This window comes from Haliotis asinina, chromosome 16, assembly GCF_037392515.1.
Source record: "Haliotis asinina isolate JCU_RB_2024 chromosome 16, JCU_Hal_asi_v2, whole genome shotgun sequence".
NCBI classification, from domain to species: Eukaryota; Metazoa; Mollusca; class Gastropoda; order Lepetellida; family Haliotidae; genus Haliotis; species Haliotis asinina.
The window spans coordinates 19,583,964-19,872,321 of NC_090295.1; the positions used below are offsets into that span (position 1 = coordinate 19,583,964).

Below are 288,358 nucleotides of genomic sequence, written 5' to 3' on the forward strand. Positions count from 1 at the left end.
TTTTTGTAATCACATTTGAACAAGGTTCTACTAATAATTCATTTTTGTTTCTTTCTTAATGATGCAAGGTTTCATGTAAAATAAATTAAATAAATTCAAAATAAATTCAACAATTTCGTTGTACAACTTAAGCAGCTGTGAACCACAGTTGTACAACTAATGGCTTGCACAGAGAGGGATGGGTCAGGCCTGCTGTGTGATTCATACAAGACAAGTAACACGAGTTGTTCCTAATGCCCAAGTCACCTTGGTAACTGATTCAGTGTTCCTTGAAATGTGCTTCCAGATACAGTGTTTTGGTTTTCAAAGGTCAAGTGTGTAAATAAGAAAATGATGATGTTATTTTAAGTGTTATTTGTAGCTATTTGTTTGTATCATATTAGATATATTTAAATAATTTATAGAAACAAAGTTTACCAACATATGATGGAGTATTTCGACAACATGTCGATTGAACTATGTCTTTATACAAAATATGTTAACAGCTGATTGGGGTATGATACAATTCAAACATATTTCAGATATAGGAATATAATTAATGTAATTAGTAACAGTGCATTGATGAAACTGAATCTAGGAAGCACTTGTTTTCCATCTTATATCAGACTGACTGGCTAGAACATGATTTCACCTACATTATCTTATGTTCGACGATGTATGCATAAGTTTACACTTGTTTTTTTTAATTTATCCATCTATCCATTTCTTTATTTAGTTACTTGATTATTCATGCATTCGTTCAGTCAGTGTTTCATTTATTTATTTATTTATTTATTTATTTATTTATTTATTTATTCGTTGTTTGTTGTTGTTGTTGCTTCTGCTGCTAGTCAAAGCCGCCGACGAAACATTTTTTATGTCAAACTGTCCATCTGTTTATGTATTTATTTGATTATTTTTGCATACATTTATTCAGCCTCTCATTTATTTATTTATTTATTTATTTATTTATTTATTTATTTATTTATTTATTTATTTATTTATTTATTTATTTATTTATTTATTTATTTATTTATTTATTTATCGTTGTTGATTTTGCTAATTAAAGCGCCCGACGATAAATTCTTGATGTCAAACCACTTTCATATCACTTTGACAATTAACAGACACAAACCCATATATTTACAGCAATTGACAGCAATGTATCTGTAGATTTCAACATAAATTACACAATTAAACTCGTGGACCTGTTCATGTCTAAGTAAACTGTACCACCTTACAAAATGTTCATGGTTCTTTACACAAATCAACTTGTCGAAAGTGTAAATAGTACTGTGACTTCTATATAATTCCTAGAACGTAGCTGAGAATGAATATGTAAATCGAAAAGGAGAAAGACTGGTGATTCAGAACTTGAGGAAAATTTAGACTTGCTTCATTTAAGTCTTTTGTATTAGGGACTGTGGTGTAGCCCAGTAGTTAATTATGCGTTCGCTCGTCACGCCGAAGACCGGGGTTCGATTCCCCACATGAGTACAATATGTGAAGCCCATTTCTGATGTCCCCCGCCATGATATTGCTGGAATATTGCTAAAAGCGGCGTAAAACCAAATTCACTCACTCACTGTTTTGTAGTAGAAAGAGCTGGGTGGAATAAGAATATGGTTCTGGGTCTGTTCTTGTACACCAGATATTACAAAGATGAGAATACAGTAAACAAAGATGCATTATTCCACAGATACATGACAAAATACACAATGTAACTCAGTATTTGATTGATGTTTTAAAAAGGCTTGTAGAAATCTTCACGCAAACCTATTCACGTGACTGAATATCTATACATAATAAAGATTATCATCACCCCTTTTCGATGGTTTCGGTGAAACAGGATATGATAGTATGCATATTTTGCTTTGTCATTAACGTGGCCAATCCTCTATTTGTGTCATGGTGAACATATGACGCTATTTATCCACTATTTATTCATGGTGATACTGCAGTTTTTATACCTTACTGATCACCTTTGATGAATGAATGCACAGTCATAATCCCGATGAGGTGAGGGGATCCCCGGTTCAACGTTGACCGATCCCCAGGCCCACGCAGGCCTTTCATGACCATTATTCTGTTTCACACTGATATTCAAATAAAACTTTTCTGTAGTTCCAAAGTAAGACTTACTTCTCAGTAAGTCAAACAGAGACAATTTAGATTGTTTGACTAAGTATACCATGTTTAAACGTTAAGAATTTGATTTATCTAGGCTTGCTCAATAATCTGTAGTTAACTAGATATGGGATATATCATTTGGTGTTTACAACTTATGATTTATTAATATTAAGAAGATATTGCCAAAGTAAAGATACGATTTTTCTTAACTCTTTCCTTTAAAGTTTCTGAACTGAGACATATGCTGTGAGCTGTATCTTTTTGATACCTTGGCAAAACCGGAAAAATAAGGTTATTGTTGTGCGTAACGTGTGAATTTATGTCTTTCTTTCAACAACTGAAATACGTTTTTTAAAGATTTCTCAAGCTGTAGGAAGAGTATATTTCATATGTGGTGGTGTCAGAAATAAGCGTTAACCTAATAAAAAGACAATTTGTTGATGATTAGATGACTAAACATTCACTGTATTTGGAGTTTATATGACTAAATGGGCAATATTTCATTGCATGAAAGTTTTCGAATGAAATAACAAGACCACACGCATTAACGGTCAACAAACACCTATTATACAGAGATGTTTGCTTTTCCAAATTTACCCTCTGTGCCCTTGTACTAGCTGAAGGAAATGCTGTTGAATAGTTTATTCTCATCAACATATTTTACCAACACATTTCTGGCGATACAGCGCACAGAACTACACATTGCTACAGTTAGACGTTTCAATTTGTAACATAAAGAAACAAGACGGACTTAAAACACAGCCCCGTCAAACACCACGAGTAAGGTGACTTCTCTGTAAATTAAATTGTTTTGACTGAACTTATTACGCACAATATCGCATTCTAGAACGAAAACCACATTCTAACCACCACAAATACATTGTATTTAATCGACCTTTATGCTGTCTTCTGGCATGAGGTGCGATGCGTTCTTGATTCTGAATAAACCATGAATTATATACCAACCCTGGTAACTCATTGCAATAGCATTTTAGGTCCGAAGTATTACCTCACAGCTTGCTAATCATACCAAGAAAATCGATTACACAAAGTGTCTGTTGTGCTTGAAGTTCCTGTACATGCCATAAAGGAATTTTGTCGTTTGAATGGAAAATGTTTGGACGTCTGAATTGGATTTTTCTTCACTGAGATTTGAAGATCTGAAGTGGACTGTGCGTGGGTGGATTGTTTGTTTGCTAAGGATTTTTCCAATAGGAACAGGCATGCAAAAATATTCACTTCATGTGTCCATTTAATCATCACAAAATTCATACTCGTTTGTGTCCGTTTATATTAAACTGTTGCGTGTTGTACTTATCCCTTTGAATTGTTACATTTATATCAACCAAGGGTATTCACGAAATGTTTCCTAATGCCCAATGCATGTGTGACGTGAGTTTTCCTTCATCGTGTTTTGATTTTGACCATGCAAATGACAAAAGCCTATCCATTTATCTTCTAAATTCAGGGTTCATTGTAAGATTCCAACTTCGTATCATATTCACAACGGTTAGTTATTCGAGAATGAATAATTCTTTCTTGTATAATTTAAACTTTACTCGGTACATTCCGTCATTACGAAGACAGTCCTTTGACGTAGATCAGGAGATTAATGCAATCAGTTCATTTAAGTGCATGTCATATCCATGTACGTAATGTGTCCTAAAATTAATCAGCACAGAAATGGACAGGACGTGTGTAAAAAACGGACAAGCAATAAATATTTGAAGTTTTGTTGATCACTTCTATTTTCACCATTATTGAAACAAATTTGTATAAAAGGTACGCACGCCAGGAACGTCTTCAACGAAAGATAAATTGCTACTTGGTATGTCATCTGTTTACTTTGGTGACTACAGCGATTAGTCCGCATATTTCCAGGCCTTTTAATTCAAATCTCCATTACTTGTATATTTCAACAGACGCCGACCTTTAACCTTCAGTCTGAGTCAGCATTTCTGCTTTCCCAGAATTCCAAACATTCGGGTTGCTTTCCTCTCAGCTCATTTGCTTGCCCAGTAGGTGGCGCTGATCCCCGTTACGATATCCATACCGGCAACCACCAGATAACCTACACACTCACCAACATCTTTAAAGCTAAATAGGAAGAGAGGATGGGTAGGGCAGGATGAATCAGAATGTAATATCATACTTTCTCTCAGGTGGCCAATAAGGGGAGAGCAAAATGTGTGTTTTCACCTGTCTGGATGGTGGAATCATAACACATTCTCGGGATTGAGAGGTGATGCGCACCTAAAGACGAGATTTTATAAATGTCAGCTTCTTTATTTTGATGAAATAAAGTAGTCCACATCCATAACTTCTCGTCCCTGTTCATGATGTGTTGAGAAATTTTTAACAGATGTCTACCTTTAAATGGTTAGTTCCTCCTAAACGGGTTCAGGATAGTTTCATTGTGAAGTTTCAGTGTAATGAAATGAACGAATGATAGGGATCACAATGTTAAAATGAGGGTTACAGTGTAATGTAATGTAATGTAATCCAGTGATAACAAGTTACTATTCAGAAGGAAGGTTCTGTTGCTGCATCTTCTGACACATAAGGTCAAGACGTAAGTGGTATGGAGGAATTATTTTGACTTGACTGGGTGTCTGATGTCAGGATATAATGTGAACCACTAATTGGATGCACTGCAAGCCATAAAGAAAGTTATGATAACTGGTATGAAAATCGTTTACAAGGTTTAAGACATACTTGACAACATGTATTTTTCCTACTTGAGCGGTAATAACATATCATTCCATAATGGTAAAGACTCTTCAGAACTGATGACAAATTATGACAATAATTGTTTTCCAAACCAGCATGACAAACCTCCCCTATAAATAGAGACAGGGGTTTTGATATAGGAGTCTCATGAGTATACTGAGCGTCTATAAAATGTGTAGGCAGTACGTGAACAAGGGTGTGATCATTGACGAATATCTGCCCAAACAACATCCGCGGTGTATATGGACAACGCAAAGATGGCGCAGAACCCATAGTTAGGCAAGTTGGGACAGACACGCGCGCACACATACACGTTCATGCACACACACACACACACACACACACACACACACACACACACACACACACACACACACACACACACACACTCAGACACACATGCATACATACACACACAAATGCACACACACACACACACATGTGGACGTATAACCACACAATTGTTTTGCACACTACGACAGGTTGGGGTCAGTTGAATGTGACATAAAGTTTAGTCCAACCCGTTACGGGACCATGAGTCATAGATACAAATGGGAAATTGGATCCGACATGATGCGTCAAGTGTGGACATGTCCTCCACGTGTCTGCATTTAGGCTTCTTGAAGGCCCAACTTAGGCCCTGATCAAACAAACTTTGAGCTAGAGAGGTAGCACGTTCTCCGTGCTACGTACGGGTGAGGCGAGGTGAAATCTGGTTTAACGTCACGTTTAAGAATATATCACTCATATACGACGTACATATGCGCGTGTATATGTGGCTGGTTGCACTAGCCCAGTCCTAAGCTGCCATACCGCAGTGAGACCTGACTATTTCACTTAGAAACACTATACTGGCTTCGAGCTGACCAGTCCTTGTACCCATTGATGCCGAGCGCCAGGCAAGGAGTAATAAGTACCATATTTTAAGGTCTTTATGTATATCGCGACTGGGAATCGAACCCGCTTTCCGCTCTCCGGACGGGCGTTCTAACCACTGCACCAAAAAAGGCGGTCACACGCACGACTGAACGTCAAAATCGAAACACGAACACCAATGGTTGGTGTATGTTGCTGAACTGAAAGGGATAGTTAAATCACACGAACTCAAAAAAATGGTTCATGAAGTTGTTGTATTTTTAGTATTCTTTGTTCTTTATGGGCGTTGATATTTTCTCCCTGTTGATACAAATGACTAAAGGAGAAACGTCTAAAATCAAAGGAGATAACCTGTTATTCCAAGGCTACATAAGGTACTAACATCACGAAATATACGTTATTTAATTTCACTCTATTTGGAAGACTCTAGGTTTGTTTGTGATTTAACGCCGCACTTACAAACATTCCGGCTACATATAAATAATCTAATACTAATCCAGTGATCAAGAGCATGAACATCGATCTACGCAGGTGGCATGTGTTAACCAAGGCAGCGAGCCTGACCACGTGATCCCGGTAACCACGTCTTGCGACATACATGGGTTGGAATTTGGAAGAACTAACTATATCAACGATCAAGTTTTCAGAGTGGCACGTTCATGTCTGTACCAAGGGTTGATCAATGACCGACCTTATTTCCGGGGTGCGACTCGCATTTGGAAAACGAAGTCAGATAGATCGATCCAAACCATTTTTTTTCATAAATTACTCTTGTTTCAGACCTCGTAAGTGGACTCGTCCATATCTAATTATCTGGAAATGACCTCATCACTATTTAATAGTGATTCGTAAACAGATGGTACTAAACTTTGGTACATTATCGAAACGATTATCCCTATACAGTGGAAGCTGTCTAAACCGGCACTCATCAGGATGGACGGAATAGTCTGGTGTAGACAGCGTCCTTGATTGTAGAGCTGGTGATAAATGTACAAGCCAAGGGTGGAACTGAGATTTTATGTTGGTGTTGACTACTTGCCGGTTTTGACAGATTCCACAGTATCTCTAGAGGTAATCTTATTGGCGTTATTAATTGTTCAATCCATGTCTTGGTTTACTTGTCATTCCTAGCTTTGCAAATTAATAATACAAAATCGATCAAACCAGTGGTCGATATGGTGAATGTCCATGTCCAGGATACTATGATACTCAGGGGTGTCAGGTAACCTACCCTGACCATCTGATCCACTTCAGTGTACGTTTATGACGATTACGATAAGATCGGTCAATGAAGCTCAAAGATGTTGAGAAATTATATGTGCAAATGAAAACCTGTCACTCAGAATAGAAACTCTTGACGTGATTGTTACAGTATTCTAACAGTCTCCTTTCTATGTTTCAGCAATTCTAATCATTTTACAATATAATGCTTACATCTACATATATCCTCGAAAACATTGGCATCTGAAAACTGAACGAATACACCCAAGTGAAGGCATTTTCGCTATCGCTAAGAATGTGGAAAATAAACATTATGTTTTTCATGATACAAAGATGTATATATAATACATACAATATAATACTTGGGAAAACAAGAATTCCTGAATATTTAATCAGTAAGCATCTTTGTTGACGCCAAATTGAAAGTACAAGTTTAAGATATTTATAAAGTTTCAAAAGTGTAAATTAAAAACACATTTTTGTCGGATAATACAATAACACCAATTTTATCCCGTCAGCTGCACAAGTGTCTGACAAGTAACATGAACAATATATACAAAACCAATGGGATAGTGACTTACTCAAAACGTAACACTGTTCATGGATATAAGTTTAACTGGACATCTAGTGAATAGTATACCATTAAAAGAAGTAGGAGATATTCCATTTTGCGAGCATACCACTCGCCACTGCCAGTACATATGAGAAAGAGTAATATATATCCAGACAAAAAACATAAATTTTCACATTTTTCGTTAATTTCTATTCATCATCTGTTTCCTCCTTGTCTTCAACACTTGCATTTATCAATCTTGTGAAAGCAATATTCCCTACTTTTATTGAATGGTATGCAAGTTCAGACTAACCAGCCAGTAGATGTCGAAGGCATTCATAATTAGCCATTTCATTACTGAGAACATTGTTAGAAAACATATTCAATTCAATATGATAAAAATACCATTTCATTTTCACTTGACGAAATATTACAGACACTTGACCTTCAGACTGGGCTTTAGTATAAGGACTGTTTCTCCTAATTTAAAGTTCTTTTTCAGTGCAAAAGGTAGTAATGTTAAGACAGGGTGTTTTCTTGACACTAAAAATTGAGACAAAAAGGCATTCATGTAAATGTCGATTTTCAAACAATGAAACTGCACATTTTACACTATTTCAATGAGCACAACTTCTTTTTATGAAGTTAAGAATATATGAGAAACAACTAAAAGGATTCATATCTGAATCAATATTAGGTATTGATCAATGGAAATGTGAACACCGTTTAATCTGTCCAAGATTATAGATATTCTTTCTGATACAATATAGATTTGGCATACAATTCGTCTCTTTTCTACGATTCAGCTCAACGTCTGGAATATGTACATATGATGCCTGCATTAATATATATTTTCTCTCATTAACCATAATTTTACTTTGACACTGTTTGACTTATTTCCACGATAAATATAACAGGTATAAAATGGAAAAGGAACTAGACCCTGTCCATATTTTGTTCCTGTCACTGCAGTTTTAAAATAATTTCAGCCATTTGTAGTTTTATTCCGATATTTGTGCACTTGTTTTTGTCACTGAGGAGCGGAATTACATGCAACAATGAAAATTGTTCAGTTTGACGAACTATCTGACATGTAGCCATCTGGAATATCAAACGAATTGTATTATATACATAAATATTTAACTAATAAGTTATATTTGTATGTGGAAAGTTGATACTTAAGATACACTCCTTGATAAGGGTTTCATGAGGGCACATTCTGTGTAACTAAGTCTGTTGACCGAAGATAGCTCAGTAAGAAATTATTAAAGCCTATTATGTTTGGCACCTGAAACTGATTCTTGCTGTTTGACCGGCCGTTGCACACTGACAACTTTGTGAGCTGAATGTCTTCTCCCACCTTGACTTCATGTTTTACACCGTTGCTGTTCTGCTCAAGTGCACACATGATACTGACATATATTAACGTAGAAAACGATGTTATCAGCAGTAGTTACAGGTGAATATCACTGAAAACGCTACTTTATATTTACTTTATTTACACCATATTTGGTTTTGTTTCAAATACCAATTGAGGGGGTGTTTGCAAGATTTCTATTAAAGTGTTGTCCCCTGAAAGGTATTATTTGTCGACTCAATTTATATGGCATATGTAGTTACCATCAAAGCACAAGAAAGAACTGACAAATGTGAAAGAGTCAAATTAGAATTTTCATGTTAACGTAAGTATACGTTTGGTCAAATGGTTGACGAAGCTGTAACGGGTCGGGTAAAAACATAAAAACTGACACAATATTTAGATTCGTTTCAAGTGCACCTGGAGAAAATATCAGCAAGATTTGTCCTTTGAGTTCTTTCACCAGAACGGTACCTCTTGTATATTCATCAGGAGGTCATATGTGATTACAATCAAAGCACAAGAAAGAATTGTCAAAAGTGAAAGAGTCAAACTAGAAATTTCAAGTTACAGTAAGTATACGTTCAGTGACTTTATCTGGTAGGGTAAAAAGACAAACATTCTAACTCTTGTGGAAGACAGGCTGCCAACACACCTGACTAAAAGAAAAGGTATGTTCAAGTGTGTTATCTTCCAAACTGTCTGTTTTGGGGCTCAACGTTTTAGCAGAGAGTTCATTTAAATGGAAATAGGGGTTTGGCGCATGTGATTCATGCATGTATATTGCATTTTCCCCAATAAGCCATGTTGTGTTTGAAGAATATAATATAACCTTTAAATGGCAACGATACATGCAGTAATGTAAAACACTCTGACTAACTCGATAGTGCTTAAACAACATGAGCTTGAATTTGTTATCAATTATTTTACCAAATACTTTAAAAGTCACTGAGGTAAATAGTTACACCAGGGAATTCCGTCCGTCCGAGGACTTTTTTGGTTCAAGCGGTAACTTGGAAACTAATTGTTTGATTATTTTCAAGTTTGGTGACCACCTTCTTTGTGGGTCAAAGGAGATGGGAAGAGCAAATTGCGGTTATAACATTTAAACAAGCACAGCAGTTTAAAAGATTGACCGCAGAAACGTTTGTTCAATCAATAATCGAAAAAACATTGGTTGAATAGTTTTCACATTTTGCAAACACATCACTTTTGTCAATAGGAGGGGTGCAGTGCAACGGGTATTCCCGATTTTGTGATTTTAAAAAGCGTTGAGTCAATTTACATATTTTAGATTTTATTTTAAAAGCCTCAAAGGAGGTGTGTTCAGCCAATAAGTTGGACACATTTGAATGGACTGTTTTTAAATTTGCGGATCACCCTCAATGTCCATCGGTGAGGTGTTGTGCAAAGTTTTATAATTATCGTTAAATTAGAATTAGAATTAAAAGAATTATTATAAACCCCATTCCTTGAGGTCGGTGAAAAGGTTCACGTCAAATTGGTTAAACCATTACCTTTACAACCATGTAATAGATTGTTTTAAGATTTGCTGATTGCCTCTGTTCTTCTGCAGTACAAAGTTGGGTACAGGTATTGTATTTTCGTAAAAAATAATTATTGTATTAGCGAGACATGCTCACAACTGGCATAATTATTGATATTTCTAAATATCAGTGGCCTATGTCCTCGTGTTAATGTCAATACGTATCAGAGATTAGGCTTACAAATGAACTTACGCTTGAAAGATATAAGCATTGATATTATATTTTCAATAATTGATCACACACAATGTGTTGAAATAGTATTTCGTATCAACAATATTTGTTTTAAAACATATGTGTGTGACAAATGTTTCGCTCTATATTTAACAAAAGACATAAGAGTTGTTCAATACTTGGTTTAGTTATAAATTTTGCAAGATTCTGTGGTGCGTTTTCCAGAATTAATCGTGCTTGTGTTACAAATGAGAAGTAGTTTTTAATGATACCGGCGTTTTTAATATGTTTCCGTGAGTGTACCATTGTTGGATGTCACACATGGTTGCTGAATATGCATTATGTATTCATTGATATTTCCTGTCCACAATCTTGATTCTGCTTCATCAATATGGCTTTAAATGCCCAGGACACATACCCACGTGCTGTCGTTTCAAATATTATTGAAACTGGACATATTCTTTTTCGTGTTTCCATTTATTCATGTTTTCAGACAGTATTTCTCATGAGAAAATGTGATTGTGCTGAAGAACCTATTTGCACGCATCAGTGGCATTTGTTTCCATTTAATATTAGCAGTAAATATATATATTTCTGTTTGAACTATTTTCTTTATTTTTCAGTAACACAATGAGGTTATATTATCCCCAAAGTGCGATTGTTTCCCTCAGCCATTTCCTTCTTTGTAAATCTGTGGTGCATTTATTGTACCGTTCAGTTACATAAAACCTTGTGCCTCAGCGATGCGGTTTGGTTTTCAATGATACTTGCGTTATGATTATTTTCAACAATAACCGTTTTTAATAACAACAGGAATACCCACACTCGTGCTTCGTCAGTGAGTTTTGGTTATTACTCATTCATCCATTATATTGTTACATTTCAGAACTTTAATTGACAGTGAAAGCTTTCATGCTATATTTTCAGTGATTGCTTCTGTTTGTGCATAAACGGTTTGATTATCGAAAACTTTCAAAAGTGAAAGAGTCAAACTAGAAATTTCAAGTTACAGTAAGTATACGTTCAGTGACTTTATCTGGTAGGGTAAAAAGACAAACATTCTAACTCTTGTGGAAGACAGGCTGCCAACACACCTGATTAAAAGAAAAGGTATGTTCAAGTGTGTTATCTTCCAAACTGTTTTGGGGCTCAACGTTTTAGCAGAGAGTTCATTTAAATGGAAATAGGGGTTTGGCGCATGTGATTCATGCATGTATATTGCATTTTCCCCCAATAAGCCATGTTGTGTTTGAAGAATATAATATAACCTTTAAATGGCAACGATACATGCAGTCCTGTAAAACACTCTGACTAACTCGATAGTGCTTAAACAACATGAGCTTGAATTTGTTATCAATTATTTTACCAAATACTTTAAAAGGGACTGAGGTAAATAGTTACACCAGGGAATTCCGTCCGTCCGAGGACTTTTTTGGTGCAAGCGGTAACTTGGAAACTAATTGTTTGATTATTTTCAAGTTTGGTGACCACCTTCTTTGTGGGTCAAAGGAGATGTGGAGTGCAAATTGCGGTTATAACATTTAAACAAGCACAGCAGTTTAAAAGATTGACCGCAAAAACGTTTGTTCAACCAATAATCGAAAATACATTGGTTGAATGCATTCACATTTTGCAAACACATCACTTTTGTCAATAGGAGGGATGCAGTGCAACGGGTATTCCCGATTTTGTGATTTTAAAAAGCGTTGAGTCAATTTACATATTTTAGATTTTATTTTAAAAGCCTCAAAGGAGGTGTGTTCAGCCAATAAGTTGGACACATTTAAATGGACTGTTTTCAAATTTGAGGATCACCCTCCATGTCCATCGGAGAGGTGTTGTGCAAAGTTTTATACGCGTTCGGTTTTAAATCAAATTTAGAGCTATTATAATTTCGTTATATACCTCTGATTTTCCAACACAGTATGTTTATCTCCTAATTCTACCATAACCGTGTTGTTCAGATTTTAAACAAGTACCTAAAGTGTTGGAAATCACGTTATATACCTCTGAATGACTTTGATTAACCAATCACAATCCAGTATTTAATGAAGTCATGGTAGAATGATCGTTAAATTATAGTTAGAATTACAAGAATTATTACAAACCACATTCCTTGAGGTCGGTGAAAAGGTTCACGTCAAATTGGTTAAACCATTACCTTTACAACCATGTAATAGATTGTTTTAAGATTTGCTGATTGCCTCTGTTCTGCAGTGCAAAGTTGGGTACAGGTATTGTATTTTCGTCAAAATAATCATTGTATTAGCGAGACATGCTCACAACTGGCATAATTATTGGTATGTCTAAATATCAGTGGCCGATGTCCTCATGTTAATGTCAATACTTATCAGAGATTAGGCTTACAAATGAACTTACGCTTGAAAGATATAAGCATTGATATTATATTTTCAATAATTGATCACACACAATGTGTTGAAATAGTATTTCGTATCAACAATATTTGTTTTAAAACATATGTGTGTGACAAATGTTTTGCTCCATATTTAACAAAAGACATAAGGGTTGTTCAATACTTGGTTTAGTTATAAATTTTGCAAGATTCTGTGGTGCGTTTTCCAGAATTAATCGTGCTTGTGTTACAAATGAGAAGTAGTTTTTAATGATACCGGCGTTTTTAATATGTTTCTGTCAGTGTACCATTGTTGGGTCTCAAGAACGTAATAACACATGGCTGCTGAATATGTATTATGTATTCATTGATATTTCCTGTCCACAATCTTGATTCTGCTTCATCAATATGGCTTTAAATGCCCAGGACACATACCCACGTGCTGTCGTTTCAAATATTATTGAAACTGGACATATTCTTTTTCGTGTTTCCATTTATTCATGTTTTCAGACAGTATTTCTCATGAGAAAATGTGATTGTGCTGAAGAAACTATTTGCACGCATCAGTGGCATTTGTTTCCATTTAATATTAGCAGTAAATATATATATTTCTGTTTGAACTATTTTCTTTATTTTTCAGTAACACAATGAGGTTATATTATCCCCAAAGTGCGATTGTTTCCCTCAGCCATTTCCTTCTTTGTAAATCTGTGGTGCATTTATTGTACCGTTCAGTTACATAAAACCTTGTGCCTCAGCGATGCGGTTTGGTTTTCAATGATACTTGCGTTATGATTATTTTCAACAATAACCGTTTTAATAACAACAGGAATACCCACACTCGTGCTTCGTCAGTGAGTTTTGGTTATTACTCATTCATCCATGATATTGTTACATTTCAGAACTTTAATTGACAGTGAAAGATTTCATGTTATATTTTCAGTGATTGCTTCTGTTTGTGCATAAACGGTTTGATTTGGTTATCAATGAAACACACAATAAAACTGTCAAATATATCAAAATTTTGCTCATTAACTATGAATTTGTATCTGTCGATGAAACTTCGTGAGATATTTCAAATAATTGCATACGATTGATTTAGAGAAACGTATCAATGATATATATCAGTACTTTCCCTGAATTTATCATGGTATTTTCAGAATAAATTCATTGGGTTATCGATGGTTAGTGCTTCCCTTCTTTGTTTTAGTAATTAATCATGATAGTGCTTCTATCAAAGCATTACATACACTGATGCGTGCATTTATGTTACAATGTTATCTAGATGTAAACGATACCAAAGCAACTTGAACTATATAGTCTCAAACAGGCAAATTCCAAACAAAACCCTCCAGTGAATATTATAAATTGACATATGTTTTGCACACATGACAAGAAAATTAGCAAATGATTACATATGGAATTAATTCTATATTTTGAATTATAGGACGCACTATAAATGGTGAATGTCCATGGAAATGCTAAAATATAACTTTTTGTCTGCAAATACTGACAATATGATCCACAAGCAGAATGCACAATTTGTTTAAAAATCACTTTTTTCACTTTGATAATGTAAGCATTTACTCTTTTCAAATGAAATTATACATGAGGTATATTGATCAAAGAATACCAGGTTTTCGTTGTTTAAACTCAGTTATTGAAATGTTTTTTGTTTTGTTTTTTTGTGTCTAATTTACGTAATTGGGGAGCTTACCATAATATGTTTTTAGACACAAGACGAAGTTTTTGTTCCATCTTGTATTTTCAATTTGGTTGCACTCTGTTGACAATATACAAATAGGTTTATGACGTTTTCTACCAATTATCATTTTATCCATGCATTGTTGATGAGAAAGCGACATAGTATAAATGTATCTTTCAAATATATTATTAGAACTGCAATATTCCCATTATTGTCTGTTACGAGTGTAAGTGAACACATGAGATCGATGAACGGGCAGAACAAAAAAATACATTACGGTACAAAAAGGTAACAGCCAGAGACTATGTTATGGGCACAGTAAATGTTTGTGTATGGTAAAACTGATGTTACTCCGATTCCATCAACTGATAGTGCGGACAGTTGTGAATCCGGACGCTTTCGGTATGAACGGTAATCTGGAGAAACATGGTTGAATTTTCGTGTTCAAACGGATATTATCCTTGTTATCTCACTTAATGAACAGAATACTTCTAATTTATTCTGATTTGTTCCATATGTTTTGTACAGCTTTAACACGCAATATCCTGCAAAGTTGATGAAAATATAGAAAAGCTCTTCTCTGATTTTCATTTCACAGAAAGATACAGGATAAGTACACTTTGGCCAACCTGGATGTCATAATTTAGACGTTACAGGTAAGTGTGAAATAATGAAATAGATCTTGTCAGAGATGTTACAGTCTTCGACAGTGACAGTTAACCTCTTTAATTTCTCATATTTGGATACTAGTATTTTAGATACCCGCAGCGACAACGTTCATATGCTTGAGGTAATACTAAAATGAGTAAAAAACTAAATGATCCAATGTGAATTTTGTACGAGTTGGTTGCACTGATTTTATCCATAGTCTGTACTTGTCGAAGACTTGCCGAAGTTCATATATTTGAAATAAGCCTCTCCCAAACCTCAAAACGAGTGTTATCCGTCCAGAACACGCAGAGTTTGACGCATGATCAATTCGCTTGCAGAAAACAAATATAATACCGTTATATCGATTTGAAATGATATTAGTTAGCCTCTGAACCAGGTCCTTTGTGTAGTGCTGTAACTACTATGAATCGAGAAACAAGATTGTTACTGGCATTAGCACGATACAAATTAAATTAATCATTGTACACTTTTCACTTAAATCATAGCATTCGACATTAATACGTTTTCACAATGTTTGGAATATATTTCACTGATTTAGTAATCTGAACCAGTTCTACATATGCACAATCTATGAGGAAATATTTTCCTCTCCCATTCACTAATAATCACCCCTGTAAACTGCAGTACTCTTGTATTGCGGTTTATTTTAATTAAATGTGCCCATTGTTGTTGCGGTTCTCCGTCTACAGCTTTATAATTAATCCATAACAGTAATGTCAATAAGTTATAAATATCATATCCCTTTATAACCATGATATATTTCTGTACATTTGTTACTTGAATTGTTAACAACTTAATTTCCCTTACAAGCATGGAATGCTGTGTTATAATTCCTTCATGACGTTATTAATGCTCTATATATCAAAGCCTTACTGTACAATTAACCTCACATGTATTCTTTAACAGAAATATAACGATAAGTATGTCCAGTGCTTACTTCACAAACAGTAGGGATCGGCTTTTTAAGATTGACAGTTTTACTTTTTGATACAGGATTGGTGACCGACTTTTTTCTGTCAATATAATTAATAGCAGCGGAAGTAAGCGATCTCCTTGGCTATGCCCTACCTGTGTTAACATTTCCTGACGGGATGGGGAATATATACAAAGAAAATATGGAGTTTCAGTGAGTCACGCCTTTCAGTACCAGCAATATCTTATGTCAATTGTGCTACTTCATCTGAGCGTAGTTTGCAAATCGAAGAAGTATAGTTTCTCAAGTAGGTGTGATTGGTAGCATTTTCCTTCACTTTCTGTTTGCGTTTCGTTTGTCGTACGTCTTGATCTTTTGCAATAGTTTTATACGGGAATCAGGTGTAGGCCTCTTGCCTGATAGCTGTCGGTCAAATATTTTGAGTGAGTGAGTGGGTGAGTTGAGTGTTACACCGATTTTAGCAATATAGCAGCAATATCAGGATGATAGACACATGAAATGGGCTTCACACATTTTACCCACGTGAGGAATCGAAATCGCGTCTTCGGCGTGGTGAGCGAACGCTTCAACCACAAGATTGCTCCTACTGCCCCTACTACATATTGTGTCTAAAGTAAACAATTGCGAGGTGTATGTCATTTTTTTCTGTTTTCTCTTTTGTCACAAATGGTAACGGGTTTATATGTATGATGTGAAGGTCAGTTAATAATCAGTGTCGATTGTTTCTGGAGAAGATTTCAGTGGACATTAGATGCGAATTTGTTGTGGGAATTATTACACGACTACATAACTCTAAACAGGAAATATCTGTTACAAGGCGTAAAGAAACTGCTTTATAATATTGAGCATGAAAACGACGGATACTTGAGGTTCATTATTAGGCGGTGTATATTTAGATCTACTCTACTTCACTCAGTCAGACTATTCGTTGAATTTGAATAGGCTACATTACGACATCACGATTCAGTTTAACTTATTGTTTTGCGAAATCACAAATGATGCCTTTTAGGCCGCACTTGTCTTCAGCACTACACAAGGACGGTAGTTAGTAACCTACAATATCATATATGAATATGAGTGTTATACAAATGGGCGGACCGTTCGTACTGGTCATGTAATTGTATGCTCTTGCTGTCTAAGGACATTATATTCTAAATGTGTTGAAAGTGGGTGTGCAGAGTTTGTACTGACAAATAAGGCTAAGTCCAGTACACACTGAAGCGTGCGATGTTGTTTTGTGGGTTTCATATCCGCACTTTCAGTAGGATACGGAAAAGTTAAAGAATGAATATGAATACGATGGTCCCTTCCTTCAAGGGAAGTCACTTTCTTTGACTGTATATAATTTGACAACATAGACATGTCGGAGAGCAGCGGAGTGAGCAAGCTGACAATTTTCCTATGTCCGATTTCCCATATGATCATAAGTTGAATTGCATCTTTGAAACTCCCCACCACATCCATTCAGGATCCGGCTTTGAGTATAAGGCGCCGTAAATCAATACTCACTATACGTGATTTCAGTCATTGCCAATGTTTTTGTTATCTCCATGTAAATGAACCCACAATAAAAGAGCGTCCACGATAAACGATATGTTTTCCTAGTCTCACTCGAATTTCTGTTAGTACACGTGCAGTTATGACTGAGAGACAGTTTGTTTATTACTCAAACAATAGCATATTCTCAATGAATTTTTAAAAGATGCGTCGGGAGCGCCATCTGGCGGTCTGTGTCATGTAAGGCAGTAATGTGTCAGCGGGGGATAAGTACAACGTAAGTTATGAACAGGGTGTGTTGAGATTAACATAAACCCAGTTGAACCCAGGAGACCTCAGATGACCTCTCTTTGTTTCGAGACTGTTATACTTTTCAAAAGAGATGGTCCGGAGTGTGCCATTTTCGTCAGTTCAGCTTCGGTGTCTTGTGATAAAATTACAAATATTAACACTGACATATTTAACTGAACCGGAAAAAATACTTCCTCTGGAACATTTCAAAGTTTATTTTCACGCCTACATCTACTGTTACGCTGTGGAAAGCGGGTCTCTCAACTGCCATTGTGTTAGAATTACGTCAGGACTACCATGCGTCCTTCAAACTGTAAATGTGCATCGTGATCTCATGTAAAAAAGTAACTAACACGTAAAAATATTTTTCTCATTTCAAATCATTTTCTCCCAAATGTGCATTGTATTCAAAGTGTAAACAGAAACTACAAAGCGAATCTTGATTTGTTTTTGTTTGTTTTGTTGTTGTTGGTTTAGTTGTTGTTGTTGTTGGTTTAGTTGTTGGTTTAGTTGTTGTTGTTGTTGGTTTAGTTGTTGTTGTTGTTGGTTTAGTTGTTGTTGTTGTTGGTTTAGTTGTTGTTGTTGTTGTCATGTTATGTACATATGGTTCTTTGTTCTAATTTCTGTCCGTGTTTTGTAGTCTGGACTGGTGTGGTAATATTTGTTCACTACAACGACGGTTTTCCTCACTTTTACAAACGATGAAGTTATTTTTCGTTTCTCATTTACTCTGAGTTATCAGGATATTTCATTTTGAATTCTTATTTTGAAATCAGGATAGTCAGGATAGCTTTTTTCAACATGCTTTTTTCTAAATAGTTGTCGATCAGATAAAATATGATGAATGATAACACCCGTTAACATGGCCTTTGCATAAGTGAGTCTCACGTACATATTCTCTTTTTAAACAAATATTTGTCATTTGCATGTATTAATTTGTGGTCTGCGAACAGGCACACAAAGCCATTTAGAAAGCTTGAAATAATTATCAATACATCTGAGAGATAATATTGATGCAGTGTGTCAGTTATGTTAAAATACAAGAAAAAAGTTGCCGCGATGTTCGCTCAGCAAAAAGGAACAAGACCTCTTCCGTCATCTTTTGGAATTTTACAATTTAGTTTGCGCTAAGGAATACAAAATGATTCAGATGTGTTTTGATGTAATACTCAAGTCTTCATAATTTAAAAATCATTTACACTCTTCTGTCTATCTGAGTCGATGTAATTTTTTTAAATTTTTAAATCGCGTTTTAATCGTTTTTTAACATATGTTTTTGTGTGTTTTGTAGCTCTGATTTTTTTTGTGCCTTTATCATTATATTTTTTCAGTTACTTACTTGAATGAATTGGAATTTCAAATTCGTCTTATATCCGGGCTTTATTCACATTATGTCAGATCTCGATTTTACGATTTTCGCTGGACACAGTCAGAGTGTTCTATACTCAGTGTATTTGGAGACAAGGATGTGTAATATCAATCCGGGCTTTATTCACATTATGTCAGGTCTCGATTTTACGATTTTCGCTGGACACAGTCAGAGTGTTCTATACTCAGTGTATTTGGAGACAAGGATGTGTAATATCAATCCGGGCTTTATTCACATTATGTCAGGTCTCGATTTTACGATTTTCGCTGGACACAGTCAGAGTGTTCTATACTCAGTGTATTTGGAGACAAGGATGTGTAATATCACATACACCAAGCTAATGATAATGATATCTCGATGCACACGGATGTCGCAGTCCATCAACCTGGGAACATAACTGGATTCGATTTGTGACAGAGACATACAAAAATACCTACCTACAGAACATACGTATATAGTGACATTTCGATGTATCATTATTATCATATTTGAACTGTTGCCATGCAATCGATCCAAGGACATCACGAATGCTCTGTGTCAAGGTCACACAGTTGACATGCGCACGCAGTCACCCTATCTGACCCAGTTGTGTTCGGACAGACACAAACATGTCTGGCCCGGCTAGGTCTGTGTGTGTCCTGGGGAGTGGCTCACGTTCACAGCTGGTGGGGGGTGCAGGCGTTAGTGGGTTGGGGCGGGGCGTAGTCACGACTTCCTTCGCAGTCGGAACGAGGCATGGCTACCGTAGTTGCTCAGGAAAGCGTTTCGTTTGTAATAGGTGACCTCTTTACAAACATGAGAGATGTGAACAGTGGCGAGGTCGTAATTTCTTAAACACCATATGCACTTACTAGGCAATGGCTTAGTGTAGTTTTCTGCCACACTCAGCAATATTCCAGCGATAGGTTTCCTTTCCTTAAACAATTTCGTTTCCTCTTAACTATCATGACTGATTCTCCAGGAACGTTTTCAGTCCTTGTGATTCTGTAAATACATGTAATACTGTCCTTGTTTCTTGTTATAGGTAGCTATGCTTCCAGGCAGTACTGATTCAAGTCCATATATATATGATCTCTCCTTTAAAAAGGCAAGTCAAGATAAGGGCGCTGGTCTGTTTTAGGGACAGTATGTTTTATTCATTAATATTGTTTAGAAACTATTATTTAAATGATTAATTATGACCTTAAAGAGTGAATGTGGTTTTACGCCGCTTTTAGCACTAGTATATGGGGACACCAGATGTGTGTTTCACACATTGTATCCATGCGGCTTGCCTTAAGGACGTGCGAGTCCAAGTTTAACGCAGCACCCGGCAATACATCACAGCTATATAACGGTGGTCTGTGACTTATCAAGCCTATGGGAAATTCGGTCAAGCCAGACAATTAATGTTATCTTACCTCACACATAAATGTCGCTTTCTGGTTGGCTAAGCGATCTTCCATTATTTTCAGTGTACCCCACTGCCAATGACAACTCATTCGGCTCTTCGTGGTATTACATTTGTACTTCTTTATCACGAAAAATATTGCATCGCGCATGATGCACGGAAATTACCGATGTTTTGCAAATGCAAATCGATGGAAAGGAGATAACTCTAACTTTCTTTTTCTTGTTTCGTCTGCAAAATCTACAGTTGGCTTCAAAAGATTTGCCTCGCATTCCAATACATAAATTTTGATAAAACATTCAAATAAAGTCCCTGTGAAGTGGGTTCATATATTGTATCCATGTTGGCAATCAAACCCGGCTTTACAGCGTGACGAAAAAACACTTTCACAACTAGGTTACAACCCAAGTTGATGGCGAATGTGTCTACAACATTTGATGTATCAACGATGTACATTGCTACACTTATGACGATCATTTGAGGTATATACATGTCTTATTTCTGATCTTTTCTTTGTGTAATATATATTAGAAAAACACATTAGTTTGATTTCGATACTGACATTTATGATACAATGACGTCAGATTTCAAGTCGGCATTATGGTATTTTACGGGCGCTTAAACACTGTTTTTTTCCATGTTGAAATGGTCTTTGCATTTATCAAACCGACTCTGTGAAACAAAGATTAGTATCAGGACAAGGATATAAAATGAAGGAAGTTTTGTTGACATGGCCTAACCTCGACAATGCAGCCCTGATATGCATACAACAAGTAAATATCCTTGATGACTAAGGAGAGAAAAGTGGCTCCAATATATATGACAATTTAGATTTTGAAATCGGAAAGTAGCTATAATGGTAACTGAAAGTTTGATTTCGAAGTTGAGCTAATTTTGTATACACCATGTGGGCAAAGATGTTCTTCTCGTTGACTGCCTCAACAAAGGATGTTAGGACATGGAGGTCGTGTAACCACTTGTCTGTCTTGACGAGAAGTGTTAGTTGATGCACTTGATCACATCTGATAAACTACAACTGTCGACGTTACGGACACGATCTTGTTGCACGAATGGAAATAGCGAGTGATTTCTGCTGACACGAATCCTTTGTCTGCACACGAGCATGTAACCAACTAACAAATCGTAATGTTCAATGAAATAGTAGTATTTCACATATTGTGTTCATAATCTCACATGTTTCGATCCGAGGGAAAATAATAACACTTTCAGCAAGGTCTAACAAGGCTGCACCCATATCAAACGTAATTATGGACCCCCAGCAGACTTCCTAGGCTACAAAAAGCTCTTCACACTTCCCTGATCACGCCAGGTCAGTAATTCATCTGCGTGAAAGACATGTTATTGGAACATAGCGGTCTTTGATGTTGAGGAGTTTGCCCAGCCGTTGTCGTGTCGTCTGCTCGCGATTCACGCAAGATGGCGGCGAACGGTTTATGCAAATGCGTCGTGTTGGGAGCTGCCATGTAGTGAAGATTTATCTGCGAGGATAATGTGTAATTTCCAACCTCCCAGAGAGCTGATCGACAGTCATGTCTGTACGTCCGTTTTACAAAGAAGAGTACGTGCCAGAAGAGACCATGGCCGCGTCCCACGCAACTCGATATCTTTGTAACCAAGTGACCGGAAAAGTTTGTTGGCCGAGTTATTAGGACTTCACGGGGGAAGGTACGGGGGTGATCTTCTTTGTCACGACTTACTTCATCCCAGTTTCACTCGATATGTCAGAGAGCAGAAAGGTATAATTAACCCATCCCGTTCAGGTATTACCAGAAGTTGGACCTTGTTTGTGCATAGATACATGACATTTACCAACCGAGATGTACGTTAGGATGGGGGGCTTATTTTGTTTTTGTTTGCTGGGTTTTTTTCTTTCTTTGTGTTTTGTTTTTGTTTTTTGTTTTTTGGGTTTTGTGTTTGTTTGTTTTTTTTGTTTTGTTTATGTTGGATTTTGCTTGGTTATTTATTTATGATTATTAAGGATAAAACACAGCACGATGATACAACAATGTTACAGATTTTTCATGCCATGTTTTGACACTCAGTTATATAGCATATTCAAACAGCGTACCTTCCGTTTCGTCCAGACAAAAAATTAGCAACGCCTCTGCTTCTGAACTAAATACGGTATCTTTGTTTACGATGATAGGTGGAGCTTCTCCCTTTGCTCCAGTCAGAGACGGTTGTGTTGAACGCCACCTTCAATCTGATTGAAACAAACAAAGCTGAAGCTCCACCCCTTTTGTTATCTTGCAATGTCTTCAGTGCAACCAAATTTGGGAGAACTTGTTTCTCCGTCTTCGTCTCTTTTGAAGCTGGGAATGTAACAAGATCTGAAACTATTCAAAATGACTATATGTCCAAATTAATTCATTCACTAAAATAAAAATAATGCACTACTTTGAGAATGACATACGAATAATCTGCATTCTGAAGGCAATGCGTGTTGCATGCATACACAATGCCTAACACTTTTCATCGCGAACACTTGTAACAAGAAGGGGTGTCAGGTTTTTCGGTGTTCTATCACCTCGTATATCCTTCCCTGTCTGGTGTCAAAGGGTTGTGTTCAATAGGGGTATCGATGCGAGGATGTATAATGGCGGCCCATCCCTTGCTCTCTTACCTACACGACAATCCAGTCTCACAATACTTTATCAGCGGATTATATGTGGAGCTGATTAGCATTGAAACTGACGTCGGAGTTATTCATGCCCAGCACATATACGTATTTAGCTGCACTAGAGCACCCGGAGTTACTATGATAGGAAATGGCTCCGAGACTGACAGGCGAGAGTTGTTGCTTGTTATCTTGACTGAACAAAGAATTACCTGGTCTCAGTTATTGCTGAGTGCGGTGTTAAACAACAAACAAAACCTGGTGTTTAGCGGAAAATTTGGCAGCTTAGGACTGTGTAGCATCGTGTTGTCTGGGTTTTTCTGGGTCAAAATCGGCGATATTTCGCCACGAATTTCTCTGATTTCAAGCATACTGCCATGTTTATTGTCTGACTAGCAATATTCTATAGGGATGCGAGTATATTTCCAAACCAAGCCATCTCAGGCCAAAAACTCTCCTTTGTCTAAAAGTAAGAGGTAAGAATTCTTGGAACGGTAACTAACCTTTGTTTTGTTTTTGAGATCCGTTTTGGGGGAACAATGGGATATTCTAGAGCTTTGCAGTGAATGGGCAAGTGAACGACTGAATGATACTGTACCAACGGAGAATGTCAAATGCTCAGACCGTGCACAGATATCCTAGAAAAGAGCAGTCTGTAATTGGGCGGGGGTTCCAAAATGATTTACTTGAATTAGTGTAATCCTGATCGAACAAACTCCATTGAAATTAGAAAGAGAAAGGAAGCCAAATGAATATGAACCTGAGGAATGTCTCATCTCATAGAGAAAATAAGGACTTATCGTGCAATCAACACAGAAAATATCCTTCGTATGATTCAAAACAATTTTAATCTGATGTCATGACAGTACACAGGTGACTAATCGCCTTCCTTCAATAGAAATTTAAGTCGGTGATGCTGCTGACAAGCCTGTTCGGTCGTCATGCCTGAAACCCGTAACGTTTTGAAAACGTTTTTGTTCTTAAAATATCTGGTCAAACTCACGGGTCACAGTGTTGAAGGCTGCCCGATGAGGAGGACAGGGACGAATTTATCTCAACAGTCGGATGAACGATCATTATCGGTATCCGACAGTCACCTTAGTAGAGAGTGAGTGGGTTTAATTTTTCGCCGCACTCGGCAATATTCCAAGTATATGAAATTAGGCTTTAATTAATAATAGAGCCTGAACCAGACAATCCGGCATGAGCGTCGATCTGCGCAGTGGGGATACGATGACGTGTGTCGACCAGGTCATTGACTTTATACCTGCCAATCCCCTTAGTCGCCTTTTACGACAAGTATTGAAGGTTATCGTAGCAGAAAACACCTCAGGGATAATCCCCTAAATAAACACACTTAAAACAAGAAGACCTTCCAAGTGCACCGAGCCTTCATGAAGGCGATATGCAGGCACAGACCCCCAATGTAGGCGTTATACACAGGTGATATGCATGCGGAGGCACCTGATACATCCGCTGTTCATGGAAGACACGCAATACTGGCGATATGCATGCAAGACACCCTACACAGGCGATGTGTATGCGAGGGTACCGAATACCGGCGACATGCACACGAAGACAACCTACATACGCGATATGCAAGACAGCCTATACAAGCGAAATACATGCGAACACACCCAACATAGACAATATGCACGGGAGACGCCCTATATATGAAATATACCATGCGAACACACCCAAAATAGACAATATGCACGGGAGACGCCCTATATATGAAATATACCATACGAACACACCCAACATAGACAATATGCACGGGAGACGCCCTATATATGAAATATACCATACGAACACACCCAAAATAGACAATATGCACGGGAGACGCCCTATATATGAAATATACCATACGAACACACCCAACATAGGCAATATGCACGGGAGACGCCCTATATATGAAATATACCATACGAACACACCCAACATAGACAATATGCACGGGAGACGCCCTATATATGAAATATACCATACGAACACACCCAACATAGACAATATGCACGGGAGACGCCCTATATATGAAATATACCATACGAACACACCCAACATAGGCAATATGCACGGGAGACGCCCTATATATGAAATATACCATACGAACACACCCAAAATAGGTGATATCCCAATAGGTGATATGCTTGAAAAACACCTATTGTAAGAAATATGCATGACACCCTACATAGGCGATATACAAACGAACATACCAAAATAGACGATGTACCGTAGACAATACATGCAATATGCATCCGAAGACACTATATGGGAGTCGTGTGTGGAAGACACCCTGTGTAGGCAGTATGCATGGAAGACGCCCTGTGTAGGCAGTATGCATGGAAGATACACTATGCAGGCGATATGCATGCAAAGACACCATATGAGCGATAGGCTTGCGAAGACACTCGATATCCATGGAAGACACCATCTACAGGCGGTAGCGTACAAAGTCATCCTATGTAAGCGTCATGCATGGAAGAAAACCCGATATAGGCGACATGCATGAGGAGACACCCGCATAAGCGATGTGCATGGTTCACGCTCAGTTCATGTCCGAAGTGAGTGAGTGAGTGAGTGAGTGACTTGGTTCACATCCAGTTTAATATAGACTGTTAAAATTTGTCGATGCCCACGAACACCGTATGTTGCTGCCAAACCTTCGATCCCAAGATCATAGGATTTTGCCACGTCTAAGGGAGTTAACTCGCACTGCATGTGCATCCATTCACTCACTTAATTGCAGGGGTTTATCGACTCTAAATAGGGAATTTAACTACAGAGGCACTCAGAAAATCGCAACACTCAAAACGGTTCCATGATTCAGTTTTATTTGAAAATAAATACCAAGAAAAATAAGTAAAAAAGTAAGACAATATGTTTTACATGCATCGGTCGAGACATAATCTTTCACCAAGAATGTCGAGAACGGGGTTATTGTTTCGGTTGAATGTAGAAAGGAGTAATCCTTAGTCGAAATGTTTTGTATTAATGTTTAGAGTTTGTAGTATGTTATTTTGCTGTTTGTTATGCATCATGTGCACTGCTTTACGCAATCTGGATACGTTAACTTGCATCAACCACGACAACAAGCCGGATTCCCCGTTCCTGTCAGACATCTTTCACGACAAGCTCAACTCTAACCCGGATCTTTAAAAGTCGTCTGGAGAAAATATTGTTGTCAAATTATCTTAAAAGTTTCACGTCCTGGTTAAAACTGCAACTTAAATTCTTCTTAAAACGGAAATCCGTCCTCAGCAAAAGGACGAATTCAAAACTGATACAATAAAAAATCGAACTCAGACGTGTTTTTATCACGGTAAAGATCAGTATTATAATTGTGTCACAAGTTCCCCACCCTGTTCTTGACTTTAGAGGCGACGAACGATGTCTGAGGGTCTGGGTCATTGACTGAACTCATGCAAGCCGTCGTATCCTGTGTGCGATGCGATATCACCAGATGTCACCCGATTGTCGATATGACCACAGGATAAAGAAGAGATATATTTGCGACTGCGTTGAAGAGCAAACAAATAAGAATATCATCAAGTTGTCGGCCTAAAGAGGATAACTTTTGTGTTGAAGTATGGTGAAAATACTTGCTATCAAATACCCGTTGAGATACTATGGATACATCTCAGAACAAATTGTGATGATGTCAATGCTTGCGTTGCCTCCAGACAAAACAAGGAAATTGTCTACAACATCCGATGCATGTAACTGCGCATGTCCGTTGTCCTAATACCAGAGGAGGTCATCGAGATGTTTACGCGCATCTGACTGCGACGTTGGGAACTGTGACAGTACAGGCAGTGCGTTGTGTAACTTGGCGTCCCTGAGACGCCTGATTTGACCGGTTTTCTGCCGAGGTCGTGATGACAGCATTCAGCAAAGTCTCCATAGCCAGACATTCTTCTGTCGTCCATGAGCGACTGGAACCAAGGGCGGTAATAGGGATTTCTACTCGTCCGCTTCTCACAGCACGGCAGTCTGTAAAAAAATATGCTGTGAATCCCACAAAACAATAACAGCCCTTCAGATTCTCTCGTCATCGGTCTAGCAATAATCCATTATCAAACAAGAGTGAGTATGGGTGAGTTTTGTTTTACGCCGCTCTTAGCAATATTACGACGGGGGACACCAGTAATAAACTTCTCACACTGTACCCATGGGGGAATCGAACTTGGATCTGGGGAGTGACAAGCAATCGCTTTCACTACTTGGCTACTACACTACTCATATCAAACAAGAATACAGGCGGTAGAATGGTCTCTTGACTTGCCATTCGTCTCTCGCCTTGTGGAAACCCATAATTTACTCCTCACGGTGTTTGAAGTGCGGAAGTGATATTAAGATTACTAAAGCGGCGCAAAACCACATACATGCAGTTTCTTAAGGATTATGGCGTGATATTTTACGAAACTTCATCCAACTGCAACTTACTCTGTCCTTGACCTTGACCTGTACTTCCGGTTGGTTGAAGGATGGAAGTGAGGCCGTTTAGCCCAGGGAGACCACTCAGACTATTCAGAGTATTGAAACCACTCAGACCGCCAAGACCAGCGCCGACCCTGAGCCCTGCACTTCTGCTTATAGATGTAGCTCCCTTCAGGAAACATGATTGAATATAATAGTGTGTAAAGCAAGTGGGATCAATCACTGGTCAAAATTACTTTTTCAGTTTACTGTTTACCAGCTGAACTGTCATAAACAACACTTTGAAACAGTCAGCTGGTATCCCCAACATAAAGACATCATGAAGTGCTATATTATCAGCTGACCTCAGATCATGATCTTGAAATCATAGTAATATAAGGAGGAGAGCGAGAGAGAAGGTGTCATACGGCAAGCCGGTTACTCCTTCTTTTGCCCTCTCAACAAACAGACGTTTCAGCCAGAGAGTCGTACGTCATCTACCCATCATCTACTCGGGACGAACGCGAACGCCACAAGGCTACCCCACAGCCGTTACCATGCGAGAGATAAGATCTTAGCCTTATTCAAGCAGTCCAAAGGGGTTGCAGATAAAAGGATGAATGTTCTAACCACACGGCTACCCGACTACCTTTACCAGAGAGACTTTATGCAGCTTAATGCCATCATTGCCAGGGGACCTTACTTTCGGTTCCTTTCTTTGTTTGTTGTTAATGCTGCACTCATGAATATTCGAACTTGATAATGACGGTGTCTAGATAAACAAGTCTGGGACGAACATTTCAGCGTTTGACGTCTTAAGTTTTGTTTGTTTTCAACGCCAAACTCACAAACAAACCTTATGACAAGCATTTATCAACCCAGATGGGCTTCAAAGATCTGACCCTCCCATCCCATTTGTCGCCTAATACAAGAAGCATTTGTGCTGAAGACCAAATGTGACACAGGGCCTACATTTTCGAATCTCTCTTAGCGCTAATATAGTCGTAAGTTAATGTTAATGTATGGCACTTACGACTGTCTTAGCGCAAAGAGAGCACGAACGTGTTAGCTAGGTCTTAACGAAAATACGTTTGTTTCACGGGATGTAGAAATGTTACGTTAATCTTGCAAATGACGTGAACACGTGTTAGAAAAAGAGAGGGTACCGTCTTGATTACATACACCAGATACTGTTTTCGTGTTTCCGTTCCAGATGTGTCTAAACTGACCTGGAAAGACGTTCTGGTGTTGCCGCTTCTGAAGAGCAGATTGCTTAGGGTGGGGTTGACGCAGTTGCTGCTTCTTGTCTCATTACACAGCGGCATCCCTGGGCAGGAGGACGTGAGGGCACAGGGAGGCAGGAGGGGGTCCACGGGCACCATGGGTGGCACCATGGAGATGAAGAATATATTGTTGCCCTTCTTCTTTGACGTCGTGGTGGTAGTGGCATTGGTGGTGCTTGAGGTTGGGGATGCTGTCGTTGTTTTCTTGCCACCGAACCACTCGGGAGGCATTGGGTAGGGGATGAGGATTGGGCTCATTTGGGAGTTTGATTTCTTTTGGCTATTCCCTTTACCCATCATACCATTCATCATGCCCCCATTCAACATACCGTTCATCATGCCCCCATTCAACATACCGTTCATCATGCCCCCATTCATCATACCATTCCACATGCCACCATTCATTAGGCCATTATTCATCACGCCGTTCACCATCCCCATGTTGAAAGACTTCTTTTTGGAGGGGATGTTCAAGAAAGGTGGGAATAGTGTCACCCCGGAGCCCATCATCCCGGAACCCTTGGTGTTCATGCTCCTCATCTCCATGCCGACTCCACCGTTCATCAAACCACCATTCATGGGCATTCCCATTCCTCCCATCAGACCCGTGTTCACCATCCCCAAGCCTTGATTCATGGGCGAGTGGTGCGTCTTCCAACTCCCCTGTTGTATTTGCTGCATTTTTTGCGTCCGCTGGTGCATGTTTTGCATTGGCTGTTGCGCGTGCTGTTGCATTGGTTGTTGCATAGGCTGTTGTTGCATTGGCTGTTGCATAGGCTGTTGTTGCATTGGCTGTTGCATAGGCTGTTCCTGTTGCATTGGCTGTTGCATGCTTTGCTGTTGCATTGGCCGTTGTATGGGTCTTTGCATTGACTGCTGCCTTGGCTGTGAAAAGGTGCTTCTTGGTGCATTATTGTCGCATGGGACTTTGGATGGCCAGTCACACTGGCTTGTTGCAGGGTTGAACCTTAAGTTAGCAGGGCACATAAGACGTACATATGTGCCTCCAACACACTGTAAGAAGGCTTCGCAATTGTTGGGATCCGCAGCCAGGCCCTCGGTGCAGGTGACTCCCTGCTGTCCAGTCGCGGAACACGCTACTGCCAGGACAACACCTGCGGGAACCACGAAACAAAGATTCGAAGTGTTTCCTTTTAAGCCATTATTTTAAGATTTGTATCCCTATTAACCGTATTAACCCTGGGTATATATAACGGCTCAAAGAATAGAGCCGGGAGAGAGAGAGAGAGAGAGAGAGAGTTCAAAACCAGGCGCATATGTGAGCGGAAATATATAAAATGACACATGCCGATACATTATGAGTGACTGAATTTGGTTTTACACGTTTTAGCAATATTCCGGCATTATCACGACTGACAAAAACATAAATGGGCATCACATATTTTACCCGTTTGTGGAATCGAACCCGGGTCTTCTTAAGCACAAGACTGTAACATCGCCCCACTGTGACACCATTTCTTTTCTTTACACGCTAATGCACAAAGCCTGTCCACCAGATTCCCATAAGGCAAACTTTGTAACAAGCAATGGATACGGTATCTATATAAACAGGGAACCGACGACGATCAGGGTTAGCATTGGCCTTAATAAACCCATACTTGTCTCCCCAACGAAGATCCAGGATAGAATTGGTCTCCACATGTCATCGTATCGCTGTGGAAATCGATGTCCACGAGGTCAATCACTGGCTTGCCTGGTCAGACTCGATTATTTACCAACAGCGGTTATATATATGGAATATTGCTGCGTTAAACAACCAAACAAACATACACAGTGTTAAGCCCCCTCCACAACCATGCATATTCAAAAACAAGAGGCGAATGAGTTACGAGTTGCAACATTGGAAAGTCGTATGTTCATAACAAAGCATTATCCTTTATACAATGACATACAACACAGTTCTCAAAACAATATACAAATGCGCATAAATACGAAATCAAACCTTAAAATAATACTGTTTGAAAAAGAAGATGAAAATAATGAATTTAGGAGAAAATTGGAAAGGCGCTGTTAGTTTTCTGTTCAAATGTATAATTCACCCGAAATTATGAAGAATTAACTTCAGGATTCTTTCACTTTATGGAGGTTTAGAAACGCCAAAATATGAGTAAACACAATTAGGAGTAAACACAATTAGGAGTAAACACAATTAGGAGTAAACACAATTAGGAGTAAACACAATTAGGAGTAAACACAATTAGGAGTAAACACAATTAGGAGTAAACCTACTGGGTTAGAGTATAGCGGAAATAGAAAAGCTTCATGTCTGATTTAAAACTGAACGTGTTATAGCACACTTTTCATAGTACAAGTGTTACCATTTATGCACGTGGGTTTTATTCCAAGTGGTTTGTCAGAGACATACTACGTATTCCATGCTAATGTATATATTTATATACAGATAATCGTTATAAATTTATGTTATTTTCCGGAAAGATCAAGAATGAGTGAGTGAGTGAGTGAGTTTAGTTTTACACCGCACGCAGCTATAGTCCAGCTACACGGTGGCGGTCTGTAAATAATCGAGTCTGGACCAGACAATCCAGTGACCAACAAGATGAGCACCGATCTGCGCAACTGGGAACCGATGACGTGTCAGTCAAGTCAGTGAGCCTGACCACCCGATCCCGCTAGTCGCCTCTTACGACAAGCATAGTCGCCTTTTATGGCAAGCATGAGTTATTGAAGGCCCGTTCTACCCCGGGACCTTCACGGGTGGAAAGATCAAGAAGAATGGGTAGACAACTCACCTATTACAGAAAACCATCGCCTCCTCCACATGTCCATCATCATGAACAGTCAGTAGGTTACTTCACTTGTCTCCTCAATTTTTTCTCTTATAAAACCCAACCGCGCCTGTCACGTGATCATTGACCATCAAGCCGATCAGCACATGCCGATCGCTGACCATTGGCTTCCTGGTCGCTCATGGTCTCGATGTCGCGGAATTGGAAAGGAACTTACGCGCTTGACGTTACTCCAACAATTGCGAATATTGGACTCCAGTAAGTCATCTGTTTACTTATTATTTAACCATTTCTTTTTTGCGCAGATCTCATGTTTGCGAGAAAAAGAATCACTATGACAATAGATTTGTGTTAGCAATGCTTGGAATACGGAAGCTGATTTTCATTGTCACTATTTCCTGTTTCAGAGGGTCAAATACATGTTTGTTTTCTTTTCTTGTGTAGGCAACGAAGTTGATAACCTTTTTAACAATTTGTCGTCATCGATATGGAGATTAATCCGCCAACAACATCAGTAGCGTGCGACAATATGTCACACCTCCGCTTCAACAGGAACTGTCAAGTCCTCGAGCCACGCCGGTCCCTGTTCGTCTGGTGTTAACGCGTAAGTGTCCAGGACACTGGTTTACACGACGTAGACGGATTTGCTGCTCTGTGCCAGTGGAAGGGAATTACGTGCAAACTCTCACCTTTGTGTCAACACGACCACGTGACACGGCTTCAAAGTCGCACTCCAGTGAAGAAACTCGAAGTAAAGCTGGTTGTAATTCATGATGTTGTTGATTGAACGTTGAATGAAGTCAAGGATGCTGCGTGACACACGACATAGGGATGAAGATATGATGTCGTAATACACAAGTTGTTATATTTGACTTTCATTTAGAAAGAGAATGATTTTGTGGTGTTGCAACGAGGGTAGTGAAACCTTTATTACCGCGAGACGGAGTTCGCAGTGACGGCAAAACGACATCAGCTAAAACATTGATTGCCCCCGACACGAACACATGTCGGATATCCACTGGTAAGCGGTTACCTCTATCTGTATACAGTGCCCAGGGTTATGTGTATAAATCTTCAACATGTTCTTTGTTTGTTTGTTTTGTTAGTTTGATCTTTTGGGGTTTTTTGTTTTGTTTTGTTTTGGTTTTTTTGGGGGGGGCTGTTTGTTTGTTTGGTTTTTTCTCTCTCTCTCTTTCCTTTTTTTAGTTTTTTTTCATTTTTGGTTTTTTGTATGTTTCTTTGGGTTGTTTTTTTTCGCTGTTGTTTTTGTTTTGTTGTTGTTTGGCGGTTTTCTTTTCGTTTTGCGCCGCACTCAGACACTCCGACAGCATAACGGTCCTCTATCGGTTATCGAGTTTGGACCAGACAATCCAGAGATCAACAGCATGAGCATCGATTTACTCAAATGAGGTACGATAACATCTGTCAAACGAGCCTGACCACGCGATCCAGTGAGTTCCCTGTTTATTTGTTCTTAGTCTTAACGTTCCAAGTCAGTAACCAAACATTTTAAGGTCCATGCTTGCTAATCATAAAAATGGGTTTCACACAGGAATGTGAACGTCAGTCAAACCATGCAGACGGGTTTCAATAAACAGGTGTTTCAAGGGCATACTATCCAAGAAGGTACGTGAGTGCCATATTCTACCCCTGCATCTTTCATCTCCATTAGTGTTTAAGACAACGCATAATATGGACTACGGTCAGCGTGCGGTCACGCGTTTGGATTTCAAACACAAGGTGTGCCAAAGCCATGTGCAATGAACCATGGACAATGAACCATATGCATGCAGGTGGGAATTTTTCGTCAAGGACCTATTAACTATGCACACGGCCGATGGGTTTTACCAACTGGGTTTTGGATTTCTAAGTAATTGGTCTGTATGGTTTGGATACAGCTCCATCTGTGGTATTTAAAATACATCCTACAATAAAATAGATACGTCAGACATGTTGACAACTACAGTTGAACTAAGGGTCTTCATTGCAACAACAACAGACATGCCAGATTCTTTAACAACCCATGGACATATGGAGAGGGCAATACTATGTTTCGTGTCACATCCGTGCTAGACAGCCATATTTACCATACCAAGCTTGCTGAAAATGGTCTGCAGAATTTTATTATAATTTATATTGGTCATAAAAATATAAAATCTAAAAATGTGTGTCTGAAGCACAGGATAAGGAGCGTTAGCGGAGTCAGGTAGGTTAAAATAATGTCAGTGTGAACTACAATTAAAAGGTCATTGTGAAATTAGTTTTCCCCATCACTGATGTTTGTTTTATCCCAGTCGGTTCATTATTTGGATCATACATCTGGACATCCTGACATCTACCCTTGAAGATCTGGGTTAGAATTGGTCTTCATCAACCCATGCTTATCTTAAGAGGTGACAAACAGGATGACATAATCAAGCTGGTTGACACATGTCATCGTATCCCCTGTGCGTATATCGATGCTCATGATGTTGATCACTGGAGTTTCTTGTCAGGACATGATCATTAACAGACCGCGGTCATATAGCTATACTATATAGTACCGAGTGCGGCGTTAAACACCAAACCAAACAACATCCTGACGATCTACAGGAAATACAGTAGGCTGAATATATTATGGAAAATGCAGTAGGCTCAATGTAGGATAGAACATACAATAGGCTGAATATATTATAGGAAATGCAGTAGATTCAATGTACTATAGGAAATACAATAAGCTAAATATACTACAGAAACTTACTGTAGGGGGCATGTAATAGAGTAAATACAGTAGGCTGAATGTACTAGAGTAAATGTAGTAGACTGAATGTACTAGACTAAATACAGTAGGCTGGATGTACTAGAGTAAATACAGTAGACTGGATGTACTAAAGTAAATACAATAGGCTGAATATATTATAGGAAATGCAGTAGGTTCAATGTACTATAGGAAATACAGTAAGCTGAATGACTGTAGGGGGCACGTACTAGAGTAGGTTGAATGCACGGTAGACAATACAGTAGGCTGACTGTACTATAGAAAATACAGCCGGATGAATGTAGAATAGAAATTACAGTAAGCTGCACGTACTAGACTTGATACAGTAGGGTGAATATATTATAGGAAATACAGTAGTCGCAATGTACTTTAGGGAATACAGTAGGCAGAATACACCGTACCGTATTGTACACAATGTAGTATGGAATATACAGTATGCTGACAGTACTACATGTAAAGGAAATGCAGTAGGCCGAAGGTACTACAGAATATACAGAAAGCTGAATATACTGGGGAATATTACTGTAGGTGACGCGTACTAGGGTAAACACAGTAGGCTGAATATATTTTGGGAAATACAGTAGGTTGAATGTACTGAAGACAATACAGTAGGTTGAATATATTTAGGGAAATACAGTAGGTTGAATGTACTGAAGACAATACAGTAGGTTGAATATATTTTGGGAAATACAGCAGGCAGAATGCACCGTAGGAAATACAGTTGGCTGAATGTACAATAGAATATATAATAGTCTGAATGTGCTAGAAATTACAGGAAGCTGCACGAACTAGAGTAAATACAGTATGCTTAATATGTAGGAAATACGGTACGCTGAATGTACTATTGGAAATACGGTACGCTGAAAGTACTACAGGAAATACAATAGACTGAAAGTACTATAGGAAATACAATAGACTGAAATTACTATAGGAAATACGGTAGGCTGAAAGTACTATAGGAAATACAAAAGACTGAAAGTACTATAGGAAATACGGTAGGCTGAATGTACTGTAGGAAATACGGTAGGCTGATGTATTGTACGAAATACGGCAGGCTGAAAGCACTTTAGGAAATACAAAAGACTGAAAGTACTATAGGAAATACGGTAGGCTGAATGTACTGTAGGAAATACGGTAGGCTGAAAGTACTATAGGAAATACAACAGACTGAAAGTACTATAGGAAACACGGTAGGCTGAAAGTACTAAAGGAAATACGGTAGGCTGAAAGTACTATAGGAAATACAGTAGGCTGAAAGTACTATAGGAAATACAGTAGGCTGAAAGTACTATAGGAAATACGGTATGCTGAAAGTACTATAGGAAATACGGTAGGCTGAATGTACTGTAGGAAATACGGTGGGCTGAAAGTACTAAAGGAAATACGGTAGGCTGAAAGTACTATAGGAAATGCGGTAGGCTGAAAGTACTATAGGAAATACAATAGACTGAAAGTACTATAGGAAATACAATAGACTGAAAGTACTATAGGAAATACGGTAGGCTGAATGTACTGTAGGAAATACGGTAGGCTGAAAGTACTATAGGAAACACGGTAGGCTGATGTACTGTACGAAATACGGTGGGCTGAAAGTACTATAGGAAATACGGTAGGCTGAAAGTACTATAGGAAATGCGGTATCCTGAATGTACTGTAGAAAATACGGTAGGCTGATGTACTGTACGAAATACGGTAGGCTGAAAGTACTTTAGGAAATACGGTAGGCTGAAAGTACTATAGGAAATACAATAGACTGAAAGTACTATAGGAAATACGGTAGGCTGAATGTACTGTAGGAAATACGGTAGGCTGAAAGTACTATAGGAAATACGGTAGGCTGATGTACTGTAGGAAATACGGTAGCCTGAAAGTACTATAGGAAATACGGTAGGCTGAATGTACTATAGGAAATACAATAGACTGAAAGTACTATAGGAAATACGGTATGCTGAATGTACTGTAGGAAATACGGTAGGCTCATGTACTGTACGAAATACGGTAGGCTGAAAGTACTTTAGGAAATACAAAACACTGAAAGTACTATAGGAAATACGGTAGGCTGAATGTACTGTAGGAAATACGGTAGGCTGAAAGTACTTTAGGAAATACAACAGACTGAAAGTACTATAGGAAATACGTTAACCTGAAAGTACTATAGGAAATACGGTAGGCTGAAAGTACTATAGGAAATACGGTAGGCTGAATGTACTGTAGGAAATACGGTGGGCTGAAAGTACTAAAGGAAATACGGTAGGCTGAAAGTACTATAGGAAATGCAGTAGGCTGAAAGTACTATAGGAAATACAATAGACTGAAAGTACTATAGGAAATACAATAGACTGAAAGTACTATAAGAAATACGGTAGGCTGAATGTACTATAGGAAATACGGTAGGCTGAAAGTACTATAGGAAATACAATAGACTGAAAGTACTATAGGAAATACAATAGACTGAAAGTACTATAGGAAATACAGTAGGCTGATGCACTGTACGAAATACGGTAGGCTGGAAGTACTATAGGAAATACGGTAGGCTGAATGTACTAAAGGAAATACAATAGACTGAAAGTACTATAGGAAATACGGTAGGCTGAATGTACTGTAGGAAATACGGTAGGCTGATGTACTGTACGAAATACGGTAGGCTGAAAGTACTTTAGGAAATACAAAAGACTGAAAGTACTATAGAAAATACGGTAGGCTGAAAGTACTATAGGAAATACGGTAGGCTGAATGTACTATAGGAAATACAATAGACTGAAAGTCCTATAGGAAATATGGTATGCTGAATGTACTATAGGAAATACGGTAGGCTGAATGTACTGTAGGAAATACGGTGGGCTGAAAGTACTAAAGGAAATACGGTAGGCTGAAAGTACTATAGGAAATACAGTAGGCTGAAAGTACTATAGGAAATACGGTATGCTGAAAGTACTATAGGAAATACGGTAGGCTGAATGTACTGTAGGAAATACGGTGGGCTGAAAGTACTAAAGGAAATACGGTAGGCTGAAAGTACTATAGGAAATGCGGTAGGCTGAAAGTACTATAGGAAATACAATAGACTGAAAGTACTATAGGAAATACAATAGACTGAAAGTACTATAGGAAATACGGTAGGCTGAATGTACTGTAGGAAATACGGTAGGCTGAAAGTACTATAGGAAACACGGTAGGCTGATGTACTGTACGAAATACGGTGGGCTGAAAGTACTATAGGAAATACGGTAGGCTGAAAGTACTATAGGAAATGCGGTAGGCTGAAAGTACTATAGGAAATACAATAGACTGAAAGTACTATAGGAAATACAATAGACTGAAAGTACTATAGGAAATACGGTAGGCTGAATGTACTGTAGGAAATACGGTAGGCTGAAAGTGCTATAGGAAATACGGTAGGCTGATGTACTGTACGAAATACGGTAGGCTGAAAGTACTTTGTGAAATACGGTAGGCTGAATGTACTATAGGAAATACAATAGACTGAAAGTACTATAGGAAATACGGTATCCTGAATGTACTGTAGAAAATACGGTAGGCTGATGTACTGTACGAAATACGGTAGGCTGAAAGTACTTTAGGAAATACGGTAGGCTGAAAGTACTATAGGAAATACAATAGACTGAAAGTACTATAGGAAATACGGTAGGCTGAATGTACTGTAGGAAATACGGTAGGCTGAAAGTACTATAGGAAATACGGTAGGCTGATGTACTGTAGGAAATACGGTAGCCTGAAAGTACTATAGGAAATACGGTAGGCTGAATGTACTATAGGAAATACAATAGACTGAATGTACTATAGGAAATACGGTATGCTGAATGTACTGTAGGAAATACGGTAGGCTCATGTACTGTACGAAATACGGTAGGCTGAAAGTACTTTAGGAAATACAAAACACTGAAAGTACTATAGGAAATACGGTAGGCTGAATGTACTGTAGGAAATACGGTAGGCTGAAAGTACTTTAGGAAATACAACAGACTGAAAGTACTATAGGAAATACAATAGACTGAAAGTACTATAAGAAATACGGTGGCTGAAAGTACTTTAGGAAATACAAAAGACTGAAAGTACTATAGGAAATACGGTGGCTGAAACTACTGTAGGAAATACGGTAGGCTGAAAGTACTACAGGAAATACGGTAGGCTGATGTACTGTAGGAAATACAGTAGGCTGAATGTACTGTAGGAAATACGGTAGGCTGAAAGTACTGTAGGAAATACAATAGGCTGAATATTCTACGGAAAATGCGACAGGCAGAGTGTTCTACTGGAAATACATTACCCTGATTGATTGAGTGAGTATAGTTTTACGCCGACTTTAGCAATATTCCAGCAATATCACGGTACGGGACACCAGAAATCGGTGTGACACATTGTACCTATTTGGAGAATAGAACCAGGGTCTTCAGCGTGAAGAGTGGACCCACTTACCACTTTGCTACCCCACCGCCCTAGGTTAAATGAAAGAAGAGGCCAATGTCGTGGCGGACTGACTGTGGTGCATTTGATGAACGGTTTTGGCAACGTCATTATCGAACGCTTTTGGCAACGTCATTATCTACTGTGGGTAAGTAAACGTTTCAGAGGCACGAGACGAGGAAGCATGCCGTTGTTGGCGACAAAAAAATGCGTGAACATCACCAATATACTGACATCTTCAAAACTACCCAAAACACATCACGTTTATCCTTATGGCCTGTTAAAGTCTTTCCACAAAACATCAGACATAATAAAGACGTGAACATATCGCAAAATTGCAAATAGACCTCGATTTTTGCAACACTGTTATTCCATCCTTGAAATAATCTTGAACGTTCATCAATTCGACGTGTCTATGACACAAAGTACCCTTGTTACAGACCAAACCTTCTTTGTTACCACGTTTACTCTGAGCTGTCTTTGTGCCTTTGAAACATACAACTAAATCGATAAGAAAGTACAAAGAACCATCGCATGTCAATAAATGCACCAAAGCGAAGCTCAGAAGGTATCACTGATTTTTATGCCTCTGAAACTGGTTTATTACACAAGATACGGTTTATATCGCCGACAAACTGAAAATATTGTACGAATCATTTTAAGTTATCAACAAATGACAGAGTGATTACCTTCACACCTTCATTAACAAAACATACACTCAAGTCAATGCTATAAATAAATATAAATAAGCCACAACACTAAATGCAAACACTGCGATAGAAATTCGGCGTAATCATCCCGCGTAATGACAAACTGGTTTGTTTAACATCACGGCTCTTTGCAGAAATTAAACACAATAAACGAAAGATACCATAGGTCTGAAGCAAAGTTACTATCATTGGGTCCACTTAGCATAAAACATGCCTGCATTGTCAATCGGCAAAGTCGCCTGTCCCTGGCTATGCCTCGGTTTTTCAAATCGTTTGACTGATTTCAAACGAGCAGGTTGACACTGTCAGAAACAATATTCCCGTGTACGACCCAGTTTCCTTAGTCACAAGCCAGCCATTCGCGACGCAAAAATCTGCTTTATATTTATGTTTTAAGTTGGAGCACGATTGCATTTAATTTAAGGGAAGAGAGTCGGACTCGTACATTGTCAGATAAGCTACAACTTTTCTTCATGAGGGTTTGAGGGGCGGCAGGTGTAGCCTCGTGGTACAAGCGTTCGCTCGTCATACCGAAGACCCGGGTTCGATTCCTCACGTACGTACAATATGTGAATCCCATTTGTGGGCTCCCCCGCCGTGATATTGCGGGAATATTGCTAAAAGCGGCGTAAAACCCAAGTCACTCACTCGTTTGGGTTTGATGAAAGTAAATGATGCGCACGTACAATACTCACCATGTTGGCAATCAATAGCTGTCCACTGTTGTCTATGTACACCGCTCTGTGCAGACATAACCTTATGTCTTTTGTGTTACACATGTGTAGAAGTCAAACGTCGAAGAATGTTGTTTACATCGCAAAGTCTAAGAACCTATCCAAATATGATTGTATTCACTTCAACTTGAGTGAGTGACTATTTATGGACGCTGCATCAGTAAGTTTGATACTTACATCGAAGTTTCATAACACAAGTTTCTTATCGTACTGACAATGTTACTGTCAGGTCAGACCGATCCCTTGATGTGGTGGTTACAGAATACTGCATGAGATTCGATCCCGTTGCACGTCATATCATGCAACCTTAAATTATGCTAGTTGTTGTTACCCCCTGGAGTTCGACTGACAGAGTGAGTATGGTTTTACGCCGCTTTTAGCAATATTCCAACAATATCACAGCAGGAGACACCAGATATGGGCTTCACACGCTGTGTCCATGTGGGGAATCGAACCTGGGTCTTCGGTGTGACGGGCCAACTCTTTTACCACTTGGCTACCACCCCGCCCCTTGTAAATACATGAATTTATACACAGAAATACGACATCCATACTTTATTATTTACACAAATATACACACAACCACGAAACATTGTGGACGAGAACAGAAGCGTAAGTAACACGCCCCAAATGTCTGATGAGGCCAGAGAACGAGATTCCCTACATTTCTCGCAAGACGCGAGAAAAAGACTCTCGCGGGACTCTCGCGATGTGTGATGACAATGAGACGAGACATCGACCTGAAAGCATAAATACATGCATTTCGTGAGTGGGTCCTTGGGATTCTCGTATCAAAACCTAATGATAGAGAAAGGGAGACAATTGATTATTTGACGTGAAGAGAGGTTGTGTCCTGTCTGCATTATTCCAAACACTGAGTCAGAATATCACTTATGTATGGAATGTCCCTTTCACGAAGATATCAACTCTCTTATTTTGTTACCCTGTTAATTCCATCATTACCCAACGTTATATAATACTCCAGACGCCATTACCTAATGATTTCCCTATTCCTTAATATACTCGCCAATAAGTGAATGAGTTTAGTATTACGCCGCTTTAAGCAATATTTCAGCAATATCACCCGGGAGACATCAGATACCGACTTCACACATTGTATCCATGTCGGTAATCGATCCCCGGTCTTCGGCGTGTGGTCCAAACGCTTTACCACCCAGCTACCGAACGCCCCTTGTCAAATGAACGCATTCAGGATTTAATCTGTGCATGCACTTGCGATTAAAACACACATTCTTTATAATCTATAGCTACGATCGCTGTTTGTAATGTAATACACAATACTCACCATAGCTCTAGTTACAGTTGACCCTGATATCTGGAACAGAGATGGTGCAGGCTGCGCTGCTGGTGTTGTTTCTCTGCACCATATTTTCCAGGTATGTTGACGTGAAGCTGTTAATGAGGGCCTCAAACGCCAAACACTGGGGGTTGGACAAACGGTTTGATGATCCCAGGAAGTTGATATCCATTGTCCTCAGTCCCGAAGTGATGGTCTGGCAACCTAGGGTGGAGTACAATTCATATCATCACCATGGTAACAGCTGAATCTGTGTTTCTGTCTGTATTGCTCATTGCCCCTATCCCCCAAAGAGATCGTAACTCCATAGTTTATCATGAGCTTACGACTGTGGAAACGCTACGAACGCTTTGTGGATCAGGGACCTTATTCTCGAAACGTTCTTAGCCTTAAGAATTCTTAACTTTGATCGTAGCCAATGTGTTAAGAGTGGGCTTAAGAAGTTCGTAAGGCTACGAATGTTTCGAGAATAGCTAGTCTGGGCCCTTATTCTCGAAACGATCTTAGCCCTAAGAATTCTTAATTTCGATCATAGGCAATGTGCTAAGAATGGGCTTAAAAAGTTCGTAGGGCGACAAACGTTTCGAGAATAGCTAGCCTGGACCCACAGCCGTACTGAACAGTGCCCCGTTTCACAAAGCTCTCGTAAGTCACTCAGCATTCCCACTTCCTGTACTGTCACACTGGCCTACGATCGTCGTTGCGCTATGCTTTTCTCTACATGACTTATTATTAAATTACTATGTTGTCGTAATGCTAGAGGTGCTGTTGATATTTAGCCGGATGCTTGATTTTCATTTAGAATGACATTTAGCCATTTTAACAACAATTTGACAAGTCGATCTGACTCAGCTATAGTTGCTTGTGAAAAACTGCTGATAACCTGTGCCAGAAAAAACAGTGATTGATATTATGAGCAATGAACAACACCGTTGTGGTACGATAACACACAGTCAGAAAATAAGTGAGTGAGTCTAGTTATACGCCGAAGTTAGCAATATTCCAGCAATATCACGGCGGGGGATCCCAACAAAGGGCTTCAGTCATTGTGCCCATGTGGGGAATAGAACCCGGGTCTTCGGCTTGAGGAGCGAACGCTTTAACCATCTAGCTACCCCATGTCACCGTCAGAAAATAAGACACTGAGCATGACCACTCGCTACACAGGCATTGGCTTTGGGGAATCTAACCTAGAGGAAGGTCTATCATGTTTGTTCGTTTGTTGTTCAACGCCGCACTCAGCGATATTACAGCTTTGTGGCCATGGCCTGTACATACTCGTATCTGGATCAGATAATCCAGTGATTAAAAGCATGAGCATTCATCTCCGAAATTGGGACGCGAAGACTGTGTGGACCAAGTGAGCGCTGGTCGCGTCATACAAGCAGCAGTTGCTGAAGAACAATTCTAACTCAGATCTTCACAGATGGGAAGGTCTATCACAAATTGCCAATAAAGGTGGAGTGCCTGGGACGTACCTGAGCCCTGACTTCTTACGCCAGCGGACGAAATTGGAGGAAGACCGGGAACACCGCCGAAGGGGTTGGTGGCTCCGAGGGAGGCGCGGATGAGGCCGCAGGTTGGCTCGGAGTTGTTGAAAGGGAAAGGAGAATCAGGGAACCCACCGCAAGGTCCGTCCACGGGGGGACCTGGGAACGGTGGTGGGAACATAGGAGGGACCATGGAGATGAAGAAGATGTTGTTGCCCTTCTTGCCCCCAGCTGGCGTTGTTGTCGTTGCTTCCGTCGTGGACATGGTGGTGGACTCGGTGTTCATATTGAACCACTTTTGCGGCATTGGGTAGGGGATAAGTATGGGGCTTATTCCTCCGCCGGGGTTCTTTTGTTGTTGCTGCATCTGCATCAGCATACCGAGGAGGCTGTTGTCTTTGGGTTTCTTCTGGGGAAGGTAGGGAGGGAAGAGGGTGGTCTCGCCCATCATATGACCTCCCATCATACCACCGCCCATCATATGACCTCCCATCATACCACCGCCCATCATGTGGCCTCCCATCATACCACCGCCCATCATGTGACCTCCCATCATATTGCCGCCCATCATCCCACCGTTCAATTGAGATGGGAATAGACTCTGTCCATAACCGCTGATTTTCTTACCCGTGGCCCATCCACCGGTCATCATACCACCGTGCATACCACCCATCATACCGCCGTTCATGTTGGACGGGAACAGGCTCTGACCGTAACCACCGGTCTTCTTTCCTGTAGACCAACCTCCACTGATCACACCGCCGTTCATGTTTGACGGGAACAGGCTCTGTCCGTAACCACCGGTCTTCTTTCCTGTAGACCAACCTCCACTGATCACACCGCCGTTCATGCCTCCGTTCATATTAGACGGGAAAAGGTTCTTGCTGCCCCAGTTGGATCCTCCGGACTTCTGTTGCTTCTTCTGTTGGTAAACCCATCCGCTGTTCATGCCCCCGTTCATACCGCCGTTCATACCACCGTTCATACCGCTGTTCATACCGCCGTTCATACCACCGTTCATACCGCCGTTCATGCCCCCGTTCATACCGCTGTTCATGCCGCCGTTCATACCACCGTTCATGCCGCCGTTCATACCGCCGTTCATGCCGTACTGGGATTGCTGAGCATACATGTTCTGATTGTTCTGGTTGTATGTGGGCTTCTTGTACGTTGGTTGTTGGTACTTCGGGGCCTGGGTCATGGGTTGACGGTACACTGGCTTCTTGGGTTGGTATACGGGCTGCTGTGGCATGTACATGGGAGCATGGGTCATCGGTTGCTGATACATGGGGGCCTGGGTCATTGGTTGCTGGTACATGGGGGCCTGGGTCATTGGTTGCTGGTAGACTGGAGCCTGGGTCATCGGTTGCTGGTAGACCGGGGCCTGGGTCATTGGTTGCTGGTAGACTGGTTGCTGAGGCTGGGGCATTGGCTGGGGCATTGGCTGCGAATGTGTTTTGTAGGATGGCTTCCTGGGTCTCTTCTTGTAGACCGGTTTCGATGTGTAGGTGGGCTGAGGGGCGTATGTAGGGGCAGGCTCTTGGTACTTCGGCTTGTACGTGGGGGGTGGAGCATAGGGGTACTTCGGCTCATAACCATTGTTAACTGGGTAAGATGAGCTACAATCGACACTTGCAGGCCAATTGCAGACGCTGATGGTCATGTCAAACTTGAGATTAGCTGGGCATTGGAACCAGTAGTTCTTCCCATTGGCGCACCTGTAGAAAGCTCCACAGTCGTCGGGGTCCCGGGCGAAGCCGTGTTCGTTACACTCGACATAGTTAGATTGGGAGGAGGAACTCCACGAACCAGCAGAGACGGCGCTGACTGAAAAAGAAAAAATGGTGACAACCAATTCATTTGACAGGAGCGTTCGTCACTTCCGCATAAAAAAATCAAAACACAATGACATTCGTGTACGCTCTATTTTGATTGGTAAATGAGGAATGAGGAATTGAGTTCCACGCCGCTTTTAGCAATATTCCAGCAATATCTAGCTTATATCACCAGAATGGGCTTCACACATAGTGCCCATGTGCCACGTCGAACCTGGGCCTTCGACGTGACGAGCGAACGCTTTAACCGCCAGGCTACGCCACTGCTCTCGTTTTAGTAATAATAATAACCATCATCACAAACATCTATATAAAACAATATGTTGAAATTTGAAAAAATGGATCTTCTTAACTACCCCAATATGAAAAGTATGACAAGTATTCCAGTGTTTGCAAAATTGTGTTTATATCTGAGCTCTAAAATGTCAGATGCTCCAGCTCATAAACCACCCTAGATGTTAAAAAAGAGGAAATGAAGATATTACGTGATGGCGAGAAAATACGGACACTTCGGTCAAAGGCAGTGTGCTAAATCGTCTCCAGAGTATGCCTGAAAGTTACTACCCAACAGAATAATTTACTGGCCCTAAATATGAATGTTGACACGGGTTTCATTTTTAAGCTGCTAATATAATGAACATTTGTATAAGGCCTTAATCTTGCACAATTTAAAAGCTAACTATAATTTAACAATTCGGAGCGATCAGCATTTTTGTCAGGCCATATATTTGCATGATTTGAACGCGGATTATAACGTAACAAGTCGGAGTGATACATGCACATTTACAAAATGATCCCATGAAAATTCACTTGCCAGAGGGGTCTGTGACTGCCGAGATGTACTGGCCCGACTGGATATTTACTGGCTAAAGGGACATTAACTTGAAATACTACTTGAAGATCGTTCCTGATGGAATTCAAGATAATATTTTACATATCACCCCAATGCTGGGTGTCCTGACAAATCTTTTGAAATAAAACTTTAATCGCGTTTTTCATTCAGTGAATAAACCGGGTGTGAACGCAAAACGTTCCCGACTCGAAACAGTTGTTAGGCGACTTCTAGAGAACAATGTGTTCAGCACTATATCGTGCGTTCAGTATACGTCTGCGTCAACCTACCTAGCACCAGCAGGAATCCACAAGTGTTCCAGGGAATCGCCATGGTGAGGACTGATGGAGGACTCTGTCGGTCCGGGTTTTTATGCAAACTTGTTCTCGCCGCCGTACTAAGCTCTGTCGGACCGGGCCGGACATCAAGCCAGGGTGTCACATCACGTGACCTGGTGACAACCTTGGCGCCTGTCCCCTGTGACGGACTCGGTATGTCAACGTGTTACTAAATGTCACACTCTAGATACAGGCTTTGCTGGGGTTTCAACAAGGGGGATAAGCACTGTGACGATATACTTGAAATCAAAATCATCCTTTTGAGAATGAACTGTAGAAACAAATATACGATGCAATTCTACACGATCGTGACTACATATTTATATTTAAATTTACTTATTCTTTTACAAAACCTTAGATGTTATTTGAACCTTAAACGCGAGCGAGCAGTAACTGATAGGGTGTGATTCTTCAAACATTTGGCCTACCTTCAGAATACAGCACCAAACTCTTTAAAAAAAAAAGTCAAAATATTTTTACGCAATTGTTGGTGGTTAGGGTTAGGGTTAGTTTAGGTTAGGGTAACCTAACCCTTACGTTCTCCCGAGTTGTTGTTGTGCTGTATTTTACAGGTGGTCCAGACATTTTTAATGGGAATGCATCTCGATATTTTGAATATTTTACGATATATTCTATTTATGGACAGATCGAAGCTACACGTTTGTATGCAAAATTTTTAAACATTATTGTATGGGTATGTAATTAAACATTTTATTTTTTGACCTGGGAAAAGTGGATCCTCTTTGCATCAGTTAATAGGAAATGTTCGAATAAGAATGAATAAAACTCTTAACGTTAATGCTTAAATAATCTCGTTAGTAGTTGTCGCTTGTTGTTTTCACAGTTAAACAGCAACATGATTATTGCGTATGTGTTATATGTGTTATGTAATGATTATATCGTAACCCTCTTGCATTAGCGTCTCAGATCTCTTCAAAACCCCAAATTAACACTATATAAACAAAACAATTGTTACTGTATTTTAACAGCGAGAAGAACTGTAACAATTCATACAGAAGCCCAAATACCGAGCTAGCGCGATACATTTTTTCAGTAGGTTCGAACCCGTGCTAATACGAAAGTCAAACGAAACTGTTGAAAAAATAGTGCGAGCGTGTTGACGCGCCGTGTTTTAGTAAGTAGTAGTGTCCATCGACATCACTCCACTGACCACAACTTTAGACGTGACGTGGGAGGGGGGATCTAACCAGTTGTGCAAATACAGCAACATGGACGTGCGTGACGACACCGTCAAGTCTGGCACATCGTCGCGGCGACATACGAGCGCGAACATTTCAACGCGGCATGCCTCGTTTGACTGACGACAGTTGGAGAGTATACCTACAACACGGTGATTGAGGCAGTGGTAGTCAAGGGTAAGAGGTTGAGTATGGGAAATAGCTGTTCATGTTGCTTTTGCTTTATTATAACTAAAACGTTGGGTAGCCTAGTGGTTAAAGCGTTCGCTTGTCACGCATATCCGTGAGCTGCGATGCAGTCCAATAGTCAAGACATGGTCATAACTGTATAAGACCACATCGCGCCGTAGACCAGGGTTTGAATCCCAACATGATGGGTACAATGTGTGAAGCCCATTTCTTGTCTTCCCCGTATTTCTTTGTGTTGCTTTTAACGAGTTTAGAGTTTCAGTCAGCAGTATCCTGATCTATATGACGGAGATCTAGTATGGACCAGAACGTGTTTGATATTAAGACTAGTCAATGTCTTGGGGTGCGTAATCACCCAGCAACAACGCCACGGATCGTTACCGCTGGGTCGCCTCGTAAAACAGGCATATGTTGACTGTGATGCGTAACACGCAATTTGGTTCTCCATATCGGTACGATGTGCGTAGCCCATTTCTGGTGTCCCCTGGCGTGACATTGCTGGAATATTGCATAAGGCAGTCTAAAGCCATACTGACCCGAGAAGGTCCCGGGGTAGAATAGGCCTTCAGCAACCCATGCTTGCCATAAAAGGTGACTATGCTTGTCATAAGAGGCGACTAACGGGATCGGGTGGTCAGACTCGCTGACTTGGTTGACGCATGTCATCGGTTCCCAATTGCGCACATCGATGCTCATGTTGTTGATCACTGGATTGTCTGGTCCAGACTCTATTATTTACAGACCGCCACCATATAGCTGGAATATTGCTGAGTGCGGCGTAAAACTAAACTTACTCACTAAAACCATACTGTTCCCTTGTAATAAGCCATATTCAAACGAGTAAACCGTCTTAAGAATAAGCCAAACAGAGTATAAAAGTGACCTCTACTCAATTTATGAACATTATGTTTGCAACAGTTAATTAACATGTACATCTATAGAAATTGATTCACTTATGGTCAACTACTGTACATATCCTGTCAGATTTGTATGGTTTGGTTTGGTTGTTGTTTAGCGTCGCACTCAGCAATTTTCCAGCTGTACGGCGGCAGTTTCTAAATAATCGAGTCTGGAGGAGACAATCCAGTGATCAACAGCATCAGTAATCTACTCATTACTGGGATACGATGATATGTGTCGACCAAGTTAGCGTGTTTGACCACTCCATGCTGTTAGTCGCCTCTTACTACAAGCATGGGTTACTCGGTGTTAGATTTGGGAGAAATTTTGAGTGGGTCCAAATTGATGGAAATAATGTTTCTGGACCCCCTCCAATGTTAAATAGATGGGCAGATAGAGGGGGTCCTCACTGAATTTGTTGAGTCAAAATACTCCAAAACCCTCTCTTGAGCCAACACTGGTTACTGAAGATCAGTTCTGACCCGGATCTTCACGGGTCCAACTTTGTATGGTTGGTGAGTGGAAGCAGAACACATTCAATTTGGTATTAGTCAATGACATAAAATTTCAGCAACGATCCACAAGGTCTGTAGCCTCAGGACCTGATGACCATTTTAGTGGATCTTCATAATAAGCAGTTCTGATTCTGTATCAATACATAAAATTTCTACTGAGTTTTTAAAGTCTTCACTGGCGGAACAGGATCCTAACTGATTCGGCCAGTCGCCTCTCACAGAAGGCATGGACTACGGGAGATCAATTCTAACCCAGATCTTCACGGTACATCTAGTTAAGAATACTGCACAAATACAACATGGAGTAAGCATATTGCTTGTGTCAAATACTGCGCCAACACAATAGACCTTAAGGATAGTGCCTGTGTAGAATAATGCACCAACCCAATAAACCGTCACCATACTGCTTGCGTCAAATACTGCACTAACATAATAGATCCTCACCATACTGCTAGCGTCAAATACTGCACTTACACAATAGACCCTAACCATACCGCTTGCGTCAAATACTGCACTAACACAATAGATCGTCACCATACCGCTTGCGTCAAATACTGCACTAACACAATAGACCCTAACCATACTGCTTGCGTCAAATACTGCACTAACACAATAGATCGTCACCATACCGCTTGCGTCAAATACTGCACTTACACAATAGACCCTAACCATACTGCTTGCGTCAAATACTGCACTTACACAATAGATCGTCACCATGCCGCTTGCATCAAATACTGCACTTACACAATAGACCGTCACCATACAGCTTGCGTCAAATACTGCATTAACACAATAGATCGTCACCATACCGCTTGCGTCAAATACTGCACTTACACAATAGATCGTCACCATACCGCTTGCGTCAAATACTGCACTTACACAATAGACCCTCACCATACTGCTTGCGTCAAATACTGCACTAACACAATAGATCATCACCATACCGCTTGCGTCAAATACTGCATTAACACAATAGATCGTCACCATACCGCTTGCGTCAAATACTGCACTTACACAATAGACCCTAACCATACTGCTTGCGTCAAATACTGCACTAACACAATAGACCGTCACCATACTGCTTGTGTCAAATACTGCACTAACACAATAGACCGTCACCATACTGCTTGCGTCAAATACTGCACTAACACAAGAGACCCCCCACCATACTGCTTGTGTCAAATACTGCACTATACACAATAGACCGTCACCAAACTGTTTGTGTAGAATAATGCACCAACCCAATAGACCGTCACCATACAGCTTGCGTCAAATACTGCACTTACACAGTAGACCGTCACCATACTGCTTGTAATACATGACAATTTTATGGATAGCAACTTCTTGGGTTTATTTTCACAACATTTCGGGGCTTATCCTAGCCCCCTCATCAGGTTGAGCTGAACTGACGAGCGCTAGGATAAGCCCCGAAACGTCGTGAAAATAAACCCAAGAAGTTGCTATCCATAAAATTGTCATGTATTACTATGCCAACTTCTAAATGCCTTTGAAGAAACACATACTGCTTCTGTCAAATACTGTAATAACACAATAGACCGTCACAAAAGTGCTTGTGCTGAATTCTGCATCAGCACAACAGTCACCAAACTGCCTGTGTAGAATACTGCACCAACACAATAGACCGTCACCATACTGCTTGAGTCAAATACTGCATAGATACTATTTTCCTTTTTATACAATTTATAGTATTACAGTATGCAGTTTTGTCAATGAATAACACAGGAGGACATCTGATGTGAAAAAAAATATGTGTTGATTTTAACTGAAACTATAAAGATTATCACAAAAACTTCATACATATTATCTACAGTCTGTACCCAATCACAGGCAAACTGTAGCGCAAATAGAGTTGCGCAACATAGTTAAAATGACCAGTCTTCTCGTGTCATTCGCAAAGATGACCGATCATTTTCACTCATTGCAACCCTGTTTGCACTACAGTTTGCCTGTTACCCAATATAATGGTTCTCAAAAAAATATTGCAAGATGTATCGTTTCGAAGGATATTGCAACATACCGGTATAACCGGCAATACCGTGCAGCCCTATTCCAGTTATACCACAACTTGACTGCTCAATGTAGGAGGATAGCGGGAAAAGAAGCAGATGTCAGGCATTTACCACTTTTGTCCTGCCATGGACAGAAGTCTCTGTAACAAGCCGTTGTTTCCTGTCCTTTAAGTCTCCCCAGGTATCCAACGACTTACCTGAATCTTTCCTTTGTTTTAAAAAATAACACAACCCACATTACAATCTGTTTGATTTATCAAGAACCTTCATGGAATTTCTGCAATCTATATACACTGTACAATTAGGTGGTTCAACTCCATACATCACAAAGCTTTCTCACACATTTATACACTGGCATGTCACTCTGATTCAGGACAGTGCAAAACATTGTAATTTCTACGCATATTAATCAAAGAAGTAAATGTGCAGAACACTGAAACAAAAGTGCTTTAATAAATATTTACCATTACCCTCCTATCCCTTGGTACACAGGTACACCATCCTAACTCATGATCAAGTCATCAGACATATACCAGGAGGCAAAAATTCCCCAAACAAAAGGATTTTGAAAGTCATATTGAACTCAATCTTTATCACATCTACAATGTGTTTTTATAAAACAATGTGTAAACCAAGATATAAAAATGATTTGACTTGCAATTAGAGCAGGATACTTTTTGGGGGGTTCAAGCAGGAAATGATAGCGAGTGATAAATACTAAGGTAAAGGATCATAAAGGGAGGTAATACTGCACTGATGTAAAATCCTGTTTTTTTAGTGAATAAGTATCTCATGTTTCAGAAATGGAAGTGGTTACTTAAGGTTTTTAATCCATAACACAGAGGTTATTCAAAACATGTATTTATCTGTCCAAATTAATATTCCCTTTGAAATTGCAATGGCGTTACATATGATTGTTAATTAAATCAAGTCAGTGTGTTGGGCACAAATAGGCCTCTCACTGGCCCCAAAACTGTAAAACCAACCTACCAAACAAAATCCTTGTTACTCAAAGCCATTGAATGAACTTCAATGCTTGTTCAAGACCATCTCAACAACTAGAAGTTAAATAAGCTTTAAAAGATAAATCCTTAATTATGACAGGACTTCTCTTTTAGAACCCAGGAAAATGAAGTGAAGCTACAGGAGGTGTCAGGCAAATCTGGCCTTGTGTAAACTGCTGCTGCAGTGCTTTCCAGTATTCTGCTATACCAGCTTCATATTCGTTTAGGGTTTCTTTGTCTCTTGTGAAAGTATTGTCTTCAACCTATGCTGAAATGAATACATTCCGAAAGACTAACTCCAGACTAAACTTTGAAGAAATATTTGTGATAATCATACATGTCCAAAACTGAAAATTTTAAAATCAATCATTAGTTATTGATGTCAGCAACACTGAGTGTATAACAATAAGAAAAAATAATCATATCCAGCATTGTTCCTCATAGTCAGATATCCATCAGAAAGCCTCCCTTCCAAAACGTGCAAAAGGTAATTGATTATTGAAGTGCTCTGTCTGTGAACATACTTGCAGTGATGATAATTACTTGTCTATAATACTGCCGATATTTTAAAATGACAATAATAATGTCCATCATTCATTTCTATGGCTAGAATATGGTTTCCATATACCTGTGATTCTGCTAAGACTGAGAAATGCTGGCTAATATACAGTGTTATTTTTCACTGAAATGACCAGCAATAGATTTTAGTATGGATGTTGGAACCTTTATTTGTGAAAGTAGAGGATAAACTACAGCAAATACGGGAATCAGGTTATGAGGTTGGTAAGGTTCCCATTTCATGTCTCATTGTCAAACATGACCACGATTAAAAGTCTAAAATAACTTGAAATTTTCTTGATATTAACATTAGTACTTTGGAACCTCAATGATCTTTTCAAAACATATGCATGTTTCATCTTGCCATACAAAACGTCCAATCATTTAGACACATAAATATATATATATCTCACTACCCAGAGGCAGAATGATCATTGTTAAGCATGACTACAATAATAATCATTTTTTGCAGACAACAAACTTACATAACAGTATTTCATGAAAATTCAGCTTTTTGGTCTTTATCAAACACAATGTACAATGTGGATGGAAAATAACAAGAATGTCAAAGAGCCTGATTGCAAAATGAACAAATTCTTTTTCTTGTGCTAAGGTTACCTTGAACATTAACAAAACTGGCCCAGGCAAACAGATTCTTCTTATTTTCCATCCATTTGAGACAGACATACAATGCATGATGAGATTTGTGTGCTCTGATGGAGAATATCATGGGCACTTATTGCTGCAATGAAAACCATATACAATAGTAACAAGGTCATAAGAACATGAAAATAAATAACTGGAATTCCAACAATTTCAAACAACTTCCAAGTCTCTTATTGCGTTGGCTTCAAACCCTCCAAGAGCGAGGGATCAAGCTTGGCCTTGACCTTTGTTTCAAGTTCTGAGATGAGATTGGTGATATTGGCGTCTGCTTCTGCCTCCATCACTTCCTCAAGTTCCAGCTTCTCCTGAGCATCTTCAACATCCTGTTTGCCTGGAGCATGGGCCTGGGCTATGTGTTCCTCAGCTGCATTGACTGTATCAAACATGGCATTACACACACTACACAAGTAAATACCCGTAGCCACATTGTCTGTCTCTGTCATCTGAGTAGCAGCTTCAAGAGAGTTGAGGTCCACAATGCTGCGTTGTCCATCGCCCATCTCTACAACAATAGTGTCAACCAGCTGGGTGAGGTTTGGTTGAGACACAGCAACATGCACCTGCTGCAGGGCAGCACTGTCCACTTGCACCTGCTGAATCTGCTGTGGGTCTAGCTGCAGCTGTGTCAACTCCTGATACTCCTGCTTCGGCACCATCATCGTCGGTGGTCCAGATGCCGCTACAGCCTTGGCCACGCCTGACTTGCGCTTCTGCCAGGACTGATCTCCACGGCATTTTGGTCGATGTGTCTTCAGAGTGGCGCTACAGGAGAAGGGTTTCTTGCAGCCGTCACAGATGTACTTACTTTCACCTGTATGGAGCACCATATGGTTCTTGAGGATCTGCTTGAACTTAAAGGCTTTGTCACAACAGTCACATTTATAGGGCCGGTCGGTGGTATGTACATAGATCCTATGTTTGAGTAACATGCTCCTGAAACTGAATCCCTTATTGCACTCCTCACACCGATGGGGCTTTTCTCCAGTGTGTTTATTAAGATGGTCCATGTACTTGTCTTTGCTGTAGTACCGAGCATCGCAGTAGGGACATATGTGTTTGTAGTTCCGCTCACTCATCACCTTGTGAGTCTCTATATGCTCTTTCAAAATGGCAGCCTTGCTAAAGCGCTGACCACACACATTACACAAGTGTTTTCTCTCTCCAGTGTGTCGCTCCATGTGAGCCGTGAGGTATCGCCAGTGACTGAATGTCTTGCCGCATACTGAACAGGTACACGACTTGGTCTTCAGATGTACGGCTTGCATATGCGTTTTCATATCTGTTGTGGCAGAAAACGACTTCTTACACAGATCACACCACTTCCTTTCCTCCAGATGAGTGCGCTTATGCAGCCTCATCTCACTCTGTTCGTTGGTTTCAAAGTCACACTTCCTGCAGTATAAAATATCTGGATTCTTCTTCGTGCTCATGTTATGGGCATAACTCTTGTGCCAGTTGAGAGAGCGCTGCTTGTCACATGTGTGACCACACAGGTCACAGACAAATGTCCCCTTTCTGTTGCGTGGGCCGTGAACATTGTCAAGATGAGTAGTCCTATGGCGAGCTTTCTTAAACACAATCTCACACACGTCACATCTTAGGACGTCATAAGCCTGATGATGGTTGATGTAGTGATCCGTGAGTTCGGCAAACTCCTGTGACTCCCAGCCACATATGCTGCACTTGTTCCCCATTTCATCCCCATCATGCTGATACACTTGTCCATCAGCCAGCGCGAGAGGCCCATGCTTCATGATCAGGTGATGTGTCATGTGTTTCTGACGTGTGAAGGCCTTCTCACAGATGTCACATCTCAAGTGGTCTTTGATGTTATGCACATCTATCATGTGATCTGTCAGTTGAGAAAAGGACTCAGCTAGGAATGGACACTCAAGGCAAGGTTGGGGCTTGAAGGCTTCCTCCAGAAACATGCTGTCAAACGAGTCTGCCTTCCTCCTCCCTCGCCCTCTTCCTCGTCCCCTTCCTCTCCCTCGAGTCCTTACTGGAATCATATAATCTGGATCAATTACCTCAGTTTTTATGGAATTCAATAGCATGTCCAGGGGCGATTCCTCAGGCTTGTTTTCTTTCTGTCCTCTTGTTTGTCCAGCAAATCTGACCACAGGCATAGCAGCGATGTGAGTCTCGACTGGTGCAGGTGGAGCTTTTAATTTCTTCCTTGGACTTTCTTCCCCTGGATCAGTGTCCTCCTCCCCACCATTGCTTTTATTTCTCTCCACCATAACGTAATCTGGATCATCATCATCCATGTCTTCTTCATCAAACTGTTCCTCTACTTCCTCCTCCTCCTCCTCTTCTTCTTCTTCTTCTTCTTCCCTCTCAATCTCTTCAAGTCTCGGCCTCTTGGGAGGACGTCCTCTTCCCCTCTTGGGAGGACGACCTCTTCCTCTCTTCCTTCCTCTTCCTGGAGGTCGACCTCTACCTAAGCCACTGCTACCAGGAGGTCTACCTCGACCTCTTGGTTTTGGAGAGGGACTTGGCACATCATCAGAGTCATCATCACTAGATTCCACCACAGTGTGTTTCCTTCCAGTGTGGAGTTCAGTGAAATTCACTTTCACCCCCCTTGTGGAATATTTCCTTTCTGGTGTAACTGGGATGGACTTTCTCTTTCTGGGAGATGGCGTCACTTTCTCCTTCTCCTCTCTCTTGCTGTTTGTCAGATCAATGACTTCTTTCTTCAGAGATGGAGTATTTTCTACTGGTGGCAAGTCTGCAATTTCAATGTCCTCTCCATGTACGCTATCCTCCTTGTCATCTTGGCTTTCTCTAACATCATCCTTACTGCCCTGGTCATCAAATATCTTCTCTTGCAGCTCCACACCAGCAGCAGTTTCAGAAGAAGGAATATCAGCTGGTATTTCTATCGTAGAGTGGTCAGTCTCTCCTTCTCCATCTGCACTCTCTTTCACATCTTCTTTCAAAGATGTTAAGTCTCTACTGATCTCATCAGTCAAAACCTTTGAATCAACTTCACTACTTTCCACAGTATTTGGCATTTCAATGACTGAGGTTTCAGTGTTCTCAAAGTCTGGCTGAAAGATATTTTCAGACAGTTGGACACTTGGGTGTTGTGTGGTCCCCTCAACAACAAGCTCGGCAGAAGCAGCCTCCATTAAAGAATCTGCAAAGTTCTGTCCCATCTGCAAGTCACTGACAGAGGTCTGGGGTATTGACTCCACGGAAACCTGAGGCAAGGTGATAATATTGTTGTCTGCAGCTATAATGACAGATCTTTGTAGTATGTCTTCAGTAAGCATAGGCTCTCCTTGGATTGTGTCATATGTGTTAGGGGTGGTATGTTCTTCTGCCGAGATGTGAAGCTCCCCACTGCCAATGTCTTCCATTGTGGGCTGATGGACGGTAGCTGGCACAGGAGCCTGTATCTGAGCAACACCAGACACGGAGTCTACCACCATCTGTAGCGGCTGACCTTGCTGTGCAAGTACGGTGGTGGCACTTTGTGGAGGAGGTAGAATGATCTTCTCAGGTACCACTGACGATTCATCTGCAGCTTCACTCGGTGTGTCACCTGAAATGTAGAGTTTAAATCAACTATGAAATTGAGAAATTGAGAACTGGAGGCAGACAGTAGTATCCATGTATCTGAAGCCTTCTACTTTCCTGTTACTGATTTTATCCAGACATAATAACAATCTCACTGAGAATTACACTTCTATCACTATACAATAACCCTAATTATGCAGCTAGTATAAAAAACACATAAAACTAGACTGAAATATCAATCATCCGAGGGGAGGAGATGAGAAATGCAGATGAAAGGTTCACTGAGAAAGTAATGACTTACAAGATGCGAAGTGTAGCGGGGGTTCATATTCTTCAACCTCAGACTCTGCTTCCTCCAGTTCACGAAGTCTCCGCGCCTCATAGTCCTACAACACACACTGATGGCATGACACAATCTCCACAACAATACTGGCATCATAACTCCAATAGAAACTGCCACAAGACTTTCTACCTCACCTGAATTATGAAGAAACAAGGAAAGCCTAGTAAAAACAGGGTTCCCGATAATTTTTCAACATGAGTATGTATGCCTTATTTTTTTCAAAATATCCCCTGCATTACCTCCAATTTCAGTTTTAGTCACATTTGTTGCCATGGAAACGTGAAAAATATTTTATTGAAAATAAGTACCAAAAGGCACTAACACACCACCAAATCTATCTATGTACCAAGTTTGGTTAAGAAATGTTGAATAGTTTTAAAGTTCTGCTCCAGAAAAGATAAAAGTGAATGGACGGACGAGGTGCATTTTAATACCTCCCGCGAAACACGTTCCATGGGATAATAAGAGGACTGGGTAAAGTTACAGTACTGAATGGATTTTAATGGTGTGAATGGAATTTAATGGTGTGTAAGTAATCTCGTGTTTTGTTTCGTAACAACATTGCTACTCTTGTGTAAACAGGTCAATAAACAATACAGTAATACCTTTTCAGATAAACACGTCGGTAAATGATTCTGAGACAGTACACATTTGCTGTGGTGCATAACTGCTACGTGTTCTGATTTATTTCCTCATATCTTGCATACGCCAATACAGCCCTTATCCGGAGCCCTGCAAAACTCCGATTGGAATTCTGTAGGCACTCATGTGAGACATGCTCATTTTAGCTTTAGAGATGTCTAAAACATGTAAATTTCTGAATAGAGGAAGGAGATAAACATAATAAGCATGAGTCAGGATAAATATAAAATATCCAAACTAAAAACTGACAGGCATTGCTCCATTTACATCCATGTTTAATTTCAAATCACTCTTTCAAAAATTTCAGTAACACCCATCATTGACTAAATCATCAGATTTAAGACAATGAAAACAACTGCATTGCAAGCTTACCTCTTTCAGTTCCTTCAGCAAACGCTTGGCTTTTACAAGTGAAATTAGGTCGCCGCTCATGACGTAGACAGGCTCCACGGTGCCAGGTGACCAGCTCCAGTTGATGCCGGTGTTTTTGGCAACATCATCCAGCACGTCCTCCACACTGGTGCTGGCAGCCAGTGAAGTGATGATCTTCTTGGAGATGATGGCTGTCACCTTATCAAAAGCCTGTAACAGAAACACTGTTCTTGTACAATATGACAGAACACAGGGCAGACATGGGACATGAGATGTAGCTGAGTCAAGAGCAGTAAGGGAGTGAGAGAAACTTGTTTTGATGTAAAGCCAATAGCATTAAGGCTCTTATTGGTCAGTAAAGTCTCATGTCACAAACTGATCTCTTTCAAATATTATGTATCAAGTAAATGCTTCATGAACAGTGCAAGTCTAATAATTTGTCTGAGAACAAGCAGAATTTTAGACTACAATCATAACAGAAAATCATTATCACCATAACGGTATATCATTGTATGATTAAGATAAATCATCTGCTATATGATACTGGCCTGCAAAGTATCAAGTCTGGACCAGACAATACTGTGATCAAAAATAGGTCAGGCAACTTTTCACACCACTGGGGTTTAAAGACAGGCATCATCCAAATCGCTGTGCCTAACCTTCCATGCCTTCAGTTAACTCTACGGGCAAGCAGAGATTGCTGGGGATCAACTGTAACCCAGAATTCCATGTGGTGCAGCATTAAGGCTGGAGTCAGATAACATACAGATAACAAGCTACTTACAACCCTTAAAGATCCTGGTTGGAACAGGCCTTCAACACCCCATGCTTGACATTACAAGCAACTAACAGGACAGGTAGTCACTTACTTGACACATTACTTGATCAAATGACAGTTGCCAAGATCAATGCTCATGCTGTTGATCACTGGATTGTCTGGTCCAGACTGTGATGATGCTGAGTGAGGTAAATATTACTAATATAGCCCTTACCCCCATATCATCATCTGATGACTCAGCAAGGGCAAGCATTGCCTTCTCCCTGGATGAAATGGTCATGCGGCCTCGTGATGCTTTTGGAACTGGCGGGGGTTCATAGGCAGGTGGCGCTGGTTCCTCTTCCTCTGGCACCACTATTTGTGGCTCTGTGTCATTACCAACGGTCGTCTCCACTACCCTCCTTTCAGACTTTCGGGGTCGCCCCCGCCCCCTGGGGCTAGGAGTGGGGGCGGCCGTAGCCTGTATGTCACTACAAGTCTCAAGGTGTGACTCAAAAACTTCTTTGCCATAGAACAGCTCAGAACACTCGGGACAGTGGTAGTGTGTGACTGCTCGGTTTGAGCGGCGGTCACGGCAGTTGTTGTTGCAGCTCACAATGATATAGTCTGCGAAATGAGATAACTATTAAGACTGCCTTTCAAACTCAGTCATAAAAGTGAGTAGTCTCTGCCTTAGACTAAAGCAACGGTTAAACAATAAGGGGGTTCCTCATTCAAGAATAGGCTAAAATGGGTAATAACACAGTGTGAGCACTTCAAAAAGAATCTTGCTATAGTTATTCAGGTTTTATATTTTACACAAACACACAGCTCATATGGAAAAATTGCAGACTTGGGGATGAATTCCAGCTTCTGAGCTGGAACAGATAAATCCCTGTAATCTGAAGGTTTTTTTTATCAAATCGCGGTAATCTTATGGTGAACAAGGGGAGACAACTAATATCAACCCTACCAACATCCATGTCTGCAACAGCCAATGATGAGAACATCACAACTAATCCAAATGTTCAGGCATAATAAAACGAAGTACTTCATGTGCCCGTTTCCCACTGGCTAATAACTGAGGGATCCTCAGAATCTTGGAAACATCTCACAGGCAGCAGCATGATTCTCATGGTTAGGTTAGTGTTTTGTACAAATCTTGCATGAGCAGTAAATTACCATGAGTGAGTGAGTTTAGTTTAACGCCGCACTCAGCAATATTCAAGCTATATGGCGGCGGTCTGTAAATAATCAGGTCTGGACCAGACAATCCAGTGATCAACAACATGCGCATCAATCTGTGCAATTGGGAAACCGATGACATGTATCAACCAAGTCAGCGAGCCTGAGCATCCGATCCCGTTAGTCGCCTGTTACGAATTACCATGAGAACACAATAGTTCTACAGAAGTGTTACATGGAAAGACTGGGCACACTCTTTGCTGTGAGTTAAAGCCAAAAGGTAACATGACTTCAAGATTCAAAATACAACTAATTCTTCGAATGAAATTGACACTGAAGTTCAAAACCTGATGAGACAGAGAGGAGTGAAAGCTGTTTTATCATCCAAAACTGTGTTCCACAGGAGATATCGCTTGGGTGAGATCAGATGATATTGTTTTGACTGTAGATTTTGTACAATGCCCTGACAATGCTATGAAGTTGATGATGTCACAATGCCATGACACTGCTGCACTGCAAATCTAATGGCAGTACTGTGTTCAGAGACGTACATTTTTCATTGAAAACTAATGAAGAATGATTTTGGATGATAAACAGAATCTCATCCTCATGTCTACTGATATCAATAATATCAATACTCGATCATAAAGGTAAAAACATCCTCAGCAAACCTCAGATATTTGTTACGCTATCAAATCGCCTTTATATATATGATATCAGAAGACACTTGGGTGAGATTCTCTGTTTAACATGCCAGTTCCAGTTTTTAAATGCAAACCAGTGGTTGTCTGAATTACCAATGCTCAACAACATTCAGGTGCCCATGAATATATGAATGAAAAAAACCCAAATCCCTTGATCTCCTGTAATTCTGGAGATATGTTACCTTTGTACTCCACACGACCTTTCCAGTGAACCTGGAAGTGGTCTCGGAGTTCCCTGGCCAGTCCCGGCTTGTACTTGGTCTTGGAGCAGAGTGGGCAGTGGTAGCGCTTGTCGCAGCATGTGTCGGAGTTGCATCTCTGTACAGGAAGGTCTGCCATGGACTTCACTATGGAAAGATGCAGCTGCAATAGCAAGTCATCTTATGACAATTCACAGAATATGAAATAAAATCTGCAAAAATCCACGGATTGGTGGAAAATTGCCATCCCTGTAGACTGCTCAGTTAAAAGCTCGGTGACAAAGAAATTTTGTTTCTCAGCCTCTAAAATAGTACACTACCTAAGCTGAGGAACAAAAAGGTCAGCACTACCTAGCTACCTCAATTTCATCCAACTAACTTGGTACCCTTCCACTGCTACACATACGAGACAAGGACTGAAGGACTAGAAAATTTAAGTTCAGCTTGTTAACTTGGTCACACATCTAACAACTCTGAACAACCGGTGTAGCTCAAGTTCACCTGATCTGTGACATGTACACAGCGTTTTGAAAGGGTTTACAGGACTGCAAGACCCTTGTAAATTCTGTATTTCCTAAGGCGCAGATCTTTTAATTTAGCTTATCATTACACAACATTTCACCATCATCAGAATAGGACACAAAAAGTTTCATCATGATTGTTCAAGAACAATTATAAAGGGAGATAACTCAGGATGGCAAGTTAGCCATTCTCCATCTAAGGTCAAGATCATTTGTACAACCTGCGTAGTGTGTCACATGACAGATTTGACAAGGTGTACAACCCATCTGGTAAATCCACCTACATGGTTTTGTATGCTTTGGCTATCTAACCAATCAAAATTCAACAAATTTATCGTATAGGTAATAAAAGACAATGCATCACCACTTGGCAGAGCTAGAAAGGTGTTACAGTTGTACCATGGGGGGAACACCTCAAAGACAGCAAGACAATGCCTCATTTGTAAACAACCTTTCAGTGATACTAGCTATTCAGGTATCTGAGAGGTTCTAAGGCACTAAATCAAATATAACGTGTGGTTTCCCCTTGTGTAAGTGTCTTTGTTCCAACTGTCTCTGTCCATCCAGCAGCAAAAATCGTTGAAATGGTTATGCAACTTTCCAGCTGTACTCCTGAGTGAGTGAGTGATTAAGTGCAGTTCTATGCTATATTGCAGTTATATGGCAACAGTCTGTAAATAACTGAATCAGGACCAGAAAAAAAACAGTGATCAACAGCATAAGCATCAATCTACAAAACTGGGATACAATGCAATGACATGTGTCAACCAAGTCAGTGAGCCTGACTACTGGATCCCGTAAGTCACCTCTTACGACTCTTACTAAAAACGAATCTAACCAAGATCTTCAATGGTCCCTCATGTTGGAACTATCATAGCAGAATAAAACATCTGATTTTAATGAGACTACCGTCAAGTGAGTGAGTTACTATTTTGCATCACGTCAGGAATACTTCAGCCATATCATGACAAGGAATACAATGAGGTCAAAACTTAAATAACCGAACCAAGAATATGAGACAAATTTCTAACACAAATCACTACCTTCTTAGCAGGCGGTGTTTCCCTCTCTGGTAGGACTTTCTTTGGCACTCGTTTGGACTTGGGTTTGGAAGCTGGTGATGTGGCAACCTGCCTCTCCTCCTCCCGGCAACGCCACAGATGGGCCATCATGGGCCCAAGCTCTGTGGAGTTCTTGGTTGTGCAGAGTGGACAATGGTAGTGCTTGCCCAGGGCATCAGGACACACCTTCGTGCACAGCGGGATCTCATGACCTGGCACAAACAAGAAAATATTAGTAGTCTTCTAAATTATTTTCAAAATATCACGCTCAGAGGATGATATTTAGCCAAAGTCTGCAGCATATGTCAGTAAAGATTCCCAAATATAAAACAAAATAGTTCAGCCACAGAGGAAGATCTTGTGTGAGTGAGAGAGTGAGTGTAGTTTTGTGCCACTATTAGCAATATCAGGGCAAGGGAACACCAGAAATGGGCTTCATACATAGTATCTGTGTTGGGAATCGAACCTGAGTCTTCATCGTGAGTAGCGAATGCTATAACCACTAGGCTACCCCAGTGCCGGTGATCACATGACAAGTTCTGACAAGTCCCCATCGCTGTTCAGACAGAGATAAGGACACAGACGTCTTTAGATCAAACAACAAAGCTCAGATAAGATTTGACTCATGTGGGTACTGTACCTAATTTTTTTTTGGAGTGGGTATTATGAATGTTGAGTGGGTATTTCATTTTCCAGTACCCTCTGCTTACAAATAGGAGGGTATTTCAGTGATTTTACTCAGCTAAGTATGTCATTCAGTATGTTTACTAAACAGTTATGCGCTGCCTTGTGTCATACCTAATTAGAACCTACTTAAATATAATGGAAATGATTTAATAAAAAATCACTAGTCCTATCCTAACACTTAAACATGATAGCAACCGATGTCCTTTTCAGTACCCAAGCAATTTTTATACATATATTCTGTATGCATTGGTATTTAACTTTTCTTGTATCTAACATCTTAACTGCATATTTGGTATGCAACAATTATTTTTCAAAGCATAAATGGAAATTTTACGTGCAAATTTTACCCAGATACGCAGCTTAGCTGAGCCTCTGAAACAACACAGATGATTGATCAGTTAGAGGGCAACCATTTATTGTTCAGCCACGAAGGAAGATCACACATGACGACTAGTTCTGGCAACACCTGGCTGTTTAATCACGGAATACATGGATAATTTGTACAATCATATGATAGGGGTGAGTGAGTGAGTTTAGTTTTACGCCGCACTCAGCAGTATTCCTGCTATAGGGTGGCGGTCTGTAAATAACTGAGTCTAGACCAGACAATCCAGTGATCAACATCATGAGCATCGATCTGCGCAATTGGGAACCGATGACATGTCAACCAAGTCAGCGAGTCTGACCACCCGATCCCGTTAGTTGCCTCTTACGACAAGAATAGTCGCATGGATTGCTGAAGGCCTATTCTACCCCGGGACCATCACGAGTGATCATATGATACACTCTTACTACACTTACCATCGAACACAATCTTGCCAGGCTGTTTAAAATCCGGAGCCTGTACAGCAGTGACATCTTTTCCCTGAAATAAATATAAATACCTCATTTACAGTTTCCATTTGCAAAAACTTATCCAATGATGAAATAGAATATTCTCATGCATAGACATTTCATCAGATTACATATTGATACTGTGAGTGAGTGAAACTAGGATTTGAAACTAGGAACCCTTGGCAGGCTATTTGAAAAAATATATATACAGCTCAAATATATGCTGGAGAAATGCAAATTTCTTATGCATTTTAACACTGCATTCCATGTGAACTAAGTTTTCAGCTTCTTCCACTTGTTCAATCACATCTACAAATCCTTAACTCAAGCTATAGCTGTACTGCAAAAATGGGACAATTCTAAAACCCTAATTTCAAATTCATGTCTCTTGTCTAGAGAAATTCCAGAAATTCCAGAAATTCCAGACCAAAATATATTGGAGCGTGTCATTGCAGTGTGAACGTCAATTTAAAACCATGGGTTAGCAGTCTAATTATACCGACGGAAACTTCCTTCCTTGTTTAGCTGTTATCTTCAGTTTTGCCACTGAGAACAAGGTGATATCATGTGATTTGATAAGCATTACCAGATGGTTTGTTTTGTTTATCGGTTAAACCAACAATTAGCAATATTCCAGCTATGTGGCGGCGGTCTGTAAATAATTAAGTCTCAACCCAGCAATCCGTGATCAACATCACAAGCTATGAACTGCTCAGTTGGATATGATAACATGTGTCAACCATGTCATTGTCAGCATGCCTGGCTTCCAGATCCTGTTAATGGCCTCTTTCGACAAGTATGGATTATTAAGAAATGGAGTGACAACAGTAATGCTATCACGAGACACAATAATAAATATCAAATAGTGACGAAATAATGAAAATACATCAGTAAAGTCTCTAGTTACATGCATTTACTCATTATCTCAAAAACAAAACTTGCAACAAGAAAAAAAAACAAGATCAACACAGTTTGAAATGATGGGATTACTGAATGTAACAGTTAGTTTTCACATGCTCTACCACTATGTCCCAGTTTCCTCCAAGTTCACACCTTTCACCATGCTACTTCTGCCACAACATGAAGTAACTCCATAAATCATTACTCAAACCCCAGTTCTTCACAATCTAAAAATCTTACGAGTATTTAGCATCAATTTACCTAACTATCGATGAGATCACAGAGCTCCAGTGTGTGTTTGCATATTTTACACAATACAAATCAAATTTACTCAATTAATTATAAATCTGGGAGTACAAAGACGCATAAACCCAATACGTCTATAACACCTTGCGTAAATTACTCAATTAACTAAACTGGCTTGCATATGATTTGTCGTGGCGCCCAAACTCTACAACAGCATAAGCTAGTGGTAGGTGATACCTATATATACATGTACTATTACAGCCGTAGCCACTGTCCGGGGTTTACTCCTATAGTCACATGACTTCCATGTTGAGTATTTAGAAATGGCTGCCAAATGTCTGCAATATGACAATCACCAAAAACCTTTCAGTCTATTGAAATGTATTCATATTTCCATATATAGAAGAGGGAGTAAATACCCGCTTGCTTGAAAAATTATCTTGGAGCTATGGATCAACAGTAATAAAATCATTAACCCAATGAGAACATACCACTTTCTCCAGATGAGACTGCAGATGGCGGGAGAAGGCTGCTCTTTTGGAGGTCTGTTTCGGGCACAGCGGACAATGGTAGTGACCAGCAGGGATCCCTTCTGTACACTCGCGGAAACACTTCACGATCATCATGCCTGAAACAATACAAGTTACAATGACGGATCATAGTCCATACTCGTATACAATCTGAGTGAGTTTAGTTTGAAGTTGCTTAAAGCTACATTCCATTCCATGACAGGTGACATCATAATTGGGCTTCTTACATTGTACCCATGTGAAGAATCGAACCTGTGACCTATCTATGACAAACAAACACTTTAACCACCACCCCTTTTTACACTCTGGGGCTGTTGTTTTGTAGGAAAAAAATAAGGCAACCTTTCGTAGTTAAAGATCCCCTCGTTTTGCAAATTTTCATTAATCATGAGCCAAGTTTGTCACGTTCAGGGTATTTTTGAGAGAATTACCTGTAACAGTTTCCAATATTTCTTCAAGAATTATTGAATTCCATTGAACATGTTGAAAATGACATAGCTTACAAAATGTGTGAGGTATTTACACTCTATGTAATAAACTGATCCTTTTCTCTTGAAATTTTATTGACATTTTGTGGGTTTTTCAAGGACATGCCCTGAGGTTACTGAAATATTGTTTTGTGCCTGAGTTAGTTAAAGTAATCTCACTTAAATATTCCATGCCAGGATACAAGTGAGTGAGTGAGTGAGTGAGTGAGTGAGTGAGTGAGTGAGTGAGTGAGTGAGTGAGTGAGTTAGTTGAGCTTTACGTAGCACTCAGCAATATTCAAGCTATATGGTGGTGGTCTGTAAATAATCGAGTCTGGGCCAGACAATCCAGTGATCAACAACATGAGCATCGATCTGTGCAACTGGGAACTGATGACATGTGTCAACCAAATCAGAGAGCCTGACCATCCGATCCCGTTAGTCGCCTCTTACAACAAGCATAGTTGCCTTTTATGGCAAGTATGGGTTGCTGAAGGCCTATTATACCCCGGACCTTCACGGGTCCCAAGATACACGGTTTCATGAATTTGTAGATCATATCATGTATGGTCATTCTGTGTTTAGGGATCAATAAAACTGATTTACTGACAGTACCTACCATCATAGTGCACTGCATGCATGAAATGCATAAGGTTGAGATGATCTCGCACCCTTGCTGGCTGGGTAGGCTTGTAGTGGTCAGTATTGCAGAAAGGACAGTGCACCTTCCCACACATACAGCCCTCATCTTCACAGCGATTCAACACAAACTCTTCATTCGCCTTCACAAACGTTGAGTGCATGATTATATCCTGAGAAATGGAAAGATATATGTCTTTAGAGTTCAAAATAAAAAATAAATTTCTGTGTTTGAAATTAATCCAATAGCATCAAGAAGTCATTGAAGCTGTTGTTCAAAGTGAAGAAGTTGATAGCAAATTTCCATTCTTTAACATAGACCTATGACAGTTGTTTTGTACAATCACACCCTTGTCACATGCTTTTATCCTTTAAACCATGATTCTTTAGAGGTATTGAAAAAACTGAGTGAGGTAGCTGTCAGTATGAAACACTTGTAATACACTTACAAACAAGTCTTGCAAAGCTAGGTTCTCTGTATTATGACATCACATTGCAAACAATGACAAAAAATATTTTGCATAACAATCACCAAAAGAAAAGTGTTCCCTGTTCACATCAGCATTTGAAAAATAGTCAATTATTAAATATGTTGTTAAAAAATATTTAAATATCTCACACAGATTAATTTTATAAATGCCTGCTGACAAAGATTCAAAATGAAACAGTTTTCTATGAACAACAGCTGAAAATCTATTGTTTCAATCAGATTAAGCACTGTCAGAACAGACCTAATGAATGGCAAATATGTTGATAAGGCAGACAGCACTGTGCTAAAGCAATTTTTCAGGAAGGCAGTATATGCATGTGTGTTTACCATTGCATGTCACAGATGTAGAGCATTCATCAATCTGGAGAAAATTCTTTATCTGGCACTTCCTTTAATGAGATAAGGACAGGCATTGAAAATTCCTGCATTCATGTGTCAGTTGTTTTAAAACTGCATGCTGAATAGCCAATGAGCTATTTGGTGTCTGTGCAACCATGCTTGCCTTCATTTATTAGTTTGGGACCCAGGTCTTGGGTTGTATTACAATTTATTTTCATTTCTCTGTACGCACTATAAGATTTTACAATTAGAGGCTTGAAACCTCAAACACTACACTGGCTGCTGATTATTAATTAAAAAAAGAGACACACTTGGTGACTAGATACAACAGAATGTGTAGCCTTCTTGGAATCAGTGTCATTTAATTTTCAGGACTGAAATGAGTACAGTGCGGTCTGAATGAACGTGTCAGTGTTGTAAGTGTAAACATAATGAGATAAAATGAAAAGTAAACACACACAATTAAAAACAAAACAGTTCAAGTTTGGGTCACTCGCCCATGCAGACGTGCAGGAAGACGTCTGACATTGTACTTGGTGATTGTTCCAGGATATATTTGTCTGATTTCCATCAATATATCTTCCACAAAGGATTTCCCTTTACTTTCCTTAGACTTCAAACTTCAAAACTACGATTCAAAAAAAATCCCACAGATATACACCATGTTTATTGAGTACATATGTGGTAACAGTTGTTGGGAATATAGTTTGAAAAATGGGTGTTTTTACCGCATAAATACATATACTAAGCCGGCAACAGGTCTAAAACATTGAAAAAGATAATGATAACTCTGTTTACCAATTTAGGTACCACTTCGGGTTCTTCTTCCGTCATTTTGTAATCGCTGTGTTCAAATTACAAAACGCTTAATCAACAGAAGTCTATCTCTTTATGTTGTTCAATGTTCCAAGATGGCGTCCTTCAAACAGTCTCGAAATGTCGTGACGTCATCTTTGCGCTCATTTATACGAAACTTGGGCTAGGGGTATTGGTCAACCATAGTTATCTCCCTTAGACCGTATGCCATCGTATCTAAAGTTCAATATGTTGGAAATTTGCTCAAAGACGTTTATGCGCCTTTGTCGTACCTCAAAGAAATCTATGCCCATGGGATTTTGTACCCAATAAAATAATGTTAACATTGGATGAGTGATGGTCGCTTCTTCATGTTGACATGTATAATACAATCATCATAAAGTGTAAATCTGGCTGCCGTGATTACGTAAAATACTTGAATTTTATGAATCAGTTAAAACTATTCGACACAATCGCCTTTGAGCTGAAACGTGCACTTGACTTTTAATGACTGCTTCTCTGCGCACGTACACAACACCGCCGCACTACTTCCGTTTGACCACCAACATGGCCGATATATACAAAGAACAGACGTGAACGATCTCGGAATTTTTTAATCGGTCGTTTGGACGATGTATATGGACCGGAATTTGAAGAAATCAGCGATGATGAGTTTGACTCGGCAATCTAAACAGTTCAAGTAAAGTGAGTCCAGAAACTTATTCAACTTCGTAGACAGATATGGCTGTAAATAAAATATCGTCTGCTTATGTGCAGGACTGCCTTTCAGAGGAATACACCTCTTTTTGAATAAAAATGTCTTTGGAAAAATTTCTGTTCACGATAGTAAAATTAAACCATCATTTTCTATCTTATTTATGTTGAGAAATCGATGAAAGAGCAATTTTTTAACCTACCTCTGCACCAACAATGCTGATGATGGAAGAAACAACACTTTACTTTGGGAAATTGAATATCGGCAGGGATAATACAGATATTGAAAAAGATAAAAGTCTAGAACAAACACAAACATGCAAACACACATTTAACTGAAATTGGTTGGTGGTGCTACCTTCGGATGCTGTGTTCAACTGGGATGTAGGAAGTAGCAGTGGGCAACACGTAATAGGTATGCTGAGGCACTCATTACTACTTGATAGTTTATGTTCAAGGTTGGTTTCAAACGATGAATATTTTTGGTTCAAGAAACAAATGCATAAGGTGCAAGTGAGCCCTTCTCCAATATACATTTCAGGTTAAATGAAAATAGTTACGCTACGGGATATATTGACTGTGCTCAGGGGGGTTGTAACTCTATAAGATATATACGGCAGACGAAAAACGTGCATGGACCATGACCAACATGGCTAGCAGGAGTGGAAACTTTAGGGAGCATATCCTCGTACCCTCTGGGCTCCACGATCTATATGTGCACGCACGCACACGCGCACGCACACACACCAGTCACATTTTCAAGGTATAGCTCGGATATTGCTAATACCACTACTGAGTGCGTCAGTAAAAAACAAAAATAAAAACCAGACACACTTGGGCATGAAGCGATATTCCGCATAAACGTCGAGGCCATATTCGAAATAAACGTCTTCTCTGTTTGACAGTCGCTTTCCATCCAGATCAATTTACCGGACACCATCATTCAGAGGTGACATTAACTAATGATTCATTCAGATATACGGATCGTGTCTTGACAGTCACCATACTTCATTAGTGTTACCAGCTGTTGTTGCACGTAAAGACTAACTCGTGTAAACAGTATAGTATATAAATTTTCTACATTTATTTTTATTGCTGTTAATACTTTAAATATCTGTTACAATGTATAAGAATCTAAATGCACCATGTCCGTTACGTTAGTGTGCATGCATGTTTATGTATAAAATTTATGCAAGTGTGTGTCTAACTGTACATGTGTCGACGTACAAAAACAACAACACATGATGCAAAATCTTTGGTAGTAATCAGTTTACCCTCTGTAATTTGCTTTATTGATACCCCTTCCCTTACTTTGAAAAATAACGTGTCGAAATATGTATGAGCGTGTCCTAATATAACGTCTTTGGGGTCAAATGACACGTGATCAATCTTATCTCAACCCCATCTCAACCTTAAGCATTTCATGCATGCAGTGCCCTATGATGGTAGGTAGGCCCTACTGGTTGTTGGGACTGATAAAAAAATCTGTCAGTAAATTAGTTTTATTGATCTGTAAACACAGAATGACCATACATGATATGATCTACAAATTCATGAAACCTTGTATCTTGGAACCCGTGAAGGTCCGGGGTTGAATAGGCCTACAGCAACCCATACTTGCCATAAAAGGAGACTTTGCTTGTCGTAAGAGGCGGCTAACGGGATCGGAAGGTCAGGCTCGCTTACTTAGTTGACACATGTCATCGGTTCCCAATCGCGTACATCGATGCTCATGCTGTCGATCACTGAACCTGGTCCAGACTCGGTTATTTACAGACCACTGCCATATAGCAGGAATATTGCTGACTGTGGAGTAAAACTAAACTCACTCACTCTTAAGTCAAACCTGGGTTGCTGCGAACCATTTTGACCATGATATTGATTTTAACATATCTTTCAGTATGTAGTAAGTTAAACAGGCTGTTCCACTTTGTGACCGTTTAGTTCACAGAGTACCCTTCATACTTCCATTAAGAAAATGGGTTGTTAGTTAAAATATTACACATATATTCATACTTTAGAATTTCATAACCTGAACATTCATTTAATGGCCTTGAATACGGTTTCTCTTTGTTTAACTGCACCTGTTGTCAACATTGCATGTTTTTCAGGCACTGCACGTTTTGCCCGAGCGCACTCTGTTTCCCTCTCCATTGTCTCTTTGACAGCCCAAGCCAATCGCAGTTAGCTGTCAGTGTTTGGATTTTTCAAATCCAACCTGGTGTTTATTTAACACCTAAAAGACATAGGCGTGTCCAGTTTCTCATCATGGGAGGATTTCGAGGGAGGATATTTGCGTTTTCATAAGGTTGAATATGATCAGAAATAGGATTGAGAGCATATATGTTCTGATATGATTGTTCAGAAACACAATGAATGGTGTATGTATTTATGTTGAGGAGTTAGAATTTAAGAAAAAACAAATGTATAGTTGCAGATGATCAAGAGCTCTTTCAATAATCCACTGCTTCAGTATGCTTGAAGGGGGTGGGGGGTGGGGTGGGGTAGCCTAGTGGTTAAAGCGTTCGCTCGTCACGCCGAAGACCCGGGTTCGATTCCCCACATGGGTACAAGGTGTGAGGCCCATTTTCTGGTGTCCCCCGCCGTAAGATCGCTGGAATATTGCTAAAAGCGGCGTAAAACCAAACTCACTCACTCACTATTCATCCGCGACCCGTGAAGGTCTCGGGGTAGAAGAGGCCTTCAGCAACCCATGCTTGCCATAAAAGGCGACTCAGCTTAACGGGATCTGGTGGTCAAGCTCGCTGACTTGGTTGACACATGTCATCGGTTCCCAACTGCGCAGGTCGATGCTCATGTTGTTGATCACTGGATTGTTTGGTCCAGACTCGATTATTTACAGACCACCGCCATATAGCTGGAATATTGCTGAGTGCTGCGTAAAACTAAACTCACTCACTCACTCACTATTCATCCGCAAGGCCCGAGGCTCTGTCATGAAGATTTCGCAATGTGTGTATGTTCTGTCTGATGAGCCGTCTCTAAAAGGGGCGGTGTGGTAGCCTACTAAAAAGCGTTCGCTCGTCACACCTAAGACCCGGGTTCCACTCTCCACATGGGTACAATGTGTGGAGCCCATTTTCTGGTGTCCTCCGCCGTGATATTGCTGGAATATTGCTAAAAAGCGGCGTAAAACTAAACTCACTCACCCTACTCACCCGTCCCTAAAACAATATATATGCCACTCTGAATCACCCTTACACTATATGTTTAAACTACACCCTGCGTCAAACGTTTTTCATCTTTATGAAGAACTCGATGAAAAATGACAAATATCAGCAGAGTCGAACCACCGTTTGGTTCGGTCTTATATTAGCTAATGTTGTTATGTCATTGAAACTGGCTGAGAATTAAAAATTATTGAGCATGAACATCCATCGGTCTCACTCCCTCCAGTCTTTTCCCTGTAAGAACATTTATGGGAAAATCCTATGGTCGTGTCAGTTTTAATGGAATATTTAGTTTAATCTGGAGGAAACGCATCTATTGTTGAATGTGTTTTGTTCCGTTCAATCGCTCTTGAATAATGAATATTTGCCCACATAAGCACGGTCACCACTGGTACATTACTGAGTTGTCTCCCTTCACTTTCGACTCCACGTGGTCGACAGCGCGAGGTTTGAGAACGTAAACACGGTGATTCCGAGTTCTTGTTCGTTGGAATATAGACAAGGTAAATATTGCCAGCTGAATATATGGGTCAAAATGAGTTTCCTAAGTTATTGCCATGGTTTGTTTTTGTTTCATAATGAATAAGTATGCTTTATTTCTAAAACTTTATGGCTGACTGCACAGACTGTCGCCGACAAATATGTCCGTCAACATGTATGAGAACTGCACTTGTTTTCATTCTGGAGGTGAGAATGATGAACTTTCAACACTTTCCCAAACCCGAAAGTCGTTGTCATAGTGAAACAGCCGAGAGTCGCTGTCATGACAGTCACATCTGGCCAGGTCAATACAGAGTCGGAGTACCGTTCAAATTCATGCCATACACTGAAAGGCACGTGTTTTGTCAAAAGCATGAGCCTCAATTTGTCTAACTGGTGCAGTACTGTCGCGCCACTGGGCGGAAATGTTGGCAATTGACTAAATTATGGTAAGATTGAGATACAGCCCCAAATGTATTTCGAAAAGCAGAATCATTGAATGATTGATAATTATCAGATTCTGACAGTTACAATTGCACATGTAAATTTTTATTGGATAGAAATGTTCTTTTAAATGTTGTTCATAGGCAGATGTTCAAACATAAATCTTGTTTTATCAACTTAGTCATGATGAACTGCTGTCAGATATATTTGATTGTTTTACAAAAAGCTCACATACACATGCAGTTTCAGCTTTTGGTTCAGAAGTATGGACTCATTAAGGGTACTTGTTACATTTCTGTATTTTGACTTTATGTAGAAAAACATACAGTACCATTCTTACAGGGTACACATCTGTAGTACCGCTGAAGGGGTTGTCGGCACAGGTATGCAGAAATGTACTGTAGCCAAAGTAAATCTACAGAAACGTACCTGGCACCCTAAACAGCAGACGAGTCCATTTTTCTCAAGCCAAAACCGAAACCGGTTTGTGGTGGTGTTCCAGATCGCCTGACTTTGAGCAGTTTCTGGACATTAACAATCTTTATATTAGCCATGTATTCTAATGCAATCGAATTTGGAGCTGATATTTTACAAGCAGAAGAAAGGTATATTGTTGTTCTTGACAAACACACACTGTCATGCTGCATTTTGTCTGCAGTTTGACAGGCAGGAATAAATGAAGGTATCCGAGAACCTGGTTTGGCGCTGATTCCAATGGAGAATGGATCGTCCTAGGGTACAATTTTGTACATTTACTTTGGCTAAGGTACACTTCTGTATACAGAGAGGTACCAAGGGTACATTTCAGTATTACCTGTGCCAACAACAACATCTTCAGCTGTAATGCTTGTGCTAACAATGACCCTTGTAAGACTTCCGCCCCTCACTTAATGACAAAATATTTCTTTGAGTGGCTTTTTAGAAATTTCATATGTCTTTCAGTATGCTCAGATACAGTTAGGGACACCTGTTAAAAATTCATCTTTATCAAATGAGGAATACATACACCTTGTCAGAAGTACACATATTAAAATCAAATTATAAAATATAATATTTGGTTTTATACGGCTGCAAGTACATATTTAATGTACTACACCATCCATGAACATATCACAAACACACACTGTTCAAAAATGAGCGTTCCATTGGTCACTTTGCTAAAACTGCTGTATGCACATAGCGTCTTTTTGCATGTGTGATGTTGGCATACGCAGCTAAAATTTTTATCTCCCACAAAACTTGAGCTTTTTTTTGATCAACCAGTGAAATGCACAAACATCCAGTGCCTTGAACCAAAGATGGCAAATTTTTTGTATGGACCAGACTGGTATGTTATGTCGTGCTATCAGACCATGAACCACACATTCATGAGCAGATTAATACATAAGCATACTGCTCCCAGTGAAGTAAAGGAACCACCAAGGTCTGGACCGCCCAGAAAAAACAATGACAAGGGTGATCATGCTTTCATGCAACAAGGCAGACGAAGCCCAAAGTCTACTTGTACACAGTTGCAACATAGGTGGCATTCATGCAAAAGAGTGTCCATCAGCAGCGTGTCCTTGATGCCTAAATTCTGCTGGATTCAGGGCAAGATGACCAGTCCTCTCTATGCCTTTTATCCATGAGCCAAGCACATGCTGGCTGGAACCTGTGCACATGGAAAAGGATCCACTTGTCTGATGAAAGCACTGCATCCTACACATGGCATTGCGTGAGTTTTAAGGCAGGGGGGCATAGCGTATGATCAGAGGGACATTCAGGCTGATGGACCCAACATGGTGTGGGGTTGTTGTTCCTATGACTGTAATGCTGACCTTGTCAGAGTTCCCGGGACACTGAATGGACAGGGGTATCAGAACTTGATCCCGAACAGTGCTGTTGTGCTATTATTTCAATATTATGCTATTTCAATGATGATAATAATTTTGATAATAATTCACTTATATAGCGCATAGTATCCATCTGACCAGTTGCTCACTGGACGCTCTAATCAGAATCTGATTATCATTACCCCGGATAACCCAAGCTGCCCTCTTAAGCGCTAGAAGGTTATAGTCACTAGACTCTATCTCACCGGGTACCCATTTTCTGCTGGGTGAACAGAGGCAAATTTGAACAAACTCACTTGCCTAAGGTGAGACCACATGTATCCCATGTGCTTCGTTGTGGGGCAGGACCGAAGTCCTAGAAACTCTCAGGAGTTAAACTGCCAAACACGGCCACCCATCCAAGGACTGTCCGAGCTCGACGGTGCTTAACTTCAACTGATGGTGACCTGAGCACTACGCACAGGACCACTCGCCACCACTATTATTTCAATAACCACACATCCAGTCTTCATGGATGATAATGCCAGACTGCATCGTGAAAGTCAAGCCATGAATCCGATTGAGCATTTGTGGGACATTTGGGGACAAGTGCAAGGGATCCTCCAGTTTAAAACCTTCAGGAATTGTCCCATGCACTGCGTTATCATTGGCTGCAGATTCAGATGTCTGGTGACCAGCATTAGACAGCGTGCTGAAATGTCATCCAAATGCATAAGTTACTCCAGATACTGAGTTAGCGGTCATTGTGGACCACACTAGTGTGTTTGGCATTAATGAAATGTGAGCTCCTTTGTGTCTGCTGTCACAACCTGCCGGATGGGGAGTGAGGTGTGTGATGTGAAGATGGTCATTAATACTGTTTATTTTATATTAAACTAAATGCTTTAAATTAATTTTGCCTACAATAAGTTTTTTCAGGCACGTGAATTTTGTGTTTCTGTAAATATAGATATTGGCTGAAGTTGGACATTCATATCTCTTGTGATTTATCTGAAAATGAGTTTGATTATGGAGCTCTTCTTTCTGTCATCTTCACCTGTGTGTCTGTTCCAGGGAATGGAGAATGTGCTTTTGATAGGAAGTGGTGGGCGAGAACATGCTCTTGCATGGAAACTGGCCCAGTCTGAAAAAGTCAAGTCTGTTTTTGTTGCTCCTGGCAATGCTGGAACAGCAAGTGATGGCAAAATCAGCAATGTTGGTAAGTTATTTCCAGGATTAACGGTGTCTATTCTAAGACGCGCGATTGTGTGATTCGCGCTAGTAATAATCGAATTGACCCTCATAAAAATAACAGAGCGCAAACTGTCGCGTATGGCAATTTGCTCCCTAACTACCTTTCTAAAAACATATGAAAATAACTTTATATTGACAAGGAATGACTTTTTAAATCGGAGTCGGCCACAGTCAAGTTCGAGTGACAACATGTAAACATAACAGAGTAACCTCCCTTGGTTAAAACCACTATCGGCACTGGGGAAATGAAATTCCATTCATATCAGTATGAAAATAGATAACATTTTTCGATGAAGTTATGATTTGATTAATAAATTAATTGATAACATTAGACTATGAACTCATAGTTCATAGTGCTTGTGTACAGCACTTGCAAAACACAGTTTCGTCGATCTTTTTTAGAACATCAGTTCATTTTAGCTTCGTTTTCGAAATCAGACATTATCACTTGAAGTTGCAGACAACAGTTGAATACAAAATTCTTATTTACAACAGTTTGTGTTAATTTGGTGTGAATAATGCCATGCAAAAGAATGAAAATAACTGACTTTTTTGCACAAAAAAACCCACTGAGAAAGCTACAGTGTCCGCCATGTCTCCCCAGACCGATACATCTGTTAAGGAGACATGTGAATCGAAAGGCGAGCAAAACCACGAGACTGACTCTGGTCCCACCGACTCATAAAAAAAATCCAAACCAAGTGTCAGAAAAAAATGTTTGCAAGAATGGCCATGGCTCTCTCAAAATGAGCTTGGTGCTTTGATATGTGACCATTGTAGCCAAAATAAAATGAGCCATAGTTTCACTGGTGGTGGTTGCAATAACTTTCGGACATCCGCACTATTTTGAAAGACAGTAATACAGGTATTCCCCCCTACATTTTCCTAATCCCCCCTCCTTTTTTTGTAAGGGAATAGAATAGAATAGACACTGGAGTAAGTCTCATTTTGTATCTCAGAGGCTTACTGCAGTTCTATTTTAATCTGGGGACACTGTATGTTGTTCAGTTCCAAATGAATGTATCGGTAGGTTGGGAAGGATTTTATCATTAACATATGACTCATTTTTGTAAGCCACATGTGTACAATGTGTGAAGCCCATTTCTGATGTTCTTCACAGTGATATTGCTGGGATATTGTTAAAAGCAGCTTAAAACTAAGCTCACTCACTCACACACTATTATTTCTAATGCATCAAACATTATTTGAGTGTGAGGAGCCAAAGTTGTCATTGCTCGTTTATTATCTGGAGAGAGGTGCATGGCTCTGACCCCTTCCATTGACTAGAGACGGGTCATGAGGCATGTTGTAGGAGGGAATATTATCAAGTTATTCCAGGTACTCTCTGACTTTGTGTTTATGTTGATTGTCAGACAAGACAGAACATGTGAGGACCATTCTGCAAGAAATATTTCTGAAAATGCTACACTAGACTTACTGAATACCAATCTTGTGCTGACCCGTGAAGGTCCCGGGGTAGAATAGGCCTCCAGCAACCCATGCTTGCCATAAAAGGCGACTATGCTTGTCTTAAGAGGCAACTAACGGTATCGGGTGGTCAGGCTTGCTGACTTGAATGACACGTCATCGGTTCCCAGTTGCGCAGATCGATGCTAATGTTGTTGATCACTGGATTGTCTGGTCCAGACTCGACTATTTACCGACCGCCATATAGCTGGAATATTGCTGAGTGAGGCGTAAAACTAAACTCACTAACTCACCCACTCACCAATCTTGTGCTACAGTGAGTGAGTTAAAATTTACAGCCACAGTGGCAGTATTTCAACCATGTCCTGACTAGAGAAAGGTGAAATGTTGTAAAATGTCTAAACAGGCATCTGTCCAATCTGGCAAGATGTCAACACCGCACATAATCTCAGTCCTGTCCGTGGCTTGTACAGTTATCACCAGCTCTACAATCTGTGACATTGTCTAAAGTCGATTGTTTCTTCAGTCCCGATAAATGCTGGTTTAGACAGCTTCCACTGTATATGATAAAGACTGTCATCAAAGAATATTACAGAGATTTACAACTGGCAGGTTACTTTAAACGTAAATCAGTATGGAGAACAGTGCAATATAAAAATGGGTCATAGATCGTCAGCAACTGAAGATAGGTCATGCATGATACCTGCATGGGCCCTAGCTGGATTTACACCATTCCTTGAGATGCTAGTGATGGGAGCAAGTCTAGCCATACATTAAAAGAACACCTGTTCCATGATTAATATCATGTTAGCATGAAATATGCTTTGAATGCTTTGGGACTTGGGTACCCTCTCTCCCATTGGTGTACTCAGGCTAAAGAAGTGATTGAGATAGATAGGTATAACACCTCAGGTTTTGGGTGTTTGACTATATTGACTCTTTACTTCCTTTAAAAAGTCTGTGAAAATCCAGGTTAGAATTTATCTTCAATAAGCCCATGCTTGCTATATGCCTCGACTAACAGGATTGAGTGGTTTGGCTCGCAGACCTTGTTGACACTAACTTTGTTGGAATTTTATCCCAATTGCGGAGATTGATGCTCACGCTGTTGATCACTAGACTGTCCATACTCAGAATTTTCATAGTGCTGCCATGTACCTGGAATATTGCTGAGTGTGGCATAAAACTGAACTCATTTATTTTAAAAAATAACTGTAAGCAGACTAGGCCTTTTTACCAGTAATGAACCTTATTATTTTTCCTTATCCAAGATACACATAATAAGCATGAATCAGGATAAGTACAAAATTTCAATTTTATTCAGAAAATTACATTGTTTAACCTGCATCAGATTGTACATTTAAACGGATTATCTGATAGTTGAACTATTGAAGCTTTTGAGGTTTGGATTTAATATTTGAATGCATTGTTTCAGATGTAAATGTGAAAGACTTCTCTGCAGTATGTGCTTGGTGTAAAGAGCACAGTGTGAAACTTGTGGTAGTTGGACCTGAAGACCCACTGGCTGCAGGAATTGCAGATACACTCAACTCAAATGGTAACATATGTGATGCATGGTTATGACATTTTAAACATTCAAGATACTGAGAGGTATTATCCTGTTTCTGTATGGACCTAGGCTGTCGTTAATAGGAATAGCATAAGTGTTAAGCCTGATATGGTATTGAAGGGGAGGTGCGGTAGCCTAGTGGTTAAAGCGTTCGCTCGTCACGCCAAAGAGCCGGGTTCGATTCCCCACATGGGTACAATGTGTGATGCCCATTTTCTGGTGTCCCCCGCCGTGATATCGCTGGAATATTGCTAAAAGCGGATTAAAACCAAACTCTCTCACTATGGTATTGAAGCCATTACAGATGCAAAACTTGAAAAATAGAAATAATCAAAACTTGATCTGACATAATCACATTGGAACCTATTTTACTTTTGGCCCATGTTTATGATACCCTATTATTATTGATATATTTTGTTTATTGTATTGTTGTTCTGACCTATGGACCTAAATGGTCCATGATCCAAGTTCTTTTCTGTTTCCTATTTCACCCGTGAAGGTCTGGGACAGAATAGGCCTTCAGCAACCCATGCTTGCCATAAAAGGGGACTGTGCTTGTCATAAGAGGCGACTAATGGGATTGGGTGGTCAGGCTCACAGACTTTGTTGACTCATGTTATCAGTTCCCAATTGCGCAGATCAATGCTCATGCTTTTGATTAATGGGTTGTCTGGTCCAGACTCGATTATTTACAGACTGCCGGATAGCTGGATTATTGCTGAGTTTGGTGTAAAACTAAACACACTCACTCATAGACTGATCCATATTGTTACTTTTTAGGGCAGTGAGGATGCATCAAACTGTAACAGATCGCAGTTGAAACTCTGATAGCAATTACTCGATGGTAGAAACAAAAATCTATCAATGCATTGATAGTATGTGTTACTATCAGTAGTTTAGTAATAGTTTTGTTGATAAATGCTCAGTGGAATGTGCAAGTGCCTGATTTGTTCACTTTGATTTAGAGTTATCTGCCCCTGTTAAACTGACATGACCCTTTACCGGTACTTAATCTGGGCCCTTATTCTCGAAATGTTTGTAGCCCTAAGAATTCATAACTTTGATTGTAACCAATGTATTAAGAATTGGCAGAGGAGGTTATTTTAGCTATGATTAGTATGAACATTTCGAGAATAGCTAGCCCTCGTTTCTTGCCAGTTATTAAAGCGACTGAAACTGCTTTGGCATAAATTTGGGAAATGATTTGAAATGAGAAAATTCAAGGAGAAAATGGTTGCGATAGTATTGCAATAGTTTATCGCAATAGACAATAGGTATCGAAATAGTTGTTCCTCAGTAGTCACCCCTATTACTTGTATCTTGTATTCTTCCTCAGGTATAGCATGTTTTGGACCATCAGCAAAAGCAGCTGAGATCGAGGCCAGCAAGGCCTTTGCCAAAGACTTCATGACCCGTCAAGGAATTCCTACAGCTCAGTACAAGACTTTCAGGTCTGCAGTTGAGGCTTGTGAATACATCAATAAGTAAGTTATTGCAGAGTTTTTCTTTAAGTGAGTGTTAGCAAAGGCTGTGAAAACAGAACATTGCAAAGTTATCACCCATCCAACATGAACCCAGGACTTTAAGATAAGATTATTATTACTCGCCCGTTGAAGATACTGCAGTGTAATATTTTTACGGCAATATTACACCAATGTAATACCGCTAGACGTATTACGTCAAAATGGTTCAAAGTTGTGACATCACAATGCTAATGTCTCTGTCACAATTTTACTAGACCTTGCTCGACTTGAAAGCTGAGAGTCCTCGCACTGTAGGCACTTTCGCCACAGTTTCTGCCAATTTATGTTGGCTAGTAGTAAACAGAATGGTAAACTCACTTCTATGAAATACCATTTTTATTAAACTCGTTAAAGGTTTTGTTTCAAACTCACTTTCGCTCATTCGATACCAAATCATCAACAAGTATAGTGAAAATGGTATTACACAGAAGGTCGTTTAGTATCTTCTATAAACATGCATTTATGGTGAATATACAGGTGTATGAAGGTCGATGTCCCAAGTCTGGAACAGAAGTCATAAGAGTTCCTGAACTGTTACAGGGCAAGTGGGGTAGCCTCAAAGCATTCATTTGTCAGACCTGGGTTCGATTCCCCACATGGGTACAATGTGTGAAACCCATTTCTGGAGTCATCACTGTGATGTTGCTTTAGTATTACTAAAAGCAGTGTAAAACTATACTCAGTGATTTTTATTCAGTAGCTAGAATATCTGACAAGTTACATTGTGAACGTTGTTTAAAATAGGGCTGAAGCATTTATTGGTTGCATTATAATATATGAAGCCCATTTCTGGTGTGACGCATGAAGTTCTGGGGTTAAACAGGCCCCCAGCAACCCATGCTGGCCTTTAAAGGCGGCCATGTTTGTCGTAAGAGGCGACTAACAAACTCCTCCTACCTGTTTCACTAACAGGATCGGGTGGTAAGGCTCGACTTGACACGTCATTGTTTCTCATTGGTGCTCATGCTGTTGATCACTGGTTCATCTGACCCAGACTTGATTACTTATACACTGCCACCACAGAGCTGGATTATTGCTGGACCTGTGAAGGTCCCTGGGGTAGAATAGGCCTTCAGCAACCCATGCTTGCCATAAAAGGTGAGTATGGTTGTCGTAAGAGGCAACTAACGGGATCAGGTGGTCAGGCTCGCTTACTTGGTTGACACGTCATCGATTCCCAATTGCACATATCGATGCTCATGTTGTTGATCACTGGATTGTCTGGTCCAGACTTGATTATTTACAGACCACTGTCATATAGCTGGAATATTGGTGAGTGCGACGTAAAACTAAACTCACTCACTCAATCAATGGATTATTGCTGACTGTGGCGCGAAACTAAACTCATTCACTCACCCATTTCTGGTGTCCCTGCTGTGACATTGCTCAAGAATTGCGAAGATATGTATAGAACACTATTACACTATTACAGGGGTGAGCTTGGTGAAGCAGTTGTGGTGAAGGCGAGTGGGCTGGCAGCGGGAAAGGGGGTTGTGGTTGCTGCCTCCAAGAAGGAAGCTTGTGATGCAGTTAATACCATCATGCAGGTAACCTTCTTGTAGTTTTCACAGTTTTGCTTTGCATTTATGAAATTAATCATATGTTTTTATGGTCCAGACACAAAACATGACAATGATATTTTTTACTTTCCTCTTATCATCTTATGATGGAGTAAAATAGATGTTCAGCCACCAACACTTGCCATCAAAGGCGGCTGTGTTTGTTGTAATGGGATTGGGATTTGGTAGTCAGACTCGCTGACTTGCTTAGTACGTTTGGTTCCCAGTTGCGCAGATCAGTGCTCATGTTGTTTATAGCTGGTTTGTCTGGTCCGGACTGTATTGTTTATGGACCACCAGCATATAGCTGAAATATCATGGAGTACAGTGTAAAAACTAAATTCACTCACTTATGTGGCCCGTGAAGGCCTGGGGTAGAATAGGCCTTCAGCAACCCTTGCTTGCTGTAAAAGGTGACTCAGCTTGTCATAAGAGGCGACTGTTGGGTTCGGGTGGTCGGGCTCACTGACTTGGTAGGCACATGTCATCGGTTCCCAGTCACGCAGATCAATGTTCATGCTGTTTTGGTCCAGACTTTATTATTTACAGACTGCCATCATACAGATGGAATATTGCTGAGTGCGGCATAAAAATAAACTCACTCACTCACTCACTCACTCACTCACTCACTCACTCACTCACTCACTCATTTCCGTATTTACTCTGCCATTTCGATCACTGTCAGAACTTTTGTTATCTTTGTTCTGTTTGGTTAATCTATTTTGGGGAAATTTGTGATGAAAGATATGGAAAACATTTTGTGTGATATGGTTTTGGGTCGAATTGGGTGTGCGATCTTCATTACTGAAAAGCCAAGTCAACTCGTCATATTTTTTTCCACCTGTCAGGCCAGGAAGTATGGAGAGGCAGGGGATACTGTGGTGGTTGAGGAGTTCCTCAAAGGGGATGAGGTGTCGGTAAGTTGGGAGTGTACAACCAGACAACAGGGGCACAAGGGTAATTGCATGCCATTATGTCATTATGTACCATTCAAAGATAAACTTGATTCAATGTTTGCCACTCGTCACAGTAGTGTGTAAAATTTTAACAATTAATCTTTTTCTAAGATGTTTCACAGAAAGGTGACTACAATATAGGTGATAAAGTACACTGTTTGCATTGATTTGATGGCATCCTTCACATGTCATGCTTTTTTCTATGAAAATAATTCAGGGTAAAACTGTACTATTTTACATGATTCATCGGGGTAGAGAGAACACAATTTTTCAATTATTGAAAAACACATTTTATTCTTGAATGAAAGGGATTGGGCAGGAGTTTAGAAAAGTCATGTGTTTGTTAGGGTGATAATACAGCGTTTATTCACCCATGTAGGATGTCTGATGTGTATATGTGTTGTGACAGGTGTTGGCCTTTACTGATGGTGAGAATGTGTGTGTGATGCCACCAGCACAGGACCACAAGCAGTTGGAGGATGGGGATGGTGGGCCCAACACAGGAGGCATGGGGGCTCTCTGTCCATACCCCAAGGTAAGTCCGGACAAGTAAGTGGGAGCGTGCGTGCGTGCGTGCGTGCGTGCGTGCGTGCGTGCGTGCGTGCGTGCGTGCGTGCGTGCGCGCTTGTGCAAGGTGGTCTGGGGGGTTAGTAAATGGCAGTGTGGCTCTGAGGCACTTGTTCATAATCCAAGGTACTGCATGACAGTGAAGGGGTTTGAGGGGTCGGTCCGTACCCCAAGGTAATGCAGGACAGGGAGAAGGTCTGGGGGAGTCTGTGAAAAGCCCAAGGTAATGTAGGACAGGAAGAAGGTCTGGGGGAGTCTGTGAATACTCCTGGGGGAGTCTGTGAATACCCCAAGGTAATGTAGAACAGGGAGAAGGTCTGGGGGAGTCTGTGAATACCCCAAGGTAATGTAGAACAGGGAGAAGGTCTGGGGGAGTCTGTGAATACCCCAAGGTAATGTAGTGTAGGGAAAAGGTCTGGGGGAGTCTGTGAATACCCCAAGGTTATGTAGGATAAGCAATTCAGGGGGCATACCTCAAACTCGTGGTGGACAGTACTCACAATTCAAGCAAATGTGCTGAGACAATGGTGAAGTTGAGAACAATATTCACTCGCTTATTTATAATACACTGAATTTGTGCTAAGTGGTTAATACACTCTTTTGCAGCTTTCAGCAGAAGATTTGAAAAAAATAAAGACCGACATTTTGGAGAAAACGGTGAAAGGTCTGAAAAACGAAGACAGGAAATATGTTGGTAAGAATACAATAAGGCAGATCCTCAATTCATTTGGTCCTTAGTACAGGTCAGATGGGACAAGTCACACAAAAAAACATTGGTCACAGAAGTTGCTGCTGAGTTTCGTTTTCATCAGGGATCCTCCATGGGGTACATCCAAGCATTATGATGTCCATTTTTAATACCTATGACAGTTGTAACTGTATTTTTAATAAAATATTTACAAAACAAATGACAATGTTTTTGTCTTGTGAGACTACCCTTACGGAACCCAGAATGGACCGTCCACCAAGGATGGGTAACTGTGGGCGCTCACCTTGTACCTCATTTTCCATGAAAATGTCCCAGGGCAACCAACCCTGAGTTTCAGCTAGGAGGATGGTCTGTTTGCTATTCCTAGTGCCAACCTGGACTCAGACCCCAGTAGGGCACAGGATTCTTCTGCAGTCGATGGGCTCATGAGCAAACCTGGGTATCCAGATTCCTCAGCACTCAGAGGCTCGGCTGTGCACACTGGGCCGCCGGCTTCGGCAGGATTCTACCCTGTTGCCTCAGCATCGCAGCTCAGGTCGTCTGAGCTGGAGACAGGACAATCTGAACCCTCTGGTTCAGATCTCTCCCTTGAGAACTCAGTGTTCCATGCCAACACTGCCCACAAGGCCATCTCTCATCACAGAGAACTCTGTTTATACCGAGGAATGTGATGATGTGGACATGAAGAGGATGACCTACAAGGCGAAATCTTGTACTCTTGGGTCATCCCTGAGGCAGGTACATGAATGCATTGTTCAAGCGCTGCCTCATGTTAAGCATTTTTGCTCCTTTTTCTTCCATCACAGCTTTGTGAGGTGATTCATTTTCCCTTCTCAGGTACTCTTGTGTCGACCTACCGGATCTAAGCAGGCGGTAACCGATGGAAAAGAGACACTGTTTGAGCCACCATTGGTGAATGAATGTGTCTTTACATCTGTCACACTTGGTGGTTCTTCCTCTTCCTCCCTGGCCTCAGCTGGGCTGGGCTGGCAAATGCTGCCACTCCCTACCAATGCCCAGCTCTAAAGATAGCCTATTGCTTTTTTGAAGAACAATATGTGATTCCAGCTCAGCTGCTGCGTGTGGCAGTGTACTCAGCATACCTATCTGCACTGCAGGGGAACTGGTAGATGTGGGAGCGAGTGGTAATGACACATCATTCTACTCATTGGTGAAGCAGTCGATTCACATCTTGCACATGTTGTGGTTGCATGATGATGGGCTCTGTCATGGTCCTGTACTGTTTGTGGCTGTTTCTAGCGTGTTACTCCCCAATCTCTCAGCAGACACTGCTTTCTTTGCCCAATACTCTGGCCGTTGAGCAGGAATACTAGTCATCATGTGATGGATATTCTTAAACAACTGGGATGGATCATCAGTCTCAAGAAATCAGAACTTGTTCTGACACAGGATCTGTTTTTTGGAGGGGACAATGGTGACAAGAGGAGTCCCTATGCTCACACTCTCAATTCAGACACCTGAGTCTCAGGCCTTTGGGCAGAGCAAAGGATCAGTCTTGAGAGCCGTCTGATTGGTGTTCAAAAGATTTGTAGATCAGGTTTGTGGCCGGTTGGTTTGTCTAGAAATGGACAACCAGACAGCCATGACCGATTTCCTGCAGCATGGTAAAGGAAGCATAGGATTTTCTGCTATGGTGTGATCAGTACAACATATGTGTGATACATTCAGGCAGATGTGCTGTCCCATCGTATACTAGCTCATCATGAGTGGATGCTTGATTGGGTGTATTCGGGATTATCTCCCAGTTGTACAGGTCATTCCAGGCGAATCTTTTTGCCTCTGGGGTGACGAATCAGATACCACTGTTTTGCCTTGGGTGCAGGATCCAAGAGCAATAGCCTTCAAGCTCGATTGGACAGACAGAGTACTTTAGACATTCCCACAAATACCACTGATATCCAAGGTGCTATTGTAGTTTGCCACCCAACCAGCTCAACTGTTAGTGCACCGTGCACCTCATTGGTCAACTCATAGTTGGTTTCTAGCTCAGTCTCCTGTACTGTTACTCCTTCGACCGAACCCTCTATCCAAAAACGGAGCATCAGACCTGATTCAGTGGTTGGCATTGTCACCGTCCAGAATCACCTCCATGCAAGCGGAATACCAGCATCAATTGCAAACACAATTCACAGAGGGATTCAACAGACTCTAAATATTAAGATACCTGTTCTTGACGGACGGGTCCATTCTGGGTTCCATAGGGGTGGTTAAACAAGACAACATTTTTTATGTTCAAAATATAGTTACAGCAAGGGTAGGAATTAAAAAAGGGACATTTTAATGGTTATATGTATCCTAAGGAGGACTCTCATCAAAGAATCTACAACATGTACATCTAGCAACAAACTGATCTACTAGTTGAAAGCCCCACTGTTTCATAACACTAGGCCTTGTCCCACACCAATCCACTGTCAACCTACATAGGCTTGTGGATAGTCTGCCTTGAGAGGTTATGGACTGGTTCTATCTCCCGCCCTCCACACGGAAATATGATGAAAGATAATGCTTGTTGTTTCCCATCCTAGCACTTGCCAGGACTGGTTTGACCATTCTTGTGGACTGATACAAGCAGCTACACACATTTAACCTAACCACCTTTACCTATCTGAGGCCCATGAAGATCCCTGTTAGAATTGATATTCAGTAACCCATGTTTGTTGTTACAACAACTAATGAGATTGAGTGGTCAGGTTCAGATTTGTTTGACACATGTCATCATGTCCTAGTTGTGTAGCTTGATGCTCATGATGTTGATCTCTACGTTTTCTGGCCCTGACACAATATTTACTGGAATTTGTTGACAGTGGTGTCAAGCAAGGATCTTTTTCATTTTAACATTCATTCTGAAGAATATTTTTTACAGGACACTGGATGTTACAGATGTGTATATGTTAAAGGTGTGTCAATGAATTACTAATGTGTATAATAGACTGATATAAGGTGAATTATTAAGACCTGTCTTGATGTAATACAGGTGTGCTGTATGCTGGACTGATGATCACAGACACTGGCCCCAAGGTTCTCGAGTTCAACTGCAGGTTTGGAGACCCAGAAACGCAGGTCAGTGTTATAGGACATAAAATGACCCACCGGCATTACTGAAGTCTGGTTTCCGCGACAAAGTGCCTTTGGTGACTGTTCAAGAATGCTCATGGGTCATGGTATATACAAGTTATAAACCAACCTGCTCACTTTAGGTATAATTTCAGTATTTAGTGTTCACTGATGAAATCAACTGGGATGAGAGTGGCAGCCAATGCATTGTCTTGCACACTTAATGCATGTGCTTTGCACAGACTAAACGTGTGCACTGCCCGTACTACCCATCTTGTGAGACACACACGGTTCATACTGAGAAACATCACAGCGATCCTTTGTAGCCTAATGGATAAAATCGCCAAACTGTAAACGAAGGGTTACGAGTTCGAAATCAGGTCTTGAAAATTGTCAATAATGTCATATTTTACAATCACATTCAGTGATGGCAAGATCAATCTTCAGAGGGACATTAATAAGATAATGCACAGGACAAAGGGACATTAATAAGATAATGCCCAGTTCTGAGGAATGATATTTGTTTAGTGCCCAAGAGAGCAGGATTGTATCAGTTTTTAGAGACATTATGAATAAGAAAGTGTCCCCCGAGAACAATAGAATGACGTCACTGGAGGTTTATGATTTATTTTAAGGACCGTTCATAATTCATGGCTAGTGCTACGGTGAATAATTTGCCATGACAAAAGGTATTAGAAATCCCCTCAGAACTAACAAAATATGACTCTGAGAAGTCTGAAATTTTAAATATTTTTGCATTAAACAGAAAGCAAGATACAGAGATTCGCAGTAGAGGTTTCATGTACAATACAAATGAGACAAATCTGAAATAATGAGTCACAAATATAATATCAACTCACCAAAGTCTTGGTTTGAGGGTAAGAAACAGCTATACTGAATGCAGTTACGTTGATCAAGCATTGACAAAGACAGGCAGTTTAATGCACTCCAGTTAATCGTGTGTGCCTGGCGTCGTCAACACATTAACCAGCCTTTATATACAAAGTCACTGATTCCTGATCATTCGAGCATGATAGGCCATTGCCATCAATGTAGTGTCTTCTCATAGTCTCTCGGAAGCACTGACAACTAATCAAAACATTTACTCAAGGGGACTACCATAAAGCCTGCTGCCAAAGTACGAAAAGCACGATACGATATGTGACCCTTAATAATTATCACTCAAATCTTTAAGCACTGTAACCCAAATAGTAATTATCACTTAATCAATAATACAATTTACAGAAAATACACTCTCGTAACACTAGGGGATGATGATGATTTTAAGGGGGTCACCCATTTTGTCCTAGGGAGGTACGGTGTGTCAGCAATTCTTTACATAAAAGTTTTAAAATTATGCTTAAAAATAATGGGAAGGCAGAAAGGAGAGATCACTGATGTTGTATATGATATGAAATGTAGGTGACTAGGTCACTTCGTTCATAAATTTTGGGGGGACTCACTCACATAGTACATGCTTCTGCTCAAAAACATCATTATCACCCCACCACCATAATGCCACCAAACCCCACCACCAGCACCCCTTTCCCTTTAGTTAGATATGAATGGGGGCGCGGTGGGGTAGCCTAGTGGCTAAAGCGTCACGCCAAAGACCTGCGTTCGATTCCCCACATGGGTACAATGTGTGAAGTTCATTTTATGGTGTCCCCTGCTGTGGAATATTGCTGAAAGCGGCATAAAATTTAACTGGCTCACTCACTAGTTACGAACGGTTCCTTACTACTTTATTCTCTCTTGCCTCAAAATGAGCAGGAGATATAGGTTTGAGATCCGGCAATCCATCCTAGACAATGGGGACTTGTTTTCTCAAAAAATGTTAAATAGATGGACACCAAATATTGTGTGTTAGAAAACAAATTGTTACAATTTAGTTACAAAGTTACGGCCCTTGTGATGCGTTTCTTCACTTAGTGCATTGTATCCCCGGTGGGGACAGATTTTCTCAGAAACTGTAATAGATAGGAAAACCAAATGTCGTATGTGTTTTCAGGATATGAGTATTGTGATGGAGTTTAAACCAGGAACCAAATGAGAAGAGAATACTGTGGTGGAGATATCTAGGTTTTGTAGACTGTCTTGTCTGGCTTACTGACACTGCTTCTGTTGCAGTCCATCCTGCTACTGCTGAGGACGGACCTACTGGACATCTGCCATGCATGTGTGGAAGGGAAGCTGGGCTCCCTGAATGTGGAGTTTGACACGGATAAGTCCGCTGTTGGTGTCGTGGTGGTCAGTGGGGGTTACCCAGGGTCATACAAGAAAGGAATGGAGATCTTGGGTAAGGAGAGCCAGGGATAGCCTGGTGGTTAAGTGGACACTTGTCACAACGAGGATCTAGGTTTGATTTCTCCTCAGGGATATAATGTGTGAAGCATATTTCTGGTGTCCCCAGCTGTGATATTGCTGAAATATTGATAGAAACAGCATAAGACCAAACTCGCTCACTTACTCATACAAAGTGCCTTGTGCATTGTACTTGCACGTATTGTGTGCAATATGCAACACCTAAATGTGCCATAGGTTTGGACATTGTAATTGTGATTTGTAGTTTCTTTAGCTTCAATTGGGGTCTTACATTTCTGCATACAGTGTAATTTAGGTGATGATTTGATGTTTGAATGATTGACACCATATTGTTGACTGTTTTATGTTTTCACTCAAATAATTTTGAAGTCTGCCATCAGAATCTAAACAATATCTAGCCTGCATCCTCTGAATAAAGACTTTGGGTCTCATGTAAGAAACTGCAGCTTGTGCTAGGAATCCATCTGCAACCCATTTGTATCCCAACTAATTTGACAGTACAGGTTGAAGCAAGATACGCCTGTTACAGCCTAAAAAGCGCAAGTTCAGATGAAAATTAACCTTTTCATCTTCCACTTTTTATCCCCCCGGCATGTAATGCAGGGGATATAGTCGACGCCTCGTCTGTCTGTCTGTCTGTCCTCCGTCCATCCGTCCGTCTGTCTTCCGTCTGTCCGTAATCATTTTGTTTCCGGAGCATAACTCAGAAACCTTTAAATATTTTTAGACCAAACTTGATAGATATAATGATCTCAACCTATAGTTGTGCCTTTTGCTATTTACAAAGTTTTGACATTTTTATTTTTTTTTGTTTTTCTATGGAACATGTTGGTGTTAGTCTAGTGGTGGGGCAGGCTTCGTTTCTGGAGCATAACTCAAAAACCGTTCAATATTGTTTTGCAAAACTTGGTAGATATATGTGACAGACCCCAAAGTGGTGCCTTATGCTATGTACAGGTTTTTGTGATGTAATATTTTCTTGGTTTCCATGGAAATGTTTCAGACTTAGTCTCAAAATGGAGGAATAGGCTTCATTTCCGGAGCACAACTCAGAAACTGTCCAATATTCTTCTGCAAAACTTTGTAGATATACCAGTCAGAAGCTGCAATGGTGCCTTTTGCTAGTTACAGATTTTTGTCATTTTTTAGTTTCTCGGTTTCCATGGAAATGATTCAGACTTTGTCTCAAAAGTGAGAGGTGTGTTTCGTTTCCGGAGCAGAACTCAAAAACTTCTAAATATCTTTCAGCAAAACTTGGTAGATATGTGTAGCAGGCCCTAAAGTGGTGCCTTTTGGTATTTACAGGTTTTTGTGATTATAATTTTCTTGGTTTCCATGGAAACATTTCGGACATGGACAAAATGGAGGGATGGGCTTCGTTTCTGGAGCAGAACTCAATATTTTTCTGCAAAGCTTGGTAGATATATCAATCTGAACCTATAGTGGTGCCTTTTGGTATTTACAAGTTTTTGTGATTTATTATTTTCTTGGTTTCCATGGAAATGCTTCAGACATAGTCTCAAACGTGAGAGATGTGTTTTGTTTCCGGAGCAGAACTCAAAAACCGTTCAATATTTTTCTGCAAAACATGGTAGATATATCAGTCAGAACCTAAAGTATTGCCTTTTGCTATGTACAGGTTTTTGTGATTTATCATTTTCTCTGTTTCCATGAAAACGTTTCGGACTTTGTCTCAAAATGGAGGGATGACCTTCATTTCCAGAGCAGAACTCAAAAACCATTCAATATTTTTCTGCAAAACTTGGTAGATATATCAATCAGAACCTAAAGTGGTACCTTTTTGTGCCTTCATTTCCGGAGCACAACTCAAAAACTGCTCTATATCTTTCTGCAAAACTTGGCAGATATATAGGGGAGACCCTAAAGTGGTGCCTTATGCTTTTTACAGATTTTTTTTTATTTATAATTTTCCCAGTTTCCATGGAAACTTTTTGGACTTTCAAAAGTGTGATGTTTGTTTCGTTTCTGGAGCAGAACTCAAAAACTTCCAAATATCTGTCAGTAAAACTTGGTAGATATGTTTGACACACCCCAAAGAGGTACCTTTTTGTATTTACAGGTTTTTGTGATTTACTATTTTTTTCAGTTTCCTTGGAAACGTTTTGGACTTAGTCACTCAATGGAGGGATGGACTTCATTTCTGAAGCAGAACTCAAAAACGATTCAATATTTTTCTGCAAAACTTGGCAGATATTTGAGGCAGACTACAAAGTCATGCCTTTTGCTATTCATAAAGTTTTGGACTATTTATTTTTCCTGGTTTCAGTGGAAACAATTCGGACTTAGTCTCAAGATGGACAGATGGGTTTCGTTTCTAAAATGACATTAAGTAACTGTCAGATGATTTGTCCTTTCAAATATGTGGGGGCCAGGAGAATATGTCATCTTACAGGATCTTGTGATTTATTATTTTCTTGGTTTCCTTGGAAACGTTTTGGATTTATTCTGAAAAGTGAGAGGTGTGTTTCATTTCCAGAGCAGAACTCAAACACTTTTTAATATCTGTCCGTAAAACTTTATAGATATGTATGGCAGACCCCAAAGTGGTGCCTTTTGGTTTTTAAAGGTTTTTGTGATGTATTATTTTCTTGGTTTCCATGGAAACATTTCGGACTTAGTCTCAAAATGGAGGGGTGGGCTTCGTTCCCAGAGCACAACTCGAAAATCCTTTCAAATCTTTCAACAGATCTTGGTAGATATATGAGACAGATTTTGAAATTGTGACTTTGCTGATGACAGATATATGGCATTTATAATTTTCATTAATTCCATGGAAACAATTCAAACTTAGTTTTAAAAAAACAGTGAGTAACTGCCAGATGATTTGTCCTTTCAAACATGTGGGGGCTGGGGGGGATATGTCATCTTGTGATATTTTTGTAATAAGTGGCATTAGCACAATGTGTGAAGCCCACTTCTGATGTCCCTTGTTATCTTATTGCTTACTCTTTAAAACAGTTCACTGTTTCTTCACCAAACATGACACATAGATAGGTCTGGTGGTACAGTACACTCCTTCCACTCTGCCATGAGCACATGAAAACATACTGTAATCATACTTAGTAGACATATTCATGAAGAGTATTTTGCCGTTGTGGGGCATGTTGATGACTTTGTCTTCTTATTTTGTAGGAGTGGAGAAGGCTGTTAATGCTGGTACTCTGGTGTTCCACGCTGGGACAGCTCGACAAAATGAGAAACTGCTTACAAGTGGAGGTCGTGTTTTGGCTGCAGTTGCCGTTGATCAACAGCTGGCTACAGCTGCATCCATAGCAACGAAAGCGGCAGCTCTCATAGACTTTGAAGGGGCATTTTACAGGAAGGATATTGGCTTCCGCATCCTTAGCAGGTAGATACAAATGTGGCACGCGATGAGCAAGTTCATAATTTTAATCTCATATGGTTAGAATGTGCTGTAAACATTTCTTGAAAATGGAGTCTGCGCCCAAGAAGAACTTTGTCAAGACCACTTTGAGAGACTTGAATCTGCTGTTGCTCCAGTCTAGTTAAAAGGCTATATTCAAGAGAGCATGGAACAGGAATATGCCCAACCCTCAGTTGGTGTGAAGAACTTTGTGATGGTCACTGCTGCTGGTCAAACAAAGTGTTTCCTTAGGGGGATGTATTTATACCCATAATACAATACAATATAGTTTTATAGATGCTGTTTAGTAAAAACAATTCATTTTCGGGATTAATGCGGCATGAATGAGGCATTATTCTGCCTGGTCTGTATCAATTACATTACTAGTTGTTGAAACTAAACTACAAGGGATCTTCCTGTACAGTATTATATTTTGAGAAAATATTTTCTTCAGTGATACAGCTGGTTTTGAACAGCACAACAGCTGTGTAAACAGCAAGTCCAATTAAGTTTGTGCATATTCAAAGGTAGAAACTACAGTTACTACATTTCTTGAAAATGGAGTCTGCACTCAACAAGAACTTTATCAAGGCCACTTTGAGAGACTTGAATCAAAACAATGACTTTGCTTCAAAACAATTACAGATTCAGAATCTCCCTGACACTGTTAAGGTTTTCCCAGTGACCCATGACAGATTAATACTTTCGTCTGAACGTGAAATGTTAAGCTGAAAAAATTAATCGCAGCAGTGCATGAACGATTGCCTTTATTTTCATCATGGCCTTTCTTAATAAATTATATTTTCCTGGCCACATTTTTGGTTTTCTTTTTGTTAGCAGTGTTTAATGTAGTATATGGCATAGTTTTCTATGGAATACTTTGTTTTATAACCCCCACCAACTTCACATGGATAGCACTATCCTGCTTCTAGTGTTACATGTGTTAGCACAATCCTATGATCATGAAAGTTATAAATTCATGACTGCGTTTAATTCACCTGGCCTGCTACAAGGAAGTATACGCGTGATAATCTGGGTAAAAATTGGTGTGCAGCAACCTTTACTTGTTGTAAAAGGCCTCTAACTTTTGGGGTCAGACTAGCTTACAGCTTGATGCCTGTTGCAATGATTATAGCAATGCTCATGATGTCAGTCACTGGTTTTGATGGTCCTGACTTGCTTGTTGACTGACTGCCGCTATAGCTGAAATATTGCTGATTGCAACATTAAACAACAAACTAGGGGTAGGTGTACTTGCATTGAACTAGGGGTGGAAGGCTAGCCTAATGGTTAATGCGTTCATTCATTATTTGTCAACTCGATTCAAGTCCTCACATGGTCCTTCATTTCTGATGTCCGATGATTTTGCTGGAATATTGCTGAAAGCAGCTTAAACCTAAGCTCGCTCACCCACTTCTTTATATATCAGTCATTATGTGTAAGTTTACATTGTGAGCAATGTTCAAGCAGTGTGCTGTGAACTTGACCTGACAATGTACTGCAATGTATCCAGATGGAAAGGTGGTTAATACGATATTGTAAACCAAAAGTCACTGTGTTCTGTAATCTGATTGGTTGAAAACATGATCAAATGATATTGTAAACCAAAAGTTACTGTGTTCTGTAATCTGATTGGTTGAAAACATGATCAAATGGTATTTGATTCGCGGAAACTGCAAGACTGTTCGCTGCTTATTGACATGTAGAAACATCGCAAACAATTGTTTTGTTGTCATCAATAGTGTTGGCGTCATTCAAATCATATTTTGATGTGAAGTTAGAATGACATCACAAACGAGCAACTCAAGATGCTACCATGGGAACCAGCTGAAATGGCTAGCTGATGACACTTCACTGCTGTACCCGTACTTGATGTAAATGAGTGCAAACAGTAAAACACTCTGGTTTACCTTTTTGTTTACAGTGTTGATAAACATAATGTGTTGGCTCCTTTCCGGGTGTTATTTAGTATTTGAAGTCTGGGAATATTTCATTTGAAACCTCCGGCTGACTGCGTCGGTTCCAAATGCATTCCCAGGCTTTAAATACTCAATATCACCCGGAAAGTGGCCAACACATGATGCTTTCTCCTAAATATGCAGGTCAGGTACATTCACATTTTCACATTGAATGCTGGCATTAATTTCATGACTGACAATTCACTAATCATTCAATATAACTTGAAAATAATATTATGACTGAGCTATGTTACAAGCAAATATGATATCATGATATCCAGAAAGGTCAACCAACCTTAGTGTTAGTGGCAAGCCAGAAACCAGGATCTTTAATGATACACATAAATTCATGTACAAAGTTCACAGATAACTGTTAAGACAGTGAGAAAGGGACATGGAACACTTTTGCAGTGGTTACTGACTTGATCACTTCAAGAACTGAAAGCTTTGGAAAAAAACATGTCTAGGAGCAAATAACCTTATGTCCTGTTTCATCAACAGCCAATGTATTCCACTGGAACCGAACCAAAGTGGTTGGAAGACGCCTTGTTTAGATCATTACATCATGAATGTAAAACTTGATAAGGTTAAAAACAGTACGTAAATAGTATGTTATGATGTAATTGATTTTAAACAGAGCCATACCTGTGCTGAAAGTGTTCAGTTTAGTTCTAAACATACCCCCTGTGTCAGTCTGTGCTTAACTAGCACATTAACAGTATTTAGCTTTATCAGTTTAAGAGGATATTTAATCTGTTACTATCAAGTAACTTAGCAAGCCTTGCCTTTGTTATGAGTGATTCTGGATGCAATGATCGTAACTGCTGCATGCTGAACTGTATGGTTTCCTGTTAGGGGCCCATCGTCCCTGAGTGTTCCCAAGGAGAATGGTCTCAGCTACAAAGAAGCTGGTGTTGACATCGAGGCAGGTGATGACCTCGTGCAGGCCATCATGCCACTAGCCAAGTTGACATCTCGCACAGGATGTACATCCAATATTGGAATGTTTGGGGCCACCTTCGATCTGGCAGCTGCAGGTTACAAAGACCCAATCCTAGTGTCTGGCACTGATGGAGTGGGCACCAAACTGAAGGTGAGTTGGAACATAAGGTTCCTGTTTGGTCTGGCACTTTTATGCCAAGACTGATGACAAGGAATTATGGTTATCCTTCTGCTTCTGATGGGTTGGGGTGCTATGAAGTTTAATGACTGGAGGAGGTGAGTTTGGAATAAAGACCCTATGTCTCCAGGGTGCCGTTGTACAAAGTAACCTTAGCACTAAGGCTACATTAGGTCTATGTTAGGGTGTGGGAGTTATGGTCAACTTGGCGCAAAAGTCACATTGTACAACGGTACCCTGATTTACAGCTGAGCTGGGGTAGCAATTCAGGGATGGGATCTTTGGAAGATTTGTAAGCGGAATACTTCCTTGGTTTCCCCATATGCCTGACAACAGTACTCTGCAGCGGACAAGATTCCACACTTGCTTCTCTCACTTTTGTAACTTTTGAATTTCCAGAGCCTTGCCTCCTTTATTTTACCTTTACAGCAGAGATGATGGTTGAACAGGCCCCATGACCATGTTGTGTTACAGATAGCAGAAATAGTGGGTGTGCACAACAGTATTGGTATAGACCTGGTGGCCATGTGTGTTAATGACATTCTCGCCCATGGAGCAGAGCCACTGTTCCTTCTGGACTACTTCGCCACAGGACGTCTGAATGTGGAGGTGGCTCAGATGGTGGTTGGTGGTATTGCAGAAGGGTGCCGACAGGCAGGATGTGCTCTTGTAGGCAAGTATAGAAGCATTTAGAAATTTGGTGATATTTTCTATCTTCTGTAAAGGTAGTACATTTCCACAGAAACAAGTTCTGACATCCTCTTGTAGTTGTGAAATGTTGATAAGATTCACTGAATTGACAAGACTGTTAGAATCAAATTTGGTACCAAACTTCCCTCATATAAGGGTAGTTATTCTGTTGTGGGAGAGGGTAGCCTAATAGTTAGAATGTTATCGCATCACACAGTTTCAGTGTGTGAAGCCCATTTCTGTCTGTAAACATGACATTGCTATGTCATTGTTCATGCAACCCCCAAAATAAACTCACTCACTCTCTGGTATACAAAACAGATGTCCTCTAACTTCTTTTGATATTCTGTTGGTCATTATACCCCGCCGCAAGTTAAGTGCAAAGTTGGGGATATAGTATTAGTCTCTGCTGTGTGTAATATGTATGGAATATGTAAAGAATGGTTGTCTACATTCTGTTCATATTTGGTACCTAGGTTCCAGAGTAAAACCACACTCACTCGTTCACTAATTATCCCCCACAACACGTTTTGCAGGGGGTATTAAAATGCACCCCGTCTGTCCGTACGTGCACATTTATCTTTTCCAGAGCAGAACTTTAAAACCATTCAATATTTCTTCACCAAACTTGGCACATAGATCTGGTGGTGTGTTAGTGCCTTTTGGTAGTTTGGGTATTCTTGATAAAAACAATTTTTTGCGTTTCCATGGCAACAAGTGTGACTTGCAGGGGATATTGATGACTGTGTCTTCTTGTTTATCACTGTTACTGAGGGATATACTTTATGTGAATAACTTACTGCCATGTGATATCTCTCTCTTTCACCAGGTGGCGAGACGGCCGAGATGCCAGGCATGTATATTAATGGGGAGTATGACGTCGCTGGTTTTGCTGTTGGTGCCGTTGAACGAGGTCAGATGATGCCTAGAATTCATGAAGTGGCTGCCGGTGATCTCGTTATTGGAATTGGGTCATCTGGTATCCATAGCAACGGCTTCAGTCTGGTTCGGAAACTTGTGGAGAGGAAGAATCTGCGTTTTGACATGCCTTCCCCTCTCAAGACAGGGAAGACTCTAGGTTAGAGGTTTCGTAGTCTTAGAATTTTGTTTATGTTGTCTGCTGATGAGCCGTATTATGTACAATGTGTGAAGTCCATTTCAGGTGTCCCCTGCTGTGATATTGCTGGAATATTGCTGAAAGCAACATAAAACCTTACTCACTAGGTCACTATTTTAGCTATATTTTTCTTGTTTATGTATCATTTTGAATGTTTTACTTGGATAATAGACTGATAGTTATTGTTGTAACATATATGACTGTTCATATGTTTAAAAAATGTACATAAAATTAGGAAGTGATCAGTTGAGATGTTGCTGTTTGTGGTTTTCTGCAGGTTTATTAAACAAGTTGCCTCACTTAAACTTTCCAGAAACAAAAAGTGATAGGTACGAATCCTATTTTGTCTGACCATGTCTCTGGCCTCGATAGCAGTAAATCCAGCTTTTACACAAACAGGAAAAGATATGCAACACAAGGGAATTCCACCCACATCAAACGTAATGTAAAGAAAATAGTCAAATCACACATACACTCAGTCAGTCATCATGGCCAAATCTGGTTTCAATACAAAGCATTAAGTCCTTATTGTTACCGTTATTTTAGGAGTAGTGGGTTAGCCTCATGGTTCAGGTGTTCGTGTGTCATGCTGATGACCCGGTTTCGATTCCCCACGTGGGTACAAAGTGTGAAGCTCATTTCTTGTATCCCTGTCTGTGATATTGCTGGAATGTTGCTAAATCCGTGTAAAACCATCCTCACTCTGAAGAAGTAGGCATACTCTCACTATTCTTAGTATACTTATTGCTGCATATTTAAAGGGGCACTGATGCGGAGCGAATAATGTTTCTCACCAACGGTCTAATTACAAAACCAAGCAGCAAATAGGTCAGCACCCGCATGCGACACAGAGATTACATCTTCCTTGCTGTAACTCGTGTTTGATGGTATAAACCTACAGATGTTATTTGTCATCATTCACTTGATGGTCAGTTAATGAATTTGTAACAGGTATAATTAGTGGTGCTACCAGTAAAATAACTCGACATAGGAGAAATGCCAAATGGGAACCTGTCTGAAGTAAATATTCAACATTATATATTAAGGTCTGTAGTGGCAAATGTATTGCATGTTATGTAATACGTGCACGTAAGTGATGCAAGAGGCTTTATCAGCTGAATTACAAAAACAAACATCGATCAAAGGATTAATCAATAACACACGTGATTGAATAATTACTTCCACAGCAGATTTCTCAAAAAGGCAGTGTTTATGAGGGTAGATTTACATAATCTATACTGAATACACCCTGTCGTAAAGTATGAGCGTAAAAACAACATCCTTCCTACAAAGCATTAACTGCTACTGCCTTGATTGATTGATTGATTGATTGATTGATTGTTGCTCATCCTTGGGTAACTAATGGTGGACATCATACAGTTTGTTGCCAGGTGTGCTGTCCTGGGTGACCAGTGAGATTTTGTATACACCAGTGTGAAAAATTCTCAAACGATGAATGGAATATTGTTCTTTTATGTGGATATTGATGGATACATTCCTAAACGAGATAATAGCCTGACTTTCTTTAATATTTGTGTTTTGTTTTCTTGTAGCATTCAGCAGAATCTGTATTACAGAAAACATGCACTAGGTCTGGAATGTGTGAAATATGATTCACGTTGGCAATCTATACAATGTTTAGATATTAAAATCATGGTAGAAATTCACTGTGAGTATAAGCAGACTGTGGGTTTTTTTTATTAACTTTCGAAATGCATACAAATGTGACAAGGAACTAATTAGGTTTATACTCTGACTAACTATAAAGACCTATGCTGACTTCGTTATTTTTCAGTCCTAACGTTTTTTTATACCACTGGCTGATGAGTAAAACTTCAAGGTGTTTGATTTGTTTTCATAATAACAAAGTAAAATGACTTCATGTTTGCTGATCAGTCTACACATAAACTATCAATTGTGCATATGGGTGGTGCAGCAGAGATCACGAATTCTGGGATATCTTGTGGGAGAAAAACAATAACGAAAGAAACAACCAGTCCACGGAAATTGCTACGCATCAGTGCCCCTTTAAGCTTCTTGCCTTGGTTGATGTGTAGTAGTATCCTATTTGCATAGATAAATGATCATGAGGTCATCAGTGGATTGTCTGGTCAGGAATGGACAATTTACTGAGTGACAGATGTCATTTAGCTGGAGTGTGGAAAGAAACAATTGAATCTACGTAGTATCTGGTTGTCAGCCTCTCCAGCTTTGCTAGGCTTTCTATCTTTGTCAGGCACTCTGGGTTTGTCAGGCTGTCTAGCTTTGTCAGCCATTCCAGGTTTGTCAGACTGTCTACCTTTGTCGGCCACTCCAGGTTAGTCAGGCTGTCTAGCTTTGTCAGACTGTCTAGCTTTCTCAGTGTCTCTAGCTTTGTCAGGCTATTGTCATTGCACTTTGGTTATTTGGAGCTCGTCATGCTATCAATCACTAGTTTGACAAGTGTCAATAATGTCTGTCATTTATTCAGGTGAGGACTTGCTGACGCCCACCAAGATCTATGTGAAAAGTGTGCTGCCATTGATGAGGGAGGGCAAGGTCAAGGCCTTTGCTCACATCACTGGTGGGGGGTTAACAGAGAATATTCCACGGATACTTCCTGAAGACCTTGGTGTCACCCTGGATGCCAAATCCTGGAACATACTGCCAATATTTGGATGGCTGTCTGAAATGGTAATTGTTGGGAATAGGTTTTGAATTTGATTGCATTTTTGCTTATCCTCTTAGTTAATAGTTTCAACCTTTGTACCTTTGTATGTACTCTGGAATGAAACTGCTGCATTTTAACAACTGGTTCAGTAAATTGTAAGAGAATGTACATTCCAAAAACCAAAACATTTTGAACCATCACCTGCGAAGTACAATCTAGGATGTTTTTTCACAGTAAACTGAAATGTATTGTTGGCAGGATGTTTTTAAAAAGTTGGATACTGTGGCTTGTGTGCATACACTATGCAAAGGGATGTGACTGGAGGAGTGCGTATTTGTTACACATACTTTTCCTATTATCTTGCTTCTAATCATACGTCAGCAGTTTCTTTAGTACTATTTTTGCATATATCATGCACTATGATCTTCATGTCAAGGTTAAAGTCAGTTTTGAAAATATTTATTTGTTTGAACAGCAAAAAATCAAGAGAGACTGGCTGGTCATGTTTTTGTTGACATTTAACTTGTTTTATTTTTGAGTATTAATCTAGTGTGAATTTACTACTAGAAAATACATTTTATAAAAAATGTTATTGTTAAAACAGTCTTTTTCATTAATGGTTCAATGTTTTATTAATTAATTTTTTAATTAATCTGTCAAATCCTACATACTGCCATCAGTACTGAAATATCTTTGTAAAAAAACACGTACTGAATAATACAAGTAAACTTTCATGAGAACTTTTATTGACATATTGCTTTTTACGGCAGTGCCACACAGGGGCACCACTCATCAAACAAATGCTCTGGTGACTTGCTATATTTACTACATGTTTAGATTCAAGACACATTTTTCTACAAAATGATACCAAATTTAACTATTTCTTGACATTTTGATATTTTGTATGTAACGTCCTTCCATACGAAGAAGCATCGATGTGTGTTAGGGCACACTATGCATATTTAGTATTGAGTGAAAAAATGGCAATAAACAAAAGTAATTTTCATGTTCTAAGGTTGGAAGTGAGGGAAAAAATATAGTGTAAGTAAATCATAAAGCTAGAATCAGTTCTCATTTAATTTAGCTGCGAAGTTGCAGTTATTTAAAAACGCAAGATTATTGTCTAGTTGAAAGATGACTAGCTACAAAGCTACAAGGCTGTACTAGTCCTTGGAAGACTTAAAGCAGTTCCAGACCTAGGCTCGTCCTGAAATGCTGCCTATCCAATGCTGATATGGTAGATGCATGTTGTGGCTCAACTGCATAGATTGTTGATGTCATACGCTCTCCAAATTTCTGAGAATAGCGTTAAACCACGAGCAGAAGTAATACCAGAACTCCAGATATGGTGTGTATTTTCGTATTCTACTCAATAAAAATCACATCTACTCGATTAATTAAAAATCTGGGAGTACAAAAAGCGCATCAATCATTTAAAACCTAATAGGGCTATAATATCTTGCATACATTACTCAGCTGAATTGGCTTGCATATGATTCGTCATGGTGCACTAACTGTACAACAGTATTAGCTAAGAGTAGGCGATGGCTATATATACATATACTATTACAGCCGTAGCCACTGTCCGGGGTTTACTCTAATAGTCACATGACTTCCATGGTGAGTATTTAGAAATGGGAGTATACTAAACGCCAGTTACTCCTTAAAATATGCATTACTCATACATAAACAGTAAATACCCAACTGCTTGAAAAATTATCTGGAGCTCTGTAATTTGTACTTAAGCATTTGTCATTTGTCCAGGGACGCATATCCAGTGCAGAAATGGCTCGTACTTTCAATTGTGGACTTGGGGGAGTCCTCATTGTGACGGCGTCACAGTCTGCAGAAGTTGTCAGTTTGCTGAGAGCAGCTGGAGAACAGGCTGACATCATAGGAACAGTCCGACGGTATAAGGGTAAACCATACAACACCATCATGATGTCAACTGAAGACTGCTGTGGGGGAGTAACTGTACATAGCTAACAGGGACAGTTAAATTTGGCATATATCCAGTGTTTGGAAAAGGTCATGTGCCATTTGTAATTTATACAATTCTGGGTGCATTTGTGGTTGAATGTGTGAAGTCCATTTCCTGTGTTCCCAAATGGGTGGTGGTATAGGCTGATTGTTAAAGCAGAGATGCCAACCCTCACGCATTTGGCATAATTATTATGATTTTGACCATTACACTTACTATTACGCCATTACACTTAATATGCAAAAATTACTGGTTTTAGGAAAATTAATAAAGTGGATAAAATTCACAAGAAAGTGTTTTTTGTAACACACTCATGCAGGGGTTAAGTAATGGCCTTACACCAATAGAAATCGCTTATTCTTAGAATCTCGCTTATTCCAATTAATTTTTGATGCATGAAGTTTCATAATGATTGGTGCCATGTATTTCGGTATAACTTGCTCTATATCGAAGTGACCAAAAGACAAGCATCACACTTTTTTACCATATGTCCTGAAACCTGGCAGGCATCTCTGTTAAAGCGTATGCTTTTGTTGGAAAGAATCTTGTGGTTAAAGAGTTGGCTTATACCAAAGACCTGCTTGTATGGTGTGTGAAACCCATTTGTCTTGTATATCGCTTTAAACAGCAGAAGCAGCATAACCCATATGTAACCACTGCTATGCAGAAGTATTTGTAAAAGTAGCATATAATCTATCATTTATTGTTCACTCTTGTGTGTAATCCCCAGGTCTCTTGTCCTTGCCACAGCTGTCCAGATATTGTGATATTATTCAACAACTTCATATTTGTAGCGGGAACGACACGTGTGAGGGTCGATCACCTGGAGGACAGTCTGGTGCAGTCATGGAGGAGGGTGCCAGGTGTGACACGTAAACGACGTGTTGGAGTCCTCATATCCGGGTCAGGTGAGGTTATTATTCAGCCTCGGCAGTTCCTTAGGGACTTCATGATCCCTGAAGGATTCAGATCTTACTTCCAATATTTTTAGCAATAAAGGGGGGGGGGGGGGGGGCAAAGTTTTGAGTATGAAGGTAGTTGGTAAAGAAAGTTGGAAAAGGCCTGAGTTGCTCACCAAAACTATTCCAGTTTATCAGAAAGAATTATGGCATCAGAAAGAATGCACACAAGTAAAATGGTGCCAGTTATATTTGAGTGTTTTCCATATTTCATATTACAGTGCCTCTTGGATTCCACAGCAAATTTAAATCAAATTCTGCACTCTATTTTTCAATATTCTACAAAACATTCTGCAGTTAAAACCATTATACAGACCTTCACAGTTTAATTCTCAAACACAGATATATTTAGTCGACAGTGCACATCACATCATCAGCAAGTTTGATGACAAAGCACCCACACCTTTTTCTGTGTTTTAGAATTAAACAGTCGCAAGAATGTCCTCCTTTCACTTCCAGGCACCAACCTGCAGGCATTAATTGACCACACTCGTGATATTACGAACAGCAGCGCTGCTGAGATTGTGCTTGTCATTTCTAACAAGGCTGGGGTACAGGGACTTTCCAGGGCAAAGAAAGCAGGCATCAAAACAAAGGTTAGTAGTTGTACCATCCGTGAATAAGTGTGTCTGGTTTTATCCTCCAGTTCATTTTAGTGATGAGGTGAGGCCAAAGGTAGAATGAATCACTCAGCAGAGTTGCATCCCTTGGTTTGTCATTTTACCCTGAACGTTTGTCATTGCGAGGGCTGTGTATTGGCAAGAAAATTGTCTAGGAAAAGATATGTCTATACTTTTTGTAATACAATGCAGTCCAAGTCATTGTTCCTTCATTATACAGGTTATCAGTCATAAGGACTATGGAAGTCGTGAGGATTTTGATGAGGCTCTACACCAGGGTCTTACCGCAGCAGGAGTTGAAATTGTATGTCTGGCTGGATTCATGAGGATACTCACAGGTTAGTTAACACTGTGATTGTGGGCAGGTCAGGGCCCTGTTTCACAAAGATCTTAAGATCTTGTAACTTTTCTTGTAGCATATGAACCTTCTATACTGTAACATAGGATTTATAGGATATCATATTTAAAGGATTTAGGTTAGATTTATGGACAACAATCAACTTGGTATGAGGAAATTTACAGAGGCAGAAGCAATTCATGTTAACAATGAAAATATGTTGAGTATAAATGAAAAAAAAAAGGAACAATTGAAGTTAGTGGTTTCCCTTAACAAAGGGAGGTAACTCATCATGGCAGTGAACACGTTAATGGACAAAAGTTTACAAGCCGGACAAATGACTTGGTGCCAGCCCAGTCCGTCCATAAGAGACGAATCCCACCAAGCACAACATAATGTGATTATATATTTTATACCCATTTATCTTTCAAATATGTGGGGCTTTTGTCTTTTCACTTATTCCAGGTGGATTTGTTAGGAAGTGGACTGGGCGCATGTTGAATGTCCACCCCTCCCTGTTGCCCAGCTTCAAGGGGTCAGATGCACACAAGCAGGTCCTTGCTTCAGGGGTCAGGATCTCTGGCTGTTCAGTGCACTTTGTGGCTGTAAGTACAGTTTGACTGGTTCACCATGATTCTTTTGCAGATAATGGAAGAAAGTAGTAATGAATAGTTGTTGTTCATTTTAGGTTACAGTAGGTAGGGGGGAAAAGAGGCTTTGAGAAATCCCATCATAGGATCTGACAGAAATATGGAAATAGTTGCAGCTTGATGGGTTCAAATCATTGGAGTGGTATTTGCATAGGGTATTGGTCTTTGTATGACATGATTCCACTTGTGTTTTGCATAAAGTCATGAAGCACAAATTCCTACAAGATATTTCTCTACCACACAAGGGTTGGTGGGGTAGCCTAGTGGTTCAAGCCTTCCCTCGTCATGTTGAATTCCAAGACTTGTGTTCGTTGGGTAAAATATGTGAAGCCCATGATATTGCTGAAAGTGGCATAAAGCCCAACTCTGGCTGTCACTGGAAATACAAACAAATCATGTTCCAGGAGGAAGTTGATGCTGGAGCCATTTTGGTCCAGGAATCAGTGCCTGTGTATCCTGGCGACACAGAGACGAGTCTGTCAGAAAGGGTGAAGCAGAAAGAGCACAAGGCATTCCCCCAGGCTCTGGAGATAGTAGCCACACAACAGGTTACTCTCACACCTGATGGTAAGCTGGTGTGGAATTGGTAACATAGGACACAGAAAACCCATCAGTTGGTTCTCTGCTTGCTTTGTTTAAGGTGCTAAGAAACTGAAGAAAAACCCTTTGTAGATTATTACAAAGGGACAATGCTTTGTTACTTGTTTTTTTATGTTGTTTCTCATTTTAATGCATAAGAATAAAAGAAATGCACATGTATCTTTTTATTCTTTGAAACAGACAAGTAATGACCATGCCTACAGATGATTATTTGTAGGGATAGGTTGCACACATCACAGAGCTGGCTGTCTGCCTGCCAGCAGGTACTTCAGCCCTTTCCAATTGTGTCCATGTGAACAGCTGTGCTTTGTTGCTGTTTTAGTTTAAACTATGGAAGGCAAACTTGAGTTCGAAATTTTACTTATAGCATGCAGCAAGTACTTGCTACCTGGTTTAAAAATAGGTAGCAAAAGCCCTTACTAGGTATCAGCATTCTTTCCTATTGCTGTTAATCCCTGAGAGTCCTGGAACTCTCCTGACCCTCTTGCTACTCCCGACCACCTGTTTACTAGTGGTGTATGGGATGAAAATCTCTAACAGTCTGGGTCTATATACCCGTGAAGGTCCCGGGGTAGAATAGGCCTTCACCAAACCCATGCTTGCCATAAAAGGTGAGTATGCTTGTCGTAAGAGGCAACTAACGGGATCGGGTGGTCAGACTCGCTGACTTGGTTGACACATGTCATCGGTTCCCAATTGCGCAGATCGATGCTCAGGTTGTTGATCACTGGATTGTCTGGTCCAGACTCAATTATTTACAGACCGTCGCCATATAGCTGGAAAATTGCTATTGCTAAGTGAAAACTAAACTCACTCACTTTGGGTCTGTCTCCAGTCAAGTGGAAATGACAGCTTATTGAACATAAGCAGTTGCTACCCTTTCAACCCTATTTAGAGCATCAGCCCAGTAGTATCCTCCCTTTTTCATTTACGAGCGGAATATGAGTGCTTTTTCCTAAAGAAAGTACCCCTCAAATTTACCCAACTACAAATAGCACATGTTGAATATGTCTATTGATAAACTTTATGAAACATACCTGATACTCAGATCACCTGCAGATCGTGAAAAAAAATCAGTTCTTTCCGATTTCCAACAGTACTATAGTTTTTGATTTGTTCTTGAAGTGGGCATATAGGTAGTTGTCTCCTTTAGACATATATAATGTCTGACAATCAAACGATCTTGTGCTCAGATTTCGGGTTGTGTGTATATTCATAATCCAAGTGTACAAATGCTCTCTCCACTTCAGGCAATGACTCCAACTTCAACTGGAGCGGCTCACCAATGTCATGAGCCTCTTTCATTGACATTGCTTCTGGAAGCACAATGTCAACCTCAACCAAGAAATTGTTCCCGAAATGGAATGCCCTCACCTACAAAAAAACAAAAACACCTGTGCAAGGAAACATGGTCTCAGTATTATTAGTTACACTGAGTAGAACAAACTCAAGTAGGAGGTCGTGTCATGTAACCATCCAATCAAGCATGAGACGGCCAAATGGATTTAATCAACCAGACAATAGCTACTGTTAATTATGTAAGTCCCGCCAAACTATAATGACTAACTTGGATCCCTCAACAATCGAAAATCTGCAGTATATATGCTTAGGACTTTGTCATGGTTACCATCTGCAAGCTGACATCCTTGAAAGAAAACGTTATTCTCAGCAACTGTATAATCACTGTTCACTGTAGTGTGCACCATGTCCAAACGATCATATAGAAAATAGCATTCGGGTTCATTCAAGTACAAACCTGTTAGTAGAGGGGTGTAAGGAATAATACTGAAATTGAGATTACTGAGAATGGTCAGATGACTTATTCCAGCTGGCATTCTTGACCAGACATTCCAGTAACTTGACAAGACTACTCCAGTTCACTGCTATCATTATTAAATAGTATCTGGATACTCACTGTGTCAATGTGCAAGATTTTTTTATGGTGGTTCATGCAGATCCATGTCAACTTGCTAAGAAACTCTGGCTGAGCTGTGTAGCCTGTCAGAAGTCGGATTTGCTCTGAAAAACAAGACAAGTGAGATTTTACACAGCTTGGCGGAAGGATACCAGAAATATATGCAAACACATATTTCAAAAAAGACGTGGGCATGATGGTCTGTAACTGGCACACTTCACAAAATGACACCAAGAACTCAGTTTAGGGTTATCTGCCTGTTACATCCAAAAGTGAGTGAGCAAGTGAGTTGAGTTTTATGCCACATGCAGAAACATTCCATCTATATAGCAGCAGTCTGTAAATAACCAAACCTGTACCAGACAAACCAGTGATCAACAACATCAGTATCAATTTGAGTAATTTAGAACCGATGACAAGTCAGCAAGTCTGACCACCCGATCCCGATAGTCACCTTTTATGGCAAGCATGGGGTGCTGAAGGCCTATTCTACCCCTTACCTTCACGGGTAAGAAATCAGATGATGTTAAAATAGCACCTTCACCACACATGCCTGAAATACTATCAAAAGCAGCAATAAATTAAAATTTAACTATGTGTTACCTGCCCCAGTCTTCCACCAGTTATACACAATGTACAAGCTGATCAGGATGGCGCCGGCTGGATCCACATAACTCAGGTCAGAGATACCAGTCAGTTGGTTCAACTCACTTGATCCTGAAAAATGACATGGACATACTCCTTTCCTCTGTTTTTGATTGGACTACACAAACATTTTTTTCCTTCTTTTAAGTGATCCCCAATAGCTTTCAGGTTGAGATGTGTGTCTATGTAATGCTTGACAAAATTTTTAAAACTAACATGATCGCCATTGGTTTTCTGTAAGATTTTTTTGGCAAAAGAGGCCCTTCACACAGATCTGTTCTTTGCCATGAATGTTAAAATTACCATGACTACATTTGGGAAGTGACTTTTTTCAGAAACCCATGTACTTGACTCAAAACTGTTCTTGTCTGATGTATTTACGTTACTGTAATACAAGATGTAGATTCATCTGTGCTTACCAACGTAGCCACATGCTATGGCCACAAAGTTGGAGCAGACGTCGTTCCGATGATCAAGTGCCAGAGCCTGCACTGATGGTGAAGGGATACGACGACACAACAACCACAGCACAAACTTAACACCTGAAACACATAACAAAGCTTGGTACCTGCAATACAGACAGGGAGACTTTGTACCCACAATATATATATATACATAGAACGTCATACTAATGTGAGTGAATGAGTGAGTTTAGTTTTATGCCGCACTCAGCAATATTCCAGCTATATGGCGGCGGTCTGTAAATAATCGAGTCTGGACCAGACAATCCAGTGATCAACAACAAGAGTATCGATCTGCGTATTGGGAACTGATGACATGTCAGTCAACCAAGTCAGCAAGCCACCCAATCCCGTTAATCGCCTCTAACGACCAGCATAGCTGCCTTTTGTGGCAAGCATGGGTTGCTGAAGGCCTATTCTACCCCGGGATCTTCACGAGTCTCATACTAATGTATTGTCTGAAACAGAAGAAAACTGTTTTTAGGCTGTTACTCTGTATCCAACTGGGCGTTCTGTGGGATGTGTAATCAGGACTCCAGAAAAGCAATTCTGTAAAATGTAATACTGATAATTTGAAAATCTGCCGATGGGTATATGAAATTAAATCTTCTCTCAGGGTCTTTCTCAGAATCCATAATTTTACGGTCAAACTACTAATATGGATCCTTGAAAGTAATATCTACAACACAACCTACCAATAGTTCCTCCAGCAATGGCAAAGACAGGAATATCAACTACAGGAAGTCCAGCGGTCCCAGAGGCAATAGAGATGATCTTCTGTATGGACTCTCGTACCAGCTGTAGGGAAGCAGCTGCCATTAACACCGAGAGGATTATGATGGCAACAGGCTCAAGCTTCGTACGACCTGCAATGAAATATTCACTGTGTTCACTGATAGAATGTCTTGATATTTTTTCAGGTTATCATATGTTAGTTTCCTTTCGTTTTCAATATCTTCATACATAATTATTTTTTTTCAGAGATTTCTGTTGGTTTGCAAGTGTGTGAGAAACATAGCTTCCCATATATTTTCAAACTGATACAAAATATTTGAATTGCATATACTAATGCAAATATAAGTTTTCTGTAGCAAAATTAAGACTCATTCAAATATTTAATCTATAATTCAGTTCATTTCATCGAAAATCAAATCTGACACCTTGGTTTCAATTTTTGTTAACTATTGTCACAATTTCAGTATTTGAACACTTCTTAACAAATTATTTCCACGCAGCCAGAGCTGAAATAAGGTGAAACGTAATTGGTTGACACAAGGCTAGTTATCCAATAAAAATTGTTATTAGATATCGCCATGTTGATGATGGATTTCACAGTGAAAAATCCGACTTTGAGCGTTACATGACTGATCAAATCAATAATGATCAAATCGACAGTCCAGCATGGGAAATCGAAATGAATCCAGGGATGGGTGAATTGTTGTAGCCCTATGATGTATCTGAAAATTAATTCCACGATTAAGTCTATATTTGGATTCTACTTTCTTACTCTTTACAAGGATTAACATTGTTCCAATTATCCACATTCAAATTCGAGATATTATCACACCTTTAAATTGCTTTTGAGTGTGTGAGTATGGTTTTATGCCACTTTTAAGAACATTCCTGCAGCGGGGGGCAGTATTGGGCTTCCCACATTGTACCCGTGTGGGAAATTGAAAGCTTTAACCGCTTGACTACTCCACTCCTCCCCTTAAATTGCAGGGGTACAAGCAACATTTTGTCCTTCCAAAAATGACGCTACATATACTTTGAGTGAGTGAGTTTAGTTTTACGCCGCTTTTAGCAACATTCCAGTAATATCACAGCGGGGACACCAGAAAATGGGCTTCACACATTATACCCATGTCGGGAATCGAACCCGAGTCTCTGGCGTGACAAGAGAACGCTTTAACCATTAGGCTACCGCACCACCCCTGACACTTGAGATCATATCTGAAATTTTTCTTATTTCTGCAAATTATTTTATAAAATTCTACAACTTGGTCACAGCACAAATCTTCATATGACAGTATTGACACTGATTTTCAACAGAAATAATTCCATTACTCAAGCATGCTGACTTGATAGTCCAAGCTGCTCCCTTTTGAATTAAGCATTATGCTAACATAAAGATGCTAAGATATGCCATAAATTTGAGGTACTGGTAATTTGAATTGCCAGGTCAAAGACCATGGCAACAGATACTGAATAACTCTGCATCAAAATCAATGAAGAATTGGGCTATATTGCAACGTTAATTTAGTTTGAGTCAATGTGATGGCATGCAATCTACCTGACCACCAAATTTATTTAGTATTCCCTTCTGCTAAGTATAGTATTGTGTCAAAGAAGTGGGTAGATTCAAGAGCAGGTGGGGCCCTGAACAGAGTCATGGGCAGGTGGGCTAGATGAGTAGTCATAGGCAGGTTGAGCCCTGTGGGTAGGGGTAGAGTTGACTTATGGGCAGGTTGGACTCTGTGGGTAGAGGTGGAGTTGAGTCATGGGTATAGGTTGGGTCCTGTGAGTAGGGGTGAGGAGAGTCATGGTAGGTTGGGCCCTGTAAGTGGGGGTGAGGAGAGTCATGGTAGGTTGGGCCCTGTGGGTAAGCGTGAGGAGAGTCATGGTGGGGCACTGTTGGTAGGGAGTAAGTACCCTTATAGGCAGGTTGGGCCTTGTGGGTAGGGAAATAGTTGCGTCATGGGCAGGTTGGATTCTGTGGGTAAGGAAAAAGAGTTACGTCATGGGCAGTTTGGGCCCTGTAGGAAGGGGTAGTACTGATTCGTAGGCAGGTGGAACCCTGTGGGTAGGGGGTGAGTAGTCATGGCCAGGTTGTGCCATAAGGCTAGAGAGTAAGAGTCATGGACAAGTTGGGCCCTGTGGATAGGGATAGAGTTGCGTCATGGACAGGTCAGGCCATGACTACTCAGGTCAGTTAACTTCATTAATTAGGGGAGCAGAATGTTTGTGCTCTGTTGCATCAGAAAGGTGAACTTAAAAGCTGGGTCACTGCATATTCTTTCTTTATCATATTTTGCCTACTTGGAAACACAGCTTCAGCACAACTGTGTATGTGTGCCTGGCTCATGTTTCAAGAGCCGCCTACATTTTCTCACCTAAAGTATACCTGTAGGGGTATCATACCATGGTCATACATACAGGTGTATTAAGGTGTCTGGATTCGAGGGTATGTACATTATAAGTTGTTCACTGGTCGCGAGGGGGCCATGGTCTCATGTACCCTTGAGGTTTGTTTATGTTAACAAACCTCTAGGGTGCATGAGCCCATGGACCCCAAGGGACCAGTGAACAACGTATTTATCTTATCGAACACCGGAATTTTAATTTTGAACTGTTTGAAGCACTTCTGTTGAATGCGAGGGGAATTGCAAATTTGCAGACGACACAAGGTTAACAGATTTACAGTTATCTCCCTTCCATCGATTTTCAATCGCAAAACAGAGGTAATTTCCGTGCTTGATGCGTGATTCAGTGTTATTCAAGGTAAAAACATACTACCATGAAGTACCAGAAAAGTTCAGAATTCCCAGCGGTGTACATTGAAAATAATACATTGCCTGGGGTACATTGAAAATAATAGAATAGCGCTTAGCCAATCAGAAAGCGACATTCATGTGTGAGGTAAGATAACAGTATGTGTACTCACCCTGTGGGTATATGTACGGATCCCTCTTCTTCACAGCCTTGGTGGCCCACCACAGAATGATGCCTGATGCAAGATCAACGATGCTGTCCACCAGACTGGAAATGATGGCGATTGAGCCAGAAAGGGAGCTGGCCACCGCCTTTGCTATCAGCAGTATCTACAACAAGATGAGTTTAACAGATGTAATGCAGTCATTCATGGCAGCGTGGAGTTTGTGTTACATTGTGTCATTAGTGTGTCATTAGTGAGTCATTAGTGTGTCAGTACCGTGGCTGCCATTACTATGTATCAAGAGACTCTACACTCAACAATATTCCAGCCATAAGGTGTCAGGATGCAAATGATCCAATCTGGACCAGACAATATAGTATCAGTAGAATGAGGAACGGTCTATATATTTGGGATACAGTGACATGAGTTGGCTGGCCTGACCACCTGATATCACTAGAAGCGTCTTATGACAAGCACAGGTTCCTATTCTACCTTGGATATTCCTGACTCTGTTCACAGGATTAAAAACAATTAGGTAACACTTCAGACAGCAATATCCTGACATATCATGCGAATAAATGCTGTTTAATGCTCTAGTCATTGTTACAATTTTGGCCATGCTGAGAAACCAATGAATGACAGTGTAACCAAGACTCCCACTAAATATGGACTGCATTGTGCAGTGACATCTTTAACCAACCATTAACAATTTTACTCTCAACTTGATGGAACTAATTGTTTTCATATTGAATTAACTTACACAGTTGACAATGAACGTCAGTCGCGCATAAAACAGTGACTTCTTCTGGAGCACCTTGACATAGCTGGTGTCAATCATAGCATCATCAATGTCCAGTTGAAGCTCCTCGAACGACTCGATCAGTCGGTCCTGCGCCTTGTAGTAGGACCTGGATGCCAAGACATGGGGTTGGTGGGTTTATGTAAGTAGTGAGTGAGTGGGTTTGGTTTTACAATGCTTTTAGCAATATTCAAGCAATGTTATGACAGGATACTACAGAAATGGGATTCACACAATGTGGGGAATCAAACCCGGGTCTCCACTGTGACAAGTTAATGCTTTAACCACTAGGCTACCCTACCGCCCCTATATGAGTAATATGGGGAAACACAGAATCTATGAAACAAGAGTGAGTGAGCGTGAGATTTATTTGGTTGATTTGTTGCTTTGTAAATCAGAAAGGAAATTCAAATCCACATTGTATGGAAATACGCTGTATACACAGGGGAGGTAACTTATGTCGCATACATGTACAGGAAGTGAAAGGGAGATTAATTCAGAAAGGATCTAGAATTAAATGGACTAATGTGAAAGCATTTCACCTAAATGAGTGCATGATAAATATAGAATCAAAGGGCTGGAAGACCATTATATAGAGACAACATAAAGACTTCTTTAAGTGTCTTCAATATGTTTTTTGGAAAGTTTGATGATTTTAGTACTAACAGACAGAAAACGAGCATTGTGGTGACATTAAACTTCAACAAAAACATGACCAGTCAACCAGTCTTGATATCTTGTGCAGTAGTTCTTTAAACACACAAATATTTTCAACACACACTTTGACCTTCACAAGAATGTTTTGGTGTTTGAACCAAGCCAAAGTAGTAATAAAGAAACTGCTTTATGAATACAATTCAAGTGAAGTCTATAAAGAAAGTCCAGTGAACCATTCTTGAGATATCATACGGACTATTTATGCTGAAATTCTCAAAGTGTCATCGTGACCTTGAAAATTATGTGAAGGTCACAAAAATCGATTGGACCTTGCACCTTCCCTAGATAAAGCTTGGTGCTGAATATGAAGAAAATCCAGTGAACAGATCTTGATATATCTCACTGACAAAGGTAAAACATTAAAGTCCCCTTGTGACCTTGAAATGAAGGTCAAGGTCACCATACCTGACTGGTACACTGCGATGAACTTTGTCACCCAATATGAAAAGAATCTAATCTACGGTTCTTAAGATATTCCAATTCGTACAGACGGACAGAGCCTAATACTGTATCCCCCACTACACAATAAATGTGCAGCCGGGGATAAAAAGGAACAGATATTCTTAAAAAAGATATATCTAAAAACAGTGTTTCACTGAGTATGAGAAAACCTGGTTCATTCAAACTATTACTAAATATTATCTCTTGTCAGAAAGACACATTTCCAATATTTTCTTTCCAAATTAGTGTGTGAAAAAAAATGTATTTTTTCAACAAATGGTTTAAATCGTTTTCCTTAGTATTTACCTGATACGCTTGTTGTGGTGCTTGTTTTCGGCACCTTGTTTTTTGGAGGTGAAATGAGAAAGGGGTACTTTCCATCTTCCTTCATCATCTGAAAACAAAAGAAGCATGTAAGTATGGAGGTAGCATTAAAGGGGCACTGATCCAGAGAAATTTCCTTGGACAAGTTGATGCTTTTGTTATTGTAGTTCTCTCTTGAGTACTCCGATGATATCCCACAATTCATGACTGGTTCGTGACCTCTGTTGCACCACCCGCATGTCACGAAGTCAATGTACGTCATTATATTTTGTCGTATAATACTAAAGAGTATATTACCATATTTGCATGCATTTTGGCTGTTAATGAAAAAGCAGATAATCTACTTATACTTTAATTTATAACATGAACATAATATCTAAATATTGTATAAATTACCAGCTTGAATCATATTTCACACATGCCCTATGTGCGACCTAGAGTATTTTGTCTGTCATACAGATTCTGCTGAATGTTACTATAAATAATGTTTTAAAATGCAAATATTAAATTTTCTAAACAGACAAAAGTTATAGCAACAATGTCATGCTGTTGAGTGAGTGAGTTTAGTTTTACACCGCACTCGGCAACATTCCAGCTATATGGCAACGGTCTGTAAATAATTGAGTCTGGGCCAGACAGTCCAGTGATCAACAACATGAGAATCAATCTGCGCAACTGGGAACTGATGACATGTGTCAACTAAGGCAGCAAGCCTGACCACCCGATGTTGTTAGTCGCCTTTTATGGCAAGCATGGGTTGCTGAAGGCCTATTCTACCCCAAGACCTTCACAGGTCTGTCAGGTTGTTACCAAAATCCACTGTGGAAGATAAAAGTAATTAATGAATTAATCAGCATGTTATCAGTTAATCCTTTGATCAATGGTTTGTTTTTGTAACTCAACTTACAGATAATTCCTTTTGCTGCATTTTAATGCACATATTACATAACATGTAATACATTTGCCACATCAGACCTTATTTTATAATGTTGAGTATTTATACCAGACAGGAGAAATGCTGAATGGGAACATTTGTTGGGTAATCTGTTATCACTAATTATACCTGTTATAAATTCATTAACTGACCAAGTGAATGATGACAATAATATATGTAGTTTTTCCCGAGTTACAGCAAGGGAGAAGTACTCGCAATTTTTATTGCCTGAAAGCACTTATGGGCCAACACTCTTATCAAAACAGTGTTGGAACCTACACCAAAATGTCGCTCTCATAGCAATAAAGAGGGTAAGGGGTGAGTTTAGTTGTATGCTGAACTCGGCAATATTCCAGCTATATGGCGACATCTGTAAATCGAGTCTGGACCAGACAATCCACTGACTGACAACATGAGCATCGATCTGCACAATTGGGAAACGATGACACACGTCAACCAAGTCAGCAAGCCTGACCACCTGATCCCGTTACTCACCTCTTACAACAAGCATAGTCGCCTTTTATGGCAAGCAGGGGTTGCTGAAGGCCTATTCTACCCCAGGGCCAAAAGAAACTTGGTAATTAACAGTTTTGTTCAAATAGTACAGGGGTTCAAAGATCCCATCGCCTGATGCCCGGGACATTTTTCATTTCAGGCAATCAGATAATGGTCCCTTACTTGCCAGTAGGCTACAAGATAATTTCTCCTTATGGTTTCAAACTGCAAATAAACTTGGATTTCATTTCATATCTGCTCAAAATGTAGCTATTAAACTTCACAATGATGTAGAGTTATCAGTCTTTGCTGTTTATCACTTCTCAGTAAATAGTCCACTAAACATTAACATCAAAGGCCATGTTGATTTATTCCTTCATAATCATATCATCCTGATTATGTCATAACAAGTCATGTCAGGACAAGTTACTTTCTTAAAGTCACTTGCCCTATGGGAAGTGGCTTTTTTAATAAAATTTTGAACCCATGTATTATTACTCTATTGCAAAAAATGGCGGTGCAGTCTATGTACAAGGACAACACTGCCTGACAAGATCTTGCCAATTCCTCCAAAAATTACTGTAGAAGAGGTTTTGTATAAATAATTCAGGTTGTTCCATTTCTTAAAAGGGGAGACAGGAGATCAGCTGTGCATTGGAACATACAGTTTTAGTCTGTAGAAGTTTTGGGACAACATCCTGTAAAATGTAATATCAATGCTTCAGTGCTGATGTTATAACATACACACACACACAATCAACCCTTCATCTGATGTTATAACCATAACACAAGATTGCTTCAATGCAGATGTCAAAATGCACACACCAAATATCGTTTCAGTCTGTGTCATAACACACACAACATCGTTTCAGCTCTGACGTCATAACCTGCCTAATAGTATTGCTGCCATTATAACACACACAATATCATCTTTTTTCAATCTGATGACGTAACACACAAAATCACTGTTTAAGTTCTGATGTAAAAACACATGCAATATCACAGTTTCAGATCTGATGTCATAAGGTATACAATATAATTGCTTCCTATCTGATGTTAAAACACACAATTAATATCGTTTCAGCTGTTATGATATAACCCACATATTATCACTGCCTCATCTCTGATTACACACATATCACTGCTTCATCTATGATTACACACATATCACTGCTTCATCTCTGATTACACACATATCACTGCTTCATCTATGATTACACACATAATATCACTACTTCATCTCTGATGACAAAACATCTACACAATATCCCTGATTCAGTTGATGTTACAACCCCACACGATAACATTGCTTCCGTTATACTTCCTGAGAACATCCACAATGCCATTCGACCTACTGTAATACTATAAAACATCCCGAACACCATTGCATCTCTCAAATCACATAGCCTTGCTCCAAGGCTGTACTGAATGTTAAGTATAGTAATGATCCTTGAACATGTTAAAAAAAGTAAGTATTACGCCAATGCAGGTTTGCTTGGCAGTGTAATGAGGCAAGAGAGTTATTCCCCTTGGACAACTCTCGGGTGGCTGAGGCCTGGTTGTGCAGACGAGTGTGAGTGAGTGAGTGAGTTTAGTTTTACGCCGCACTCAGCAATATTCCAGCTATATGGCAGCAGTCTGTAAATAATCGAGTCTGGACCAGACAATCCAGTGACCAAGAACATGAGCATCGATCTGCACAATTGGGAAACGATGACATGTGTCAACCAAGTCAGTCTCCTCTTACGAGAATCATAGCTTTTTATGGCAAGCATGGGTTGCTGCAGGTCTATTCTACCCCGGGACCCTCACGGGTCGTTGTGCGGACGAGCGCATGTTCTGTTTGAGTTGGAATTAAATACAGTATCCCTTTACCTAAACTGGCGTGGTGGCAGCAAGATACGACTCACATCTAATGAAGCAGGTGTCACCTTGGTCTGTGTTACTTGTGTGTCACTGAACGTGGTTGACAGGTCAGGTGGTAGCGCGCCTGGATAACACGTAAAACTACTCTTTCATTATGGCAAATGCTCAGCGGGGACCAAAAATGTGGTGTCTTACCAAGGCAGAGACAGTGACTTCGTTTGAAAGTAGGAGGCAAAATCTCTTGCATACTTTATCACCGACGGGGCTACATGGCTGAAAAAGGCGCGGACAACTCCACTCAGAGGCATGACAAACAATGGTGACGATGTCCAGCAAGCCCAAAGGCAAACTGCACAACAAAAAGTAAGCAGTTGAGAACTAATGTTTGGACAAATTGCCAATTTCAGCCCAATCATGTCGAGAAATACTATTATCAAGAACGTTCATAGGCTGTATATGGCACGCCATACGCCTTCACTTTGGTTTTCAGGCCACTGGTGGCCATTTCCTCGATTTCACAGACATTAAGCCCGAGCCCAACGAGAGACCTGAAGATTTATATCAGAGACTCATGGCCTTTGTGGAGGACAATTTACTTCGTCGTGACGGTGGTATCACCAACCACGGCACTGCACTGGACGAGGATGAGGAGCTCTCACCATCATTGTGAAAACTTTGTGGTGCTTACTTGGCTTAGACTATTCCATGTTGACCTGCCAAAGTTGGTTAAACCTTATGGTACAGACCTGCGCTCATGTACAGTTGCCTCACTGAAACCAGAAATCTCTCAGGCTCTTGACTCACAATTGGATGAAATACGCACTGCAGAGGATGCTAAGGTAATGAGAGCTACCACAAACCAAAAGTGCTCTTCACCCTTCTCAGTTCCTACACAAACTACACGACCAATGCGGAAGGTCAGCAAATCGTGTCCATTATGCAAAAAAGCTGGTCATGGGGGCCATGGTCACTTTCTAAGCGAATGCAAGTTCCTTCCAGATCATGATCGCAGGTACATGCTTACGGCCAGGCAAATAGTGAATATCCTTGATGACTCCGAAGAGGCTTGTATCAATCCTAGTTACACACTGGACAGTGTGGATGCTGAAGAATCCCCTGCAGATTCTCTTTCAACACTTCGAGTTCAGGTTCGACAATCTCCACACATGGACACCTTTTGTGGTCACATGACTGCTTGCCTGATAATAGGTAGTGGAGCCACCGGAAACCTGATCCGCCTCTCCATGGCGACATATCTTGGTGCTGTTATCAAAAAGAGCTCCCAGTCAGCTCATCAGGCGGATGGTTCATCTCCCCTTAAGGTTATTGGAGAGACAAGCATGATTGATGATGACAACAAGGAATTCAGTTTCAATGGTCTTGTGGTGGAGAACCTTGCTGTTGATATTCTCGCAGGAATACCATTTATGGAGGCCAACGATATAGCTATACGTCCTGCAAAGAGGCAGATTATACTTGGTGATGGCACAATATACACATATGGCTCAGGAAAACCATCAGACAAGCATACTGTTAGAAGAGGCTGTGTGCTCAGAGCCCCGAACAAATCTGCTACCATATGGCTTGGGGAGTTTATGGAGATACCTGGTCCAGAAAGTTATTCCTCATCAGATGAGATGTTTGCCATTGAACCCCGACTTGTTACCCGCTCTGGAGCATCTACTGTGTCACCAACGTGGCCAGAATCAGATGTCCTTTCAAGTGTCTCAGGCAAACTACGGATTCCTAATCTGACAGATACGCCACAAACGCTCAAGAAGCATGAGCACTTTTGTCAGATACGTCCAGTATTCATTCCAGAAGTTCCTGTTACTGACCTTGTGGAGATATCTGAACAGACACGCACTCAAACTAAGGAAAAGAATTTCTCCAGTCCAGTCCGTATAGACCAAGACAACATCCTACCAGTGGCCACTAGATAACAATTTGCATCACTTCTCACAGAATTCGACAAGGTTTTTGACCCACACATTGAAGGGTATAATGGAGCATCAGAACCATTTGAAGCCTTCGTTAACATGGGTCTGGAACATCCTCCTCAACAAAAAGGCAGAGTTCCTCTGTATTCAAGAGACAAACTCTCTGAACTTCAACAGAAGTTTAATGAACTAGAGGATATGGGGGTGTTCGTTTGACCAGAGGATGTCGGCATTCATGTGGAATATGTCAATCCCTCCTTCTTGGTCAAGAAGTCAAGTGGTGGTTACAGACTGGTGACAGCGTTCTCCTATGTTGGCCGATACAGTGTGCCACAACCCGCACTCATGCCGAATGTGGACTCAACTCTCCGACAAATCGCCAAATACCGGTATCTGATATCCACTGACTTAACGAATGCCTTTTACCAGATTCCACTAGCCAAAGAATCCATGAAGTACTGTGGCGTAGTAACTCCATTGTGGGGTGTTAGGGTGTATGCTAGATCAGCATGCCAGGATCAGAGACAGCTTTAGAAGACCTTATGTACCGTGTGTTAGGAGATCTACTGGAAGAAGGGATTGTTGCCAAACTTGCTGACGACCTTTATTGTGGAGGTGATAGACCTGAGGACCTTCTGTTCAACTGGCGCCGCGTGTTAGAGGTACTCAAGCTCAACAACATACGACTGACTCCTCAAAGGACGGTCATTTCGCCCACATCAGCTACCATCTTAGGTTGGCACTGGCACCAGGGTTCCATCAGAGCAAGCCCTCACCGCATTTCCACTCTGGCTTCATGTCCACCTCCAGTAACAGTGCATGGACTACGATCATTTCTTGGTGCCTACAAGGTCCTGTCTCATGTGATACCTGGTTGTTCCACCCTTCTTTCCCCACTTGATGATGCAGCTGCCGGACACCAATCAAAGGATAGGTTACTATGGACTGACCAACTACTTGCAGCTTTTAAGACGGCACAGGAAGGCTTATCCTGAAACAGGTCAACAGTTCACCCATGTCCTGAGGATCAAATATGGATAGTCACTGATGGTGCTGTCAGGAAGCCAGGAATCGGCGCTACTCTATACATTACTCGTGATCAATCACTGCACACAGCCGGTTTCTTTAGTGCCAAGCTCTGCAGGCAACAGATTGCCTGGCTACCCTGTGAGATAGAAGCACTGTCCATTGCCGTTGCCACCAAGCACTTCAGTCCTTTCATCATCCAATCTAAACTGAAAGCATGTATCCTGACTGACAGCAGACCCTGTATGTTGACTTTTGAGAAATTATGTAGAGGAGAGTCTTCCGCTAGTCCATGTGTATCCACCTTCTTGTCAACAGTCAGTCGGTACCAGACTACAGTTCAAAACCTTGCCGGCTTGGCCAATGCCCCATCAGATTTTGCAAGCAGAAATGCACCAGATTGTATCGATCCCTCTTGCCAGATCTGCTCCTTTATTGAGCACACTGAGGACTCAGTTGTCAGACAAGTCTCCATTTCTGACATCTTGAATGGCACTAGTCGACTTCCCTTTACCAGCAGGCCAGCTTGGCACTCCCTTTAGGAGGAGTGCTCAGATCTTAGACGAACTCATGCTCATCTTCTCCAAGGTACAAGACCCTGTAAAAAGTTGACAGATATCAAAGATGTCAAGCGATACTTGAATGCAGCAACTATCTCCAATGATGGCTTACTTGTGGTCCGATCGTGGTCCGGACAAGGGAGTGGATTGTCGTTCCGAGACAGGTTCTAGATGGACTTATCACTGCTTTGCATATTCAGTTGGATCATCCATCAGCTCATCGGCTCAAGCAAGTATGTCACAGATACTTCTTCGCTCTGGATTTGGACAAGTCAATTGAAAACGTCACAAAATCATGCCATATGTGTGCCTGTTTGAGGAAAACACCACACGTTGTGGTAGTTCAAAGCACCAGTGATCCTCCTGAAAGTGTTGGTTTAACATTTGCATCAGATGTCATGCGACTTGAACGCCAGTTCATTCTTGTCCTCCAGGAGTGCGTGACATCCTACACTGCAGCTTGCATTATTGAAGATGAAAGCAGCTCAACCCTTTGCGATGCTTTGATGCGCCTTTGCATCGAATTCAGTCCTCTTGATGGTCCTCATGCTGATATTCGCACCGATCCTGCCCCAGGTTTCAAGAGTCTTGAGAATAATGAGGTACTTCAGCATCACAGATTGTCACTTGAAATAGGCAGAGTGAAAAACAGAAACAAGAACCCTTTTGCTGAGAAGGCCATACAAGAGTTGGAGGACGAGCTTTTATGTCAAGATCCCCTACATGGCCCAACCACTGCGACTACTCTTGCTATTGCAGTAGCTCACTTAAACTCACGCATTCACTCTCATGGTTTATCATCTCGCGAGATGTGGACACAAAGAGATCAGTTTACTCTCTGTCAGTTACATATGTCTGACAAACAGCTGATTATGGACCAACATGTTAGCCGTGCATCAAATCACACTCACAGTGAGAAATCAAAGGCTCCTTAGGGTCATCATCCTGTCACTGACCAGATTGAGATTGGTGACTTGGTATACCTCCACAATGATCGTAACAAAGCATGTGCAAGATCTCGTTATCTAGTAGTTGCCAAGGATGGCATATGGTGCAACATTCGCAAGTTTACAGGATCTCAGCTACGCAACAATTCATACAGAGTTAAACTGTCGGAATGCTACAAGGTGCCATCTTGTGTCAAGACTTCTCAGGACAAACTCACATACAATGATGCATCAGATAGTGAAGACCAACCTGATCAACTTCTTCACCTACCCTGTACCCCACAGATTCCTCTTGAAATCCTTACTCCACCTATACAACAGCCAGGATATCAGGAGCCCAACAATGTTCAGCAACCTGGCTTCACTCATATATCAGAGGAAAATGTGCCTTCTGTTCAGAGGTAGTTCCCAGCCAACGAGCAAGGCCCTCCCGTGAACACAGATGACCATGTCGTTTTAATGACTATGTTCTGGACTTTTGAATGTTATACTTCTATGTTTTGTTCCACATGACATTCAAGGGGCGCAGTCATGCCCATTGTTCGGTATGGTCTGAGAACCATCTGTGGTGTACTAATTTTCATGTATGTTTTCTGTATTCGTATCATGATAGTTACAAGCTCGCCATGAGCCATACACCCACATCACTTTGCGCTGTATTACTTTTAAAGTTTACGCGACTTAAGCCTCAAAGAGGAAAAGAAAAAGACTGTCACGCCAATGCAGGTTTGCTTGGCAGTGTAATGAGACAAGAGAGTTATTCCCCTTGGACAAATCTCAGGTGGCTGAGGCCTGGTTGCGCGGACGAGCGCATGTTCTGTTTGAGAATTAAATCATAACGAAGAGTCCTTACGTGTCTTGTTGATTCACAAGGGGTACAGTATCCCTTTACCTAAACTGGCGTTAATTAGCAAACACTGGACAGAAACCCAGTTTGCCAGATGGGCAATGTGTTCTTTTTATTAATATTTATTAAGAAATTATCATTTGATAATTATTTATTATCTCAGAGGTGTGGGCCTTTCCATACATCAACGACATGCCTGTGTCACCATTCCTCATACTAAAATACACACAATATTGACAGTTGCTTTTAAAACATATCCAAACCTCCAACAACTTAGGCCTTGCATGTACCTGACATACCATGTAAATAAATCAGATAAATACTAAAGAAAAAGAAAAATACGAGTTGACCGAATACATTTCAAGGTCAAACAAAATCAGTCCAAACAAAGGACAGATTTAATGTGACACCCCGCCGAGCGAGTAACTGGGGTCTGAGGCGCTCGACCGTGCTGCAGTGACAAAAGTACGACTGAACTTCAGCATTTTTTTACAACCATGTGACTATCTGTCTCACACACTGTCTCATGCGGTGAACCATGCATAAACTAGAACAGATGTTTTAAAAAAACAATCAAATGAACTTATAATGTCTTATTTCAGTATTTGAATATTACACCGGGGAAGGTGGAAATATGCTATGTAAACAGAGAAGGGTACGGGCGGAAATCTTTCCAACAGGCAACACGTTTTTCTTCTCCCCATTCACTGGGACTTGTTTACATTTTGAAATGTGTTTTCGTTTTCGGAGATTTATCGCACATCAGTGACAACAACACGTCCACTGCTTGTGAAGCGGCTCCGGAGAGCACACCCCAAAGTAGACCGAGCACCTGTTGCACGAGCTAGTGTCTATATGCGAGAGCGAAGCATTGTTTACATCATTACATTGATTTCCTTCACGGCTCGGCACGGAACAGGGTCATATGGCCTTTATCCGCCCAACAGTCCGAACTTATAGCGAAATTCACCCTCATATTTACTACCTGATCCTTGAGATGCATTGTCCCCCGTGTCGCCCCAATGCTGATTCTTTAGCAGTAATGGTTCCATGCACGTCAATGTTCATGCTCGCCGCTCCGAGTAGTCTGCAACAGCTGAGCGCTGGTCGGTTTGAACGCGCTCATTTGCGGCTTTATTTATCCCTCATCAGGGCAGGTGAGTTTGACAATGGGGCCCCGTGGTGGATAATTTAAACATCCGCGATGAAAAGGGAGAATAGCTCCAGTTGTTGTTAATGGCATGTATGGTATTTATTAGTTCATTGTGGTATACATTATTCATCCATGTTTCGGGCATCACGAGACCCGCAGAGGGACTATCCACGGTGCCCTGTGACTGTATAGGTTAATAATATTTAACAGAAAGTATATAGGATTGTTCGTAATTGACTTTTGATACAAATAACGAAGCAACAAATGTGAAAAAGGATCTATGGGATACATCAGACCGTCATGTTGTGCGTCGCGTTAATAAGTGATGGACTGGTTTTCTGACGCCTTCCCCTTCCTTTTCCCCCTGACAATATATACTGAACAGCAAAATAAAACCCACAACTCTGGCTTTTTCCGAAAATTGCGTTTCTTTTCCTGTTCAGCATATATGCTGACCTTAATGTACATATATTATTCACCTTCAACAACACGACTGACGAAACGCTGTGATATTCTGTCCCAGTTCAGTACACGGAGATGTTCTTGTTGCCAATCTTATTCAACACCAAGTGTTTGCGCATTCTCAGCATACAAAGGGGGCATTGGTGACGCTAAAAAAGCAGGCACACTACAACCCAAAACACCAACAGAATATGTTCACAATATCAGCCACGGAAGGTCACCAAATCAAACCACTGCACTAGCACTTGTGTGGTAACAATCCTTGGAGTTAGCGAGTTTTACACATGTTGGGAATCGAACCCGGGCCTTCGGCTTGTCGAACGGACACTTTCACCACCGGGCTATAGCCGTGCATGGCATAACTACTACAGGAGATCGTCGTGCACGGTATAAATACTACAGGAGATCGCCATGCACGGTATAAATGCTACAGGAGATATTCATGCACGGTATAACAACAACAGGAGATCGCCATGCACGGTATAAATACTACAGGAGATCGCCATGCACGATATAAATGCTACAGGAGATATCCATGCACGGTTTAACTACAACAGGAGATCGCCATGCATGGTAAAAGTACTTCATGAGATCGCCACGAGTGCCATAACGACTACTACCGGAGAACGTCATGCACGGTGTAAACACTACAGAAGATCGCCATGCGCGATATAAATACTGCAGGAGATCGTCATGCACTGTATAAATACTAGAGGAGATTGTCATGCACGATATAGCTACTACAGATCGTCATGCATAATATAATATAAATACTACCGGAGATGGTATAACTACTACAGGAGATCGTCATGCACGGATTAACTACTACAGAAGATCGCCATTCGTGCCATAACAACTACTACAGGAGATCGTCAAGTGTGGCATATCTACTACAAGGGATCGTCATGTATGGTAAAACGTCTACAGGAGATCGTGATGTATGGTAAAACGTCTATAGGAGATCGCCATGCATGGTATAACTACTACAGCAGATCGCCATGCGTGGTATAACTACTACAGATCGTCACGCACGGTACAACTACTGCAGGGGATGGCCATGCATGGTATAACTACTAAAGGAGATCGTCATGCATGGTATAACTACTACAGAAGATCGCCATTCGTCCCATAACAACTACTACAGGAGATCGTCAAGTGTGGCATATCTACTACAGGGGATCGTCGTGTATGGTAAAACGTCTACAGGAGATCGTGATGTATGGTAAAACGTCTATAGGAGATCGCCGTGCATGGTATAACTACTACAGGAGATCGCCATGCGTGGTATATCTACTACAGATCGTCATGCACGGTACAACTACTGCAGGGGATGGCCATGCATGGTATAACTACTAAAGGAGATCGTCATGCGTGGTATAACTACTACAGGGGATCGCCATGCACGGTATAACTCATGGTATAACTACTACAGGAGATGGTCATGCATGGTATAACTACAACAGATCGTCGTGCACGGTACAACTACTGCAGGAGATGGCCATGCATGGTGTAACTACTAAAGGAGATCGTCATGCAAGGTATGTAACTACTACAGGAGATGGTCATGCATGGTATAACTACAACAGATCGTCATGCACGGTACAACTACTGCAGGGGATGGCCATGCATGGTATAACTACTAAAGGAGATCGTCATGCGTGGTATAACTACTACAGGGGATCGCCATGCACGGTATAACTCATGGTATAACTACTACAGGAGATGGCCATGCACGGTATAACTACTACAGACCGTCATGCAAGGTATGTAACTACTACAGGAGATGGTCATGCATGGTATAACTACAACAGATCGTCATGCACGGATTAACTACTACAGAAGATCGCCATTCGTGCCATAACAACTACTACAGGAGATCGTCAAGTGTGGCATATCTACTACAAGGGATCGTCATGTATGGTAAAACGTCTACAGGAGATCGTGATGTATGGTAAAACGTCTATAGGAGATCGCCATGCATGGTATAACTACTACAGCAGATCGCCATGCGTGGTATAACTACTACAGATCGTCACGCACGGTACAACTACTGCAGGGGATGGCCATGCATGGTATAACTACTAAAGGAGATCGTCATGCATGGTATAACTACTACAGAAGATCGCCATTCGTCCCATAACAACTACTACAGGAGATCGTCAAGTGTGGCATATCTACTACAGGGGATCGTCGTGTATGGTAAAACGTCTACAGGAGATCGTGATGTATGGTAAAACGTCTATAGGAGATCGCCGTGCATGGTATAACTACTACAGGAGATCGCCATGCGTGGTATATCTACTACAGATCGTCATGCACGGTACAACTACTGCAGGGGATGGCCATGCATGGTATAACTACTAAAGGAGATCGTCATGCGTGGTATAACTACTACAGGGGATCGCCATGCACGGTATAACTCATGGTATAACTACTACAGGAGATGGCCATGCACGGTATAACTACTACAGATCGTCATGCAAGGTATGTAACTACTACAGGAGATGGTCATGCATGGTATAACTACTACAGATCGTCGTGCACGGTACAACTACTGCAGGAGATGGCCATGCATGGTGTAAATACTACAGGAGATCGCCATGCACGGTATAACTACTACAGGAGAACGTCATGCACGATATAAATGCTACAGGAGATATCCATGCACGGTTTAACTACAACAGGAGATCGCCATGCATGGTAAAAGTACTTCATGAGATCGCCATGAGTGCCATAACGACTACTACGGGAGAACGTCATGCACGGTGTAAACACTTCAGGAGATCACCATGCACCATGTAAGTACTACTACAGAAGATCGCCATGCGCGATATAAATACTGCAGGAGATCGTCATGCACTGTATAAATACTAGAGGAGATTGCCATGCACGGTATAAGTACTACAGGAGATGGCCATGCACGGTATAACTACATTGTACTACGTGATATAGCCATGCATGGTATAACTACTAAAGAAGATGGCCATGCATGGTATAACTACTACAGGAGATCGCCATACATAGTATAACTACTACAGGAGATCGCCATGCATGGTATAAGTACTACAGGAGATGGCCATGCACGGTATAACTACATTGTACTACGTGATATCGCCATGCATGGTATAACTACTAAAGAAGATGGCCATACATAGTATAACTACTACAGGAGATCGCCACCATGGTATAAGTACTACAGGAGATGGCCATGCACGGTATAACTATTACAGGAGATCGTCATGTATGGTAAAACGTCTATAGGAGATGGCTATGCTTGGTATAACCACTACAGGAAATCGTTATGAACGGAACAACTATACTACTATAACTACTACAGGAGATCGCCATGCATGGTATAACTACTACAGGAGATCGCCATTCACGGTTTAAATACTACAGGAGATACCAGGCATGTTGGAGATCGTCATACACGGGAAAACTACTATAGGAGATCGACATGCACGTTTCATGCCGCTTTTTGCTATGTCACCGTTGAGGACACCCAAAATGGGATAGATGATATGATTTATTGAAGACTCTAAAATCTGAAAGTAGGTGACATCGACAGAAGAACATGCAGGGCACATGAACGGTCATAATCTGACTTTATGTCAACACGCAACCTGGGCTCGCTGGCACAAAGCGGACTGACACTCCCATTCTCCAACATAGTCGTAGCGCTATTTAAGTTCACTCTGTGCAAGCGGGCCCCTGCAAATCAGTGAAATTGCGATAAGTCAAGTATAATTGCAATGTCTCAGAGCAAGCAGAATGCAACATTTGTGTGGTGAATGACATTGTAAGTTATATACACAGTGTCACAGCATAGCGTTTATTCTGAGCGTTTGTTTTATTATCAAGGCATTTCAAGTTGACAGTCAAACAGCATGAAGCTAGGTCAGCGACATAAATCACTGACCTAAATTCTACCTCATATATGTCTGACATGTTTGTTAAATGGGATTGAGAGGTCGAAGTCGATCCCTGAATAAGATGAATGACTTAATTATGTCTTAACGCAAGTGCAGCCTGTATAGCAGAGGCTGCTCACCTTACAAGCCGCTGTAGAAATGTTGCCGATTTCGATTGTGAAAAACTACACCGGAAACATTCAAGGGTCACCTCATTCTTTCATATTACTATGTAGAAAATAAAAGTATATCCGTACTGGCAGTATTTTAGTAAAAGATATCAAGATTGTAAAACTTCCCTTGACAACACAAGTGGGCCTGTACAATGTATTTCTGTTATTCAAGTATTGCTCAGTGAGTGAGCTGATCTATCTGTAACAGTGAGTGAGTGAGTGAGTTTAGTCTAACACAGCTTTCGCAATATTCCACCAATATCAAGGCGGGGTACTGGTGAGCTCAGCAAACAACTCCTTCACATTTCTCCAGAAAATGAAACCTGAGGCAACCAATGCCGCCTTCATTTAATCTTTTAACATTACAAACAGGGCTTGGAGAAAGGATGGAAATTGCGATTCAACTTGTTGTTGTTGTTTCAGAAGCTGGGTATAAATTATTTGTAGCTAAATACTTGTTCAGTTTCGTATAATGTCGTCATTTTAACGACGGTGCGGATGTAACAGGTAATCAACCAGCAGGATCGGATGTTCAGACTCGCTGACCCAGGGACGCAGCTACCATTATAAAAAAAAAAGCCTGGGCTTACATATGGCTGTTGCTAAAAAGTGTTCAGGGTCGCTGACCCAGGGACGCAGCTACCATTATAAAAAAGCCTGGGCTTACACATGGCTGTTGCTAAAAAGTGTTCAGACTCGCTGACCCAGGGACGCAGCTACCATTATAAAAACGCCTGGGCTTACACATGACTGTTGCTGAAGAGTGTTCAGGCTCGCTGACCCAGGGACGTAGTTACCATTATAAAATAGCCTGGGCTTACACATGACTGTTGCTAAAAAGCCCTCAAAACTATCTAAACAAAACACTATCTGAATCTAAAGTTTTCACACCTACTCTTACACGAAAATGTCGCAAAGATCGATGTTCTTGGTATCAGTCACCAGGCTGTATGTTCAAGGTCGTTCGCGTATATGCTATACTAGGATATGCATCAACGGCACCATCCTCGATATCTCCAGGGTATACGTTCCGATAAGTCTCCACTATACCCTGGACGAATCTACGGCTCTGCCCGATAAATTTATTACCTCCCTTGGCTGGCTCCGCCTTCTCACAGTAGCCAATCAGCTAGGCCGCCATCATAACCGAGCTTGCCAGTGTCAACAAAGGTAGCGGTCGCAGTGCGACTCAGATTTTAGGGAAATCATACAAACAAATTGACAGGTCCGAAACTTTAAAACAACATATGCAAGAACTCCTTCTACCTCTTCCAGATAACCTCTGCATTGTTTCTGTTGCCAAGTATAATCGGTTAGATAATTCAAAAAACGAAAGTGAGTTGTGATTGGTTCGCTCAACTTCCCAGCGTAGACACCTGATTGGATCAAAAGACAGTCAAGGGAGGTAATAAATTTATCTGGCACAGCCGTAGATGCGTCCAGGGTATAGTGGAGACTTATCGGAACGTATACCCTGGAGATATCGAGGATGCAACGGCACGCGCGTAGCAAGCTTTTTTCGTGTAAGCCCGATAGGTTACTCATATATCTATAATCTCAGCGAAAATGAATTTCTCCATCCCCTTGGGGAACCAACTGCAACTGCAAACCTTATACAGATGAATTGTGCGAGGATAGTGCACCATACTGCTTAAAGGCATTTGCAAATATCGCGCATTTGAACAGTTGTGTTTTTGAGTAAAGTTTCATTAAGAGTTGGCCAATTAACAGAAGTTGCAGTTTACAGAATTAATACCTATAAACTTTTCAACGTTACGAATACAATGCATTAGTTCATGTGTAAACAGTACCTTTAGACAGAACAGAATATTTTGCAACAACTGACAGAAGGAAGTGGGTACATTTACATGAGTGAGTCTAAACATTTGATGGGTAGTATAGGTGGAATATTGCTGCGATGAAAATAAGAAAATAAAGGATCTGATCACGACAAGCATCGGCTTCTTGTCACAGATCACAGGGGTCAAACCCCAGAGAGTGATTTCTCAACACTTGTGAGTGAGTTAGCTTAGGTTCACGCCGCTTTTAGCAAAGTTCCAGCAACATGACGGGGTCGGACACCAGAAATGGGCGTCACATCTTGTACCCATGTGGGAAATCGAACCCGGGTCTCTGGTGTGACGAATGCTTTAACCACTAGGCTGCCTCAACGCCCTCTGTTTCATGGAAGTTCATTTTCAACCTGTCTTAAGTGACGTGGAAAATATATTATATTTGCATCTGAGAAACCTTTGAAGCAATTTCAATTTGGACAATAAGCAAGAAAACCAGTTGAAGTATATAGAAGGACAATGAACTCCTTAACCACAAGGCTACACCAACGCCACCTCTAACAGTGAACGTCTCCTGACAGACGTGAGTGGCACTTGTCATTAGGCAGTCCGTATCTTTTTCTGGGTTTCCCATGCCATCTCCAGCCCGAAAGTTCGTTCCCATGTGAAATACTGAAATGTGTACACATTTGTTTTCCCTTTAGGTGTGGAAATTTACACAGATGTGTCCAAAAAAGGTCTCTTACCGTGCACACCCATACAGAAATCTAGGTGAACACCGTGGATTAATGTAAAGACTGAACTGAGTTGCTAAGTCATCTACATTTTTAAATTTATTAAATATGTTACCAAAATATTAATGGATACAATTAGAAAAAGAAAAATACGGATGCCCCCACAGAGTAACATCAGACTTACCGTCATAAATGCTGCTGTTGGTGGGCGCTACCTCAGTTACCCGGATGACAACGCCCCGACCGTCTATTTCTCTTCCCGCAATCCTTCCCAGAAGGAAGTTTTCTTCAATTTCTTCCGTTTCCTGTGAACAAGCATGAGTAAATCGATTAAGGTCAATAAAGGTATATAAAGCTTAGACGGAGTTTGCCCCGCAAAACTTGCAGTTCTAAAATAGATCCTCGTCCGTCAAACAAAGCTTTGTGCCCGAAAGTGAATATGGCTTCACGCAGCTGTTCCATCGCCCTCATGAACGAGGTTCACTTTAACATCGCCTCTCCTTTGTCTCAGTCAGATGGAGACTCAAAACTAGAAATCGAACGGCCGAACTTTTCATAATGCTCATCGTATTCAGTCACTCTGTTGTTTTGAAAGGTAACATTATTGTTATTATGTGTTATTATGATTGATTTTACGCCACTTTCAACACCATACCAGCAATATCACAGCGTGGGACACCAGAAATGGGTTTCACACCATGTACCCACTGTGGGGATGAAACCCGGGTCCTCAGCGTCACGATTAAACGCAGCAACCACAAGGCCCCCGCACTACCTCCTAATTATCAAGAAATTTGGTATGGTGAATAATAACACACTTAACGTGGAAATATATTATACTGAGTATGTGTATGCAATGAAATTTATATCCTGGCTTGACAACGCAGCAGCAAGTGCACAGAACACACATACATAATATCCCCCATAAATGTCACCCCGTAACATCGTGACAGTTGACACTAAATTACACTCAACCTCAAAACCGTGCCAGCCAACAATTACTTCTAAGGGTAAGTACAGTCAGGAAAACAAAGTCCTTTTGTTGATCACCAGTCTTCTCCAACAAATTGAGATTACTGCCTATCACTCTCGCTTGTTATCTGCGATCCTCTTATCAAAACTTTGTCACTTACTGCTGTGTCACCTGCGTCCGTCAACTCCATGTCCTAACTACGTCGTGACACGCGAGGAACTTGTCTGTCCTTTATGACATTTGCAAACTCAGAAAAGTCGTAAAAACCCGTCTTTATGACATTTGCAAACTCAGGATATGTCATAAAACCCCGTATTTCAATGTCAGTTTTGGGGTGAAGAGCTGCAATAATTTTTTTTATCCAAATCGCTCGAGTTGAAACAAAAATAAATACAGGTCACCACAAGGTTAGCAAAACACGGAGATACATATTTGTATTGACTTGAGACACTGTCATCTGCGACAATCAACAATGTGGATTTGCCCTTGGCGAAACTGTTCTTTTCCCGTACTTCCTTAATGATAAATGTTACACGGACTATACAACCGAACCTTGTTTAACCGGACAACTGCGCTTCTTCAAATAATGTCCGGATAAACGAATCTCCGGGCACCCGAACCACTTGCACGCTTTTTTCAGAGAGCAAATAATGAATTAGTGAGTATGGCTTTACGCCGATTTGAGCACTATTCCAGCAATATCACGGTGGGGGTACACCAGAAATGGGATTCACACATATTGCATCGCCGTGGGGAATCGGACCCACGTTTTCAGCGAGACGCTTTAACTAAATATAGTGAAATGCATGAACTTTGTTATGTATTTCGCTGTTAAAAGCTGTTTCTTGTCCCTTCGGGGAATTCATGCGAATTTAAGGACAGCGAGACAAACCTGAAAATAGCTCCATTTCAGAAAAAAAAAATGATATCGATGATTAATCGAAAACTTTCTCAAAATATGTAAACAATATTTACTGAAATTCTGAATAACATTTCAAAGGACTACATAAACAGATACATGAATCCTGCTATTTTTTATTTGTGATTTGAATCTTTAATGACACGAGTGAATTAACACGTATCACGTGATACCCAACGTTGCATGCGGGAGGGTAAATAGTCAGACGAGGGGATCGGATTTGCAGGGTTCCAATATATATAGATATAAATATATGAAGCAACTCCTTATGAAAGTCACTGACGTGACATATATGCAGAAGCGAATGAATGAATAAATTTGAAATTTAATGCTAATGCAAAAGTCACTGAAATAATCCAACGACCGCCTGATTTACATACAGACCGCTCTCGCCTACCGGACACGTGGTACCTGATCAGCATGAAAGTCGTTCTTGTCCATGTCGGGGGGCAGTGCTGTCTCCATTCACACACCCATTTTTCAATGTGACACTAACCTTGTCAGCCTATCTTAATGTTGATATGCAGGTCAGAGGAACAATATGTTGTATATCGTGTGTAATGATATCGTGATCGAGTTCGATTTTACACCGCTAACAGCAATAGTCCAGCAATATCCTGAGGAGGAGACACCACAATTAAGTTTTTCACATTGTACCTATATACCTGGAACCTGATTATTCAAAGTGATGAGCCAACGCTGTGATACAAAACTTGCGATGCCCAGAACACGTGTGTACCTGGGCCCACATGCTCAAAGCGATCTTAGCGCTACGACTATCTTAAGCCTATTTTGGAGAATGGGAGTTACAGTCATTGTAGCGCTAAGATCGCTTTCTGCAAGTGAGCCCAGCAGTTCTCCCACGTCTGTCTGAATGTTCCATTTGTTTATGAATGGTGTTATTGTTCTTATCACACCTGCGGTTTATTCTCTCGTTCTCCGTTATTAATAGAGACTCACGAGTGAGTGAGTGAGTTGAGTTTTACGCCGCACTCAGCAATATTCCAACTATATGGAGGCTGTCTGTAAAAAATAATCGAGTCTGGACCAGACAATCCAGTGATCAACAAGATGAGCATCGATCTGCGCAATTCGGAACCGATGACATATGTTAACTAAGTCAGTGAACCAGACCACCCGATTAGTCGCCTCTTACGACAAGTATAATCGCCTTTCAGGATGTGGTGCCAACAAATCCAGAATCACATTGGAACGCAACAGACACATGGGACTTTTGAGAGATGAACGTTGTCATAAGTTTCTTTTGACTGGGAAGAAACATTCCTCAAATTCACACTTATATCAAGCACAGTCTCCGAATTAAATACCAGATCGACTTCTTTACAATTCTCACAGTTATGCATACTTGCTATCATGAATGGACGAGCATGTGTTTCCCGTTAACCGAAGTCTTGGTTGTGTCACTTTTTGAAAAGGATACCGTGATACAAAAAAACCGTTGTGCTATGACTGCCAAAGTCTATGTTAACGTATGGGTGATAGAGTGAGTTTGTTTTTACGCCGCTTTTAGCAATATGTCAGCAATACCACGGCACGGTGAAACCAGAAATGGTCTTCACACATTTTGCCCATGTGGGGAGTAGAACCCGGGTCTTTGGCGTGATGAGCGAATGCTTTAACCACTAGGCTACCCCACCGCCCTTGTTATGGTATTACGTTAAGGTCACCAAAGCGCTAACATCGCTTTAAAAAACAACACTCTGGCTTACAGACATACTCTGGCCAGCAGTGCGCACTCACATCACGCTCTCCAATACACACAATACCTGCACTGACCTGCCTGTTTTCAGAACCCTGGGATCCACCCCAGCAGATACTGGCGTCACACAGAATCATTGGGGAAACCTACCAATCGAGCTGTAACAGACCGAACGGGATGTTCTTGACCCTTCTGCCCATTTTTCTGTAGGCCGATCGGGCTATATTTCATCATTATTTCATCATTTTTCGAATTAATACACAGACTTTTAATTTCCACACGAAATGATTTCATAGATCTTAGACATGAATTTCTTTAGGAACACATTTGTGCATAGATTTTCCTTTTGACTAAAACTGAATATCTATGCCATTAAGTGAAACTCGTCAAAACTATTACAGACTTATATTCAGTTAGCAAAATCTATACTTTCTCAAAATTTTCAAAAAAAAACTTGGATGATGTATCCTTGTGCGGAAATGGACCACATCAATATATTTAATAAATATCATCATAATAACCCAATCGGACTAAAGAAAAGTAGGCAAAACGCCCTTTAATATCTCATTTGGCCAATTGTGTGCCTCCTCGGTAGGTTTCCTCAACCTGAATCATGCTGGATATCAGATGGATCATTTACTGACCGTGGCTTGTCTTGTCTTGATGGCTTATCTACGGCATCGGTGTAATGCACCTTATTTTAGGTCTGTTCACTTCCTCAATTTAATCCATGCGTCTCAAAATATCAAACCACCCCCAAATGGAAATTTATTCGTCGTTTTCAGAAGGGTCTCCCTGACCCCAAAGAACAGAACATCCGGGTCGTCTGCACGGAAATCTCGCTGGAAACAGGTCTGAGACGATTAAAACACAAGTGCATTTTAACACAAGTGCATTTAACACAAGTGCATTCAACACAAGTGCATTTTAACACAACCTGTCCTCGTCTTGCTGTTCTCTTCATAGCTCTCCTGGATTTAATTTTGAACCTGCCTTTCCACAACTCCACCCACTACCCTAACTTTCAGGACATCCTTAATGTGGTATTTGCCATGAAATTCTGAAATTATAAAACAGAAAACTTCAACCCCAAATCGTTGTTGATATGAATTATTGCCAAGGGTTTGTTAAATGTTTACTGAACTGAATTAAACTGGATATACTAAATCGTATCATTGTTCGCCATCCCTCTGCAGGGTGAATCATAGGCGGATCCAGTTGTCATCGTATCCCAATTGCGCCTGATGTTGATCACTGGACTGTCTGACCCAGACTCCAATATTTACAGACCGCAAACATATAAATGAAATGTAGCTGACATCAAAGTAAAAAACTGTCCTTATCTCAACCCCACTCCATCCACCCAGCTCGCCATCCACTACTGTAAAGGACCAGACCTGAGGTGAAATATTTTTGAACGCCAAGTTAAACTGCATTCTACCTGTCATCTCATGTTCCTTCCCTGTGACCGTGACCTCGCATACAACTATATTACGAGGTCAGTGGTTCAAGTTCCGCTGGCTGTTACAGATAGGTTTCTGAGGTGTCAATACTGACGTGGACATCAAGGTTACAGATAGGTTTCTGAGGTGTCAATACTGACGTGGACATCAAGGTTACAGATAGGTTTCTGAGGTGTCAATACTGACGTGGACATCAAGGTTACAGATAGGTTTCTGAGGTGTCAATACTGACGTGGACATCAAGGTTACAGATAGGTTTCTGAGGTGTCAATACTGACGTGGACATCAAGGTTACAGATAGGTTTCTGAGGTGTCAATACTGACGTGGACATCAAGGTTACAGATAGGTTTCTGAGGTGTCAATACTGACGTGGACATCAAGGTTACAGATAGGTTTCTGAGGTGTCAATACTGACGTGGACATCAAGGTTACAGATAGGTTTCTGAGGTGTCAATACTGACGTGGACATCAAGGTTACAGATAGGTTTCTGAGGTGTCAATACTGACGTGGACATCAAGGTTACAGATAGGTGTCTGAGGTGTCAATACTGACGTGGACATCAAGGTTACAGATAGGTGTCTGAGGTGTCAATACTGACGTGGACATCAAGGTTACAGATAGGTTTCTGAGGTGTCAATACTGACGTGGACATCAAGGTTACAGATAGGTTTCTGAGGTGTCAATACTGACGTGGACATCAAGGTTACAGATAGGTTTCTGAGGTGTCAATACTGACGTGGACATCAAGGTTACAGATAGGTTTCTGAGGTGTCAATACTGACGTGGACATCAAGGTTACAGATAGGTTTCTGAGGTGTCAATACTGACGTGGACATCAAGGTTACAGATAGGTTTCTGAGGTGTCAATACTGACGTGGACATCAAGGTTACAGATAGGTTTCTGAGGTGTCAATACTGACGTGGACATCAAGGTTACAGATAGGTTTCTGAGGTGTCAGTACTGACGTGGACATCAAGGTTACAGATAGGTTTCTGAGGTGTCAATGCTGACGTGGACATCAAGGTTACAGATAGGTTTCTGAGGTGTCAATGCTGACGTGGACATCAAGGTTACAGATAGGTTTCTGAGGTGTCAATACTGACGTGGACATCAAGGTTACAGATAGGTTTCTGAGGTGTCAATACTGACGTGGACATCAAGGTTACAGATAGGTTTCTGAGGTGTCAATACTGACGTGGACATCAAGGTTACAGATAGGTTTCTGAGGTGTCAATACTGACGTGGACATCAAGGTTACAGATAGGTTTCTGAGGTGTCAATACTGACGTGGACATCAAGGTTACAGATAGGTTTCTGAGGTGTCAATACTGACGTGGACATCAAGGTTACAGATAGGTTTCTGAGGTGTCAATACTGACGTGGACATCAAGGTTACAGATAGGTTTCTGAGGTGTCAATACTGACGTGGACATCAAGGTTACAGATAGGTTTCTGAGGTGTCAATACTGACGTGGACATCAAGGTTACAGATAGGTTTCTGAGGTGTCAATACTGACGTGGACATCAAGGTTACAGATAGGTTTCTGAGGTGTCAATACTGACGTGGACATCAAGGTTACAGATAGGTTTCTGAGGTGTCAATACTGACGTGGACATCAAGGTTACAGATAGGTTTCTGAGGTGTCAATACTGACGTGGACATCAAGGTTACAGATAGGTTTCTGAGGTGTAAATATTGACGTGGACATCAAGGTTACAGATAGGTTTCTGAGGTGTCAATACTGACGTGGACATCAAGGTTACAGATAGGTTTCTGAGGTGTCAATACTGACGTGGACATCAAGGTTACAGATAGGTTTCTGAGGTGTCAATACTGACGTGGACATCAAGGTTACAGATAGGTTTCTGAGGTGTCAATACTGACGTGGACATCAAGGTTACAGATAGGTTTCTGAGGTGTAAATACTGACGTGGACATCAAGGTTACAGATAGGTTTCTGAGGTGTCAATACTGACGTGGACATCAAGGTTACAGATAGGTTTCTGAGGTGTAAATACTGACGTGGACATCAAGGTTACAGATAGGTTTCTGAGGTGTCAATACTGACGTGGACATCAAGGTTACAGATAGGTTTCTGAGGTGTCAATACTGACGTGGACATCAAGGTTACAGATAGGTTTCTGAGGTGTCAATACTGACGTGGACATCAAGGTTACAGATAGGTTTCTGAGGTGTCAATACTGACGTGGACATCAAGGTTACAGATAGGTTTCTGAGGTGTCAATACTGACGTGGACATCAAGGTTACAGATAGGTTTCTGAGGTGTAAATATTGACGTGGACATCAAGGTTACAGATAGGTTTCTGAGGTGTCAATACTGACGTGGACATCAAGGTTACAGATAGGTTTCTGAGGTGTCAATACTGACGTGGACATCAAGGTTACAGATAGGTTTCTGAGGTGTCAATACTGACGTGGACATCAAGGTTACAGATAGGTTTCTGAGGTGTCAATACTGACGTGGACATCAAGGTTACAGATAGGTTTCTGAGGTGTAAATACTGACGTGGACATCAAGGTTACAGATAGGTTTCTGAGGTGTCAATACTGACGTGGACATCAAGGTTACAGATAGGTTTCTGAGGTGTCAATACTGACGTGGACATCAAGGTTACAGATAGGTTTCTGAGGTGTAAATACTGACGTGGACATCAAGGTTACAGATAGGTTTCTGAGGTGTCAATACTGACGTGGACATCAAGGTTACAGATAGGTTTCTGAGGTGTCAATACTGACGTGGACATCAAGGTTACAGATAGGTTTCTGAGGTGTCAATACTGACGTGGACATCAAGGTTACAGATAGGTTTCTGAGGTGTCAATACTGACGTGGACATCAAGGTTACAGATAGGTTTCTGAGGTGTCAATACTGACGTGGACATCAAGGTTACAGATAGGTTTCTGAGGTGTCAATACTGACGTGGACATCAAGGTTACAGATAGGTTTCTGAGGTGTCAATACTGACGTGGACATCAAGGTTACGGATAGGTTTCTGAGGTGTCAATACTGACGTGGACATCAAGGTTACAGATAGGTTTCTGAGGTGTCAATACTGACGTGGACATCAAGGTTACAGATAGGTTTCTGAGGTGTAAATATTGACGTGGACATCAAGGTTACAGATAGGTTTCTGAGGTGTCAATACTGACGTGGACATCAAGGTTACAGATAGGTTTCTGAGGTGTCAATACTGACGTGGACATCAAGGTTACGGATAGGTTTCTGAGGTGTCAATACTGACGTGGACATCAAGGTTACAGATAGGTTTCTGAGGTGTCAATACTGACGTGGACATCAAGGTTACAGATAGGTTTCTGAGGTGTAAATATTGACGTGGACATCAAGGTTACAGATAGGTTTCTGAGGTGTCAATACTGACGTGGACATCAAGGTTACAGATAGGTTTCTGAGGTGTCAGTACTGACGTGGACATCAAGGTTACAGATAGGTTTCTGAGGTGTCAATACTGACGTGGACATCAAGGTTACAGATAGGTTTCTGAGGTGTCAATACTGACGTGGACATCAAGGTTACAGATAGGTTTCTGAGGTGTCAATACTGACGTGGACATCAAGGTTACAGATAGGTTTCTGAGGTGTCAATACTGACGTGGACATCAAGGTTACAGATAGGTTTCTGAGGTGTAAATATTGACGTGGACATCATGGTTGTCTTCATTATTTGATTGATCACGAACCGACTTTCCAACTACACCATACCCCGGTCATACTGCCACCGTTTGTCCAGGAGAAAATATTGCATTATGTCTAGGGTGGTGTTATTGGTTGTAGGAGAAAAGTCATACTATGTCGAATTATTAGTCTCATTAACTTATTCAGAAAATTACCTACTTTTCAACCGAATTTTCTCGTTTGAAGATGAAAACAGACATCACAACTCTGGTTACACTGAATGTCACGTCCTTATTTCATAAGAAAATGAATTTACAAATGCATTTTAATTTTAAACTTAATAACATTCTACTTCTGTATTTTATGGCGAGGTGTGGGCAGCATGACTTTAACTAAGACGTCACAGACTGTCCCTGTTTGATAAGGTAGTAATATCTGTTATGTGGGTTTTGTTTCGCTTATTTAGTGAAGTTCTTGCTGTAACGCACAATGAGGTTGATACATCAATTCCGTACCCGACCGCCAAACCTTTCTAGCGGCAGAACCTCATTTTGAGATTTCCATGTTTCCGTTTGTCAGAGCTCGCTGTACGACAGAGAACGCTTTACGACGTGTTTGCAAGGATTAGAAGGAGCGTAGTGTTGCAATATACAAGTAATCATACTGATTAATATTTATGAATCCAGTTTACTGACTTAGCAAACTCTGGACTGGTTATTGCATTAGGTTGCGTTCTCGGACGGAACACAGTCAACAGGAAACGAGACTGTTGTGACTTGGAAAGAAAGTAATAGATTTGAGTAGGAACAAAGTCATAGGAAAAAATGTCACAAACTCAAAAAGTCAGTATTGATAACATATTCATTCAACAAGTCATAACAATATTATCATCAACAGCACTATGTCTCTGAACCACACTTGAACCTATCTTATAAAAGTATTATTATGCATGTAATTATTCATGCATAACATGAAATTAGTCATGCATAACACGCGAAATCATACAATGAACAAATCACAACACTATCATCTGCAATAGCACTAGATCAGTTCTGTGAGAACTAAATAACTACAAAAATGTACATGTCTCCTGTTTTGATAAGACATAATTGCTTACAGCATCACACTGAAAGGGATAATTACCTTGAAAGTGAAACAGTATAAACAAAGTACATGGAGAATAGGACGTTCTTAAAACTTTTGATTGATGAATTGGTTTTTACTGACGATTGAAGTGAAATAGTATTTGTAAAACATAATGTAAACATGATGTTTTTATTTTTGCGTTGACATTTATAGTCAGCGTGGCATTATAACCATATATAACCTATATTATATAGGCAGGAATATCTGTTCTAGCAAAACCATGCTATTATATCCATGGTGGCATTATAACAATGATGCGCTGTATAAGACTCGTAATGAACAACACGAGTAAGTAATTTGGGTTAGAGTCGGTTTGATGTTTGGAGAAGGTATACGGCACCAACAAACCCAGAAACATATTCATGCTGAAGTGGGGTTCGAACCGTGGTCATCCTTCGACGACTGGACCGCTGGGCCCTCTACGCCCATGTGCAGTAAAAGAGTGAGTGAGTATGGTTTTACACCGCTTTTAGCAATATTCCAACAGCATCACGGCGGGTGGTACCAGAAATGAGTTCACAGATTGTACCATGTGGGGAATCGAACCCGTGTCTTCGGTGTGAAAAGCGAACGCTTTTACCTCCAGGTTACAATTTCGCCCCATCAGTGAAAGGAGGAGTCATGGGTGTCTCCCATTCCAGGTGGAACGGTTCTATGAAATAAGGCGGTTGATGACGAATATTGATTTTGTCTCACGTTTATAATAGCAACTGCAGATAGAAGATGGGTGTTCCTGGCACAGTCAGTCATTATCAGGACCCTTGGCCCCTCATCATGTAAGCTTTTACAAGAGTATTACAAAGTGCATGGAGCCTCCCAGACAAGACAGCCTTCTGCATCGCCCTGATCCAAGAGCGTCACAAGGGCAGTGCTGCCGATGGAGAACTCAGGCCCGCTCCTGGGTCTCCTTTCACCAAGCTCTAAGGTGATCTTAAGTCACTAGGGTAAACTTAGTACTAGTAGTGCAAAGTTAAAAAAATGGGAGAAAAGGTTAACCTTAGTGAAAGAGGTTAATTCGTGAGAGGAGACAATAATCGGCATCTGGGTCCGGGGTTTCCTCAACGCGACCGTAGCGCTACGTCTGCCTTTAAGTCTATGTTAAAGTATGGAAGTTAAAAGTCTTCTTGGCGCTACGATCACGCTAAGGAACAGGACAGCTAGGAGGTCAGGACGGACCAAACCAAGAACAATGTAAACCCTAATGACAGAGTGTGAGAGATTCATGCGTGATGTTTCAAACCGAGGTCATTATATGTATCATGTTGTCCATGACAATTACAAGCAAAAATAAATCAATTCACTGGTTTTCTCAAAATGTGTAATATATATCAGGTTCCTTTTCAGGAATTTTCTCAGGCTGTATGTAGGCCCGTTCCTAAGTTGTTTGTTTTCAAAACTCATATTTCTGTTTGCAAAGGTCTCCCCACAAAAGATAAATCTCTTCAAATGACCATTTTTTGCTGACTTGGTCAATTACTTCACCTGGTTTTCACCCAATGTTAAAAAGATTTCGTGTGGGAATATATGCAGTACACTTGAATGCATTTCATCTTAACTGGTTGTCGCCAGATACGGAGCTACTAGCAAACATGGACAAGTCTGACCGGCGCAGAGAACGCGTTTACGAGAAGTAGGCTGTGCACAGCAATGAACAAACTCATTTGTTAGGCTTGTAGAATAGATATAGGCTTGTGCACATACAGTGCTTGGCGATGAAATTGATTCCGCCACGCGCTTCACCCATTTCGCTACACTTGATCAAGGACATTCTGGGACTCTTTCGCTCATAATGGCAAGCGCCAGTGGGCAGCACTCATACTCGCTAAAACCGCTCAATTGTCATGTCGGTACTCAACTTATCCTCGTTTGCCAGTAAGTACTTAAGTACTGACTTGGGTGTATACGTATTCTCAACAATACCTTTGTGTGCCGATGGGGGGTGTTCCCAACACTGAGGCTCCGTCCACGCTTCTGACCTCTTTGTGTGACTGCAGCCACCCATGCTCGACCCTCTGTTGCAGGAACGGCCTCTCTGCTGGGTAGGGATCCGTGTTGGGGTGAGGAAAACGCGGGGTTCAGTCGACCTGCAAGCGCCGTAGTCGTGTAGACCCCGGGTATAGCCTAAGATGATTGTCAAAAGATGAATGAGTGAGTATGAATTTACGATGCCTTTTAGCAATATTTCAGCAATATCACAGCAAGAACGGGCTTTACACATTGTACCCATGTGGAGAACAGACCCCGGGCCTACGGCGTGACGAGCGAACGCATTAACCAGTGGCCTACATCCACCGTCCTGTTGAGAGATGAGACAGAAATAATATTTGATATACACTGACAGGCAAATTTACACCTATGTTTGACGCAGACTATTGTTTTCGGTGGAGACGCATTAGTTATCAAAGTGTTGTTGTGTACTTGATGTTTGCTGTGTTTTAAAGTTTTAAAACGTTTGAATCAAATTCAGTGCAAAGTATCCCCCATAACTAACGTTATGTTGTCAAGAAAGTTTGCAAGAAAATGCATGATACACGTCATATCTCTCCAGTAAAAGTTACAATGTTGTACAAATTTTATGTTGAAAGGGAACCGCGCCGGTGATATGCACGGATATAACTGATTGCTCAAGCCAGCTTGAATTTATGAATAGAATCTAAAGCTTTAAATACTTTGAAAACAGAATCGAACGTTAAATACATATTAAGTGTGTTTAAATGCATAATTACCCACATAAGTACAAACGAGCAAATGTCAGGTAGGCATAGAGGTGTTGGGCACGAGTAACAGGTTTGAGCTCGATTGAAGCACGAATAACTTATCAATGAATTTTAATCAGGAAAATAGTCCGCCATAACCTGACCTTAGGTCATCACCATTGTGTAGCCAATAACTCTGAAATCGATCTCACGCATATGTTTGATGACATTTTTTACATGAGTTTCGCACCCACGGGTGTGGAAGAAAAGGGCATAAACGGATATAATGTTTTACAGAATTGAGGCGATCCTCTACTCTACCTCCTGGGGTGTGATATCCACTTCACCTGACGCTTTGTTCCCCATCTCTGAATACTGATGTCGAATACCTTAACGTTGTCTTATATTGGGCAGATTGGTATATGTCCAAACACGTTGCCAGCGGCATTCAAAGTCACGACCAGGTGACGTATATTGTGAACATTCTTTACGAAACAGACTACACTTTTTATGCCCGAGACCAGGTTAAGGATTGTTATTTGATTGTGAAAAGCCAAGCTTCTATGTCCCAGTCGATCGTATCCAGATGGAACTGTAGGATATCCCCTATTTATCTCATCCTGGCACTGATTTGAGTGAGTATGAATTTACGCCGTTTTTAAGCGATGTTCCAGCAACCTCACAGCGAGGGACACCAGAAATGGGCTTGACACAAGGTACTCATGTGGGGAATCGAACCCGGGTCTTCGGCGTGATGAGCGAACGGGTTAACCACTGGACTACACCACAGCCCCTGTATCATTGTTTACCAAATATCACGCTAATGTTTGCTTATAGGCACAGTGGACTTCAATTGAAAATAACTTCTTATATATGAATATTTTCTTTCTGCGTTACCCTTCGGCAATTATAAAGCTCTGTAGATCGATGCTCATGCTGCTGATCACTGGATGCTCTGGTTCACACTCGGTTATTTACAGACCGCCGTCATTTAGGTGAAATATTGCTGAGTGTGGCGGAAAACGAAACTCACGCTAGTGATAATTCAGGGAAACAAGATGATTTCTCTGAATATTACAGTTTGCATAAAGACTCAGTGCTAAAAGAGCAGCGGACAAGGTAGATATGACCAGATAGATAAGGTAGGACAAGGTAGATATGTCTGGATTATAGATAATACTGATTTCTCCCGTTTTTAGCAGTTTTTCGTTTAGCAACATTCTCTCGCCTAATGGTACTGAAGTTACAACTGAAGTCTTCATCCCTAGGTGCGCACAAGAACTGACAGGAACACATGCTTGTCGTGAGAGACGTGGCGTCCAAAATGCATGGATCTATACTTATATTATACTGACAATAAATGGAATGCGCAGCGTTAAACAACACGTACAACTAAAACAAAACAAAAACAAAACAAAACAAAACAAACAACAAAACACAAAAAAACGCAACAAAACAATACAATGCAAAAAAACCCAACAACAACAGAAAAAAAACAGAAAACAACAATGCAAAACAAAACGAAAGCAAATAATCAGTTGACGACCCTAGCCCACCTCGGCCATTATCTTACATCTATCATCGTTGGAATTTTCAGGCAGTTATCCCAGGATCTATATGTCCGTAGATTCCTCAATGTTATTTGCCGAATCTGATAAAACAGTCACCCGTTTTGTAACGTTTCTTTATTAGGCAGTCTTACCTTATACCAGAAGTCCCTTCTCCGTTTCTGAAACTAATCTGCAATTTATTTGTTCTTGAATGTTTTATTTGAAAAGGATGCTTGTCATACGAAAATTAATTATGTTAGTTTCTATCAGGTCATGTTTCGCTTATCCCCAGAGAACATATCAACAGGCGGGTGTATTTACTCTATTGGACCGGGTGAAGCACATTGACGGCATTTCTGTCACCATTACATCGAGATGAAAAAGAATCATTTAGCTTCAAACATTCACATCTCTATAGGAATGCATAGACGTATGACAAATATTTACTTTGTGGTATGTAAACATCCTAGTATGATATACAATGAAGACCGAGGTTGGTTTGAACACTGAGGCAGGAACTGTTCAGTGATGAAGACGTTGCGTGGAACTTGGGGCGCGGTCTTGCCGATCGTGGTCGTGGTGTTGGGTGTTGTTGATGTTGTTACGTCTCATGGGTACCTCCTTGAACCCCCTCAACGTTCCAGCATGTGGCGTGTGGGGTTCGACACGCCTGTGAACTACAACGATATGGAACTCAACTGTGGCGGAAAAGAGGTGAGTTCTGATGAAGTTGTTGTCCTGTGCTCCGTTGTTCAAAGCAGCCTCATCTCTTAAGGTCATCTTATCTCTAGACACATTTACTAAGGTTAGCCTCTTGTTGCACGAAACAACCTTAACTATGGTGAACCTTAAGCTATGGTTGATAACTAAGGTTGGTCCGCACCAACCTTAGTGTCTCAAAGGTTGGGAAGGGAATATGGCGGCTGCTTTTATTTTATACAAGATTGAAAGAAGTTCAGGAAGCAGAGAGTGTACAGAGACAGACTGAGTCAACTGGACACGCTGAATTCCCGTGGTACCGAGGGATGTTTCCATTACTCCAGCGCTGAAGAGTTCAGTCATAGTTAAGGTTACGGCTAAGGTTGGAGTCTGAGTTAAGGTTGCCCTAAGGTTGTTATGTGCAACGGGCGTATCTTTTTCTTAAGGTGATCGTAACTCTAACTTTAGTGTTTAAGGCTGATCGTAGCTAAGGTTGTTTTGAACAACGGAACACTGGTTGTATATATCCTGTTTTTATGAGAGTACAGCACTTGTGTATCGGTATTTATAAGAAGTTCTAAGTTTGTGAGCGTCGCATTCACTTACTCACACAGAAGAAGGCACGCACTACAATTATGAAAATTTAATAAGTGGTTATTGAAAGTGTGTTTATTTCTGTATGGGGGTCACAGACCCATTAATCAAATACATAAAATTTACAAAGTGATACAAGCGCCAGTACATATAAATATTCAACATAATGTGACATTTGTTTCAAAGTACAGTTGTGGCATTTTCATAAACATGAAATGCACATTTAGCCATAAGATTAACAGCTTGTGGATTATTAAATGTTATGTATATATAAAATTAATACATATTACGTGTTCCATTTTTAATTAATTTTCCTATCGTACTATAGGTGCATAAGTACCCATGAAAGGATATCATGTCTTAATTTAACGTAATGTGGACTCACGTAACACATGTAATGCTCAGATTCTACACGAAAAATAACACAAGAGGGAGCTGTCCACTTCGATGTAAATTTATCATACTTTCTTCGCTCTTCTACCAGCAGGATATAGTTTGAGCAATGATGAGCCTATCCTACACATAAGAACAATAATAATAGATGAATATGATTCAAATCTAATTTACGAATCAGTGGTCCTAAAATGCGGTCTAGAGTGAGTGAGTGAATAAGGTTTGGTGCCGCTGTGGACAATCCCCTTTCTGAGACACGAACGACCACAATACTGACGCTGACAGACTTAGAAACATAATCATTTGCTATTGGAAGTAAATTTAGTTTCACAATATTTCTAGCAATATTCCAGCGATATCACGTTAGGGAAAACTACCAATGGGCTTCACAAATTGTACCCATGAGGCGAATCGCACCCGGGTCTTCAACAAAACGAGCGAACGCTTTAGGCACTTGGCTGTTCAACCACTCCACTTCCCATATAAGGCGAAATGTTTCAAAAATATGTTTCGTGTGTCCCCAACGATTCATTATTTAAATCAGGAAAAGAAGAAGATGCATCGCTATGAGAGTTTAACAAGTGAATGTAGGAAGCTAGAAACATATTGAGGGGAGGTTTGGTATTGGGGGCAACGACAAAAGGTTTACATGAAGATGAATGCTTTCAATATGTTTGTATTTACATTGCGAGTGTGTGTGTGTGTGCATGATTGTGCGTGTGCGTGTGCGTGAGCTCGGGTCATCACTATGGCTATATGATATAATGTATGAGTGCTGTAGACGTCGTGAAGACTCACGTAGTTCCTTCCTTTTTCTTACTATTCCTACTTTTGCGAGGACAAACATGTCTTGTCTGAGTGTGCAGGTCGCCAGCTAATCATTGTAATGGTGAATGCGAAGATAAACTCTTGTTCGCTTCACCTCAGTTTATACAATGTAAGGTTGAATTCTGAGTCAATATTCATCTGGCTTCAATCGATTAAAGACGTCCAACTCGACGAGAACATAGCACTACGGTGATGTGTCAACAGTTGCTCCTTGCACAACAGCCTTTTCTACTGTGGGTTCGAATCCCGGACTCCCGCTGATAATGTATCTGGGTTTGTTGGCACCAAATATTTTCCCAAAATGCTAATTCGCTAGGATCTCGATCTCTTGAAGCCTTTGTCCAACACCAAACCGTGATATAACAAACTCACGAAATCAGTCTCTATTAACAAATTGCATTCGCATACCTTTGATTCATAATGTCACATTCAGCAATATTCAAACTCGAACCCAGTGCAAGTGTTTAAACTTGGAACGGGCATAGTCTCTTGCGGCCCCTGAAACAAAGTACCTTCCCCTCCGTCCAGCCCTTGCTGTGACGCGACCGCTCAAATTGAAGCAGGTACTAAATGTTCCTAATGTTCGAGTTCCGAATATCTCACCTCATTAGGGTTCCAGTTAGTTTAAATGGAGTTTGTTTGTCAAAAATATATTCTTCTAGTGACTAACCGATAGAATAGGCCTTCAGCAACCCATGCTTGCCATAAAAGGTGACTATGCTTGTCGGAAGAGGCGACTAACGGGATCGGGTGGTAAGGCTCGCTGACTTGGTTGACACATGTCATCGTTTCCCAATTGCGCGAATCGATGCTCATGCTGTCGATCACTGGATTGTCTGGTCCAGACTCGATTATTTACAGACCGCCGCCATAGACCTGGAATACTGGGTGCGGTGTAAAACTAAACTCACTCACTAACTCACTCATGACCATAGTCTCAGTATGTTCGCTTTTAGGGCGCTGTTAAATAGAAGCCCGTTAAAAGTTGAGTGCTTCTTTCCATGGCAAGTCTAAGTCTTTGTAAAATTTTTCGTGCAATATTCTGGAATATTTTGGTAAACATAGATCACTGTCTAAGTTAGGTTATAATGAGTTATGTTGGGTTAGGTCATAATAATAACCACTATTTTCGTTTCTGTCTTATCTTTAGCTGTCATCTTTTTCCGCCCATCTGGTCTTTCTCATTGCTGAAAACGTGAGTGGGTTTCGTGACTTGAATACACAGTCACGGACTTGGAGTTGACCCACATTATTGGAACGCGGTTATTTCAGCTGTGTGAGCCGATTAACTTGTATATGACAGGAGTGGCATTAGCGAGAGGGACAGTCTCATCACCCTGGTCAGTCACTTTAGGGTTTACTCCGCTTTTAGCAATATTCCTGCAATATCACAGCGGAGGACACAAGAAATGGATTTCACACACCGTATCCCCATGTGCGGCTATTCGTCATAACGCTGAAAGCTTTAACACGAGGGTACCCCCACCGCCCTCATCAACCTGGTGAACCTGAGAGCTTTCATCAGTTTGGTGAACGAGAAAGCAACTTAATCATCAATGTCCGAGAGTCGATCCCCTATTTATCTGATTATGGTATTTCTACGATGGACTATGGGTTTACGCTGCTTTTAGCAGTATACCACCAATATCACAGCGCGAGACACCGGAAATGGGCTTGACACATCGTGCCCATTTGGGAACTTGAACCCGGGTCTTTGGCGTCACTAGCGAACGCTATGACAAGTAGGCTATCCCACTGTCCCGCGTTGCTTTGACCCGGAGCACACACCCATAATAATGAATTAGTTGTACATGTGAAGGGCTACTGAAAACCCTCACAGCTGCTCCCGCTGATGGCCGGAAGCAGCATTCAAGAGAGACAAGTTATATTCAAGAGATTAGTGTTCAGATTGAAACACACACAAAACCAGCCAGAAGACGGGCCTCATAATGCCGGCAGAAGCTGTTTAAACAAGTCGCGATACTACGCAGCCCATCCGACAAAGCGAATACATCAGCGCTGTACACGATGAGTGTGCGCCAGGGCAACACGTGTGAATGAAGCAATAACTCGTCTTCATTTTCTTTAAAGAATTCAAAAATGAATACTCTCATTAAATATTTGACCTTCTTCCTGAAAGGGTGATTTCCTGGCCATGTGATATCACGCCTGTCTCCTTGGCGGGAACGGCCGGGCGCCTTGTTAAACGCGTTAACAGGGAACACGTACCTTGTGTCGCATGTTTTCATAAAAGTGGGTTGTGGTTCAAGAGCATTGATACTGAACCTATACAGCGGCGGGTTAGGCCCAATATATACAATTTTCATTGTAACAAATGAACCCATTTATACTGAAAAGACGACCTAGGGAGACCAGAGATTCAAAACCTGGGGATGGGATGAGATTTGTATCGTTCAGGGTTTCAGCACTGCGTTTACAGCTTTGGTGTGGACGTCTATACAGTGGTCATTAAGACATTTACTGGTGTATAACAAACAATAGATTGGGTATTATGCTGACACGTTCAGCTGTAAATGTCATGTCTTAATTATCCTTGCGAAGTGCGTTACGTCACGTGCGTGAAATGAAGGATGATTAAAGTGACGTTCCAAAATTAGCAACTCTTCAAAATGAAAGTGGAATTTGTGGCATTGTATACAAAATACATACATACAGAAAAATATACAAATGCAAAGAATATAATGATAAATGACATTCAATACAATAGTCACGATATGGCTCAGCGACTGTATCAGCTGTTCGTATCTGAGCCCGATTTTACAAAGTGATCTAAACATAAGGATATATTGTATGGATGTGGAAGTACAGGGCGCCACGATCACCTCCATGACATAATTCAAATAGGATCCGATCATTTTAAGGCTGACCTGTTTGACAGATGCCATCGCACCTACAGTGCGTGCTTAGATGGACTTTCATACTTAGTATTTTGTTAATCATTTGAGTGTCTGCTGAGGCTCTATTATCTTCAGACTACAGCCTCATAGATCGAACATTGCTGATTGTGGCGCTAAACGACAACATGTACAGCAAAAAGTGAAAAAATACCTACAAATAAAATTAAACTTAAACCCGATATTAGTTGACTTAAGTTTTCCTCGACCACACTTGTCATCAGTCAACATGTTCGGGAATAGCAGCATCAACAGTCGTAGTCGTGGTTGAAGTTGCATTTCTAATTCCTCATGTAAAGAATTAATACGTAATGATTAAATGTATGTCAGATGTACTTTTATCAGTCACTTGAAGGCAGTTGTAATTTCGATTTCAAAAATCCTTTTCCAGAGACAACACCAGAGGAATGGCGGTCGCTGTGGTATTTGTGGTGACGCTTACGACAGCTTCCCACGTGAAAACGAGGTAGGCGGAAGGTACGCCAACGGCATAATTGTTCGATCCTACCGTGCTGGTAGCGACATCATGGTGACAGTGCGTCTCACGACTTATCACAAGGGGTACTTCGAGTTCAGACTCTGTCCAGAATCCAACACATCCGGTGATGCAACTGGGGACTGTCTTGACCGGAACTTGATGCCAGTGCGCATGCTCAGTGGCAAAGAAGCCAATAAGACTAGGTTTTACCCAGACGCGGGCAGCAACGATTACGTACTCGCGGTTTCACTGCCCCCGGGAGTCACTTGTGATAAGTGCCTCTTTCAGTGGAGATACGTCACAGGTGAGTTGTGAGTTTAGCTTTACGCCGCTTGTGAAAATGGTCCAGCGATATCACGGCGGGGGACATCAGAAATGGGTTACATATATTTTATCAATGTGGGAAACCACGGTCTTCGGTGTGACGAACAAACAATTTAACCACCCCACGCCTCAAACAGCGAGTAGACCAAAACGCTGTCGCAGACTATGCTCTTTGCACAAATAACGTGGCTCAAACGCATCGGCGGGATACGTCATCTTCTGTTACCGATTTGAATAATGTTCGAACCATTGTTGAAGGTCTGATGAAAGTTCGGCTGAAAGTTTTGAACGGTCATCCAATGTCGTGGACACTTCTAAAGTTTGAGGAAGATTTGGCAAAAACATTCAGGATACATTTATCAGATGTACTTTCGTCGAAGAGGAACGTCAGGTTTTGTTTGTGAAAAAATATAAGGCATTTGTGTTCTTGTATGTGTTTTGTGTGGATGTATTGAAACATCTGAATCCAGTGGAACAGAAGTAGGCTGAAACGGTTTATAAAACTTGATATCTCATTGGCTCAAGAACCTTGCAATTCTTCATCATGATGCAACGGTCAAATTTATTTAAATGTTCACGTTATATACGTCCTTGAAAAGTCAAACATTTACGAGGAGGATTGATTGGTTGGTTAGTCGTTTAAAGCCGCACTAAGACATTAATCCAACTATAGGCGGTGGTCCAGTGATCAGAAGCACAAGCATCGATCTACACAACTGGGATACAATGACATGTGTCAACCAAGTCAGCAGGCCTGACCACACCATCTCGTTAGTCGCCTCTTACAAGCATGGGTTACTGAAGAACAATTCTAACCCGGATCTTTTGCGGTTTACGCAGAGGAATTTCATATCTGATTATGATTAGATTGTCATCCCTGGAATTGTGAATGACAGACGGATGTTGTGCAGGTGTGTAAATTTAAAGTTGTCAAACCATGAGCACTCTTTGTACTGATGACAATTACCATTACCCTTTTACTTTTACTTTAAAACTCCTCTGTCACATCATGGATTGTCCAATTTCCTCAATCTGCCAGTAACCAATTTCTCCCAGCTTGATCACTAACTCCACTATTAACAACACTATTGTGTTGCGTTATACTACTTGCGTCATTACCTAATATCCAATCCTATTTGGAACAGGCAAAGACTGGGGTCGTGACCCGGAAGCGGAAGATGGGTGTGTCGGATGTGGTCCTCAAGAGTGGTTTGTAAACTGCGCAGATATCAACATATACGCCACAGACTCAGCCACGCCAACACCACAACCTTCTTCTTCTAGCGGGAAGGTGACGACGACTGTACGTCCCACGACACCACCCGTTCCGACGTCTTACGATAGTTCTAAATGTGTTGCTTCCGAGTCCTTCTTCCATGTTCCTGGCATGGACACCTGGTGTCGAATACTCTGCCCAAACTTCTGTCCTGTCACGCACTGTGTATGTGCATAGAACTTCCGGATCTTTCTAATCTTCACCGTCCAGAGAGGAGTTCGGGTAGCAGTGGAAGGGATGCATAAGTGCTATGTAATGAAATTAGTTTCACATGACGTAACACAACTTTACGGTAGCAGTCGTAAAAATTCTTAACTTTGATCGCAGCTAAAGTGATAAGAACTGGCTTAAGAAGTTCGTAGGGCTACGAACGTTTCGAGCATAGCTAGCCTGACCTTTTATGTAACAATTCGAATTGTTTCAGAAAATTTTGTCTTCAAATGTTATCGGTTTACTAGTGACGGTTTTGTCCCCCGTGGGCCCAGGACCGTATTCATTAATAAGCTTAAAAACCAGGATGGAACGAGAGGAACGGCGTTTAATGTTTCTACGGTAGTGTTAAGGTCATAGAAATCTAACACACATGGCGCTTTTCGGAGACCGCGCATATGTTGTTGTTCGGTGGCCCCTGTCTCAATATAATCTGCGCTTATTTGAGAAAATAAGGTATTCTAAAAAGTGTCCATCGTGTTATCAGAACCATATTTTGCGAGATCTTGCGTTTTGCAGTCAAACTTTATTTCAGGCAATACTTCTTCTCCCTTGCTGTCTTCTCCCCAGGAACCAAACAAAGTGAACCCCAGAAGCATTCTTAAACACATGTCTGTAACATTTGTGCACGTTAAACAATGTGGACAATGCAGTGGTTAAACGTATGAGGTGTACGACGTCACACCACAAGACCGGTTCGATCCTCAACATAATTACAACGCTCCTTGGCAGCACATTCCCGGTGTCGTCAGAGTCGCATTAACTGGTGGTACATTGTTTGAACTTTGCTACCCAGTGCCATGCCAACTGATTTTGTAAACTCAGAAATTTTGTATCCCTGCGTTATATTTGCATTTTGAGTAGGAGTGAAATGGTACATCGCGGTATTATCAGAGTCGTGGTATTTGCCATCGGTTCAGTATACCGTTATGAAATAAAAAAATGCTATTTTCGGATTGCGCAAAAGTTTTCATAATTCAAAATAACTATGATTATGGTTATCTTCCCTTGTGTTGTTGAACAATGAAAGGTTTGGCTCTTGATGTCAGTTTACTGCATTATGTATGATCATATGTCATATACTAAACCGAAACGGACAGAACTGAAGGCCTTGTACCGCACCGTAATTCGTACCGTAAGAGCGTACCGTTTCACTCCTAATTTTGAGCATTGCTGAAAAATCAACCTCTTAACTTATACAATTTAAAATAAAACACCGAAAAATGTTTAGATATCTGAATGCTCGATCGATCGTCTTTAAATCCATTCTATTTGTGGTGTCTGAGTGGGAACAAACATTGTTTTCTTAGACAATGAACTTTAAGTGACACATCTCATGATAATATCTCAATAAACAATAGACAAGCGACGGACGCTCCGTCCTTCAGCCGGATGTACATTCCAAAACAGGAATTCCGAACTTCCACAGTCAACCTTAATTCGGTGAGCAAGACGCTCACTCGTCACGCCAAAGACCCGGGTTCGATTCCCCACATGGGTAGAGTGTGTAAAGCCAATTTCTGGTGTCCCCGGCCGTGATATTGCAAAAGGCCACGACGCATGATCATAAACGAAGCATCCATAAAATGGCCATGTTTCAACCAGAGCTACAACAGGTTAGTTGGGTTAGTTTTTGGTGGTGAAATGGATTGTCCATAATTGTCCTTAGTCTGAATCCCTGTATGAATTATTTCTTCCGAGTTAGAATAGTGTTAGAAGCGTCGTAAAACCTCATGCACTCATCTACCAAGATGCAGAGGAACGAGTCGGAATGCACAGTGGGTTTGTGGGTGTAGTTTTACGAGACTGTTAGCAATAATCCAGCAATATTACGACAGGGAAACCAGAAATGGACTTCCAGTAGCAGTCGTGACTCACACGTTGTCTTGGAGATTGCCCAAAGGGGCGAGTGGTGACGAATGACCCAATAGGTGCATGAATCTGGGAGGAATGAACGCTTTAATCACTGACTGTCGCACCACTTTGAACGCACAAAGAATATCTAAAGTCACACATACAAGTGACATTTCTGATTTTTGAAAGTATAGGAGTTTGAGGGAAACAATCAACGCATCAAAACTGAAAAGAAAATATACTGATATTGGGCTTTCACCGATGATAAAATCTCGGCACGCTTCACTTGCTCAAGCATAACACTAAGGACTAGGCTGGAGGGAACATAATATGATTTAGAGACTGTGATACAGACAAAAAATGACAAACGTGACGCTGATCACACGTATTTATTCACCATACGGAAATAGTTCCCCTAACACTAGTCATCAGATACTTAGCGGCTACTTCTCATACCACTTGGCATAAGTTAAGTGGCGAGCTGTGCTGTGGTGACCTGGGTGTTGATGCCACACATCCCTGCCCCACGCTGTATGTTAAAATAACCGTCTTCTCCCCACTTCACACCCCATGAGTTCTTCACTTTCCAGTATGGGTGTGTCTTGAAAATCTCCTTCTCCGATCCGAATCCGACCACTAAAACAGCTGGAAGAAAAATATCCCGCTATTTTCACCTTGGTCACTCTCAATGCTCTTCGACTCAACTTGAATGTGCAGTCGTAAGTTAATGTTAATGTATGGCACGTACGACAATCTTAGCGCTAAGAGAGTTTCTAAAATCTAGGCCCAGAGCCTGAAAGATCTCGTAACGTTTCTCGTAGCATATCGTACCTCCTATACTATAACACATGAGGTACGAATTATACGAGAGAAGTTACTTAGGAGATAAACATCATGTGCTGGCCAATTTCCGGGTGTTATTGAGTATTTGAAGCACGGGAATGCATTTGGAACCGACGGCTCAATAACACCCGGAAAATGGCCAACACATGATGTTTATCGACATTGTAAACACAAAAGTAAACCAAAGGGGTTTTACTGTCTGCACTCGTTTACATCGAATACGGACACAGCAGTGAAGTGTCATCAGCTGGCCGTTTCAGCTGGTTCTCATGGTAGCATCTGGAGTTGCTCATTTGTGACGTCATTCTAACTTTACGTCACAATATGATTTGAATGACGTCACCACTGTTGATGACACAACAAATCAATTGTTTACGTGCCAATACGCGGTGAATAGTCTTTGAGTTTCCGGGAATCTAATACCATTTAATCATATTTTTCAACCAATCAGATTACAGAACACAGTAACTTTTGGTTTACAATTAGGCTTAAAGATCATAGGCTTACGAGAGCTTTGTGAAACGGGGTCCAGTACGATGCCTTTCTGCGTTTAGACGAGGACACCTCAACAATCTGAGCGACCAGTCATCCGTCACGCTACCCACTAACGAAAGGAGTAAACTGACCACACACGGGCCTTACTTTTCTGATCTCGGAACCTGTCGGGAAATTCATACCTCCTGAACAAAGTCTGTTACCGAGTGCGAAAACCCCCACTTGTACACCAAAACACACTGTTGCCCACTCTCACACTCACCGTGGTCGAGAGCTGTCTTGCTGCAGTCGAAGGGGTCATAAACCCCGCGGCGGTAGAACTGAAGACGGCTGGCATCCAACGCTACAGACAGAGGTCCGTACTTCATCAGAGCTGCCGCCATTTCAGTCTCGTTCTGAAAACAGATATAATATCCACCCTACAACTACCCATTCTCATTTATCAGTAATTTTCAACAGGTTTCTCGGAAAAAAATATGCCTGCGACCTGCGCTGGGACGGTCCTAACAAAATGTTCTTCGCGGGTACCCCACTCCCTATTAAGCTACCCGAGCAGGATGAATTCCTGACAACAAATCTTAAGAAAATGCAATATAGTCTTCAGCTCGGGAGCTAGAACTGCGAGTTTGTCATTATCTTAACCATGTATCATATTCAAAAGAAGTGACTGTAAATTATGTCTTTTTCTTAAAGACACTACAACCTTTTTATCATTAAAGAATAACATATTGCATTGTTTAATCTATTGGTTACATGATCATAACAGGTCCGGGTACTGAGACGGGTACCCGGGTCCAACTCATTACCCACGTGTCCCGGTTATCCGGAACCAGCCTCAGCCCTACAGGCAACAACCCGGGTGTGCAAGGGTTCTATTCTGACTATGAAAGCAACAAAATTCAATGCAATGACATAACATTCAAAGTTTACAGTTAAAAACAACTTTCATTTATGTTTCGATAATTTGCACTAGAAGGATACTTGTAGTTCCATGGATGTACAACTTGTTTATTATATATACGGAGTTTCGGTATAAATGCACTACCAAACACGTTACTTTACTTGAACCGCAATGGCATGTACGTGAGCCTGTTTTAGGTAGATAATTTCAAATTGGTATGTAGTGCCTTCATGGCTCTTTCTTATTTTGGGGACGGTGGGGTAGCATTATTGTGAAAGCGTCCTGTCGTCACGGAGATCCGGGTTCGATTCCTCACATGGGTAAAAAGTGTGACGGCCATTTCTGGTGTCCCCCGTCATGATATTCCTGGAATATTGCTAAAGGTGGCGTAAAACCATACTCACTAACTATTACCTGGCTAATGGCTTTCCAGCCGGTGACTTTCAAGCCTGGCACAAATCTCTGTGGGTTGATCTTCGAAGCACAGCTCTCATTCTTCAGACAGTAAGGGACTGATGGTCCGCAGTAGGTCTTGTTGTACCCAGGGGGCTTGCAGGGGAAGCAGGGGTCTTTGTTCCCCGAACAGTAGCTGTAGTTGGTCCACGTCTCCAGGCCGCCCTGCACGTTGACGGTAATCGATGAATCGATGAATCATTGGCATATCAGTACACAATGCCACTACGAAAGTGGTCATATGTTATATCGGGGAGTAGATTCTAGTGCTTTTGTTGGGTGGAGTCGACTCCGGGATTCGAACCCACACTCTCAGAATCATACTTCTCGTCCCCAGCACACAAAATCAGCCATCTAACCCACTCAGCCGATGACTGACTGAGAAAGCGTAATCCCAAATACTTTCTGTTACACTGACACATATACACCTGGAAATTAATTAAGCGACACCAAAATCAATGTGACATAAAAAATGTTTTACCGGAGAAATTCAAATGATCATTCTCGCATATAAAATATGACCCTTTCTGAATACCATAAAGTGAAGGTGAAGGAGTTTTGCTGATTTGGTGTTGCACAGAATGCACGTGAATCATGCAATCCTCATCCAGGTGAAAATCTAGTTTTTCTGATTGAACTTGAGAGTGTCACCATCCTGTCATAGAGTGTCAGAATATTGTTTAAAATCATTATGGCTCGTCGTAGGGTGTCAGACAACTTGAGATGGCAAATTATTGGTATGAGGAACGCTGGGTTAAGTTGCAGAGAAATCGGACGTCAAATCAATCGACACCATTCAGTTGTTGCACGATTAGTGCAGAAACATGGAGTAACAAATGACGTTAGAGACAGGCCACGTCCGGGACGACCACGCAAAACCAGTAGACGTGAAGATGCAGCGTTGTTGCGTCTTGTAAGGCGACATCCCTTCATGAACAGCACTGTCCTTAAAACAGAGTGGTTACGGGGTAGGGCGATATCCACTAGAACCACCAGGAACCGGTTAAAGGCGGCAGGATACAGGGCTAGAAGACCTATCAGACGTCCCACGTTGACTAGGAACCATCGTGCAGCTCGTTTACAATGGTCGATACAACGTCAACGCTGGAATCTTGCGTCCTGGAGAAAAGTCCATTTCTCTGATGAGAGCAGGTTCTTATTGCACGTTGTTGACGGCCGCTTAAGGGTCTGGAGACGTTCAAACATGGCAATGGCAGAACGACACATTGCCGAGACCATTCCATAAGGTGGAGAGTCCCATGACTGCAAACTTGATCTGGTCACAGTGCAGGGGAATTTAAACGCACTTCGATATCAACGTGAAATCTTACAAACAAGTGTTGTTCCAAATTTTGACAATCACGTGTTGGCAGACCGTCTAATTTTCATGGATGACAACGCCAGGCCCCACAGAGCACATGCCGTCGTCGATTTTTTACGTCAAAACGCTGTGGAGACAATCCCGTGGCCAGCCAGAAGTCCTGATCTCAATCCGATTGAGCATATTTGGGATATGCTAGGCCGACGAGTTCGACAACGAGACCCCCCTGTACAAACGGTACGTGAACTGGAACTTGCACTGCATCAGGAATGGGCCAGACTCCCTCAACGTCAGATTCAAAGACTGATACAGGGAATGAGGAGACGACTTGAAGCAGTCGTCCGTGTCCGCGGTGGTTACACAAAATATTGACAATAACTATGCTTTCTGATTCTTAAGACACAATTCAAGGATTGCAACATGGCGTTTGCATCCAGAACCATGCCAAATTCCATGCATGACAATAGTAAATTTCAACATGTTTCTGCCAAATTTGAACCTTTTACAATATTGTCTATAACTTAAAATAAAGCCCAATCTGAAACCACCAAAGTGTATCTTTCTTTCAGCTGATGTCTATACTATGCATAAAATATACTGAAACCATTGAATATGTAACATGTTCTTCAATACCAGACCAGCCAACTTGGCCAATCATGAAAAATAGGGTGGCGCTTAATTAATTTCCAGGTGTACATTTATGAGTTAATGTGAAAAAAGGTAAATCAAACTTCATACCAACTTCAATACAAATGAATTCATTCTGAAATTAAAAAAGACCATTTTAAGATATATTTAGAAAGACATGTCCTATTTCGTGATTCACAGTTACAAGTGCATGTTCATGCATGGCTCAGATTCTGGATGTATGTATGCTTGTTGGATGCATGACACCAACACATGTGAACAGCACATAATTTTTGTTCAGCAGTAACGTGCCATCAAGTACCGCTTCAACAATGATACAACACCTTTAGTACAAACATTTGTGTGTTGCCAATGACCGATTAGGGCGATGGGTTAGCCTGGTAGTTAGAATTAAACTGAACTCACTCACTCACTCACTGGCCGGTTATCTCACGTGTACTGTTGACTGCCTGGGTCTGCCTCACAATCTAACATATAGGAGTGACGATATACACCTCGCGAGTATTCATTTGACGGTGTATCGCTCCGGTCCCACCTACCGCTCTCTCGACGTACTGGTAGGCCAAATATGGCCATCCGCCGAACACCCCACAGTCCGCTCTCTTCCTGACAATACATAAGGCAATACCGATCACCATCATGCAATGGACAAAACGGATGACACAGAACGCAATGCCAATATAAGAGTAGACAAAGATGTAGACACATTAGATGTTGGTATTTTGAAACAGATCCCTTCCCTTTATGTTGATTCGTTTGTCTAACACCGCACTCAGCAATATTCCACCGGTAAGTATTTCAGTCTGGACCAGACATCCAGCTTGGCAACTGAGATGCAATGACACGTTTCAACTAAATCAGCGAGCCTGGCACTCTTAATCCCGTAAGTCGCATTTAACATGGATTTCTGAATACAAATTCTAACCAGGATCTCACGGGTCACGTTAAAATTAAATACGATGACACATTTTAAAGCTGTTGTATTTCGTGGAGTTCAGGATTATTGCTCACACTGCACTCCATCAACTCTTGTTTATATTCCCATAATGCCGAGCATCAGATCGGGTAACGACAAGAACCATCATTATCCGTATTTCGACAAGCTGTAAGGATCTTCTACTTTCAAGACAAACACTGGGATGGGTTTGGCAGCTCGACTCCTGAGAGTTACTAAGACGCCAGTCCCGTCCCACAACGAAGCACATGTGATACATGTGCTCGCACCTTAGGTAGGTTTGCTTGTTTAAAATTGCCTCTGTTCATCAAGCAGAAAATGGGTACCCGGCAGGATAAAGCCATGTAACTATTCTGAGTAAGCGCCGCGAGCTATCACTTGGTGCTTGGAGACTGTGTGCTGTAGAAAAATGACTTATCAGTACTTAGATCACGGTAATGTGTTGGTAAAGAAACTGTATCTGCAAGGTAATCATGCTTTAAACGTTCAAGAAATCAAATGTACTGAAATATATGGAGTTCCTACTGTTCTGGGTCCATGGTTCCATCACATTCAACCAGCTGCTCAACTGACAGGTTGGTGAGGGGCTTCCCCTGCATGGCCCACTGACCCTCGATGTTCCCAACAGTGCTGGCAACAGAGAAGAAAACGGATACAGTTTTCTGAGAAAGGGGCGTGTGGGTGCACACTGTTGAGAAAAGGGGTGCGTGTGCACACTTCATTTTTATCAAAATTTCAATGGTCATCTAACAAAATTTCAGGATTAAAAGAAGGGTGCGCACCCCTTCATACACGCCCCACCCCCGACGCCCTCTGGATCCGCCTTTGAAACCATACTTGGTCAATCAGAAACATAAAGAATAATATATGGACGTAATAAATGGACACAATAATATTATGACATACTATTCATTATTTGAAGCGCTTACTTTGTACAATGTATTTATGCACACGACCAAAAGGTATTTACATTAATACTGCTTGGCAGAGCAGGTTTGCCATGAAGAATGGTATCAATGTCTAAGTGAACATTTGATAGTTAAAACTTAAAAGTCTTGCTTCAGAAATGTTAGATGTTACATAACTTGTGCTTTACCCTTTTCAACACGCAAACAAAGAGTCATATAATTGTTACACATCTAACAAGAGAAGTACTAAGTGTCCGATGAGACGGCGATATTGTCAAGTCTGTTGTGTGGAACCCCTGATAAGACGAGTTCCAGTCCCATGCGTTCGATACAAAAAGACTGGCGTGAATTACTTACCTGAAAGCCCAGCATGTGCCTACGGAACCTGTGAAATGTAGAGTGAGCATAGCAAGTAATCGACAGTTAAGTGCCAGTTGGGTTATGTGAATATTACCGGAATAATTAGCAGAGATTGTAATTATTTTTAATTTTATATCGACGGCACTGCATAAAAAAAAAAAAACACATATTATCTCCGAATCAAATTTTTTCAGCACGTATTTACACCATTACCGCGATTCGTCATCATTTGTATCGTTCCCAAACATCCAAGACGACTTGTCACATTGTCGATGAATGGGTTTTCTTTTACACCCCTTTTAGAAATATTTTAGCAATATTACAGCGGCTGCATCAGAAAAAGGCTTCACAGATTGTACCCATGTGGAGAATCGAACCCAGACCTTTGGAGTGACGAACGAACGGTTTAAACATGAGATTACCCCACTGTCCGTTTCGATGTGCAAAGAAACGAAAAACCTGAACAAATCAGAATGCGTGTTAGTGGGAGGGACGCTTATACCTGAAGGATTTGATCCAGGAACAAGTTCAATTATGCTCGATCACAACGTATAACGACGTCCGTGCGTCCGTTGTGTTTTGAATACAATCGGCGTTATTTATTTTTTGATATATGGAGGAAATATGCGTGAATCGTTATGCAAAATACTTTCAACTATGCGTTTAGACGGAACACAGTCACAAAATGGCTTCTGAAGGTCATTCGTAACTACTCGCGACTTTCAGTAACCTGAAATAAGTTACGGAAAGGGGCGAGTAGTTACGAATGGGTTGTCCCGTACTGACACGAGTTTGCCCGAAGGTACAGCAGCAAGGAAGGCACAGTTTTATTTAAAGGCATAACGTATTACCTCGCGGTTTCCGAAATTAACGTTGAGAATGGTCCGGTAATGGTTGACTGTGAGTCATCTCCCCTGTAAATGTGTCATGTACTCACATTATCAGCCATTGCTCTGTCTGGCCACGTTCCATAATTTATTTGCAAGCCGCTTGTGTTTAGTTCGAACATGATGTAAACCAGCTAAAGATTTTCTCAATATTTTACAATCGTAAGATAATAAGAATAAAACGATTCTTTCTATGACCTAACTGAAAAAAATGATAATGAAGTTTCACGGGATCTCGGGCGGTGTGGTAAGCTCATGGTTTAAGCCTCCGCAAGTCACGTCGAAGACACGGGTGGGATTTCCCAGATGGTACAATGTGTGAAGCCCATTTCTGGTGTACTGCGTCGTGACATTGCTGAAACATTGCTAAAAGCAGCGTAACTCACTCACTCGCTCACTCGCTCACTCCCTCACTCACTCACTCACTGCACTGGCTACCTTGATCCTTGACTGATGTCACCTTGCCCTGTGTTGTCCAATCAAACGAATCTGGAAGTGAGTCGACATGACCAACATCGAGATATCTGTAAGACAAGGAGCAGGAAATATCAAATCCTATAGGTCTAGGCCCCGATTACACAATGCAATCTTCGAGAATGAGTGAGACAAGTAGGGGGGCACAGTGGTGGTTCGGTGGAGACACCAAACAATTGTGACCTGTACATGTATCTCATATGTGTTGTGTCCCTGGACAAGGCACTTCGTCCACATTGCACTCGATCCACCCAGCTGTTTTAAATGGGTACCTGAAAATCAGATGTACGGACCTATACGGTCGCGTTAGTGCTTTGTAGTAGATTCGAAAGTACAATTCCACGGAGCAATAGGGGGAGGGCAACATCGCGTTGGATACTGAGCGCGAAAATCCGCATTTATATTATCATTAGAATAGTTTTACGTCGCTTCTAACAAAATTATGACAATATTACGGTGGGGGAAACTGCAAAATGGCTTCACACTTTGTACCCATGTGTTAATCGAGCCCGAGTCTACGGCGTCAGGTGTTAACCCTTTAACCACTTGGATATCAGTTTCACTCACCGTTCTTTTGACAATATCATGAAGTGCTTCTCTTGGCATATTTACTATTTTTATAAGTCACAATCAAACCTACAATCTTGAAAAGCCCGAACATGGATTATAACCACGACCATAGGCCTGAGGAACAGTTTACGAGCTCTCTACAAACCCCAAAGTTAATGTGTGAATTAATGTATTCTCACAAGGCGCAGCTCATTGCCCTGTTCTACTGAAATTCATTTGAAGTGAGTGACATGACATAGGTGAACCGTTTCAGTGACACGCTCTTGCCAGATATACATGGTGAAAAGTGATATGTTGGGCATTACACCAATGCTATTTGTCTTGGGAACTGATATTGCCAATGTGACTCGCTCTAAGGAATTCATCAGTATTCACCTATGTTGTGGGAAAAAAGATATTTACCTGTCTTGGGCGAAACTGTGATTTACCTGTCTTCTGGGAAAGCAGTATTTATCTGTCTTGTGGGAAACCTGTCTTGGTTGAAGGTGATATTTACCTATCTAGGTCTAAGATGATACTTACCTGTCTTGCGGGAAGTCCACACCTGAGCGTCTGGGCATCAACACTTTCTCTTGGAACTCCTCTGGCGTGAGGTCAGCAAACTGGTTGGCTTCGAACTCAGTCCGACCTCTGAAACATACCATTGGTGGAGTTATGCCACCGTCAGAAGGTCTGGGGACAGCATGAAAGCGGATTCAGCTTTTAGAGGAGAGGTAACGTGTGTGTGTGTGTGTGTGTGTGTGTGTGTGTGTGTGTGTGTGAGTGTGTGTGTGTGTGTGTGTGTGTGTGTGTGTGTGTGTGTGTGTGTGTGTGTGTGTGTGTGTGTGTGTTTGCTTATGAGTACGTGTGCCTCCGCGTGCGCGTATGAGTTGAGGGCACAGAGCCGGTGCCAGTCACTCAAGATCCGTGCATGGTGGGTGATCAATGCCCGGTCGATCTTCTCTATCTCGAAAGATATCGAACCTGAATGACGAGGTTGCTTTGAACAATCACCTGAAGCCTGGCCACACATAACGACGAGATTTCACCTTGTCATGCACTATAAACAGTCTCTAAGTGAACAGACTGTGAGCACACTACTACTGAAATACCCACCTGTATTTTTGATTGAGTTGTTCAATCTCCAGGAGGTTCTGCTGGTAGACTTTCTCCCTCAGGACGGCGTCCTCCAACGACGCGTACACCTTCCCATATTCCCTCGTCCAATCACTGAAAGAGTGAGTGAGTTTAGTTTTAGTAATATTCCAGCAATATCATGTCGGGGACACTGGACATGGACTTCACACATTGTACCATGTGGAAAATCGAACCCGTGTACTTGGCAGCTGTTTGATGTTAACGTGTGAAAGGTTTAACCACTCGACGTGACCTGTGAACAGTTTAACCACTTGGCTACCGTCCCCCGTCTATTTCAGTAGGGATCTCGAAGATCTAAGTACGCCAATAGTGACTTTTATTCCAACAGGAACCTAGCCTGGTGTGTTATGTCGACATACCCATGTAGACATGCCAGCAAGTCCTACCTGAATGACTTGGTTTTCTTGTCCGTGGCGCCATAACACTGGTGACTAAAACAGAGAAACGGGTAGAAACAGATAAATATAGTAAACAAAATAAGGTAATGGTATTTAGGAAGGCGGGTAAGCTTAGGAAACGTGAGAAGGTTCTCTTTCGTGCTGAACGGTTGAGGCTGTAAGTAGTTATAAATATCTCGAGGTACATTTTTCAAGTTCAGGTTCATGGTACATCTGTCAGAAGGTCCTTTCCGAACAGGCTCCGAATGTTCTAGGTATTATCCGCTCTACCTTTCATAAATATCTTAATCTCACTCACAGGATTTTGTTGCATATTTCGATGACCTTTTACCCGTTTTAACTGGTAGAACTGATACCTCGTTATGAACTTTTTATTCTCTTAGTGTTCACCACTAGGTTAGGATTATAAGAAATTGGGTAAGGTTGTTGTTTCAAAAAGAAAATGCATTTTAAACAATCCCTGTAAAGTTCAATATAGTTTGGCAGAAGCTGGGAGGAAGTGTAGGGCAAAAATGTGTTGTTTAGATACGGATTCGGGAATGTATGGGTTAATCAAGATGTAGTCTGTATTAACAGTTTTATTTCAAGTTTTAAGGAAAGGTGTGTTCCTATGGTTAAACAGTGTTGCTTTGAAAGCATATCAAAATATTCCAAACTTCGGTTTTATAAATCTTTTTGAAGTAATATTAAATGTGAGGAACATTTATGGCTGACTACTGTACCAGTTACCTAACTGCACCCTGTAAGCACCGATGCTGTATTCGAGGAGTTCAATTGCTAATCGAGGAAGGAGGAAAGATTGGCCCTGCAGAGAGTGAAAGATTATGCCCATTTTCAATTGTACCCATTATTGAGTCTGAATACCACTTCTGGTTAGAATGTAGCTTTTATAATAATCTTCGTCAGGCCCTACTTCATATGTATTGTCCATCTGTCCATAATTTCTTACAATTGTTGTCATATAATAATGCCTTATCAATAATTATTTATTATCTCTTAATAATTTAACTAAATATGTATTTTTAGCTTCAAAGACACGTTCACAATTTCTTAACTGATGCAGTGTGGGATCTCACGGCCGGTGGCCCCTTTAATGAAAATAAACAGTCACTAAAATCAGAAATACAGTCTTATTAGTCACTCCATCCATCCACACACGCGCATGCACGCACGCACACACATACAAAAGCACACGCACACGCACACGCACACGCACACGCACACGCACACACACACATATACACAGACACCTTAAACTTGGTGTTAATGTCATGCCTAGACTTACTGAGGCTCAGCGCAACAATGCGATTGGTCATTTGGAGGCTGGAGAGTCTCAGTCTGCGATTGCAATTCAACTGAATGTGTCACAGAGTACCATAGCAAGACTTTGGCATCGCCACCAGCAGCAAGGGTCAACACGTGATCGCCCCAGGTCAGGTCGACCCCGTGTGATCACGCCCGCTCGGGACAGGTTTATTCGGCTTCGACATTTGTGAAACAGGTTCACCACAGCATCCTCCACAACATCGGTAGTGCCAGGACTCAGAACAATTTCTGATCAGACTGTGAGGAACCGCTCAAGCGAGGCTAGTATTCGTTCCAGAAGACCTTTGCGAGGACCTACCTTTACGCGTCAACATCGGCAACAACGCAGACAGTGCTGTCGCCAACGTCTCCCATGGCCATTGCAAAGGTGGAGAACTGTTACCTTCAGTGATGCGTCATGTTACATGCTACGACGTCCCGACGGAAGAGCACGTGTATATCGACGTCGTAACGAACGCTACGCTGCAAACTGTGTACAGGAAGTGGCGAAGGTGTCGTGGTTGGGACTAACATCTCATACAGTGGTAGGACAGATCTCATTCAGATCTGAAATAACCAGGCCTCATGTCCTTCCTTTCATGAACCGCCAGAACGTCATTTTTCAGCATGATAAAGCTCGGCCGCATACAGCAGGAATAACCAGGGATTTCCTTGCCCAGAACAACGTTCAGGTTCTTGATTGGCCCTCACGATCACCGGATCGTAACCCTATTGAACTTTTATGAGACGAATTGGATCGTCTTGTGCGATAGCGTGACCCTCAGCCACAGACGTTACCTGCTGTGTTTGTGGCCTTGAGGGAAGAGTACCAACTCATTCCCAGGCACTTCGTCCGAAATCTGGACCAGTCTATGGGACGCCGATGCCAAGCAAATATTGACGCTAATGGTGGCCACACAAGATACTGACTCCTCTGCGACCTTGACCTTGGAACACTTGTCATTTGTGACGTAGAGTTTCTTGCAGCATTGGACCGTTAATGTTCATTCAGGTTTTCTTCATGACTGCCCTGTATTACTGAACCTTAAGTGTATAGATTGATAACAATTGTCAGCTATGTGTTTCTTTTTTTTGAGTTGCATACATACATGCAGGCAGGCAGGCGGGCGGGCGGGGGCGCGCGCGCACGCACGCGCACGCACACACACACACACACACACACACACACACACATCGATTTCGTCAAACAAATTCGACAAATGACCGTCCAAGATCAGGGACACCTACAGTTACCACACCTGCTCAAGATCGGTACATCCGCGTAACCAACCTACGTGACCGCCATCTTACTGCCCGCGATACAGCACAAGAACAGTTTGGAGCCCGAAGAGTGTCCAATCATACAATCTGGAACCGTCTCCGAGAAGTAGGAATTTTTGCCAAAGGTCTAAACCATGCCACCTCCATGACACAACATCGACGTCGACGAGTGAGATGGTGTCACACGGTGCTGCCATGGACCCTGGCAAACTGGAGGTGCATATGGTTTAGCGATGAATATCGTTATCTCCTCAGGCGACGTGAAGGTAGAGACCGTGTCTACAGACGAGGTCATAAACGATTTGATCCTAACTGCATGAGGCAGGTGGACAGATTTGGTGAAGAGAGTGTACGGTGTGTGGAGCGATCTCATACACGCGCAGAACTGAATTTGTGCTTGTCCAAGGCAATCTGAGGGCCAATCGATACGTCGACCAGATTCTCCGTCCACACGTCCTTCACCTTGATGACCGTCAACGGCAGCTCTTCCAGTAGAACAACGCCAGACCCCACACAGCACGTGCCACCGTGGACTACCTGTCCAATAACAACATCAGTGCCTTCCCCTGCCCCTCCAGATCCCCGGATCTTAACCCAATCGAACACCTTTGGGATCAGATCGATAGACGGGTACGTCGACGTCGTAATCTACCACAGAATCTTCAACAGTTGTTCCACATGCTGCAGGAGGAATGGAGAAGGATTCCACTACAAAACATACAACGACTGATTCGATCTATACCCAGGAGGTGTCGGGCAGTGGTAGCAGCTAGAGGTGGTCATAAGAGGTACTGACTTCAACACCACCTGGTGGACAGCAGTAATGACTGTAATGACTCTTATGAAATAGGGACAAGATAGCAATGCATTGCACCACACAATTTCATTCATGTAACTTTGTTTTCCGCTGATCTAAACGTCTTTGAATAACACCAAATTTTCATTAATATTTGGGTTTTGCGTTTCATTTGTTTGAAGAGTGTACATACATACATACACGCGCGCGCGCATACACACACACACACACTCTCTCTCTCTCTCTCGCACACACACACACACACACACACACACATACATACATACATACATACATACATACATACATACATGCTACTCGTCGAAAGGTTTAAATTAAGAACCTAATCTGACATATTCACTGAGGTATCATGGCGTCAACTTATCCGTAGCCAATTTCTTTCGAACAAAACTGTTCTGTTAAATAATGAGACAAGTTAATAAACCCAGCAAACCAACTCACCACAGGAAAAGAAGAAGCGGGAAGACTTGGGTAGGGAAATGCATGTCTACGCCACGGGTTAGTCAGCTGTGTGTTTGAAGATGTGACCCTTGATCAGCTGATAACACAAACAGCGTACCATATACAGACACCGATCAAGAGCCACTATATATTTATCCTGTTTAATCTGTTATCACGAATGCATACCATTTCTATCAGTCTGTCTGCGTCTGTGTTACATTTCAGCCACACCCGCATACATTCACAGACGCGCACACAAACGATCACACATGCACACACGTACGCATGCACACGCATACGTAATGAAACACACACAAACGTCACAGAGAAACATTTGCTTTTAAAACTAATAGTAGTAGTCGTAGAAATATCTCATTTCCCAACGTGTCTAATAAAATAGACCAGAAGACCAAATAGTGCGCCATGAGAGATATAATTTATGGAATGTAACAACCTTGATCGCGAGATTAAACCACGTTACCCTCTACATCGAGTTAAGTTACTCCAATGTAAGCCCGCTTGTGTCCGTTTTGTTCGTGTGTGTTGACCAGTTAAATGGCTGTCGTGATCGTACAAGTTATTCGTTTGTCAAAATGAGGAAAGGGCGGCAGGGCTGCCAAGCGTTCGCTCGCTCGTCATGATAATGACCCGGGTTCGATTCCCCACATGGGTATAATGTGTGAAGCCCATTTCTGGTGTATCTCGACATGATATTACTGAAATATTGCTAACAGCGATCTAAAACCATACCCACTCACACAAAAAGAAGAAACATCCTCTTCAAACAGTTGTCACCTAAGCTTAATAAAAGTGAGAACGCCTTTTGAATGTAATAACTGTACATGCAATAAGAGAAGCGCACATTTGATGATAATGAATTACCATTGTAACTCTGATCTATTCAAAATTACTTTTCGGATGAATATATGCTACCTATTAAAAGTTTAGACTCACACGTGAAAATGTAGACACTGGCTATTCAAAACTATATTTTGCAAAATATTCAGTTCTCTTTATATATATATAATGCACAGTCGATGGTTCGGTCACACTGGTTAAGCTGTTTATCGACTCAGGGCCCTTGCCTCGGTTTATTATCATTACAGTTACTCTTACCACTGACCATAAAACAACAGTTGCCTAAGACATACATAGTCCTCTTGCCAAAGAATAATCACCTCATACATGTTGGTTCTTGAACCTCTACTGGGGTCAATACACTCGAGCCATCCATTGTGACCCTGGCTTCTTATACAACATTTGCCATCCCAAGACAAAGATTTGACCACTCGCTACCCCCAACCCCGCCATCCACGGCAGTGACTCAATCCCACCCCGCGGCTCTCCATTATCAGCAACGAGTGTAATACCCTCAGCATGAGTGAGCACAAATTAATGTAACTGCAGGTTAAGGGTATATATACCCCCTTTCGTACCAACCAACAGCAGATCATCTTGTGAAGCCGGACAGACCCCGACAGAACTGCAGACCACACTTGTAAGTACATTGTACTTCCTTAGATTGTGATTCTGTGAAACACTTTTCATTGATCATTTTCTTTACGTCAAATTCATGTTGATGCGGAAATACCACATCTATCGGTCATATGGTATTGTAAAAAAGTATCAATTCTACATTGATTTAATGGTATAAGGTAAGCCTTTTCTTATTCATACGAACCTCAGAAATCAGCCCAACTAAGAAACTTGTGTCAAAGGGCTGAAATGTGACCATGTAAATTATACATATACGATGATCGCATTTGAAACAACACTCACTGTTTTTATTAGGTTGTTTGGAGCAAGCAATGTGTTCATAGTAAAGGTAAATTTAGACAAATTTCCTATTTGTACATCTCCGGAAAGGAACGCAGTCTAGTGCTTGTACTATCACTGAAATCCATGACATCGATTTCAAGTATGTGGCTTAAAAACTCTCCCGAAATATTTTGCAGTTCCTCTTTCTCACACTTAAAATATAACTTCAGTTTGTTTGGCACAAAACATCCAATTCCAAAATAAGGTAGCTTGGCCAAGACACTCAACTAGAACTGCAATATTCCAACAGCTACAACCTTTGGTAATATTTCAGTTTTAAGGTACTATCGAGTATGTTCTTTTCATCAAGATTTCTATGAGCGCCATGCATGTCCAGTTGAGATGTTGTTCGATTGCAGCAGGGATACTCAACCAATCAACACCACCCCCACCCCCACCCCCACCCACTCCCACCCTGTTAGAGTCTCCCTGATTGCAGTTACGACAATGTCCAAACATGAAGCATCAGCTATGTCCAAATCATATAAGTTTTGGATGTGTACTGTTGACTCCCATGTGTTTCACGTGAACAAATGCCCAGCCTTGGCATGTATGATTTGTGCCACTGGTACCTGCTGTTCTTTACATCGAAAGGCTCCTTACTATTCCATGAGCCTTAAATGTTGTTTATCTGTTGTTGTATGCCGTACTGAACAATGTTCGGGCAATATTCCGGCGGTCTGTAAATAATCGAGTCTGGGCCAGACAATCTAGTGATGGGTAAATATTATTCTAACCCGGATATTCACTGGTCTAAACAGATATTGTATAGTACAAGGTGTCAAGATAATCCAACACAAGATAACATATTGAGAATCTGTCTGTATATTTGTGTTGATTACATCTGTATCTGTTTCTTTGTTTCCAGCGTCGAAATGAAGGCACAGTTTGTTGCGTTGCTGTTAGTGATGGGCGTGGCCTTTGTCACAGCAGGCCTTGAAGAAATGACACCACCACCACCAGCAGGGCCGCCACCTTTTGGGGGAGTTCTGGAAGACTTGTCGGTAGGTAACAGTGTTTCGCTAGACATCGTCATCCAAATGGTTGATTTACTTCCAACTTAAACTCGGTTTAGAGTCAGACTTACAGTATGGTTCAAAATTATTGAGAATAGCTAAAGCATTTCATATTATTAAACGAGAACAAATCAGATAAAATTGAATGTATTGTTAAAGTGAACTGACCTTTTCATGTTGTGTAGGTAACAATTTATTATTTTATCAAGTCTCCTTGAGCTTCACGGCACAGTCTAAGACGGGTAGGCATACTTCCTATTAGAGAGGTTAGTGTCTCGTGAGTTATGCTGTCCCAGTATCGGACCACTTCTCTCTTCATGTCTTCAATTTTTGTCAACCCCTTTTGATTCACACATTCCTTCATCATCCCCCAAATGTTCTCAATGGGATTTAAGTCAGGACTATATGCAGGAAATGGTAATGCAGTCACATTTTTCTCCTGAAACCACTGCTTGGCATGTTTTGCGGTGTGTTTAGGATCATTATCTTGCTGCAAAATCCAGTCATTTCCATAAAACACATGTGCACTTGGAAGGAGAAAATTATCTAATATGTTAGTGTAGCGTTGACTTGTCAGATTTCCCTCAAACACACACAGCGGGGTCGTTCCTAATAAGGATATCCCTCCCCATACATGAAACTTTGGGCTGTATTTAGGTCGTCGATACAACGGTGCTGACGCAGACTTTGTCCATATTTTCACATTATTGGGATATACCCATATTGAGCTTTCATCAGTAAAAATCACATTTTCCCAGTCAAAGTTTTCATGTGCCAAACACCACTCAACACGCCTGTCTTTATGTTCTTGTTTCATGAGAGGAGAAGGAATTCCAGTCTTTTTCTCACATCCAAGTTTTTCTCATCCATCCTAATTGTACTATACTCAGTAGGCCAAGATGAGTTACCTCCCTTATACCATTACTTAGTTTTAAGTATCAGTGAATCAGTTGAGGTGTTAGGATAGCTCAAAGTAAAAAGAAAAATTCTCAATAATTATGAACCAGACTATACAACGTCACCAACCGTTCAAACAACACGCATATATAGGAACGCGATGTAGATATAGAAATTAACGCTCTATTTAGCCGAAATATGTCACATTGTAATGTAACCACACACACACTCACTCATCCATGAACACGCCCGAGCTCACGCTCAAAGAAACCAATATACACACTCGCACACACATTCAAGCTAATTGACATTTTGATCTCCATTCTTGATTCGTCCTTTCACTACCCACATTTGCGTTTTCGCGACTCTATCTTTTCACGTTTACTGGAGGGTTTATTCTAATGTCCCTTAATAATTCTAATCAGTTTAATTACGCCTCAAGGTTGTCCAGGGTATCCATCTTAATAGAATGGAAGAGAAAACATCCTGGATATAAGGAAGGATAAATCATGCAGCGGAGGACGGTGCATGTACTCAGGTCCATCGAATTACAACCCGTATTTTTAACAAAAAATAAAATACTTCAATATGAAAGAGAGATAAATGAAAATCTAAAATACAAAGCCTGTAAATGTAGATTTCAGTTATGCACCAGGTATAGCAGTAATGTCGTTGTCCATCTTCTCCAGGCTCCTGTCACAGTGCGGGACCTCTTGGCACTCGGCTGCATCCGAGCTCTCCAAGAACAGGACCTGCTGGGGGAAGTATTCCGTCCAAGGACTCCACCAGCAACTAAACGCGAGCAGGAGCTTGTCACCCTTCTAGGTCGCGTTCTGTCCCGTGATAGGCGGGCCCCTCATCCTGATAAGCTCGTGCAAACATGCCGACGCATCCTGCTTGGACCACGAGAACCAGAGGAACCATAAGGTGAGAAAGTTCTGTGGTTTCAACCACGGTTGAAAAAGTGGAATAATGTGTGAACGGACCTTTCTCGCTTCACCTCTGTCCTACCATTTCTGTGTAATTTATTCAGAGAACATAAAAACTGGTAATCTAACAAGTTATTTTTGAAATACCCATGCAAATGCCACGACACCATGAAGGACAGCTGTGCTTCAGAGGGCAATGTGCTTTTGTCATATCAGATTGTAAATGTAAAAATCCATGTAAATGTCACGACATTGTGCAGGACAGCTGTGCACGAATTCGTGATTTAGAGGGAAATGTTGTGCTTTAGTCATAGCATACAGTAATTGTTTCCGTTTCGTGTTTTATGCAGTTCTGTTGTGTGAGTGAGTTTAGTTTTGTTCCGTCTTTAGCAATATTTCAGTAGTATCACCAGAAATGGGCTAAATTGTGGGGAATCCACCCAGGGTCCTCGGCAAGGCGACTAACGGGAGCGGGTAGTGGTTGACAAATGTCATCGGGTCCCAATTGTATCGATCGATGCTCATGGATTGTCCAGACTCGATTATTTACAGACCGAAATATAGCTGTAATATTGCTGAGTGCGGCGTAAAACTCAAAACACTCACTCACTATGAAACCACAAGGTGTGACAATATTATGCATAAAACAGGTTTTTATGAGATGTTAAACTTTTTCCTCGCAGATAAGAACCCGAGAGCCATTTGATGTCGTCAGACACATTACTGATACCCAAGATACAGAACAACACGACAGTGACAACAGCAGACTCATGATTTCCATGAGTACCTCTTCGAATAAATGAAATCCATTAATTCAGTATGTTTCTTTGTTATTCATGACGAAATGGGTTTGTGTACGGAACAAGACCTAGTGCTTGTTGTTGGTATACATAATAGAGCTGGGACTGGTCTAAATTTTCTATTTGGGTACATCACCCCTGTTACCCTACACTAAACTGCCCAAGTCCGACTTTTTACCCAATACCCACCGGTTTCGGTATCCGGATTACTCGTCCCGACCCCAACACATGATCAGTCACACGCATCAGTTTAATTTTCACAATACCACGATGACAATGTTTATGAAACCGACTTGTTTTATAGGCTGAATGGTCATGGATTATAGGCCCTATATCATTTGGTCATGACACATTATATATTATTTACAGTTCAAGCATTTCTTGACACGTCTTTCGGCGCGAATCGGAAAAAGTAGAGAAATCGGCCAGGTACCGTGGCTTTACAACATAACGAACTGAATTCATTTTACGTATTGCGTATTTTAGGCTAAATGAAGTTATGTTACCGCTGTGTCAAGAAACTAGTGTCTGTCTAAGCACACAAACTGAGATATTCACACAAAAAACAAAAAAAACCCCAATGATTGTGCGCATCGATGGTAGTTGCTTCATCACTGAACTGGTCATTGGTTTCTATGCACACAAAACTGGCTTGGTAGTTGCAGCTATCGAATTCTGATTCGCTCCCTTTTCCTCTATTGTAGGTCACTATTAAAGCGAGAGGATATACTGAGATTATCTGCTAGTTTGATTACATCATGGATGGACGTTTCCATTGTTATTATTGCACAGAGAAATAAGATGCTATTAAACATTTGTGTAAGCACCATTGACATAATGTCATCAAGGTTTGACAATGGGTGTCTGATATTGAGGGTGAAAGACAAAACATTTGAAAACATAATTCCCATTATTCCCATCACATTAACATTGGGTGTCGAAGAGTTTGGGGCTCTCGCGAAAACAGACACAGAACTAGGTTGATGAAAATAACACCGGTCACGACGCTGGCGTTGCATGCAGCAGAACCAGCAGTCATTGACACAGAGAAGGATGTCAAGTCCGAGGTCACTGAACCTGCCATGACAACGAAAGCATTACGCTGTGACAACGTGAAATTGCTTGCTGGGTTGACACCTGGATGAAGTTTAACAGTTTGATATACAATGGAAATCTCCTTTGAACATTGCTTTCCTGTTGTTTGAAGACGTAATGCAGTGGTATTCTCTCGAAATAATAATTCAAATGAGATACAGAGATGAGATTAAACAATCTTGGAGAATCGAGGGAAAGTTATTTCCGGGTGGGGTGGGGGTGGGGGACTCTTTGTCTCAAAGTCCAGCAAAATATAAATGATCAATGATCAAGGAAACAGTTTCCTTTCAGATGACCCCAGACAGTATAATTAAGCACCCCTACGTTTTACATGGTCCGGTAGTTAACATAAATAGGAGAATATAGTCGCCTGTTGTGAATGGTGTTTTGAGTCAGTACCATATATTTCCGAGTAAGGTCTGACAACTTTGATACATGAATCGACATTTGACAACAATATCAAATGTGCATTGCTATTTACTCTAGGTTCTGATTATCTGAGCTCCGGGTGAATGACGAAGGTTTTATACACAGATTACACGAAGACGCACACACAAGCATACATAGACGGAAACGCATACACACACACACACGCACGCACGCGTGCGCTCTCTAACACTTGCATTAACACACCCTGGCAGCTCCTTTCAAAAGCAATAGTAGCAGGGTTGACCTGATTTGACCGTTAGAGAGCATTAGTTCTCAATTTTTCTTAATGATCTACTTTGGCATGCCAACAACCACATAGCCAACCAATGCTCTCTATACTTCCGGTTCCAAATCCTGACACAATGTTCATAGCATCTGTTCTTGAGAAAGAAAAGGATGGACTTCTTTTCAATTTAATATGATGACCTACTTGTTGTAACTGATCCCCATGTGAGCCCTAATTCATAAGCTGCTAGAAATGGGAGAAAGTTTATCTATTACTGAAAACAAAGTGGCGGTCATGGAGACGCGCACGCACACGCACACGCACACGCACACACGCATACTAGGATCATCATACTGCCATCAGGATGAGTTTAGTTTTTAGCCGCTTTTAGCAATATTCCAGCACTATCACGGCACCTGAAATGGGCTTCACACACTGTACACATGTGGGGAATCGAACTCGAGTCTTCGGCTTGACGAGCGAACGCTTTAACCACCAGGCTACCCCACCACCCTCATTGTCATCAGATGCTGGACATATGATATATTGATCGATTCCACTCACAGTGATGTATCCGCATATATATTCCGTATATTCCCGTTTATTCCAGCTTCTCAGTATTTGGAGCCCGGAAAAAAACGAAGAGTTCTTTACACAGATACACATAGATGCACACAAGCAAACACACACGGAATCACACACTCACACGCACACGCACACGCACACGCACACACGCAAGGGTGCACTATAAAAATTGCATTTAACACGCCCTCCTTTCAAAAGCAAAAGCTGCGGGGTTCCCATGACTGAACGTAATGCTGCACTTAGACATTTACCCTTATTTCACCCATTCTTTATCCATTTCTATTTCACACCAGTCTATGAACCATCACGTCTGTTGTGCAACTGCATTCTATAAACCATCACATCTGTCGTGCTTTTCTGCAGTGAGCTAAGCTGCGGGATGCTTGATTTTGTCACAAATGCACAGATGCCTCTTTACTCCTAATACAAATAAAGGATCAGAGGGAAAATTAAGCATTCCTCGTCTCTTTCCAGATTTCCCCCCACAGCGCTATTCAAAGCTGGTAATGAAAACTGGAAAATATCAAAGGAACACCAGAATTTTCTTGTGTCCCCTTATTTGTTCCTCTCAGTATATTTATGTAGGAAGATATGAGAGATGTGCAAGATATGAGAGATGCAGGTGCACTTGGTATCGACCCATATGTTACATATTCGTTAATCACGCACTTATAGTGCTGAGAGCCGCCAGCTGCTTGAATTACTCCCTGAAAATGTTTAATGGAGTTAATGATGAAACGATGCCTGGTATCTCATTCTATGTATGTGTATCTCTACTGCTTTAACGACTTGGAGACCCGTGAAGGTCCCGGTGTAGAACAGGCCTTCAGCAAACCCATGCTTGCCATAAAAGGCGACTATGCTTGTCGTATGAGGCGACTAACGGGATCGGGTGGTCAGGCTCACTGACTTGGTTGACACATGTCATCGGTTCCCAATTGCGCAGGTCGATGCTCATGTTGTTGATCACTGAATTGTCTGGTCCAGACTCAATTATTTACAGACCGCCGCCATATGGCTGTAATATTGCTGAGTGCGGCGTAAAACTAAACTCACTCACTCACTCACTTTAACGACTTGGATGGGTTTCCTTCAACTTGTAAAAGTGACGTATTGTCATATGTGTGACTGATTTTGCATAACAACAACAAGCTTTAGGTCGTGCTTAGTACCCAAACCTATTCCGTCATGAACAGCAAAGAAAAAACGTATCGAATTATTGGAATTCATTTATTCAGTTACGAAAATAAGGAAATCATGAATCTTTTGTTGAATGTATCTTTAGTTCTGGGCTTGATGAAAGCTGTATCTTGAATATCAGTACTGTGTCGACCATCGAGACTGACGACATCAGTTGGCTCTCAGACTGTTATCTGCAAGCAGAAAGTTTAAGACCTCATGAAAACCTGTTTTATGCATAATATTGTCACATCGTGCAGTTTCACATAACATGGGGCGGCGGTGGGGAAGCCAAGTGGTAGAAGTGTTTGCTCGTCATACCGATGACGTTTGGTCGATTCAAATCATGGCTACAATGTGATATTGATACGATGTGTTATTTGCTGAAATATTGGTAAACGCGGCGTCAAACGTAACTCACTCACTGACACACTACTTCATGTATTGCTGGCACTGGAGTATTGGTAAGTCCACTCACTTACATGACATAGAACATTAAAGGACTGCTTAAACGACGAAATGGAAACATTCAAAATCTGAAATGACAAGAGCCCTGCATTGTGTCGTGAAATTTACATGGATATCACCAAATATTACCAAATACCCTAAACCTTAATTTTTCTAAGAGTTAGGTGACCTATTGAACTCCCAGCATATTCCTTTTGAGGAGTTTGACGTGTTAGACTGCCAACAAGTTCTCTTAATAAATGACGTAAAAATGGTTGGATAGGGGTGAAGCGAGAAAGGTCCGTTCATAGATCATTTCACTTTGGTGGTGACGTGTCAAGGTCGGTTAAGTTAAATGGCCCACTGACACGTCCCGCCAAAGTTCAACAGCAATACCCTCCAGGTTTCACTCCTCACGGCCGATCGTCGGAAAGACTAAAAACAAGGACCATTCTTTAACATCGTTTGATTTGATGCTACCGGGATTGAAACCACACACCATAGACCTGTCAGAGCAAGTGCACTATCCACGTGGCCAAACCGGCAGTCTGCAAGAACTCACTCACCTTATGGTTCCTCTGGTTCTCTTTCTCCAAGCAGGATGCGTCGGCATGTTTGCACGAGCTTATCAGGATGAGGGGCCCTCTTATTACGGGCCAGAACGCGACCAAGAAGGGTGACCATCTCTTGCTCGCGTTTAGTTGCTGGTGGAGTCCTCGGACGGAATACTTCCCCCAGCAGGTCCTGTTCTTGGAGAGCTCGGATGCAGCCGAGTGCCAAGAGGTCCCGCACTGTGACAGGAGCCTGGAGAAGATGGACAACGACATTACTGCTGAACCTGGTGCATAACTGAAATCTACATTTACAGGCTTTGTATTTTAGATTTTCATTTATCTCTCTTTCATATTGAAGTATTTTAATTTTTGTTAAAAATACGGGTTGTAATTCGATGGACCTGAGTACATGCACCGTCCTCCGCTGCATGATTTATCCTTCCTTATATCCAGGATGTTTTCTCTTCCATTCTATTAAGATGAATACCCTGGACAACCTTGAGGCGTAATTAAACTGATTAGTATTATTAAGGGACATTAGAGAGAGCGAGCGACTACAATACAAAGTGACACATTTACAACTAAACGGAGCATTCTTTTCTATATCTATATATGTCTCTATATGTGTGTTGTTTGAAGGTTGGTGACGATGTAAGTTTGACTCTAAACCAAAACCAAGTTTAAGTCGGAAGCAAATCAACCATTTGGATGACGACGTCTAGCGAAACACTGTTGCCTACCGACAAGTCTTCCAGAATTCCCCCAAAAGGTGGCGGCCCTGTTGGAGGTGGTGGTGTCATTTCTCCACCGCCTGCTGTGACAAAGGCCACGCCCATCACTAACAGCAACGCAACAAACTGTGCCTTCATTTTGGCGCTGGAAATAAAGAAACAGATACAGATGTAATCCATGCAAAAAATGTAGACAGATTCTCAATATGTCATCTTGTGTTGGATTATCTTCACACCTTGTAGTATACAATATCCGTTTAGACCCGTGAAGATGCGGGGTAGAATAGTATTTACTGGCCTTCAACAACCTATGCGACTAACGGGAAAGGGTGGTCAGGATCGCTGACTTGGTTGACACATGCCATCGTATCCCTGTTTCTTAGATAGACGCGCATGCTATTGATCATTAGATTGTTTGGTCCAGATTCGGTTATTTACAGACCGTCCCAATATTGCTCGAATATTGCTGAGTAAAACAAGAGACAAACAATATCTGATTAAAGCTCAAGGAACAGTAAGGAGCCTTGTACAATGACTTGTAAAGAACAGCAGGCACCATGTAAATACACAGGCTACAGGAAGTTCTGGTTAAATATTTGACATACTTTCTAAAAAGAGAAGCGTCAAAAGCCTTTCTAAATTAGAAATCTTTTATGTCTATTCTGATCATATCATAAGCATGTGTCTGTGGATCAATTCCAAATAGTGATTATGCCATGTATGCACGAGGTTAGCGTATCCCGCGCACCTGTGGCCCAAGTCATAAACACATGCCAAGGCTAGTCATTTGTCCACGTGATACACATGGGAGCCAATGATAAAAATCGAAAAGTTATATGGTGCATTCTTCGTGTAAGAGAGGGGAACTGAGAGGGGTGAGTTTTTAAGTCAGAGAACATACGATTTCATGAAGTTCGACGATATTGTGTTCTTTATCAAAACTTTACATAAATGTACGAAAACATAAGTAAAAGTTTTGTAAATATTTGAATACGACCCTTTCCTATCCGTTTACTTCTTGCACTGAGAAGCCAAATTGAGCGAGAACTAAACGTCAAAGGAAACGAAACGTCCTAAGGCGAAAATGAATTCCATTACTAAGTTCTTTTACATCTAATCACAACCTACCAATAGAAACTGACCACTGAAAAAACATACCACGCTGTAATAGAACCTGTAAAATCTGTCTATTGCTATTGAAGCCCATTATATTTTGAAATGTCCAAATCTTTCCGATGCTAGGAAGGTGTATTTATCTTCCTCTAAAACATAATACCCAAGTGCGCAAAATTTTGTTAAATTATTCTCTACAAACACCAAAGAAATTATCAACGTATCAAAATTTGTATCAAAGGAATCAGCCCTTATATTACACATAAACTCAGACTAGTTACAACCATTATGTATTAGATTTCTGCAGTCATATATATTGTATATTATTACACATCTTTCCATGATTTATTTTTTCTTATGAAATATTTGTATTCGCTCTTTTACCACCACACGTGGTTATCTGAAAATAAAATGATTCATTGATTGGTTGATTTGAAAACTAAAAGCAACTATTTTCACCATATTTTCAGAACCTTACCCTTTATTGAAAAACAGCCTTACAAAACCAGTAGAGGTTGTTTCAGATACGAACATTTAACAAAAAGGAAACACCACTTCATCGCAGTGTTCTTCTATTTATCAGATTCGCACCCACAGTGCGACACAAAACTTGTGAAGAAACCTGGACAAGAATGAAGGAACACTTCGCTGATTTGTTTCCCTCAGTATATATTTTCAATGATATGGAAGCATCTCAGCACATTAACACAGATTAAGTTTCTCAATTATGGCTGAAATTCTGCAGTTTGTGTGGGTAAGAAAAGGCTCGCACCTTGTACCTTTAAATCAATGACTTTTTTTGTACAACTGATACTGTTATTACAATACTACCAAAACAGTATGAAAAATGAACTTGACGTAAAGAAAATGGTCAGTGAAATGAGTTTCAGACAGAATCGCAATCTAAAGAAGTACTTACATTTGTGATCTGGAGTTCTATCGGGATCGGCTTCACAAGATGATCTGCTGTTGGTTGGTACGAAAGGGGGTATATATACCCTTAACCTGCAGTTACATTAATTTGTGCTCACTCATGCTTAAAGGGTATTTCACTCGTTGCTGATAATGAAGAGCCGCGGGGTGGGATTGAGTCACTGCCGTGGATGGGGGGATTGGGGGTAGCGAGTGGTCAAATCTTTGTCTTGGGATGGCAAATGTTGTATAAGAAGCCAGGGTCACAATGGATGGCGGCAGTGCACAGGCCCCTGGTAGAGGTTCAAGAACCAACATGTATGAGTTAATTAGTCCATGGTAAGAGGACTTTGTATATCTAAGGCAATTGTTTTCTGGTTAGTGGTAAGAATGATAGTAATAGTAGTACGTTTGGGCTGTGTAAAACGGGACAAGGGCCCTAAGTTGGCGACTATCTTAACCAGCCTGACTGGACCATGCTCAACTGAACCATCTTCACTGAATGTTGTCTTAATCTGTGAAACAAAATCATCAGATAATCAGTGGGTTTAGTTTACGCTGCACTCAACAATGTTCCAGCTCTATGGCGGCGGTCTGTAATCGAATCTGGACCAGACAATCCAGTGATCAACAACAAGAGCATCGATCTGCACAATTGGGAACCGATGACATGTGTCAACCAAGTCAGTGAGTCTGACCACCCGATCCCGTTAGTCGCCTCTTACGACAAGCATAGTCGCCTTTTATGGCAAGCATGGGTTGCTGAAGGCCTATTCTACGCCGGACCTCAACAGGTCTTTCTATCGAAAGTATCAGCAGTTGTTATGAGCATCAAATTGAAAAAAAGCAAACAACATTTTATGTGATCCTACTCACATGCTCTTGTCGGACTGACTTTTAGAACAAACAGGGTTCGTTACTCATTTCTTCTAGCTAGTATTAACAACAAATGCAATGAATGACTTGTCTTCCAATTGTCAAAACTATTGCCAATTTGTTTCTGTACTGAATATTCATATGTACCGATGTATCTATATCCTGATTATTCTAAACAATTATGGCTGCTGTATGAAAGAAAAACTGCAGAATTGGGTGTGATGCGAAGACAGTTTCCCGGGGGATAATAAAGAATCATTTTATTTTATCTTATCTTACCTATGCTTAGAACCTGGTGGAGGGCCTCTCTCTAACGAATAAAAGCGTCCAAAATAAATTATGTTAAAACTATCAGAAATATATTTATCATCTTTGAATGTGACAAATCACAGAACTATTCTTGCAAGATTCGAAAATGCATTCACAGAACAAGATCGATATATTGACATCAACTGGGAAAATATTCCCAGTCAACTAGAGAGTAAACTTAATTGAAGACGAATATCGTTTGACCAGCTGACCAGTCTTCCAGGGGCTCAATTCTCCAATACTAAATACTATCTAACCTTTGTAACCCGTCAGGCTTACACGAAAAAGCGGTGTTCAAAAGCATCATAACATCTATTAATGTGTGTCTTTGTTGCACTATTCAAGCCAACCGCACCTAGACCTTTTGCTGTGCAGTAAACAAATCATACATGTTTCTGCTATTATGAGGTGCGCTGAAAATAATCTAAAGGGACAGGCGCCATTCGGTGGTCAGCTCAATAAACACCCCGAATTCCACGCTGGTTACCGAAGCATACGAGTAATGTTTCCAAAGAACGTCAATTAGGGGACATACACACGCACACACGCACACACGCACACACGCACGTACACACTATTAGAACCAGTTGTGTTCCCCAATACGTTTAGTCTGTCCTGAGAATAGGAAAATAGTAATATTTCAGAACAAATTTGCTTCGAAGGGTTTTTGACAACGCGGCGAAACTACTCGACTGACATGGAAAGACGCCAAGTCTAATGTCCCTTCACTGTCAAGGCATCAAAACATAAACGTTCTGCTTCCAAATTGTCAAAACAGCTATCAAACTCCCCAGGTGGGCTCGCCAAATATATTTAGTCTGCCTCGATAATAAAAACATTTCAGAGCTAGTCATCTCCGAAGGTCACATTACGCCGTAACAAAATGGCCTACATGGCAGGACGTCAATGTCCCTTCATGTCAAGGAAAACAAATCCACGTCAACCGCCTGGCATGTTAAAGCATGTCCCGTATCTCGGGAGCAATCAAACGAAAAGAGGGGGTGTAACAATTGCAAGGAACGAACTCTTTCTCTCCACACTGGATGCACGCGAGTGACCATGCGATTTCTGATTTCAGAACCACATAAAAGTGCTGTCCGTCAGCAGTTTCTTGAGGGAATCCAGCTATTGAAGATGACAAAGTTGTAAACAAAATATTATTCTTTGTTGTTCAGATATATCCTTTGTTCAGCTACATGTTGGTGTTCTTTTCGGTCCGATTGAGATAAGTGGTCATATGGAAATGGTACATCGAAACTTGATCTACAAGCTGGACTTAAGCCCTGCTACATTTGGATGTTGTTTAAATAATACTACACAGTCAACATTTACATTTCTAGGAACAACATCCCCCGTTTATGTTCTAACGAAATACATTTGTTCTATTTACAGCGTGCATGATCATACTTACAAGGGGAAAGAGAAACCAAAATCGAATGGCTTTAGTGCATTTAATACATATTCCATGGAAATCGATAGGGCAGTCACTATATTTGCTTCCATCAGGAGTGAGTGAGTCAGTTAGGTTTCAGCCACGTTTAGCAACATCATGGGGGACACAAAAATGCATTTTACACGTGAGGAATCAAACTATTTTATACCCTACTCACACGAACCTGTTTACATTGTTCTATAAATGCACACGGGTGTACAAATACCTACGACAGTATACTTGTCACGTGAACGCGTGAATCTGCATCATGCCTCAAGCAGATGCGATCGCGAATGGTGACTTTTATACATAACGTGTCTATTGTCATTAGAATGTTTGTGCCCTATTCTATTGATATCCCAATATTAAATGAACTGGCACCAGTCACGTTTTCCGACGCTCACGCAACAGAGAATAGAGCAATACCAAGGGGTCAAGAAAATAGTAGCATGCAAAAACTCTCCTCCCATTCCCTACATTCAAAACTGAAATGGCTCTCGTGAGTTTACTCCATATGTCCTCCAAAACACTCTTCGAAAAAGGCGCGTAGCAGGCTTTTTCTCTGCAAGCCCGATAGCTTGAACATCTTTATATTTAGATAGTATTTAGCAAAGAATTATGTGTAAGAGTTGCCATGGATTAAAAGAGTTCGTGAATGAGTGAGTTTAGTTTTACGCTTTTAGTAATTATCCTGCAATATCTCGACAGGGTGCGCAAGAAATGGGCTTCACACATTGCACCCATGTGGGGAATCCAACTTGGGTCTTCGGCGTGATGACCGAAAGCTCAAACCACGAGGCTACCCCATCGTCCCAAGGAGTCAAACAACTGGTACTAGAATCATATTCATAAAGTATAATGAAAAGGAGCTCAGAGACTTTTATTCATTCCTGAAACTTTGGAAATCTAGACTTATCACATAGTCTGGACTTGCGTGGGCTTTCGTGGAAATGTTTGTTTCAGGGTCTGAATGACAGACTGTATACCTTTACACTTGGATTTACACACCATGAATAATATAAATAATTTAATAACGATATATATCACGTTTATACACACACATGTGTTATCAGTCATACGTGTGTAATTATTTACATGAGCATGTGAATGGGGTATTTAGACACTTATGATCAAACCCTACATGAAACCTTACAATACAAAATGTGTGACTTTGGGTGTGCGCGTGTTTGTGTGAGACAACGGTGTGTGTGTGTGTGTGTGTGTGTGTGTGTGTGTGTGTGTGTGTGCGTGCGTGTGCGTGCCTGCCTGCCTGCCTGCCTGCGTGTGTATGACATTCTCTCTGCTGAAACTCGTTTCATTGTAAACATATTTACTGGCGTGGCGGTCGACTGAGGAATTATATTGTCCAAACACAATGAATTCATGTTGTTTTCAGGGTCAAATGTCAACGGCAGGTGAGAACCTGTGATAACATCCTTGAATGCACACAAATCCAGTACAGATGTGAAAGGGTGCATATAATATTAACCGTGTTCCGAATGATATACTAGAATATAGTCAACGCTGCAAAACCACCCATGCCCTCCATATCCCGTCCAATGTCAATTTAACAAACAACGTTGTTTGTGTTGCTTGGTATATGCTTAATAATACCCCATTCACACGACCACAGTTGCTCATATGAGTATGCTTTACACACACATATATAAATATACTTATGTGAGCAATTTTGGTTGTGTGAACGCACTTGCTCATATGCATATTTTACACACATGTATTTACACCTATCCAGCAGTAGGTGCAAATTTGCGACATGGTTCAAGTTACTAGGGTGTGTCCTGTATTGTACTCAGCCGATGATGCCATCCAATAGACTGCAATCACAACTTTCTTGTGGACGTCAAGTGCTTTATCTACTGTATTTGACAAGGGAGACACATCATCTTTCAGTCTATTAACAGATAAAGTTTTTAAAAAATCTGTTTCGTTAAATCCATTTACACGATGCTGTCATATCACTGTGTTGATCCGTGTTTTCTTGGCATGCTCCAACAGGCCCCCCTAAGTAATTGAAGGAATTACAGCAAATTTGAAGGAATTGCATCTCAGATGTAAACAAACGCAGCCCACTCGCGAAACAATTGCAGCGATATCGGTAATTTAGCGGTAATAACAGAAACACATCGGCCCTATCGGAAGCAATGTCGGTAATACTGGAAACACGCTCGGCCATCTTCGGAGATTTTTCGGTCGCGAGCGGAAACTCACGCAGCAAAACATGGCGTCGTTGGAAGAAGCACCCGTCTCGGTGAGTTTTGTTTTTAGTTCCTACTATTACATTTTTATACTTATCCATCTTTGACCACCCGTGTTGAATGCGTTTAGGTATGAGGTGTTGTCGGGGCAATAGCTTATGTTTTTAGGAAAAGATGGTCACTGCAGAAGAGTGTCACAAGTCATGCCCCTGGAGATTATTCACATCTGAACATCGAAGTCGTGCCCATGATTACGAACATCATGAACGTGCGCCATGAAGACGTTTATGAGCAATACTTTGTCTTGCTATGAAGTGCAATTGACAAATTTAAACACATTTTACAAAACAAATGATGTTATATCTAGCGTACGTTCGTAATCATCGGCACGACTTCGATGTTCAGATGTAAACAATCTCCAGGGGCATGACTTGTGACACTCTTCTGCAGTGACCATCTTTTCCTAAAAACATAAGCTATTGCCCCGACAACACCTCATACCTAAACGCATTCAACACGGGTGGTCAAAGATGGATAAGTATAAAAATGTAATGGTAGGAACTAAAAACAAAACTCACCGAGACGGGTGCTTCTTCCAACGACGCCATGTTTTGCTGCGTGAGTTTCCGCTCGCGACCGAAAAATCTCCGAAGATGGCCGAGCGTGTTTCCAGTATTACCGACATTGCTTCCGATAGGGCCGATGTGTTTCTGTTATTACCGCTAAATTACCGATATCGCTGCAACTGTTTCGCGAGTGGGCTGCGTTTGTTTACATTTGAGATGCAATTCCTTCAAATTTGCTGTAATTTCTTCAATTACTTAGGGGGGCCTGTCCAAGAATCAAACCAACTCCGAGGTAAAATGGCAGCTGTCTTTTAATGTGCTGCATATGCAGTCTTACTCTGCCTGTTGTTACGTCAAAAATGAATGTTCTTGATTTTTGTTTCTCATTGCTTGAAACCCAAACCTCGTATGAACGCGTAGCAAATATACTTTTACTCAATGTGAGCAAATTTGCTTACATGAGCAAATCTACATACTTGCAAACCACCATCGTACGAACGAGTAGAGTGTGGGCTATTTTAAAATGAACATCGAAACACAAAACTTGAATCATTTGGACTACCAGGGGTTTCTTTAATGATTGTAAAATTAGAGTCGTGTAGGAAATACAAACTGAAACAGCTCTAAACACGAATGCGTGAGTTAAACAACAGTAACAATAACAACAACCAACAACTTTTGTCTGTGCAAAGATCCCCTCCTCGGGTCTGCTCTTTCCGCAAATAAACCAAAGTTGTGTTTCCTTGTTGATTGGAAGTTTTAGGGGTCCTACAATCTGACCTATCCAAAATATGTCATGGTCGGAAGTTTTACTGAATTCTGGTTTGGACATCACGCGGGCAAAAGATACGGAATGCACAAACGTGCTCAAACTCCAGCGTACAGGGGTGTACGGCATGTGACTGGATTCCGTATTGAACGATATTATATTATATGCATGTGCACGCATGCGTACTTTTTCCGTAAATGGGATTTACACAATTCTACTAAGTACAGTGATGTATAAGCACACTTCCACGCCCAAAGGCGCCCCTGTGCGACTGTTGCAGATATATTTTCGTGTGTATACAAAATGTCTGATGAAATATATTCATTTGTGCTCAAATATATATTTTCAAAAGCATGAAATGTATGTGATCTATTTGAATTGTTAAAAGATTTATAGTCAGTATTGTCTGACAATAATGTTCAATACAGTGAGAGTTCTCATTTGGGGTCCACGTAAACGCGAATACTGGGTCTTTATTTCTAAGTTTGATGGACAGTAATAACTAAAGGGGGTAATTGCTCATATGTCCTTGAGCTTTTCACTTCAACGCTCGATATGATAAGCACGAGTTATTCTCAGCAAAGAAAAGGACGAGGGTTAGGTTGGAACTGAAATGTATAAATAGGGAAAATAAGAGGCCGTGAATCTACCAATTTAGATTCCAGGTTTTAATTACATTTCTTTCCTGATTGAGAAATACTGGGTAAGGAGAAGGAGAGGAAACAGTGTTCTTTTAACGGTAGTGAGTGAGTAATTACACTGCTTAAAGCCACAACAAGTACATGAATTACAGCTATTCACGGTGTGCTAAGAGTCGACAGTGGTCAGTCTGTTTTTTAATCATAACATCTGGGTGTACACAGCTAACCTGAACATCTAGTCTGATTTGTTGCATAAACAGAAACTATTCACGCTGAGATCATTAGAACCCAACGAAAAAGCCTGTCCATCTTGGAGGCTTGGGCCTTGTCAAGTTTTGTAAGATGTGAGGTGGGTGAAAATAAGCTTTAACTATCTTCATGCTTATACTAGTCAGGACCAATTCCTTTTTTATGTTACTGCTACACTGAAATACCATCCACAGTTAAACATGCATAACCCATTCAGACGCAGTATACATACTGCAAGCTGAGGGCTTTGTTTTATTTCCCCAATTTCATGGGCTAACCACAGAAACAATATTTAATACCAGGGTGCTGTTGTTCAAGACATCTTTATGTTAATTTATGTTCAGGTATTAGAGTCAGGATCACCTTAGCACTAACACTGTAGTAACTTAATGTTTAGGTACTAGAGTCAGGATCACCTTAGCACTAAGACTGTAGTAAATTTATGTTTAGGTACTAGAGTCAGGATCACCTTAGCACTAAAACTAGTAAATTTATGTTTAGGTACTGGAGTCAAGGTCGCCTTAGCACTAAGACTGTCATGAATTTATGTTAAGGTATTGGAGTCGGGATCACCTTAGCACTAAGACTGTAGTAAATTTATGTTTAGGTACTGGAGTCAAGATCACCTTAGCACTAAGACTGTCATGAATATATATTAAGGTATTGGAGTCAGGATCACCTTAGTACTAAGACAGCCGTAAATATATGTTAAAGTATTGGCCTCAAGATCACCTTAGCACTAAGACTTTAGTAAATTTATGTTAAGGTATTGGCGTCAGGATCACCCTAGCATTAAAACTGTCGCAAAATTCATGTTAAGGTATTGGCGTCAGGATCACCTTAGCACTAAGACAGTCATAAATTTATGTCAAGGTACTAGAGTCAGGATCACCATTGCACAAGTGAGTGACGTTAGTTTTACATCGCTTTTTAGTAATATTCCTTCACACATTGTATCGATGTGGGGAATCGAACACGGGTCTTCGGCGTGATGGCGAACGTTTTAACCACAAGGCTATCCCACCGCCCCACCTCACCACTAACACAGTCATAAATTTATGTGAAGGTATTGGAGACAGGGTCACCTTATTACTAAGACTGTCATATATTTATGTTAAGCTGCTGGAGTCAGGATCACCTTAGCACTAAGAGTAGTAAATTTATGTTAAGGTATTGGCGTCAGGATCACCTTAGCACTATGACTGTCGCAAATATATATTGAGGTACTGGAGTCAGGATCACTTTAGCACGATGTCTGCTTTGTAAAAGGGCTTCCTGTTCTGTACAGGAAGCAGTCAGTCACTACACAAAGTCTTGGAAAATGCTTCAGCCAAAGGTTCAGATACCATTGTACAAATGAACCTCCATCACTAAATTCAACCTTCGTAAAAGTTGTTTTGTACAATGGTAGCTACCAGCCTGGGCCCACTTGCACAAAGCAATCTTAGCGCTATAACTGTTATTAGCCTATTTTGGAGAATGGGAGTTACAATAATTGTTGTGCTAAGATTGCTTCGTGCAAGTGGGCCCTGGGTGCCCTTGTATTAAACGTTAGTGATGAGACTACCAAAGTCTATGTTAAGGTATGGGAGTTATGGTCCTTAGTGCTAAGGCTGCTTTGTACAAGGGCAGTCTGGAGTCCCATTTGCACTGCCATCCTGTGGTGTCTTCTGTATTTTCTTTGAAAGGCATTTTAGAATGGCACTCTTATTTGCTTCATGAATCACATCCAATATGAATTCTTCCATTATTTTCAAATAGTTTAGTACATATTAGTACATACAAAAATCTGATTATCCTATCAAAATCATTCAACACTATCTAAATTAACACACATTCATTCACTTCAGTTTATAATGCTACATTTTGTGTACACAAATGACAGTCCTTAAAATATTTCACCTGAACCTTGGTCTTCCATAGGAGTTAAGGCTAGAACCACCTGATTACCATGGCAACACCATAAAAAACTAAACACCATGATGTGATGTGAAGAATTGTTTATTTGAAAATCTTAAAAAGGAATTTCTTTGGAAAATTCATACAAATAACGAAATACATGCAAAAGCCCCGTCCATAACAAATAAGGTGAATAAAGCAAGTAAACTGTATTTAACAAAAATCAGTATATCTATCAACATAACTGTAAACAGCAAAACTGGACGGAAATTACAAAAACTAAAAACATGGTCCCAGTGCCAAACAATACATCTATGGAATTAAACATCATCACTGACACGTCACAGATTTAAATACACATTTCTCCGTCACCATATCACAAAGTACTGTTGATAATCAAGCAGATAATTTGTGGAACTTGTTCAATCAAGTTCTATGTTGAAAGCAGGTCAACAAGCCACGGTAAATACTTACACTATAGAAACATATTGAAATATCCATCAAGATTATACACACAAAATGGATTAAACATCAATGAGTATAGAACAAAATCAAGATTATGACAACAAAAACAATCACCATGGCAACATTTTACAATTTTTTAAAACTGGATTAGTCAAATGAAATAAAAAACATATAACCCTACTGGTGTACCAGTATCCTAGAGTAGTTGATCAGGAAACAGCAGAATATACAACAGTGTTGCAGGAATGTGACTGCTTGAACACAAGAACTGTCTCTCCAATAAAGACAAGATTGAGAAGACTGTTGCACGGTACACACAATCACGGTTTACAAGTGGGTGATCACTTCCTCAGTTTTAAGTTTGTGCATTTGACACTAAAATTCTCAAAGAATTATTTAACATGAATGAGAATGTAGATATGTGCATATGGCAGCAACAGTCTCCTCCTTCAATGTCTGTGCTTAAATGCATCAATGTGATTAGGATAAATACTGATTGTCAAAAATGAATATAAAAATACAATAGTGCATATGTAACATAATGTAAATAGGAAAAACACGAAGAAATGATGAAAAAATGTGATTAGCAATAATGAGGTCAGAAAACAATATTGCATTTATTGGTGAGCAAGACTACCTGAAATAAAATGTATGCTATTACACATTAGTGTCTAGTCCAACTTTTTACTCCATTCAAAGACAAACAAATGCATGTTTTTGAAGAACAAAATCACAAGAATGTTACTCCACAAATGACCAATTTACTTGCAAAATGGAAAATTTCCAGGGATAACATTTGGTTTGATTCCTAATTCAAAACATTGAAATAAAGCTCTGAACTGTTTGAAAAACATCCAAAGGGAATAATATATATCAAACAATTTTGTCAACCAAGTCAAAAATGTCCTTGGATAATGTTTGGTTTGATTCCTATATAGAAACATTGAAATAAAGCTTCTCAGTTGTTTGAAAAACATCCAAAGGGAATAATATATATTAAGAATGCCAACCAAGTTAAAAATTTCCAGGGATAATGTTTGGTTTGATTCCAAAATTGAAACATTGAAACAAAGGTTCTGAATTGTTTGAAAAACATTCAAAAGGAATAATATTTAATTTAATATGTCAACCAATTCAAAAATGGTAATACCATTCACAGGCATAAATTACAAAATCATCCTTATTTCTAAAAAAAGCTTTAAGTCAGAATGAACAAAGTCAAGTTTGGAAAACACAATCCAGTGATGAATGTTGGGAACAACAATCATAGGGAACAATGACATGTAACCACGGCAACCACGACACCAAGCATGATAGTCTAATCACCTGATCGATTTGGTTGTATGTCTATTCATCATAATGTAACAAAAAGTAACAAAATCAAAGTTGTTGCTGATTCTCATTGAAAAAAGTTCTATAACAATTTGTGAAAAGTATTCAAACACCATCAAATGACCCAAAGATTAATATGATGCAAACCCATTCAACAATGCCTTTTAAAAGAAATGATGTCAGTAGACTCCCACTACAATAATGTATTGGATAGCAAGGTCTACACAGTATATCCGAATTAGGTGCTTGAAATACAATCTGTATAGTTCACAAACACTAAAACATGTTTGAAAATGAAGTGAAATAGACCACGTCTGTGATGTAGGTGACCTAACCACTGTGCCACCTGACCCTCTTTAAATGATCGGGCCCAGGTGAGAAAACCACCACACATAAACTGTTTGATAAGAATTGCCATAAGGCCAGACCAGTTGTATTTCTTGTTTCCCGGATTTTTGTCCTCTGAAAAGAGGCAGGTGGGAAAAAAAATAATAATAAAGTTTTCAGTTAAAGTAATATTCCTTCTAAATAGTCAAATAGTCAAAGTAAAAAAACAACCTAAAAGGTATTTTCTTGTGAGTTTACATTTTTAGCCCATAAAACATCTGGATTTTATTTTTTGAGCAGGGAAAAATTAATTGTTTTTTGGGAAAAATATGGCAGGTGGATCCATAGAGCAAGAAATATAATTGGTCTGGCCTTAACAGCAACCATGTTGGGAATATTTGCTCTGGAAGGAATGCAAGATTTACTTCCTCTCAGGACAATATATTTTCATCAAAAACAATTTTCTGGTCAACATTTCAATTACCTGGTCAAACTTGTCACATGTGACATAAAAATATAATCTTTGCCTTAAACACTTAAAATATCACATTCACAATTCCAAAAATGTGATCTCATAAAAGTAGATCTTTTAGACTGATACAGTGCCTGTGTGATCAAGATCTGAGGATACCTGTGTTAACACTATCAGACTAATCTCAATAGCAGATGCTTCTGTTTTGGAGCTAGTTAGGTAACAGCTTTCTTTAATATCTGACTTCATTTCCTTGCATATTGATTCTGAAATGTGATCTCAAGGAAAAGCATCTTATCAAAACTGTTTTTGATGAACAGAATTCAGATATGCTTCAATAAATTTTGGATAGATCTACATATCTGAGTCACTTGTACGGCTGAACTGAACAGGGAGGTATCACACCAGATGCAAAAGAGTGAATGAAGCTAGTTTTATGTCTCACTCAGCAATATTCCAGCTACATGGCAGCCTTTTTTAAATAATGGAGTCTGGACCATACAATCCAGTGATCAACAGCATGAGCATCATTCTGCATAACTGGGAACTGACGACATGTGTCAACCAAGTCAGCAAGCCCGACAATGATCCTGTTTGTTGCTTCTTAGGACAAGTATGGGTTCTCAAGATCAATATTCTAATGGGTAGATGCAAAATGATCTTTACGAAGTACATGATTTTACAACACAATTTACTCAAAGTGCGCCTGCTTGACAGATCTGACAAACACATCTATCTCAGTGATCTTGAGACATTACTAAAATCTTCAGTGGTTTTACTCACAGAACCATTAGAAAATGTAACAGCACAGTCAAGCATTGACAAGAAAAATCAACCCGCCAAATACACCACCTCAATCAATAGAGGTGAAAAAACAGAATTTCTTTCACAAACAGAGACATCAGGATCTTCTTTCAACTACTGATTTTAATGCAGTGTGTGAATTAGTCTCAAAATACTGCTGGCTAGGACCATTTACTTAAAAAATTACAGGGCAGGATAAAGATTCATTGGCTCAAGGAAGTGACATTTGATTTTTACAGGAAACCTGATTGTTAACAGATACCAATGATAACCCAAGTTGCAACATGAAATAAATACTACATTCATTCAATCTTGCAACTTTGATTGGTTATGAAACTCAACTTTCTGTTTTGTTCTTGATGACTGTACTAATTTATAATTTTTTCAAACTGTAACTTTAATCAGGCAAGAGACATACATAAACATTGACATATCTCAATGGTCTGGGCTTTTCAGAATCAGCCAGACAATAACTTTCTGAAGTAGTATATATATGACGGGGGTACAATATTAAAAGCCGCTGCAAATCTTTATTTCTTTTTAAAGCTTTACCACGGCTTTTTATATCATGGGTTACTCTCATGTGGCTAGCACACAACATATTGCACTGTTCTGATAATCCCCAGCTGCCTAACAATGAATCGCTCTTTGCTTCATCATCGTTGAGGAGCTGAAAGATAAGTGGAATGACAGAGTTTGTTTTACGCTGTTTTTAGCAATATTCCAGCAATAATATGGCTGGTGGTGGACTCTAGAAATGGGCCTCACACATTGTACCCACGTTGGGAATCAAAGCTGGGTCTTCAGCATGAAAGAAAAGGATTATCATACTTCCACATGCATTTTGAGAATGATTGGTTTGTCTGCAGCTTTGTCATCAGAGTTTTTTGCTTGGAGCACAATGCTGATACAGCATATTTCCAACATTTTATCTTGTGGGCAATACAAGATCAAGGTTGCACAATTAATACAGTAGACAAGCTTTGCTAATCCAAAATAGTTTCTAGTACCTCCCTCTCTTCAGTTTTTGTTTATCACAGTGTTTGATAACATCACAGTATTGCCACATAATCTAAACAACGTAAACAAACATGGAGCTGAGGCCATCAAGGCATGTGCAAATCTGGACAATGACTAACAATAAATAGATCACAATCAGAGCAAGCCATGGTTAAGTGCCAATCTTCACAGCAAATTCACATTTCAGCAAAGCATGCTAGAAGACTAGTCAATATCATCCCTATCAACAGGCACTGTGCAGAGCTTAACAGCAACTTCACTGCCAAACAAACTATTCTCAAAGATCAGGCAATTTTATCCCCATCAACAGATCAATGTAACATATATCTACACTTAATGCATGTGAACAATATTCTTTTGAAAATAACACACTCAAAGACGTCAATGATGACATAATTTTTTCACAATAATTAGACTAATCTGTCAAGGCCGGACTGACTCACTGTAGTCAAATGATAAAAGTATAACAACTACATCATACTTTAAACCCGTTTTCTTTTTCAGGGGATTATCTTTATTGGGGAAGTTCAGTAGATATAAATTTGTCAAAACTGTAATTCCATTATACTCAATAACTTGTTTTTAAGAAATAATATGTAACAAAAAATGTTTGTGAACGTCGACTATTCAACTTCAACACATTTAAAATATAGAAGGCATAACAACTCCCTGTACCAATCCATATGTACAAGTAACCATCTAGTCTAATGTAGGGCCTTTAAACATATCAGTCATGAAATCTCATCTCCTCTCCTGCCCAACAAAAGTCACCATACCTGATTCATTCTAATAATATTTTCCCTGTCAAGTGTAACCCAAAGGAAGTACAACAGCAACAACTAATAAATCCCTAACAGAGCAGCTGTAATCTACATTCCTTTTAACAATGTCAGTCAAGACCAATCCCGTATCATAACAACCATGAGCAGCACTAAACTCATAAACAAACGTCCATGCTCAGCCCTCAAGACAACAACTGAGCAATTAATCTTGAAGCAAAATATAAGAAGTCCTTAAAATAACTTCACCATTTGTCCATTATCAATCTGTAACCCCACCCTACAATACTGCAACCTCACTCTCCCTACAATAGCTACATAGTGTTTGTAAAGGGACTCTGCCTCAGGAAATATGGAATTCACAAGGGTCTTACCGTACCATACACCCTTTCAAAACATAGTGTGACGAATTTACTACCCTCAAGATCTCTTTATTTAGGTTATCTTTTAAAAGAGCATTCAATCTTCGGAAGAATGAGATGCAAAATTGTTTGCCATGAATTTTCCTGAATGGTCAAAAAGGGAGATAACTCGTTCTGATTTATTTTATGAGAAAAGTGATCAATTTGAGGCTTTGTTTACAGACAGATTTCACTTTTTTTATATTTCTAATGACACAAATAAATGAGAAATTATGGCAACAACTTATTTTTTTTTATAATCAAAGCTATCAGGCGTTTGGCAGTAGCAGTTCATCATCTTGACAGATTTGACAGGGCATACATTAGAATACCCTGGCAAACCTGCCTACATGGTTCGCTTGGGCTATAGACTAATAAGAATACGACAAATGTACTTTAAGGGTAATAAATTCCAGTAAATCTCTCAAGTCAGCCACCCCTAACATCTCAAGTTGATCTCAGTGTATACTGACACACTCATATATCCATGCTCAGACATTCCGCAGTTCAGCATTATGCTGCTCGGAATGCAACACCCTGTCTATGACACAACACATGTTCGAGGGCTCTCCTTCTCCTCCTCTGGCTCAGAGTCATCGTCAGACTTGAGGCGGGGGATGCCATCAAGGACTCGCAGTCGGGGCAGGATCTTAAACACTCTGCAAAAACAGGACCATCATCATCATCAAGATATCATACAGATAGTCAAACTAAATAAAGGTCATAGAGAGTTTAAATGCAGGTAGACAAGAAAATCATTCAAAAATAACATCATGACCAAAACAGAGATAGAAGATTTCCTATGACTTCTGTTATGTTTGCATTTAAGGGGAAGATATAAATGTACAACCACAAGATTTATGGGAATAATAGCCTAAAAATTTGCATAAAAGACTAAAATACATAACATGTCCAGGTTTAATGTCCAGTAATTACGTCCAGTAATCATAAATGTAGAGATTGCATGCAGAAAAAAAGACACCCAACATGACTGACTGTATAGATAACACATCTATGACTTTGCAAAGTGTTGTTTCTTTCCAAACATTTATGTGCATAAATACAATTCAGTTACAATTCATTCCAGGCTCCAAATAAATTATCAAAACATACAGTTCTCTACACAGTTACTTTATAGGTCCCTTGGATCATTCTGTTTTTTAGCTGAGGCAAAACCAAAAACATACGTACATAGACTGCTAAAATGATTCAAATGAGCAAGAAACAAAGTCTTCCACACCAAGGAAGGATACCAATCCATGAATGGACAAATTCTAAATTATAGTGACTGTGATGTTTTGGTGAAGGTGCAAACACCGCTATCAGGCAAGTGAGTCCTTACTGTTCGAACTTCTAAATGCCCCCAAAGTCTTACATAGCAGCAAGGTAACATAGGAACCTTATGACAACCATTTCTGCAATCTTACACTCAACAATGTAACTTCGGTAGCTGGATATAAAGGTGACTGTGTTGCCAGAGAGGTAAACCTACCTATGACAGGCTGTCAAAGAGGTAGACCTACCTGTGTTGGTACCAAGAAATAGATGTGACTGGGTTGCCAGACAGGTAAACCTACCTATGACAGGCTGTCAAACAGGTAAAGGTACCTGTGTCAGATGCCAGACATAAACGCAACTGGGTTGCCAGAGTGGTACCCCTACCTATGACAGGTTGCCAGAGAGGTACACCTACCTGTGTCGGTAGCCGGAAATAAATGTGACTGGGTTGCCAGAGAGGTAGAGCTCCTCCAGGTTGGTGGAGCGGAGTTTCTTCAGCCCTTCCAAGTCCTCAATGTTGTTGTCTACAGCCAGGAGGTGCTTGATCCGAGGAATGGACGGCAAATTCTGCAATACAAGTCAACTTTATCATTTTTCTGATCTTTTCTGTTTTCTAATCTTTAAATACTTGAAGCTGGCATCATAAACATAAACATAAACAGTGTCTGCCATATATACAAAATAACATCAAAAACAAGTCTCTATCAACAACTTAAGAATAAGAATATTCAAATTATTCAAAGCTAGAATTTTCTGTTCCAGTGACCTTTTTCCACTTTGTAAATGCTAAGAAAAAGAAAAAACACTGTTGAAGTGCAGCTCCAAAATGACATGAAGAGTGGAAGGGAGATAACATACAAGTGCTATCATATTCATGTCATTACTAGGGTGAAACATGAATGTTATTTTCTTGAAATAGTATGAAATACACACTTTCATATACACTTATTTTTTCTACCTTGTTTCAACCTTTGCAAAACTATCCTCGAAATGGACCCTATGGTCCATACAACTGACGTTTGCTAGTACTGTTTGAACTTTGTGTCTGTATGTCACGATGTGTCACATTTAGCTCTATAATTTCTGTAAACTTTTCTTAACATGTGCTATATCTCATTTGGCTCTTTATTAATGACACCTTGTCCACATGTTTTAAGCCAAAGAGAGAAAGTTCACCATTACTAGATATCCTGTGTGTCCATGCTACAGTATGGTAAGATCTTAAAAGCTAAGAAATCTTAACAGTGTTTTGTTTCTTTGTTGCTTAATGCACCATCACAGTGACCTACAAAGGCTTAAACAAATTGTTTCCCCAAAATATCTGCAGCCACTGTTAGGTATAAGTGAACCAAAGAGCCATTTCCGCAACTGACTGCTTACCTTCAAGGAGTATATGTAGTTGTTGTTGACATTCAAGTATTCGCACCTGAAACAGATTACATATAGACTCATACCATAGCATGAGAATGTTGATGTTCTTTACAACAGTCAGCAATATTTCTATGTACAGTCAATTTTTGTTTACATGGATGCTTTGGTTACGTGTGTAAATCGTCCAGATAGTAATTTGGCAGGTTATTCGAATTAACCATGCCACAGGTGCGGGAGTTGCATAAGGAAACTGGTCCAAACTGGCTGAGAGATGGCTTTCTTTAAATTTGCAAATATCACGTTTCTCAGCTGTTGTCGCATAGCGCTTTGCAGGTTGAATAGACATGCTCAAGTCCTGACCACAGAAACATGATAACAGCTTCATAAAAAACAGGGTGTCATCCATATTTCCCAAATGAGAACTATTTTAAACATTAAATATTCTGTGACAGTATACTTCCAATTTATATGACATTATATCCTCCGTTTCTTCCAGAAACTGACCTGTGAAGGTCTGGGTTAGAATATTGGTCTTTAGTTACTCATGATTGTCGCAAGAGGCTACTAACATGATCGGGTGTTCAGGCTCGCTGACTTGGGTAACACATCATTAGTTCCAAATTGTGTAGATTGATGCTCATGATGATCACTGGATTGTCTGGTCCAGACTCGATTATTTACAGACAACTGCCATATAGGTGGAATATTGCTGAGTGTGGCATGAAACTAAACTCTCACTAACTCTTCCAGGAGCCTATGAGAAAATTGTTTCCCCACATCTTTGGGAGAGGTCATTGCTTGTATCCTCACAGAGTGAGTAGGTGAAAGTGTAAGCCTAATCTATCCCGGACCTTCACGGGTATACTCACAGAGGGAAGGAGTGGTGACTGAGACTGGTGATGGCGTTATGCATCAGGTTGAGGTGTACGACCTGCTTCAATCTTCCCAGAATCCGCTCCATGTTCTTCTTCTGGTACTTGTCCTGCAACTCCTGGTAGGTGATACTTGCAAACTGGAACCAAATTAAATGTTTTTGATAAATTGTAATTTAGCTCACCTGTCATACATAAACAAAGGTGTATTATGACTCAAAGATCAAACAACACCAATAAAGTAGTGCTTGTTGTTCATGTAGTACATTCAAAGTGAGTGGGGAGTATGGTTTTATGCCACTGTTAGCAATATTCCAGCAATATCACAGCGAGGGACTCATCACTGATACTGATCTCTCAACAACTGAAAAATTGTTAATTGCATAAAACCCCTATATTTGACCTGTGGTGCATATGGTACACTTTGGGGGTTCTGTCGATATGATTATTATTAGCTAGTATTTCCACATGCTGACATCCTTGAATATTGACAAAACACTATTATCAGTGACTGTTCACTCACTGGTGTGTGCTGTTTTTAGACTGTTTTGAAATGGGGTATGTTGAATACAAAAGCACAGTTATGTCACGGTAATATTATTTCAAATTTCAAGTGCGTTATTCACGGATGAGACTGGGTATGAGTGAAAACTGAGGAAAATGGACTAGGCCTCTATGGAGTAGTGTTAATTGAGACAATATAATATATATTATGAATGACACCAGTGCCATCAAATACACGGGATTCCTTGGTTTCCGCGAAAATTACATCCCTTGTTATTACTCTTGAAACATTCTTGTAAAGTCTCATAATATTTAGTAAATTAGCCTTAGTGCCCTGTCTTACAAAGGACAGGTCAGGAGAATAATAAGAAAGTCCTTGTCCCAAGGAGTCTGACCTTGGCTGTTTCCCAGTTCTCTGCTTGGTCCCTGTATCTGGTCCTCTCTCGGCCAGTGAGTGAATGGTGGATGAGGTTGTCCTCCTCATCACGCAGTTCGTAAAATGTTCGTTCCTTCTCCTCAGGACCTGATGACATTTTGCATTGAAGCATATACATACATGTTTGAGGCAATTTCCCCTTTCTTAAAATCACATCAGCTGAACTAACAAATTCATAAACAGATTACAGTTGAGAAGTAAGGGAGATAATTCATATTCAGTTTCAAGTTGTACAATATCTGTTCCTTCTGATGTCTGTCATTTTCATTTTGGGGGTTGGTCTATACAACTTTGCTAAAGCTGTTTGAACTTTGTGTCACTATGTCATGACATGTCACATTTAGTCACATAATTTTTGGGAAACGTTTCTTTACATGAGCTTTGTCCCATTTAGCCTTTTATTAATGACACCTCATTCACATGTTTCAAACCAACTTTAAGCTACTTTCTACACAACAGTGATATCAACAGAATTCAACAGCCATACGAAAGAGTTTTTGTTGCTACGTAAATTTGATAAACAAGGGAGACAACTCATATTCCACTTGACATTGAATATACAATGTCTGTTGACTAAATATCATGTGCCCCATCACTTGCTTAGGGCAAACACAAGGACAGTACAGCTCAAGAGATCCCTGTTGTTTACTGATGGACATGAAGTGGAAACATGATGTGTGATAACAAACATCTTCTTGGCTAAGTAGTACTTAACACCCTAACAGAACCCACGCTGTGTCAAAGGTGTCCCAGTACAGCTTCAGATGGGATCACATCCTACTCACCTTTTCTGACTCGAGGAGCCTTCAGTTCATCCCCCTTGACGCTGCTCTGTCGCAAGTCATGCCACACGCTGTGCTTAAAACGCTGTGATGGCAACTGACAAGGAAGAGAGAAAGAGTTAGGTTTTTCGCCACTTTTAGCAACATTCTTGCAATATTACACCATAATTGGGCTCCCCATATTGTACCCGTGTGGGGAATCGAACACCAGACTTTGGTGTAATAAGCTAATGCAGTAACCACTAGGCTACCACACTGCCTTTAAACGAACTAGAACAGTCTTCATACTCTTGTATCACATACTTACAATACAGAAACATTACTAGGCAAATAATATGTATTTACCTCAGGAAGTGTTTTCTGCTGAGCTCTAAAGTATCCAGCTTGTTGGTTCAGTGCTACAACAGACAGTGGGACATTGGTGCCATCAGAGCCAGTCTGAACTGTCTCCCCTGTGTCTTTGGATGTCTGACTGATGGAACTGTCCGTTGAGACAGATACACTGGAATGATGAGGTTATCCATCAAGCATGACGAAGTGGACTTTTAAGTGAATTTTATTATGATCCTTAAAGAATGAATAAACTCATTTTTTTCGTACTCTTTTCATCAATGCCTATGAAAGACTTCTGGTTAGTCATAAACGGAACACAATTCTTTTTTTCAAAAAAAAACTTGTAGCTAATTAATACCAAGTGCTCGAAAGTTGCTAAAAAGCTGTCTGCTTCTATCTCGCCCACAAACAAAACCACACACATTGCTGACCATAAGGATTTTGCATGAACATGCTTTCTCGATCAGAAGCGAGGTTGTGGTCGAAGTGACAATATTATCGTAAGTAATACTATATTGACCCCAGCCTCGCTTCCAAGAGTGACATTGTTATGTTATAAGCAATGTCATGTAAAATCCTAATGTCTGTCAATAAGATACATATTTTACTACCAGTGAATTTGTAAGTCTGTGAAAACAAACTTAAATAGCATTTATCCTCAGACAGGGCACCGCCATTTTTTAAAAATCGTGAAGTCATGAACTAAAGTCCATTTGAATTAATGAGATTATGGTTTGTTTTCATCAAGTTAGAAGATCAAAACTGCTTTCTACAAGTAGTTAAATATGTATTTGAATCAAGGCCAAAAGGACTTTGCATGACACAACTTGTAACAAAACGACTTCTTCTACGGAAGTACGATGGGGGTCGAAGTGACATTAATATTGCAAGTAATATTATATTGACCTCCACCTCGCTTGTTATATGCAATGTAATGCTAAATTTAGTTGGTTTGTAAACATTCTCTAACCAGTATGTAAACACTTGTCAATATACGTCTTTATACTTGGTCTCGTAATCCTAATTACTTTATAATCATACTTGTACGCATTTTGAAACTTAATAAAAAGCAGCGATCTGCGAATGTATAACAGGAATGTAATATCTACACGTTATAGTTTGCCTATATGAATCATAATTCGCACGCACGACCTAGTGTGTCTGTATCAATACACTTCACAACGAAAACAATGATTCTGTGAAAGCTACAACAACTTAATAAAAACAAAATGCAAATATTACCATTAAAACAAATAAAAATACAAAATCAAAATGTGAGATGGACACCATTTGCCCATGTATAAGTTCATTGAATTCCACAGAGCATTTTTAGTGGAGAAGTGGTTAGAGAACATTCCCTGTTTTGTACAGGAGGAGGACAGACATGGAGGGTAACCCTATATGCCCCTGCCATGTATAGCGGGGGCATAAAAAATAAAACCATGCGAGCAACCAAGGTCATCTTGTGGGTCATCCGTCAAATTAATCACAACCTGACTTGGGAAACATGGATCCATAAATGTTGGAATCATCAGAGTTTGTGAATACTAAAGGGCTAATTAAATCATCAAGATCTCAGAATCAATATATCACAGATGACTCCATATCTGAGAATACTGTAAATTTGGTGGATCTTTGTATCCAACTCAAGTCTGTTTTTTAACATATAATGTCAGAAAAACAAAGGATTCTGCAAAATATATATTTATGAATGTATCTTGGAGTCGCTATTGGATATGCTCACCATCCAGAAATGAAAAGAAAGGCAGGCTAACCCTAACTATAACCAAACTTTGGGATATATATATGTCTTTGCCCTAACCCTGAATATTACAGGAAAGGATAACTTGTAAACATGGCACACTGGGTCAAGGGCTTTTTACTGAATATACATCTGTCATCTTTTGTTGTGTATATGCATGAGCCTGCATGGTCATTTGTTGATACAGTGATAGCTGATGGGCCGACTCGTGAATTGGGTTTAACTTTCCAACAAAGAAAATGCAACCATACTAAATCAAGATCTGTTGATTAAATATTCATATTTTAACACAAACCCAGACGAAATTACCTTTCAGGGTCAGCCATTACCAACAACAAGTTATCTTAATTGATTCAGTTCAATCATGTACACGTAACAGCAACTATCTGACGTTGCATAACTCCTGCATATGATGTCAGCATCACTAAACTTGCATGTTAGCAAGTTTCAAGAGCACTTGTCAGTGCGCCGCCATATTGTAAACAAGCACCTGTCTTCCGGTGACGTCATCGTCCATTTTGCCTTAGCAACATGTAGACTTGCTTTGGCCGCAGAGTACAAAGTAGGCTGTCAGGTCCGATCTTGTTGCTTCTCCATACATTTGGTGTTGCTCATTGACACTAATGAGTGAGTGTGTGACATTAGTTTTACGCCACACTGCAATGTTCCACTTACATGGCGGCGGTCCACTGAAAATAATGCCCTGCAGTAGACTATAAAATGCATGCATACATCTATAGATGTTTCACTGGCAAATTTCTCTGTTTCAATTACGCTTCTAAAACATTACGATTTCTGACATCTGACGACTAATCATAAGACAGAAAACGGAAAAAATATTGCAACTCGAAAAAAATGTTAGTTAAAATAAAGTTTTTACTTTAAATGATGATGAATAATGAACTGATCAGCACTCCCTTAGAACGTACTAACTCAGTTTTCTTCATTTCGTGACTGGTTCTGTTTGTATGGGGTTTTTTTTTTGGTTACTGTATGCTAGTTTGGTGGTGTGTTTTTTTTCATTTGTACCCGAAGACATGCGATTTGCAGCTGGTTCTTTTATGAGTATCTTGGACGATGTAAGCAAGTATTGTATTTGGTTCATTGTGGTAAGACGCAGTCGGTTATGAATGCGTTGTATGCAAAGTGCATGAATCCCATGTTATACCTTAATGTAGCGCAAAAAACTCCAAAGCTAATAAATATACTGGACAAAATTTGTTATTTGTTGTTATTTTGTCCATTATTGATTTCCCGACGAAAAAAAAAATATACTTTTAGCAGGTAAATCAAAAACCGGAAAAAAAATCAATAAATATCTCTAAAACGTGTCCTGCTCCTAATGTGATGTGTATTGCCATTAGGGCAAGTGAATGGGTTCGAATCCCAGTTCACCCTCGTTTGTTTCATGGTTTGTCACAACCACACCAGTGGTAATCGTCATATGTGATACGATTCTGAAAATATTATAAATTGAACTTATGTTTCATTGTAATTGCAACGTGACTTGTTTCTGTCGCTAAATACTTTGAAAAATGAACGGCATGAATTTGAACTGGCTGTTGTTTCCAAGTGAATTCCTTACTGTTGTTTGAAGTTGAGATACCTGTTCTTTCCGCTTCTTGGTCACAGAACCGCAAGACGTCTTATTTCTGTTGCATGGAACCTTGTGTTAAGTTCTCGAAGAAGCTCTCACAGGCTAAACGTAAAAACCAGTAGGAAGCGTCTAACTATTTTTCATGTTTCTTTAAACCTCCACTGGATGTTATTCAGAAATTACAGAACGTCAGCTGTGTGCAAATAAGACATGATTAATGTAACACGTTATTTTTCCCCCGATGTTTCTACAAGATACTGTTCTTCGTAAAATGCCACGAAAGTTGTCCGTGTGCATCTACATGTGTGTTCCACACCTTTCGTCCTTGGTTGCACGTTGAAGTTTTAAGGGATGGTAGGGATGTCTAGTAGTGTAAGAGTCCGCTCATCACGCTAAAGACCCGGGTTCGATTCCCATTCTAGGCGTCCCCTGTCGCATTTGTGGAAAAGCGTTTAAAAAGTCGTAAATCCACGCCGTTTGTTCAGATAGTGATAGAGGCGCCACTAAAATATACTACAACCTCCCATTCATTGCCTCACCAGCGACTCGAGGGTATTACGGGTCTTAGTTTGGATACATTTGTACATTTGATGAAGATTTAAATTAAAGATGATAAATTCTTCAAATGATACAAAATATCTAGATTAGCATATCTGCTTTTGTGATTTCATAGTTTCATTTCATTGTAAATGTGTTGTGTTGGCATAATCTACAAACGCAAAGATCGTCAGATCGGACCATCATACGGCGTGGAAATGCCATTGTCGATTCTCCAGGAGAATTAGTACAAGAAGCAGCCCATTAGTAGACCACTTTAGAATGACTGGCAAACGCAGCATTGTTCAGTAGTTAGGGCTGGCTAAATATCGACAATCCAAAATAGTTTTTTGCTATTAATGATTATCGATAATATCCTTCATAAACGTTCGTGATAGAATCCAGTGACAGCATACCAATGGTGTGGCAAATGTATTTTTGACAGTGATTACCGATCACAATGATCTACAGACTTAGTGTAAGTTATATTCGTACACTTGAGTAGTAGTAAGTGTAGTTTCACGCAGCACTCAGCAATATTCCAGCTATATGGTGGCGGTCTGTAAATAATAGAGTCTGGACCAGACAATCCAGTGATCAACAACATGAGCATCGATCTGCGCAATTGGGAACCGATGACATGTGTCAACCAAGTCAACAAGCCTGACCACCCGATCCCGTTAGTCGCCTCTCACGACAAGCAGAGTCGCCTTTTATGGCAAGCATGGGTTGCTGAAGGCCTATTCTACCCCGGGACCTTCACGGGTCTCGGACACTTGACGTAATTTCCATACACTTATATGTTGCAATTTAGTGTAGAATAAATTTGAATGCACTTAATTTTCGCAATATCTAAGACAGATTTTGCAAATTCGAGGAATCACCAACAATCACAATTTATTTATCGAATGGCATCAAGTTCATCAACATATGCACAGTGTCGATAATTCCTTTAATATGGCGGTCGTAAGTCGATAAATGTGACATCCGTTAGATAACGGTCGATAATATAGAATTTCACATTTGCCTGTCAAACATGACAGATCCATCCTGAACATGGAAGTCTGTGGAAATTACGGGAAGTGTCTGAACATACCTGGCACGCGTCTGTATATCCATAGCCAACCCTATCACCTGTACAGGTGAGTATTTCCTGTTTTTGCATTGCGAAACATGAAATGCATGAATCAAGTCAGGAAACCGGACCACCCGACCGCGTAGTCTCTTCTTGCAAGCGTATTACTGGAATATTGTGGTGCGGAACAATAAGTGCCAGTACTTCATCGATATTCCTTTTGAGATGGTATACCTGTACTATTTCAACATTACAACATAAGGTGTGTCTGAAAACATGCACAATTTAATGAAAATAATCGTTCATTCTCAATCTGGTCGTGAATGAGCATAATTGCAGTAAATTATTTAGAATCACAATATATTGTAATTTTTAACAGATGAGTTCAATACAGACAACACTGGATTGAATCTCAAACATCAGTTTACAAAAATGGGGATAAATACACATTACAATCAGAAAGTGGTGAAGTGTAACATATTACATTTGCGATTATACTTTATCAGGAAATATATTTCAGAGTGTAACCCGCTCCTACTACAGCAGACAATAGCCAGCACACAATGTCAGCGATCTAACGCATTCAGCAAATGTCCTGGGCCCTCATTCTCGAAACCTTCGTGACCCTGAGAATTCTTAACTTTTATCGTAGCTAATGTGTAAAAAATGGGATTAAGACGTTTCGATATGTGTACCCCTCTAATACAAGGTGTACTTCTGAGAAAGCATAATGCAAAATATAACAGTGAGTGAGTTAAGATTTAACATCACATCAGCAATATTTCAGCCCTATTGTGACGAGACCAAATACATAATCGTGATATAAAGCAAATGGCCAAATAACACTACTTGCAATTTAACAAACTTTGTCCGCAGATGGTGAAAGAGTAAGCGAGCCCAATTTTATGCTGCTTATAGTAATATTCGAGCAATACTACAGCGGAGAGCACCAAGTGGAGAACATACCCAGTGTCTTCAGCGTGACGAGCTGACGGTTTTGCCACAAGGCGTCCCCCATCGACCCTGTTACCCGTTGAATTACTACAAAACTCTCCCAGTTCATGTGAAAAGCCGAAAAATAATGTTGGGAATTCAGATGGACATTGAAACACCAAAACAATTACACTGAACAGATTTGAGGGTGAATATATTTTTAAAATCATTTCGGTATTGAATATTTTCATAGAGTGCAAGCTGTCATGCATTAATGCTAGTTAGGTTTAGTTGAAGTTAGGTGGGGGTTCATGAGTGCAAGTGTGGGTGTTCCTATTCATTACCGAAATGGAACCAATACATTCACATTTTATGTTAAGTTTCATGAACGTGAAATGAAAATAAGCTAGATGGTGTTTCAAATATCAAGGGTAGAGTCTGGAAGCCTTGAAGCCTTTTGTAGGGATATATTACAGTCGCAAAATGTAATACTTATTCAATTATTATGATAGGTTTTCTGTGTACACATTTGCCAACTATTACACCATCTAAGGAGAAAGTAAAATTCAAGAAAAAGATTAAGAAACAACACCTTTGATTTCTTTACCAAAAGGGTATATACAGTTCATTTGGTCCATTTGAGACTGAAATCTGTGGATGTGATCAGTTGCAAGGTCAGCAATTTTTCAGCTACTGTTTGACACGTATTAGATGAGCATGCGCAGTAAATGTAGACGAATACAGGCACAAGAAGTAGATCGGGGATGAGGCACCTGTCCCGTAGACACAATTAGCAAGCTGTAGGCGACAACCGTTTCACCCATTTTTTCAAAAGGAATGTTCTGGAGGGCCTTCCCATATATGCAACCTCGTGTCATTTGTCAGGTCGTGGCTCATCTAATAGTGGTTCATCAGTACATGCCAACAAATCTCACCACTCGGGTCCAGACAGTCAAAGTAAGACAAGCACAGGTCGCTGGTCAATTTTAACCTCATAGGTCAGTTGCACATTAAACGGAAAGAACTCATGGAAACATACATTGTCTATGCAGATAAAGTTTCATTCAGCATTCCTCTTAAACAGCCTGAATGCGGAATATCACAATTCATGATGACAGCGTTTTATCGGCTATCACAACGCAACATTTAGTACATCCTGTCCAGTTGTCCAAGGTCAAAAACAACCCAGTCAAGACTTTTGACCTGTGACTTTCTGTGAACATCTAGCTGAATCATCAACGGGCCTCTTCTTCATCTTCAGGGAGAATGAAATATGCCATATGTCACAGTTCACGGGAAAATGATCCAAGAAAATACAATCATACAAGGGAAATATGTACCACCCAATCCTGTTTAAAATGAATATGTGGTAAATTATTTGACTTGCATCGGCAATATTTCAGCCACCAGGCAAAGGGAAGGAATCATAATTTAACAATTTTAAGAAAACGTACATGAAAAATGAGGGGCAGGGAATAATTCCAGTATAAAAAGATATGTTTACATACTGAATTGGCATTAGAGTTGCCAAACAAAGTAAAGGGGCTGAAAATAATGCTTGTGTACAAATATACTCAAAAAAATGTTAAGGACAATCCCTGTATTAAATAAGTATTATATGGCTTATAATACTAAATACCTTAGTACTAAAAATTGGGGTTGGCCTGAATTTATTTTGTCGAGTATATTATGTAAATGCAATATTTATACCAAAATGCAGTCCAAATTCTGTACCTGAAACTTCACGTGTTACGGTTAATAAATTGTCGTGACAAGTCTTAAATATTCAATAATACATTGAGCGAACCATGAGCAAACCATGAGCAAGTTACAATGAATCACAACACAATACAATTTCTAGTACAATGCAACCGAGTCACAAATCTAAGGTAATGTGTCACAGATATCAAATTAACTTGCCAGTCTTGGCATTTACGGTGAGAGTGAGAGTTTTTTTGTTTGTTTTTTTTTTATATAGAGCTATGTTTCGGTGTAGAATTTGCACTGAAACGCTCTATGAAATTAACAAATAGTAGCTATCCAATAAGTCGTATGCTTCACTAATACAATGTACAACTGAATGTTCACAAATTACCGGAATTTAACATTTGTCTTGTTATGTCTCAGGAGTAAAGAAGAAAAATCCAATGATCAACAGTATGTTTAGAGGTCACAATATAGTGAGTTTAGTTTTACGCCGCACTCAGCAATATTCCAGCTATATGGCGGCGGTCTGTAAATAATCGAGTCTGGACCAGACAATCCAGTGATCCGATGACATGTGTCAACCAAGTCAGCAAGTCTGACCACCCGATCCCGTTAGTCGCCTCTTACGATAAGCATAATCGCCTTTTATGGCAAGCATGGGTTGCTGAAGGCTATTCTACCCAGAGACCTTCACGGGTCGGTCACAATAGAACACACTATTCAAATATAACGCATGAGCGCTTACATTGAACACACATTGCATTCAGAAAGTGGTCAAACGTAACATGTTTTATGTGGGACTAAATTTTCCCAGCAAATACAACACTCGACCTCCACTGAAAGGCTCTTTGTAATCTATCTTGGCCATATGAGCATAATAGGTGGAGTGGCTTAATGGTTACATTTAGAAATGTTGTGTACAGATCTATGAAAGTAATTTTCAAAGCAAATTTAACTTTAATCAATACAAGCTATAATGTTTATTTTTACAGCACTGTAATTTGTAAATGAAAGTATGACAACTGATAGTTTGTAGCCCTCAAGTACTAGTGTACTTTTCTGAGATTGTGATATTCAGCAAGTTGTTGCACTTAAATACACTTCAATTTAGTCCAAAGATGGTGAAGACTGGTCTAGCGTAGTGCTTTTGGTAATAATCTAGCAATATCACAGCGGTGTGCACCAGGAAAGGGCTTCACACCCTGAACTCGTATGCAGAACCTTAATCAGTCTTCAGCGTGGGAAGCCAACGGTTTTGCAACTAGGCGCCCCCTATCGACCCTCTCACCGTTTAGATTACTTCCAAACTCTCCCAGATCAAGCGAAAAGTCTAAAAACAATTATGGTAATGCAGACGGACATTGAAACATCACGACACAGCAATTACACTGAATAGATCTGAGGGTGAATATATTTTAAAAATCATTTCGGTATTGAATATTTTCAGAAAGTGCAAGTTTTCATGCATTAATGCTAGTTTGAGTTAATTGGAGGTCGTGAGTGCAAGTGTGAGTGCTTATTCTCCACCGAAATGAATCTTGTATATTCAACCTCATTCGAGTCAAGTTTCATTGATGTGATTTGATAAAAAAGAAACACATGGTGTTTACAATATCAAAGGTAGAGTTTGGAAGGAAGCCTAGGAACCTTATGTAGGGACTTCAATATGGTAGAAAATATACTTATTCACGTAATACTACGGGAATTCTGGGTACACATTTGCCGACTATTGCACCACTGAGGGGAAAAATGAAAAATCAATATTAATGTTGTATACCAACAGTTTTGGTTTCTTTACCAAAAATATAAGACTCACCTGGTTAAGAGATGTAGATGTGATCAGTTACAAGGTTTTCAGCTACATGACAACAGTGAATACAGTGACTGACATCACGAGCTCCAATCGGGGCAAGACTTGCAAACATAACAGTCAGTTTAGTTTACGCCGCACTCAGCAATATCCCAGCTATAAGGCGGCGGTCTGTAAATAATCCAGACCAGACAATTCAGTGACAAGCAATATGAGCATCGATCGCAATTGGGAACCGATGACGTGTGGACAAAGTCAGCAAGCCTGACCACCCGATCCCGCCAGTCGCCTCTTACGACAAGCGTAGTCACCTTTTATGGCAAGCATGAGTTGCTGAAGGCTTATTCTACCCCGGGACCTTCACGGGTCCACCAAACATAACAAGTCTGGCCACTCAGTCCAGAAAACCATGGGTTGGTGAAGATCAATTCCAAGTTCTTCATAGGTCAGTTTCACATGAAAAGGAAAGAACTCAAAGAAACATGCCGATGTCGGAAAAAGCTGCAAAAAGGAGCAATCTACAACATTCATAACACTTAATGAATCATGTGCTGTAAATACATTGTCTACGTTTCATTCCACATTGCTCCATAACAGTTTGAATGTGGGATAGCACTATTCACGATGACAATGTTCTTGGCCATCACTACGCAACATTGGCATATCCTGTCCAGTTCTGCAAGGTCGAAATCAATCTTGTCAGACTATTGTCCTGTTGCTTTCTGTGAACATCCAACCGAATCATCATTGGGCCTCATCAAGTCCAGTGCCAGAAAAAAAAAATATGCCACAGTCCACAATATTTCAGTGACTGCATGACAGCAATATGATCTAAGATGACGCAACCATACTAGGGAAATATGTACCACCCAATCCTGATTAAAATGAATGAGTGGTAAATTAATATTTGACGTGTATTGGCAATATTTTGGTCACCAGGCAAATAAAATGCACCACACAATTTACAGTTTGTGAAAAATGTTCATGAAAACAAGTAATTAATGAATAAATCCAGTATTGCCAACAACAGGCCCTTGATACAAACATATGTATTGGAGAGATAATGTTTCCATATTGAACTGGCATTAGAGTATTAAGCAATAATGGGCTGAAAATAATGCCTGTGTATAACTAGAAAACAAAAACGGTTAAAGACCCACCCAATATTAAATAATTAAGTATTATAAGCATCATAACTTGAACAGCTACCATAGTATTTACAATTGGGGTGGCCCTTAGCACTTTTTGTTTCGCATAATATTCAAATACATATTGTAACCTAAACAATGAAAAAATCTTCCATTACAATCACATTCATCCTTAGGATTCTAAAATGAATACATACCACATAAAAGTAATCTAGCCTATATAGAATCCTTGGATCAGGATTCTTAACGCGAGTCTAAGACCAGGGATTGGGAAAGAGAACTTTGATAATGGTCCATTTTCAGAATTTATAATGGGCCAGTGCCCTTGTGTTAATAGTAAACGTCTAAATTTTAATGGGCCAGTTTTATTCTAATGTGTAGGATGACCCATGGCCCCTCCCTGTCCCAATCCTTGAGAGTCTATAAGGCATACAATATCTTGGACAGCAACATCTTGTTTTTTGCTTAGAGCAATGTTTCGGTGAAATAAATAAAAAATTATATGCTTCATTAATGTTGAAGTACCAAAATTGGGCCATGCCGCAACCCATTCATGCAATACAGTGAAAGAAGCAACAGTTACTTGAATGTGAGTGACTGGGTTGGTTTTTACACCAATTGTAGTTTAAGTATAACGAGCTAATACGTCAACCACACTTACCCTCATTACTTAAAATTCCACAATCAGCCAGAGAATCTGTCCAGTTGACCAAACAAGGGGATGCCATGGACTGATACATCAAATGAGACAACAGACAGATGCTGTATAAAATGACACCATGTACTGCTGATGCAACAAGCGGTACCACGTACTGATGTTGCAAAAATGAAACCACAGACTGATGCTGCAATAAATGTAACAATGTCTTGCTGTTACAAGTGAGTGAGTGAGTTTAGTTTTACGCCACTCAGCAATATTCCAGCTATATGGCGGCGGCCTGTAAATAATCGAGTCTGGACCAGACAATCCAGTGATCAACAACATGAGCATCGATGTGCGCAATTGGGAACCGATGACATGTGTCAACCAAGTCAGCGAGCCTGACCACCCGATACCGTTAGTCGCCTCTTACGACAAGCTGAGTCGCCTTTTATAGCAAGCATGGGTTGCTGAAGGCCTTTTCTACTCCGGGACCTGCCGTTACAACAAATGAGACCACAGACTGCTGCTGCAACAAAGGAAACAACAGACTGCTGCTGCTGCTGCTGGACAAAAAGGAAACCACCAACTGCTGGTACAACAAATGCGACCACAAACTACTGCTGCAAGAAATGACACCATGTACTGCTGCTACAAGAAATGACACCATGTACTGCTGCAATAAATGAGACTATGTACTGCTGCTGCAATAAACGAGACTATGTACTGCTGCTGCAATAAACGAGACCATGTACCGCTGCTGCAATAAACGAGACCGTGTACCGCTGCTGCAATAAACGAGACCATGTACCGCTGCTGCAATAAATGAGACAATGTACTGTAAATGAGACCATGCACTGCTGCTGTGACAAATGGCATGTACTGCAGCTGCAACAGATTAGACCATGGCCCGATGCTGCAATAAATGAAACAAGAGAAACCTGCTGTAATAAATGAGACCATAGACTGCTGCTGCAACAAAGGAAACAACAGACTGCTGCTGCTGGAAAAAAGGAAACCACAGACTGCCGCTACAGCAAATGATACCATGTGCTGCAGCTGTAATAAATGAAACCATGTTCTGTAAATCGGACCACAAACTGCTGCTGCAACATATGACACCATGTACTGCTGCTGCAATAAATGAGACCATGGACTGTTGATTCGACAACTGAGACCACACATTTCTGCGATTGTCATTTTTTAGGAGCGAGGTGGGATGGGTGCAGTCAGAACTACAGCACTATAGGGGGTGGGGGGAGGTCGTTTATTTTGCACACGACATGCAGGGGTATGTTACTTTGTATATAAAATATATTCTAAAGAAATGGGGGTGGATGGGGTAACTTATGTTAATTAACCCAAATGTTTGGGAATATTAGAACTTATGTCGCCTTACCTAAAATCATTGCCTTTCTTCCAATCCATGCCCAGCAGGTCTGCAATAAATTATGCACATATATAGTCTGGTTCATAATTATTGAGAATTTTTCTTCTTACTTTGAGCTATCCTAACACCTCAACTGATTCACTGATACTTAAAACTAAGTAATGGTATAAGGGAGGTAACTCATCTTGGCCTACTGAGTATAGTACAATTAGAGTTACCTCCCCTGAATTTGTAGCAGACGTCATTTTCCTCAGCACTGTCAACAGTGTCTGCTGAAGATAAAAGAAGGTTGATTTTTGAGTTGTGTAATCAAGGAATTGATGATGTAAATGCATTGGCAGAGAGAACAGGAACTCCTCTTTCTACTGTGTATAGGATTAGGAAGAATTTTAAAGAGGGAAAGGATTTTGGGCACCAGAAAGGAGCAGGGAGACCCAGAAAATTGGACTTCTCAGATCGCGTCCGGCTGGGAATTTTAGCGTCTAAAAAGCAAAGGGCAAGCATCTCCAACATCAGGTATGAAATGATAGAAAGGGGATCAACAGTTGTATCAAAATCTACAGTTAGAAGAAATTTGATTGATCTTGGATGGGAGAAAAAGACTGGAATTCCTTCTCCTCTCATGAAACAAGAACATAAAGACAGGCGTGTTGAGTGGTGTTTGGCACATGAAAACTTTGACTGGGAAAATGTGATTTTTACTGATGAAAGTTCAATATGGGTATGTCCCAATAATGTGAAAATATGGACAAAGTCTGCGTCAGGACCGTTGTATCGACGACCTAAATACAGCCCAAAGTTTCATGTATGGGGAGGGATATCCTTATTAGGAACGATCCCGCTGTGTGTGTTTGAGGGAAATCTGACAAGTCAACGCTACACTAACATATTAGATAATTTTCTGCTTCCAAGTGCACATGTGTTTTATGGAAATGACTGGATTTTGCAGCAAGATAATGATCCTAAACACACCGCAAAACATGCCAAGCAGTGGTTTCAGGAGAAAAATGTGACTGCATTACCATTTCCTGCATATAGTCCTGACTTAAATCCCATTGAGAACATTTGGGGGATGATGAAGGAATGTGTGAATCAAAAGGGGTTGAGAAAAATTGAATACATGAAGAGAGAAGTGGTCCGATACTGGGACAGAATAACTCACGAGACACTAACCTCTCTGATAGGAAGTATGCCTACCCGTCTTAGACTGTGCCGTGAAGCTCAAGGAGACTTGATAAAATATTAAATTGTTACCTACACAACATGAAAAGGTCAGTTCACTTTCACAATACATTCAATTTTATCTGATTTGTTCTCGTTTAATAATATGAAATGCTTTAGCTATTCTCAATAATTTTGAACCATACTGTAAAATTTTCCTTGTACGTTATTGATATGAAGCAAATTGCAATATTAGTTGACAAATTATGTCAAGTACTCAGTTAACAGCAAAACATGTAAAAATATATAAACTCACACTGTTTACCCTTTCTTAAAAGTTGACATGATGTTCTCCCTTCAAGGACAGCGTGGCAACCATAGGTAATGCCTGAAAAATTGAAGAGGGGCTGTCACCCTTCTTGTGATATATATTATCAACTCAATGCAGTTTAAAATCATAATGGATATTACGTATATTTTAAGTATAGTATGCCATTTGTGAAGTAACGTTTACAAAAGTTTGCCACAACATTGTGATTTTAGACAAACATATGCAAAAATGGTGCTTACCAGGATAGCAGGTAACACAGTCAGTGCAAAAATTATCTTCTGCTTCGAAGCGGTAAATGATCACGTAACGTAGTGTTGCTTGCCAGGATAGCAGGTAACAGAGCCAGTACAAAAATTATCTTCTGCTTCGAAGCGGCAAACGATCACGTAATGTAGTGTCGCTTACCAGGATGGCAAGGAACACAGCCAGTGCAAAAATTATCTTCTGCCTGGAAGAGGGAAATGATCACGTAACGTAGTGTTGCTTGCCAGGATAGCAAGGAACACAGCCAGTACAAAAATTATCTTCTGCTTCGAAGCGGCAAACGATCCCGTAATGTACTGTCGCTTACCAGGATTGCAAGGAACACAGCCAGTGTAAAAATTATCTTCTGTTTCGAAGCGGTAAATGATCCCGTAATGTACTGTTGCTTGCCAGGATAGCAAGGAACACAGCCAGTGCAAATTATCTTCTACGTCGAAGCGGTAAGTGATCACGTAATGCAGTGGATGCAACACATTATCGCGCAAAAAATGTCTTGGTTGGTTTAGGGTTTTGACATCCTTACCCAAAATTTGCTTTGAGTCTGACCTGTTTTACACTGCTAAACAAACTGGATTTAATAACTGACATTCATTTGATCCTTACCAAGTGCCTTGCCTTTCTCCCATGTAACGGCCTGCAAGAAATTGAAAATGCGCATGACTGAAATTGTTATCAGCTCTTGCATCAACAGAAAGTGAATAATGATTCTGGTAATCATGTTATGCTGGTTAATACTCAGGATATGCTCATTAACTGACAGTGAATGAGTGAGTTTAGTTGTACGCCGCACTCAACAATATCCCAGCTATATGGCGCCGGTCTGCAAATAATCGAGTCTGGACCAGACAATCCAGTGATCAAGAGCATGCGCATGAGCATATATCTGAGCAATTGGGAACCGATGACATGTGTGGACAAAGCATAGTCGCCTTTTATGGCAAGCATGGGTGGGTGAGTGAGTGAGTTTAGTTTTACGCCACACTCAGCAATATTACAGCTATATGGCGGCGGTCTGTAAATAATCGAGTCTGGACCAGACAATCCAGTGATCAACAACATGAGCATCGATCTGCGCAATTGGGAACCGATGACATGTGTCAACCAAGTCAGCGAGCCTGACCACCCGATCCCGTTAGTCGCCTCTTACGACAAGCATAGTCGCCTTTTATGGCAAGCATGGATTGCTGAAGGCCTATTCTACTAGGGACCTTCAGGGGCAAACAACAGACAGCTTCACTTGAAAGAATTAGCGTTTTTTTTTTGTTTTTTGGGGGTTTTTTTTGTCCTATTTAGCAAGGATCCAGCAATATCACGGTGGGGGCAGCAGACAGACGTACTGAGCAGACTCAGACCACCCACAATTGAAAGAAAAACAATCGAAACTCACATTCAAAGCTGAAACACTTTCTTCTTTCCTGGAACTACTTGCTTAATCCCACCTCTTTGGTTTTCTAAATGTAATAGCTACAAAAAAGAGAACATTTATAAAATTTCACATTCACTTGTTGACGTAACAGTAACAGTACAGATATTACCCGATCTACATTTCGAGGGTAAAATTTGCCATGGCATTTATGGACAGATTGTGTACTCATGATGGAATAATTGATACAAAGTAAACATGGCTTACCTAGATGGCAGAGGCCAACTCCAAATGAAATATGTTCTCACATGACGCGATTAAAGAAACAGGTGATGACAGGATTAAATACACACGTGCTGACGCGATTTAAAAAAAAAACACGTGATGACGCGATGAATTATATTCCTTCGCGATTTAAACGAGACAAAAAATAAAACACGTGACGGCGCGATTAAAAAAACATGCGATGACACGACTCCATCCACACTCCCAAGAAGCATCACCGTTGTAGTCGATTGTTTCAACCCTAACCCTGATGAAAGTTTCGAAAAAAACTATCCCTATCCCTAAACCTATCCCTAAACCTAGCCTGAACCTAATCCTAACAGGCTTAATGATCTGTAGATGGCAATAAGAAAAAAATCACTTACCTTCACATTTCTTCTTCTGTTTGATTTATTATAGTAAGTGCTTGCTATATTCTAAGATGTAACCTAAGTGCTTGCTATATTCTAAGGTGTAACCTAAGTGCTTGCTATATTCTGAGATGTAACGTAAGTGCTTGCTATAATTTCTAAATTGTTCTCTACTGATACTCAACTGCAGCAACACTGCATCGGGTTGACAGACTGTACTGTACTGTCATAGCAGTGGGGAACTGTGTATCAGGTTGACAGACTGTACTGTACTGTCATAGCATTGGGGAATTGGGTATCAGGCTCACAGACTGCACTGTCATAGCATTGGGGAATTGGGTATCAGGTTGACAGACTGTACTGTACTGTCATAGCATTGGGGAATTGGGTATCAGGTTGACAGACTGTACTGTACTGTCATAGCATTGGGGAATTGGGTATCAGGTTGACAGACTGTACTGTACTGTCATAGCATTGGGGAATTGGGTATCAGGTTGACAGACTGTACTGTACTGTCATAGCATTGGGGAATTGGGTATCAGGTTGACAGACTGTATTGTACTGTCATAGCATTGGGGAATTGGGTATCAGGTTGACAGACTGTACTGTACTGCCAATATAGTATTGGGGAATTTTGGGTGTTACTAAATAGCGTAAGTGCTTGCTATTTTCTAGGAGCTTTTACTAAAAAACCTAAGTGCTTGCTATATTCTAAGGAAATGTGTTGAAGTGCATGGTCTATTCATGGTGGCACCAGTTCAGAGTGGAAAGGAGGCTTGTTAGTGGCATCCACAATGCTGATCTGAAGTTAGGACGGTCCATGGATGACTGCCAGAAAGCTGATCAGGAAAATCCAAGACATGTTTGCAAGACGCATGAAAATTCAAACTGTTTTATGTTATATACTAAACACAAAGAAACTTCACGTTTGCCCCAAACCTATCCATACAGAACAAAGCATATTGCTAATGGATAAATTTGGTGTATGGATGCAATGAGAGAACACTGGAACAAAATTAGGGATAAAGGTAAGAATCAGGTATGCCCCGTTTGAAGAAATCCACTTTCAAAATGATTCGTTTTTCCAAGTGTGAAGTTTCTTTTTTTGCTCAGTATGCTTGTTTTCTAAATTTTGAAAATACCTCCTTTGGGTTCCATCCCACCATATTTTGATGAGGAGCATCATTGGTTGGGAGGATCCAAATGAATTATTCCCAAGTTACAGCTTGCAGTTAATGCAGCTGCCACTGCCACCTGCTGCAATGTTATGTACATGTTCTATGTAGATGTGAAATGTAAAAGACTCCCTACCTTCTCTGATGACTTCAATTTCCAGTCTGTTCTCAGTGCACCACGAAACAGTCACAAAATATCCACAATATATCCAATCCAAATGAATCCGAGTTCCTGGTGACAGTTCAGACACAATCTTCAAATCTAAAGAAAACATCCTTCCCAATGAAACAGACACAGCCTTCTATGACCTCTACGTGGGCCCTAACATGGAAACAGGAACCACAGCACCTGAAAAATGTAACAAGTTATGGTTATTGGTTATTTGCATCACTCAAAAAGGAGGGTTTGGAGCAAATAATGAGTAACGTGCCGTTTGACTTGACCAACATCTAGTTTTTGATATGAATGTATTTTACACTAAAAAATCTTAAAATATAATGAAATGGAACCCAGAACTTTCATTTCAGCCTCAAACTGTCGTAATCTGACATGACATTCTACTTGCAAGGTCTTCATGGGTATATGTGTTTCAGGGTCTGTACCACAAGACAGTTTTACTGATGGAACATCTTCAAAGCATATTTTATGAACTTTTTCAGATTGGTGAACAATAGCATCTATTGCTGATTGAAACTATTGCTTGGAACGATGTCTAATACAATATGGAAGATCCACATACACCATACATACACATACACCAATTACATGTCTGCTAATGGATTACTGATATCAAAGACACTCAGCCAGAATGAAGATGTGAAGCATGAACCATTTTTAATTTCAATCAATTTGACCGAAGCACGTCTAAAATATATTAAACAATGCACAATATATGAGATCTGTGCTTCTTCTGCTAAAGATGCTCCCAAAACGCAGACAAAATGTATACAAAATATAAAGTGTGACATGTTTCAGGAAACCCATAATCCTCGTACTTACGAGTACCAAATTCTTGACAAGAAATAAGTGTGCAAATTCTTGACTTGCTTGCAATGTTATCTCTTTTCCACTAAGATAGCAAAAATGATATTACGCACTGCGTCTGTCAAGGCAAAATAATGGTGCACTTCGAACAATTTCAAACACTTGTAAAGTGATGTTAATTTGACAGAATGTTCTCTTAATAGGCAAATAGAAAGGATTAACGTGATAGTATGTCACATATTTTTTTTATTAAGACATGTGCAATAGAATTATAAAAAGAACATTTTCTGAAAAGCATTGGATTTGTGCACAAGTTTGGTGACAAGATTAAGTGTTAAGATTAAGGTTAAGTGTGTGATTAAGCTGACATGTGCCTACCATACCTGTCCACAAAGGACAAAAATATCTAGGTTTTACGCAGATTTTCATTTACAACTGGTATATTCAGGTTTCTTCATTCCTTTGACGCGTTTTCATGACATCAAAATTTTAAAATGTGACATGGGGTGGGGGTGGGGGGTGGGGTTACTCGAATTACGGTGATTAATATACCACACTGATAAACTGGCCATGAACAGGTTGGATAACCTAACGATCGGCTTAGTATAGGCTGGACGGGATATTATAGTGAGTGAGTGAGTTCAGTTTTACGCCGCACTCGGCAATATTCCGGCAGCGGTCTGCAAATAATCGAGTCTGTACCGACAATTCAGTGATCAACAACATGAGCATCGATCTGCGCAATTGGGAACCGATGTGTCAACCAAGTCAGTGAGCCTGACCACCCGATCCCGTTAGTCGCATCTCACAAGCACAGTCGCCGTTTATGGCAAGCATGGGGTGCTGAAGGCCTATTCTTACCTGGGACCTTCACGGGTAGGGACCTGTTTTGCAATTGGCCGATCGGGCTATTTTTGAACATTTTTCTGATTATTTCACAAGCACAAAATGATTTGATATGATCATAGAGATGAATAGTTATTGGACCTCCTCAGCTTGAATAAAATAATAGAAATGTTTATCATGTTACGGGGAAAGATGTTTCATTAAGAACGCGATTTTGCTTAGATTGTCCATTTGACAACTGCAACTGAATGTGTGTGATTAATTTTCAGTGAAAACTGTCAAAATTATTAGAGACATGTATTTAATCAGCGATTTCAAAACTCCTTTATTATATGATGAAAATTCTCAAAAAAAAAGGTTTGAATGACATCAAAACTTGAATGATGTTAATACCATCACGCGGAAATGATAAATATTATAATTACAAGTCGATTGGGCTATAGTACCATAGACAGAATGGTACTGTAAGCGTTTATCACGGAGACGTAGTGCACAAGAACATTGCAGATCCTGAGGAGGGTGGGGGGTGTCCCGCTAAGCCCTCTCCCTCTACCCCACTAGTCTCCCCAAAACTCTCAGATATTACTTCAGTTTCCGAAATGAAATTTAAAATGTTGAGCGAAGTCAATCACCACGGATTCATCTTCATTTGTGTCTCAAGTCGTTTCCCATCCATTGCCGCTATATATTTTAAGGGATGCTGGTAGAATTCTACCAAAGGCTGAAATTAATAGAATGACCACGACATATGTTAAAACTGCAAGTGAAAGCTGGATAATAAAAACCTACTCGAAATTACCTCATTTAACAGAATACACGTCATGCGGGGATTACGGGCGTAACTCTTGCAGTCTTTTGAATTGCCATCCATTAAACACACTTTTAATCCATTTATCCACCTAGTGAGAGAATTCCAACCATAAAAAGGTAAGATATGATGTTAGTTAGGATACATTCGAAACATTCATACATCATTCATACTAAGTAGGTTTTTAAAAAGTAACCGTCAAAGTTCAACAATGTGCTTTGAAAATGTTCCACGTAAGCGAAAGGGATCTAATTTAGTATTTTAACAATGCAGTTTGATTAAAAATGAGTATATATTGTAATCATCTGTTGTGATTGCGATGCCATGAAAGAAAAGACAGGCCATCGAACGAAATTTGAACATTCATTAAATCAACTGAGATTTCCTACCTTTTTCCTCTAACACCAATTGTCCAGTCCCTGTAGTTTCAAAAACCATTTAAGAACCACAAACACAAAACAACTGTCCAAAACACTTGTGCTGAATCCAAGTTTAGCTGCTGGTCCTCACGAAAGTTCAAACACTGATACGCAACACTTATGCAAAGAAATGAAGTCTGCTCATTAGCACGTGCCAAGTGTCGTCTGCTTTGTCGTCTGTCAGAAAAGTGTCAATCACATCAGAATGCACGTGAAAATCGAGAGTTGTGTTTAGGAGAATGTTAGTAGAATCCAGAACATGTTCGCGTGTAAATTAATAGATGTCACAAACATGAACACGTTTTCATAATCTTAAACTACCATTACTAATGCAAGATAATACATATCACACCATAACGTGGACGAAACAGATCTTTACCCTGTTGTTTATTAATTTTATGTTTTTGGCCTAAACGTTTTCTTCTTAACATAAGATGTCATGTTGCCTACTGTGAATTAAAAACTATGCTATGGAATAAAACAGCCCAACACAATAAGATGCGTGATTGGCATTTCCTCATCACGCCAAAGACCCGAGTTCGATTTAAACATGCGCTGAGTTTTGTGAACCGTTACTTAATGTATTGTTCGATGCAACTTTACCATGTTGGTAACAGAAGACACCGATTAAGTGAGTAAGTAAGTGGATGGGTGGCACAGTGAGTATGTGGGTGGGTGGGTGATTGATAGAACCCATTGGGGAATCGAATCCGTGTCTACAGTGTGACGAGCGTACGCCCACAAAGACAGACAGGACAACTACTGTGGCAGCTAAGGAAGATATGAGACACGCAATATGTTTAGAGCAGAGTATCTGTGTGTATGTGGGTGGGGTGGGGGAGTGGGGTCCTCCATCCCCAAGACTGTCTTGACCAACTACAACTATAGCGTTGGACCTAGTCTGTCGTACAGACCCTGATGTATATATATCCAAGAAAGCCCACGCAAGTCTAGAAAATGTGGCAAGTCTAGATTTCCTTAGCTGAAAATGAAGAAAGTCTCAGGGCTCCATTTCATGAAATTATTTTTTTCACTATGAATGTTTTTTCAGTAAAATATGTTCATTTCAGAGACTAGCTGTTAGTCTACGTTGTGCTATATACCGTATTTCATTCATTACACGCAGATGCTTCAAATACATCCTCTGCCACTGTCCCTGACAAGTGAGGTAAGATGGTGTCTCGGTAATAAATACACCCTTTAATGACTTAAAACTTTGGAAGGTTCTGATTTGCCTCTGACCCGCATTAAACAGAATGCTTGAGAAGATCTGGGTTAGGATTGCCCTTTGGCAACCCCTGCTCGTCTCCAAAGGCGACTAACTGGATCGGGTGGTCAGGCTCGTTTCCTTAGTTGACACATGTCATCGTATCCCATTTGTGCAGATCGATGCTCATGCTGTTGATCACTGTATTGTGTGGTGTTAAACATCAAAGGAACCGATCATCAAACAGCAAAGATGCAAGGACATTCTCAGACGCCGGCCTCACATTGACACCGTACGTGCAACGGTTTGCTTGACATTTATTGAGTGAGTATGGCTTTACGCCTCTTATAACAATATATTCCAGCAATATCACGGATGTGAACACCAGAAATGGGCTTCACATTGTACTTGCACATTGTGGGAGAGCGAACCTGGATCTTCGGCATGACGAGCGAACGTTTTAGGTACTGGGCTACCCCACTGTCCACTTTGACATTTATTGACCCCGTGCGACTTGTAGAGGAAATGCGGTATATTTCCTCCTTAAGTGGTTTTCTGTTAGGGGACCGATAATGTTTGTTGCTTTTTGTTGACATAAGCATTAGCTTATACAAGTAGTATTATACATATACCACAGGCGTTCATTTGTTGACCCGTCGTTGTTTAAACATTGCACAACCCCTTAAAATCACTTTATGGAAGATTAGGCTATATATGGAGTATTTCTCCTAACTGTCCACTGATATCAATTATATTAACAAGAATTGATTAAGTTGCAAATATCTGTGAGTTGCGAGGGTATCTGTACGTTTATCAACGACTGCTGGTTTATTTGAGAGTGAGATGTGAACATCAACATATCACAAGTTAAATCAAGAATCAATAGTTTCCAAATTGAATTAAAAATTAAGTCTCTGAACATGGTACTGCCATTACACTGGCAGTGCAGCCATGTTGTAGTATTGTAACATCATCAAGTAATCTGTTTATGGAGTGGTGTCCGCAGCTGGGACTTTGTGAGAGAAGGATTGAGGCAGAATTTTGGGGTACGTGCTGGGGATATTGTATACCTGAAACTTATTACAGTGTGCCAGAGAACTAGGCCATGACGCACATTTCTTAAGAAAACAAACAGTAAAAATTGAAAATGGGCTTATTTGAAATAAACCTGAAATCCTCTTCAAGGGAAGGGGTAATTAAATGGATTTTCCAAGAAGACTAACGATACGAGCTGATAATGGCCTCCCGCTGAAGACGTAGACTTATATATATATACTTATATATTCAATGAGAAGAGGATGGTCGGTGAATGAGGCAGGCCTGACTAACATTTGAGCAAAATATTGTTATTAAATACCATAAACCGGCCTGAAGTTTGCGGTAATTGTATGTCCTTTGTTGAGTTCGTGATGAGATGCAACCATACCCATTCGTCTTGTCTTCGAACATAATCCCGCCACAAGCTGAACATCCTTGATCCTTGAATTAGGCCGCTCCTCTATGACACTTGATAAATAAACAAGAGTTGTGATTCGCTGGCACCTGACGCCATTCTTCCATACAGCAAACACACTTAATGTTGGGGTTAGGGGTACAAAAAACAGGAAGCAATAAACAGAGTTTTATAAAACCTTATAGCTGAAATCATGTACGTGTTTGTTTGTCTACCTCTCCCTATGTGTGTGCGTGCATGCGCGCGTGCCTTCGTGTGGGGGTGTGTAGTGCCTCAGTTTGATCGTCATGTGTAAAACTGTCATGGTATCTCAGGCCCGGGCCAGGAAAAACAGACCTCAAACCCTGTTTCACAATAAACCCTGTTTCTGTTTTACTAGGGGTCTCCTAATTCATCGTCCTGCTCACCCCCTCCTCCTCCTCCTCATCGTCGTTATGGTAACAGTCGTCGTCATAGTCATCACCTTCATCGTCGTCCTCCTCATCGTTATGGTAATCGTCGTCATCATCACCTTCGAGAATTCGTCGTCGTCGCCGACGTCGACATCGCCATCTTTAGCCAGACCCAACCTAAGATATGATGCGCTTCGGCTGAAGCACTTGATAACCCAACGCTGACAAGGAAGATAACAACGCAGTATGATTAACGTGATTAACTAATGTTTATGGTGTACAGGCAACATTTCAAAGCAATTATATAAAACTGAACAATAGTAGAATTCTACAACATACAGTCCCAACAATTTTAGACGCGAAAACAGGATCTCCGAACAGCCCAAACAGAAGTGTCATTGTTTGCAGTCTGCAACGGGTGTGATGAAAAGACCTGTTCTTAGAACAAGTCTGTCACGCAGAACCAGAAACAAACATATCCAGAGTGGGCGACGAAACTCTATAGCACTTGGCAATAATATATATTCGGTAAAATCATAGAATCAATATTTTATTAGGCTGCGTAAAAAAATTACATGACTCTCGGGCACATTGCTTTTTTTAAATTACCGAGGACGGATGGATTTTTTAAAAAATATTTGATTGAAAAAAAAGGGACGACGCAGGAACTTTTTTTTCTCACAGAAATAGAGTCATCTGAAACATCCAACAACTATATTCTGAAACTTTAAACAAACTTTTATGCTTTATAAAATGCGCGTTTATTCTGATTAGGTGTTCAAGGGAGTAACACCTCGGGAAATTACTCTTCCGGTGTAATATTAATTATTAAACGCAGCTCAGGGAACAGGGAATAGTTTGCAAACTCTCGTTCAGAACAGTTGATAGAAGTAAGTGGCTAGAATTACACCAGCGAGTCTAAACTTTTGATGGGTAGTATATGTGAATCACAGAGATAGCCATTCACTCATCTCCCCACATTCTAAACTGTTCGGCTTCTCTGCTGTCAAGTCAGCAGTCAACGTTGAGTCATAAGTCTCTCAAATCATCTGTATCATGCTGTAAGTTTGTGTCTGAAACCCACGTTAAGCAAAAATTGCATAGTGTCTTTGTCCATGCCTCCATCCCACGCCCGTCCGTCACTCCAACCATCCATCTACCCATCAAAACCCATATATTAATCCATCAGTTCATCAGCAGCTGGCCTGTGCCTGTCGTGTTTCTCCAAATGCTTTGTTTGGTACAATATACAGTTTATATGTGTTCTGTTCAGTTGGAAATAGACCTGAAACTTCATGAATATACATCTCACCTAACCTTGACACAGGTGTCGCAGAATCAGACTACGCTTTTCAGAGCATTGGTGCCGCGTGACTATTTAGGCATACGTATGAAAGTTTGCCTGACAACTAATATTCTAAATGAATGTATCTCACATCTACTTCGCCTCCAGGGAGATATCTTCTGTGCATGGTACAGACGAGGGATTGGCATTGTAGCGTCAGGGATAACAAGTTGATGCAATGGAGAATCCTAGTGTTCTGAGATTCCAAAATAAGATCTTTTGATTTCATTGACCGTAAGTGAGTGAGTACAGTCTTACGCCTCGTTTAGCAATATTCTAGCATTATCACGGTGGGGGGTACCAGGAATGGGCTTCACACATTATACCCTGTAACCATGTATGGAATCAAACCCGGGTCTTGAGGAGCAATCGCTTTAACCACTTTCACTCAGACTCTAATTTTGGCATTTGACGACACACGCTCTCTTAATCATGACCTTTAACCACGCTCCCTTGATCATATACCCTCAAACCTATCAACTACCCCTATCGGCGAAGTATTAGATCAGACAGATACAGCTGGTCACTGTTAATTGCTGGTTGCGACCTTCAGATGTCTATGGCTTGTTTCCTTTGACGCCAGTTGTTGTTGGTGTTGATAGAACTTGGCGGCTTCCTACATGATGGCGTGGTCATCTTTACTGTTGATGTGTTCGGAAAAGGCGGATTTGAGGCCGTGTTTGTTGTCGGATGTTTAAGGTTCATTAATCGGGTGTTGATGGGCACGAGAGTTTCACCGATGTGTCGCCACTATTGCAGAGAATCTAGGCTTCCTGTCACAAGGCACTAAGGTGACCGTAAGTCACTAGGGTAACTTTAGTTCAATATTAAAGAGCGGGAGATAATGTCAACCTTAGTAAAGGTTGTTTCGTGAAAGAAGACGCTGGTATTCACTGGGGTCTGGGTTTGAGCTGCTGGCGCCCCTGTCATTGGCCTGGAAGATCAAGAAGATCTTGATGGTCTTACTGGAGGAGAATGTGACATCTCGGTTGGCTTTATTTGCCGCGAGACGGGGCATCTGATAGCTGACAGGAAATGGTGATCCTGATGGGCGATGGGGCAGCTTTGGTTTTTTGGTTCGGAAGTGTTGATGGCCTTGTTGGGTTTTAAGACCAGACTGGCAGGGTAACCCTTGAGTCAGATGAAGATGTCCTTTAGTTGGTCCAGTTCAGTGTTGAGGGCAACAAAATGGTAAATCGGTTTTGCACGTCGGTGAGGTCGGTAATGATAGCTTGCTTTGTCTGGGGATGGTGGCGGGAGTTGTAATTGATGAACTTGTCTGTCCGTGAAGGCTTATGGTCAGCAGAGGTTCTCACTCCATTGTCTGTGGCTTGGAGATGCACATCTAGGATGGGACGTGTCGATTTGTTTCTGTCTCACAGGTGAACGGGACTCTCAACCCTCTCGATAGCACCATTCAAACCCCTCTACTGGCTCCGGAAAGCAGACGACTCATACACCACCTCAGCCTCTCAGAACAACTCCACGGAAGTTTTTAATCTGCTTAATGCCCAGCACCAGAAAATCCTGTTCACCATGGAGACTCACACACTCAGTTTGATTTTCCTGTAACAGATAGTCATTTGTATGTCAACAGTACGCCCGTTGACGGTCGAATGCAGAAGAACAATGTCTGAGAAAGGACAGAACAGATTGTCACGTGTTATTTTCACATGTGTGTCACATGTGATTCGGAATGGACATATCACACTGAAAAAAACATTCTAATGACTCTTTAATTATTTTTTTTTAAAATGACGTCCACGTGCATACTGGATGCACATTAGTTTAGCACGTATTTTGAAAAAAAAAGACTGTTTTAAGTCGGATAACCGCACGAGATTGTCCCACGTGGTAAAGAATAGTGACGTTTTCACGTTCACGTTGATATAAGCGTTACAATTACAATCACGCTTCGGTCTAGAATTAGACCAAGGATAAATAGTTTACGTACAGTATTGTTGTTACCCTCAACCCCTTCTATTATTCCCATCCTGGGCAGGTAAGATGATTAGCATACCAGATCAACAACCCTCCTCCTCCTTCAGACCTCCCCCTCCAGGTTCTCTCTTAATGCAGAACGATCGGAGCGGTATCAAATTACCGCCTTTGTCACAGGGCCTTAGCGAACATCACGCAGTTAGACTCAGTCATAGCCACTCACGTATATCAGACATGTAAGGGTTTCGACTGCTCGGGCACCTCTCTACTAAGTCAGTTATTGGACATGACGTCATATGTAACACAGCTGAAAATATTTTTTGACCATGAGACACTTCAAAAGTCACGTTAATAACGTGTATATATACGCGGAGTTAGTGTATGATTCATATTGGATGTAGAGACCTCGTTTATCGAAGTCGAGTTTCGTACACGGAAGGAAATAGTGAGAGTGGGTGTACGTACGATCTGCCTTCACCATGGTGCTGAGAACGTGCTTGCTGCTGTGCGGGCTCTTGGGGAACGTTATCCCCCATGGGTATCTGTTCGTACCCCTTCAACGTTCAAGCATGTGGCGAGGAGGGTTCAACGTCCCTGCGAATTACGACGACAATGGTTTGCGGTGTGGCGGTCCCCAGGTATGTACGTACACGCTCATACACTGCTTATAGTGAAACCCCCTTTCTCCGGAAACTCTGTATTCCGGAACATATACTCCCCGGAAGTATACATACTGTATTTTCACTCACGTTCAAAGGAACATTTGTGAATCACTATGGTTACAATTTGTGCCATTCAGATAAACGAGTTATCGATGTGAATATTCATTCTTCAGTAATTTCATTTTAACACGTCTTATTAACCTTTTTTTTCATTGAACTGCTAATATCAAAATTATTGTACGTGATTGATTTGTAAGTAGGTATATTCGACACAGAAAACTAGTCTATTTAGCATAGTCCGGTACGATACGATAATTTCCTTTGATGTTATAATATTCGAAGGTATGGATTCTGAGATCATATGATATTGTGCTGACTGACACTTGATAAAGCATGTTTGTCGAATATTTTAATTCTTTTTCTGTATTTTCACAACGTAACGAAATCATGTGAAAGTATCTTCTTGAAAATCTGACAAAAATAAGAAAAATTCATTTTATAAAGCTTTGACACATTTATACGAAAGGGTAATCTTTTGAATGTTCCGGCGAAACCTCAGTCAAGATATATGAAAGAAATGAAGACACGGTGAAAGTCAAACAAATCAGATTATGTAGATTGAGCCAGAGTGATCCAGTGAGTATGGTTTTACGCCGCTTAGCAATATTAAAACAACATAACGGCGGATGTGCGAATGTGGGAAATCGAACTCGGGTCTTCGGCGTGACGAGAGAACGCTTTAACCACTAGGCTACTCCACCGCCCCACATGAAACACATCCGGAACAATTGTCGATTCTCATGGTAACCATGACGATTTTTCGGTACCAGATGATGCCATCTCTTGGGTAGGTTCGTAGATCAGAGTACCATGTACGTGGATTTGGGGATCAATTAAATAAATGTGGGTAACATACGTTTTATTTGGGCTTACACTCTCTTAGTATAGTTCAACTTCTGGTACTTTTGTTGGGTTGAACCTCGTCCGGGAATCCACACCTTCAGAGTCAGGGGGTGCAAATGTTCCGGGTTTATCCTAGTGACACAGATGTAGCATAGAGACACAAATATCTGTCTCATTCCGTTTCCTCTCACAGAAGGGGCGTGGGGTAGCCTAGGATAAAGCGTTCCCTCGTCACGGTGGCGCCTGGACACACTCCTATATGGATAAAATGTGTGAAGCCCATTTCTTGTCTCATCATCATCATCATCATCATCATCATCATCATCATCACAATCTTAATTACGTATGAAGACCACAAGTCCATTTATTTAATGTACAGTTTCCAAACAGGTTTGAACTCGTTAACTCGTTAACGAAAAAAAACATTTTTTCCGAATATTCATAGCATTTTCTACCTGCATAGAATATCTTACATCCCTTGTAGAATATATTAGTGACATATTTATGTACAGTTGCACTGGAATATTTAGATTTTTAACACGTATTTTCTCTCTTTCTAACTTGATTATCATTCTGTAAGGATAATAAACTAACGGCCTAAAGAACACACACGAAGTCCAAAATAATTGATATTACAAACGACAAACCATAATTGGGAAAACGGACAGTGAATTTTAATAACAGTTGTGTTTATATAAGGATGTATATAGATTGTCTACAGTTCTGTTTTGTTTAAGGATATTGCTAAAAGATATCATATTAACGTGTTAATTCTTGATTCAAAATCTACCCCGAAGTTCTTTATAAAAAGGATATTTCAACAAAATGTGACATTCATCTTTTAAATCTACTTTAGATACAGGAAACTTTTCTAGAGATGCATCAACATTTTGCAACCTTCCTGCGCTATTCTTTAAACATCAGGAAACTCCTGGAATAATGACAAAAGCCACCGTATGTCATACTCAACCGCAATGACCGAATGTAACATCAATTTTCAACATATCAACCAATGAAGGCTTGAAACCCACTAACGAACCCTTTTCCTACAAATCTGAAATCAAGTACCTCGGTGTCAAGAGAAAAATAGTCTCATCAATTCGATTAAAATATATATTGGTTCAAGATAGAAATGCATAACTGACAGTGAAAATGACCTTTCTTTGTACGTGATTGTTCCTTTGAACAACAGACTGAGGTTCTAGGAACAAGTGCCCTTAGCCGGAAACTGCCAAATGATAATACATTATATGAGTACATTGTCGATTGCATGTGTACATTGAAAGACATATTGGCTCAAGATCGGGATAAACAGCTGACAGAGAAATTGTCCTTTTGTTGAAAATGATCGTTGTTTTAACAGACTGAGGTAACAGATGTGTTTTAACCAAGGATAAAGTGCCCTAAGCAGAGACTCCAAATTGATAATGCACTACGAGTGAACAGGGAATTAATATATTACAAACCACATCAATGGCGTGATGTTTTTTCGATAACAAAGCCTGAGGACATGAGCCCTGAGGTCGTGTCTGTTTCCGTATAATGACCTCGACAAGAGAAATCGATTCTTTTCTTAAATCGAAATTTATTTATTTTGTGCATACTTTCATGTTTATGAACGAAATATCGACGAACCACATGTTCCCATGTTGTTTTAATCAGACCCAGTGTGATGAAGTGCCGAGCCAATTTTCAAGGTCAATGCTGCAGGAAAATAACCCACCGTTCTTGGCATTCCAACAAACCACAGAATTTGTCTTGGCATCGAATTCGAAAACTATTGATTCGGGGTACAAAACTGATTCAAGTAAAGACTTTTCTTCACATATACGACGGTAGGGTAGACGAGAGGTTAGAACGTTCGCTTGCCTCGCCAAACACTCGGGTTCGAATCCCCACAAGGTACAATATTACTGGAAGTGGCGTGAAACCATCCTCACACAGAATGCATAAACTAAGGATACATAGTCAATTTTTCAATTTATTTCATTTTTGTTTTTCGCTCTTGTTAAGAATACTCCGCTTATGAGATCAGTATTTCACTGTTTCCCAAGCAAAGGATCCCGAACATTGCTAAACAGGACCAATACTCCAGCAATATCAGTACACCAGAAATGGGAACACCAGATTGTACTCATATGGGGTATCGAACCTGACACTTCGGCGTGACGAGTGAATGATTTAATCACAAGGATTTTCAATTACACTCGATTACAAAAGAGGTTTGGCACCTCATAATATGACGTAAAGAGGTTTATCATCTGAAAATGTTTTCGATAAAAATGGGATGAGTATTGTACATTGCTGAGCACCTGTTGTCTCACGATGGACCCCGGATGGAGACCGGGAGTGTTTCGCTGGTCCTTAGTTTATAGTTTATTGGATACCCTTAAAGATCTCAAGTTTTTCGTAAGAGGCGACTAACGGGATCGGATGGCCCACTGACTTTACTTACACTTGTCATCATATCGATGCGTTTTTGCTCATGCTGTTGATCACGGGATTATCTGGACCAAACTTGATTATTTACAGACTGTGTCGCCATTAAACTAGAATATTGCTCAGTGAACAGTTAAACCGCAAAACAAACACACGATGACTGACCGGTAAAGCCCGGTTATTTAGCTTATACGGTATAAGCGTATCTCGACGACACGTGAAGTGTGTCAAAAATCAGTTAATCACTAGTCTGTCTGATTAATACTGTGATATTTGAAAATACTGCTAACTGCGTCCCACAGCCTCAAAGACATGACTACCAGCGCCGTCGCTACCCCCCCCCCCCCCCATGCCCCCCACCCCACGACTCACACATCCTTCTCTCTCTCTCGCACACGCACACGCACACGCACTCACGTACACAGCGTGTACGCGTAGTTAGCTCACTTACACGGTGTGCACTACACGCAAGGATAATCTTTTTCCTTAAATGCAGTCCTAACGGGTTCAGTCGCTGACCCAAAGAATCTCACGACCCAAGACACCATAACAGTTCACTAAGACGTATTATTATGCAGTGTTGATGTGCGTGTCGAGGTGATCGGTGTAAACCTGTAATCAAGCCAGACTTGATTATAGTACTTATCGCCGTCGCACAGTCACTGTGACATTCAAAAGGTGTACAACAGTGGGACGTCTATAAATAGATACGTCACAGTTACCTTCTTTACTGGGGCGGGTGGGTAGCCTAGTGGAAAAAGCGTTCACTTGTCACGCCGAAGACTCGGTTTGATTCTCCACATGGGAACAATGTGTCAAGCCCATTTCTGGTGTGGTCTACTGTGATATTGCTTTAATGTTGCTAAAAGTGGCGTAAAACTCAACCCACTCACTACTATCTTTTTCGCTTAGTCATTGCCTAGTCTGCCTCACAGGAACTGAACCACATCATTTCCCCCAATGCTCAGCCCTCCTTGCCATGCTAAAGCTCGAATGAAGCAAGTGTAGACTTCCCCAGGGTCCTCTCCTAACTCTACTACTTTTCAGTTTAAATTTGGTTGTTTGTTTCTATCAAAATTATATATATTCAGGGACAAAGCTTTAATATACAGTATTACCCTTAGTGAGCGGGTGAGTGACACTGGGGACCGGCGAATGAGATAAAATAGTTGTTTTCAGGGCGAGCGAGTTAACGTTTGAATGAACGGGTGGATGAGTAGACGGGTGAATTCGTGCGACAATATGGAGTTCTTAACTTAAGTGACTTGAACGTATTATTACTCAGTAGTTGGATAGGGACGGGTGAACAAGTTGTTATAGTTTACATAACAACGCTCGCAAACCAGTGTGCGAAATAGTTTCCAAATTTTGCAACCCAGTGGGGCCAGCTCTGCCTGAAAGCTATTAGCCCACAAAACACATGTAATTCACTTGTAGGAAATTTGTATATGTAGATACTAAGGAAAAGATTACAAAATGGTAAAATACTTCCAAATACAAATATGAAAACACATGTTTGATATACTAAAAATTACTTTTAACGTGTATTATAACTTACTAAGTCGGGAAATGTGATACATATCCTATATGTTTATAAATGACCCCCTGAAAATTCACCAACTTTTGGGACAGTGACTATGGTTATTTCCTTGCCCGACTCAATTTTTACTATCCACGGGCTAGAGGGCCAGACACTATTTGGCACACTGTCCCGACCATTGTATAATATACAAAATGTAACGTTAGAACATAAACTACCTCATCATTCATGTTTACACTTCCATGTTAAACATGCAGGGGCACAGAAATAAGGTGAAACAAATTGATGTTACTACGTTACTACCTGTTACCCATACATTGTAATGGAATAGTCCAAATAAAAACACAGGAAAAACTGGAGCCATATCATATAGTTTGAAAGTTTGCCGAAAAGACATGAATTTGAATTTCGATTGCTGCAAAATAAAACAGTTGATTTTCATTAACATTTGGGTTTAACCTTTTTCATAAAAAAGACACCTAAAAAGATTGGAGCATTTCAGAAATGAGTGTTCCTATTAAACAGGTCAACCCACGTTTTTCTTCAGGATCTACTCCCACCGGGAGTAGGCAACGTGACAAGCTATGAGTTAAGAAACTCGAAAATATTTCTTGAATATATAATATATGTTTCAGTCAAAACAGCACAATCAAACCTTCCAGTGACAAAGCTAGTGAATTTTCTTGGGGATAGTAAAAACAAGTTTCTGATGAGAAGAAGTTACTTCTCAGTAACGAACCTGTATAGGGCTCTCTCAACTCAACTCACAGATCAGTGGGCTGTTCCATTATACCCGTAGGTGTGTACATAATTAACTTTACGGAAGTGAGTGACTGGGTGATTTCATTTCAACTCTAAGCAATATTCCACCCTAACACCAACACAATGACAATTACATCAAACGGTATCTCCCAACTAGTGTATCTCAGTGCATAGTACTCTATGTCTGCAGAATTTCGGCGGCTGGTTTCAGATATGTACGATCTTGATAAGTGTAATTAGGAGACCGCGTGTTGTGCATGCTGCGCGTGTTACCAAAACGCATTTATCTATCATACCTAAAAAAATATGATAATGTCATTTTCCTTCAGGGTCTTGAAGGACACTCAATCATATTATTAAACGTCTAGCTTGGACAAAACATCAAGTCAGCGACTGTTCCCCACATCGTCCTCGACGTCTCTCCCTCGCAGAGACATCGTGCGTCTCCTGCTGCAGGTCACAATTATCACAGATTTAAATAAGGGCTTGTGGAGATCACCTCTTCGAAACAGTTTTTGCTGTCCAATGCCCTGTTACTGAGTGAAGTAAACTGTTGTATAAATAGTTGGAATTCCTTTGTGGTCTGATACACGCAAAGCTCTTTCACGACACTTTTTTGTCAAAATAAACTTTCAACAAGTTCATTCAAAATATAGACATAATCTAGTCGGCAATTCTTAACACACAGATTCTGACACAGAACAGATTCTGGTAACTTTCTGGCTTCAATCCCATCTTGGATTTGAACCCACGAAATCAGTTGAGATAAACTCCTCGTTCTGTAAGAACACTATGTCATTTATTAGACTGTGCCTTACTGATTTGCACCATCTTACTCAGTGTGACTGAGCATGTCAACGTAATTAATTTCAAATAGATACAGTATTTGATACTATACATATACAATAAGTGGGAGTTTGCTTCTTCTATTTCTCCTCTTCTGGTGATGATGTTTATGTAGAGGAAGAAAATACATGTGATGATGATGATCTAAAATGTGACAAGGAAGATGAAAATACTGATGAAGATACAGATGATGATGAAGGTGAAAATACATGAATCATCAATGACCATGGATCAGAGGAATGACAAAAAAATGTTCTGTTCGAAAAATAAGAAATCAAAAACAACGTAACTGTGCACGATCACCATCTGTGATCCAGTGAAAAGATTTCTGGACAATGCAGATATAAAGGACAATGAGATAAACAGACGTTATGGTCTTATTTTGTCAGGAAATATTTCTCAGTGCAAGTATTCATCTTACATGATGGTCACTCCCTCTGCTATGGGCTGACCCCTGCACGTGATTCTAGAGATGTTTGGGGGATTATCAGGGTGTATGGGAAAAGACAGCACACGAATCCTCACCCTTCTCTGACCCCATTCCGATTGTCTCCCTTGAACAAACACTCGCGACCAGGAACCATGAAAAATATGTCGTTATACCGAATACCTCAATGTATTGCATACTGACGACTTATAACACCACTGCCATTTAGCAATTCGGTTCCAGTCGTTTATATTGTCATACGGGTTTAACTGACGGTAGGGTGTAAAGTATGCAGTGTGATGCTTTGAACCCAGGGGAGCTTTCTGGGTCGATCAGACAACGAACAGTGGAACCTGTCTATTACGGACTAATCTCATCTTGACTTTATACTCAAAATGTTAATAGTTGCAGACTTGATCTCGTCACTACGTGATGGGAATACTGTCGATGTGACGTAAAGCTCAACTCAACTCAATGAAAATAGATTTTCGGGACTTTTATGTTTGGCCGCCAGCCGAAATTAGGAGACTCCGGTGTAGGAAGCAAACTTTAATGATAAATTAAGAACAATTTTCCCGGGACTGGTCCGGATTATAGAGAAAACCGGTTTACAACGAGTCCGTATTGACGGGTTCCCTTGGATATACTTCTGCCAATACATCTAGCCTGCCTTAAAGTCCTCTAGTGAAATGTATCAATGACTGGTTTGCCTTCGTAGTGTCATGGAAGAAACATCCGCCAGAAGGAAGGCAGTATATGGTTTGTCAAGCCACTGTGGCGCAAAACAAAACAGCTTAAAATGATGCTTGTTGTTTCCCTGCCTGGCGCTCATCGTTAAGGAAATGGAACAGGAGCCGTTCTGATTATCACCCATCAGATGTTCGTTTATTTCAATCTGCTAGCATTATAGGGATGGGGGGTTGGGGGTGGGTGTAGGGGGGTGGGGAAGACTTTTATTCAGTAAGGGACTGACAGGCCCATTACACATGAGGTGTAGAGAATATAATAAATAGTCACAAGGGTACCGTACAACGTCATGAAAACTGTACAATTGTACATATATGGATAAAGAGACTGGGGACAGTTTGAGATATGTACTAGTATTCCTTGATATATAACATTTGAACTAATTTCTTTCCAGATGAATATGTGTGGTAATATTTAGGGAGAATATCACTTGTGAATTTCTCATAAAAAGGGCATCCCGGGCAAAAGTGATATTCATCATAAAGCTGCTAACAAGACAACACACAGCAGGCAGGCGCGCACTGTCATCTGTTTGCCGTCTAGTTCCTTGGAAAAATATACATTCGTATTTGTTATTTCCGTTACATTTGCCCCACAAGATGTGCGTGGCTGAAATGAGAATATCTCCAACCTAAAGTTTTCCAGAATGTTTGTCATAATAATATTTCACCGGTATGACGAATTGTCAGCAGCTATATATCTATTGTATGACGTACACCATCTACCACAGTAGACAGTGCGTGGTCACCGCGTTGTTTACCATGAGCTCATATCCTGCAAAACAATTGCCCATGGCGACAATGGATAAATTTGTCTGGAGTTCAAAGTCAAATATAAATACTGTAACTGATGAATCATTGCTCAAAAATATTCTGAGGCTTCTGTCATGTAGATCTCTGTTTCAATTCCTCCGGGCGATCTCACAAATGTCTGGCTATGCGCAATCTCAGCATGAGGCAAAAATCTGGTGGGGCGGTAGGGGAAAGTGTCCACTCGTTACGCTGATTCCCCACATGGGTGCCATATGTGAAACCCGTTTCTGGTGTCCTTCTTTGTGAGATTGCTGAAATATTACTAAAAACAGCGTCAAACTCACACATATTCAGCGTTTGAAACACGTGCTCGCATTCACCCCACCTTGCGCTGGTCATGAGAATGTGTTCTTAGCAAAACGTTTACACCATTTAACACTAAAGTTGTGATCCTAATACTCCCATAATTGTTTTACCTCTGTTGATTTCCTACCAGTGAGGACCCGGATTATGATTGGTCGTCAGCCTGCTTGTAGTAAGCGGCGACGCCGAAACAGGTATGGGGTGGACATGTCATTGTATCCCAGTTTCATAGAGCGATGATCACGCTGTTGATCACTAAAATGTTTGGGCCAGACCCGATGATTTACAGACCGCCGGAATATATTGTATAAATGGAATATTGCTGAGAGCGACGTAAAACTAAACTCACTCAATCACTCTGTCACAATCTGTCCACCTCATGGGTCAAATGTTGCCCGAGTTCGATTCCCTGCATACTACATGGTTCCGTTAGTCATGGGATGAATGCTATGTCAACCGTATACGCCAAATTCGCGTTATTATAAACTCGCTTTTTGTCTTCAGTGGAATGTCGTTTACAGCTAAACATGTACAGAGAGATCATTTTGTTGATTTTGTACATTTGACACAATATCGCGGATTTAATGGTTACCACTTGGCAAAACAAAATACAAATATTCATTTTCGAAAGTTAGAATGAAAGTTAAGTTAACGTCTCTGAATAAATCTTTGGTGGATGACGCGGCCTTAGGTAACTGGGATCCTTTATTACGAGTGAGTTTTACGCCGTTTTAGTAATATTCTAGTAATGTAAGCCCTTTTTGGGAATAAAATCAGGGTCTTCGGCGTGAGGATCAAACACTTTAGCCACTAGACCATCCCCGTCATCACTTGAAGGGAAGTTATTGAAATGTTGAAATATTGAAAAAATGTGTTTATTTTAAACAACCCATTACCGTTATATTGATAAAGAATTTATATTTAAGAACCCGCAAGCTGAAAAAAAATGTTTTCTGAAATATTTAATCAAATGTCCTGACACTACCAATCTCCCGAGGGCTACTTCTTGTAAGAAAGTTGTGTTTACTGTCAAGGACAGTCAAGTTATTGTCATACCAAAACATAAGTCTCATTAACCTATTCAGACACTGACCTACTTTTCAGCCGATCCGAATTTTCTCGTGTGAAAGTGTAAATCGACACTTCAAACAATTCTAGTTAAACTGAATTTCAATTCCTTGTTTCATAAGAAAATGATATTTATAAATGAATTGTAATTATACACTTTAACAACACCGTCTTTCTATACTTTATGTCGAGGTTCAGGCAGCAATCTTAACTATGGAATTGCAGACTGTCCCTGTTTGATGAGGTCGTAAAATACGTCACAATGCATCTGGCTCACTGGTTAAACCTGTTAGGTATTTTTTGCGCTTATTCACCGTAGTCCTGTGACGCACAACGAGGTTGATGGAATATCAGTTCCGTCAGAGACCGCCAAACTTTTCTAGCGGCAGAGTCTCGTTTTGAGATTTCATGGATTTCTAGGTTTCCGTTTGTCGGAGCTCGCTTTCCGACAGAGCACTGTCGACGTGTACGACGTGTTTGCTAGGATTAAAAGGAGCTTAGTGTTGCAATATTCACGTGGATAGACCTATCAAATCATAATGATTAATATTTATGCATCCAGTTAGCTGACATAGTTTAAACACTCTGGACTGGCTATCGCACTAAGTTGCGCAATAGGACGGAACCAAGTGAACAGGAAACGAGACTGTTCTCTAGTCAATGTTTTGACATGTGTTCTTTGTTGGACTAAAAGCGCCATGCAACAAACCCCCTTCAATTTTTAAAGAGGAGTATACATACACCCAGTAGTGGCCTTAAAAGTCTAGAATATGTGTCAAGTCCAACTTACCACAGTTTCAGGCTGAAACAGCCCACAAACATTCGTAACCACTCGTCTCTTTCCGTGACCTCGCTATCCTGCTTGCCGGAATGACACGAGTAGTTACGAATTGGTCCACGGAACCTTCGTAGTGTTATGAGCTCTATCATCTATACAAGTCATACAAAAACAACTTAGGCACTCAGGACATACCTCTCGTCTGAATGAGCCCCGATCTTAACCCTTTGGAGCATATCTGGGACACGATTGGTCGTCGTGTGCAACCTGGTCCATTTGGGAGCTGCTTTACAAGGGGAATGGCACAGGCTGCCCCTCTAGAGGATCAGGAGGCTGACAAGGGGTATGAGGAGGAGTGCTTGCTGTCATACAGTCAAATGGAAGTTACACTCAGTATTGACACGCAAAATTTTGAATGTTCACATTCACCAATAAATTCAACATTAAACATTTGAGGGCCATACAGATCTGGTTTTGTAAGAAAATCATTTACAATTTTATACCTTAAAAAGTGAGCAATTATCATCAGAAAATCAATCATTTTGTCGTTTTAATGAGGAGTCGAAGGATCGTGTACGCCATTATGGTCGCCACGAGATGTTTTATGGACGTGCTGTAAACCTATCACTGCAAAAATACTGGGGGTGCTTAAAGAAGTGTTTTGTGCATAGTTTATAACAAACTTACGATCGACATTAAAGCAAACGCTTTGTAGAATGGGCCATTTAGGTTCGGAACACAATGCACTGTGTTACGCTGCAAAGTGAAACACAGCTGCACGTCCTCGCCTGAAGTGCAAAGTTCATTTCTTGTTTGTTGTTAACGCTGCACTCAGCAACATTACGGCTGTAAGGCGGCTGCCTGTAGATAATCGGGTCCGGACCGGTGATCAACACCATGAGCATCTACCTACGAAATTGAATTGGTGCAAAGATCAGACTGGTATATTTGGGGGGCTCTTGCGTATTTTTGTTCTGTTGTGCGTGCGTGCGTGCGTGCGTGCGTGCGTGCGTGCGTGTGCTGATGTTATGATTATATCCTTCCCAACATTCTCCTTCCAGGTACAGTTCAAACGAAACAACGGCCGGTGTGGCATATGTGGCGACCCTTTTCACGCCACCATCAAGGATAACGAGGCTGGCGGAAAGTACGCCACTGGCACCATCAGTAAAACCTACCAGGAAGGGGATTGGATGGCTGTGGAGGTGAAAATCACCTCCAACCACAAGGGCTACTTTGAGTTTCGGCTGTGCCCACATAACGATATCCACACGCCCGCGACCCAAGCCTGCCTTGATCGACACCTGCTGCAAGTAGAGTATAACGGGTTGGTGTCGACCAAGTACGAGCTGGGGCCGGGCCGAGGGATCTTCAAGATGAACGTTCGACTACCTCCGGGAGTCACGTGCTCTCAGTGTGTCTTTCAGTGGAAGTACCGAACAGGTGAGTGTGTTTGATCAGTTACAAATATTGTAGGATGCTTGGGTCGGACAGGAACCTGTAGTTTGGTATGTGGATTTAAGGCACATAACGATGGGTATAACACTGTGCAGTGATCAAGTATGTTTAAGCGTCATAGTGAGCGCGCATGCGTGAGTGCGTGCGTGTGAGAGAGAGTGAGGAGGGAGAGGGACGAGAATCTAGGAGACACCATGTAAATCCCACCAAGATAAGTAAAATACTGTCACCCTTCACAATAAACCATGAAAATCCCGTCAAGATAACAAGTCGAGTATGGCCAACTTGGAAAATTCCATCAGGGGAAGTAAAGTAAAGTACATGAACTATGAAATCCCATCAAGTACTCAAAGACACTAGCATCCAATACTGACAGGAGCCAAACACAGACGAGTGAATGAGTCAGTCTGTCGTGTATGAAGAATAATACATATTGTGAAGTACAAATTTGCATCCTAATAAAGGCTGCACATAAAGGTTATTTGCAGAATGTTCTTAAGTTGATCAACAGCAGTGAGTGAGTAGGTGAGTGAATGAGTGAGTGAGTGAGTCTGTAATACCCGCAAGATGATGAATACGGCCAAGTATACACAACCTAAAAAAAACCGCACATAATGCTTATTATGAAGTTGATCAACAGTGGTGAGTGAGTGAGTGAGTGAGAGGGCAATGAGTCTGTGACTGAGTGAGTGCGTGAGTAAATGAGTGAGTGAGTGAGTGAGCTTGGCCTCTCAGCAAACGTCAGGAATACCAATACACACGGTACCCACGTACACCGCCCTACCCATAAGTGAGTTCAGCTTTACGCCATTCAAGTAACATCGCGGACATAATATCACCACAAACGGGCTTAACACCTTGTATCCATGCTAAGAATCGAACCAGGGTCTAAGTCGTAACAAACGAACACTTTAACCACTAGGCTACCCCACCGCCCCCTACCCACATGAAGGGATGTAGGGACATCAGGATGGATCTTTGGGAAAGTCTGCGTGCACAATACGACGCCGTCACTATTGCAAGAGAGAATTTGTGTGGTAGAAATTGAACAAACTTAATGTCGCGAAAAGACTTCCAAACTGGAACCGCAGGTGAAATACTTTTCCACTGAATTTGTGAAAACAAGCAAAAGAAAAACAGAACAGGACATGTAACACTTCAAACAAACACGGAAAAAACCCAGGTTGTAAGTCGTTGTTAATTGGTTGTACATGAGTGTGATTGCTTGTCTACACTGTCTTCCTCATTCCATAGCTACCTTATCTGATTACCTTATCGCACGACTGAATGTCTTTGCATGTTAAGCAAATTATTGTTCCCCTTGAATATGAGATCAAACCAGCGATTTATAACAGGTATCTCGGTCTTTTATTGCAAGAGCTGTCAAAGTCGTGACATATACTTTCCTCTCTCAGGCAGTTAGGACAGGAACAGAACCAGGACATTTATTATCAAAGGAAAGAAGAAGAAGGAAGTTCTGATTTCATATGATCTTTCGGTAAACGACCGTGAAATTGAATTTTGATACCCTTGTGTCACACTTTGATAATAGCGTAGCGCAGATTATGAACGGAACCAGTTGACGTTTTAAGGATCATTTTTCAGTGAATTAGTAAGTTTAGACCTACGCTGCTTTTAGCATTAGTCCAGCTATATAACGCGATGCACACCAGAAATAGGCTTCACACACTGTGCTCGGCCCATGTGGGGAATCAAACCCGCGTGACGACCGAACGGCTTAATCTGTAGACTTCTCACCGTCCTCTACTATGTTACAGTGTGTGATATTATGGCTCCTTTACGGCATGACTTTATTGTTGGATCTCGTCCATGAAAGATCTAGAGATTGTTCGAACAGACATGACGTGTGAAAAAAGAAGGAAAATACATTACCTGTCTACACTTGAATACGGAAAAAACATATTGATATGGGACAACTTTTACCCTTTGAAGTCGATTTACGAAGAGAAAATGTAACTATGGCGAATAATCACTAAAACCGTTAGTTAATCAAAAATATTTCTTACACTCTTGTATAACTGTACAACTCTCAATTTGTGATAAGACATATACATGTATATGGCCCCGCTGAATACTGTCATCTTTTCCTTCTAGGCAACAGCTGGGGATGTGACGTTAATTCCGCCTGCGGTATAGGCAAAGGTCCCCAAGAGCACTTCATCAACTGTGCCGACATTGCGATAACCAGGAACGGACAGCCTCAGACTCATGCTCCGACCCTCGTTCCGACCCCACGTCCAATTCAAGTTCCGAACACCGCTGCAACACAGCAACCTTTGACTCCAGCACCAGCAACGGCAGCACCAGCAACGGCAGCACCAGCAACGGCAGCACCCGCAACGGCAGCACCAGCAACGGCAGCACCGACAACGGCAGCTCCAGCAACGGCAGTTCCAGCAACGGCAGTTCCAGCAACGGCAGCTCCAGCAACGGCAGCTCCGGCAACGGCAGCACCGGCAACGGCAGCTCCGGCAACGGCAGCACCGACAACGGCAGCTCCAGCAACGGCAGCACCGACAACGGCAGCACCCGCAACTGCAGCACCAGCAACGGCAGCACCGACAACGACAGCACCTGCAACGGCAGCACCAGCAACGGCAGCACCCGCAACGGCAGCACCAGCAACGGCAGCACCGACAACGGCAGCACCAGCAACGGCAGCACCAGCAACGGCAGCACCAGCAACGGCAGCTCCAGCAACAGCAACAGCAGCACCTGCAACAGCAGCACCAGCAACGGCAGCACCAGCAACGGCAGCACCTGCACCTGCAACAGCAGCACCTACAATGTGCAATTGTGGAACATCTGCTCCCAGCAACATCAACTACGACAGTTGCCGAGCAGTGGGAGTGTGGGCAGATTTTCCCGGAATGACAAAGTGGTGTAGGACAATGTGCAGCCGCGGTAAATGCCCGCCTTCTCTTTGCCATTGTGGAACATCTACTCCCAGCAGCATAAGCTACGACCGTTGCCGAGCAACAGGAGCCTGGAAGGGACAGCGAGCAATGACAAGATGGTGTAGGACGAATTGCGCTCACGCCCCTTCATTTTGTCCAAAGAGCCACTGCGACTGCAGTTAGACATGTTTTCTCAGTGACGCGATGCATAATCTAGGCTTTTAAATATGTTATTCACTTCCTACCATAGTTGCCCATAGTACATACAATCCACTTCACCATAAACAAAAGTAGAATCCATGCACCTGCTAGTGAGTGTTGTTTTTGTTTTTATTTCGACTCACGTGTTTGACATCCGCCATTTTGAAAATTCTAACAAAATGTTCAAAGGCATGGCTATTTTTTAATAAACTGCTACCCTGAATCCGCTCATAGCCAGAATAGGCTTTGGGGCCCCGACATCTCAAGCTATGAGTTGTTAAGGAAATCCAACCTTTCAAAGGAACAGAGATTTCATTTTTTTCGAAACTTGCGTTTCTTTCGCTGTTCAGTATGTATACCCAGGACGTAGGTCCCTGACTCACCACAGTCGTAACCTAATAAAAGCGTTCCTCTCCTTTAATAGTCATAATTATATAAGTGTACTGATTAAGACTGAATACAAGTTAAATTAGTACTAACCGGTTCGAGTTATGCAGGGTTTTCGTTTGAGATATAATACGTGCATCTTGTACGCTTTCTAAAACACACACGTTTTGTTTGATAGTTGAACAATAAATACATTTTTCAATATCCCGACTTGGGATACGTTCGTAATTGAGATGCAGTTTCCATTTACTTCTTCTTTCGGATTACGTCCCTTTGTAGTTCCGGGATCTCCTTACAGGCAACTGGGATGCGAACACGTGTGTTAGACCACCTATCCATAGTCGCCTCAAGCGACCATGAGTTACACAAATTCTAACACGAATCTTCACAGGTGTTTCCGGGTGAAGTCGACGGGTGGATCGATTTTTACACGACCGATGCCATAAAGCTATAATATTGCTGAGTGCGCCGTTAAACTACAGACATGCAAACTTGTAAGATATGTTTGAAGGCCACATGATCAACATCATGCATATATGAGCATCGACCTACGCACTTTGGATACGATGACATGTGTCAGTGAGGCTGACCACCCGATCCCGTTAGTCGCCTCTTACGACTAAGCCGAATCTTCACGGATTGGGTGGGAAGGTGGAGAGAGGGAAAAGATAAAATGTCGATGGCTAGCTAACTATATATATTCAATTACAATTTTGAATAACAATGTATTGTAATGTTGTCGTGAAGCAATGGTTACAAAATGGAGATCAGTGGGATTAGTAGAATATACAAACCTCACACGAAAACACGTACGCGTGCGCACGCACGCACACACACACACACACACACACACACACACGACCGCGCGCACGCAAACATACACAAACACACATGCACATAGATTGGTTCCAATTATAGATACATGTGTACAAACGTACTCACATGCACACCCACCAAAAGCAAAATTGTAAAATACTAAAATATATAAGTCCTCAGTCCCCGAAAAGAACTGCTGAAGTGCCACGTGCACATTACCTGATTAGATAACCAAATCAATTAAAGTAACGTTCAGGTTAGTTCAACATAATACGCACAATACAACAAAATATTATCTGCAAACTCAATAGTACACGTACACAAGTCTTTGTTTGTTTGTGTAAACCCGTGCGCCTCTTTGACGGTTGTTATCCGACAGGTCGAGACTTGCATCAAGTCTTGCTCTCTACTCCACGCAGGGTCACAACGCTGTGCGGGGTTTACAGGGCGATATGGCAGCTGCGGAAGCTTTCAACGTTGAGAAACTTTTATCGCTTTTGAGAAAATGCCGAGGAGAGAAGAACGAAATCATAATGGACATGTATGTTGACGCATACGAGGAACTGGGAAAGTATGAATATTTATAATTCAAACACTGTCTTTTTATAATGAGTTCACCAGACGGTAGCGAATGAACGTTCGGTTTTCGATCACCCTCACTGCCTTTTAGAATGTAATTAAGAATTGTAATCGAACAGGGTGATACTCAACAAAAACAAACATAAACTGAACTTATAGTCTTCAAAGTTGAACTTGTGATTTTGAGCCAAACTCTTTGTCAAGACGGTAAAGTATTGAGAGCACTATATAGAGAGCATTGTTCCATCTCGTTTCACTGATAAACGATCATTTGCGATCCGGCGATGGTGAAGTTAGGGTACTCTGATCAGACAAACGTTAACGATCCTTGGATTGGTACCTAACTTGCCATTCAGGTTGCAGGTGCTGATTATTTCTGGTTAATTGCAGTTTCTAATGATAAACGATTCACACAATGTATCTAGAAACAACTCACATCACCCATTGAAATCCAAGAGCGATTTTACTTTGTTTCATTGTGAGTTTGAATCATATTTTGTGTTCCCCTCCGTCGATTGTAAAATTGCATGGCTCCCAAGGCTGAAAGTTATAAATATATTGTGCCATTTAGTGGACAAATATAAAACTCAGTAAAATATACCTTAAAGTTCTTCTTCTAAGTGTCATTTAGAAGGTAATATGATGGAGAGGAATAACATTATTGATGGACAAATTCTTTATTGTGTTTTTGAGGCAACATATTCAAAATGTACTCCTAAATAATATAAACAAGTTATAATTAGAGATCTCAACTGCTGATTTATCATGTTGATCATCATGATCATGGTATAGGATTCTATTCTCTCATTCCTGTTGTTTCAGACTACTGATACTCTTTGGGAGTGTTTTTGGTTTTGTCAACTCTGATGTTACCAGCAAAGTAGAGATTCTGCGAGCATATCGGAGCTCAGGACAAGCTGAGAACTTTGACACTATCAAGTCCATGCTAGACTACGAGGTCAAGAATGGTCTGACAGCGAGAAAAGACAAGGCATCAGGGTCTCGAACCCTCCTGCGATTACATCGAGCTCTAGAGTTCATTGTGCAGTTTCTAGAAGAGATATGCAAGGGGGATAAAGACACTAAGATGGCTACTGTGTCCTTGCAAGCTTACAATCGAACCCTTGCTAAATACCATCCATGGCTCATCCGTAAAGGCGTACACATCTCCTTCTACACATTGCCTGGTAGGACACAGCTGCTGCAGCGAATGCAGTTGCCAGAGGAAGAACGAGCTCAGGCCGTGCTGAAAGAGATAATTTCATTGACCAATAATTTATACACTGAAACACAGCAGTTATATGCTGATCGGAATCTTCTTGATCTACCATAACTCCTTTAGAGTATTTATTTCCGACAGTGTAGACCTATCTTTGATTCCATCTTCTATGTGATAGGGCATGTGCTAATAACTATTGGGTTGTACTTCTCCTGCAGTCAACACTTTTAATCTTGTTGTTTGTGGTTAACAGTTACTAAGTAGTTTAAGCAGATTGAGCTGGAAAGTCAAGGGGTCAAGTCTGGTAGTTATGAAGAAAATTTAAGACTTAGAGTTTTTCAGTCTATCCGTGGTAGCTGTGAATGAGGTTGAATTTGTCCATGTATCTCTCAGAATGGAATGGAGATATGATACCTTTAACATTTAAGGACACTGTAAGACATTGGTTGCCCTTAATTTCTTTATTACCAACAATTATATGCAACTTTATGTAATAGTGTTTCAAGCAACAGGACATTTGGTCCTGCAAGTTTCTGATGTCTGTCTAACTCACTAATAATTCACAGGACCAAAAATTAAACAGACCTTTCAGATTTAACATTCCATATATTTGGCATTGATATTATGTATGAACATAATTTTTACAAACAGCAAACAACAGTCACATGTCACATTTAACTTGAGTCAAAGTCAATGTGAAACATACAGTCAGGCACTAAGGTTAGCAGGTACTAGACTTCCAATGGACTGTCAGCAAATCTGCAGGGTCTCTCCGAGGGTCCAACACTATTTATGAACACTGCATATGATATTACAATACCATCCAAACTGTTTGATATGCTGCCAGTCCTTCAATACCTACATCTGCCACGGACTTAGTGCATCAAGTTCATGCCCACAGTGTTTCTCGATGTCCATGACAACATGGGATCTGTTTTTCAATCTGTTAATGAATTGATGCTGTTTAAAACTGAATAATTCTAAAATGTTGTGCATGATAAGGGTTAACAGCTCTTTGTAAAATATTAACTATGCATGCTATTTTACTGCCTATCAACTCTTGGTAATTAGGGGCCAGAATCTGTGTCGGTAGTGGCGATTCTGGGAGAGAACACTAGGTCAACTTCTCCATTTGGATACAATATGTGAAGTTAATTTCTGGTGTCCTCTGTGATATTGCTTGAATATTGCTAAAACCAAAGTCACTCACTCAGTGATAGGGGCGATGGGGTAGCCTAGTGGTTAAAGTGTTTGCTCGTAACGCCAAAGACCCAGGTTCCATTCCCCACATGGGTACAATATGTGAAGCCCATTTTCTGGTGTCAGCTGCCATGATATTGTTGGAATATTGCTAAAAAGCGGCAAAACTAAACTCACTCACTCACCCACCCACCCACTCACCCTTTCACTCACTCACTCACTCACCCACCCACCCAGTGATTGTGGTTGAAAAGCAAAGAAACTTAATAGTACCAGTTACTTGCTTGATTCATTGGTTATAAATAACGATAACACCATCAGGCAGCAATGCCTGTTCATGTGTGATGAAAAAAACACAGTGTGCAATCAGATATCCCAATATATAAAATGCATACATTACATGCATAATATGCATGCATGCACTATGGACTAGCATTGTATCAACAGATAAATAAACATCCCTAAATATTTTATGCTCTCTGAAAGACCAATTTACACTGAATCTTGATATGTAAATAATGTTGTGGTTCTGATTACCCAACTGACCCTTGAATTCTGGTGCCAGCCATTTTTTTTTAAATGGTATGAATAAAATAAGCTTTCAGATGCTATTGGTTTATTCCCGGCACTGATGGAAATCAGTCATTCTGATTCCATTCATCCTTCAACCTTACCTACCCACCTACCTATCTATCAACCCATCTACATACCTACCTAGCCACCCACCTAAAATTTTAAAGAAGTGAATGAGTGAGTTAGTATTTAACGACACATCAGTAATATTTTAGGCATATCGTGACAATTTTAAACAGGAGGAATCAGAACCACAACTTTTTTAGTTGGCATACGGGCAGTTTTTTTAATGTATCATGTAAGATATATCTAACTTATTTAGGATGATATATTAAACATATCATCTCGGAATGATATACACCAAGTATGTCATATGTGGATGGTACCTTTATACTTGAATGGTACTTGAGTTAAATCAAGTGTGTGATGCAGCTGTTATGTATCAAATATACCACATTTTAATACTATATTCACTATATAAGTGTTTATAAATATGTAGAGTGCTTATATTGTGTGGTATAAATATGGGTACGAAATTGGTTTTGGCAAAAACCCATGAGATGTAGTTTAAATTCCTTGTATTTATCTTCTCTGTATGTTTGATTGGTTAAAGATCTGGAGAGTGTCAATTGCATGTATCACCCCTGATTAGTTCAGGTTCCTATTTTACCTATTCAGGAATCAGTTTGAATAAGTTTGAATCAGTGCTTAGTGCAGTATCCTAGCTTAATGGTACATGTCGTGGTAGTAGTGGTCATTAACTTAATAGTGTGATTTGTGTTCCTGTGTTTGTTTGTGTTGCTTCATAGAACAATAGGAGCAGTGGGGTGGCCTTGTGGTTAAAGTGCTGGCTTGTCATGTTGAAGACCTGAAGTTCGATTCCCCACATATGTACAATGTGTGAAACTCATTTCTGGTGTCCCCCACCCTGATATTGCTGAAATTTTGCTAACAGTAGAATGAAACCATACTAACTCACTAATAATAGCAGCTGTGATAAATTTTTATTCTTCCTATATATTACATCAAGACAGTATTCTCTCCAGGAGGCAGAGGGGTGGCCTACTGGTTAAGCATCCTCTTGTTGCGATGATGACACAGGTTCAGTTCCCCACATGGGTACAATGTGCATCGAAGTGGTGCCTTTTACAGGAATGATAATCTTCACTGCTTATTGCAGAAGAGAGGTTCCTATACAAGTGCACACAGTGGTCTTTTTACCAACCAGGGACAGTGGGTTAGCCTAGTTGCTAAAGCATATGCCCGTCACACCGAAGACCACATACCAAATATATAAGCAGTGTAGAAACTTAGATGATAATCATAGAAACTTATAATGGTAAACTATCAGTAAATATCAATTGATCATTGAGAAATATTTGAGAAGAAACTTTGGGCAGAAATGCATAAACAATAACAGCTTCCTGAAAACAATTTAAGAACATTCTCTGAATCAAGATATAATTTCATGTACTTTGTAAGTTAAAACATTGTTTTTTTTCACAAGAGTTAGAGATAATACCAATGACACAATTTTCATTTTGATAATATCTGATAATTCTTCCAATTAAGGATATTTGTAAGACATATAATTAAAAAAAATGTAGTTCTAATTATTAAGGATATTTCTAATAATGTTGAAGGATCATTCCAGTTATCATCTATATTTCTAGTTACCAAGGATATTTCTAGTTATCACAGATATCTCAAATCATTAAGAATGTTTCTAATTGTCAGTGTTGTGATCCAGCCATAATCACACCACTAATTCCGATCCCTTCTTCCTCTCATCCCTGTCTGTTTGTGATCTAGATCAATCAGGTTTTCTTATTGTTGCCAAGATTTGTTTTTGGCGAAGGTGTTATGGACTGTGTCATGATGTGAACAGTGATGTTATGAGGGTGTATTTCCATGCAAACACAAGTGTTACATATCACCATATTTTCAATATTCTATATTCTTTATTAGACAATCTGTTCACTCAATTTACTCATTTTCAACTCATACCAGTATGTGGATAATCACAGTCCTTTCTGTGCCTATTTTGTGTATTTTACACATTTGTTTACAGATACTGCAACAGTGTAAAATGAGCAGTAAATCCTCAGATTCTGTCAGTGACAATATCTACTGTGATGGTAGATTTTGCTGAGCAAGCTAATGTGGTGTGGAATGGGTTTAAAGAAATGTAATTAAAAACTTCAATTCATTTACATTAATGTTTTTTCTTTAATGCGGTACCTCTGAAAACAAATTTACAATGGTACAAATTTATGTCATGCAACTAAATAATTTATTTTTACATATTCATGCTTTTATTGAATTCATATCACAAAATTGATGATTTTGCTATTTATTCCCTTCAGTGAATGTGTGGTTTGAACATGGTGACTATGCTACAAAAGGTGACTATGCTTGTTGTAATAGGCGAATAACGGGATCAGGTGGTCAGGCTTGTTGACTTGGTTGACACATGTCATAGGTTCCCAATTGCATAGATTGGTGCTCATGCTGTTGATCACTGGATTGTCTGGTCCAGATTTGGTTAATTACAGACAGGTGCCATATAGCTGGAATATTGCTGAGTCCTGTGTAAAACTAAACTCTGCTTTGAAATTCCAAGACAAAATGAAATACTTAGTGTTAAGTAACAGATGATATTGTACGCTACAGTGTTTACTGATAGGAATCAGTCCCCATGTGTCTGTGAGTGGCACTCATTGGTCAAGAAATGTTGGAAACAGTCCTGAAACAGTTCACACATCTGTTACACTTCAGCACTAGTGATTGATTACAGCTGATTTCTGATATGGTTTATTGATTATGCAGACATTTATGCACCATGTGTCACTAATCCAAAAGGTTTTGTGAATACATGAAAAGGACATATGGTTACAGAACAGACAAGGTCTAAATTCTGAGTTACGATCATATTTAATTTATACTGCGTAATAGAAATAGTCTAGGTCAGAGCATGCAGCGGTCGATGAAATGGACAATGATCTTGACCAACTGATCCTATAAAATCTCTGTGACAAGTAGTAAAGGGATCAGGGGGTCTGACTTACGGACTTGGTTGACACATGTTATCCAAATGCATAGGTCGATGCTCATGCTGTTGATCACTGAATGGTTGTGTTCAGACTTGATTAGCTTTAGACTGCTACCATATAGTTCTAATATTGGTGTGAGGCATTAAACATCAGACCAACCAACAACCAAATCTTATGACAAGCAAAGGTGCTGAAGACCAGGTCTGTCCACTGATTCTCATTGAGCTTTACTGTACTCAGAAATTGTTCAGGTTCTTTGAGCTTAGATGACATTGCTTCTGGACACAGTCTTCCCCTGAGGGATTCCAGATGGTCATATATGTCTCAGCATTTTCATCTCTCTGTTATGTTTGTGTTATACACTGTAGACTGTCCCAAATGTCAACAGCTTCTTGTTCAATGTACTTTTTATGTAATAGAATTTACAATAACAGACTTGATGTTTGATCACATTAGTTTATCCTGATTACCTTCAATAATTGTACATGGCAAAGTCATTGAAATATGAGATAGTGTTTCTGATGCACATTTGGGAGGGAGGGAGGAGGTAGATGAAAATGTTGTAATTTCCAAATGGAAACAAAGGGAAAAGGTGTTGTTTAATTTCAGGTGGTTTAAAGACGGAAATGAATTTAAATGACATTATTCATGGGTATATGGTCATCATTTGATTCTTGATTTGTTGGAGACGAATTAATTTTATCTTGTGATTTAGAGAGAGTACATTCTTTTCTTACACAAGACTTTGAAGTTTGCAGAAAAATGATTTTTGACTTTTATATTCATAACATTTTGAATGTCAAATGCCATGTGATCATTCAACTTCAAATGTCACAAAAACTTAGTCTGCATACTATTTAGTCTTAATATTTTCTAAATCTACTGAACAAGAGTTAAAGCCTTGCAAGACAGATTTTTTAAAACTCCTTGTATATTATTGGCATAAATTATATACATAATGGTTATTTGTGATAGACAGGGAGAGTGACAGGGTATTCTCACAGTATACCAGTTGTGCCATAAGTACCCTTAAAAGTGATCATGTAATTCATACTTTTTGGGTTGCATTTCATGCAAAATGTGATTGTACAATGTATGTCCAGCACACAGCCCCAAGTAACATAGAATCTGCAGTAACCTGGTCCACCTCTTAGTGGCCATTATCAGACCATTTTAGTGTTTACTGGTCGTTTGCTGTTAGATCATTTTCTCCAACTTGATACTGCCCACACATAGGATCTGTTTTGAGAAGTAGCTTTATGTCACGTATCATAAGCCAGAAAAATAATGTTATTCTATATCCTTATCTGACACTTATCATGTCTTGAAGACATCTTGCCATATAGGATGTGGCTGCTAGGGCCAATTTGTAGACAAGTGTCCATGTTAGTCCAGCAAGTCATCTTGTCATGTTGTATGTCCAGATTTGTGTGTTTTATTGCGTGTTTTATTGTTTTATTTGTGGCCTTGATGACCAGTTTCACTGAACAAACTGTGCTTGTTTGTTTAATGACAAAGCTGCTATTACATGACACATATTTTTGTTGAAAGAATAAATTTTGAAATAAATTAAACTGACTGTGTTGTGATTGTGTTCAGGTTTGTTGTATTATGGTATCTCAGTTGTACAATTTATTGTGTAACAGTGAGTGGGTGAGTGAGTTTAGTTTTATGCTGCACTCAGCAATATTTCAGCTATATGGTGGCGTTCTGTAAATAATCGAGTCTGGACCGGACAATCCAGTGTTCCGATGACGTGCCAACCAAGTCAGCAAATCTGACCACCTGATCCCGTTAGTCACCTCTTACAACAAGCGTAGTCGCCTTTTATGGCAAGCATGGATTGTTGAAAGCCTATTCTACCCCGGACCTTTATGGGTCTATTGTGTCACAATGAACATGACATTGTACTAGATAATGTCATGAGCACTGACCCACATAATGTGGGTTCAATCTACCAAGTCATGTAGTTGGGATGTCACCATTTACCAATTCACCAATGCACTGGTGCCTTGTGGATACACGATTCATGTGATTTTATGTCAAGTTTTTTTACACATATTAATTAATTTTTTAGTCTAAACACTTTTCGTTTCGTGTAGATTTTACATAAAACAGCAAACACAATTTGCTGAGAGTGAGTGATGGGTGCTTAGCTGACGGGTAGCTGTCCTTTAGCAGTTAATCTCTACTTGCAAAATGACTTGGATTAACCATGCAGTATGGCGGTAGAACAACAGCCTATTCTTCCAAATCATGGATTTGCCTCTGGACAAATGTTCTTACCTAGTGTGAGTAAACATAATGGGTTGGACAAATGTTCTTACCCAGAGTGAGTAAACATGTTGGGGTGGACAAATGTTCTTACCAGAGTGAATAAACAAGCTGGGTTAAACAGGGCTTTGAACAGTCCCTAACACCAAGGTGGGTCTGCTTAATGTTGTAGGGAAGTTCAAAGTGTATTTAGGAAGAACCAGTGGGGAGAAGGCTAGCCCAGTGGTTATAGGGTTTGTTCATCACACCAAAAACCTGGGTTTATTAATCTCCACGCTTGAAGTCCATATCTGGTGTCCCCAGCTGTAAAATTACTGGAATATTGCTAAAAGTGGTGTAAAACTAAACTCCCTATGATGATCCTGGTTAAAACTGATCTTCAGTTGTAAGAAGCTACTAGTGGAATCATGTTTTCAGGCCCTTGACTTGGGTGATGCATGTCACCAATTTCGGTTGCATGATTGATGCTCATGATGTCAATCACTTGATTGTCTCGGCTGTTTGAATGGTGCTAACGATGTCAATCACTGTTTGATTAAGCCCAGGATGTCAATCACTGGATTGTCTGGGTTACTTGATTGATGCTCATGATGTAAATCACTGGAATGTCTGGCTCTGTCTTGATTACTTACAGACTACTGTTATATAGTTGAAGCAATACTGAGTGTGGCCAAACAAAGAAACAACAACTCAGAATGGCGAAACTCACATGCCAAGACATAAAATCCAGAAACAGCCGGAATCATGGTTCATGATGGCCAAGGGGATCTGCACAGCGAATCCTACGTGTCCCATCTTAGGCTAAATAAAAAAAGTGAAATGTTCTTGGACACAAAAGTGACGCGCCAATTTGTGCGCGTAAGAATTCTTTTTATTACCATTTCAAAATGTAATTTTGACTTGGCCGCGTCCCGATCATCCATTTGTCCGCTAAAAGAATGATTGTCTGTAAGAACGAGTGTGGCTATGTCTACAAGTCATTAACACGTTCTAAACTTCCCAAGCTGTATTTCTGAGCGAAAACAAATTATGTTCCTCCCTCGTCACTTTTTTTTGCTATAAAAAAGATTGTGAAAAGTCCTACCGCCATCGTCGATTTGAAACAAATGTGCCCGAGAAACATTTATTTTTTTAGCTGCCTTACCCAAAATCCTGAATGGCATGGGTTTGTGAGTGAGTGTTAACCTCCCTCCATATAGGGTCGGTCTGTAAATAATGGAGCCTGGACCGGTCAGTCCAGTGATAAACATAAGCAGCATTTTGGATAAGACGGCATGTGTCAACCAAGTCAGTAAGCCTGACCACCCGATCTCTTTAGTCGCCTTAAACAACAAGCATGGGCTACTGGAGGCCATTTCTAACAAGGATCTTCACCGATCATGTCAAGTTAGCGCCCACTGAATAATCAAATCAGGGACCAAATGTGTGTGTCAATGACTGTATTACTGAGTGATTGAATAACACAACCCGTGACAGGCATACTAGTGGATGCTACATATCAGGGGAAGAGGACGCTTCACGTAAAGGATCCAGACAACACCATCACCAACAAGAAGTTGTTATCGTGGAAGTTGCAACCAGATGATTCGTTATGAAAAACACAGATTCGTAGTTTTCATTAAAAAACCGGGCTTGCACATTATTGTTGCTAAAAAGGTTGGGCAAGCCCTCAAAACTATCTAAATAAAAGTATTGCAAACTACTTGGCCTGCACGAACAAAATGCATTACTTTGTGCCTGAATAAAATAAATAAATAAATAAATAAATAAATGAATGAACGAACGAACGAACGAACGAACGAACGAACGAACGAACGAACGAACGAACGAACGAATGAATGAATGAATAAATTAAATTAAATCTATCATAGAATACCTAAACGTCGCTCTCACAAAATATCAAAATCGTAAGATTTGTCAGTACATGTATTGAACTCAGCATGTCAGCATGTTTTTAGTCAACACTCGTATATATCAGAATGTGTAGTTAGTTTTATTACATGTGATCGAGTACAGTAGGAATGAATGAGGGTTCAGTTGACGATGGACGTAAGCCTTCAGGTCACATATGTCGTTTGGTGCCGCCATCTCTGTGTCTCAGGCGAGTAGCCAACATCGGGTATGTTGTACACATAAGCGCTGTGGTCTGCTGTGCTGTTCAAGACCCACTGGATACGTCTCAACAGCTTTCGGTAAGGAATCGCCCTTGACGAGAAAATCACACCATTGTTAGAACTCTTGGGAAAATGGACACGATATTGTTTCGTGATGAAATCTTAGATTAATGTCGGTACGTTTAAAGCACAGACGGATGCTTAATGAGATTTAAACCGGACAATGTAGTTGAACCATATAATCCACGGAATAACATTTTCTCTTTATTCGTTTAATGAAAGGGGAAAAAAAACGCTTCTCAAGTTTTACAACTTCCGGTGTGTTCCAAGACTCGGGCAAGAGGTAAGGAAGCATTCTTTTCATACGTTCACACTCACGCCAGTTTTATTGACGGATTGTTATCTTTATGTCAGTGCTGATGTGAATATTACGGTCCGTAGGCCCCAAAACACGAAACATAAATCAAGACCTAATCACAGTGGGTGTATACATTTGACAATTTAACTTGTCATTGTAACAGCTGTGAAAAAAATAAGATAGATAAGTTGCATCAGATAATGATAGTGATTTCATTGATCAAATATTGTATTATTTCATCTTATGTGAACAATGGTATTACAAAGCTAAGTCAGTGGTATGTTCAGTTCAGTAATAGTTTCAACACACAACCTTCTCGTGACAGAAGTGTCTGGCATTGTATTAAAAGTGATTGAAACACTCGGAAAATCTGTTTTGGTCTTCGAAAAATTGATGGCATACCTGTTGTTCCAACTACCATCATCACCACCACCACCACTACTACTGCTGCTGCTGCTACTACTACTTCTACTACTGCTGCTGCTGCTGCTGCTACTACTACTACTACTACTTGTACAACTGCTGCTACTACTACTACTACTGCTGCTGCAGAATATCAGGGCATTGAAACAATCATGGTATTGAAGAATATCAGACCACTGAAGTAATCATGGTATTGAAGAACATCAGGGCATTGAAGTAATCATGGTATGACAGAATATCAGAGCACTGAAGTAATCACTACATTGCAGGAATCAAGGGGTTGAAGGAATCATATCTTTGACTTAATCACAGCATTGAAATGTCCAGCCATTGAAATAATCATGACATGGAAGTAATCCTAACAATGAATTAAACAAGACATTGAATCAATCAAGACACTGAATCAATCAAGACATTGAATCAGTTAAAGCATTAAAGTAATCACAGTACTGAATATAATTATAAAACACATTAAGGTTATCATGACATCTGAGAAACCAATGCACTGAAGATACCAGGGTGTAGGATTAATCACAACATTGGCGCTTTGAGATCTAAACACCACTTTTGCTGATTTATTTTCCAAACAGACTCTTTAGTTAACTGAAGTGACCTTCAAGGGTTTGTTTCACAGGCTGATTGAAGTGAGAATGCATAAATTTTGGCTCAATCAAGGATTTTGTCCCCCTTATTTAGAACTTTCAGGTATCTCTATGTTGCCTGTCTTCACTGTACCCTTCACTATTCACTTAACTACAATGCAAAGGCTCAAGATTTTCCCAAAGTTTTTTCACATTTTCAGTTGAAATAGTCATTTAATTCTTCCATAATCAAACACTTTAGAAACTAGTCATTAGTCAAATCTCTTTAGAATGAAAATAATTTCCAACTTTGATGCCCTCAGAGTCAGCAAGTGTTCCTTTTCAAATAGACATAACCTTCAACAGGGATACAGATTCCTTTGATCCAGTGTGGTTGGGTAGCCTAATCATTAAAGTGTCCTCACAGAACGCTGAAGTTTGTTTGATTCCCCACATGGGTATAATGAATGAAGCCCATATCAGCAGCGGTATTGCTGAAATAAAAGTGTCAAACCAGACTCAATCAATCTTATAGTCCACTCAACATATCCTCCACGTTTTGTCGTTCACATTGGGTTGTCATCATTCTGTTTGGGTATTCAGTATAAATTTAATTTCTTATGTGCAGTTTATTGGATTTTGAAACTGCTGTGGACAGTTCTGGAAATGATTTGACTTCTAGACTGTTTTTGTAAGTTCTAGGGCGGAGGGGCAGTCTATTGGTTAAATGTCACATACAGCATAAAAAACAACTTTGCAGATTCTGATACCTTTCGGTTTGCACTTTCCAAAACAAATCATCAAATATGCCAATTCAACCTATAAGCCTATAAAAAACGTGAAGAAAAACAGCCTGTGAATTCAGAGTTCAAGTGATTCACTAATTTTTTCCCAGCGCAGGAGGAAAAAGTGGTTTCAACAGCTATGCTGCGCTGCGCTCAACATGCATGCGCAGTCTGTAGTTTTGTTGAGCTTGAAACAGTATGCCTGCCCAGAGTGTGAGGTTGTGAGCAGTAATCTGATCTTAGTTGTGTACACAAACAAGTAAATAATCTACTGGTTGCATAAAAAACCAAAACATGATGATTGTGATAAGCAGACTCTGTCACAGAGAAAACTCCAAGTCTGGTTTGTTGACACCTATATGTCTGCCTGCCTGTCTGCTAATGACAATATGCAGTGTGCAACTTCATTCACTGACCACATGCAATTTGAAATTAACACCTATTGGTCTTATAAGCCATAAACAAAGAGTCGGCGCAGCATACTGGCAAATGAACCAGCTCTGACTGGGTTCGGTATCGTGTCTGCTTCGTTTCGAAGGGAGACAAACCCAAGTACAAAATATTGCACTTTTGAATTGCAATTATAAGCTTATAATTTTGTCTATGTGTTTTTTCACAATCATCAATGTATTTTATATATCGCGAAAAAGTGATAACTGTATTTAATTATGTCTGATTTTTGGGTTGCAAAAAAGCATTTGCTCGTCATGCTGCAGACCTAGGTTCGATTTCCCCATGGGTACAATATGTGAGGCCAGTTTCTGGTGTCCGCCTGCTGTGATATTGCTAGAATATTGCGAAAATTGTCATAAAGCCCAAATCACTCGCTCTGTACGTTGTAATGTTATATGTTGCTTAAACTCAATAACAATGACATATGACACAGTTACTTAAGGCAATTAATGCTGCACATCTGTGTATATGTTGCACATTAAACACTTTTACTTACTTGAGATGCCTGCAATCACTCGATTTCACCCACCAACAATGATTATGTTTCAATATCGATTGTAAGTGCATTTGGGCATTTAACTCAATGTAACAGAATTCACGAATATCTATTATACAAGCACTCAGAGCAAAGAAATGATCTTTAAACACATCAACTTGCTTTCCTTACACAAGATACACAAATATTTCTTGTCATTTATAGCAACAAAAGCTCTTAAGAGCCATTTGCCAGATATAATGTGAAACATTACCAGAGACTTAGTATGTACGGGATATAAAAACAGAGCAAGAGAGAGCAAATAACATGAAAATATCATACGGAAATGGAGCTAAACCTTAGTCTGACTTGTAATCAGACACAAAGTATCGACAGCCTGTTTCACTACAATGCTGAATATCCTATATGTGTTTTGAATCTGAACATGTTCAAGTTTTCACTGAATATTGATTACTCTGTGTATGTCCACAGACAGATTCCCAAAGGAGATTATCAGTCCACATGCGCTCACTCACTCACTCAACATGCTTAAAATATATGTTGGTGTTGCTGTGGTTGTGCACACTGGTGTGATTGATTAACCTGGATTTAGACCTTGACGAGCAGGGGTAATTGTGACTGATTTAGATGGGATTGTGTCCCAGATGATTTCATCAGTGATTGTGAGTGCTTGGCAAAATTGCTTAGTGTTAAGCTTGCCTTGACATTTTGTCAATATGAGCCATAATAATGTCCTTCCGTAGGTCCATCAGTCCATGAGGACTGGAAGTCTCTTCTTCTCTGAACATTCTAAACATCGTAATAATTTTCATGTACATTTGACATAAGCCAAGTGACCCATTGTACATGAATTTCATTGTACTTTACCTGCCACCATATATAGTTTTACAGGTATTTAGAGTACTTTTATTGCAGCTAGGTGTTTGTTATTGTTGATACCAGGTGTATTTCATCCAACTCCAGATATTTACAGAAACAAGGTGTGCTATTATTGATGCCAAGTGGAATCTAGATGTACAAACACAAGGTTACTTATATTGATCTAGGTGTTTGTTCATTGTTGATACCAGGTGTATTTCATCCAACTCCAGATATTTACAGAAACAAGGTGTGCTATTATTGATGCCAAGTGGAATCTAGATGTACAAACACAAGGTTACTTATATTGATCTAGGTGTTTGTTATTGTTGATACCAGGTGTATTTCATCCAACTCCAGATATTTACGGAAACAAGGTGTGCTATTATTGATGCCAAGTGGAATCTAGATGTACAAACACAAGGTTACTTATATTGATCTAGGTGTTTGTTATTGTTGATACCAGGTGTATTTCATCCAACTCCAGATATTTACGGAAACAAGGTGTGCTATTATTGATGCCAAGTGGAATCTAGATGTACAAACACAAGGTTACTTATATTGATCTAGGTGTTTGTTATTGTTGATACCAGGTGTATTTCATCCAACTCCAGATATTTACAGAAACAAGGTGTGCTATTACTGATGCCAAGTGGAATCTAGATGTACAAACACAAGGTTACTTATATTGATCTAGGTGTTTGTTCATTGTTGATACCAGGTGTATTTCATCCAACTCCAGATATTTACGGAAACAAGGTGTGCTATTATTGATGCCAAGTGGAATCTAGATGTACAAACACAAGGTTACTTATATTGATCTAGGTGTTTGTTATTGTTGATACCAGGTGTATTTCATCCAACTCCAGATATTTACGGAAACAAGGTGTGCTATTATTGATGCCAAGTGGAATCTAGATGTACAAACACAAGGTTACTTATATTGATCTAGGTGTTTGTTATTGTTGATACCAGGTGTATTTCATCCAACTCCAGATATTTACGGAAACAAGGTGTGCTATTATTGATGCCAAGTGGAATCTAGATGTACAAACACAAGGTTACTTATATTGATCTAGGTGTTTGTTATTGTTGATACCAGGTGTATTTCATCCAACTCCAGATATTTACAGAAACAAGGTGTGCTATTACTGATGCCAAGTGGAATCTAGATGTACAAACACAAGGTTACTTATATTGATCTAGGTGTTTGTTCATTGTTGATACCAGGTGTATTTCATCCAACTCCAGATATTTACGGAAACAAGGTGTGCTATTATTGATGCCAAGTGGAATCTAGATGTACAAACACAAGGTTACTTATATTGATCTAGGTGTTTGTTATTGTTGATACCAGGTGTATTTCATCCAACTCCAGATATTTACGGAAACTAGGTGTGCTATTACTGATGCCAAGTGGAATCTAGATGTACAAACACAAGGTTACTTATATTGATCTAGGTGTTTGTTCATTGTTGATACCAGGTGTATTTCATCCAACTCTAGATATTTACGGAAACAAGGTGTGCTATTATTGATGCCAAGTGGAATCTAGATGTACAAACACAAGGTTACTTATATTGATCTAGGTGTTTGTTATTGTTGATACCAGGTGTATTTCATCCAACTCCAGATATTTACGGAAACAAGGTGTGCTATTATTGATGCCAAGTGGAATCTAGATGTACAAACACAAGGTTACTTATATTGATCTAGGTGTTTGTTATTGTTGATACCAGGTGTATTTCATCCAACTCCAGATATTTACGGAAACAAGGTGTGCTATTACTGATGCCAAGTGGAATCTAGATGTACAAACACAAGGTTACTTATATTGATCTAGGTGTTTGTTATTGTTGATACCAGGTGTATTTCATCCAACTCCAGATATTTACAGAAACAAGGTGTGCTATTACTGATGCCAAGTGGAATCTAGATGTACAAACACAAGGTTATCTATATTGATCTAGGTGTTTGTTCATTGTTGATACTACAGGCATGTATCATTAATCCGACTTCATATTGTGTTATTAATGAGGATGTCAGACTAAATAAATGAGACAAAATTACGTTTATTCAATTTGTTACCAACAAAAGCGGTTTGTCAGATAAATGGAGGTTGGATTAACAAGACTCGACTGTAGGTGTATTTCATCTAACATTAGATATTTACTGAAACAAGGTGTGCTATTGTTGATTCAAGTTGGACTCTAGATGTACTTTTACAAACAACAGTTGCACTTTTATAATGGCTCTAGGTGCATTTCATCTGACACCAGATGCAGTTTTACAGATAAGAAGTGTACTTTTATTGGTGCTTGTTGCACTGGCAACAGAACAAAATGTATTCTTTGCCATATCTTGACCACAGTGAGCTTTGTTAATATTCATTTTAAATGGGCCAGAGTACTGTCAATTAAATATATATGAGTGTTGGCAATTATCCTACTAAATATACCTTTTCCCTTTTGCACGTCTTACTTTGATAGATACAGGTGAAAACACTTCTTTCCTTAAAAAATCGTGAATGTTCAATTCTAGTCATATTGAATATTGAACTGAAAGTTTCGGTCCATCAGTCTATCTGTTCAAACTTAAGAAGTCTTTCAGAATGTGTTCATAAAACTTTCATTTAATGATGAAAACTTCAAAATATATATATTTTGTTGAACATGTTGAAAAAGCAGTTTAAAGTGGCCAAATGTCACATGTTTGTTATCACTAATTAAGTAAATGTAATACCGAATGTAACATATTTGGCGTATATTATTGCATATAAGTATAACATGGTTGGTTGTTTTTGTTTGTTTTTAGAATCTGTGAAAATTGGATTTGCATTTGCAAACTTCACATCCAATGGAAAATGATGCATCTACTCTAAAGTGATGAATACAGTTTGGCAAACCTTGACAACACTGCATGCAACAGTTATTGATGTACGCAGCAATTGTTTACATTCCACATATGGCAAGTGTCCTCTGTTGGAAGCTCAGCCTGCCACTCGAAGTTTTTATGTTTGATTTCAGGTAAGGATTATTAAGTATTTTATTGCATCAACAGGAAGCAAAGGTGAGTGCATATGCCCCAAAAGATATAATATAAATTATTGCAAAATATTGTCAAAAATGTGTGTCATTGTGCTCATATTGAATAATCATTTATACTTGAAATTGTAAGTTATTTTGTTGGTGTTAAAATAAAAATCCATTTCTTCATGGCTGTTAATGGCAGCCAATTAAGGCATCCATAAAATGTCATATGTCCTTGTTTTTTATGCTGACAGCAATATTGCTGAAGGCTCCACTACACTATATCAGAATCACATGCTTCCTGAGCAAGGACCGTATAGAGACAACTCAAATGGACAGAGGCCTGTGACAGCTGTGACTGAATGAAATAGTGTAAGATGTTTTTGTATTTTAAAAGCACATCCATACAGTAATTAAAACTGACCACAATTTTAAGTATTTATTGCTGTCATTTTTATCACCATCACTCACTTACTTAGCTAATTTCAGATCATTCTGTAAATGAGTGACTTTAGTTTAGTTATATACCGTACTCACCCATATACCAGCAATGTGGCAGCGGTCTGGATCAGGCAATCCAGTGATCAACAGCATGAGCATCGATCTGCACATATGGGAACTGATGATATGTCTCAACAAAGTCAGCGAATCAGACCACCTGATCCCATTAGTCACCTGTTATGACAAGCATGGGTTGCTGAAGGGCAATTCTAACCCCAGCCTTCATGGATACATTCTGTAAATAATTATATGTGTGGTCTCTATTAGGACCAAAAATATACTTGACATTTTATATTCTATGAATTACAGAATGTTTTCAGAATGAAGTGGGATAGAAGATTGGTCAATAAAAACTTGAGTCTGGACCAGTGATTGATATGAGCATAAGTCCATATAGTTGGGATACTATCATGTTTTAACGGTGTCAGTGATCCTAAACACCTGATCTTGCCAGCTGTCTCTGGACGAGCATGAACTGCTGAACACCTAACATGGATCTTCAGGGGTTCAGAAATTTGTACTTGTTGGAAAGAATCTAGTTTGATGTGATCAGACTCAGACAGAGGGTCATCATAACCCAATAATGTGAGACGATGCTTATAATATCAGTTACTTAGTTGTCTTGTCCAGATTTGATTTATACAAATAATTACAACATCCCATAAAATAGTATATGTCTGAATGTAGTTTTAGAATGAGAAAACATTTTGAAAAGGTAAATATACTCTACTCATTAATGTTAAAGGAACAGTGAATATATCTGCAATTAATTTATTCTCAGTGACATCAGAAATGGGCCTTACAAAGACACAGACCTCTTTGATTACCTCATACCCTCCTCTCTCACACAGCAATATGTCTAAATATTTGTGTATTGGTGAGTGGCCTGTTTTTGGCAAGGTTCTATTTAATTTGTTGAAAATATAATGAGGAAGAAAATGAAGGATCACATGAAAGGGCTAGTGTTCCCTTATATTTTTTCAGGCTTCTTCACAACCTTTGTATCGCATAGCTTGTGAAAAAAATGAAAAAAAAAGATTAAGGTAACACTTGTGCTTTCATGTGATCCTTTATTTTTTTCAAACGTCTTAAGTTTATCGGTGTCATAGGCAGATTCAGAAGTTGGGGTGAGGGGGAGTCACCACACGCACGCACGCACAATAATTAACACACATGCACATTATCACACACACACACTATCACACACACACCCTACTCCTCGGTGTTACCAGAACCGTAACATATGTTTTTCGGGACTTGCAATGTTGAAAATAGGATGGACATGCACAGTCAAAGTCACTCATTGTCACACACTAAAGTTCCCAATACATACCACAGAACAATTTATTTGCCAATACAAGGCCCTAATGTAAGGTGAATATATTGCCTGTTTGTTTATATATACCACAGCTCATGTTGATTTGCATGAGACCACTATTCTTTACCAAGTTTGTCAAAATAGTGAGTGGGTATACTCTCATTCCATTTTAGCAACAATCCAGCAGTACCACTGCATGAGACTCCAAGAACCGGGTTCACACATTGCACCCATTTGAGGAATCGAACCTGTGTTTTCGGCATGATCAGTGAGTGCTTTAACTACACTACCACACCCCCCCACTCTTGTCAAGATAAATCCTGACAAGACTGACACCTTTACAAAACAGCTTGTATGTCACACTTTATGCTTAAATGGTGATTTCAGGTTCCATTTCATTCAGAAAACACCCAGAACTGAAGCAAAAGGAAATTTCTTTGTATCAAAACACAAGTAATTGTTGTGATGTTTCTCTGCTGCTTTGTCCCAGAGAAGGTTTGTTTTGACTGAAGCCTCTGGCTGTTAAAGTCAGCTGACAAACTGTGTTGGCTTTCTGTCAGGGGGACGTCTTTCATGTTCTGATCCCTGCCAATGTGGCGGTTTAATCAATGTCTTTCCCCGTTGCCGTACAACAGTCTTGCCTGCAAGTCCCCTGTGTTGTGATGACGCCTCAATTAGAAAGGCCCAGTTGAGTCTGTCCAACCTTGTCGCAGTGTACCAAATACACCACAAAATGAAATTAAGTTTAAAAGCTCATTCCTGCCTCTGCCAACTAATCACTGTAGAAAGAATATTATTAGATTCGTGATCACAACAGCGATGTGCTGCTTGGCTGACAGTCGCTTTGCTCCGTACTGCGTATTGGGCGACAGTCCAGCATGGCATCAGCTCTGTAAGGTAGGCAGCATTTATAACCTAGTACAGTAAGGTGAGCACTTGGAACAACTAGGAAATGGTGACTGAATGATGAGGAGCTTAATTGAAATAGAATATGTGCATATTCTGTCTCTCATTTGAAGCAGTAGCTATTCTTCAAAGGCAGACATGTTGTGAGACAAAAACTACAGAAATATTACAGGAGAATGTGACCTGTAGTGCTGCAAGCTGTTGCTAAGGTATATATGTTCTGACACATTCTATATGTCATACTGATCTAGAGAAAAACAAGTATATGAAGATATAATCCATTACGTGTAATGAGTCCTTTTGTAATGTGATCTATTGTGGCACACAGACATACAGACAGTCGGATCACACACACATGCACACACATGATCGCATGCTAAGGCACATGTGCATACACTCAAACACTCACTACCGCGCATGTGCATACACACCTCAAAGACAACTTGTTTGGCATTGTAGGGCTTTTTCTTTGATTAAATACCAGTCTGTAATGGCTAAGATCCAATTACAGTTCATCTTCAGTAGGATGTTATTCCTCTGCCAATGTTGAGAAGTATATGTGTTGAAACCTCCACAAGAACTGCTGGTACTTTAATTGATATATGAACATGAAAGCGTGTAATTTGAGGACCTGGATATCTATCGTGATATCATAAACCAAGAACTGTGTAGCATCTCTCTGTAACTGTGTAGGACACCAGTTCACCATCAAAAATTTCTCTGAAGGCAGAGGAAAAAACATTTTAAAATTAGTTATTTATTTGTATTCTCAGACTGTTGAAAGTTAGTGGATGAGTATACATTCTATCAGAGTGTGCATGTTACCTATGGCTTTTTTGTGTTTTTGTTAAGGGAAGTATTGATCTGTAAGCATAAAGGTCTGCCATATCAGGACAATCTGTAAATATCTGAATCTAGATGAGTCAAGTAAGTGGTTGATAATATGATCAACACCCAAGCTGTCATTACACAATGAATCAGGTCACCAAGCCTAACAACCAGTGTGTTTCCGAATTTGGCTAGCCAGTCAGGCTTGCTTATAATGCTTGAACATTACTAGTTACACAAAATGATTCACTTGCTGGAAATCTGAATCTAGACATGGGCTGTATCATTAAGCTGCTAATGTGTTGAACATGAACAGACTCCCCAGTCTGGTCAGGGACTGTGAAGATATACTGACCCGACTGGCTTTTTACTAGCCATGGGCTTACGGGCCAGTGGCTATTTGACGCACTACTAACAAGCCTACTTGATTGATATATTCGGTAGTTCGGGCAGAGGATAGATTTTAACCCTGTTCACATTGGGGACAAGCAGTAATTGCTGTGAACATATTTTTACCCTATACACGTAAGTGACAAGTTGTAGTGTGCTGTGAATGCACTTCTAGCCCTGTTAACAAAGATGACAAGCAGTAGATTACTGTGAACATATTTTAACCCTGTTCACAAAGGGGACAAGCAGTAGATTGCTGTGAACATATTTTAACCCTGTTAACAAAGATGACAAGCAGTAGATTACTGTGAACATATTTTAACCCTGTTCACAAAGGGGACAAGCAGTAGATTGCTGTGAACATATTTTAACCCTGTTAACAAAGATGACAAGCAGTAGATTGCTGTGAACATATTTTAACCCTGTTCACAAAGGGGACAAGCAGTAGATTGCTGTGAACATATTTTAACCCTGTCAACAAAGATGACAAACAGTAGATTGCTGTGAACATATTTTAACCCTGTTCACAAAGGGGACAAGCAGTAGATTGCTGTGAACATATTTTAACCCTGTTCACAAAGGGGACAAGCAGTAGACTACTGTGAACATATTTTAACCCTGTTCACAAAGGGGACAAGCAGTAGATTGCTGTGAACATATTTTAACCCTGTTAACAAAGATGACAAGCAGTAGATTGCTGTGAACATATTTTAACCCTGTTCACAAAGGGGACAAGCAGTAGATTGCTGTGAACATATTTTAACCCTGTTAACAAAGATGACAAGCAGTAGATTGCTGTGAACATATTTTAACCCTGTTAACAAAGATGACAAGCAGTAGATTGCTGTGAACATATTTTAACCCTGTTCACAAAGGGGGCAAGCAGTAGACTACTGTGAACCTGTCCCAGTCTCCTAGGGTTTTAATTGATATTGTGCACAGTTTGAAGAGGTCTTCATTTGTAGGACATGGAAGGTGTCCCAGGTGTAGAGTGCTTGTTCATCGGTAGATAGTGTGAAAAACAAAACTTATCAGTTAATTTCAACACCACACTTTCTCTACATGAACTGAGATTTGTCTTTAAGAAGAGCGTGAAAAAGAGACTCGATTATGTTTTCAACTCAGCCCACTCCTTTTCATAATTGGCATCATATGGAGTAGCATTATGCTCAGACATGGTGGTGGGAGTATTGTGGAGTAGCTTGAAATTTAGTATTGATGTGTGTGTAGGTGTATGAAGGCGTTGTTCCGTGTGCGAGGGGGTGGTAAGGTAGCCTGGTGGTCAAATCGCTCACTCGTCATGCCAAAACTGTTGCGATTCTTGGGTACAATGTGTAAAGCCCATTTCTTGTGTGCCCTGCTGTGATTTTGCTAAAGCAGGAAAAATCCATACTCACTCACTCACTCACTCACTCACTCACTCACTCAGTGTTTGGAGGAGTGGTTGGGTAGGTTGCATCTATATTGCAGCGGTCTGTAAATAATTTAGTCTGGTTCCGACAATTCAATGATCAACAGCATGAGCATCGATCTTCGCAATTATGAATAGATGACATGTATCAACCAAGTTGGCGAGCCTAACCACCTGATCCCATTATTCGCCTCTTACGACAAGCATAGTTGCCTTTCATGGGAAGCATGGGTGAAGGCCAATTCTGTCCCACACCTTCATAGGTCATTGCGGGAAGTGGGGCAGAAGGTTTATGATTTAATGTTCATGATAAAAATAAAAATGATCACAATAGGTATAATGAAGCACCAAATGCAAATTTCAAAAACACTGTGAGATTATGCTTTTCAAGCCTTAAGAAAATTAATAAATCTTGCAACTGACTTTGGTAGATGTAGACTTTCTTTCAAATTTAATGGATCAACATGAACTGGAAAATGATCAATTATGAATTTTTCACAGGCTGTCATTTCTTTTGGTGTATGATAAAATGCTGGGGTTATCAATACAGTGATTTCATCCGTTAATTTGGGTATATTTGGTATTTGGTATTTGAGCGAATATATGAAAGACAAAATCCCCAGAATTGTGGACATAATTAAATTTTTATCATGTTTTGCAACAATTAGCTTTTCAAAATTTACAAAAAGTTTGGTTTGTTGTTTAGCATAGCACTCAGCAATATTCCAACTATGTGGCAGTGGTCTGTAAATAATCAAGTCTGGACCAGGCAATCCAGTGATCAACATCATAAGCATCATTCTAATCACTAGGACAGGATAACATGTCTGAACAAGGTCAGTCAGTCAGTCAGTCACCCGATCCTGTTGATCACCTCTTACTACAAGCATGGGTTACTGAAGACCAATTTTATCCTGTATCTTCACAGGTGCAGTAGAAAATATGATTCATGATCTCACATGTCAGTGAGAACTATTGCAATAAAACACAGACTGAGAAATTCCCACTTACTCTCGCCAACCACAATCACACACTGCTTCAAATATCAAAAAAAGAAAAACTGAGGTTCATTGATTTGCATTAATCCTTACATTTTCATGATTTCTTGGTGAACCAGATGCTGTGCTTATGCAATCTACATATTTTGACATTATGGCAGATGATTTCATAGGTTATAATGTCTGCGAGTGAGTGTGTTTTATGTTTTATTATTCATGTGTTATTCAAGCAATATCATGTCGATCGACACCAGAAATGGGCTTCACACACCCATGTGGGAAATCTAACCCAGGTCTTTGGCGTGATGAGCGAACACTTCACCAATAGGCTACCCTAAAATCTCAGTGGAATGTAGGTCAATAGCTGTATTCTCAAGACGATTTCTGACATTATCTTAATGGCATGAATAGCACAATGCAGAGAAAAACGAATTTGCTAGGTTTTTGTGAAAGTAATTTAATATGGATGTGAAATTCATCCTTTGCTAAAAAGTAGAATGTTTGAAAACTTTTCTCAAGAAATAGCAAGTCTAGAAGATACCAAGGCGTTAAATCCATCTATAAAATATACCCAATCACACTCCCATTCATCTTATAATGTGTTTTACATCATCCTGGAGTCTCACGAGATTGCTGAACAAAATATGTGTGAAAAATGTGATTACATTTTTAGTTGATAAAAAAGGTGCAATCAGTCACTGCCATAACTAGCTGTGTTCTCATCACCTCCAAAATGAGGAACAGAATCTCCTCATTAAAAAAATGACAGTTTTGATAAATTATTCAAGAATTCACTTTTAATGTTCATTGATTTCAGCTCTGCTTCTTTCGCTGAGAGTGTGAGTTCACGGGGGACAGGACACACTTTGTCACAGAGTTCGCAGATAATAACCCCATCATCGGCTTCATGGCCCATGCGGTCTGTCTCACCACAGCTTTACTGATTCCGTCGTGGAATGACATGCCGCCATGCAGGATTGGATGACAACACAGCCATAGGTAGATTAGATGCTTCAGGAGAAGCGGTGCACAATATGTGACAAGATGCTGTACGCTGTGGAAGGAACCATGCCAAGATCTTTCATTAAGGTTGAGGATTTGCCAAGTAGTTGTGGGTGCTCATAATTGGATAATTGGATATGGTTGTTGATGTTCCCTATTAGAATACTGTACCACATTTATAACCTCAAAGGATTTTGTGTCAGTGACCTATAAGACTGGAGGGTCAATATCTCATAGTCATGTGAAGAATAAGACTCTACGTTTGTGTTGTTATTATAGAAACTGCAGTGTTTCCTGAACTGGATTGTGCTTGACCAGTTTCAAGCACAACAGAATCTTGGCCAAAAGGTGCTGGTGAAAGTTTTGTGAAAATTGATGTAAAACCTGAATGGCCATAAGGAACACAGATATAAAGTTATAGAGCAAGACAGTTAACAGTACGAGAGGTAAAGAGCAAGACAGTTAACAGTACAAGAGGTAAAGAGCAAGACAGTTAACAGTGCAAGAGGTAAAGAGAAAGACAGTTAACTGTACATGAGGTAAAGAGCAAGACAGTTGACAGTACAAGAGGTAAAGAGCAAGACAGTTAACAAAAAAAGAGTAATGCGCAATACAGTTAACAGTACATGAGTTAAAGAGCAAGGCAGTTGACCAGTACAAGCCTTTAAGATGTGATTGGTGACATATTGTGAGTCTACCCCTACAAGAATAACAACTGTGGTTGGTGACATTCTGTGCAAGTGATCAGGTAATGACAGTTCACCAGAACAAGAGTTCAAGGTCACGAGAATCTGCCTATTCTTCATGAACTCTTCAGTGCGAAGACTTTATGAAGTTGTGTCAGTCTTGAATGAGGAAGAGTCAGTCAGCATCTGCATGAACATGGAATTGTGGCAGCAAGACCACACCAATTAACAAGCAAGGAGAAACGGCTCTGAAAATATTTCAATCGAGCTACAAGACACTGAAAAGTGTGCGCCATTAAACCAGTGCTTCACAGTGAAGACAAAACACAAGTGCCTCGTTCATCATAATCCATATGATACACCATCAACCTTTGGGAAAGTGTTTTAACTACCAGAACATAATCAAGAAAGCAACAGATCTGAGAAATTGCCCTATCAAACGAGGTTCAATCATCCACATTTCATTACATAGCGTCATCACATGACTTCCATACCACTCCGTGATCACAGGCTAGTTCTGACTTTGATGTTCCCAACAGTCATGTGAGTAAAGTAGCTAATATTTCACTTTTCTTTGCAGCAGTTTGTTTGTAGATATTTCAAGTGGAGCAGAGGCACCTGGGGCTGGCTTTTATGTCCAGCTGTCACTGGTGTGTCGGTAATTACTTCTCCTGTGAGGATTACCGTTTCAGTTTGTATAAAATCTCAATATACTTTTTTATGATTTTTTTTAAAATTAGAAACTATTTCTAAAACAACTTTTTACATAGCAGTATATTTAGATGACATGGCTATTCATGTACATCATGCTGTGAGAATTAAATGAACATTTGTGTTTATTTGTGCTGAAGACAAGTTGTTATTCAAACTATGAGTCAAAGTCCTTGTTCCAAGGTCATATTTCAGCATAACAACATTAACTATAGTGTCTGGGCATTGCTTAACTGTCATAATGTCAGGTCATCTGTGTCATCATGTCTTGTGTTATATGTCATCATGTCAGGTCTTGCATGTCATCATGTAAGGTCTTGTATGTCATCCTGTCAGATCCTTTATGTCATCATGTCAGATGTTGTATGTCATCATGTAAGGTCTTGTATGTCATCCTGTCAGATCTTTTATGTCATCATGTCAGGTCTTGCACGTCATCATGTCAGATCTTGTATGTCATCATGTCAGGTCTTGCATGTCATCATGTCGGATCTTGTCTGTCATCATACTAGGTCTTGTATGTCATAATGTCAGGTCTTTTCTGTCATATCTGGTCTTGTATGTCAGATCTTGTATGTTATCATGTCAGGTCTTATGTGTCATCATTTGACATATACCATGTTATAATGCTAAGTCTTCTTCAGTGGTTGTATTAGAAATGAATATGCTTTGCTGAGAGATCTATTGTGATCCCCCAGAAAGATAAATAATTGACACAAAGATTATAAATTTGATAGATGAAGTGGTTGGACAATCTGTCTGAAGTTCATGTGAGAACTGGTGTATTGATTTTTGTCAGTTTATTCTCATTCTGGGTTGGTTATACACAGAGGATATTTGGATCTAATCATCATTTAATCATTTAATCATCATTAGTTGAGCATTGTGCTGAAATCATGTCATGTTGGGGGAGTGGCTGTCATGTTAGGGGTATGGCTGTTATTTTGGGGGAAATGGCAGTCATGTCAGGGAAATGGCTGTCATGTCGGGGAAATGACTGTCATGTCAGGCAAATAGCTGTCATGTTGTAGAAATGGCTGTCATAAGTGAGGAAATAGCTGTCATGTTGTAGAAATGGCTGTTATGTTGGGGAAATAGTTGTCATGTCAGGCAAATAGCTGTCATGTTGGGGAAATAGTTGTCATGTCAGGCAAATAGCTGTCATGTTGTAGAAATGCCTGTCATATTTGGAAATGTCTGTCATATTGGGGAAATGGCTATCAAGTCAGGGAAATGGCTCACAGTCATGTCAGGGAAATGGCTGTCATGTTGAGGAACATATTGGGGGATAGCTGTCATGTTTGTGGACGCCGCCATCAAGGCACTGTTTGGCATGTCATGGGATGGTCTGTCATGTTGGTGGACACAGCCATCAAGGCACTGTTTGGCATGTCATGGGATGGTCTGTCATGTTGGTGGACACAGCCATCAAGGCACTGTTTGGCATGTCATGGGATGGTCTGTCATGTTGGTGGACACAGCCATCAAGGCACTGTTTGGCATGTCATGGGATGGTCTGTCATTTTGGTGGACACAGCCATCAAGGCACTGTTTGGCATGTCATGGGATGGTCTGTCATTTTGGTGGACACAGCCATCAAGGCACTGTTTGGTATGTCATGGGATGGTCTGTCATGTTGGTGAGCTGTGGTAAACTTGGTGTAACTGTGTAAATGTTCTCAGAAACTTGATGATGGTAGACTTGTCAAAATTGGGAAAGACAGAAACCATGGAGGAAAACAGTTGTTATGGGGATAATGGCCGGTCATTTGGGGTGGGAAATAAACGGGTGCAGTAGGATATTTCCCCTGAGATAAGCAGGTTCCTTATGACTGATGTGTATGGAAATCAATAAGCTGCTACTGGCTATTGGGCTTTAATTGGTTGGAAGACTGCAAAGTCACAGTGGGGCACTCTGCTCTATTGGACAGCACGCTGACTAAGTGATTGGCAAAAATGCTTCTCAACCTTATTGCTTCCCCAAATCTCAAGTGACCAGAAGCATCTAGATTAACAGCCTCATTATCAGCCCTGCTGACAGGCCTGTTTCGAAACAGCCTGCACAAAAAGCAGAAACGTTGGGACATGAAAGCCGTGTTGATGCCCGAGACTGGCCAGTGATTAGTTTGGCACCGTAGGTCAATACCTCTAATTGAAGGTTACTGAATGGTGTAATAGGGCCCAATAGCACAGGCTAAGTAGGGTATCCAGCAGCGATCAGGTCCGATCATCACAACATCACAAGTGTGACATTGCCACAATTGACAACACCATTCCCCTTTCATCTATGAGCCATTGATTGATTTTACACCAGATCCCCCTCATTCTCAGCAATCAGCGTATTGTGATCACGCGGTTTCATGTTGTGATGGGTGTTGAGCTAAATTCAGTGTTATTCATAGAAGACTGCTGACCTAGTAAAATTCCATGGGGTCATGGATTCTAAAGAAGAATAAAAAAGGAGAAAAGAACTCAGTTTCACCTTCCAAAACTGATAAACTTGATGTAAGTTATGACATAATACTTTTGAAATCATGAACATGAAAGCAGGCAATTATGTCATTCTGACTGAATCAACATGAATGAGTCAGTGAGGGTTTTTAATGTCTCTTTTGGCAATATTCTAGCAACATTGTGGTTGGAGACATCAGAAGTAGTCTTCACACATTGTACCCATGTGTGGAGTCAAACCTAGTCCTTCTACGTGATGAGTGAACACCTTAACCACTTCACTACCCCTATCATCATCATATATTTATGAATCATTGTCACAAGCATGGAAAGATGTACAGATTCTGCTTTACAGGTGGGATCCATTACAAACACATGGAGAGGCTAGTAAGTAAAATGTCAGAAGTTTCTAAAACATTTGTGTCATTGGACCAACCACAACTGGACACCAGTACTTTTTAACAGAGAATAGGTGTTGAGACTTCTCTGATGGCCATGCCCAAGGTTGTTGTAGATGAGCATAAATATTTCAGGATTCCAACAAAGACATCCATGATGGTTGTGGAGGGTGCTCAACCAGGACTTGGTTTACGAACAGCAGACCTCCGACCAAGATGACAGTTGTGTGGATGGAGGGGCTGGGGTTGGGTGGGGGTGATAGGGATGACATATGGATAACATATAACAAAAATATATATTGCTCTCAACTCGATGCTGCAGGGGCATGCTCTAATGATGGACATTCTTACCCAGGACAACCCAACTATGTGCATTGTCATATGACTTATCCCACCAGATACACATTTTATGCTGGAAGAATAGAGGCAATTTTGAACAAACTAAGGTGAGACCACACATGTGTTCCATTGCTAGGAAGGGCAGTCTTGCAGGAGTTGCCAAATATCATTACCCATCCAAGGACTCTCCATGACCAGTGTATCTGAACTTCAACTGATCTGTGTGTATTAGGCTAGTTAGGAAATGCATGACTTAATGTATGCCTAATCATGACAGGATTTCTGATGCCCAGTAAGGACAGGTGACCAACTTCCCCATGGAGTGACTGACCTTCTCACCTGACCCCAACTCAATCGAAACCATGTGGAACGAGCTGATAAAGCCCAGTCACTGCTTAAAATATACAGGGCAATGCTGATTCTTTCAAGAGAGTGAGGCCTTCCCTTGCGAACTACCCAGACACTGGTCACTGTGGGTTGATGTACCTTTGATGTTTGTTTATGTTCCCTGTGCCTGAAGGGCAATGGGAACAAGAGGAAACATCCAGGGTACATCAACCCACTGGCCCCGCAGGACCAGCGAGAAACATATTTATCTTACAGAACACCTCAATGTAATTCGGAACTGTTTGAAGCATAGGTATCGGATTGTACACTACCGCCAACCTGAATAAGATTCGAATCTTGCATCTTGCTGTTTTTTTCTTTTTATCTTAGTAAAGTCATAGCAGTGCGATTTCCCTTCTTAATATTCACAGGAGCTATAGCTACACATAAACATTGTGTCAAAAATATTTATTTGAATGCAAGGCAGATCTTTTTGTAGCCATGGCCAGATTTTGGAAATGACACAAGAAAAACACGTTTAGTTATCTTCCTTCCATTGTATTTGCAAAATATCGGTAATTTCCGCGCATCATGCACAATTCAATGTTACTTGAGATGAAGAAGTACTATCACAAAGTACTGACTGAGTTCCCATTGCCAGTGGGGTACATTGAAATGTACCTCCCTTGCAAGTGTGGTACTCTGAAATAACAGAAGAGCACTTAACGAATCAGAAAATGACATTTAAGTGTGGGGTAAGATAAGAAACAGTGTTGCCAGGCTGTGAATGAATCGTGTTGGTTTCATATGCACTGGTAGTTGTTGTTTTTATGTAATCAGTTTATTTTGGGGATTTGTATACATTTCAGATACTGTCATTTTGACAGATGATCCAACTAAATACCTGTCACTTGTTTGTTTGGTATTGTGTGACTTATGACATTTTTTCATTAAATATTTCTTTCTGCACTATTGTCTTTGGGTATTTACTGATACATTAACCATTGAAGTGATGATCCTTCACAGATTTCTAGCAGAATAAAAGAGCCAGCGTGTACATTTGTCATTTTTTCACATCTGTATCTCCAACACCCACACTTGAGACAAGTAGGCCATTCCATTAAAGAAGATGTCAACTCGACTAATCCCTTCCCCTTTAAGTGAGGGAGTATGGTCTTGCTGCTCTTAGCAACATTCCAGCAATATCATGGCAGGGGACACCAGAAATGGTCTTCACACAGTGTACCCACCCTGCATAACAGATAAGACATCTAACTGATGACATACAACCAGTGACTGTGTGGATGGTTGTGTGGGTAGAATGGAATACATGATAAGTGACTGAAATGTCTTAGGGAGTGAAATAGTTGAGTGATGAGTTGGTGAAAAAGGTGTTTTTACTGGGAAATCTTTTAGAGGGGAAATAGTTGTTTTCGGGAAGCAACTGAGTGGGTTAACTGATTTTAGCTGTATTTTTCTCAATTTGAAGTCTACAAGTCTCAGAGCTACTTTCCGTTATATTTCATTATTGATCGCAACACATTTTGTGGGTGGTATTAAAATGGACTCAGTTTGTCCATCCATCAATCCGTGCACAGTTGGTTTTTTTTAGCACATCTTTACAACTGTTTGATATTTCTACACCAAATTTGCACATAGATAGTTCTGGTGGTGTACTGGTGGAATTCTGACGAAGATGCTTTTTGTGTTTCCATGGCAACGAAATTGACTGACTGAAATAGGTGGAAGTGCTCCTTTAGGGAGCAGAACTCTAAAACTGTTCACTATTTCTTCACCAAACCTGGCACATGGATAGGTGTGATGGTGAACTGGTGTCTTTTGGTAGTTTTGCATTTCTGAATATGATACTTTTCGTGTTTTCATGGCAACAAATTGGTAGTAGTGACTGAAATTGGTAGTAGTGATCTTAACAGAACTTTAAAACCTTTCAATCATTTTCTTCCACTTGGCAATATAGGTTGACTTCGTTCACTTCATTGTGTCCCAGTTGAGTACATCAGTGCTTTTGATCACTGGATTATCGATCCAGATTCTGTTAGTTACAGACTGCTGCCATGAAGCTGGATTATAGATGAGTGTGGCATAAAACTAAACTCACTCACTCATGCTATACATGCCAGACATTTGACATGGTCATAATGAATTCACATGTTCATGAAGAGTATTTTGCCATTGATGACTTTTTTCTTGTATATTTTGCAATGAATTTTCTTTCTGAAAAATATGTTCATTTCAGGTTCATTTCAGAGACAAGTTGTTAGTCTATCTGCTCTGCTACTGTGATAATTCCAACAAGACCACTCACAGTTGTTATGTTATGGCTGAAAATCTTTCCTTAGTTTCATTAAACCTTTCATGCATATCATTTACCCAAACAGCTGGTATGATTTTAATTTGGAAGCAACTATTTTGTTTTCAGTGTGGAAGAACAGGATGTTTTCCAAACTGAAAACAAGCAAAGTTTTATGTAAAAAAGCATAGATATGTCTTAGTTTGTGGGATATGAATATGTGGAATATTATTTACTTGCAGGCAACGAATGAGCTAGCACCTGTTAATTTTAAAAAAAATCTCTCATACATCTCAAACCCAGATCCTAGCCCTGCCTTTTGACATAAAATGATTGCTCCCTTGAGAGTTTTTAAATGTCAGTAATTCTGGCATTGAAATAGAAACAACATTTGACATAGTTAATGGTAAGGGCATAAGGTCAGTACCTTTGTTTATGTTATTGCTGAGTGAGTAAAATCAGAATGCTATGCTGACTGGACATTAAGATGAAATGGTGGACAAATAACGGACTTTGTGCATTTGTATGGTTTGTAGGGTGTTGTTCCTGTAAATGCCACACTGAGCAATATTCCAGCTATATGATACTGGTCTGTAAATAAGGACAGGACCAGACAATCCAGTGATCAACATCATGAGCATCAATCTACACATTTAGGAACCAATAACATGAATCAACCAAGTCAACAAGGGTGCCCATCCAAACCAGTTAGCCAACGCTAATGACAAGGATGGTTGCTGAAGACAAGTTCTTCATGGGTTCCTGTGAAAAAAGACTCTTTGATATCAACAACCACTACATAGAGAAGACTTCCTTCATGATTACTGATTCTGTATGAGGAATTCTGTCTGTCCATGTTTTCATATTTTTGTTTGGTATTACAGTTTGATCATTTAATGTCTTGATTCCACATGCCATAGTAATCTGACACGTTAAAAATGAACTTACACTGAAATATCAAAATATTAATATTAAAAATTTTATCATAATTTGAACTTTTGCAAAATTTAATTAAAAATGAATATGAATTTTATATCAAAACTGGAATGACAGACCTTGTTGAAAACTGCCAATGTAGATTGATAATTGCCTGGGCCTTGATTTTCGAAGCTGTCTTAGTGCTGAGATAGTCATGAGTTAATGTTAGTGTATGTCACAAATGACCATTTTAGGGCAGTGAGAGTTTCGAAAATTTATGCTCTGAATCATTGGTAGAGGAACGTGTGCACTGCACAGCTGACTGCTATTTAGGGCACTATGTATGAGAAAATCACTGAAGAAATATTCTGGTTTGAATAGCATGCCAGATAGTAGAGCTGACATGGTTACCTGCAGTTAGAGCTGAACCAATTTTGTTACTCTCATATACATTATTGTATCACAACAGAATATGTGATCTCTCTGGTTTAAGATAGAGGTATGCTGTATTAATATTAAATAGTCTTTGTCGGCAATCATGTTGTTTTAGGATTACATGGTGACAATACACATCCATCCAATAGCTCACTTTGCACCAGATTAGACAGTGCTGATTACTGTATAAACACATATTCAGGAGGCTCATTTCATGTCGAGATCCAGAATTGACAAATGCTGGATTGCAGAGCTTTAAAATGATGGTAAATGTACAAGCCACAGACAGGACTGAGAGTTTATGCTGGTGTTGGTGATTGGACAATGCTGATTTTGACAGTTTCCACTGTAATTGCAAATTTGATGTCTTTACTGACGAAGTAACCTTTTCTTATTTGTTTGTGAGAAGTAATACAATGTCGTTTTGTTATCTCTCGAAAAAAGGTATGCTGAAAGTGTAACCCACAGATAAGCCGACACCTTTGTACAAACTACAAATTTTTTCCCTCAAAATTCAGCTTGTATATGGCACTATACAGTACAAATTGTACATGTTACTTCACAACAGACAACATCCATGGAAACTCTGAAAAACAACTGTCAGTCAAACTGTATTAATATTTAGTTACGTCTGTAATTCATTTCATCAAGTTTGGTGACTGTCTTGAACATTAAAACATGCATCATCCTTCGAGTTTGGTTGAATTTGCCCCAAGAAACAAGTTGTTCAGCCCCCATGTTGACTCACCATTGCCTGTGTTTGATGTCAGTTTCAGTAATCGTCCAACAATATAGCAGCAGTCTGTAAATAAAATAGTCTGGACCAGACATCCCAGTCAACATCACGAGCATCAACCTTCACAATTGAGATATGAAATGTGTCAACCCAGTCAGTGAGCCTGACCACCTGATCCTGTTAGTTGACACTTTTGACAGGTATGGGTTGGATGAAGATCAGTTCTAACCTGTGTCTTCATAGGTCATGGAAGGAAGGCTAACAACAAGTACCATTGTTTCCCAACTGTTTTGGTTTGCCACCAATGGGTGATCAACCCTCAAACCATCCCCAAACCATCCCTTGTTTGGACACATTCTCCGTGGTGATAATGAAGAGCTTATTACTGATGATGAGATCCAAGGTGCCATTAATCATCCTCTCATGTTGTAAACTTGTTGAAACTAATAGCCTGAATATGATTGACTTCTTTTATTAATAATGGAAAGATTGAGTAGATTTTTATAGAAATATTTCCCCCAAATGAATAATTAACAGTTTCTCTGGATTTTGAAATAATGGCTTTCCCAAGTCATGGCAGGACAGGACAGGGCGGGGCAGGGCAGGGCGAGGCTGGGACACTGAAATTGTTAAGGGTATAAGTTGAGGGAAAATGAATGTCTATATTTCAAAGAATATATTGTCCGTGCTCAGACAGAGGTGTGTCAGAGAGAGAAGAGATTTCTTCAGTTCAGAGGAACATAAGCAATAATGGCTGTACAATGAGAGTTTTATGAGAATGTGTGGCAGTTCTATAGGGCTACTTGTTGCAGACATACACCATGGAGAATGACTATAAAGAGAGAAAAATGAGGGTTACTGATCCAAGAGATCTATACTTCTCACACTGTACTGAGTGTTATATGAGCAAGATGAGAGCAAGAAGAGGAGTGCTTCAGTTTGGATGAATATTTTATGGTTCTCAAGCCAGTATGTGACCAGTTTTGTAAAAGATGCTGTTAGTGCTACATTGTCAGTGGTTGTGTGAAGGAAACGTGTTGTGGACTAACAGAGTGAGGAACTCAGAGTCTGCTACGGTGGATGGTCTAGCACAGACTGAGTAGTTTGCAGTGTCCTCCGATCATCGCCTGAAATTGGATTGATTTCTTCATTTAAAAGCAATTGTAAGTTCACTTGAGTCAATGAGAGAGGGTTGCATGCAGTGTCATATTGATTCTGTAGGGGAAAGGGAGGGTTTAGTGATGGGTTGTGTCTGTTCAGGGCACTGAGTGACAGAATTTGTTTGTTGAAAGAGGTTTACTGATGGGCTGTGTCTGTTAGGGAAGAATTTACTGATGGGCTTTGTCTGTTCATGATGGGCTCAGTGGTGGACTGTGTTTAATGTGGGGGATTTAGTGAGGGGCTGTGTTTTTTGATGACAGGTTTAGTGATGGACAGTGTTTGTTGAGGGATTGTTCAGAGATAAGTAGTGTATGTTGCGAGAGGCTTTATTCATGGTTTGTCTTTTGAGGAGGTTGAGAGATGGGTGTGTTTTTTGATGGAGCATTTAGTGATGGGTTGTGTTTGTTGCAGGAGGATTTATTCATGGTTTGTGTCTTTTGAAAGAGGGTTTAGTAATGGGTTGTGCTTGTTGAGGGAGGGTTCACTGATAGGTTGTGTTTGTGGAAGGGGTTTACTGATGGGGTGTTTTTGTTTAGGGAGGGTTAAGTGATGAGTTGTGTTTGTTAAAGGTAAGGTTTCACAATGGGTTGTGTTTGTCGAGGCATGGGTTGTATAGGTTGAGGGAGGTTTTATTGATGGCCTGTCTTTTTTGAAGGAGGTACTTAGTGATGGGTTGTGTTGGTTGAGGGAGGTACTTAGTGATGGGTAGTGTTTGTTGAGGGAGGTACTTAGTAATGGGTTGTGTTGGTTGAGGGAGGTACTTTGTGATGGGTTGTGTTGGTTGAGGGAGGTACTTAGTGATGGATTGTGTTTGTTGAGGGAGGTACTTAGTGATGGGTAGTGTTTGTTGAGGGAGGTACTTAGTGATGGGTTGTGTTGGTTGAGGGAGGTACTTAGTGATGGGTAGTGTTGGTTGAGGGAGGTACTTTGTGATGGGTGGTGTTGGTTGAGGGAGGTACTTAGTGATGGGTTGTGTTTGTTGAGGGAGGTACTTAGTGATGGGTTGTGTTGGTTGAGGGAGGTACTTAGTGATGGGTTGTGTTGGTTGAGGGAGGTACTTAGTAATGGGTTGTGTTTGTTGAGGGAGGTACTTTGTGATGGGTTGTGTTGGTTGAGGGAGGTACTTAGTGATGGGTAGTGTTTGTTGAGGGAGGTACTTAGTGATGGGTAGTGTTTGTTGAGGGAGGTACTTAGTGATGGGTTGTGTTTGTTGAGGGAGGTACTTAGTAATGGGTTGTGTTGGTTGAGGGAGGTACTTTGTGATGGGTTGTGTTGGTTGAGGGAGGTACTTAGTGATGGGTAGTGTTTGTTGAGGGAGGTACTTAGTGATGGGTAGTGTTTGTTGAGGGAGGTACTTTGTGATGGGTAGTGTTTGTTGAGGGAGGTACTTAGTGATGGGTTGTGTTTGTTGAGATAGGGTTTAGTAATGGGTTGTGTTTGTTGAGGGAGGTACTTAGTGATGGGTAGTGTTTGTTGAGGGAGGTACTTAGTGATGGGTAGTGTTTGTTGAGATAGGGTTTAGTAATGGGTTGTGTTGGTTGAGGGAGGTACTTAGTGATGGGTTGTGTTGGTTGAGGGAGGTACTTTGTGATGGGTTGTGTTGGTTGAGGGAGGTACTTAGTGATGGGTAGTGTTTGTTGAGGGAGGTACTTAGTGATGGGTTGTGTTGGTTGAGGGAGGTACTTAGTGATGGGTTGTGTTTGTTGAGGGAGGTACTTAGTGATAGATTGTGTTTGTTGAGGGAGGTACTTAGTGATGGGTTGTATAGGTTGAGGGAGGTACTTAGTAATGGGTTGTGTTGGTTGAGGGAGGTACTTTGTGATGGGTTGTGTTGGTTGAGGGAGGTACTTAGTGATGGGTTGTGTTGGTTGAGGGAGGTACTTAGTGATGGGTTGTGTTGGTTGAGGGAGGTACTTAGTGATGGGTTGTGTTGGTTGAGATAGGGTTTAGTAATGGGTTGTGTTTGTTGAGGGAGGTACTTAGTGATGGGTAGTGTTTGTTGAGGGAGGTACTTAGTGATGGGTTGTGTTTGTTGAGATAGGGTTTAGTAATGGGTTGTGTTTGTTGAGGGAGGTACTTAGTGATGGGTAGTGTTTGTTGAGGGAGGTACTTAGTGATGGGTAGTGTTTGTTGAGATAGGGTTTAGTAATGGGTTGTGTTGGTTGAGGGAGGTACTTAGTGATGGGTTGTGTTGGTTGAGGGAGGTACTTTGTGATGGGTTGTGTTGGTTGAGGGAGGTACTTAGTGATGGGTAGTGTTTGTTGAGGGAGGTACTTAGTGATGGGTTGTGTTGGTTGAGGGAGGTACTTAGTGATGGGTTGTGTTTGTTGAGGGAGGTACTTAGTGATAGATTGTGTTTGTTGAGGGAGGTACTTAGTGATGGGTTGTATAGGTTGAGGGAGGTACTTAGTAATGGGTTGTGTTGGTTGAGGGAGGTACTTTGTGATGGGTTGTGTTGGTTGAGGGAGGTACTTAGTGATGGGTTGTGTTGGTTGAGGGAGGTACTTAGTGATGGGTTGTGTTGGTTGAGGGAGGTACTTAGTGATGGGTTGTGTTGGTTGAGGGAGGTACTTAGTGATGGGTTGTGTTGGTTGAGGGAGGTACTTAGTAATGGGTTGTGTTTGTTGAGGGAGGTACTTAGTGATGGGTAGTGTTTGTTGAGGGAGGTACTTAGTGATGGGTAGTGTTTGTTGAGGGAGGTACTTAGTGATGGGTTGTGTTTGTTGAGGGAGGTACTTAGTGATGGGTTGTGTTTGTTGAGATAGGGTTTAGTAATGGGTTGTGTTTGTTGAGGTAGAGGTTAGTACTGGTTTGTGTTTTCTCTGGGTGGGTTGAGCAATAGACTGTCTGTTGAGCGAGAGTTTAGTAATGGGTCGTGTCTGTTGAGCGAGAGTTTAGTGATAGATTGAGTCTGTTGAGGGAGAGTTTAGTAATGGGTCATGTCTGTTGAGGGAGAGTTTGGTGATAGATTGAGTCTGTTGAGGGAGAGTTTAGTGATAGATTGAGTCTGTTGAGGGAGAGTTTAGTGATAGATTGAGTCTGTTGAGGGAGAGTTTAGTGATAGATTGAGTCTGTTGAGGGTTTGGCGAGCTGCCTTTGCCTGATGATAGATCTGTTGAGGGAGAGTTTAGTAATGGGTCGTGTCTGTTGAGGGAGAGTTTAGTAATGGGTCGTGTCTGTTGAGGGAGAGTTAAGTGATAGATTGAGTCTGTTGAGGGAGAGTTTAGTGATAGATTGAGTCTGTTGAGGGAGAGTTTAGTGATAGATTGAGTCTGTTGAGGGAGAGTTTAGTGATAGATTGAGTCTGTTGAGGGTTTGGCGAACTGCCTTTGCCTGATGATAGATCTGTTGAGGGAGAGTTTAGTAATGGGTCGTGTCTGTTGAGGGAGAGTTTAGTGATAGATTGAGTCTGTTGAGGGAGAGTTTAGTGATAGATTGAGTCTGTTGAGGGAGAGTTTAGTGATAGATTGAGTCTGTTGAGGGTTTGGCGAACTGCCTTTGCCTGATGATAGATCTGTTGAGGGAGAGTTTAGTAATGGGTCGTGTCTGTTGAGGGAGAGTTTAGTAATGGGTCGTGTCTGTTGAGGGAGAGTTTAGTGATAGATTGAGTCTGTTGAGGGAGAGTTTAGTGATAGATTGAGTCTGTTGAGGGAGAGTTTAGTGATAGATTGAGTCTGTTGAGGGAGAGTTTAGTGATAGATTGAGTCTGTTGAGGGTTTGGCGAACTGCCTTTGCCTGATGATAGATCTGTTGAGGGAGAGTTTAGTAATGGGTCGTGTCTGTTGAGGGAGAGTTTAGTAATGGGTCGTGTCTGTTGAGGGAGAGTTTAGTGATAGATTGAGTCTGTTGAGGGAGAGTTTAGTGATAGATTGAGTCTGTTGTGGGTTTGGCGAACTGCCTTTGCCTGATGATAGATCTGTTGAGGGAGGGGGAGGTTTGATTAATACATATAGAACGTGATTTAATCCAAACCAAATTCACAGACCTATGATTCTGTGAATTAAGAAAACGGCACTTTTCTGAATAATTTATTAACATTTCTTATCTTGCTTTGCAGCATGATTTTATGTGGTCATATCAATGCATGTGAAATGTCCGACTCCAACATTGTTGCAATCAGGTTTTTTACTGATAACTCTCTACTTTCAATTGGATCGAATATGACCATAACTGTCATGGCATGTTATAAATTGCCAGAGACTACAAGGTGGCAAATTATTGGTATACCATAAATCACCATCTATAAGCCGAATGTTGTCTGTAGAAGGGGGTCAGCTTATCTATGAGGCACAATTTCACGAAAGCACTTTTTTCTGGTCATCAGTGCCCTGTGAGGACGATCTTACAGGTTAGTGGTACACCTGCTAGGAAGTTTACAATGGTTACAGCCACTTTGTTATACATGATCAATAAAATACAAATCAAAGCATACAGTTTTCATTATTTCAAATTATTTTGCCCTTAGTCATTATTAAGTTCCGTACCTACCTATTTACACACAGTATTAATTTGTAAAAAGCTATAATCCTGTCTGGTTGCCAGTTGATGTGCCAATCGGATCAGCTGTTTCCTGTCACTTCACATATGGTGATTGCTTGCTGTTGTTTCGTAGATGCCACACAACTGATAGGGGGCCCAATTGCTATCGTTTTGTTGCTTGCACAAGCACCATCAAGAAGTGAACGATTATTGGAGCAGGGGCATTTTTAGAATAATGGTCAGTATAATCTTTGCATACTTATGTTTCACATCCAAGATTCTAACTGCGAGATGTCTTGTATTGTGGATTGACCACGACCATGCTTACGTTTTACATCCAAGCTGTAACTGGCAGATGTCTGATGCGGGGGGTCAGCTTATGCATGAAACATACCATTTTGACACTATTTTGGTGGTCAAGTTCGGGGGTTGGCTTATCTATGGGGTCAGCTTATACACATACACAGTAATGTATGGTAGGTAATGCAGAAATGTCCCTCTCACAAAATAGGGAGTGGTGGGGTAGCATAGCGCTTAAAATGTTCGCTCATCAGACCAAAACCTCTTGTTTGATTCCTCACATGGGCACAATGAGTAGTGCCCATTTCTGGTGTCCTCGGCCATGATATGATAAGTTGTCAGTGTTGAAACATGTTTTATTCCTAGAAAACTCTCTTCACTTATTTTCATCCAATTCCCAACACTACTGCTAAAATCTATAACTAAACAAATTCACGCGGACAAAATGGAAGTCAGTCTCAAGACTCTTGAACCGAGACAGGACTACCAGTTATGTTTAAGATCTTCTAAAACTTTGCAGACACTTGGTGCTATATAGCAATAAGGGAGGATCAAGCATGGTTGAGACTTGTTAGGGCCATTGATGGGACTCAAGCACATTGTCAAGGCAACAGTAGTTACAGGGGAGAGTCATTTCCTGCAGGAATGTCAGGACAACAGGTCACACAGGGCCTGGTGTAACATTGAATATTGCATTATGGCGGAGGTTTCACTTTTCGCTGAACTTCATTTCTGAAAGCATAAAGTGGATGGTTGAATGTACAAAGGAATACATATATGGCTTCCTACAATATTGAGGAGACAGTTTGCATTAGAAGATGGTCAATCATGGTTTGAGGATGTATTTCCTTGTGTTTCAAGATGGACCTCATTATCATGTGTGGTATTACTGTACTGAGCCTTTGTATATACAGGAG

The 288,358-nt window shown here is 40.4% G+C and overlaps 10 protein-coding genes across 13 annotated transcripts; 4 read left to right on the top strand and 6 right to left on the bottom strand.

Moving 5' to 3' along the window:
- Positions 1-26,226: 26,226 nt before the first annotated feature.
- On the bottom strand, positions 26,227-32,214 carry LOC137268061 (uncharacterized). Its single transcript, XM_067802562.1, has 4 exons — positions 31,887-32,214; positions 29,062-30,230; positions 27,860-28,022; positions 26,227-27,406 (listed from the first exon to the last, which is right to left on the bottom strand). The coding sequence occupies exons 1-4, from the start codon at positions 31,927-31,929 to the stop codon at positions 27,183-27,185; spliced, it is 1,599 nt and encodes a 532-aa protein (XP_067658663.1). The 5' UTR covers positions 31,930-32,214; the 3' UTR covers positions 26,227-27,182.
- Positions 32,215-41,823: 9,609 nt separating this feature from the next.
- On the bottom strand, positions 41,824-46,318 carry LOC137267562 (uncharacterized). Its single transcript, XM_067802044.1, has 4 exons — positions 46,276-46,318; positions 44,157-45,145; positions 43,307-44,126; positions 41,824-42,032 (listed from the first exon to the last, which is right to left on the bottom strand). The coding sequence occupies exons 1-4, from the start codon at positions 46,316-46,318 to the stop codon at positions 41,824-41,826; spliced, it is 2,061 nt and encodes a 686-aa protein (XP_067658145.1).
- Positions 46,319-51,393: 5,075 nt separating this feature from the next.
- LOC137268025 (uncharacterized) lies at positions 51,394-68,774 on the bottom strand. The gene is made up of 10 exons (XM_067802519.1): positions 68,628-68,774; positions 66,981-67,173; positions 65,856-65,992; positions 64,186-64,249; positions 62,680-62,909; positions 61,098-61,278; positions 59,262-59,653; positions 58,270-58,479; positions 57,214-57,298; positions 51,394-56,937 (listed from the first exon to the last, which is right to left on the bottom strand). Exons 1-10 carry the CDS (start codon positions 68,661-68,663, stop codon positions 53,555-53,557), a joined length of 4,911 nt encoding a protein of 1,636 aa, XP_067658620.1. The 5' UTR covers positions 68,664-68,774; the 3' UTR covers positions 51,394-53,554.
- A 2,697-nt stretch (positions 68,775-71,471) lies between these two features.
- Positions 71,472-106,454, top strand: LOC137268670 (trifunctional purine biosynthetic protein adenosine-3-like). 2 transcript variants are annotated; one of them, XM_067803259.1, is made up of 21 exons: positions 71,472-71,646; positions 76,339-76,483; positions 79,382-79,504; positions 80,853-81,000; positions 82,472-82,586; positions 83,447-83,515; positions 83,964-84,089; positions 84,728-84,815; positions 87,826-87,911; positions 90,036-90,204; positions 93,384-93,600; positions 96,429-96,666; positions 97,168-97,366; positions 98,213-98,461; positions 100,971-101,173; positions 102,915-103,068; positions 103,926-104,039; positions 104,550-104,686; positions 104,931-105,048; positions 105,513-105,652; positions 106,102-106,454. In XM_067803259.1, the coding sequence occupies exons 2-21, from the start codon at positions 76,342-76,344 to the stop codon at positions 106,285-106,287; spliced, it is 3,021 nt and encodes a 1,006-aa protein (XP_067659360.1). In that variant the 5' UTR covers positions 71,472-71,646; positions 76,339-76,341; the 3' UTR covers positions 106,288-106,454. The 2 variants fall into 2 exon arrangements, with proteins under 2 accessions (XP_067659360.1, XP_067659359.1); XM_067803258.1 differs by lacking the exon at positions 71,472-71,646 and adding an exon at positions 72,890-73,032.
- LOC137268672 (uncharacterized) lies at positions 106,447-134,505 on the bottom strand. 3 transcript variants are annotated; one of them, XM_067803261.1, is made up of 10 exons: positions 134,399-134,505; positions 132,280-132,400; positions 115,237-115,324; positions 113,734-113,881; positions 112,983-113,139; positions 110,014-110,184; positions 109,277-109,399; positions 108,816-108,929; positions 108,213-108,316; positions 106,447-107,671 (listed from the first exon to the last, which is right to left on the bottom strand). In XM_067803261.1, the coding sequence occupies exons 1-10, from the start codon at positions 134,450-134,452 to the stop codon at positions 107,471-107,473; spliced, it is 1,281 nt and encodes a 426-aa protein (XP_067659362.1). In that variant the 5' UTR covers positions 134,453-134,505; the 3' UTR covers positions 106,447-107,470. The 3 variants fall into 3 exon arrangements, with proteins under 3 accessions (XP_067659362.1, XP_067659363.1, XP_067659364.1); XM_067803262.1 differs by lacking the exon at positions 134,399-134,505 and adding an exon at positions 133,229-133,291; XM_067803263.1 differs by lacking the exons at positions 132,280-132,400; positions 134,399-134,505 and adding an exon at positions 124,855-125,040.
- Positions 134,506-146,749: 12,244 nt separating this feature from the next.
- LOC137268676 (uncharacterized) lies at positions 146,750-153,905 on the top strand. The gene is made up of 3 exons (XM_067803266.1): positions 146,750-146,935; positions 152,042-152,432; positions 153,598-153,905. Exons 1-3 carry the CDS (start codon positions 146,750-146,752, stop codon positions 153,903-153,905), a joined length of 885 nt encoding a protein of 294 aa, XP_067659367.1.
- A 2,257-nt stretch (positions 153,906-156,162) lies between these two features.
- Positions 156,163-170,081, bottom strand: LOC137268673 (cathepsin L-like). Its single transcript, XM_067803264.1, has 11 exons — positions 169,987-170,081; positions 166,131-166,175; positions 165,703-165,816; positions 165,130-165,237; positions 164,002-164,087; positions 162,674-162,701; positions 161,934-162,038; positions 160,993-161,059; positions 158,446-158,649; positions 157,393-157,525; positions 156,163-156,437 (listed from the first exon to the last, which is right to left on the bottom strand). Exons 1-11 carry the CDS (start codon positions 170,028-170,030, stop codon positions 156,262-156,264), a joined length of 1,110 nt encoding a protein of 369 aa, XP_067659365.1. The 5' UTR covers positions 170,031-170,081; the 3' UTR covers positions 156,163-156,261.
- Positions 170,082-195,470: 25,389 nt separating this feature from the next.
- LOC137268674 (uncharacterized) lies at positions 195,471-205,109 on the bottom strand. The gene is made up of 8 exons (XM_067803265.1): positions 204,922-205,109; positions 202,863-203,019; positions 202,521-202,614; positions 201,695-201,822; positions 200,793-200,935; positions 199,933-199,978; positions 198,968-199,119; positions 195,471-197,933 (listed from the first exon to the last, which is right to left on the bottom strand). Exons 1-8 carry the CDS (start codon positions 204,936-204,938, stop codon positions 197,816-197,818), a joined length of 855 nt encoding a protein of 284 aa, XP_067659366.1. The 5' UTR covers positions 204,939-205,109; the 3' UTR covers positions 195,471-197,815.
- Positions 205,110-229,947: 24,838 nt separating this feature from the next.
- LOC137268671 (uncharacterized) lies at positions 229,948-246,227 on the top strand. Its single transcript, XM_067803260.1, has 3 exons — positions 229,948-230,412; positions 242,123-242,504; positions 244,635-246,227. The coding sequence occupies exons 1-3, from the start codon at positions 230,254-230,256 to the stop codon at positions 245,618-245,620; spliced, it is 1,527 nt and encodes a 508-aa protein (XP_067659361.1). The 5' UTR covers positions 229,948-230,253; the 3' UTR covers positions 245,621-246,227.
- A 1,066-nt stretch (positions 246,228-247,293) lies between these two features.
- LOC137268691 (ceramide-1-phosphate transfer protein-like) lies at positions 247,294-255,034 on the top strand. The gene is made up of 2 exons (XM_067803293.1): positions 247,294-247,412; positions 248,243-255,034. The coding sequence occupies exons 1-2, from the start codon at positions 247,294-247,296 to the stop codon at positions 248,751-248,753; spliced, it is 630 nt and encodes a 209-aa protein (XP_067659394.1). The 3' UTR covers positions 248,754-255,034.
- Positions 255,035-288,358: the final 33,324 nt, after the last annotated feature.

Excerpts from the sequence above, each read along its gene's own strand:
- LOC137268061 (XM_067802562.1), bottom strand. The coding sequence starts at position 31,929 with ATGATGATGGACATGTGGAGGAGGCGATGGTTTTCTGTAATAG. Across the intron at positions 30,231-31,886 it reads GCGATGGTTTTCTGTAATAG|GTGTTGTCCTGGCAGTAGCG; the intron begins GTGAGTTGTCTA and ends TGGTTCCCGCAG. Across the intron at positions 28,023-29,061 it reads ACACCAGAACGTCTTTCCAG|GGAGCTACATCTATAAGCAG; the intron begins GTCAGTTTAGAC and ends TGTTTCCTGAAG.
- LOC137267562 (XM_067802044.1), bottom strand. The coding sequence starts at position 46,318 with ATGGCGATTCCCTGGAACACTTGTGGATTCCTGCTGGTGCTAG. Across the intron at positions 45,146-46,275 it reads TGGATTCCTGCTGGTGCTAG|TCAGCGCCGTCTCTGCTGGT; the intron begins GTAGGTTGACGC and ends TTTCTTTTTCAG. Across the intron at positions 44,127-44,156 it reads ACGGAGGCATGAACGGCGGT|AAGACCGGTGGTTACGGACA; the intron begins GTGATCAGTGGA and ends TCTACAGGAAAG.
- LOC137268025 (XM_067802519.1), bottom strand. The coding sequence starts at position 68,663 with ATGACGGAAGAAGAACCCGAAGTGGTACCTAAATTG. Across the intron at positions 65,993-66,980 it reads GCATGCAGTGCACTATGATG|GCATGATGATCGTGAAGTGT; the intron begins GTAGGTACTGTC and ends GTATTGTTTCAG. Across the intron at positions 56,938-57,213 it reads CCCGCTACACTTCGCATCTT|GTGACACACCGAGTGAAGCT; the intron begins GTAAGTCATTAC and ends TCTACATTTCAG.
- LOC137268670 (XM_067803259.1), top strand. The coding sequence starts at position 76,342 with ATGGAGAATGTGCTTTTGATAGGAAGTGGTGGGCGAGAACATGCTCTT. Across the intron at positions 96,667-97,167 it reads GAGTGGGCACCAAACTGAAG|ATAGCAGAAATAGTGGGTGT; the intron begins GTGAGTTGGAAC and ends GTTGTGTTACAG. Across the intron at positions 104,687-104,930 it reads AAGCAGGCATCAAAACAAAG|GTTATCAGTCATAAGGACTA; the intron begins GTTAGTAGTTGT and ends TTCATTATACAG.
- LOC137268672 (XM_067803261.1), bottom strand. The coding sequence starts at position 134,452 with ATGGAGACAGCACTGCCCCCCGACATGGACAAGAACGACTTTCATGCT. Across the intron at positions 132,401-134,398 it reads ACGACTTTCATGCTGATCAG|GAAACGGAAGAAATTGAAGA; the intron begins GTACCACGTGTC and ends GCTTGTTCACAG. Across the intron at positions 115,325-132,279 it reads CAACAGCAGCATTTATGACG|ATGATGAAGGAAGATGGAAA; the intron begins GTAAGTCTGATG and ends TTTTGTTTTCAG.
- LOC137268676 (XM_067803266.1), top strand. The coding sequence starts at position 146,750 with ATGAAGACGTTGCGTGGAACTTGGGGCGCGGTCTTGCCGATCGTGGTC. Across the intron at positions 146,936-152,041 it reads TCAACTGTGGCGGAAAAGAG|AGACAACACCAGAGGAATGG; the intron begins GTGAGTTCTGAT and ends ATCCTTTTCCAG. Across the intron at positions 152,433-153,597 it reads TCAGTGGAGATACGTCACAG|GCAAAGACTGGGGTCGTGAC; the intron begins GTGAGTTGTGAG and ends TATTTGGAACAG.
- LOC137268673 (XM_067803264.1), bottom strand. The coding sequence starts at position 170,030 with ATGCATTTCCCTACCCAAGTCTTCCCGCTTCTTCTTTTCCTGTG. Across the intron at positions 166,176-169,986 it reads CCGCTTCTTCTTTTCCTGTG|TCACCAGTGTTATGGCGCCA; the intron begins GTGAGTTGGTTT and ends TCTCTGTTTTAG. Across the intron at positions 158,650-160,992 it reads ACCAGTACGTCGAGAGAGCG|GGCGGCCTGGAGACGTGGAC; the intron begins GTAGGTGGGACC and ends GTCAACGTGCAG.
- LOC137268674 (XM_067803265.1), bottom strand. Across the intron at positions 200,936-201,694 it reads AGAACTGGGAAACAGCCAAG|TTTGCAAGTATCACCTACCA; the intron begins GTCAGACTCCTT and ends ATTTGGTTCCAG. Across the intron at positions 199,120-199,932 it reads ACTACATATACTCCTTGAAG|AATTTGCCGTCCATTCCTCG; the intron begins GTAAGCAGTCAG and ends CTTGTATTGCAG.
- LOC137268671 (XM_067803260.1), top strand. The coding sequence starts at position 230,254 with ATGGTGCTGAGAACGTGCTTGCTGCTGTGCGGGCTCTTGGGGAACGTT. Across the intron at positions 230,413-242,122 it reads TGCGGTGTGGCGGTCCCCAG|GTACAGTTCAAACGAAACAA; the intron begins GTATGTACGTAC and ends TTCTCCTTCCAG. Across the intron at positions 242,505-244,634 it reads TCAGTGGAAGTACCGAACAG|GCAACAGCTGGGGATGTGAC; the intron begins GTGAGTGTGTTT and ends TTTTCCTTCTAG.
- LOC137268691 (XM_067803293.1), top strand. The coding sequence starts at position 247,294 with ATGGCAGCTGCGGAAGCTTTCAACGTTGAGAAACTTTTATCGCTTTTG. Across the intron at positions 247,413-248,242 it reads GCATACGAGGAACTGGGAAA|ACTACTGATACTCTTTGGGA; the intron begins GTATGAATATTT and ends CTGTTGTTTCAG.